Source organism: Chelonia mydas, chromosome 22 (assembly GCF_015237465.2).
Source record: "Chelonia mydas isolate rCheMyd1 chromosome 22, rCheMyd1.pri.v2, whole genome shotgun sequence".
NCBI classification, from domain to species: Eukaryota; Metazoa; Chordata; order Testudines; family Cheloniidae; genus Chelonia; species Chelonia mydas.
The window spans coordinates 15,244,309-15,485,097 of record NC_051262.2 but is presented as its reverse complement, the minus strand read 5'-3'; the positions used below and the strand labels follow the sequence as shown (position 1 = coordinate 15,485,097).

General features: G+C 45.2%; 1 protein-coding gene and 3 long non-coding RNA genes across 4 annotated transcripts; 1 reads left to right on the top strand and 3 right to left on the bottom strand.

Moving 5' to 3' along the window:
• Window positions 1–89,099: 89,099 nt before the first annotated feature.
• LOC122463589 lies at window positions 89,100–118,511 on the bottom strand. Its single transcript, XR_006287082.1, has 3 exons — window positions 117,983–118,511; window positions 91,014–91,106; window positions 89,100–89,689 (listed from the first exon to the last, which is right to left on the bottom strand). It is a non-coding gene; the product is annotated as an uncharacterized LOC122463589 (long non-coding RNA).
• Window positions 118,512–130,619: 12,108 nt separating this feature from the next.
• DRD2 (dopamine receptor D2) lies at window positions 130,620–195,222 on the top strand. Its single transcript, XM_007060471.4, has 8 exons — window positions 130,620–131,258; window positions 175,090–175,402; window positions 187,225–187,334; window positions 187,777–187,913; window positions 189,021–189,211; window positions 190,809–190,895; window positions 191,833–192,172; window positions 192,982–195,222. Exons 2-8 carry the CDS (start codon window positions 175,121–175,123, stop codon window positions 193,173–193,175), a joined length of 1,341 nt encoding a protein of 446 aa, XP_007060533.1. The 5' UTR covers window positions 130,620–131,258; window positions 175,090–175,120; the 3' UTR covers window positions 193,176–195,222.
• Window positions 136,094–158,433, bottom strand: LOC122463578. The gene is made up of 2 exons (XR_006287058.1): window positions 158,182–158,433; window positions 136,094–136,167 (listed from the first exon to the last, which is right to left on the bottom strand). It is a non-coding gene; the product is annotated as an uncharacterized LOC122463578 (long non-coding RNA).
• LOC122463579 lies at window positions 182,938–238,304 on the bottom strand. Its single transcript, XR_006287059.1, has 3 exons — window positions 237,159–238,304; window positions 183,177–183,245; window positions 182,938–183,075 (listed from the first exon to the last, which is right to left on the bottom strand). It is a non-coding gene; the product is annotated as an uncharacterized LOC122463579 (long non-coding RNA).
• Window positions 238,305–240,789: the final 2,485 nt, after the last annotated feature.

The window sequence follows — 240,789 nt, the reverse complement described above, 5'->3', positions numbered from 1 at the left end:
TTGGAGGAAGTCTTTACTTGAAGAGACTTTTTCCTCCATTTGTAGCAGCTGCAGAAGTCCCTTGAATGCATCTCCTGGATGCACAGACATGAAAACAAAGACAAAGGGTGCATCAAACACCACTTAGGAAGTATTCCAATGCTATCTCATGGGTCAGAAAGCTAAAAGCCCCATGTCCACATACAGCTCACTTGAAAAGCATTTACATCTCTTCTCAGACGAGCAATACTAGGGCCAGGGAGGTTCCATTCTCTGAATCACCCCTAGGGTGCTTTGACCCACTGCTTTGTCAGTTTCCACCCCGCCCTGCTTTACTCATCACTAGCTATTCCAGACATCAGGTGCAGAGCAGAAGACACTTCTCCAATCAGAAGCCATTTTCACCATGGTAGGCGCGATCCTTTGAAGGCATGAAACTGCCCTGTCTCCACGCTGTCAATGGGAGCAGACCTCAGCCGGATGTGAACCTGTAATCACAGAGGGAGCTGTGCCTTCCGTCCAGGACTTTGCACTGAACTTACTGAATCTGCTGGCAGCTGCATGTTACAGCCAGCCATTACTGGGAACTGCTTTATGATTGAAGTTTACACCGAGGAATTCAGCTCCATTTGTTCTGAAATATTACAGATGGGAAACGTTCATTAGGTCCCAAGTAGCATGGAGAATTGCTACCTAGAGTGTTTCCCAGTCTAGATTTAAGTGACTCAAGTGGTGCTGTTAAAACCTCAGTGTGCTACAGTGACTCTGTTTCCATTGTAAACCCAGCTAGGCCATAAGCATTAACACTGTTAATCACCCAGGGCTGGAGGTTCAAAAGATGGTGGCCAACTTAGTTTTGTGTTTCAGAAATGCAGCTCCACGCAGTAAAAAGACCCCAGCCACCTGGATGTGCCAAGACGCCATATGCTTGGGGGGCATATTACTTTTGATTTACATGCAATAATCCTACTGAGGTCAAGCACGGGACTTCGATGGGACCAGAGTTTAGTCTTAGGGTATGTCTTCACTGCAGGTTAGCTAACCCACATTAACTAATTTGGGTTACAGTCACAGTGAAGGCATGGGCAGCTTTTAACTTGGGTTAGTAGCTGGAATTCAACCCCAGACTCCCCTGCAGGCTTTAACTCCAGTTTCTAACCCAAGTCAAAAGCTGAGCTGCCACGTCTTAACTTGTTTTAAGTGCGGCAGGTTACAGTAGCAGTGAAGAACACACCTTTTTTTTGCATTGAAGACATACCCTTGGCTTAAATTTCAGCTTCTATGGACGGCATTCAAGGGATTTCTGCTGTGTGACCCACCATGATATCTGTATGTACCATGCCCAGTACATCCTCCTTGATGTGCCCCTGAATGGAGACATCTGGAGCTTTCTAAACTACTTTGTCCCATAACATTGAAACCCAAACAAAAATAAGATGTTGTTATGCTGAAAGATGCTAATGGCTCGCCCACTTTGGGGGGTGTTAACCCAGACTGGAGATTGTGTGAGGTGCACTCTTCTTTGTCTGACCTTCCTATGTATTGCAAAGCAGCTGCCCCAAAAGTCTCACCTCTGAAGGCCATGTGGTCTGAGCAGAGGCACTTTGAACTAGAGGGGTTTCCCAGGTGTAAGGCTCAGGGACTGAGTCTGGGACAGTTCTAGCCCACGAAAGCTTATGCCCAAATAAATTTGTTCATCTCTAAAGTGCCACAAGGACTCCTCGTTGTTTTTACTAAGCAGTTGGATTGTGGTGCAAGACCCTAGAGAAAGACAGGGCCCCAGCTTCTTCCTGGGTCAAGGTAAATGACACCTGAGGATTCGTCAAAGAAGGTTCCCTGTGTGCATTTTTCGACCCCCTCTGATTAAGGAGACAGGACTCATGTATAGTGTGTACATAAGCAAAGTACACTAGGAAATTCCTTGACCCACCCCACCGATTTTTGCTCTAAATGGGAAATATACCTAGAAAGACCCCAAATCTTCTCCCCCTCAGCAAGTGGGCAAAAAGATTAAATGAAAATAACTATAACAAAACACAAGAAAAAGAATGGCCACACTGGGTCAGACCAATGGTCCATCTAGCCCAGGATCCTGTCTTCTGACATTGGCCAATGCCAGGTGCCCCAGAGAGAATGAACAGAACAGTTAATCAAATGATCCATTCCCTGTCGTTCATTCCAAGCCTCTGGCAAACAGAGGCTAGGGACACCACACGTGCCCATCCTGGCAAATAGCCATTGATGGACCTATCCTCCATGAATTTACCTAGTTCTTTTTTTGAACGCTGTTATAGTCTTGGTGTTCACAATATCCTCTGGCAAGGAGTTCCACAGGTTGTGTGTTGTGTGAAGAAATACTTCCTTTTATTTGTTTTAAACCAGCTGCCTGTTCATTTCATTTGGTGACCCCTAGATTTTGTGTTATGAGAAGGAGTAAATTACACTTCCTTATTAACTTTCTCAACACCACTCATGATTTTATAGACCTCTGTCATATCCCCCCTTAGTCGTCTCTTTTCCAAGCTGAAAAGTGCCAGTCTTATTAATCCCTCCACACACAGAAGCTGTTCAATACCCCTAATAATTTTTGTTGCCCTTTTCTGAACCTTTTCCAATTCCAATATATCTTTTTTGAGATGGGGTGACCACATTGCCATGCAGTATTCAAGATGTGGGTGTACCGTGGATTTATATAGAGGCAAAATGATATTTTCTGTCTTATTACCTATCCTTTTCTTAATGATGCCCAACATTCTGTTCACTTTTTTGACTGCCGATGCACATTGAGTGGATGTTTTCAGACAACTATGCACAATGACGTCAAGATCTCTTTCTTGAGTGGTAACACCAAGTGCAGAGCTGGCTGACAATCTCTGCTGGCCATAGGGGTTGGTCCTCTGGCTCCTGTTTGTCCTAGGCTATGGGATTATCCATTCAGGACTGTCTGAGATGTTACACTGGCCCACTCTACCATGCATATAGACCCTGGAAAGACTGCACTGACAGTCTGCCTTACTGAGGTGACAAGCAGTGTATAACCACTATAGACAGAATTTTTTACTCACTGCTTCTGCCTGCGTGGGTGACCCTATGAATAAATGAAGGATGTGTGATTTACTGTCCCAATAACTCTGGAACACAGCACAGCCACTCATGCTCCAGAAGGGAGCAAGAACAGGGCTTGGAAGAGAAGCAGCAGTAAGAGGGAAAGGACCTTTCAAACTCCTCCAGCCGCCTGTGCTGGACTCAGGGGAGCGTTTCTGCTCTCAGATAGGCTGGTGTAAATCCAGAGTAACTGAGTTCAGTGGAGCTGCTCCAGATTTACACCACAGTGAAGGGAGAATGTGTCTGAGGGTCTTGCAATGACTCGTGCAACATAATGAAAAGGCAACTCCATAACAACAGGTTGCAGGTGGTGTAAACTTCAGAAGCAGGTTCGGGCTTTCCCATGCAGGGGAAAGGGTCCCTGAAGTTTTAGTGCACTGGAAGATGAGAAGAAACATTTAGAGAAAGTGGAAAACTCCCCCGCTGACTCTCACATTCCCAGCGGCAATTCGTATCCCTTCAGCCAGCGTCTGTCCAGACTACTGCTCGGCACTTCCAAGGAGCTGGACACAGATGGCTGGACACAGAGAAGTGGCCCCGTTTTGGCATGAGGCAGGAGCAGCCTCCTGCAAAGGGCTAAGTGAGCTTTCAGCTCCCACTGGTGTCAATGAGAGGTGAGGGCTCTCGGAACCGGGCCAACAGTGAGCCGAAGGTTAGGAATATGCATCGAGATGTTCCCACACAGCTCCTACCCCGCAGCACACGTGGTCTCACAGTGCTAATCGGATGTGCAAGCAAGGGTCCTTCTGTAACTGGGAGGCTGATCTGAGATAATGCCCAACCCAGCCATCCTCTCCTTGGAAGGAAATGTCGATTTCTTTCTAATGGAGACCAGGGGCCTAAATTGCTGAGATCAAATCATGAGAATATCATTTTCTTTCAGCCCAAATGAAAGGTAATTTAAAGACCCTTTAAAAAGCCACAGAGAGATGCTGTAAGGAGCAATGAGCAGAAATTGATGGGAACAGAATATTTTGCTTCCATGCAAGGAAGTAGATTGTTTCTTTGTCTGGACCAATTACAGACGAAGACATCTGGGGACAACAAAAACCATGCAATGGAGCACCAGGCATCCAGTGCATAGACAATAGCTGAGACAGTTCAGCATTTGGGATTCAATCTAATCCCCAGCGAAGCCTGATCCAAAGGCCAGTCAAGTCAATGAACAGGTTCCCATTGACTTCAAAGGGATCTGGCCCAAACCCTTTAGTGGGAGCTGGCACGTGCCCCTGACGAGCACGAGGCAAATGTTGGGAAAAGGTCAGACGTGGCTCAGGTTCCTTCCGAGCTGAGTTTAGGGGAAAGGCAGAGAAGCTGGCTAAGCCTTAAGGAATGTGGTGGGTGCATCATGATTATTCATCAGCAAGTGCCCCCATGGGTTTGACACATACTGCACTAGCCTCTTTGGGACCACACTGCCTAGGAGGAGCAAAACTCTGCTAATTCACCTCACCACAAAGCCGCTGCAGCAGCATGGCATGTCTGCCCCTCCTTTTAAAAGCCTTTATTCTTTACCTTTAGGGCCCCCTCCATCTCTGGCAGCAATCCTGCAGCCTCTTCCCCCCTCTGCTTCCCTCTGAGACTCTTTCTGGGGGTTTGCAGGGCTGGGAGGCACCTCACTACCATCTGACTCCATGGATATAGGCACATTACAACCCAAGACCCCTCCAAGCATCCCCTGTTCCACTGGACAGTCACCTCAGATTACCTGTTACACCTCAGGTCACCATATCTCTTAGCACACAGAACTTTGATAAGGTTATAGTGAAAACAAATAAAAGTTCATTTAACAAAGTGTAGAGATTTGAGTGCTAGCAAGTAGGAGTATTGGAAGCAAATGGTTCAAATAGAACAAAATCATAACCTGCATTCTAGACACCTCAACTTAATTAATTAGATACTCTCCTGTTGAATAAAGTATTGCTCACCAGTGCTTTCCAGCAGGCAGGCTGCGACCCTTTTTCACGAGACAAAACACGCTGTCCGCTTGTCTCGAAGGTGTAGGGTGCTGTGTGTTTCCTGGCATTACCAGGTATATCAGACGAATCCTTTGAATTTAGTCAGAAACAGGACACCGCCCCACGGGTTGTTTTTTCCTGTAAGTTTTCTCTCTTGTTGAGTTCACAATCTGATGTCCGGTGTCTGGCCTGGTATGCAAATAGGCACCATCGCAAGACATACAATGCACAAGACACACATGACCAGATGGGGAGAGAAGCACCTGCTACCTTCTGTCTGAAAATAACATTTTGTCACTTCCTGGTGACTTGCCTTAACACCCCTACTATAAGACCATAATTTTCAGTATAGAGCTATAGCTCCTGAAATATTACCGTACACACATTTCGCAATGATTATGATGATCAGTGGGCTACGAGCTCTCAGTCGACACCTCCTATGCCACCCTTTAATGAATTATTATGCATCTATCCAACTCAACGGGTTCCCTGTAAAACTCCATGTGCCCTCCTTGCCCTCTGCCTTAGGTCCCTGAGTCACACGCTCCCTGTTTCAACCTGCAGCACAGAGGTTCAAAGCAGTGCAGGACTCAGCTCCGGCCTCATTCTAGAGCCTTTCCTGAGGCAATTTGCTTCATGAAGGTTATAGAGTGAGTGGAGGCAATTTCAGGGAAACACATTTCTCTCTACAAAGATTGAGGAGAAAAGCTATCACCATAACCTACTGCAATCAGTTATTTAAAGAGAAGCTGGCACCTCATAGAACAAAATGAAAGAGAATTCAGAGGCAATTCAGAGAGATCGTCTGCACTTCTCCTCCCTGTTCTGGAGAATGAGCAGAAAGTTAGAGCAGACTGAGTGCCCTGTCTTTGCAAACCAGAGTAGCCAGAAGCCGTTGCTACCACACAGCAAGCATGAAGAAGGTTCCATAAGTTAACACCCCAGGCAAACCTTCACCCCAAACTGAAAAGGCCAGATTTTCAAAAGTGTCTACCACCAGCAGCTCCTCCTGGGAACAATGAGAGCTACATTTAGGGGCCTAAATGGGAGATGAGCCCTTTGAAAAGCTGGAACAAAATGTGCACTGATTAATGCTCAGAAAATGTCATTACCTTTTTTTTATTTTCTCGTATTCTACTCCTCTGTGCTTCCTGGGTCAGGAGAGGACGTGGAATTACTGGAATTCAGCACGAAACCCCAGCAAAACCCGAAATCTGCCCACGGCCTTTTCTTGTGCTCTTGCAGGACATTCAGAGCCGAGGTAGGGATAAGCAGCATGCAGACTTGGTCAGTCACTGGATACCTGGGATGTGATTGACACCCAGAGTTACCTCAATTGTGTTTGACATTTCCAGACCGGGACTGGCGAAGATCCTTTCCTCATGTGACAGATTATACTCTTTGGAGTCATTAAGATAAAGTTCTTTTTCCAATTAACTGGATTTTAATTGCTACAGCCCATTGCGTCTTGTCACTGGCAGTTAGAGCTTGAACTGAGACTGTGCCATTTTAGAACTTAACGATGATAAGCGTGTTTTAGCCTTTGGGATGAGCCCTGACCAGAAAGATGGTTTGTTTTCTTACTCTTTTGCGCTCTTTGCTTCTTTTATTTTTCTGAAGTTGCACCAGGGAATCTCGGGCTCCTTTGCCTCCATGCTAACCAAGAGTCACTGGCCCTTGCGGTCAGAGCATGGGCTAGTGGGGTACAAAGATGCTGAGCCTTCAACCTGCTCTACATCCTGCGCTGGCTTTGATCTTCAGGTAACGCACATCACTGCGGGAGGAGGGTGAGGTGACAGTGTTCCTTCCCTGTCAGCGTGCATGGCTGAGAATCCGTGTGGTGATAAATTAAAGAAAATGCCCTCTGGGTTGGCATGTGAGCTATTTAGATCACACATGATCAAGGAATCTCTGTGTATATATCGATCCCACCTGACCAAGGAATATCTATCTAAATGTGGGTTTTATTGGTCTCCTTCTTTCCTGAGGATAAAGCAACTTCCTGGCATAGGGGCTGGAACTAAGGGTGTGGGGGGTGCTGTTGCACCCCCTGGCCTGAAGTGGTTTCCATTATATACAGGGTTTACAACTTGGTTCAATAGCTCTCAGCACCCCCACTAAAAAAATTGTTCCAGCTCCCGTTTCCTGGTGTTAGCATAATGAGTGAAGAGAAATGGAAGTGTAGGAACGTGGATGGGGGGGAAGAATGTGGATCTGTTTGGTGTGACGGTTCAGATTCCTTTATAGATACACATGTGAGGGAAGATCAGGTAATGCCTTAGACAACTCTCCTGGTCCAGTATTCACAGCTGACATGACTGTAATCAATCTCGCCTGGAAGAGAAATCTGCTGTGTTTCAGACAGATGGGAGGGTAGTTGCCTTTACTGCTGATGCTCTTTGAGGTGTGGCCAGGGTCTAATTCAAGCCTTAAACCACACAGAAAACTAAACAACGTATCAAGTCTGTGAGTGCATGAGTGTGACTGTGGACATGCGCCAGGTATGTCGGATTGTCTGATTTTGTGTGCATGTAAAGGAGAGAGAGAACTGACACCCCAGGGCACTGTGACCCAGAGAAGCGCAAAAACAGGTGCACTTGAGCCAGACCCGTTGCTTCTTCAGCTGCTCAAAATGTGTTTCAATCACTTCAAGGGCTATTAAGAGGATAAAAGATTGGGAAGCGCGGTGACATCTAAGAGCTCGCTGTCACTACCGATAACACTGCCCAAACCACAACCCTGAATCATAAAATACTGTCTGTTGGCTGCAGGGTTAGATTGGGGGAAAACCCAATAACCCAAGGAGACAGTGGACTTTCTCAGTCATGACGAGGTTGCTCTTCAGTGCTACGTGCATCAGCATGCTCTATCAGTTGGGTATTGAGGCCAAACAAGTGGGCTAGGTATTTTAATCTCTAAGACCTTTAAGGCCAAATCTGCTGATGTAAACTGGCCAAACACCATCCAAGTATTCTTCCCAAATCCAGTTATTACCTATTCATCAGTCCGTTCGTCAATGAGCTTATCTGCCCTGTCGTCATGTTATTCCTAACAGACTCTGCTCAAGCTGAGCACGTGTCTGTGTTGCTCTACTGGGACAGAACAAGAACCGTTTCCCTGCGTCCAGCTCATGTCACCATCTGATTCTTTAGCTCAGCCTTGTGTTCGCAGCTAGCAGAAAAACCCAGCCACTCCACAGCTTTACAGGGTCCTGAGCAAAGAGACAGACTTTTCTGTTCTAGCTGCAGTAAAGGGCCATGCTGCTGCCAGTCAGACATCCCAGCAGCTGATCATTTATTGAAAATCCCCAGGATAGGAAGCTGCAAAACAGCCTTAAACTCTTGGAGCCAGATGGGGTCACCGCACTGTTTACTGACCAGATCTTACAGCTGTTATGGGTTTGTCTGAGCAGGGGGTGGGTCTCTGGAGCATATTACCTGCTGAGGGTTGGTGACCTTTGGAGAACTCAAGGAGCAAATCTTCCTTGAACTTTACTGCTTCACCCCAGGGAATTCCCTTGTAAGTGCATTTTTTCCACATAGCTGATGTGGCGGCTGGTTTGCCTCTGAAAACGGACATGAAAAGGGGACTTAGTGCTGTGCCCTATAAAATGACATCGGAGGCGTAATTCCGTATGCTGGGGGATGAAGCTGGGTGTGCGTGAGATGAGGGACGACGAGAGCAGGCAGGTGTGGTGGGGAAGGCTGGGAAGAGATGGTGGCAGAGGAACAATGCAAGCAGACAGACACTTTATCCTGTATAAATTGGGTAAAGTCTCAGTTGCAGCATGGTCCGGTGGCCAGGGCCGAGGGCCAGCAATCAGGAGAGGTGGATTCTACCCTCAGCTCTGCTGCAGACTCACTGCAGGACTCTGGGTGAGTCCATCTGTGCCTCAGTTTCCCAGTCTATAAAATGAGCATTCTACTGCCTTTGTGGAGGCAGTATGGATGGAAAGGTCCATATAGGTGCTAAGTGTTACTATTTCACGATGTCTTCACGATGCAGAGGCAAGACATCAAGGGTCCCAGCCTTTCATACAAGGGGGAAGAGAGCAGAGATACAACGTGGCCCTCCTTTGCAGTGCTCTGATTTTGTCCCTCCCTCCCTTAAGGATTTCCTCTGCTTTGTCCCTCCCTCCCTTAAGCCGAGTTTTAGTGCTGGTGGAAGGTGCTGGACTGACGGGGCTAGAGAGCAGCTGCCAAAGAGAAAGTCTCCTTCCACGCCTGACCTGGTGGGAAGAGGGTCCATTAGAGCTCAGGGGCCGGGAAATCAACCAGCAGCCTGCAACAAGCCACATACACACACACAGACACACAGCAGCTGTCCACATCCAAGCAAGAGCCTTTCTCCCATGGGACGTAGGATTCTGGGTCACGTACGAGGTGCTGAGGGTTGCTCATATGGAACAAGGTGTCTTGCATGCTCCTCAGAACGGGCTAGGAGTCTGGACTCCAGAGTTCTAATTCTGGGTGCACACGGCCCTTGGGAAAGTCCCTTCTGCTCTCTGCCTCAGTTTCCCCTTCTGTGAAGCAGGCCTGATAATGATTTTTGGAGTCTGGGAAGGGTTTGTGGAGTGCTTTGAGAAAGCAATGACTGATGTTATTATTCACCCCTTAAGTCCCATGTTGCAGTGACTTCTGACTGCTAACCCCTGCCCCTCTTCCCCAGGACCAGCGCCACCTCTCCTGTGCTGCCAGGGAGCAAAAAGTGGTTGTACTAGGAACCTGCAGTCAGGTCCCCTGGGGCCTGACCCTTAGGAGTCTCCACTGACAGACATGAAAATGGGATGCTGATTCTCCGCACCCAGCGCTGCAGGGCCTTTGCATCACCACTCCTGACGGAGCAAGGCCATTGTGGTGGTCTGAGCTCCTGGGAATCCCAGCCTGGAGGACTTTATTTTTCCTGTCTGAGCTGTTTTTGCCCCAGAGTAGCTTGCAGAGAGACGTATTTGTTTTGCTGCTCTTGAAACCATCAGCCTGCATTAGAGGGGCTGTCAGAGTACTCGAACGGAGCCCCACATGTGAGCCTTTTCCTATGCTCAGCCGCGGGGGAACTCTTTCCTGCCTGGGAAGCAGAGCGATGCACACTTGGCGGATGCATGCAGTGGATGGCAGTTTTTGCATGCTAACAGCTCTTGCATTAAAGCCATGGCCCAGCGATGCTCCCCCAGCCCTCCTTCCTGTTGATGTCTTTGGAGGCATTTCACGGGAGCACTTTCTGCATGGACAGCGATAAGCCCAAAGCATATGGCACATCACTGAGCATGGCTGCTGGCTTCAGCTTCCATACCGATTAACGTCATCAAAGCAGCCGCTAGTGACATGATCTCTTATTCTGCCAAAGGCGGCAAAGAGTCCTGATGGGAAATTCCTGGAGGGCTGCTGAGACCTCAGGAACCCTTTGACAGTCATCTGGATTTCTGCCTCTCTCCAACCTCTTTATTTGAGCATAAGCTTTCGTGGGCTAAAACCCACTTATGAAGTGGGCTGTAGCCCACGAAAGCTTATGCTCAAATACATTTGTTAGTCTCTAAGGTGCCACAAGGACTCCTGTTCTTTTTGCTGATACAGACGAACACGGCTGCTACTCTGAAACCTGTCTCCTACCTCTGCCTTTTATCACTAGCGGGACCATCCTTGTCACAAATGGAGCTTTGTTCCTTACACGTCTCATCTTCTCTTGCTGATGTCCCACCCCTAAAATGCTAATCCTCCGAATATCATGCCATCGTCACTTCTCAGCAGCAGGTTGTGATGTCACAGATGGGAGCCGAGAGCTGGCAAGAGATGCTTCCGTGGAGGCAAATTTAGAGAGGTCACAGCCATTTCATTCAGCGGGCCACAGCGGATCTAGCTTCAGTGCACTACCAACTCGTGCTGTTTTTTATGGTCCCCACCTGTGGCGCACATGCATTGATGGAAACCAGCATACCGCACGGAGGGGGCAAGGCCAGAAAGAGCGGAGTAATAAACAAACAAACAAACTCACACGTGAACAGGGAATGAGTAAAGCCCAAGAAGCTCTCATTGCAGCCTGTTTACTCATCCAGGGCAGGGAGCTCTTGCTCTCTTTCTCAGCAACCTAAACAGCAGCAGCAAAAACCCAGCCAGCCGACCAACAATCCCCCTCCCCGTCCTCCTGGCTCTCCGCCCTGCCACTCCATGAGCACCTGTGCTCTCTCTAGCAGGAGCCCCTGGCTGAGCATTGGAAAGGCAGGGGGTGGTAGAATATAAATGACCCTCTATCAGAGCCTCTGGAACCTCTGGCCCTGCTCCTCTCCTCCCTGGCACTGTTTTATCTCCTGGGGCTTAGCTGGTGAAGCATCATCCTGGTGTGTTTGGTTGTTTTTTGGTTTTTTTTTACTATTTGCTAAATTGTTTCCATTATTAAACAGACGCCGTTCCTAATTTCCTTCAGAAATCACTCACCTCTATAGCAGGTCTAATTGGAGACATAAACATGATTAATGAAGATGGCATCTGCTGAATAGAAATGCTGATTTGTGGCAGGCTGGCCAAGCCGACAAAGACCAACTGCTACCTGTCTGGAATACACATCTCCCTCCAGAACAGAGTCTCACCCACCTCTCACCTCTAAATGGAACGTCTCTGAGCTCTGCCATTTGCTGTTTCACTCTCCTTACTGAAGAGACTGCCCGTGGCTCCTGCTCTGCAGCGGGGGAAGAATTTGGCAGCCATATCATTTGATTACAGGGCTCCATAGGGGTTCTTAGCACTTTGGGGTTCATTCCAATGCTCACTGGGGGGCTTTCCATTTAATTCAATGGGCTTTGGACCAGGCTCTTGGAGACCACTCCTTGTTCTATTTAGAGAACACATACAAAGGCAAGGGCCCGGCTCCAAAGGGCTTAGTGGTTGATAGTCCTAGATGTTGAGCATATGCTGAAGTCACTGGAATTTGCAGATCCTTGAACAACAGGCCCTATTACCGTCTCACTCAAACAAATGCTAGACCCCGGGTTCAGGCGTGGAAGTGCCGTCAGCCAGTGGATCGCTGCAGGAGGTTCTGTGAGAGAAGAGGGCTGTACGGAAGGATTTGATTGAGAAGAAGAAGGGCTCACTGGGTGAAGCTGACCTGTCTTCAGAGGCCAGCGCACAGCCCAGGCACCACTTACCTCCTACCTTGCAGACTCTTACAGTGGAGGCAGGAAGCTCCCCTTCACAGCAGGTTATGTAGAAGAACTTCATGTGTGTGCTACTGCACGTGAAAAATGTTTGTGCAATTGCACGTCTCAGGGGACTTGATCCATCTCTGTCAGAAGAGAATTTCTTTCTGACCTAAATGGACTTTACCTGCATCTCCAATTGTTTTCCCTTTGATTCCCTTACCCCTCTCCTTTCAGCCTTGGGTGATAACTTGAAGATGTGACTCATGGTGCAGAAATATTGAAACTGACTTCATTTTTATTCATTTCCCCTGCAACTTGCTTAAAAGCCGTGGAGGACAGGGGAAAAAAAGTCTTTCCTATAAAATTACATCATCTGTCTCAGTCTCTGCGGCTCCCAGGAAGTCATTACAGATGGAAATTAAAGCCCATTATTGCATTTAATTACCCACCAGATGAACTGCATATATAATGAATATTGTAATCCCCAAACATATATAAGGTTTCCAAGTTCATACCTCTCCTGCTGTGTGGCAAAATCATTCCCAAAGTGCTTGATCCCAAGTCCAATGAATTCAAAGGAAGGACTCTCTCAGTCCAGCAAAGCATTTAAGAACATGCTGAATGTTAACCATGTGGGTAGTCCTACTGTCCCAGTGGGTCTATGCACGTGTATAAGGGCTTTGCTGAATTGGGACCTGAATGTGGATATGTTAAATCACAAGGACAAGGAAAGAGTGAGAAAACCTCAGGGCCATAAGCAGACATCAAACTTTAGCTGAGTCTATTATTTCTGGTAGAAAATCAATCTTCAGATGCAGCCTCCCTGACCCTGCCTTGGATGCTTGGATTTCTTACTTCTTGTTATCTAGAAACTGTATTTCTTCCACCTTGCACTCAGTCTGGTCTGTTTAGAGATAAAGCTGCCACATCTACCCATCTCCTTTTCAGTGGCAAAGGGGAATATGGAAGAAAATGGAAATCATCTCTTTCATGTTATTCCGTAGAGTAGATTACCCCTTGGGAATTCTCCAGGTCTCTGGCCTATTTACAGCCCAAGTGCTACTTCCCGAAGACTCATTTCCTTCATTAGAACAGCTCAAAGCTCCAGAGTGTCTTTGCTTTCTTTCTTTTCGACTGGTACATTTCTTTTTCCAAAATAAATGTCGTGGTGTCATAGTGTTGAAGTAGACATCAGTGCTAGCACCTGATCATAGAATCACAGAATATCAGGGTTGGAAGGGACCTCAGGAGGTCATCTAGTCCAATCCCCGGCTCAAAGCAGGACTAGTCCCCAACTAAATCACAATAGGGCTTCCATGGAGTGATGCCAGTTTGCACCAGCTCAGGATTTGCCTCCTCCTCTGCTCTCTCATCCCCTCCCTTGGCTGTTACGAGGGCTGGTACAACACATTTTAAAAGTTAGTTCCAGTTCATAGATTTTGCAGTCAGACCCATTTTCTGACGCTTTTCTACATTTCTCACCATATCTATTGCTTTAAAAAACAAATCTCTCAGAATCAACTTCCACTTGCCATTTTTCATTGGTTGGGAAAATCGGGCTTCTGGCAAACAAAAGATTCCAACACAGCTCTGATAAAAAGCGACAGGGGCATCTTTTAAATAGTTGGCAACTTTGGGCCAAACTTTGGTATGGGCAAGGGCTTGGCGTGCCCTTGGAATGGTGCACCTAGAGATGGGGAAATGTCGCGACAGGTCTGTCAGATGTAGCCTCACAAACATACAGCCAACCGGGCAGCACCCAAAGTGGACCACCACCACCACCACTAGAAGGAATGAGCATGTTGTTTAGGAATCCACCCCAGTGCTGTTATTCCTTCGGGGCTTTAGCAACTGTGTCAGGAGTGGAAAAATCAACGTGCTTCCAAGCAGCATTAACAGCAAGAGGGCTCCTGCTCTCAGGCCAGAATTCTGCTCTTGGAATCCCGAAGATGGATCTCAGCTCTGATAACCAGCTCTCAGATGACAGCTCTGGAGCCATGATCTGATGGGTGGAGGAGAGAGGAGTATTGGTGCACAGCTGGTAGATCAAATAACAAGAATCGTTACATTTGCAGAGCTTTTTGGTATGTGCACAGCACTTTGCTACAGGCAAATCCTTGGTAGGTCCTTGGGTCTCCAGGGCACAAAATCTCTTTGGAATCAACGTTCTGCCAGCAAGACACCCACCTGGGAAGACAACTGGGGCTTTGGGCTCTGGTTAGGTCCTACTCAACATCTGATAAAATTCACTCCAGGCACTCACGGGGAACTTGTACCTCTTCAACAATTAACTTTGCAGCATTCCCCATAAGACTTTCAGTTGTCCAGGTTTGCACCTTCTCACTCAGAAAGGCACAGGGTGTTTCCAGGAATCATCAGATACTCTTGCCAGTTGTATCTTGGCAGAACAACTGGGCTCAGAGTCTGCTGAGCTAACTTGGGTCTCACAAGCGTTTCTTCCCTGTGCAGTTCAGACTGCACTCTGAATTCTGTAGCATCAGCATCTCTGCCATACACTCCAGATGGGCTCTTTCCTTCCAGCAAAGGGACAGGAAAACACAGGCCAACACCAAGAACTTGGAGAACACCCTTGCTGCCTGGGGAAGCCATTTGCTTTCCGAAGGAGTTTTGTACACTGTTTTTTTTATTTTAATCCACATATTTACATATCCTAATTACCTAATTACACAGTTTAATTAGAATGTAATTATAGCCCCTACTTATGTAAATAAATGTACATGCTGTAATTACATACCTGTGAAAGGCAATTATCAAGCAAAGTTGTAGTTAAAGGAAAACTCAACTTTAGGGAACTTTCACTCTACCCCTCCACTGGGGCCCATGCATTAGAAACTGGAAATCCCAGGGAGATACAAGACACACTGAAATAATGCTGATGGGTGGGTCTTTCTTCCTGGTAAGGTAAGCAGACATTACCAAGAAGGCAAGAGAGGGCACAGCTGGGGCGGTGAAAATGGAACCTAGGGAGCTAACAGGAAGAATGGGCTGTAATCTATTGAGCTTCCTGCACCACCAAGATCATCCATCACTCCCATCCAAGGCCAGAATCTTTTCAGCTGGGTAGAGTAGAAAGACCCCAGCAGGACTGCCATGTGCTAGGCTGAGCTGGCATAGGTGGCCAGGTGAGTCCACCGGGGTTATCTTCTAAAATAAGCCAAGTTAGGAAGAGGATCAAATGCACCTGCAATCATTTCAACACTTGTTCTTCCAACTCAGAACATGCTAAGAAGGAGGAACTCCGAGAAGCGTACTGCTAAAGGGGTGGTGGGAGAGGAGGGAAGAATGCCCCACGCAGTGAGTGCCCTGTACTAGCTCTGTGAAGGAAGAGCACTTTCACCGACCAAAGTCCATTGCTGGTTTGGGCTCGGTAATGCCAGGCTGGAGCTGGACTGCTGGAAGGAGTGAGCTCCACATTCAGTGATGTGCCTTGGAGCTCAGTCCCCAAAAGGTGCCACCTGGGGGCACTTCAGGTCATCTCAGCTGTTGTAATGGGCAGAAAGACAGATGGCCCCTAAGGCAGCCAGGTCCCAGACCATGTGAGGCCTTATAGAGTTAAACCATCACCTGGAATTTAACCTGGGAAACCCATTGAAGTTCACAGAGCGCAGGAGCAGTGAGCTCCCACAGACCCCTCCCACCATGTTTTGCACTCTCTGGAGCTCCCCAATGGTCTCCAGGAGGAGCAGTCAGTGGCCCACAACCCCAACTCTGGCTGAGTCCATTCCTACAGGACATGCGCCAAACCCTCCACCCAGAACCGCTTACAGAAAGACTGTCTTCCGACTATGCACCCAGCTTCCAGCAGGGAGGAGCTGTTTGCACATCCTTCAGTGTTTGTTTGCAGTCATTAAGCAAGTCCTTGAAATGCTGGCTGCACAGAGGTATAATCCTTCCATTTCACAAGGTCATATTTATAGGGATTAGGGAAGCCTAATTTACAGATTAATGACACGTTCCCAATAAATTGCTTCTGATATGTGCCCACGGTGCAGAAACAGCTTGCAGAGGCTCTCTGGCTCCAGAGCTGGAAACGATCCATTGCTTGAAAAATTAGAGAGGTCAAATAGTCTCTCAATGGCTCTTCAAGCTTTTTATAGGCAGAGTGACTCTCGAAAGACATCTCTATTTGATTGGGTTCAGTTAGTTGGAAAATGGAAAAACCCATCAGAGCCACAATTGTAATAGACTCCTTCCCACCGCAATACAATTCTTAGCAGCGTAAGTTCTGGTGTCAGCCTGGCCCTCCGTGCTATGGTATCATCTGACTTCCACTGAGTCAGGGCTGGATATGTTATTCACAGTCCTGAAGAAGTTAGCCACGCTGGGATCTGGCCGTGATGATACGTATCAAACTGAAAAGGACAAGGACCTGGCATCTCATACTGTATCTGGGGGATACCTGCTGAAAGGTGGTTCATCTGCAAACAGCAGGGAACTTAGGACTGATAAAAAAGATGATATTCTGGGCCAGACCCTCAGGTGGTGTAAATTGGCGTGACACCGCTGACTTCACCGATTTATACCAGCCCACATGTACCCTTCTAACCTAGTGGGAAGAAGTTCAGTGAGTGGATGGGACCATGCGATGGTCAGTAATACAGGGCCCTTCCTTGGGGAGATAAATATAGAAACATTGTAATGGACTCGGGGGATTGGGGGAATTCAGTAAGTCAGCAGCACCACAGTTGTGCCGGACACTTTGTCCCCAACTCTGAGACCAGTCTGAGCAGCGCCAAGTTCAGGGAAGTAACCAACACGACCCATCAGCAAAGGCCAAGTGTGGGCCCAGGCAGAGGGTTCTTGGAGAGAATTGAGTTGACAAAATTCAAGAGCTCCAAGCCATCCTGCAGGTGGCAGCTCCAGCCCCAGCCAAACCAAAGGCAGGGGTTCCCCTCTCCCCATGGGAACTGCATTCACTTTAGGAACAACCCCTTGGCATGTTTCCTTGAAAACAGGCCCCTCCCACTTGCAGTCAGTTTGTGACTAGGTTGTATCTTCAGGCCCAGCCATCAGTGAGGGGTGACATACAGGCACAGAAACCCCTCCGAGGCACGCTTCCTCCAGAGCTCCCTGGCTCAGCTGTGCAAGGAGTAGTTTGCTATGACGCTCCTCCCCAGTGCCCCACATGCATCCAGCCATCTCTGCTGGGCTGTGCCAGGTGGCGGTGCCACGGTTCCCCCTCCTACTCATCCCTCCCTGACATACAGCCCTGATGTTCCCCAGAGAGGTGGCGGAAGCAGCCTGAATGCATCCATGCATTGGAGATTCTTTCCCCTTCCTGCAGCGCACAGGACTGTGTTAGGGCTAGTGAAAATCTCACCCTGTAATATTTATGTTGTTAGTAAAACTTACGAAGTGGCTTTTCTTCCCCCCCCTTGTTTATTTTCCCTTCCTGCAGCTCACATCAGCTAATTACCAAGTGCCTTGCGCTGAAGCAGAGACCTCACCTTATTCTGGGGGAGAACGCCTAGCACTCCAGTCCTGGAAAGCTACCTTTCTCTCTTGACGGTTTCTTAATGTACCCAGTGAACTTCATAAACACAACATCCCCCGGAGAGAGGAGTCTTTCTTCTGTTCCAGCATTAATGGATTTGCAGAACAGTGGATGCCAACTGGCAGAGAAAAGAAAAGGGATTTCAGGGCATCAACAAGGAATTGCTACAGTACAGAACTATTAAATTAGATGCTTTCATCCCAATTTGCACCCAGGAAACAAGGGGCCCTGCTGTTTTCCTAAGGAAATGCTCTTCAAAAGGCAGGTCCCTCATTGGGGCAGACTTGGAGCAAACAAGGGCATTTACACATAACGGAAAGTACTTGGTGAGTACTTTTTCTCAGGTTCCCGAGTTATTTGCTGCACGTTTTCCTTTGCTTGTTAGTGAAATGTCTTTTGCATTGGTGTCCCCTGGAGCCTGGGACTTGCTTCTTACTGATTTCCCTGCTTTTAAATACATATTGGAAGCATTAATTTTTCAGAGGGGAAGCCATATCAGATTCTGTTCTGCACTTCCTTTAATGCGGCCTCTCCTGGGCCACTTTGGGACTGGCACTGAGATGGCTAATAGGACTGTTGAAAGATTTCTGTCGAAACGATGGGTTGGGTTTTTTTTTAGATCAGGCCCAGAGAGCAGTACACATCACACATATAAAGTGCTCAAGGTGGGGCATACACTCATCATTGTAGGGTTCCCACTGGAGCAGACCATGAGCTGGGATGGAGTAAAGAACCCAGTTCCTCTGCCCTGTCTCAAGCAAAGCTCTGATTACTTCAGCCAGAGATTGGTCTGAGCCTTGGCTACAGAACAGGGCCCAGAGAATTTGGGGAAGTATCATCACTTGGTGAAAAAAATTGGTTTAAAGAGAAAATCAACTGAAAGGTAAAAGGATTTGTGCCTTTAACCTGACATATTTCTCCAGCCTGGAAATCTCCCATGAAGATACATTACAGATATGGAGATTTAAGCATTTGTGAAATTGTTCTAAATTGCAATCCCAGGTGACAGAAAAACTCATAAAAGATTTGTGGGATGTTTGGATCACCGAGATTACCATTTATACATTCAGAGTAATGTATAAACCAAACCACCAAACCACAGATGCCATTCCAGCCTCCTTGAACACGGGGAGTCAGAGGAAAAACAGTTTGAGCTTCACAGAGGGCAGGTGATAGTCAGATTCATTAGAACATAAGAATGTCCACACTGGGTAAAACCAATGGTCCTTCTAGTCCAGCATCCTGTCTTCCAACAGTGGCCAGTGCCAAATGCTTCAGAGGAAATGAACAGAACAGGGCAATTATCAGGTGATCCATCCACTGTCGTCCAGTCCCAGCTTCTGGGAGTCAGAGGTTAGGAACACCCAGAGCATGAGGTTGTATCCCTGACCATCTTGGCTAATAGCCATTGATACACCAGTCCTTCAGGAACTTATCTAATTCTTTTTTTAACCTAGTTATTCTTTTTGCCTTCACAACCTCCTCTGGCAATGAGTTCCACAGGTTAGTTGTGTGTTGTGTGAATAAGTACAGCCTAAAGTTTGTTTTAAATCTGCTGCGTATTAATTTCATTGGCTGACCCCTGGCACCTGTGTTATGTGAAGAGGTAAACAGCATTTCCCTATTCATTTTTCACACCAGTCATGATTTTATAGACCTCTATCATACCCCCACCCCCACAGTCGTCTCTTTTCCAAGCTGAACACTCCAGACTTTTTAATCTCTCCTCAGATGGAAACTATTCCATATCCCTAATCATTTTTGTTGCCCTTCTCCGTATTGTTTCCAATTCTAATATATCTTTTTTGAGATGGTACGGCCAGAACGGCCTGCAGTATACAAATGATGGGTGTACCATGGATTATATAGTGGCATTATGGTGAATTTTAATCATTATCATAGCTTTTAAGGCCACAAGGGACCATTATGTCATTTAGTCTGATCTCCTGTATATCACAGGCTAGAGAAATTCATCCACTTACTCAGAATAACCTGTATTTGACTAAAGCGTCTCTTTTACAAAGGCATCCCATCTTGAGCTGAAGACTTCAAAAGATGGAGAAGTCACCATTTCCCTAGGCAGTTTGCTCCAATGATTAATCACCCTCACTGCTAAACATATGAATTTGTCAGGCTTGAACTTCCAGCCATTCGTTCATTGTACGCCTTTCTGTTTTAGAGCGAAGACCCCCATCAGTACCTGGCATTTTTCACTACCAAGGTACTTATGCATTATAATCAATTCACCTCCTGACCATTTTTATAAGCTAAAAACATGGAGCGCTTTGTGTCTCTCAGTGTAATTTTTCTCCAGCCCTCGTAAAAGTTTTGGCTCTTCTTTTCTTTTTTGATTCTGGTTCAAAAACAGAACGAGATCCTGATATACCAAGAACTCCCACTAACCTGGCCATCTCAGTGCCACATATGCAGTGGTGCACAGGACTGGGCCCAGACTCAGGAAAATGCTGCCCTCTCTGGCAGAGACCTTGCTGAGTCAGAACAAGATCATTAGAGCTGTTCTCTCTCATCAGTGCAACATAAACTAACCATTTAAAACCAGTATTTTTCTAATAATCAAGGAGCAAAACATGACTCGAGTCCCTTGCATCTACCAATCTGATAAAAGTTCCGCACTCAGACATTAAACTGAGTTATACCTAGTTTGCATTTGAATGTAGCAAATGGGAATCCCAGGTCCTCCTTCACAGCTGTTACTTTTTGTATTACAGTGATGCCTGGAAATGCTGATCAGGGATTAGGGCCCCATTGGGCAAGGCATTACAAACAGGCATAGGAAAAGAGATAGTCAAAGCGCTTACAGTCATACAAAGAAGAGGACAGATGCTCTTGCACTTAAGGCACTGGCCTGGGACCCAGCAGAGCTGGATTCAGTTCCCTGCTCTGCCACAGACATCCTGAGTCACCTTGGCCAAGTCACTCAGTCTTTTCATGCCTCAGTTCCTTACCTCTACATTGTGGGTGATGATAAACCTCCCTTTGTTTTCAGAGTAACAGCCGTGTTAGTCTGTATTCGCAAAAAGAAAAGGAGGACTTGTGGCACCTTAGAGACTAACCAATTTATTTGAGCATGAGCTTTCGTGAGCTACAGCTCACTTCATCGGATGCATGCTGTGGAAATCGCACTGGATTTGTGCTGGAAATGGCCCACCTTGATTATCATGCACATTGTAGGGGGAGTGGTCACTTCGGATGAGCTATTACCAGCAGGAGAGTGAGTTTGTGTGAGTATGGGGGTGGGGGATTGAGAAAACCTGGATTTGTGCTGGAAATGGCCCACTTTGATTTTCATGCAGGTTGTAGGGAGAGTGGTCACTTTGGATAGGCTATTACCAGCAGGAGAGTGAGTTTGTGTGTGTGGTTTTTGAAGGGGGGTGAGGGGGTGAGAGAACCTGGATTTCTGCAGGAAATGGCCCACATTGATTATCATATGCATTGTGAAGACAGTGGTCACTTTGGATGGGCTATTACCAGCAAGAGAGTGAGTTTGTTTGTGGGAGGGTGGAGGGTGAGAAAACCTGGATTTGTGCTGGAAATGGCCCAACTTGATGATCACTTTAGATAAGCTATTACCAGCAGGAGAGTGGGGTGGGAGGAGGTATTGTTTCATGGTGTCTGTGTATATGTCTTCTGCGATTTCCACAGTATGCATCCGATGAAGTGAGCTGTAGCTCACGAAAGCTCATGCTCAAATAAATTGGTTAGTCTCTAAGGTGCCACAAGTCCTCCTTTTCTTTTTGCGAATACAGACTAACACGGCTGTTACTCTGAAACCTCCCTTTGTTTGTTTTATATGTATAGAGTGGAAGCTCTTTAGGCAGGGACTGGGTCAAACTATGTGTGTGCATGGTGCCTAGCCCACTGGAGTCCTGACCTTGGTTGGAGGAGCCTCCAGGAGCCACCATAAATCAAATGATAACAATAAAATAATAATAATACAAGTATTTCATAATCCTGAAGACACAAGAGAAGGGATAAAGGTGGGGACAATTGTACCAGAGTCCTGAGCTCAGGTTTCCCACTCCCCCGCAAACTTCTGTAACAGGGCTGAAATGAGGTGCAGTGGGAGGAGGTGGGGCCCCAGTGAACATGATGTACCCGGGCCCCAAAGTTCTCTCAACAGGCCTACCCGGAGGAATAGACACAGCCTAGGGTTTGTAGATTTTTAGGAGTCGGGGATTTATTTTTTGCAGCGTGTTTAAGAATGAAGATTGAAGCAGCATCAACCAGCCTCATTTAGTGACAGTTTTAAAGCCCTGAGCCCACGTTTCCTGCTCGGTGATCCATCCAAGCGAAGTCCAGTGTCACTGCATAATCTGCCTTTGCTATTATTGCTGGCACTAGAAGGTGCTGTAACAAAGACTTAACTTGGGCAGACAGGGTCATCCCCTTCCTTCTCCTCTTGCTATTGTTAAAGATGGAGAAATAAAGTGCTCTTCCTGCAACACAAGTAGGTAACAGGCATAGAAACAGCCTCCAGGGATAAGAATTCACTTGATTCTATTGAAGGAAGAACAACTGAACTCTGCCAGTTGGAAACTTTCAGGCTATTCAGATAATAAATGAGTTGTGAAGGAGACAAGAGAGACTTGGCTGAAGTACGTGATGTGACTCATCACCCACAAATTCACCCACACCAGGTGCCGTGTGTGGAGGCAGGTGTGTATTTATTTAAAAAGGGAGAGGACTGATGCAGAGATGGGTCTGAGCCAACAGCTTCAATCTAGATCCAGGTCTTGACTTCCCCAAAGTCCGAGTTATCCAGATCTGATGGGTTGGTTCAGCTTGTTCTAGGGACATACCACACAACACAGACCCCGACCCTGCCTGACAGCCCTGCTCATTCTGAAGCCGCCTCATTCATATTAAAGAGCATTTTCTGTGTTTCTCTCCAGAAACAGAAAAGCAGCAATTTTTGCAGGCTCCACTCTGCTAACGCAACTTCACAGCCAAAATGAAAGTTTTGGCCTGGTGGGGAGTCCCGCGGCTGGCTGGGACACTGCCTTCTTCCCTAGCACCTGCAGAGTCCCAGAACCAGGTCAGGTTCAGCTTTTTTGTAGCTATAGCTGTGACACAAGGGAAGAGCCATTCCACGTGATTCCCCGCGAACTGCAGGCCCTGCAGAGGTAAACTTTCTTAGACGGAGGAGGCTCTTTGTGCTCCTGGCTTTTTCCTCCTTGCAGCTTGATACATCGTCTCTTGATACAAATGAAGGGTACCAGATCATCAGCCCCCGAGCCTTGAATGCTTGGACAGATACAGCACAGGCAGAGACAGGGCAAGTTTCCTGTGGATGCTGCACAGACCTTCTGTTCCAGAGTGCAGGGGGGCATCTCTGGAGCTGAAGACAGAGTTCAGTCTCCATGGCCCCTTCAATTCCTGGCCTCTCCCTGCTAGGAGCTGCTTATGAGGGTGTAATTTCAGAGGAGACAATGTGGTGCAGTGAAGAGGGCTCAGGACTCTTGGGTGCTCTGAAACTGTGTGACCTTGAGCAACTTGCTTCCCTACTGGGTGCCTCAGTTTCTCTGTCTGTAAAATGGGGTGATCATCCTGTGTGAAATGGTTTGAGATCAGAAGGAAAGAGGATATTCTCATGCAGCCATATTCACTGACCCACCCACCCCAAGTCACTGAGCAGCTGCCAGATGGTATCAGCCTTAAAATCTGATCCACATTCAAACCACTAAGTAGCAAAAAGCTCTACTATTCATTATCACCAGTACCCTCTGTGTCCACACTGAAATGACCCCTGTTGCGTTGGAAGACATCTCAGTGGAGAGAGAAGTAGAGGCAGAACTGTTCGCAACATTGCTCTAGACTAACAATGAGCAACGTTCACCCCCACCCACCATGATTTCTTTGGTATCCCCAGCACTCCTGAGGGTTGTAAGAGCCTTAAGCAAAAAAAATCCCCCATCCATCTTCAGTCTGCATCTTGACTCTCTATCACCACTGCTTGCCACTGTCCATGGCCGCTGCAGCATAAATCGCACAGTTTGAAGTATTAGAAGAGTGGACTAGTATTTCCTTCCCAATTCCAGCATTGCTAAATTGGCATATTTCAAAACAGAGTCATTCATTTCACGAGGAGGGGCGTGATAACAGAGCCTTGCAAATGGACCAAAGTCGGGCTACACATTTGTAATTAGATTTTAAGTATAATAAAGTCTTTAATGGCTTGTCAACAAATGCCTCCTTTGTGATGAGATTCTGGCGTTATTTCCATTTCTGCTTTGTGCAAGAGTGGGGCAGGCAGAAAAAGCAGAGAAAAGCACGTGGAAAATTTGATCCTTGGGGGTCTACACTGTAAACCCCCGTCTGTGGGACCCAGGCGTGTGGACTCGGCGTTTCCAAGCCCACACTTGAGCGTCCACACTGCATTATAAAGCTGGGTTTACAATTGCCGGACCCAGGTCTCACAGCCATGCTATCCCGTCCATACTGCACTGCACTGAGCTGACTCAGGTCTGAGGCTTGAGCTGTGTCCACACTGCAAAACGGCAGGGCTTGGACCTGACTCACAGCAGGCCTTGGGCTCTATCCCACCCCTCTACCTGAGTGCTCTGATGACCCGAGTCAGACTGATTTGTGGGTAGATAGACAGGGAGGTTGGGCTCAAGTCTAAGTCTGAGCCCGGGCTTAGAGTGCAGCGTCGACACAACCTAAGTGACTTGCTGAAGGTCACATAAGAAGTTTGTGGCAGAGCCAAGTACTGAGGCTTGATCTCTTGAGTCCTAATCTTGCCCTTTAACCACAAGAACTTCCTGTGTTTTCAGCTGAATCCAACACCTCCAGTGGGGCCTTGTCTGGTGATTGCAAACTCAATGTCTTAGATTTCAAACTTTTTGTGTAACTCCGTCAGTCTTGAAAGGCAACACATATGTTCCAGCCACTGTGATGGGCTGCATCCATAATGGCACCCTCATTAACTTGGTGACTGTTGTTTTTGAGCAGGGATGACAACCCGGGGGATATCTGTAGCATTCTTATACTGTGTGAAATTCCATTTCCCTGCTCAATTTTGTACTGATACTTACTTGAATTCAAAGCGGTAAGTCGGACCAGAGCCTGGCCCAGCCAGGACAGGAATCAAGGACTAAGAGATAAGACAACCTCGGGAACACACCTTCAAAGCAGCTAAGAGAACAATGGGACTATTAAGAGGTGATTTTACTTCCACAAAGGTAACAGGAGCTGTTTTGCAAGGCTGAGACCCTACAGATCGAGAGACCCTGGCTGGTTAAAAGGTGGCCTGGCAGAAAGGCAGGAGGGAAGTAGTCAGCAGGCCCTAAGACTGACACACAGACGGAAAGAGAGGTAGTAGCTGCAGAGATTCATAGATTCCAAGGCCAGAAGGGACCATTGTGATCACCTAATCAGACCTCCTCTAAAACACAGGCCACAGAACTTCTCCGCAATAATCCCTAGAGCCGAGCTTTTAGAAAAACATCCCATCTTGATTTAAACATATACTCAGTGATGGAGAATCCACCACAGCCCTTGCTAAATTGTTCCAGCGGTTAATTACATTTATATCCTATTTCCAGTCTGAATTTGTCTAACTTCAATTTCCAGGCATTAGATTGTGTTCCACCTTTTTCTGCTAGACTGAAGAGCCTGTTATTAAACTTTTGTTCCCCACATAGATACTTATAGACTGTAATCAAGTTTATAACCTTCTTTTTGTTAAAGCCAAATAGATAGAGCTCCTTGAGTCTATCACTAAAATTCATGTTTTCTAATTGTGGCTCTTCTGTGATCCCTCTCCAATTTATCAACATCCTTCTTGAATTGTGGGCACCAGAACTGGACACAGGAGGTGCCAAATACAGAGGTAAAATAACCTCTCTTCTCTTACTTGAGATTCCCTTCTTTATGCACCCAGTGATGACATTAGCCCTTTTGGCTGCCCCTTGCACCGGGAGCTCATGTTCACCTGATTATCCATCACTACAACACAATCTTTTTCAGAGTCTCTGCTTCCTAGGCTAGAGTCCCGCAACATGTAAGTATGGCTTGCATTCTTTGTTCCTAGATATAGACACATACAGTTAGCTGTATTAAAATGTATATTGTTAGCTTACACCAAGTTTCCCAAGCTCTCCAGATCACTCTGACCTGTCCTTTTCAGTACTTACCTCCCTCCCAACTTTTGTATCATCTGCAAACTTTATCAGGGATGATTTTATGTTCTCCTCAAGGTCATTAATAAAAACATTAAACAGAGTAGGACCAAGGACCAATCCCTGGAGGATCTCACTCAAAAAACACCTGCTCAAGGATGATTTCCCATTTACAATTACATTTAGAGACCTATCAGTTAGCCAGCTTTTAATCCATTTAATATGTGCCATGGAAGTTTTACATTGTTCTAGGTTTCTAATCAAAATGTCGCGCAGTACCAAGTCAAGCACCTTACAAAAGTCTGAAGACAAGCTCTGTGTAAGCTCAAAAGCTTGCTTCTCTCACCAACAGAAGCTGGCCCAATGAAAGATGTTGTCTCACCCACCTTGTCTTTGTAATACCCTGGGACCAGAGCAGCTACAACACTGCACAGTACGGACATCTAAGTATATTACATCAACACTATTACCTTATCAATCAAACTTATAATCTCATGAATAAAAGATATCAAGTGAGTTGCCTGCAAGCAGGCAGGCTGTCTCTAAGCAGGGTTTACACATATAGGCCAGGAGCAGCTAATAGGCTAGGGAAGATCCCAGTGGGATAGACCTCTTTTTGTGCTTTTTTTCAGCCCTGTCTCTGAACGCTGTGCCTGCCATTAATGTTAAACAACACTGTTTGAGAGGGCTGTGTGGGCACTGGGCACTAACCACTAGTCACCCCTCCCAGAGAGATGTCAACAGCAGGACCCAAACCCAGACGGACCTGCTGAAGTAGCCACGATTGGTATTAGGAGGCTGTAACCCAGGTCCTGGGCTGACAGTGGGCAGATTATTGAACTCTGCCCCAAGAGAGGTAAAGACCTGAGGCCTGGCAACTGCAGGGGTGCTCTCCCTGAGACCCCGAGAAGCGGTGGTGGTGCAGTCAGCCTGATCACCATGACAAGGGAACGACAATCCCATGAGAAAGACGAATGTTTCTCCCTGATACATCCCCCTACCCCTGCTTTGTGGGCAGGATTTCAAGAGAGAAAGAGACAGGCCTAGCCTTTATGTGCAATCGCTTTGGGAGCCAATGACAGGCAGTTCTGTGGCAGGTGTAATTACAGTAATCACAGCTACTACAGGATGTAATTTCCATGGGGACATTCTCTATGGAAGCATAGGTTGATACAGACACTTCCTGAAAGTGACCGCAGCCTGCAGCTTCATTAACTCCCCTGGCTCCCAGCAAGACACTGTTCCCTGCCTAGCTGCTCTTCCATCTCTGGCAGGGAAAACAGCCCAGAAAACGAAGCAGGGCTCCATCTCCTGCACTACTTGGTCTGTTCAAAGGAACTGGACTAGGCAAGGACAGGGAGGGGGATTCCAGTTCTCCTGCACAGGGAGTTAAAGGAGCAATGGGTAGCTCCCTTGACTGTGATGTTCCTAAAAATATGCCAGGCCATTTTGTATTGTCCATGCAGACAAGGACAATAGATGAACCGATCTAGCCCATGATTTTGCCAATCAACGATTGTTCCCCAGAGCACGCTTCTACTGCTCTGCCCATCCCACTTTTAAAAATCCCAAGGGCTGGGTCCCCTTGTGAAACTAGCTAAGCTATCTCACTGGTTGAAATAAACCACTTTGTAGAGGGCACAGATAGGTCCTGCTTTGGAGTCTTATGTGGAACTTAAGTAGTGAAAAGGCTCAGTGCGCTGGAGTGAACTTCACCCTTATTGCAACCGGCTTGGTCCAACTTGCGGGGCTGGAGCAACTCAGTAATGGAAACAAATTTTCTCTGTAGCTGAGGCCAGGAAACAGAGACATTGATTCTGCTACAATGTGAGTCCTCAACCAGATGAGGAAGAACATACAGCATAAGTAATAATTAATCCCTATTTACTTAAATGCATTTCAAATGAACAATATTTAATTAAACACATTTGCTGAGTTTAATCAAAATCTGATTTCTGCTACTTGAAATCATTTGAGATCCAATTAGTCATGATTACATCAGGCTGGCTGGAAGGAGAAAAGCCTTGCATTGCCTTGAAGACCATGCAAACGACTGAAGTTAGCAGGAGGAGCAGAGTGTCATGGGTTTGCTTTGAACCTTGTACCTACATTATTCTGTGGCTTTCCTTGCATAATTCTCTGATGTGGAAAGGGACTGCAAAACCTAAATAAAATATTAGCCTTTCTCCTTGGCATTTTTTCAAAACTATTGGTTATAGCAGCATAATTATGGTTGTATATATCGTGTCAGCATTTTTAATGCTAATAGATCGATTTTTTAAAAATAATTACTGGAAAGTGGACTGAGTTAAGAAACAACTCTTGTAACTGCCTGAGGCAGGGACAGTCATTTTTACTATTTGTTTGTACAGTGTCTAGCACATAGGGCCCTTAACTGAGCTCGCTATGTGCTAATATAAAATGTTTAGATTGGGATTTCTTTTTGTTCTGCGTTTATACAGCACCTAACACAATGGGGTCTAGGTCTGTGACTGGGGCTCCTAGATGCTACCATAACGTAACTAATAAATAGTAATATTAATAAGCCCAGTGGCTGAGATTTTCCAAGCAGAACTGGGGATTCAGTTATGCATCTTCCCTTTAAAATTAATGGAACATATACATGGTGCATATCCTTAGCCCAAACAAGGCCAGAGCCTGTAGCTAAAAGTTATATTGAATTATCCACCAGATTCAGAGTATTTCAGGGAAGAGATGAATGACTGAGGGTAATAAATAAAAATGTTTGTGTGTATATGTGTGTGTGTTTATCTCCTCTAAATTTCCCAGAGTGTGGATGGCACATACGGTACATATGCTCAACCTGCAGGCCATGCATTAAGGGATAAAGCGAAGGGAACAGTTTTATGGCGGTTGGTTCATTCCATGGAAAGATACTAAAATAGTCCATGTATGTGCAATCATCCGTCATAGTCAGCTGAGAGTTCACATGGCAATTGAATGTTCAATGATGTCCAGGGTGACGGGTTCTCCAGAGCTTAGAGCAGGGAACTGGGAGCCAGGACATGTGCCTGCGTTTCCCCATTGGTTGAGAGGGAATAATGTTACATCGCCACCCCACAGGAGCGTGCGGAAATCTCAGACTGGTGGTGCTAGGAAGGACTGAAATTATTCTGCCCTGTTCTGCTACCATTTAGCTGCCTGCAGAAGGGACTGACCGCGAGAGCTGCGAGGCTGAGTCCCCTCGTCAACTTTGAACATCACAACCAAGATCTCTCCATAAAACTGGTGTTTGTGCGACAGGCGGAACGGCACCGCTAACTGCATTACTGAGGATGCCGTAAATCACGCTCCACCCTCTGAGGTGGGTGTGCGGCATGGGAAATCCAGCCCCTAGCTTGAATCTAATGAGAGTTGGTGGAAATTCGCTGAGTCAAATATTAGTCTTTCCCAGGGAGACACTGAACTTCTGCGCTAACCGTTTCTTTTCTTTGTTTCTGAATCTCTGCCAGACGATCTGAAGACAGGGAGCAGAAGGTGGGGAGATGAACACCATGGGGCTCTCTAGGAAGAGCCAGGATCCTGCTGCACCTGTTTTGCAGTTTCAGGGCAAGGCTCTGGCAGTTTTCTTTTCAGGCTGGGCTATGTAGGTGTTGTTAGGGTGCACTCCACCCCTAACACGTGGCTGATTTGCATTTCTGCAGTGACCCAAGGTCATGAGCAAATGTATAACAGCGTTGGGGGTGATGCAGATCCCTTTCTGGGGAGGTAAGAGAGTCCTTTTTGGGGTACTGTGAGAACAGTCACGAGTGGAAAGTCTTCTGCCAATTCTGCACTAAGCCTCAGCCAAGTAAAGGTCTTGCAATCTGTTCACTCAGATTTCCCCCTGTGGGAGCTTGCGATGGGGCGTTCAGGCCACACCCACAGTCCTGATGGGGTTAAGGTAGCTAGATGAGCCAAGTAACTGCATAGGCTACACCCGGAGGGCTCAATAAGGCTTAATGAAGGATGAAGCTCCCCTGGGCAGGAACAGGCAGAGCTTCTATCAAGCTAAGATGCTGAGAACAGAAGGGGGCTGCAAGGGGAAACAGTTTGCAGTCACCCCTGGGCAGGATGGAAGTGTGTTGGGGCTGGTAAGAAGCCAAAGGGGGAAGTAGTCACAGGGAGCGGAGGAAGCTCGGACGGGTGGTAAACTCAAAGGTGCCAGAGGATAGGAGGAGGAACTAGGACAGAGCCCAGGGAAGTAGCAACCAGTAGTGGGAATAAGTAGACCATAGTTGCAGAGCATAGGGTCCCTGGGCTGGAAACCGGAGTAGTGGGCAGGCCTGGGTCCCTCCAGCAGCCACTGGGCTGTGGCACAGCCTTGGACACAGAGCCTGGAACGGCAGGGGGACAGCTTGTCCAGAGAGACACTGACCTACCCATGGAAGGGGAGAGCGAATGTGACCTGTCCAGAGGACCGAATCACAAAGAATGCAGCTACCTTAAGTCCTGGAGGGTGAGATGATACAAGAGGGTGAGCGACCGCAGGAAGGGGCGTCCGAGCAGCGGTGAGCTTATCCCCACATGAGTCACCAGGAGGTGCACCTGCTTCCTGGTGAGCAGTGAACCCTTTTACAGAGCTGCACGTAAAGCCATGAGGAGGCTCCCCAGAAAGAACCTGTAGCAGGGGCCCTGCCTCCTGCCTCCACTTACACCACGCACACTCCACGGCTCTGCCAGCCTAAGGCCCCCTGCGAACGAGTGGAACATTTCCGTTAGATGGCGGAGCAGGATCAATAAAAGTTCAGAACTGGACATGCTGCAACGTTACAGGCTCTTCCTGCAGTGAAAGCGTCGGTCATTGAGCAAATACGCCCCTTCCGAGACTGAACGTTACCCGCTGAAATGCCGATTCCTCAAAGGCTCGTGTTTTTCATCAGCAGATGTGACTCTTTGTAGCCCATGGATAATCCATTGCATTCTGTGCTTTTCTGAGTCTATCAACAGTCCAGGTGAAAGTCTTTCCATCCAATTTCCCGCTTCATTAAAGGTCTCTGCAGAACATGGTCTTCAAAAGTGCATCTTTCCATTTGTGGTGCCTTATGCCTGAAGCACGCGTGTGTGTGTGTGTGTGTGTGTGTGTGTGTGTGTGTGTGTGTGTGTGTGTGTGTGTGTGTGTGTGTGTGTGTGTGTGTGTGTGTGTGTGTGTGTGTGTGTGTAGGCCATAATCTTCTTCCCAGCTCAGACAATCGCAGAAAATCACACCACCCTTCAGAGCTGTAGCTCATGCTATTATAAAGTTCCAGGTTAGCAGTCTCTACCCATCCTTGGCAGATAACATTCAGTGTCATCGAAAGTTCAGTTTCCCTGAGCACCTGCCACTCTTCATTTAGGAGCAGTTCAGCCTCAGAGAACAAAACAGCTGGGATGGAAAGCAGATTTGAATGGCAGGCTAACAGCTGACACACTGATGAACTCCAGTGTTCAATTTTTCCAGCAATTTAATCTTTAAAACAAACCTTGCCACATCAGCTGACAACACCTGGTAAGACTTACACCGTACTTATGTGTAATGTAATGAAATACTAAAGAAATTGATGGCAAAGAATTGAAAAGCCAAAACTGTCATTCACCAGCACCGGAACATTCCTGCTAATATAAATAACTTGTAAAACAATTGAAGTGCCTTTTTGCTTTGATGCAATGTTTATTAGCTCTATTATTCTTCAATAGACTTATTTCAGCTAGAATGTGTACAAAGCTATGCCTGGGGGATATTAAATGTTCTGGCTATTTAAATAATGCAATTGACACTAATTACAAAATGGACACCAACTGTGTAACTGGAAGTGCAATTTACAAAATCCATTTCACATGGACAGTGTTGCCAATGCGCCTGGTTTCCTTGGTGGAACCATTCGGTTTGTGAGGAGTGACTTGTTACAGGAGAGCAAAACAAAACAGTAGTGAAGACCAGGGGGTCTGAACTGATGTGAGCTTTGAAAACATCCCAAGACTCAGCACAAAGGGGGCTTTCCTCTTGTTACAAAAAGCAAAAGAGCTGGAATTTTTCAGAAAGAAGGATTTTTTATTTGCTTGGTTTTTTTGCAAAACTTTGCATAAGATTTCAAATCTTGAGCCACGAAAGTCCATGTGACTTTTGCCTTTGACGTCAGTGAGCTCATTCTTTGGCCCATGTTCACTGAGAGAGAGCAATCTCTCTTTATGGGCACACTTTGCAGTTTTGGGTGGGGCTTTGATTCTATGGTGAAGGGTGACAAGTAAGAACCTAGATAGATAGATAAAAGGAGGACTGAGACGTTGTGACCCTCAGAGCCCCTCAATGTCAATTGGCAGAGGGCCCACTGTACTGTACCTCATACCAGGCCTGAGATACTCACTACACCTAACACATTGCTGTCATCGTATTTATCTGTGAAGAGTGTTGTGTGAAGTAGCAAACGAAAGCTGGTGACACACCAGTCATTTACATCAGTGCATGATATATGTACAGATGGTGCGTAAAGAGTTCTGTATGTGTTCTGGAAATATGTTCCTAAAATACGTTTTGGAGGCAGTGTTGATAAACAAGTTTATCAAAGTTTAACAAGGGAATGTTGACATGCCTGTGTCCTGAATATAAATTAAGCAGGGTAAGCCAGAGACAATGGGCCATTCATTTACATCTGAGTTAAACACCAGTTACCAGGAGGATGAGGAAACAACATGCCCTCAGCCCACAAGAGGACACCCCAAAGTCTGAGCCCCAGAGGGTCAGCCTGACTCTTGAAACAAAGACAATGAACTTTGGGTAATACAAGAAGACGCAAAAGGGCATCTTGTTACCCATCACTCAGGGGACTAAGAGGCCAGCGCTGTCTGTATCTCTGAACGGCGGCTCCCCTACCAAGTGGAAGGGCGATGCTGAAAGGTTACTTTAGATAACAAATTTAACTCAATAGGCTACATACAATTTAGGCTATATTTCCCTAGTTTGTTTATGAGAAGATCATGTGAGACAGCATCAAAAGCCTTACTAAAGTCAAGATATACCACATCTCCCACTTCCCCTCTATCCGCAAGGCTCATTACCCTGTCAAAGAAAGCTACTAGGTTGTTTTGACATGTGTTCTTGACAAATCCATGCTGACTGTTACTTATCACTGTATTACCTTCTAGGGGTCCTGAGGAAGTAAGTTTTAGACTCAGCTTATGAGCTCTTTCATGGTGCTGGGAACAGATCTTGGTTTGGGTTTTGAACCCATCAAAGTCAGGAGGTATTTGGACCCATGACTGTATTTCAGTTTTACACAAATTTGTTGAACACAGAATTTCATAGATGGAGGCCAATGAATAAAGAATCCTGACATTCGCTATGTTTGTTGTGCACAGGAGTTTGCTGTTATTCTTTTCAAGTGTTTGTGCAGCAACCAGGGGCTTAGGGGAAGCAGATGGTGTAGACCTACACTCATTATTATTTTCCAATTCCACCCAGAGAGACAGATTTCCATAGAGCTGGGATCTATCTTCAGAAATATGCAGCTGTACGCTTTGCGAAGTCAAGTTGCCTTCAGACACAGAAGCAGTTCTTTAATATAACAATAACTCTCCAGATGGAGAAGGCTGTCCTTTTGTGGGGATGAACAAAACTCACATCTACCCTGGCTGCTCTCAATCCAAGCCCTCATGCAAAGCCAGCGCTGCACTGTGCATAGAGACAGACAAACAAGAAATGGGAGGGAACTGGCTTTACTTAAAGGAAATCAGAACAAAGTCTTTCTACAGGCTGAAGGGGAATGCACCAGAAGAAGGGTCAAAGTGGTTGCTGGGGCTTTAGAAGAATCCACCTCTTCTCTCTCATTGCTTCTATGGCATCCATCTCTGTGATATGTGAGCTTCTTGTTAATGACTTTATCCTCATGACACAGTGTGAGCTAGGGGACAAAACCCCTAGTTTACAGATGAAGAACTGAGAGATTAAAGGATTTTCCTACGGTTCCACAGGGAGTCCATCAGAGTCAGGAACAGACCCCCCCCTAGTCTTTACATTCCCAGTACACTGCCACAGCCTCAAGGTCAACCTTCCTCCTATTCAATGGGATACCCTGACTCTTCCTCACCTCCCCAGACTTCCCCTCACACCTTTTTGGGCCCCTCACTATGACTCCCTGTTTCAAAGCTCTTTGTAAGCTACCTGTTCTGCAAGCAGAAGGATGTGCGCAGGCCAGCTTCATGTCGGAGTATCCTAGCAGGCAGAAATGGAAAAGACCAATAGTCCTCCAGATAGATCAGGCTGTTCCCAAAGGTGTATTCTCTAGTATATTCCAATGCAATTAAAGCAACACAACCCCCCGCATGGATTCAGTTATACCAGTTTCAATGTGCCTATACCAGTATAGATGCCTGTGAGGGAATGAGGATAAGCTATCCTGCTATCAGGCATCTTTATTCCAATGTAACTGCATCCACACCCGGGGTTGCCCTGGGATAACTACTTTAGTAACAAGTCACACCCTTGACATAGTCACATGGGGACTCAATCCAGATACAACTGCTCAGAGAGGTGGAGGGAGGTCCAGGCACATTAGCAATCAGAAAGAGTTGCTTCTTAATGAGATAGTCACACTCCTTTAAACCCCATTGCTACTATAAGGCTGGATTGTTCCCTTCCCTAGGGGTAGAGATCTGGTGGATCCTGGCAAGGAAGAAAGAGCGTCAACCCCACCATGTAGTTCCCCTTAAAGCAGCTGCTCTGCAAGGATCAGGATCTGTGACTGGATGGGGGCTCATGTTTTCAAGCTTTTCTCCATACCCACAAGAGTCAGAAAGTAACTTATTTAAAAAAATAAAAGCTGAGAGTCTGTCATAATCACATGGCTCCAGGAGCTGGGGCTTCAAGAAAAATAGCAACTACTGCAAGAATTGGCAACAGTGCAGTCAGCTGTTTGGGAATGGAAGTCGCCTCCTGGGGCCATTAGGAGGATTAGTTAGTTAATAAGTAGTGCTTGGAAGATGCACCCAGCTTGTCATGGATTAGCGTCTATCGCTGACGTTTTGCAGCAGACTCTGTAACTAGTTTTGCATGTCAGTTTGGAGATGTGAGGCTGTGTGTGAATGTGTATGCGTGTACACTTGGGATACATGAAATGTTTGTGAGTGCAGTGTGGTAAAGTAATGTGTGTGTGTCTGTTTGGATGGGGTGTGTGAACTATGAACATGTGTGCGCATGTGGATTAGGTGTGTGAGGGGAGTGTGTGTGTATCAGTTGGAAGGGCGACATGTGACATGAGATGAATGCATGTGCACCTGTGGAATGGGTGTGTGAAGTATGAGGGGGCACATGTGTGTCTAAGATATTGAAACACATGGCTGACCCTTTTCATCTTAGTTACTTGCACATACTAAACCACTAACTACAAAGCTAACAATGTGTGAGAGGAGATTTTGAAACTCAATGTTTTTTAAGAACAGTTACACTGAAAAGCTAAACACAAAGTCTTGGGCTCTGACTTTCTGAACACAACAAAACTTTGTGTCACTTGCTGCCAGAAATCAGATGCAGGAGGATTTTTTTCTGATTAATAGGGCTTTTTGCCTTCTCCTTCTAATTTCAAAAGGTGCTAATCTAATGACTCATTAGATACAAATAAAAAAGATTGGGGAAAAAGAAATTGAATTGGGGTTTGTTTAGAGTTTCAGAGTTTCTTGGCAAATTGTTCTTTAGCCCAAGAGTTTTGTTTTTAACTAAAGCAAAACAGGGCTTTTTAGATGGAGTTGTAATAATGATAATGATAAAACCTCAGCAAAGTGTGTGTATGTGTGTATGTGTGTTTTGTTACAGCCACAAAAATATACACTCAAAAGTTAGGAAATGCCAGAATTAAGGCATTTCCAATGGAAAAAATAGCATTGAAAATAGTAAAAAATAGTATGTGATTGTGTAAGTAAAGACTACACCAAAATGCATATGCACAAAATGGCCAAATTAAGATACAAAGGCAACCTGAAATCTGGCATTTTCTAACTAAATGCTTGACTCTGCAACTTTAATAATGTTCTTTTAACATTGTTTCTGTGTGTAGTAAGATCGATCAATAATACACACCTTATGTATGTTAGATTGTTAACAGTATTGACAGCTTGTACTTGTGTCGTAAATATGCGCTCATCTCTGCACTACTTAGAGGGTGAAATTCATCCCTGGGCGGAGAGCTAGCGCCAAGCCTATGCACCACTTAACTCCCAGTAACTTTAACCCTCAAATGAGAAAGCATATTGTTGATTTCAGTGGAGTTACTGTGTCCCGCTTTACACATCTGTGAGAGAGCGTGGATTAGGCCCATGTGACTGTAAAAACACCCAGTGCGACTTTATAGATATGTGCTGGAAATATCTTCTTGAAATATATTTGGTAAGCAGTGCGTAAGCCATGCTTGTTCCAGACAATGGAAAGTGGTTCAGCCTGCTTGAACGTGGCTCCAATGTAAATTAAGCCAGATGTGACCAAAGACAAAGAAAAGCACATTTATGTACAAGGTAAACAAAGCCCCCAGGAGAGCAACTGGGAAAGATGGCAGCAGGGGACGGAGACTGCACCCCAGGAGGCTTCCCGCCTCTTGAAGCAGGGTCAATGAACTTTGGGAAGATATAAGGAGAAAGGCTATAAGGATATAAGGCTCCTTCACCTGAAGAGACAAAGGAACCAAGCACTTTGAGATCAGCGAAGGGTCCTGGCCAGAGAGACTGATCAGCCATGCTGGAAAAGAGAGTTGGTGAGAAACATGTCTTTGAACAAGAGACTCCAGAGTTTATGGAATCAGGTTTTAGTCTCAGAACCATAACATTAGTTTTGTTGGCGTATCACCCTTTCTATCTTTATTCCACTTATCACTTAAACTTATCCCTTGTCATTTAATCAATTTGTTTTACTTTTACTTTAAACCAGTTGGTGCTTTGATTAAAATAGGATGTTTGTTAACCCCAGTTAAGGTAATAAGTGCTGGGTGGGTACTGTCTCTTTAAAGGAGCAGCAAACTTAATATTCTCTGTCAGTTTCCAGTGAGAAGGCTGGACACCACAGGGCAGATGGTTTGGGGAAAATTCAGGACTGGAAGGTGCTGGGGTCTCCCTGCAAACAGTAACTGGGTGGTGGAATCCAGGGTACCACCTGCATGCTTGTATACCAGCTGTTGGTATCTGGGCTGCGAGCACAGCAGAATAGTATTTAAGACACCCAGAGCTGAAAGGCAGCCCCTTCCTGGTCTGGTTGAACCCCAAAGCGTCACAGCCTGGTATGATCTTCATTTGGAAGCATCTGAGGCTGCAGCATGCAAGACAAGAGGGGAATCAATGGAGGCTGTTTTGGGGGGCTGAGTCAGCATGTGCTCAGACTGACTCCCCTCCAGTGGCGAATAACCCAGACAGCCATTCCGCCGTCTCCTCTTAATTCCAATTTCCCTTTGTTCCACAGGGCGAATCAGCAGACTGAACACAGTCAAAATGGCAGCGCTGCCTCCTGTGCGTTAAGTAGGGGGACATTAACGAGGCAATAAAAACATCCTTTGATGATAATGTTTTATTAGGCTCTGATGAGAGGCGACGCTCCACTGCGGAGGCTCATTACACCACAGATTATGTTTGTGGGCCGACAAGGGGCCTGATCCAAAGCCCAGAGAACTCAGTGGAAAGACCGGAGGAGGCTGCATTGTGTCAGAACTACTGATGGACTCAAATGCAAAGAGCTGGAGACAAGAGGCAGTTTAGATGATTCTTCAAACTCTCTCCCCACCCTTCACTCTGTAGCTCTGGCCAGAATTGGGGGTTTCCCCCCAGTATTCTCATGCGGCATTGGCTAGGCAAGCGGTAGCTAAGGCTTGATCTGTGCTACAGATTTGTGTCGGTATCACTGCGTCCCTCAGGGCAGTGGAAAATCCACACCCCAGAGTGACGCAGTTATAATGACCGAACTCCCAGTGTAGAGGGCTTCTCCCATCGACACAGCTACCGGCTCTGCAGGAGGTGGCGTACCTACACCAATGGGAGAAGCCCTATGCTCAGCCTAGGGAGTGACTTTGCTTTTAGACTTCTGTGTTCCTGTTAAATTCTGTTAATTTTATTGGCACCTCACCCTCCAACCCACCCACTTTGTCTGTCTTGTCCACCTGTTGCATTCTGTACGACACCTAGACTATATGTCCTCTGGGGCAGGGGCTGGCTGCTTTGGTACTGGTCTGCACCAGACCTGGGCAACATTTTTCAGCCAAAAACATTTTTCAGAAAAAAATACAGATTTGGCAACACCGAAACATTTCAGGGTCAGTTTGGCTGAATTGTTCATGTCAGAAAAAGAACCAAAAAGAACATTTTGAAAAAGGGAAATGTTTCGTTTTACATTTTTTAAATGAAACATTTTGATTTTTCAATCAAAATGATTGTTTGTTTTGAAATTTCCTTTATATTTCTTTTTTTTTTAAATTAAAAACAAATGCTTGAAAGCAAAATGAAACACTTCATTTTAGGTCGAATGAAACACTTGGTTTGATCTGAAAAGATTTTTTTCCAACTTTTTGAAGGGCAGAAAATTTTTTAAAAAAATGTCATTGCAGTTTGACCCCAAACAAATTTTTTCGTTGATTGTTCAGAAGTGCCAGTGACCCAACAAAATCCATTATTGTCGCAGCTCAGGTTTGTACAGGGCCTAGCACAATGGGGCCCTGAGCCTTTACTCAGGTTCTTCTTAAGTGCTACCATACTTAAAATAATTTCAGCACTTCCTACTCTGGTCTCCTCTATAAGCTGCAAGCACAACAGCATGGGAAAAAATGACAATACTATCTGAACATTTACACCTCCGCCCTCTGCTCTCACTGGGTGAAACTTCCCCAGGGCAGAAAGCCAGTGCAAGACCTCTGCATTTCCGAAGTCTCCAGACACCTTTCTTTCTGGAAATCTGACGACAGGGTGGATGTCATCACCTTCACCCAGAACTGGCTGTGTTCACAAAGAGAGAGCTCCCCACTCAAGGGATGTCTGTCAGATTTCTCTAGCTTCTGGTACAAACGCTTGGAGAGGAAAGAAAAACCCTTGGCAATTGGCAACTGTAAAATAGAAACAGCTTCTGGAGAGGAGCTGATGGAGACCAACCCATATATCACATAGCTAACTGGGCACTTATAAAACAGGAAGGAAACATACTCTGGGGCTTACTTAAAGTACCGCAAGAAATTCTGGCACTGAGGGATTCCCATAAGGGCCATCCAGACATGATAGAAGGATACTTGTCATTGTGCAATTCACATTTCCCTTGTTATAACAACGTCCCACAGGCCACCCCACAGAACAGGAGGGAGATAATTAGTAGGCAAGGAACAGCTAAAACAGGCAACCTGCTGTTTTCAGAGTCCAGCTCTCTGGATGAATCTGCTGCCTGAGAAGAGAAAAATATATCAAGACTTCTGGACACAAAGATGCAAAAGGAAGGGTCGTTTCATGCTCCTGTTCTCTGACCTCAGCAAATTTTGCTCCTTCGTTTTGCTTTTCAGAGGTTCTTATCCTGAGATTGGATGCATGTGAGCAGACCCCTGCCCTGTGGTTGGCTGTAGCAAGAGTCTGTACAGGCCCAGGGCCTGTTCATGCAGAACTGATTGCAGGATCAGGGTCCAAGGAGAAATTTAAACAAAAAGACTCTCCCGCGATCTTTCTTCTATCTATCCATCCACCCACCTAGCCACCCAAGCTGAGCGGAGCCCAGCATAGTAGTGAGCTTAAGGGTGATTTAAGACATAATTTGTTGGGCCATCTAGGCTAGATTAAGTGGCTTCTTTTCTGAGACTTCCAAGTCTCATGACATGGCTCCTTCCTTGTTCTTTATTCTGTCTTTTCCAGATGTCCTCTGTAAAGCTCCATTAACATTCGCCCCCATCTCCAGCACCATCCTACAATGCTGTCAGCTGCTGCATACAAATATTTATCAGAATACATTAGGAAGCCTGAAAATCAGCTTCGGCAGCAGAAAGGGTGGGAGCTGGGCGGACATGTGGCTTTCACTGGCCCAAATCCCACCCCCCTCCCTTAAAGATGTTTTGATAAATGAAGGCTGTCAGGACATTGCAGCAGCTCCTTCCATGGCTAATACTGTTTAAATGGATTTTACAAAGGTAAACTGATGTGAAGAATGGCCCAGTGCCCCAGACCAGCAGCAGAAGGCATGGCAAGCAGCAGTATAGGCAATGTCACGTGGTGGTGTATTTATGATGCATCACAATGCTGGAAACTATCAATCTCTTCCCAGAAAGGTTTAGGAGGCCTCCTGGGAAATCCAGTTTGCGACACACTTGCCATGCAATGAGCTCAGGACATTGGCGATGCTCTCTCTGAGAGAGGAGCAGGGATATTATTTCTTGATATTGGGATATTATTTTTTGGTATTTCTCTGACTCCTCATTAACGTCACTGCCCTTCTCCCAAGCCCACCACCTGCTGCTCCCAGTCCCCAGCATTTCATCTTTGCTTCTACTCCCAGCCACAGAGCTCTCCCAGGTCCGCAGATCTTTCTCCTGCTCTGTACAAGCCCCAGTGTCCCAGCTGCATTCTTCCCATCAGGCCATTCCCAGGCAGGTCCAGCCAAGGGGCACCCAGGGAAGCAGATGCCACATCCTCAGGCCCCAGGACTAGCTTTGTGATCAGAGCCCTGAGCGCACTCGGTGTCCCAGTAGACCGAGAGGGGAGACACAAACTGCTGCTAGCCTTTAATTTCTACCCATGAAAGGAACAAGTTCCGAAGGGTGCCGAAGAAGCTCGTGCGTTTTAAATGTACCAGGTATCAAATGTGTGTGTTTTTCAGCAAGAAAACAAAGCTCTTTAATATTGCAACAAAGTTAAAAACTATACGAATCAAGCGTCCTTAGGGGAATGAAAACACCAGCAAGCAAATATGATTGTCAGCGACTAAGGGAAAAGTCTGCCAGAACCTCCTCCAAAGCGGTGCTGTAAAAGAGTCTCTCCAGAGCACACACACACACACACACACACACCCCGCCCAGTTTCCACCATGGGGCTGACCTTATGCAAGCCACAGGCTCTTAGTCCTGGTAGGGTCCCACCCTGGTGGGCCTGCTTACTTTACTTCTGGGTGGGGGAAAGGCAAAAGATCAGGTCAACACAATCCGAGCCCCTCCTAGGGTCAATAACAAAGCAACAACAACCCAGAGGCTTGCCTGGGTCGCAGCTTATGGCCGGGGAGCTGAGTCAGACCCTCCCAATCGGGCTTACCCCTGGGGTTTGCTGGACTCCTTGCACAGCCGGTGGGTTTCTGCCTTGAGGGTTCCTCTCGCTGCACCAGGAGCTATTCAAACCACTGCCTTCTCCGGCCTCCCCATGGTGTACTGCAGCTTCCACCTTCGAAAGCCTTCGCCTTACCATGCGTGATCGACAGGGCCAGAGGGGCCCGGCTCTCTTAGCACACGTAGCCTCCCAAACCCCCTCCCCCGTCACAAGTGTCTCTGCCCCTAGACAACACAGGAATGGCTGGCTGAAGGTCGGGAAATGGATGGACGGCGCCAAAGACTGTCTAATGAATGAGCCTGCCCTCCACAATGGACCTTATCACGTGGGAAGGGAGCGTTGCTCCCCAGGGTTAATTCTGCGCACTGTTAATCCAGAGCTTTGTGCCGAAGTACCTCTGGGAACAAATGGTCTCCCTTAGCACAGTAGCTGCTTAATAATAAAACAAGGTCAGTCATTAAGAGGTCATTTCACCCGTTCTGTGGGTGATAGCTAATTTATGAAACTCATCCTTCTTGGAACTGGGGGACAGAGAGAGTGAGATTCCAATTATATTCTAATTATTACTATATTACTGTATTCTGATTATAATTGAAAGTAGAGAAGGGTCCAAGGCTATGGAGTTTGAAGGGAGGCAGGACTCAAAGTTTCTCAAAGTTCAGGAGGTTTTGGCCCTGCGGATCTGATCCAGGCTCATCTCTGCATGAAAATTCCATGCAGTCACTGTAACTCACTGTTGTCTTCCACAGCCCCATGGGGAATCAGCCAGCAGACTCACTGTGCAGGTGTTATGGTGCACCATAGGAGGTGGTTTCCAGAACAGAGGACAAGAGACCTGAGGAGTTATGCAGAGCAACAGGCTTCTTTCTCTGTCCAGAGCTTCTGTTGCATACTTTGGGTCTCATACTTTAGGTCTGATATGTATGCAGGCCTGGAAAAGCTCTCATATGGAGACTGGAAAGATTGTGCTTGTTCATCTTGAAGAGGAGATGAATAACGAAGCATCAGACAGAAGGATACAAAATAATGATTGGAATAGGGAAGGTAGATCGGGAACTTCTGTTCACTTTTTCTCATAATACGAGAACCAAAGTAACTGTCAAATTGAAAAGTGGAAAATGTAACACAGATGAAAAGAAACATTCTTCCTCATGATTAACCTGTGGAACTCCCTGCCACAAGATGCCACTGTGGCCAAGAGCTGAGCGGGATTCAAAAAGGAATTAGACCTTTCTACGGATAATGAGAATATCCAGAGTTGTTACAGACGGGAACATAGGGGGTGGTAGAGTTGCCATCCAATGGAAAGACTTTCATTGACCTTATGGGCATTGGAGTGAACGGGTTCTTTGCATAATCATCACTGTATCTGCCCAGAGACAGATGTGCCAGCTCTGCAACAAGTATGGCTCTGAGCTTGTGTTCCACCTGCCTTATCCATAGGCAAGGGGGCTTGGATCAAGTCTGTTCCACCAGACTTCCTAGGTGATCTTGGGCTAGTCTCTTAGCCCCTCTGTGCCTCAGTTTCCCATCTGTACAATGGTGATAATAGCATTGCCCTGCCCCAGAGGGGTTTTGTGCAATTAAAGATATTAATAATAGATTAAAGACTGTGAGGCACTCAGATACTCTAGTAATGGGGCCCATATAAGTAACTAAGATACATCAGTAGATAGGGTTTACCTAGACCTGCTAACTTGTGTTAAAACTACAACTGCCCTGTCTTCACTAGGATTTTACTTCATGGAAGTGTCATGCAATAGGAAGTACCAACACACCTTTTTTCCTTGTGAAGACAAGGCCAAAGAAAATAAAAAAGGGTTTCAGATTTCCCCCTGCCCAGTGATTGATATTTACATTACCGCAAACACTGCTAGAGCGATGACATGCTCACATTTTGGGCCAGACAGAAAATCTCACTGAGATCTAAGCCTTTGGATCAGCTCTTACCAAGCAGCAGCTTCTCCATAAGGAGAAAAACTTTAAAGCTTTATATCCTCTCCTGATGTTGTTTGCTTTCTCTTTAATGACTCTCCTGCCCAAGCTGTTTCCCTCCAGGCTCACGCCTGACCCCTGTTCTGAGAGACACGTGGTTCATCCCTCATGAATTCTGGGGTGAGAGCTGGATTCTTTCCACTGCCTCCACTGAGACAAGTTTCTCTCTTTCAGTTCATCCAAGGGCTGATACTTTGAAGCAAGGACAAGGAATGGAGGGGGACAATCAAATCAATGAACCCCACCCCCCACCCCAGCATGATGCCAGTCACACTTAGGAAGCTGGTCAGAACACCAGCCAGCACCATTAAAGCATTATCATGTCTAAAGATGTTTGCAGGTTTTAAGGCAAAACAAGCCATTTTCCTCAGACGAATGTGGCCTAGGCAACTTACCGGATTGCTGAGCTATTATTACGGGGGTGCTTACGTTTCATTTGTAAGATAGCTCCATTGATTGTGACAGATAATTTGCCTGTCAGTAATGTCATGCCTGACAAATAGCTCCTTACACGAAATTTTCGTGCCTTTGTCACTCTCGCATTGTTGAGGGCTGCAGAGTCTGGCAAGAAATTGCTGCTGAAAGCTCAACCGTTTAAAATTGCTGGGGGGGGGGATGGATTTGAAGGGATGTTATCTTGCAAACGTTTATCGGGGGTATTGAAACATCATTTAATTCCACCCCCTTATAGGTGGCGGCTCAGTAAATATGGGCCTGTTTCACCAGGGAGAAAGTGAGCTTGTGTTTTCACCAGGAAAGCTTCTTGCTCCAGTAGGCACTGGATGGCTCAGGTGATCAGGTGTGGGAGGGACTGGAAACTTTAGGTTACCAAGTCAATCATGGGCCAAGCTGGTGGTGTGCTAAGCCACGCATTACGTGTCTTGACGGGGTTGGTGGGTCTCAGTAGTTCAGTTCCCAGCAGAAGGGCATCCACATGACACACAAAACAACCTACACGAGCAAGCTGAGCCATTCACAGCCTCAGCAGAGGCGCCAAGGACAAAATGAGTCAGACAAACTGAGTTCCCTCATCCTTCCCCCTCAGGGACAGGAATGAACAAGATCTTGGATCTGTTCTCTCATCTCCTACAATTGCAGGTGAGCAGACCCAGGGATTGGGATATCACGTATCTTTGATCCTTGGGATGCTGGCTAGCCCCCCCGCCCCGCCCCATACAGGCAAATACAGCTCAGTCCCAAAAGCTGGTTGGGATATAATCCAGTCTTCCTCTCATTATGAAAACAATTATTTGTACACAACAAGAGACAGCAAGGGGGTCAGATCCTGTTCTCTGCAGGCCGCTGCATCTGACAAGGAGCTGATATCAGTCATCAAAGACCTCAAAGAACAGATAATGAAATGAGAAGGGTAACTGAAGACAAAAAAATAAATCTGGTTTATGTACCCCTATCAGTACACTCTGTGTGCCCATAGCTCTTCGCTCCTTGCATATGGCATTCTGTACTCAGGCAGACTACAGTAGCACCAAAATACACTTTGTTGCCACTCCCAAAGAAAAGAAAGAAAAGAAGAAAGGAAGAAAAAGAAATGTATGGCAAGAGAGAGATAGAAAGATAAGTTTACTAAAGCTCAATATCCAGCTGCAGCCCTTTATAAATACGAAATAATAAGAAGAAATAACTACAGCACAATATTGAAAGGCAGCCCAGCCATTAAACTTTAAATTAATATTTAATATGATTCAGATGAAGGAAAAAAGCCCACCAACCCCAAACCAACAACTTTATAATTGGAGTCTGAAGCTGCAGCTAGTAATAACAGATTATGTTGCTTCAAAAGGAGATTTATGAGTGTCCAAGACAAAATAATCTCTCTTTGGGCGTTATCTGCACAAAGCAGTGCAGTGCAGTGCAGATGAAGGACCAAATGAATCAGCTTCAATGTGCTGCCCCCTTTTCTAATAAAACCAGTCAGTTTGTGCAGGACAGCCTACTCTGATCATTCGGGCCTCTGACTGTCCAGCAAAGAAACCTGAGCATCTGTCTGCAGGGAATCCACTGAGCCGTTTTGGGGAAACGTTTACAAAGATCAGCCTCCAAGAAAATATTCGAGTAGGCTTATCTTTGGCTGCCTATTGCCTAAAAGGTGCATGGGGGACGGGAGGCACTGGCAGGAAGATAACTGACATGTGACAGCTATCTTTCTGTGAAATCCTAGTGGAGACAAGGCACCTATGGTTTTACCATGAGGAATTATGTGAGACCAGCCCTAAACCTCTGCCAGTGGTTGATTCCACCTTGTTCACCTTCGGGTAAAACTACAGAGCTTTCTCCCCAGTAGGATTTTAAAGCGGGATGGCTCACATGCATTAGTTAACTCATGGTAAACACCTGCCTTTCTTTAGCAGTGAAGACGGACACACGCAGGTATGCCCTTGTTTGCCTGCTGAACAGATGAATCATTTACTTTGTGCTATAATGATGAGTAACGTCTCCTCCTTTGTGTGGAGATGGCAATTGGCAGGCAGCTGCTGGAAACTGCTGGTGGGCTTTCACTTCAGCCTAACTGGACATGGTTGTCAGCGGGGCATTCTGGATGCAGTGCAACAGCTATTTAGACAATTTTGCTGGGATAAACAGAATTTTTATGGAGCATAATAGCCCAGGTCCCGCCACATCCAAGGCCTTGGGAGGAGAGCCTGTGTTCCTGGGGGAGATTCTATGTTCTCCAGGTGTGCTAGTGCCAGTTCAGGATTTCTCAGTGTGTCCTTCTTTTGTTCCATCTTCATCATGCTGGACCGTGGCTGGACGGTGGGTCCCATCTAGTCCAGCTATTCCCATGTTCCCAAATTATTTGCTGTTTGTATTACAGTTACACTCAGAGGCACCAACCAACATCAGGGCCTCTCTGTGCTGGGCGTGGCACAGACACATAATGAGAAACAATCCCTGCCCTGAAGTGCTCACTGTCTAAATCATATTTATGCATTGCTTTTGATTCATTGGACCCCCTGAAGTGAGTGGGGAGCCTTTCTATGGAGTTCAGTGGGCACCAGAAGATCGGACGGTCTATAAATGAATTGCAAGGGGCAGTGAGGGAGACAGAAAAAGGGGGAAGCATCTAAGCGAGCCCCTCCTTGCATTTCATCTGGTGAGACATGAGCCTATAATCCACATTCCTAGAACCTGATGGGACATACGTTATGAGTGTGGACTGATCCTGTGAATTAGGGCTGTAGGGTTCTCTGTCCTAGACTGGAAATCTCTTGGGGCCAGAACTGACTTTGTCTGGGTCTTGCACAGAACCAAGCAGTTTGATAAAACCCTTCTCCCTCCCCAGTCCCCCCTTTTAATATTTGTGTTACCCACCTAATGGAGTCTTGTCTTCAACTGAGAATGTAAACTCTTTAGGGGTGGGGCTTGCCTTCTATTAATGTTTGTGCACTGCCCAGCACAGTGGGGTCCCATTTAGATAGGAGCCTTGGCTTGCTACAATAATACAAATAAATGATCATGTATGTTGTCCTCCTTGTTTTCAGGCTTTCCGTTGTGTCTGAGTTACTGCTCTCAGACAGCTACTGCTGACATGAATTTCACACTTTTTAATATGTTTCCCGAACACCAAGTACCCTGGTTAGGTTAGGAAGTGTTTTATGTTTGTTCCTATTCATTTTTAAGCTTCTCCATCACCTAAGCAAACTCTTGGATTTATCTCAGTTGGAGCCCTACAGCAAGTTTGTTGAAACAGAATGAATTACAAATTAAAATACGAAAAGCGCTTGCTCAGACGACATCTGATAATATTGCAGTGCACGCTGCACAAGTATTAAGATTACTCCGTTGCTGGGCTGCTAAAGCAAATCTGTGTATTTAACTGATCTTGAAAATTGAAGACTAGCAACAAATAATCTCACAGGGGCTTTCACAACCTAGTCAAAATGCAAATCGACACTGCCTAGAATTTCCAGGCTTTCTACATCCCCGTTGCTTGCAAATTACGCCTGCCAGTCGCAGGCAGCCAGCGTCTGATCCCCGCCGCAGCTGAGATTTCTCATTCCCCTATATGCATGGAAAAGTCATTAGCAGCAACAAATGGGATTTGATATGAACCAGAGTTACAGCTGTAGCCCTAGAGGGGAGGGGGCTATTTTTTAGCTATGACAGTGTGGCTTAGCATGTAGGTGCTGAAATAGGAATCTGAAAACCTGGATTCTACTCCCAGCTCTGCTGTATGACCAAGGGAAAGTAGTTTTCCTGCTCTGTCCCTCTGTTTCCCCTTCTGGCCATTGTCTGTCTTGTCTATTTGGACTATAAACTCTCCAGGGCAGGGGTTGTCTTTTATTCTATATATACAGAGCACATAGCACAACGGGACCCCAAGCCTGAGTAGCGTCTCTATTACCACCATAACGCAAACAATTCCCATTCTCACTTTGTTTGATAAGAACCAAAAGTGACAATGGCTGTTACAAACAGTGGAACACAAACCCATGGGGCCGCAGCCAGTCTCAACCAGTCTACAAAGATGAATGGGGCCCACTGCTTTCAATTAAGGGCCAGATGCTGCTGCTTACCCACACAGGCTATTTGACCTCAGTGGGACTCCATAAGGGCCAGAGGGGCTCCCTGTACAGATCAGACTGCAGGATCAGGGGCCAAAGTCTGGATTTGTGTTCACTCCCTCGCTGAAGGTTCACCCTTGGGTACCTGTACAACTAGCTTCAGAGCGGTCGCCATGTTAGTCTGTGTCAGCAAAAACACAGAGGAGTCCTTGTGGCACCTTAGAGACTAACACATTTATTTGGGCATAAGCTTTCGTGGGCTAAAACCCACTTCATCAGATGCATGGAGTGAAAAATACAGTAGGCAGAACATATATTCTATATACATGAAAAGACAGGAGTTACCTTACCAAGTGGGGGGTCAGTGCTAACAAGCCAATTCAAATGCCCAAATAAATTTGTTAGTCTCTAAGGTGCCACAAGGACTCCTCGTTGTTTTTGTACAACTAGCGGATCACATATATGCCCTGGAGCAGGGCTTTTTGGAGCAGACAAGGACAGTCAGCCCCCCCTCCCTCCATTGCCTTTAATGTTAACTGGTACCATCTCCTCAGGACCCTAGGACATCGCTGCCTGAATCCTCTCGCCAGACTCTGTGTGCAAGGTGACTATGGGCTGTTTATTAAGAACTCTCTTCTTAGGGGTGGTGCTCAGATACATCCATCTAGAGGGCTATCCCAGGCAGATGGGTCCATCCCTAAGGGATTCCACTCAGGCAGCTTCGGGCAGTGTGTGAATCCACTCCAAAGAAGTCTCCCAAGCACGTTCCCATAATGTGTAATGGGCTGTTTGTGTACAATTGGTTCTCACATCTCTCTACACAGCTATGGAAAGGAGCCCTCAACGCTAGCCAGACAAGTGGTAAAGCCATATCTTCCCTAGATTTGCAAAGAAAAAACGGGAGGGAGAAGAGCTATTTAAGCTAAAGAACAATGTTAGCAGAAGAGCAAATGGGCATTAATGGCTCATGAATAAGTTCTGTCTGGAAATTAGAAGGAGGTTTCTGAGACACACAAGGAAGGGGAGGTAATATCTTTCATTGGAACGACTTCTGTTGGTGAAAGAGATTGAGCTTTCGAGCTCCACCGCCCTATTCTTCAGGGTTAGGCCCATGGGTGTTTCTTTCACCCATCTTGTCTCTCTCATATCCTGGGACCAACATGACTACACCACCACCACCACCACGAAGGTTTCTACCTAGCAGAGGAAAGAGGTTCTGGAACAGCCTCATATAGGAGTAGCAAAGGCAAGCACCCTAACTGGAGATGTAGCTTGATTCATTTTATGAAGGGGTTGTCTGCAATAGAAGAACTTGCCTCAATGACCCACGGGGTCCCTTCTTGTCCTATGCCCTGTGTTCCTAAAGAGTTCCTGCTCTTATGTGCCTTTTTAATTTTGCTCTGGGAAAAATGATGAATCTCCAATAAGGACAATAAAGTCCCTATTTTTTGCAGCAGAATAGTGAGTCTCTGTGTTGTGAACATTTTCCATTTCACGCACACACTAATGGAAACTGCCCAGTCATAGCCCCATCCATACTGCTGAGACAGAAACACACCCCTTGAACAGTCCCAGAGGGAGTCTCACTCAGTCTGAGGGTGAGAGCAAAACCTCAGAGACAGCCCCGGCTATTTAAATTGTTATTCTATTAGCTAGAGAGTTAATTAACTTATCTCACAGCCCCAAAGATCAGAGACTGCACATTTTTTCCCTCGACAGAGAAAACTTTGCTGCCAGTAGTGCTTTCTTGAACACTCAGACTGCTAATAAAAAAAAAAAACCCTCTGGAAACATGGTGAACATTTCTTCAACCGAATGTGAATTTGTTACTGAGGCAATTAATGTCCCCTTGTTTATTAAGCTAATGTAAGGAAGTCAGTTAATATGAGCAATGGCAGGTCATTATTATCCTAATAGAGCCGTCACCAGTCAGCCTGCCCATGCTTTGGCTTATAATTACCAATAGAAACTTCAACCCAAAGCATCAGCCAACCTAAGAACTGGGGGGTGGAGGGAGGGAGAGAGAGAGAGAATCTACAAGTGCAAAGAGAGAGACTCCATCTAGGGCTTTCCTAAGGGTTGGAGAGAAGGAGGGATGGACATGGCTAGAGAGTATCACGATACATATCAATGGAGGGGGATGTCGCTCTCTCCTTTGCATCATTCCCTTCCGAGACTGTTGACGGGGAAACCTTGACCTTGCTCAGCTGTAAGCACAAAACAAGGCAGTCAGCTATAAGCAGCATAGCCTCAGGTAGCCCGACTGTGACCTACAGCCCAGTACAACCTGTAGAGCCCAACCGTAGGGCCCCAAACTGGCCTCGCATGTTACCAGGAGGTGCAGCTCCCAGCGCACAGAGTCCAAATTCTCTGCTGGGATAAACTGACATTGCACCATCACTCCCAGCATGTAAAACTCTACCGGGGCCTGGATGGAAGATGGAGCACTGCAGGCTGGGCAGGTCACCCGCAGGCTGTTAAGGATGAAATCAGTTTCAGTCTCTAGAGGAGCAAGCTCTGAGGCATGGCCAGTTTCTGCATCCCTCCAGTAGCATAATATCCCTCTGGGGGGTGCTCCTGTCTTCTCTTGTAGAAGCCATCAGACCCCTGCCAGAGCAGCAGTGTATAGGGGCAGCTTGGTCTTATATGGTTATAAATAGTTAAACACTGATCTGGAGACCATCTGTGCACCAGTGCGGTTGCCCCATATTCCTAATGTTGCTTAGAGAGGAAAGACACAGCACCCTCCTTCATGCAAAGCCAGAGTAGAAGCACTTTGCATGGTGATCTAAGAGCAGGATTTCAGGTCAAGTATTGGCTTGGAACCAATGGCTTGGTGAAAAATAGCCGCTTTGCCAATGCTGCTGCTCAGGGGCTGTAGAGCGAGGCTGGGAGGTTATGCTTGCTGTCTAGGCAGGTGATTAGGCTTGCGCCTCTATCCACGGGTGGGTCCACTGGATACTCCCACAATCCGCCACATATCACTGTGGAAACAAGCTCCGTAGAACAGAGCTCAGCAGGGCCTGGGGGTCTCTTGGCACAGCCTCTCTGCAGTCCATCCCCTCTCCCCTGACTAGTGCTACAGCAGTTACCTCTCTCTGCACAGTGTGTGACATTATTGGATTAAAATATGACCATGTAGCTCATTGTTGCAACCACTGTTATATATTTGCAACAAATCCTGCACAAAATGTGGCACAAAAGATGTCCATGGAAAGGTTCGTATTTCCTGAATATGATGCTATGTGTATGCATGAATCATTTTTGAATTTGAAATTATGAGTATTGGCTCTATACTTGGATTTCAAATGTTTGCTCCTGGAGTAACACCCACAAGGTAGCTAGCCAGCACATCTTAGAGGGACTATTCAAATTGAGTGGCTTATCAAAAGAACATTTGACAGTGGACCATAGGAGACGCCCATCTACACTTAATGGGCTTTCCTGCTATAACTAAGCAAAGTCAGACATGGACAGGTGACTTGCCCATGTGACTCCAAACCTCTCATCTTTTACCTAGAATTTTCTACTAGCTGTGCTGGGGGATTTGCCTGAAACCGTGAGTGTCCCTCCACCTGACAGAAGCTAATAGGCCCTGAGAACACCTCCATTTTGCCTCTTTCCTGCTCAAACCCCTGGCCTATAGCTTTATACTAAAGGGAGCATTCCAACCAAGGAAGTGAGGACTGGCCAATGATTTAGAATCAGCCAGAGTCTTGACTTAAGCCAGTAGTTTGTTCCATCACTGCTACAAGCCTGAACCAAGAACTTTACGTATTTGATTCCTTTAGCCAATTTTACCTCACCTTTTTTCTTTCTTTTTATAAACAAACCTTTAGAATTTAGATACTAAAGGATTGGCAACAGCATGATATTTGGGTAAGATCTGAGTTGTACAGTGACCTGGGTGTGTGGCTGGTGCTTTGGGATAAGAACCTTCTATTTAAGGAGACTGGTTTTAAAGAACCACTCATCTTTAAGTCTAGTGGGTTTTTTTTGTTTTTTTGTTGTTTTTTTTTTGGGGGGGGGGGGGGGGAAGAGATCAAGGACTGGAATACCTAAGGAAACTGCTTTTATAACTTCTCGTTAGGTAGAGCAGTGACACACAAGTTAACTCTGTGGCTAGTTTGGTGTATCTTATGGAAGAATAACCACGAGTTTGTGGTGTGTGTGTTCTATTTCTCAGCAGTTTGTTCTGAATTTGGTATTCTCAATTGTGACCTACAAAGGCACAGTGACAAGAGGGTGCAGAGAAAAGCTGCAAAAACTATTTGAGTGCTGGAAAAATGCCTTACAGTGAGATTGAAAAGAGAAAAGGAGTACTTGTGGCACCTTAGAGACTAAGCAATTTATTTGAGCATAAGCATAATTGGTTAGTCTCTGAGGTGCCACAAGTACTCCTTTTCTTTTTGCGAATACAGACTAACACGGCTGTTACTCTGAAACCAGTGAGATTGAAGGAGCTCTAGCTGTTTAGCTTATCAGAAAGGTCACAAAATGAATTGATTACAGTACATAAGGTACTCTCTAATCTAGCAGGAAAAAAAGTAACAAACTCAGAAATTAAGCCAGACCAACTGAATTTAGAAATAGATACAATTTTTTAAAACCGCGAGGGTGATTAACTATTGGAACAAATTACCGACGAGAGTGGTGAATTCTCTTTTTTGAAATCTTTATGTCAAGACTGGATACCTTTCTAGAAGAGATGTTTCAGTCAAACAAAAGTTAATGGGTTCAATACAGAGGTAACAGAGGAATTTAAACACCTGTTTCATGCTGCAGATGAAACTAGATGATTTAATGGCCTTAAAAAAAAAAATCTATGAATCAATGCATCTATGAAAGGTAGAGTATCATTTCACTGGCAGATTTCAGCTTGTACCCCGGTTTGAATGAAAACATAAGAATGGCCATACTAGGTCAAACCAATGGTCCATCTAGCCCAGTACCCTGTCTGACAGTGGCCAGATGCTTCAAAAGGGAATGAACAGAACAGGGCAATTCTCAAGTGATCGGTTCCCTGTTATCCAGTTCCAGCTTCTGGCAGTCAGAAGCTTAGGGACACCCAGAGCACAGGGTTGCAGAATATGGAAGGGCAAACTAGAGCTAAATTATTCTTTCCATCACAGCTTTGTTACTGTGAGTTTAAAACATGAATTCCCAGCTGAAATTCAGGGAAACCTCCCTCTCCAGATCGCTTATAGGATTTGTTTGTTTATGAATAACCAAACAGCAGGAAAACACTTCCATCCATCTGAGCACCGTCACCAGATCAAAGTCAAAGTCAGTATTCTAACTCACCACGTGGCCATTAAAACGGAAGAGGCTGTTTTATTTCCTATCCAAAAAGCTATTCTGAAAAAGCTCAGAGTTGTGAACTGTCAAGTCTCACTCTTAAAAAGAGTGAAAAGGAAGGGAAAATTCACTGGGCCAGATCTTCAGCTAGGGTAAATCGAGGTAGCTCTGACTTCAAGGCACCCCTCCTGTTTATGCCAACTGAAGATGTGTCCAACTGTTTCCACTCCTCTTCACACAGCCGGTATCACATGTCCCCACCCTCCTCTTCTGCACATTGTATTCTTGGGGAAGACGACATGGCTTAAATAAGCTGTGTTCTGTCAAGGTGACAAAACAGCTGCACTCTAGCAGGCTGTGTAGTGCAGCGAGAAGTTGCACTGCATCTCATCAGCTCCGAGAAGGCTTGGAGGGTGCCCAAGTTGGAGAACATCCTGTGAATGACTCATCGGAAAGTGAGAAAAATATGAAAAGGAGAAAAAGGAAGAGAAGACTGTAGATGGAGCTCCATGGCTTTTGCAAAATAAAGGTAGTTTGAAGCATTCGGAAGGGAGCACATTGTTAGAATCATAGAAACATGGGGCTGGAAGGGATCTCAAGAGGTCATCTTAGTCCATTCCCCTACACCGACGCAGGATTAAGTATATGCTAATCCTGGTGGGAAAGAGCCAAAATGAGTTAGAAAAATTAAGAACCCTCCAAAACTTGAGCCATTCCTTTAGCAGTACCTTGAACTGAACCCCCTGAAAATGGATGGTCCTGTCAATGCCACAGTATTTTCAGCTGTGGTGGGGACTGGAAGTTCCCAGATAGCCCACAAAAAAGGGATTTCTAACAATGACCAGAAGCAGGACAGCTCACTAGAAAGTCTGTTCTTTTGAAATTTCCAGCTAAATTTGGCAGCATCGCATGGATAGCTTGGACAAGATCCCCCTCCTGTTTCAGCATCCTTTAACCATTTGCCAGATGTGGATATTTGCCAATTGCCTCCAAGGCAAATCATCCATTTTCCCATGCCAAGAACACGCAGAAATCCTATCCTCCAACATAATACACAGCATTTGATGGATATACCCCAACAGAATTAGGCAGAGGTCATTTTTCTATGGTGAAGAGACATTTTCCCATCTCTGCTTGTTATTTAGATGGAAAAAATGGAGTCCAAAAGGAAACATTTTGCTTTCCATGAACCTGGAAAAAACACTTTTTTGTTTCCCAGGCATAAGGAGCCTTTGTCTGCGCAGATCCAGTTCTGATGGAAGCACATACATGACATATCCTCAAATTCCATAGTACGGTTATTTGAAGAGCTCAAATACCTCTCTGAAGTTCTGGTCCTGCCCTATTGAAATTAATGGGATTTTTGAAGGTGGATTTCTAACTCACACTAGCACAAGCCTGTGTCCTTGCCCCCTTTACCAGCTGGTCCACATAGGAGGATGAGTCTACCACCACTGCCAACTAGTGAAGTTATTCCTGTGAATGCCTGACCAGTCTAGATGTCCATATCAAAATGAGTGGTACACAGTGTTGTCATCTCTTGAGATATTACTAACCTCATGATATTTCTTAAAGCCCCAGCTTATGGAGTCCTGTGATTATGAGAGTCTTGGGGGTTTTTTAAAGTAGATTTTAATTCTAGCTCTTATTTGTGGAGAAAAAGGTGAACCCTAAAGGCTTAAAAACCAGAAAGCAAATAAAAGCTCCCAACATCTTACAATTTTGGTGGGCCTGGCTCATGATTTTTGAACACAAAAGGTTGGCCATACAGGTAACAGTTCTGCAACTTCCATGCTGATCTCGCCAAACAAGCTGTCTGAGCATCATGAACTAAGGAGTCCCAACCTGCCTTCAATAGAAGGCACTGATTAAACAAAGCCACTGCTACTACTGAGAGAAAAACAGGAAACCATCTAGGTTGAGCTGCAGCCTTGTCCCCTAGCATCTTGTCTACCAGAGACCACATCCAGCCTCCAACCCTCAGACACACTAACTGGCTGAACACTATACTGCAACTAAGGCTATGTCTCTGCTACAGACTTTACAGAGGCACAGCTGTAAGGTCTCCCATGTAGCCTCTCTATGCCAGGAGGGAAAGAACTCACCCACTTGTATCATCAAACCACCAACGAGCAGCGGTAGCTATGTCAGCAGGACAGCATCTCCCACTGACATAGCACTGTCCACACCAGCACTTATCTTGGTGTGTTTTTTCACACCCTTGACAGACAAAAGTGCTAGTGTGGACAAAGCCTAGGTATATCATTGTGTTGCATTTGACCTCTCATTGTTTCCAATGACTTGTTCCCCTATACTGGGAAATTCAGCGAACTCTCCCCACTGTTGCTCCAGCACAGGAGAAACGCCATGAGTGCCATCAAAGCATGCTCGGAGCAGGGAGAGCAGTTAAAACAGCAGCCCATTTATGGCACAGCTGCTATCCTGGGCAGGACTGCCCTTGTGCAAGAGAAACCGAAGTAGAATCCCCTAATATGTGCAGACAAAGCCGTTGAGTCTTGCCGTGGACATGGCTGTTGGTTTTTACTCTTGGGAGCTGCTTAGATGCCACAGTGATGGGCCCCAATACAAGAGTGTAGACCAGAGGTCGGCAACCTTCCAGAAGCGGTGTGCATAGTCTTCATTTATTCACTCTAATTTAAGGTTTTGCGTGCCAGGAATACATTAATGTTTTTAGAAGCTCTCTTTCTATAAGTCTAATATATAAAGAAACTATTGTTGTATGTAAAGTAAATAAGATTTTTAAAACGTTTAAGAAGCTCCATTAAAAATTAAATTAAAATGCCGAGCCCCCTGGACCGATGGCCAGGACCCAGGCAGTGTGAGTGCCACTGACAATCAGCTTGCATGCCGCCTTTGCACGCATGCCATAGGTTGCCTACCCCTGGTGTAGACAGATGGGCAGATCTGATCAGGAATTGGAATTTCCATTCTATGGGAAACTCCAACATTGCAAAAAAAAAGTGTTCTAATCCTAAAGAAAGGCAAAAATTGGTATTTTCCACAAAAAATTTTTTTGAAAAAACCATCTTGAGTCAAAATATTTAATTTCAATAAAAATCAGAATGTGGTTTGGATTTTGACTTGATTTTAACTGATTTATAAATTAGAATATACAATTAAATAAATTTCAAACTGAAAAGTGGCTCTGAAACAACCTCAGAACATTCCAATACATTTTGACTTTGAAGTGAATATACCCCATCTATCCATCTTCCAGTGGAACATTTTTTCATCAAAAATGCCAATTTGTAGAAAGTTTCAATGTAAACAGCTCCCAGTTTTCCATCCTCATAACCCCTGAAAAGTCTCCATAGCTTAGTACAGACCCTTTCATGACAAACTAAATGGAGTTTGTTGACCTATGTAATTAAATCTGTTCCTATCTAGTGTGTTAGTGCCATTTTCCCATCATAAATGCTGTGTTAATAACGTCTGCTTTATCCGTTGTGCGTGCTGATATTTTATTAAAGCGAATCTGCCTTGGAGTCATTCTGATGCCAGGCAGGTCAGAGGAACAGAGATTTATGAGTGGCAATTATGTTTTTTAATCATTAAAAAGACTTCAGAAAAAGTTATCACTATCTGGTTATGGCTTCCATATGAGCAGTAACAGCTGGCTCCTCTCAACAAGGTGGCAAGTGCTAAATTCTCTTAGTTGGAGATAAATGCTGCTGCCATGGCCAAACATTAATCACCATACTTATGGGAGCTCTGTTAATTAAAATGCATATGAAAATACACCTGCTAAAAGCACAATGCTCCCATTTTGTATGCAAAAGGCAATTGAAAGGTATGCAGGTCATTTGCACCATGGAAAAAACTGGGAATTTGTAATATGTGAAAACTTGAAATTCACGGGCTTGTTTATACAAACGTGGCTTTGCGTTGGTGTCGCTGCACCTTTGAGTCACCACTCACATGGGTGGACTCAGTTGCATTTATACACACACATTTATATAACCATGGCAACTAGATATATAAAAATAAATTTTAAAAAGATTTAAAATCATGAGGTTAATAAGTCACCATAAACTATGGCCTTGAAACCCATCCCGTTTGCCTTATCACACATACATAGCATCATTTATACAGTGCCAATCACTGCAGTACTGGAGCAGGATGGTGTCTGGAGGCAACTTTCCTATCCCAGTAGGGATCTGTAGAGTCTCAATGAACGAGGTTACCATCAAGCTGAAAAATCGCAGCATCCTCAAAACAGCCCCAGTTCTCAGCAGATAATGCTAGAATCAGCGTTCCGTGTCTGGCACTTGAAGAAATCAGGTTCTCACACACTGCTTTTATCAATTCTACAGAGTTTAATGTCACTGCACCAAGCAGGGACAGCTAAACGCTAGGAAACTGCATTCCTCTCCATGTCTGCATCTTGCTGCTCTCTTATCTTCAACTTCCCAGACCTGGGGCAAAGGGAGGTGAATGTAATTGCCTGCTTGAATCAAGTCCATGGGCTGGAAAGAAAGAATGAGCAGTCAAAAGGCTGTTGAGTGGGCACTTACAAAGTGGGTACGAGTATGGGTAGAGAATGGGAATCTACACGAACACTAGAGGTTTCTGAGAACAAAGTCAAGGGCTGGCAAAGGAGGAGTGAATAGAGCTGGTTGGGAATTATTTAATGAAATCTCTTCATTAAAGAAATGACAGTTTGTCAAAACTGAAGCTGTTCGTGAAACAGGTTTGGATTCAATGACTTTCCCGCCTCAAAATGATATTAAAAAAGCTGGAATTGTCACAACAGCTCACGTCTACATTTTCTAAAGGAAAAATTTTATTTTCCTGATTCAGAATGAGTTTTTGTTTAGAAATTTAAACTAATTAGACTAAAAAAAGTTTAAAAGGATAGGAAAAAAGGTCAAACTCCAAACCAAATTTTGATGAACCTGAACTGAATTTTGTTTGATGACTATTTCAACTCTTCATCTCAATTCAAGATGGAAAATAATTTTGAACTCAAAAATATTCAAGGGGCAGGAAACCCGTTTCCCAGCCAGCTCTAGGAGTGAGATCTCTAGTGGACGAGGTAATCAGTCTCCCATCTAAACCCTTCAGATACTTGCAGACATTCCTCCCTTAGTTGCTACATTGCGTAGTCAATCCATGCCTATTTTAGGAGAAGGGAGTAAACCACTCCTGACCCTTCCTCCTTCTGATCACTCCTCTAATGGGTCTGCGCATCTCTGCTCCTCAGGTGCTTGGAACAGAACCACCTGGGTTGGCTTCTCCTCTCATACCAGTTTTACACTGGGTATGTTCATTGACTTCACTGAGTTACTCCTGCTTTATGCTGGACTACACGAGTGGGGAAATCGCATCTGATAACCCAGGTGTGTTCTCACCAGCATAACAAAGATAAGGCCTATCAGGCCAGTGCTCTGTGATGTCGGGTATCCATGTATACAGCCCAAAGCTACACAGGCTTATATTGGCTTTATTATTGCATGGCAAGTTAATAGCAAATTCACAGCCCACTGTCACCACTAGAACTCTTGTCATTTACTACATTGTAAGTAGCTTCTCTGTGAAGATCTGTGTGGTGGATATTCAACTCATTCTTTTAGTCTGAATAAGAGATGCCTCCTGCAGTGAGCTTCACTAAATTGTGGAGTATGTTTGCAAGTGAGGGGGTGGAAGCCCCATTACTGCATTAACTTTGAATAGCCTGACCTAGATGAGTGCTCAAATCTCATTGAAAATCAACTGCCTTAGGCCCCTTGGAAAATGCAAGCATGAGCAACTCGCTGGGCAAAGTGTGTGTACTATCTCCCTCCAGTCAACCAGACACTAGAGGATAATAGCTTCCCAATGCTACCTGCTAACAGTCATTCCTTTGTCCCAAGCAGTAGAAGTCTGCTGCAGTGCTGCAGTCTCTAGGTTCAAAAACCTGCCAGTAACCCTTGGCGGGGGTTGTTACACATTCAGTAGACTGTGTGATCTAATTAGCCTCCATCTCGACTGTTTATGATTTGATTCATATCAGAGTTTAAGGCCAGAAGGTGCAATCAGATCATATAGTCTGACCTTCTGAATGTCATTGAATTTCACCCACTTACCCCTGTATTGAGCCCACTCACTCATTTCCTAAAGCAGTGTGTGTTTGGCTGACGTAGATCTTCCTGAAAGGCATCTAGTCTTTAACTAACACCAAAAGATGGAGAATCCACCACTTCACTCCGTAGTTTTTTCCACTGGTTAATCACCCTCACTGTTAAAAACGGGGGCTGTATTTCTAAGTGGAATTGTCTGTACCTCTATAGTTCTATACCGCTGCCTCTTTGCCAGATATGTATCACTCCTCCACAGGGCACTGAAGTAGTTAACACTGGCTACCCAGGCAGACAGATGCTTTCCACAGAGCCAGAGGTGGGGCTTCCACTGAGCTTTATTCTGTGCCTACTGCTAGTGTCTGGATTTCATTCTATTGTTGTCAAAGTCACCATTTGCCAGAGTGACTCAATTTGGAAGGTGTGTATTTATTTTTGGGGAACCTGGTCACTATTCAGCCCATTAGGTTAAGCACTTGCATAATTAGCCTGTTCCAGCTGTCAACACTATTTCAGACAGCCCAATTCCTCTTCAATTATACTGTAATTGGAAAAAAAAGTCTAGATTTTTTAAATCATGGATTTGTTTGGCAACATCAGGGAGGTTCTGTTTGAACAAAACTGAATTTTAATTTGTCAGCTGCCCTTGAAGCATTAGATATATTTAGCAAGGAACTGATGAAAGAAAATGGATAGCAACTCTTGCTTAAGCAGGGAGCCAGCTGTTATTCACAGGTTATTGATTCCTATTGACATCAGGAGACATTTAGATTCTAACCACAAGTGACTAGAGCTACTACAATTTTGCTTGGAAATGTCAAATGCACAAGATCTAAATTGTTACGTGGTCTTTTAAATGCCCGTGGGGCAAGACACATTAAGGGTCTTTTGCTAAGACCAAGGCAGAGATGTGAAAAGTTCTCTGAAAGCTAAGGCTGCCACATACAAGGGGCTGCCCCGCCACATACAAAGGGCTGCCAGACAGCCATCACGGCCATGGGGCTGTGCATTCTGGATCTGCTGAATGAAAGTGATATTGTATCATGGGGCCGCAGTTTGCTCATTGAAGTGAATGGGAGAGGGTGGGTTTGTGCGTGCGAGCAAGCGAGAGTGCGCGCGAGAGCAGAATTTGGTCCATTTGCCTTTGGAATGGAATGGAGAGATGAAATTTCTCAGTGAGTTAGAGGAGAGACTTGATTGGTTGTGCATTACTCCAGTTATATGCCTCACTTGATTTCAGGAATTACCCTGACATAAAACCAGAGTAATGCAGTAAACACTCAGGTCCCTAAGCTGTGATTCAGATCATGTGATCTGCCTTTAAAGCACATGATCTACTCATGCTTAAAGCTCAGTTTATACTTAAATGCTTTATTGGATCAGGGTTTTAGTCAACTACCTCACTGCATGATGCATGCTTGTGGCCCGCAAAGCCACAGTGAGGCAGGAACCTGTCTCTTCCAACTCACATCCACAGGCAGGAGCACTGGTACTGTGACGCTGATGGACAGACCAGCGCTAGGGAGAACTGGCCAAACTTCTGTGCAAATCTTTTTTCCCCTCCCCCCACTGAAAAATGCACATTCAGGTCAACCAAAGAAATTAGCAAATTCAGGTAGATTTCAGTGAATTATTTTGGTAAAATATTAAGAAAAAAAATCAGAAGTTTCCAAACAGGTTGGTTTTGGCCTTTCCAATAGGAAAGGTTTTGGCTTGTTTTAGAAAGACATTTCTCTTCAGAATTTCACTAAATTGAATTTAAAAAGTTTGTTAAAGGTGAAAAGAAACCCTCAAATTAAATGAAATTGTTTCAGTTGTACAAAATATTGTATTTGACCCAAAAATGTTTTGTTTTACCAGGGGAGAGGGGGGTTGGAGAGAAGAGAAGACATGTGGTTTCATGTTGACCGGAACCAATTCCTTTTTTTTGGTTCAGCCAAATGGGTTATTCGCACAGCTTTAGTGATAAGCTCCCCTCACCTGGGCAATGCAGTCCCTCTCACATGCAACACATGTGCCAATCCCTTACTGGGGAAGACTCTTGTCATTTCTTTGTTTCATTAACTTTAGTGGCTTCTCATGCTCCCTGCTGTATGTTTTAAGGTCAGCTGGATGCTCCCAGAGTGAGCATCTTGAAATTAAGCTTTGCATATGAGGGTCAATCCAAAATTCACCGACACCCATGGGAGCGCTTTTGTTGATTTCAGTAAGGACTGGACTGGGCCCACAACGCTCCAAGATCCTATGCTAGATGTTTTATTTTGTGACATGCTATCCAAACACACAGACGACCACGCCAAGCCCCTCTGTTGTATCTAACAGAACTCACCTGCAACCATAGAAAGATTCAACACAGGTAGGAGGAACTGAAGTTCGGCTGCTTGACCCTATTACAATTCCCCCCGCCCCCCGACATCATCAGGGATAGAATATGCACAAAAGACCATTTAATACATTTCAAGATGAACTTTCAAACCAAACAGCCATGGGAAGGTTTGCAAGCCATTTATCTTCTGTCAATCACACTCTACATTGTGGGGAGAGCCTTTTATACAGCCTCACCTTGGACTCAAAGCCAGATTGGTACTTGAGTATTTTATCAGCCTTTTCCATATGAAAGACAGTGCATAGATTCCATTTAGCAACGAAGAGGACATTTTGCTCTAATGTTTTCCAGCATCTTAATGTTACGCTGGAGCCCAATGCATCATTGCCTTGAACCTGTGTCATCCTCAACACCACTGTAAAGCACTATCAAATCTGTTTTCTTCCAGCTCTGCACTTCTTTTGGCTCATGAAAATATCTCCCAAGGTGCATGAGAATGGTGAATCGAGCCCATAACAAAATCCTTTTTCTTCTTCTATAAACCAGGAGATAACCTAGAGGGGACGCACTCTGAAACCACACCTCCCCCTTACGCTGCAGGAATGTATTTCATGGTGGCATTCTGCCAATATTGTTTATTGCTCAGCACTGTGCAATACGGCTGGGTTCCGATTCCACCCCCACAGACAGGCACGGAGCTAAATCCACAATGGGGATTTAAGACTCCGTGTAGCAATACATAATGTGAGGACACATCCAGGTTTGCGCATGCCCATCAACAGGAATGTAGACACCACGGGGACTTCAGCAGTGGAAACTGAGGCACAAGAAGGTGAGGCGATAGCTGAGTGGGGGTGGAGGTGGGGTTGAATATCTAAAAATTTGACTTTGGCACCTCAACCTTCTTGTAGATCTAGCCCAGAGATTTAGGGCGTATCTACGTGATGGATTTGTATTGAGTAGTGCTGAGGAGCCCCAGTCCTGGATCAGCACCCCATTGGGCTAGGTGCTGTACAGACAGAATAAAAAGATGGTCCCTGCCCCTACAAAAACTGTGTGTACCCCAACCATCAGCGACTTGCCCAAAGTCAAACAGGAAGTACATGGCAGAACCAGGAATTGGACCTCAGTCCCAGGCTAAGGCCATAACCCCAATAGCCATCCTTCCCCTGCTATTGATGAAACTGGTCCCCAAGAATCAGTCTAGGCTTCAGAGACGAGATTATATTTTCTTCAAACGTTGATAATGTTAGTGTCCAATCTTTGACTTCAGTAGGAGTTGATGGTGCTTCTGGATTCTGGTCCTTAAAAGATAGGCAAGCGCAGTGAATATCCTTCCCACTCTTCTTGTGCCTTTTTCCTTGCTGCATTTTCTCTCATTTCCTCATAGCTGGGCAAGATTTCAGATAAACTCGACTTGACATTTTAAAATATGAAGATTGTGCTCTCTGTAATCACTCCTTTGTTCTCCAAATCTCTGAGAGGCCCGAAGGCAGCTTTCCGTATGAACTTCTCAGGCAAGCTGGAATCCCAGGCTGTTCTGCAGGAAAGGTGGTGTCGCGTACTCACCAGTTCCCCAGGGATCTGAGCTTCAAGGGGATGCTTCGGAGTTCTTCCACCCAGGTGCCCAGCTGTCAAGAAGAATATAAGCAAATGCAAGAAAAGGCAGGTGGAGGCTGCTTAGGAGGTGAAGTGTGAGAAGCAGCAGTCACTCAGTGGTGAAATGGCGGGTATATTTAGAGTAAATCAAAGGAAGTCCTATTTTGTACAGTGTGAGGTCAAGTTCCTGGAATCCACAGCTTGGCAGGGCAGAGAGTTAAATATAGTGGCTGTGACTTGCCCTTTAAAAATAAAAAAGTGGGATGTGCAAAGAGCAGCATTACTGGGCTAGAGCATTGACACATTTTGAGTCAACTTATTGGGCTGAGCAAACCAAAGCGAAATCTCTAGGACTTGTAAGAATGGGTTCACATCCTAGTCTAAGGCAGAGCATTCCAAAGAGCCACCAGGAGCTCACAGTAATAAGGCAGGGAGGCTTAAGAGATGACGAGCAACAGAAAAGAGATGGAAGCAATACACTGAAGTAAAAAATACCCTTAAAGTGACAGGCCAACAGGTGAGAGACTCAGTTGGGGACCATGAGTTAGGAATAAAATTTGCCAAAATGCCAGCAAGACACTAGTTACTAAATGATTCAGCTGCAAGATTTAATAATAAAAGCCAGACTGACTGAGTTCTGGCTGTGACTCTTCCACCCCTCCATCTGTCTCAAACTAAATACAAAGCAGGGTGAGGAGTCGATTCAGGTAATGGATCAGGTTTTAAAGTTAAAGTAAGGACAATGTGTGCTGGGAAAAACTCCCTGACAAAGAGGTATTGCGCTGTATACAGCATCCCAAAGGGAAGCGTGAAAATCCCAGGGTTTGGGGTATTCACTCACTCCCTCCTGGCTTGAGTGAAACCCTGGAGCACACACTATAGGAAGCTTTGCCTGGCCATCTCATTTCTGATCTCATTCTGCTCTCATGTTCTAAGGCTAGAACCAAACTGACAGTAGTTCAAAGCCTTTGTCAATCACTACAATTCACTCAGGCTAATAGGCGGGAGCAGCACACGATAGCAATAAGCAAGGGGCCTGGTTGCTGCTCCCCAGGAAGACAAAAAGGAAGTCTGATCAGCAAAAGACTGGAAGGGCGAGAGAAGGGCTGGACAGGATGGCAGAGTGTAGCCAACAGCAAAAACCTGTCAGTCACCACTGAGACTAAGGATCTGGACAGACTTTCAAAGCAGGTACAGGCTTTCCAGAGACGGGCATGGAAGAGGTACACAGACAGGCAGCTGGCTTTCCAGCCAGGGAGACCTCCACTCATGTACACTCAGACGTCCAGGGAAAGTCAACATTGAGACCAGGCAAAAGAAATTATCTTGGCACAGGAGTTACGAGACTTTCTAGATACAGATTATATAAAGCAGAGTATGTGTGTGGGTTAGTATACATAAAGGTTGCCATGTATTGTAACTAGAACTGGTCAGAAAATAGTCACCCCTCCCTCCCCCCATGGAAAATTTTGAAAGACTTTTGTTTTGATCAAGATACCCAAAACCAAAACTTCAGACAAAAATCAAAATATTGCAGGTTTTGGCCAAAGTTCATTAGGTTTTTGGGTATTCATCTTTTTGACAGACACATGAGCAGAGCTGCCTGAAATGGTGCTTGTGAATTCCACCCTATTTGCAAAAAGAACAGGAGGACTTGCGGCACCTTAGAGACTAACCAATTTATTTGAGCATAAGCTTTCGTGAGCTACAGCTCACTTCATCGGATGGCTTATACTCAAATAAATTGGTTAGTCTCTAAGGTGCCACAAGTCCTCCTGTTCTTTTTGCGAATACAGACTAACACGGCTGTTACTCTGAACCCTATTTGCAGTGTGCTAGTGGCTCACAGATCTGATTCCCACAAATGGGTCCAGGGTTTCTTAACCATTAGAGAATTTAGGCTGCCTGTGGGTTGTTTGCAGACTGTCTCATTCATTGCCCCTTCACCAATACCTCGGTATTTGCATCCAAATTCTCTGCTGGTGTAAGTGAGCACAGCTCCACAGACTCCAGTCAATTTCTGGATATTTACATCCACAGAGAATTTGGTCCATCAAACCCATTCTCACCTCAAGTCCCTTCACCTGGTGACATTCGTAGCCCTGAGGCCCACCTCTGTTTGTCTGATCCCCTCTTCCCCATATAATCCTTTTGGCTTTTCTTGGGTGAGTGACAAGAGCTGCATAGCGGAACTAGCAAGCAGAGCTCATTAATGGATGGGGTTCGTCTGGTGAGAACATTTGCTAGATCATAATTAACTCAACACGCAGCCGGAGAGCAGTAGCTGGAAGCTGTGATCTACGGTACGCTGGGAGGCCTCCAGTAACAAACAGGTAGAGACTCATGCCTCTCTCACTCAACTCAACAAATGGAGAGAGAAGAAAACTAGTCCTTCAATTCTTCCCCCTTTTGGCTTCTTGCTGGTGGGGTGAAGATTCACATTCATTTAACAAGAGACAGCACTCCTCACTTGCCTTTAATAGTCACACACTGCCTGTGATAAAGACTACTCTGTAGATGTTCCTCTCCCCTCACATCAAGGACATGGAGAAGATGGGAAGTGAAGGTATTCTATGGGAGAGGCGCATCTGCATTTCACACTAGGCCCTTAGCCACTAGTGACATCAGAAAATGGTTGCTCAACTTGACACATGCCACCTCGGCTGCTGGGGTCTCTCTGGTTGCTAAATCCACCTCCCACACCATGGGTGACAGGTATAATAGGCCCGTGGAGGCCTGTATGACCTTGAGCAAGTCACTTTATTTCTGTTTCAGCTCCCCATCTGTAAAGGAGGCTCATAAGACTTCCAGACTTTGTCTGTCCTGGCTATTTAGACTGTAAGCTCTTTGCTTCAGGGATGATCTTACTGTGTATATGAACAGCACCTACTACAATGTGGCTATGATCTCCACTGGGCCCCTACGTGCTATGTTAACACAAACCTGTAATACGACCTATATGTGTTGCTATGCACTGCTAGTTGGGGCTGATTTGGGGGTTGCAACAAGAGATTCAAGTTTGACATTAGGAAAAACTTTTTAACTCTAAGGACAGTTAAGCCCTAGATCAGGTTTAGGGAGATTGTGGAACCCTGTCACTGGAGGTTTTTAAGACCAGGTTGGACAAACCTCTCAGGGATGGTCTAGATTTAATTGGTCCTGCCTCAGTGAAGGGCTGGATTAGATGACCTCGAGGTCTCTTCCAGCCCTGCATTTCTAGGATTCTATCATCGTTCTGGGTCCAGAAGGCAATGTACTTCAACACCATGAGAAGGTGTGAATTGTTTATGTGTGGTCTGCAGATCATGCCGATTTTGAATACTAGAATCGAGTCTACATGGAGTTTGCCATTCACACTCATTTATGTGACTACACTAATCAGCCCTGTGTACTGCGTATTCAGTTGTGACAGCCACCATTCACAGTGAGTCAGTTATGTCATTCAGCCAGTCAAGAAACAGGAATGGTATCACGACCTATGTCATTAAACCACAAACTGAATTTTACAACATACAATATGAAATTTGCTTTCAGCAAATACTCGTGCATGCAAGCAAAAAGTGTTGCTGTACACAAACACAGGTTAAAAGATTAAGCTCTCCAGTGTTTGCAGAAAGCAAATGTAACCATTGTGGCTACAATCAAAAAAAATTTTAAATGCAAATGGGTATTTGTGCAATATTGTCTCCCCTCGTTACTCAAACACACTGAATTCCCTAGGCTATTTAGACTTGGTAGCTTTCCAGCAAGCCAGGCTACATCTTTAGCTGTCAATTGGTATAGCTTCATTGATTTCACTGACTATAAAGACTACAGTGGAACTATGCTGACCTACAACAGGTGAGAATCTGGCCCACTGCATCCCCTTATTTGCAGGCATACCAAGAGAGACAATCAGAAAAGCTTCCTCAGAAGTACGAGATGTTTCTCCTTCCAAGCTAGATAACTCCACACAGTTCAGTGCTTCAAACAGGATTTAGCCAAGGACAGAATGATGGTTAATTCTTAGAATAAACCCGTCAGAGGACGGTTAATTCACTTTCCTGGTTGGCTGCCAAAGGCCACAGAAAAAGGAGCTGCAGGAAATGTGACATTAGCGTCCATTAACTGAATTAATGAATTTGCATAGCTACAGGTGAGTTTAATGGCCATTAGTTTCCGTATGATCAGAAATTGTACAATCTCATTCCATGGGGGGTGCAGGTGAGAGGAATTAATCTGAACCAACCACGCTCTCAGCATTTTCCTGTCTAGATTCAATCAATCAATCACTTTGATCTTTGCTGGCCGAGGATGAACTAACTGGATTTAAATGGAGACAGAAAAACAACCACCCTTTTTTCCTTTACTGGAGGGCTATCAAACTGGACTGGTGTGACAACAGTTCTCTCAGGCCCTAGGAAATTCTTTCTACTTTTTAGTGAATAATCCTGGGGCTTGCTGGTTTCATGAAAAATTAAAACATGGCAGGTTCTTCTTATTTTGGTTTGAGTCACTGTCCCCCTCTCCCGCCCCAATGAAGGGAAATTTTCTCAGCCTCAAAACTATGCTCCGCCCATGAATCCAGCAGGGAAAAATAATTGGACTCTGAAATGAAACTTCGTCAAACATCTTTGCTCTTATTAACAACACATATTGCTCTGACTTCTGGAATCATATCCTACTACTCAGGAATGTGTTTGTAGGCCTACACATTTCCTGTCTATCCGGATATTTATATGGCTCACCAACATGAATTAAAGCAGGGAAGTACAGATAACTTATTATCCTTCTTCTTCAGAAGGGGAATTGAGTGACTTGCCCATGATCATACAGGAAAGATATGGCAGAACAGGGATTGACCCAAGATTGACCAAGTCCCAGTCTTCCTTTGTAATTCTAATGGGTCACCAATTTAATCATGTCAGACACTTGGTCAATATGTTGATAAAGGGGAGCATCCCTCTCCGCATAACTGAGACAGCACCTGTTCAGTTTGGGGCCCCTCAAGACCAGAAAGATCTTGATAAACTGGAAGAATTGAGTGAAGAGCAACAGAAGTGATCAGTCAACTTGAGGGACTAGTTTATGAGGGAAGAAACCAATTTCCTATGAAGGAAAGGGTGACCTCAGAGTTAAAGATCTGGATTGAGACTCAGGATTGAAAGTCATTTGTTATTCAATCTAATCAAGAATTGAGATTTGCAAAAGATTTCCCATTCACGAACCAATCACAAAGTGTTAAGTCAATCAACGCTTTTCATTTTGCTTTTAATTTTTTCTCTTTAAGCTTTTAAAAATCTAAATTTACTATAATTTCAAAATGAAGCCATTTTGATGTGGAAAACAAACTTCCTAGCTTGCCATGTTCAAAATGGAACATGCCGACAATTTCAAAGCTGTTTTCAGTTTCAAAACAGTTTCAGTTTTGATTACTCAGCTTTTTTTGGAAGAAAATGGTGCATTGGAGAAAAAAATCAAAAAACCAAAACTCCTGACCAGCTTGACTCAAGATTTCTGGGTTCAAATCCTGGCTCTGCCATATACATTCTATTTTATTTTGGGCAAATCACTTATTCTCTAGGCTAAATCATCCCACCCTTACTCAAGGGCCGGCAGCACTTATAGGAGTACCGGGGGTAACTCCTCTCCAGTATGAGAAAGTGATTCTCAACCGGGCCTGCTGGGCCTCACTTCCCCATCCATAAAAAGAGACTCTCTTCCTTCCTCCCATCCTTTGTCTTCTTCCTTCAGGTTGTAAATTTTGGGGTGGGGACTGTCTCTTATCCTGATACGTACAGCATCTAGCACAATGGGGTCCTGATTTTAGTCAGGGCTGCTAGATGCTAGTGTAATTATAATTATTAAAACTAATAAAACTAAATATAACCAGCCTGATGGGGTGCCAACTGAGCAAGGTGCTGAGTTGTGCCTAACGAGGCATGTGAATAGTAATCTCCTTCAAGTAAATGGGACAGTTACATGCTGTGTTTTACTACCTTGCTGAACTGGAGCCTAAAAAAAGGCGCCAGGTCAGCAGTTACTGGGTGTATAACCCGGATGACGCCCAGAAACTTATTCCAGACTTTGAGTTCTGTGGAGCTGTGAAATATTGATTGATGCTTATGTTACATTTCTTTCCTAATCAACCCAGGCCATGAGCTTACATAACAATCACCTTATTATTTCCCTTTTTGAAGTCAAATTAGAAGGATGAGGAGATCTTCATTAATTAACAGAAGCAGTGCTGTGGAGATCACCCGCCTTTCATTTCCGCTGCATCAAGCGAGGGTGAACTTTACACAGAAAGGGAATTTTAATACACTTTTTTAATGCTATTCCGATCTCTCTTTTTTTAAGCTTCTGTCATGTCAAATATGTATTTGAGCTGGAAATGAAAAGAAACCCTCACAAACTGCCTCATGGCTGCTGCATAAAAGTAAGTTGAAATCTCAAACTGTGCTAATGTGCACTCACTTATGGGTCAGCGGTTTTGGAAACAAGGCTGGCTATCTGCTAGGCCTGGGGCAAGAAATGTACAAACTTCCCCACCTTGTAAGACTTCTGACTCGCAGGACCTCAGGACCACTAGCCAGCACTGTGCACACACCCTTCCACATAGCTCTGCAAATGCGCCTCCAACCTAAACTCTTCCAGTTGTAGGCATCCAACAGATCCGATTCATGTCGGTCGTGATCTGCAGCACCCTCTGCTATTCCAGTCCTAGGTCTCCTAACAGCTCTGCTGATCTGTCTCATTCCACACCCAGAACCACCCTCTGTTACTGCCGTCCTAGGCGTGCCAATCAGTCTTGCGCCGGCGTGAGTGACACAGGCCCCTTGGTGGTTCACTACTCTAGGTCAGTAATTCTTGAGGCCTGACATACTCATTACACCTAACACTAGTGGCATGTTCTCTCTCACTGGAAAACTAGTAACTCACTGATTAATATTCTTGCATGATGTATGTACAGCATCTTTACAAAAACGTGTAATATGTGCTAGAACTAGGTTCTTAAAATGTGTTTGGCATAAGCCCCGTTTGCCACAGGCAAAGAAATGTGTACTTGCTTGTCTGACCAACCTGGTCATCAGGCCGGACCAAAGGCGGCACATTTACATCCAAGGTAAAAGCCATCATGGGATGAAGTAAGGAAAGAGGACCACTTAATCTCCAAAGCTGATACGAAAGTACCCCCAGGAAGCTTCCTGCCTCTTGAAGCAGGATCAAAGAACTTTTGGAAGATATAAGGAAAGAGAAAAAGCGATTCTGGTTCCTTCACCTGAAGAGACAAAGGAACCGAGCACTTGGAGATCTGTGAAGGTTCCCGGCTACAGAGTCTGATCAACCATACTGGAAAAGAGACCTGGCGAGAAAGAAAAGGAGCGTGAACCCCAGTTAAGCTAACTGGCTGCAGTGTATTGTCTCTTTAAAGGAGCAATGAACTTAATGTCGGTGTTCAGCAAGAGGGCTGGACACTGCAGGGAGACCTGTCTGGGGAAATCTGGAGTTAAAGGTCACTGTTTCTTACCTGCACAGCAAAGTTTGGACTGGCTGAGTCCTGAAGAGTTTGCTGGCAAGGCAGACAAACTGGCATGTCAGGGAGTGGTCACACACGTGAATAGCGCCCAAGGACAGCGGAATGGGGGGCAGGAGTCTATAGCCCCCCCCTTCCCTTTTAAAATGGGAGCACTATGCCCTCACTTTTTACCAGCCATAAGTGTGAGCAACAGGGGGGAGGAGGAGGAGAGGAGCAAGCGAGGGCAGAAGCAGCACAGGAAAGGAGCCACGTGGGGAAGAGTTGGCATGAGAGGGTGGGGCCATGGTTCAGGTGCCTATGGGCCCCACACACTTTTAGGGACCTTCTATCACCCCTGGTAGTACCAAACTCACTTGCTGAGACAGAGGGATAACACAGTAACTCATAAGTCATTACCCAGCCAGCAAGTCTTATCAGGGTGCCATCTGCTTGGCCAGCCGCTGCTCACCGCCTTGCTGGCCAGAGAGTGTGTATCAGAACCCCATGGTGCAGTGGGAAGAGCATAAGGAAGGAGAATCTGCTTCAATGAAAGCAACCATCCCCCCGGGATACAACGAGCACAGAGCTATGCTTCTATACTGGCCATGCTCTACTGAGAAATCCCTCAACGCTGCCTTTGATGTGCATTAGCACTGGCATAGGAGTTTTCTTAACCATTAGCTAATATGTTTGACGTATCAGGTCACTACAGCCCAACAACTGGAAACTTTATGTTGGCCAGGAAAGTCCCCTCCTTCCCTAATGGCTGTTTTATCAACAGTCACTGAAAGGCGACTAGCCTTGGAATCCACTCAAAGGAATGAAGCCGACTGGATGCTTTATACGTTTCACATGGCTGGGGAGCACGCCAGTTCCTCTCCTTGCACAGCTCTGGCACAGCCAGCAGTGAGGATATTTCCTCTGGGCTCTAGCTGGGAGATGGGGTTTGGAGAGAATCCAGGGAAGCTGTTTGTAATGTCACAGGCGGTGGGGGGGGGGGGGGGGGGGAAGAGAGAGAAGAGAAAAAGCAGAGGTGGAGGGGGAAAGCTGTCTTTTACTAGGTGTTTGCTCTTGGCTGGTCTGCTAGGTTCAATACAAATAAGTGATGCTGAGGGAGATGGTGGATATTCCTGCGCTTGAGGCTAAGAGAACAGCACTGTCTACAATTAATTGGAGGTATTTGAGGCTCTGTAGGTATCTGCTAGTTACATCAGCGCTAGGGCGTTAAAATCATCACACGAGGTTTAAAAGGCTACGTCCAAAGAGCAGCAATGCTCCATTAATTTGCTGAAGTGCTGACAGAGCTCCAGGGATTTTAATGATATGAGAACACATGTACACTCTAGAAATGTGGTCTCCTCTTGCTACTCAGCCAAGCCCCAGAACAGACATCACTGTAGGAGTTAGGCTCTTGCACTAATGGTGCAAAAGGCATTCACTCGTGTGGGTGCTCCAGTCTTTGTTCAGTAGATTGTGTGGCCTGGTGGATGAAGCGCTGGCTGGGGATGCAGGAGACCTGGGTTATATTTGGGGTCTACCATTGATGTGCTGGGTGACCTTGGGAAAATCAGTTTGTCTGTACCTCAGTTTCCCCACTGGTAAAAGAGTTAACAAAGCTGACCTCCCTTGTATTGTAGTTATTGGTAATGCACTTGGAGACCCACTGATGGAATGTGTTACATAAGAGCTAGTGATTAGCATTATTGCTATTACAGCTCTTGGTCGTAGGCACCATTTTTATCGTCTTCCTTGCTAAAAGACTGGGTTTTAGCTCAACCCATACCAAGGCTTAAACTAGTTCATAAAATTAAACTACCTGGTTTATTTACACAACTCCCATAACCATAGAATCTGACGACCTCACAATCTTTTATAGGATTATCCTCAGAGCACTCCTGTGCAGAAGGGCAGTGCTATTATCCCCACATTACAGATAGGAAACTGAGGCACACAGACACAAATGACAGCATACCCAAGATCTCTCAGTCTGATGGAGCAAGGAATGTAACCCAGGCCTCTGAAGCCAGTGCTCCAATCACCAGACCAGCCTTCCTCTCCAAGAATTAGCAATGTCAGGTTTATAGGATTTAGAAAACTAGATCCAGGATGGTGACTCTCCACCCTCTTCCTCTGTTGTAATTCCATTGAAGCCAGACCCTCTGTGCTTTGCTATTTGTACCTATTCTTTAAGGGCTAGAGTAGGATTCTAATCACAGCTTTGAACAAGGGGTTGTGTAAGCTGGAGCACCCCAGGAGCAGCCCTGTGAGGCCTCTGATTTGGAGGCACCAAGTCACAATTAGAAGAGTACTGCTAGCCACAATAAATTACTACAGCTCACACCAGCACAGCTACCGGGTGTGGAGACCAGGTTCCACCCAATTTTTCACATCTCCATCTCCTCCCCCATCACATTCTCTCTCTGGAGTGGGAGTTGGAGACAGGTGGGCCTCATGAATTTCGGTCATTAAGTGAGGATCGTATTATATTGTCACCTGACATTTATTACTTTCCATAAAAATGTAGTAACTAAAAACCCTTTGGCTTTCTTCCTAAGAGCTGAAGTGCCACTTCCAACTCCAGTAACTGCCTTCTGCCTCCTTAACATTACAGGTGGAGAGTCATCCTTCACTTTCAGTCCCAAGCTGCTGCATGCTGTTGCAGTCGGTTGACCAACAGCTGTCACATTCCACCCCAAAAGATGGCTGCATGCCCATGATGCACAGAGCTAGACCCATAGATTAGGGACCTGATCACATAAGTAATTCTTTTCCATGCACATCCTCCCGCCTTGCAAGTTGTAGGCTCAGGGCCTGTTGTGTCATTTACTCTTTATACAACGTACAGATCCACACTGGCATGCTGAGGTATGACTAACCCTTTACTAAACCTATATAGCCCGTCAGGCCCAGCTCTATACACACCTTACTCTGGCAGGGTTCTGATGTCTTGTGCAACAGTCTGTATTGAAAAGGATACTGCCCAATTCCTATAAACTACAGGGCTATGATCTGTACATCAGTATGTAAAGCATATTGATCATTTGGGGCTCTTGGAAGAAAGGCACAATAGAAGTGTTGTCTGTTATTGTGATGTCTGCTCACTCTTCCCCTGTTGAGTATCTGACTTGAGGTGTAGTTGACCTGCAGATGTGATAATCCCAGACAGCTCCTTTGGACTGCACTTCACTTCAACCCCTTTACTGGATCCAGCCTTTTGAGAGCAAGTTAAAGGAGTCCAGACAAAGTACTTAAGGCAGGTGCATAACTTCAACAGTCCCAGTTATGTGCTTAAAGTAAGTGAGACGACTCATTCTTAAAGCAACATGCGTACTTAAGTGATTTGCTAGGTTAGGGCCACAATATATCATCTAGAATTGCTCTAGTCACTAATATACACATGGCATGTGCCAAGAATGGGTTATGAAATTCACCCCATACAGTGGGCCAAGACAAGGCCAACATACCACAATTTAAGTCTCTCTTGAGTACTTATTTGTCATTTAAGCCCTATTTTAAGGATTTAAGTGCTATAGATGCTTCATGGATGGCCCTTTGATAACAATGCATGGAATTCATGTGTGCAAACCATGTTCCCCCACCCCATCGGCCACTGCGGCTTACAAACGCTTGTGAAGTGGAAATTGATGTAGTGGTGATAGCTTGAGTTTTCCAAGAAAACACATACTGGATGAACCAAAATCTTAATTGAGTAAAGTGCATTTGTGTCTTGGAAAACAGAACTTTCAGGAGGCTGGTATCTCCCTTAGAGTACATTCTGATATTATAGTAGGTATCCCAGTAATACTAGGATCTGCCTCCCATTCAGTCCATCTGGTTAAAAGCTGCAGTCCCTGCTATTCCAAAATGCAGTTTGTTACTTAGATTGTAAGTCCACTAGGGCAGGGACCATCTATTTATCCTATGTTTGTACAGTGCCAAGCACAATAAGGACTACAGTGGGGTCACTACCATGATACAGAACCGCCAACCATTTATGAACTGGGCTTTGGATCAGGTCCATAGGGCATCATCTTGTAGTAATACCACAGCCTGAGCCATATTCAGTCTGCATTTCCCATCCTAGCAGCTCAGGCTCGAGGGGAAATTCCTAGATGAAGGTCCCCCACTTTAACCACAAGAAGAAAGGGGAGCGAGGGGGAGTTTCAAGAACCTGGAATTCTTCATAAAGTATCAGATCCTATTAGTATCTGTAGGAGTGAGAATGCTGTGATCCAGGAAAAGTTAAGGTCAGCTCCATCAAAAGGTTCATACATTCTATTTGTGGGTGAAAACCTAATAAAACTACAGAATAATAACGGCCCTCCAAAGAACTTTTTGTCCTGCAAATTAATCCTTGAATTTAAAAATCCTGGTTGTTCAATCTACCTTACATCAGGCAGGAAGCTAGCTTGCATTGGTGTCTGAATCTGACATCACATGGAGAAGCTTTCTCTGCTAGAATTGGAGATTGAAATCTGGCATGGTCAGGTTTTCTGGAGATATTCGGATTTCAGATGGATCAACATGACAGAATGACTTTCTGCATGGTATTTTGGGGCTACCACTTGTAATCTAAGCCAGACCCAAGACCTGAAGAGGCCTACAAAAAAATATTAACCAAACTTTTCAATCTTAAAAAAAGGGGGTGAGAGGGGAAGTGGTGGTGGTTGGGAGCAGATTCTTACATGATCTTATTTCTTCCAAGCTCATTTACTCTTCCTCAGCTGTCATTCACCCATCAGGGCATCTGCAGTGCTACCTTTGGATGATGGCAGTCACCTGTTCATTACAAAGCTGAAACTGTGGCTAAGTCCTTCATACTGATGCTGAAATTCACCCCATGTAAACACTTCCCATGGATAAAAATGCTCAGTGAAATAGAAACACTTAATTCCATAACACTGGGTTCATTTAACAGACTAATTTCCTTCCATGGGCAGCCACCATAAATGCTATGAGAATTAGGTATATTTGGCCAGGGGGAAGTGAACGCTAGAATGAGTGGATTCAAGCAGGAGGGTATTCATTATTTGTATAATAAACTATATTTCTTATATTTAGATTACCATTATATGTTTCTAAGCCATGGGCTGGGATATGCAGAACAGGTCATTTAGTCATTTGTTATTTTAATCATGACCATTTAGGGAACAGCTGTTTCCTCTGATCTTTTGGCACCGGTGGTTCTGCTCTACACAAGCTACTCCTTGTCCTTTTATTGGGCATCTCTCATCAAGGCGGCTACAAATTAAGTCCCTGCTGAACAACAAAGCAGACAAAGAGCGAGGATGCAAAATTGCCAGTAAGCAGCCTCACAGGGTCTCTTCCAAGTCCAGATTCTGCATCTTGGTCATTTTATTAAAATTCCTTAATATATTCAGCTTACCAAGTTTGAAATGTCAGCTTTAAAGCCAGACGGATAAATCAAATGCCTGATGTGGTCATGTGAACCTGGAAAAAAAGCATCTTTTCTAGCTGACTACATCAGTGGCACTTAGTGCTCATGCCAGGTACACAATGGAGTTCAGGGCAGAGTTCAGCACAAGCAGCTCCATTTACAGCATAGTCCTGAATACCAGGGAGAAATTTAATGTCCTGCTTATTTGCTAATGGACTCCAGGGGAAAGGACTGCCCTTTGTCATACAGGACTGGAGCACTCCCCATACAGCAAGCCCAATAGAATTGGAAACAGTCAATCTGCTGCATTAACTCTTAGTATAGTTCTCTAATTGTGTAACAGTAGTGCCAAGAGAAACCGGTTGAGATGGAGGCACCATTGTGCTAGGCGGACATAGCGAGAGAGTCTCTGCCCCAAAGAGCTTACAGTCTAAATGGACCAGATAAAAAGGTTGGAGGAGAGAAAAGGCAGATGCCCAGATCCTCAGAGGTATTAAGGAACCTAACTCCTATTGAAATCAAAAGGGGTTCAGAGCAAATATTGAACTTAAGTGTTCCACATCCCACAAGTGTCCTAACCCCCAGGCTTTTAACACTCTCCCAGCACACATGCTGCATCCTAGATTTTAGAAATCTTTCCAGGCAAATTTTCATCAAAACCAAATGAAATTTTCATGTAAACCAAAATCAAAATTTACATAGAAAAAGTTGTCAATTTGTTGATCAACTCTGTCCTGTAAGACTTTTTGCAAGAACACGTTAGCACAGGACAAAACTGAAATAAATGAGCAGTTCCAACTCCGCTCAGAGCGGAGATCCAGAAGGAAGTAAAGTCAAGAATAAGTGAGCTAGGAATGAGTTGAAGAGCTATGTTCAGCTCTCCTTTAATAGTAGAAGGAGTTAAGGAAATGGGGGATCTTCAAGGCTCGGAAGATCATGAAGAACGGGGAGAAAGTTCATGTAAGTTGCTTGCATTTAAATTCCACAATGATAAATGCCTCAAACAACTAAGATAAATTGCTTAGGCTCAGTCTACTTTGCAAAGTTATTGCATAGAAAGTTTGCTGATCTCCATGTTTGTCTGAAAGGCTACAGTCTCCCACAGCAGCTCCTGGGAGCAAAAGGTGATATTTATGTTCTTATCTACCGGCAGCTATCCGAAGCCTTCAGAGACCTTGCATAAAACAAAATAGAATTAAACCTTGAAACACCAAAATATCTTGCAGATCAGTGTTTCATCCAGACAGACCAATGAGGAGAGCATTGACAGCAGATGCCATTTGCTCAGTGATACCTACAACGTTCCACACAATGGACCAAATTCTGGTATCCTTATGCTGATGTAAATACCAAGTGACTAAAGCATTAATCCAGATTGGCCCACATGCAGCTGAGAGCAGAATGGAGTGCACCGGCCGGAAGAGTCTGATCACAGGCCTAAAAACTAGAAATTGAGTTTAGTGTCTACTCTAGCACAAACTGCCTTCTGTGCCGCCTTGGGCAACTCCCTTCCCTTCTTGGTGCCTCAGTTACCCAGTCTTTAAAATGGGTGATAAAACCAACCATAAGCCCCTCACAGGCAGGGTTAATCTTGTGAATAGCTCTTACCTTAAGTTTTATAGACAAGTATAATTATTAGATATTTGATCTACACAGCTTCATCACTGACCACCAGAATTCAATCCCTTTTCAAACACTGCTCCTCTGCTTCCATATAGTAATATTCTCACTGAGCAGCCAAGTGGCAGATCCACAAGAGCATAATAGCCTGTTGATAAATGCAAAGTCATGCACACTGGAAAACAATCTTAACTATACATATAAAATGATGGGGTCTAAATTAGTAGTTATCACTCAAGAAAGATCTTGGAGTCATTGTGGATAGTTCTCCAAAAACATCCACTCAATGTGCAGTGGAGTCAAAAAAGCAAACAATGTTGGGCATCATTAAGAAGGGGATAGATAATGAGACAAAATATCATGTTGCCTCTATAAATTCACAGTATACCCACATCTTGAATACTGCATGCAGATGTTGTCGCCCCATCTCAAAAAATATATATTGGAATTAGAAAAGGTTCAGAAAAGGGCAACAAAAATGATTAGGAGTATGGAACAGCTTCCATATTAATCTCTCCTCATAAGACTAGGACTTTACAGCTTGGAAAAGAGAACTAAGAAGGGATATGATAGACCTATAAAATCATGACTGGTGTGGAGAAAAAAAATAAATAAGGAAGTGTGATTTATTCCTTCTCATAACACAAAAGCCTGGGGTCACCAAAGCTCACGAAAGCTTATGCTCAAATAAATTGGTTAGTCTAAGGTGCCACAAGTACTCCTTTTCTTTTTGCAAATGAAAATAGGCAGTAGGTTTTAAACAAACAAAAGGAAGTATATCTTCACACAACCCAGTCAACCTGTGGAACTCCTTGCCAGAGGATGTTGTGAAGGCCAAGACTATAAGAGGGTTCAAAAAGAGAACTAGATAAATTCATGGAGGATAGGTCCATCAAAGGCTATTAGCCAGGATGGGCAGGGATGGTGTCCCTAGCCTCTGTTTGCCAGAGGCTGGGAAAGGGCAACAGGGGATGGATCACTGATTCCCTGCTCTATTCATTCCCTCGGGGCACCTGGCATTGGCCACTGTCAACAGACAGGATACTGGGCTAGATGGACCTTTGGTCTGGCCTAGTATGGCCGATCTTATGTACTACTGCTAACAGCTGTTGGCGTTTCTCCCTTTACCTCAGACAGAGTGTGGCATTGAGGACATGTGTTTGAACATTGCTGTGGTATTCATGGAATTCCCAGTTAGAGATAGCAAAGACTGCCATGGTAGCCCTAGTGCTTTGAAAGGCACTCAGATTAATGGTGACCATTATACCCAGATACATCTCAGTGGGGGAAAAACCCCACAATTTTGTCAAGTTTCCTTGTTTGGTTTAAGCCTTTTTTCAGCCTGGAAAACCTGCCTTTTGCTTTTGGAACCATTCCAGCAGAGAGGGCTAAACCTTTTCCAACTGCAATTCTGCTGCTTGCCCTCTGGTTTTGGCCAAAGGACACTATTCAGGGCCAATTCCACTCCATAACCTCTCAGGAGGCATACAGCACCTGCAAAGGAGGCATCACCTTTCATCCCAGAAATCTCAGACAGCCTATGATGCTTGTTAGATTTCTACCCTGCCTGCTGGAGACTCAAGCAATATGGGGAAGCTTATTACTTTAACACCGAGAAGCCCTGGTCATGAAGCAAGCCAGCCATAGCAGTAAGCACTGTGCAAACAAAAAGGAGGGTCTTTTGAAGCTACATCATGGTTTCAGGGGGGTCTCTGAACAGTCAGGTTTGCCTGTCCCTTGTTTTGAAGTTCACAGAAGGAAAATATTTGCAGTTTTGATCATTTGAATTTTAACTCCATGACTGACAACCCCCCAAGGTTTCTACTTTAAAATTCTTTTTTAAAAATGATCCCAGCAGAAGCCAGACTGCACTTTCCATCCCCAAGCATGGAGATAAAAAACAATCAGCAGGGAGCTGATAAAGGCAGCAGGGTCATAATTAACACTTCCACTGCGTTGTGTTGATCATACTAACAGCAACTAGCAGCTAAGAGAACACCATGCTGGAGTCATGCTCTGTGGCAGAACACAAGCACTTTACAGTCATGGTGCTGGTGGTGGGTGTTTCATGGAAAGGAAACAAAGGAAAATATTTTTAATGCAGGACAACTCTAGTAAACAGACACTTATATTTTGGTTACTCTCAGAGTTCCCAGTAAAGACTGGAACCCCATTGGGCTGGGAGCTATACACTCCTACAGCACACTTGCTCTGCCACCTGTAGATCCACACACTAGGAATAATGCTATAATTGGTTAGTTTCAGTCCTTCTAAGGACCATCTTGCAAGCACGGTCTCGGGGCGGTGGGGGCAAGAGGTAGCTCAATGCACATCATGAGAACAAGGGCGGGGATGGGTGGTGGTTTGCCTACTCCAAGAGAACGAGAACTAAAAAATCCCCCCCCATCCGAATTAGGAAAAAGTTGAAATGCCAAAATTTCTGCAAACTGAAAAAGAAAGAGTTTTGAAGCAATTGAACATTTTCAAAACACTGTTTGGATTTCAAGCTTCAGGTCTATTTTCTTTAATCTTTTTAGTAGAAAAAGTTAAAGTTCAAAACAGACAAAATAGTCACAAAAACAAAGCTTTCTAACCGGCCGTTTTGACAATTTCAAAACTTATTCCCACCCCCCAACATTTTCTCAAGTCAGGAAATTAATCAAAACTGATTCTTCCTTGCAAACAATTTCAGTTACAAGTCAGCGTTTCAGGAAAAAAATACCTTCTAATTCCCAGCCATCCATAGCCATGAGGTTTCAAAATGCAGCACTTATAAATGTGCAAACGACATGTAACAGCACCTGTCTGATGAGCAGAGGGGCTCCTGAGAAGCTAAGCCCCCCAGAGACTCATGCAGAAGCATGTCTCCAAGCAGCCACTGCCAGCAATGCCCAGCACAAAGCAGCAGGTGTCTGAAAATCTGCAATGAAAATGACAGGAGTTGGACACCCAACAAGCATTACTCATGTATCTGGGTCAGGCCCAGGACCAAGGTAACGATGTAAACAGCAATATCTAAGAGCTGTGCGTGGCTCAAAAGCTTCTCTCAAGGAGAAGCTGGTCCAATAAACGATATTACCTCCCCCACCTTGCCTCTAATATCCAGGACCAGTACAGCTACAACTGCATTGCACATGGTCTAGTTAACATGTATCTGTATGCATTGCATCCTACATTTTTAGGATTGATTTTCCCTTAATTTGTGGATAAATGTACAGCTGAATGTCCCTGAATAGCAGCCTTTACTGAAGAGAGTTAGAGCATCAGAGCAAGCACCTTCTCAAAAATACAACTTGGTGAGAGGAAAGGTCAGACTCCCTGTTCGTGTTTGTTGGAATGTAGGTGCCTGTCCCAAGGGGCTTGGACCGAGAAACTCATTACACCAATGAGCACCATGTAGGGAAGAAACAAGTTTGCACAAGAACTCAAATGCTGAAGATGTTCAGTTTGATTGTTGACAGAAGAATCAGAATCAGGAGATCTGGTCTATGGACATATTGCTAATTTTCTTAAGCTCTTAAGAGCTCTTTGTTAAGGAAGTACATGGTCATCCAATCTAGTGGAATGCAGAATTTGGGTGCTGTCAGTATTTTGCAAGGACTTGACTGAGCTGCTTAAAACCATGGATTTTGTTTTTTCTTCCTGCACTCACAGCTGCTAATTAGTGGTAATTACAGTGGGAGGGTTTCCCAGTCATCAGAATCACCTTATTAATTAGGACTTTGATTACTTTGCTTCCTATCTTGCCCTCTTGCACTTTCTCTTGCACCATCCTTCTCTTGCAGAGCACCTCAATGGTGAAACTAAACAGCTTCAGTAATTCTTAGGTCACAGTATGCAAATCCATCCCCAGAACCTCTAGAGACCATGCAAAATGGGAACCAGCCCACGCGATGCAATGGAATTACCTAAACGTCCCACTTTCTTTGCATTAAGCAATGCCTCTTGCTGTTGGGATTCGCAGAGAGGGAACAGTGGGACTTGAAAGAGAGAGAATAGAATCATTGAAATGTCAGGAGGAAATGGACCTTAAGAGGTCACCTAGCCCAGCATTCTGCACTGAGGCAGCATCAAATATACCTAATTTTAGCTAGTCTTAGAGTTAGAAAGTTTTTCCTAGGATCTAACCTAAATCTTTGTATAGCCTTTGCTATGTCCTTGTTGACAGCACATAAAGAATTTCCACACTTAAGTATTTGGGACGGGAAAAGAACTCAGTCTTCAGGGTATAGTCAACTGCTAACAGATGGGGGCTCAGGAGGAAACATCCCCGGGGGCAGGATATCCCATAACTGCAGGGTTTCTTGCACTTTCCTCTGAAGCAGTTGGTGCTGACCACTGTCAGAACAGGATACTGCATTAGGTGGACTATAGGTCTGACCCAGTCTGGCAACTGGTACATTCCAGAGGAACTGCACATTGTGTCTGGCTGGAGGAGGTTTGCCAATGGCTTCTCTCTACATAAGCCAAATTAAGTCATTAAGCAGGGTCACCCAAGTTAATTTTCATTCCCATCCTGGCACCTCAATTTATCACTGCTACAAACCATTGGAAATAGACTATGTGGAGTGAGCAGGCCTCCATAAAAGTGGCTATGATTACAAATGAGATGCAGATAGTGCTTCACCTGTAATGAAAGGGGTACTGAGGCTCATCCATGGAAAGTCCTGTCACAAATTAAGCCCTGGATACAGACCATAAGTGTTTCAGCTCCAGTAGAAATGGTGTCCCCCTGCAGTTTACTATGGCAGCCCTAGAGGAAGACACCCATGTTAATGGACGTAAAGCAAGCAGAGAAGTATTTTACCCAATATTCTGGTGGGGCAGTAGGGGATGGGTTGCTTTGAACTATGGTTCCTTCATCCAGACTTAGAAGTAATAAATGTTACTTATTACGGAGATGCCCATTGTATCTCTACAGTCAATGTTAAATTTTACACTTAAACCTGGGTTTCCGTTTCTTTGTTATCCTCCCAACAAGTGCAGTACTTTTACAGAATAGAGAGCCTGATCCAGAGCCCATTAAGTCAATGGGAGGCCTTCCACTGACTGGAGTTTGAACCAGTGACTAACTGTTTTCACAATCAGAATGAGGAAACCTGAGAACCTTCCTGCTTTACTGCTGAAAGTTGCTGCCTTGGAAAGAAGGGTATTCGTCCGAATGCTGCAACATTCCACAGAGCCACATTCCAAAACCAAAATCCATTTATTTAATCACAGTTCCCTAGTCTTCCCTTTCCCATGTTAGGTCAGGGGCTCAGCAGAAAAGCATACTAAGACTCTAATGCTGCAGAATCATCTTAACTATGTCTGATCTGCTGAATTATGGCTTCACACTTCAACAAATACAATTAGAGCTAATGATGGTGTTCGTGAGTAGACAATGGAAAAGTCAACCCATTAAACGGCTGGCGAATGGAGCTGTACTATGACAGTTCTAATGAAAGTCCATACTTCAGAATCTTAATGGAGTCCCTTAGAGCAAGGTTCCCTTCTAATTAGATTAACTGACACCTAGCATTGCTCATCTAGGTCTCTTATTACCTGCATTTGATTGTGCAACATTATGACACTGTATTGCTATGAATGAACAAAATTCAGCACAGAAGAGGCTCCGATAACTCAAGGGACAGTTAATGGGAAAGGCAGTCCTCTCTCTCCAAGCCATACATTCAAATACTTAATTAGTGGCGATAAAGCAATTTTCATGCATCTACAGTACTTACACGGCCCCCGCATCACCAGAGCATCTGAGCACCTAACAATCTTTAAGGTCTTTATCCTCACAGCACCCCAGAGAGGTCAGCCAGGGCTGTTAGTTCTCAGCTGTAAAACAGGGCTAAGACATAGGGAGACTAAGACCTGGATACACAAAAATAAGCCACCTATATCCTAGTTTCAGCACTGAGATGCACAAAACTCCTGCTGAACCCTGTAGGCTCCTAAACCCACTTGGCACCTAAAGGTTTTTTGGGGGGAGACAGTAAAAGGTCCCTCAACGCCCATGTTTCTGCCTCATGGGCACTGCTGCCTCTGTCTAGGCGACTGGGTGCCTATCTCCACCCTAAGCTGCAAAGCAGCTCATGAAGTAGGGCAAAGACAGGCGTTCGACCATTACTTTGCCTGCAGGGCCCAATCCAGTAAACGTGTTGAGAAAGTGCCCACCGGATTGGGCCCCTCAAGTGAGTACACAAGGTGGGCTGCAGAGGTGAGGAGACTGCCTTCATAACTTATCCCAGTGGTTTTATTCCCATTTACTCACCTCGGGTGTGGGAACCCCCCAATTCGAGTCCCTCCTCCACCTGCAGAATTGCCATTTCTCAGGTGAGCACTCTTAACTACTGGGTAATGGGATATGTGGGCCTTCTTCAGTGTCTCCCATTGAAGTCTCTCACTGGCTAAGTAATTCAAGAGTCACTGGGGCCAGAAAAGAGCGAACAAAACCAAGAACAACGACAGCCCACTGGTTCGAGCATTTCCCCACGCTGTGGGAGAGCCAGTCCCCTTGCTCCCATGACCCTGACTTGTTTCTGGGATGCTGGACTAACAGACCTGCTAGCTGGTTGAGTCACAGATGGTGGGACTGTCTGCTGTACACCACTTCTGCTCTGCCTAAATCCTGGCCCTAAACTGGGATTGATTTCTGACTGCACAACAAATGGACTCTCCCATTTCAGTGTTTGGCAGATGTATCTCCCCCCTACGCACGCTGAATACCTAACCTCAGAGCAAGCACCACCTCTGGAAGTCGTACTGAAATCAACATACGCTAATCAGCCATTCTGCAATCGACAGCTCCATCACAGCAGCCCGGACACAGTGACGGAAATCGGGGAGGAGGATAGAGAGAGAAAGCAGCAGGGGAAGGATTCATTTTTCAATCAGATTGAGCAAACCAGCCCAAAGGGTTATACATGGAGAGAAATATCCCAAGAGAGATTGGGTGAGGAAGTTATTCAGCAGAACCTCTGCTTTTGCGGATTATACCCCAGCAGCACGGCAGGGACTCCACTTGGAAAGATCTTTGTCATAATGATCACGAGCAAAGAGCCAGTTAAGCACAAGTTTTTAATAGTGTGGCAGAATGAAAATAAAGGAACCAGCGTCTCTCGAACTTGGGAAATAATTTCCCTGTAAAACTAGTGGTTCACACTGAACTATTTAGTTATTTCACAGAAGTGCCCAGAGGCCACAGATGAGATTGGGCCCCATTGTGCAGCCTAGATTTTATGGTACCCATAGGACATCCTATTACGCATTGCTTCATTCCCACTAGACCTTAACACTCCTAAGCCACAGCCATACAAATGCTGCCATCTCAGGAGAACGGATGGCAGCAAGGAAATCATTTTCACAGCAAAGAGACATGTTCGCAGGTGGCAACTGACAACAGCATTTCCCCCTGTCACTAGAGGTTTTGGATCCATGCCTGAGAATATCTATTCCAGCAGGTGGGTCTCTGCAGAGCCAACCCTCGTTGTTCCCCGCAGCTTTGCTGCCAGCTCCAAAAGACAGGCCTTTCTTGTTTGTTGGCTCAATAAAAGCAACATATTATCCAATTTGTCTGCTGATTTAGTCTAAATTGCATGTGGGATTCACACTGCAGAATGTCTGCGTGTGTAATTAACAGATGAAAATCCTTCTCTTTTTAAAATGTAAGTTCTGATTGCCACAGCGATAGGTTTCATAGATTAGCTGGTTAAACCTTCAATTAATGCATATTGACAGCCAAATGTGAAGCTAATATGCAAGTACTAATCTGTCTAGATATTTATATTTCAAGTGATTTAGTTCCTCACACTCCACGCGCTGATGAAATTACATATGCTGAAGCACAAACGTTTCATGGCAATGTACTGGTTTCAATTAAGTTTTCATTGGGAAGCGGGGAGAGACTCATGCTGTACAGCATGGTGGTTAGGACATTGGTCTGAGGTGTGGGAGAGACCTGGGTTAGCCCATCTCTGGGCCAAATCCTGAGTTCCAACTTAAATATTCTGGCATACTGCATTGACCTTTACTATCTTTTATTCAAGAGGAACAAGACTCTGAAGGATTGGAAGCTCGGGCACATCACTGCTGGCGAGCCGTGTGCGCAAACAGAGAAGCAAGTCTGCTCCTGAACTTTGCAGAGGCTCCCCTCCCACCCCTGAGAGCCAAAAGCACACATTAGTGATGAGCATCCAGCTTCTGTAACCCCTTCATGCATGCGTGGGGAAGGCATGGTCATGAGCCAATGTTGCTGTTTCTACGCCACTGCTCCCTTCAGAGGGAATAATCAGCCATGAGGAAAGAGGGGAGGAGGTTTCCGTTGCTCAATGACATTCAAACCATGCACCCCCCCCCCCCATCATGTCAGTCACTCCAGGAGTGAGGAATCTTGGACTGCTCAAGCCACAGGGGAAGGAATGAGCTGAAGGGAAAAAAACGAGCTTAGTTCTCTACCCCATCATTTCTGTGCTCCCACAAAGCATGCACTTGCACCCCTAGAATCTATTTCTTCTCTCCTAAATATGAATGCCGGTGCAGAGATGCATGAATCTAGCTAGATTTGGAGATTACCTGAGGTGCCAAGAGAAGAAACCTTCCCCTTCCTAAGCAGCATTTATATACTGTACAGGGAAAGAGGTGCCCAGGAGCTTCCCTGATGGTGACTCAGAACAGTCTCAAAGCTTACAGCAGCCTGGGACCTTCCCACCAAGTCTGATCTCCTTGTCTCCTAAATGTATCCGCTCCAAATGGGAGCTTCCTCTCCTGCATGGACTGGAGGTCCCCTCTGACTCCCACTGGCCCTTCATGGAATTCTCCAACCCCCCTCTTCCTAACTAAGGAGGTTCCCCAACAATCAAAATTCCCATTTGCTCCACTCCAACCTGGAAAAGCGGTGAACAGCTTTTTGCCTGGAGCCTACATTTGACCTGGTCAGCTTGTTGGACCCTACCAGGAGTTCAAACCCTCACTGACAGCACTCAGGTCATTGGAACACACAAGCCTCCCCATCACAGCAAGGGGCAGTCCCCAGGGAAGGAATCAGTGTACTAGGGCCCCCTAAATCTCTAACCTCAGGGCCCCCTATGCCCTTGGGTAAAATTCTGCATTCTTCAGATACAGAGCAGAACCTGCCTCTGGAATTGTTCTCCCCAATATGCAACTTTCTCTCCAAATGGGAGCGTATTCTGGTGACTGTTGGTTAGCCCTGGATAAAACGTGTACCTGAGTTAAAAAACTGGATGACTAGTTAGTGTCTCCATATCTGCAAACAGAATTTTGCCTTTAATTTGACTGAGCCATCCACCCCTCCCTACGGCCCATTTGAGTTCTGTCTCTGATCACCCTGATGACCAATGGCATGGGACACAATTTGCATCTCATTGGCAAAAATCTCTCAGCCGCAAATGTGCACTGGTTGTGTTTTGGAGATGTTTCTTCCTTGGTTGGGCAGCTGATATGAACTACTCTAAATTAGTGGCTGTTCAGTCATTTTCTATCTACCCATGTCAGCCTTGTCCCAAAGAAAGAACTTCACATGGAACACTTCCCTCCATTTGAACGAGCAGAATGTGTCGGACAGCGCAGTGTAAAAAAGACCTAGCTGTTAATCCAGTGAATACACAACTGTGCAGAGACTGCTGCACATTGTCATCACCCTGCTGGGAAATTTGCAGGAAATACGCTGGCAAGTGCCTTCCAGGAGTTGCTGCCCAAATTAAACAGGTCTCCAGGAGTCTCAGAGCAACTGTCTGGGTCAGCAGTTGAACTGTAATCCAGAGAAGTCTAGACTAGCTGCCGATTATTAAAGGAAAGCTTCCATTTGTTCTTGTAAACTTCAGAGACAGAAAATAAATCTTCCACATCAGCCAGATGCATACAAGGCCAACCCACGTCTTCAACAGCTGCCAGAACACACTGCAGATCCAGGTGCACTTGTGAAGTAGATTCATCAGTAGTATCAAAGGCCAAGCAGAGCTGTAAAGACTGTTTTTCTATTGACAGAGCCCCTTTTCAGTTTTTAACTACACATACAGACACCATAAGTGACTTATCTCCTCAATGACGAAACAGTCGGGGGGAGTGAGGGAGGGAGAGGAATTGTTTCATGTCCTTCACTTTGAATTCTTACTGCTCTGAGGCTCTCCTGCACCCCAGCATGTATTTTGCATTTCACAAGCTGTGCTTGAACAATGAGGCCCTGGAGATTATTCAGGAACCTTTTTTTTAAGGGGAATGGTAAGCATTAATAATAAATGCTTCACATTTGCAACAATTCAAAGGTGTAATCCCTGTGAGCGACTTGTTTTTTAATTACACTTCTAATTAAAAACAATGTTTTCATATGTCCTCTAAAGCCTTTGAAGATCAGTTTAAAAGCAAGCATGCTGGTAAGGGATGAGGCTTCGCAAGTGCACTGGAAATAGAGATCTAGCCAAGCAAATGCCATCTTGAGCAATCAAATGGCACGTGTGTTCCAAGGTTAAGTTACATGAGTCTATGCTCCAGTCCTCAAACAGCCCTAAAAATGATTTGAGTATTTGCCTTTTATCGCTCTTCAAAAAACCCACAGAGTGACTGCAAATGAGAGAAATCAGGGAAGGTTTGTGTGCACACCAGCTGGAGCACAGAACTACAAGGCTGGACTCCTGACTCAGCAGTGACTGCACAATTGAATGCAGGTCATTTAACCTCATTGCACTTCAGTGTATCCCTCTGTAAAATGGAGAGATTATAATGATCACAGTGAACCCTTCTGGCCTGGCCTTGGAATCTACGAATAATAGTCATTGCTTTATATAGTGAACTGATTAATTCCCACACTACTTCTGGGAGATTAAAATGGGGGTGGGGGGTGATATTTGTTAAGGACAGCAAAGCAGACACCATACAGAAGTTAAGGCCGCATTCAGTCAAACAAACATTGTCTATTAAGGATCGTTGCACCAGCCAGAGAGCCACAATTGACGGCATTGCACCAGGCATTGTGTAGTGAAGTTCCCAGATCTGGCTCATTCCTCCAAATCCACTCAAGAGCTGCCACTGATTCTGAGCACTTCCATTTGGGTGCAAGCTGTATCAGGGCAAGCATCTGATTTTCAGAGGTGTCAATCAGCTGCAAATCCAGGCACTCAGCACCTTGGGAAATCAAATGCAAAGGATCCAAAGTTTAATAACTCAAATTTCTGCTCTGCTTTTGAAAAGTTGGCTGCAGGCCACTTGCTCAAGGTCAGACTCTGAATCTGTGATGGAGACTCCTAGAAAACTGGAATTCCTGGCTCTCAAGTCTGCGCTTGTACCACTAGACTCAGTACCAGCAACAATGCTCACCTACCTTCTTGGGAGTCTTAGCTAGTGAATATTGGTGGGATACTTGGAGGGAAGGTAAAGAATTAATAGCATAAGACTACAGTAACTCTCCAGATGGGTGCTTCAGCCAGATTTCTTCACCTGCGTTGTTTTTCCTGGTGTCCTTGTGTCTTAGCATCTGCAACCAGGAGCTTTCTATTAAGGGCTTGATCCTGCACTTGGTGTGTACACACACACAGGTGCCGAGTCAACTTTTCATCTGTATGTGTTTAGGAATAGTCATCCATTCTCAACCTAGAGGGTAGAGCCTTGCTAAACCAGAGGGAATTCTGACCTGCATTTACACCACCAGTCCAGTTTCAGTGAAAAGCCCAAGGGGATTCAGTCATAAACCAGTCATACTGCCCTTCTTGCAGACTGTTGGGAGCCTTTTGTCCCATCACAGATGGGACAGATGCTTTAACTGAGCACTTACGCAGCCAGGATAATCAGTTACATGGAAACAGACTCAATGAAGAATGGGTAAATGCTTTAACGGTAGGGCCTTGGGGAAGCTTCTCCAATAAAAGGAACTTGCACTGACCTCAGGCAAAATATACCAAGGAGCCACTTTTAACATCTCTGCATGTTATTTCTGCTGTTTAGCCAAGCAAGAAAGACAAGCACACCACTGATGTCTGCAGCATGAAGAGAAACAACCCTTCCATGAGTCTATGCAAGGAGGAGTTTGAGCAAAAGGCAACAATTATTTCTCTAGCTATTTTAATTGCAGCTGTGGAGTTGGGATAAGGAGACCCTATAACATGCATGTTTCAGATACTTCCCTGCTCTGACAGCCTCATGTCCTTGGGCTATATCCTCCTCTCACCCACAAATCCCCAAGGGACTCCATAAGCCAATGGAATTGGTTTGGCCATCGCAAACAGGGTTTTGACTTCAGATGGCGAACGTGCAGCAGGGAGCAGATACTCTCAGGGAGCAAACATGCTGTCTGCAGGGGAACACCTTCAGGAGACATAAAAGGCAAGAAAATGGAGGAAAATCAGGGGAGGGGAGCTGAACTTTTAAAACTTTAAACATTCTGTTTAGAAGATACCCTTTCAGTGAAGTTGACTGATCTAAATGTCACATGCACAGATTCTGCAATCAGGGATTCAAGATTCTCATACCAGTTTGTTCTCTTCTGCCTGCCCCCCAAACCTGGGAAAAACCAGAAGACAACCGAGCCCTCAATTTGATTCACAGCTACCACAGCCAGGGTCTCCATCTAGGGAATATTTTGGTGAGCATTTCTTTGCCTGTAACTGTCTTAGGCAACACATGCACATGAAACCAAGGAGGCAAAACTTGGAGTCTTCTAGTCAAGAGAAAAAACCCACAGATGTTTAAATGGAAACAACCCAGTTTAGTCCCTGACAGGCAGAGCTATTCAGAACATTCAACTAATTATAAGGTAGGGGAACTGTCAATATAAAACTGGTGTCAAAGGCACATGGAAACTGCTGGTGTCATTTTTTTGTACAGAGCTACAAGGCTCAGAAATGTCAAGTCAAAATTTCATTTTGAAACAATTCCCAGCTATTTTATCTAGTGACAAGTACTTTTGTTCTGCACAGGTTTGAGGAGATGAGCAGGTTTCTTTTATAAAATAGCTCCTTTCTTCACCCCAGGAGTCAGACCACACTACCAACCTGACACTACCCCCCTGTTTTAAAGGGAGACTTGAATATTTAAATATTAGGAGAAAATAATGGTTGAATACAGCATAGAGTTTTCCCAGCCAGAATATCCATCCCCTCCCCCCATTCTCTATTTGGTTTACATTCTTATACCATGGCAATGACTCAAGGTTAAAATAAATTGGCCTCCATTTTCAGAAGGCCGATGAGGTAATCTTTTATTAGACCAACTTCTGGGGAGAGATAAGCTTTTGAGTTTGCAGAAATCTCTTCTTCAGGTCTGGGAAAGGTATTCAGAGTATCACAGCTAAATACACTAAATCTTCTCCACCTTGTAAGTAGGAAACATTCTGAGGGACCATTCAAGTCAAAGAGGCCTATCGAGAGGAAGTATGGCCTAATGGTTACAGTACTAGCCTGGGACTTGGGAGACCTGGATTTAATTCCCTGCTTTGTCACCGACTCCATGTGAACCCTGGACAAGTTGCCTACTTACTCTGTGCCCCAGTTTCTGATCTGTACAATGGGATAACAGCTCTGCCCTACCTCCTAGGGGTGCTGAGAGGATAAATACCTTAAACCATGAGCCATCCAGATACTATAGCAAAGGGGCCACATCAGAGAGGTGCTTCAATTTTTGGGGTGCTCACCTGAAGATACCTTAGAGAAGCCTTTTTTCAGAGGGTAGCTCCTCTGCACTTTCTGCAAAATCAGGGTTCTTTCAGGTATCTGAATTTGGGTGCCTGAAAATGAAGAACCCGCAAAATCACTGGTCAATTCTAAAAATGTAGGCTTAATGTCTAGAGATAAACATGTATCCACTCCCTTCCTCACACAGCAAGCAAGTTGTGTGTGTTCTCATTATGGCAGGTAACTGCCAAAGAAAGGCACTTTGTATTTGGACAGAACACATGCAAGGCTGGTAGCAATTCTTCGCTTGGCAGGTGCCATTTGTAAAGTCCCTTCTCTGAATCTATGGAACTGAAACCAATTCCTCTGTGGTCATCAGAATGTTACAGGAGCTACATTAGATTACATCATATCCCAATGTCACCGATACACACCAGCTCACATGGCACCCTGAGGTAATTGCATACATTATCTGTAAAAAGAAATGGTATTGTACATCACCCCAGTCCACTCAGCCAACTGTATAGATGGTACAACAATCCCTTTTGCCTTCTCCACTTGTCCTGCAAAGGCCATTTTAAATCATGTGGAATTAATTTCAGACATAAGCAACATCCCTTCTTCTAAACTTAATCTCATTCTTCAGCATGTTTGCTGTAAATCATGAACAGTAACAGTGAGATTGAAACAGGTTTGAATGGGATGGATAAATACTGAGGGGCCCTCCCTAAGAATAAGGGAATGAAAGGTGGGGAAGTAAACGTTTTACTCTTTATAGCAAATACTTCACTCACTGAGGACACTGGCCCCCACTGTAGTAAAGGAAAGGGTATAATTAGCATTCTTGCAGTTTTAGCACTCACTGTCTAGCACAAATTCAGCCTCAACATTATCATGAGGATCAGTGTTTGATTCCCATTTTACAGAAAGGTAAACACTGAGTCCCAAAGACATTATGTAACTTGCTTGAGGTCAAACGGCATGTAACTGACAAAGAAATGAAAGCCAGGATTCCTTATTCACTGGCCCAGGTGTGTTGTCTAAAAGATTGGATCTCCTTGGGAAAAGTTCGCAATGAATGTCAATATTACAACAAGAATACACAAAGAATACTACTTCAATAGTTTAGTCTAATCAAAATGAAGCATGGCAAGCCATGGAGATGCAAATAGGACTGCTAAATGTCTCATCCCAATGTCTTATCAGGTGAAGCAGTGATATCTTTGCACATATCCAAAACCCTTAGTGAAATCTAAATGACCTGTGACTTGATAAACAGCATTCTAGCAGCTACAGCCCCTATGCTCCATCACCAAATTAAAAGCATCCCAGACCTATTGTACCACACACTACATTTTGCATTTAACAGAATCATCGTCATTTGATGAGAACTCTGCAGAAGATTTGTATATTCCTAGTTCTGTGTCCCAACCATAGGAAAATGCTGGCTCATTGTTGACCTGTGGAACATTTTGCTTTAGTCTAATGCTTTATGTGCTTTTCCCCAATGCCAATTCATACAGAGAAATAGTTTAAACTCCCACAATTCATGACTCTCAGTCGTGTCTCCTTCACATCAGCTGAGCTGCAAGTTTCAGAGTAGCAGCCGTGCTAGTCTGTATCTGACTAAAGAAAAGGAGGACTTGTGGCACCTTAGAGACTAACCAATTTGAGCATAAGCTTTCGTGAGCTACAGGTCACTTCATCGGATGCCTGCAGTGGAAAATACAGTGGGGAGATTTTTATATACACAGAACATGAAACAATGGGTGTTACCATACACACTGTAAGGAGAGTGATCAGGAAAGGTGAGCTATTACCAGTGGAGGGGTGGGAGAGAACCTTTTGTAGTGATAATCAAGGTGGGCCATTTCCAGCAGTTGACAAGAACGTGTGAGGAACAGTACGGGGGGAAATAGTTTTATTCTGTATAATGACATGTACCAAGAGGTTTTTAAAAGCTTATAGAAAATAGCTCTTCTGCACCACAGTAACTTATGGATCACATACTCAGCTGGGGTACATCATAGCTCCTTTGAAGCCAATGGATCTACTGTTTTACATCCGTTGAGGATCTGGTCCCATGTGTGTAATTACCGCCTACACCGAGAAACTGAGCCAGAGCCTCAGCAGGTTCACATCAGCACCATTCTGATTTCTACTGTAAATCAGTGTCACTAGCTCAGCTGAGGAACTGGCTCCATAGAATAAAACCTAGGTCTCCTGACTCCAACCCCAGCACCCTATGCATTGGTACATGCAGCTAGACAGAATGCATACCAACAACCATGCAGCTGAAAGTGGTCTCCCCTGACTCGACTGGAGTCTGGATCGGATTACTGAGCTTGTCTTCACAGTCTCTAGGCATTGCGTGAAAGGTCATTCCACCTATCAAACAGCACCTCCAGACTTTGGAAAGGTAATTAGGCATTGTACTACATTGCATGGAGAAATCCATCATCTAAACTGCAATTAAGATTTTAGTGCTATCTCCATTGTTAACATCTGATATTTCAAACAATTGTAAATTTTTTTAAATCAAAGTCATTTTTCTAGTTAACTCTGTATATGTACATATAATCTTGAAAAATCATCCAGGGCATGCTGAGTTAGATTAGTTCTATCGCTCAGAAGACTACACTTATGTTGTGTGCTCAGAGGCTCAGATTTTGCAGAGTGTATCTGTAGGGTGTAGGAAGAGGATGAGTATCGGTTTAAATACCCAGTGAGCCCTCTAGTGGTGCTCACTGTGTTTTAGAAGCCCCCCAGAACCCAGCCAGGAGAGCAGGGTATACGTAGCTAATTCTGAGTAACACAGTCAAGAGTGAGTTGCATTTGTGTGTTACGTATTGTCAGCAAACCTGGTTGTCTGGGACCCCACTGTGCTGGTGAGGTTTTCATAGTATGCTTGTTGTATAAGAGCAAGACACACAATAGTATGCTATGGGTGGAAGGTGCTGGCCCCACAGCCTGAAGACTGCAGTCTTGTGTATCCACAGAGCAATTGAAGCAAAAGGCCTGATCCAACAGGCACTACGAAGATCCCCATTGACAAGAGCAGACTCCCAATGCGCTCTGCCCACATTACCTAAACCCACCTTTAGGGCCAAAACCAAACTATTGGGGATTAAGGAACAATTTTGCCTCTGGACTGAGTATCCCTAACTGCTGGGGTACGTCCTCTTTCTGAAACAGGTGGATATTGGACTACTCTCCCCTGGGCCAATCCAGCCTGACAATTCCTATTTCCCACAGGAGAATCAAAAACTGCCATTCTTAGAAATGTCTTCAGTTCTTCTTTTGCTACATAAACTCAGTAACAAAGAATGGACCCAATTCTACACGCAATGACAAAGACGACCACTGAAGTCAACAGGAGACACCTATGGAAAGCAGGTAGCCACCTTCTGTGCATTAGTTCAGCTATTCTATATATATTGCCCATCCAGCCCACTTCACATCTGAGCCTATAATTAATCCCTGCCTGAGCCTTGCACATCTGGAGAGTTCAAAGGAAGAACTGTGGCAGGCTGTATAACTCCACTCAAGAATAAATCTGAACAGCATTTCTTGAAGGAATAGAAAGCACCTGTTTGCATGTAGGGATTCATTAAGTCATAGACAACTAGTTCTTCCCTCTTCACTAAGGTGAAATGAAGGCAGGGAAATGTACTGCAAATCCAAGTCCTGTGCAGACAAGGAGATTTCTGACTATTTGCTTAGCAGCCAGTGTCCTGAATTCAGTCTTCTGCTGTATTTACAGCTATGTGTGGCTTAGAAAGATTTTGGCTCCGTTTGCTGCAATGAGCCCAGGATACAGAAGGGCAGCAAGCTGTGCCCCTTTGGGCTGCCATCAGACAAACAGGGGAGAGATGTTAACTGGGGTTTTATTTTAAAGCAGTCCATGGGCTAACAATTATATTGGTCCCAGCCTGACCCAACCCACTTGCAGGATGGTTGTTAGCCCCAGAATAATGAGAAAACGTCTAAGGGAGATTGAAATAGGAGCAGTTTGAGTAAAGCACAAGCTCTCACTCCCAGCCGTGTAGAGACCAACTGGTCCACAGGTGCCAGTGAGGGCCTCCAATGCTGTAGATTGTTTTAGGGGAGGCAGGAGTGATTTGGTAATGAGAAGGAAAGCATGGCATCAGCAAGGGCCCCTCTGGGCTGTAAATTAGTTATACTGGGCTCTGGGCAAGACAAGGGAAAACTAGGCTATGGTGATTGACATTGCCTCCTAGGGCACCTCCATGAATCCAGATTAAGGAGAGCAAATGCCTCTTCTGGTGCTATTCAGAAAAGTCAGGCAAGCCGTGTCCCGGGGAGGAGGGAAAAGGATAAACTTGGATTTAGGGAGCAGATGGTGCCACAGATATTGATGGTGGGTTTTGGGAAGAATGCAGTGTCTGGTAAGATGATGCATAGAGCAGGGGAAGGATCCTTACCTTGCACTCATCTTGATCAAGGGCAGAGAGAGAGAAATCAAAGTGAAGACAGCCTGTAGCATCTGATCTGCAGTACCGGAGTAGTACAATTTTCCCACCCTAGCAGACGCTGCCCAGTCACGCAGCCTACAAGGAAGGATCCACCCCCTCCCCCCAGAAAAGTCAAGTTCTTTATCTAGGCAGGAGCCATATTGTATTACAGGAGATCCTCCCCACTCTGTACGGGTAGGGGTGGCACCAAGATTGGGCAATTCAGACCCAGATCACAACAGATTTCAATCCAAAATCTCCACCCCACCATTAGTCCCACTTGAATGTAGGATGGTGTCCAATTGACCAGCATGGGAAAATCATGGCAGAGGAAGTGCTCTGGAAGCCATTGGTATCTGTGTTCTCCTCTATGCTTATGTTCGTCACCTCAGTGGCAGAGGCTAGATTGCCTTTAGCCTTCCCAAGGGGGGGGAAACGTAGTGACATTCACATTCAATTCCACCTTCCCCAGTATGCTACAGGCACTGACAGTTACTGGAGCTCTTGTAGAGAGCATCAGGCAGCACAGCTGGGCTAAGCATGCACAGGACAGTAAATTAAGGTCAGAAGGGACCATTCGGATAATTCTGTCTGATCCTCTGTAGAACACAGGCCAGAGAATGTCATCCAGTAATTCCTGTAATGAGGAAATCACTGCATGAAATTCATGAAAACCAGTAGATTGTGCTTTGTAACAGAAGCCATGTTTATTTTCAGAAACTTTTTTAAAGTAGCATACCTTGCAAGCACAAGGAACCCACAAAGGCATGTATGTTACCTCCTGTTCTGGCCATCCAATTCTCAATTGTCCCCCCCTCAAAATCATGCCTATATTCTGAAAAAAATCCATGGCTTCAGCAGCCTAGTACACTTGTGAACAGCAACCCTAAAGGAGAATGATAATTTTGTGATTAATGCACTGGACTGGGACTCTGGAGATCTGACTCTGCAGTAAACTTCCTATCTGACCTTGGGCAAGTCACTGAAATGTGTCTGTTTCTCATCTGTAAAGCAGGGATTACACTCTCTCCCAACCTTTGTCTTGCCAATTTACACTGTAAACTCTGCAAGGCAGGGACTGCCTCTCCCTATGTGTTTATAAAGCACCTAGCACAATGGGCCCTGATCTTGATTGCAATCCTCCAGGTGCCACCTTAATACAAGAAAGTTATTTGTAGTCGGTATTAGTGCTGTGTGAGAACCAGAATTTCTGTTTCACAGGAAACTACAATGTCAAAATTTGAACTATAAACCAGTCAGTTAATTGCAATATTGGAAAGATGCTGGCACAAAAACTATTTGTAAACACCTACAGGATAATAGGATAAGGAATTGTCAACATGGACTTGTCAAGAACAAATGATCCCAAACCAACCTAATTTCCTTCTTTGACAGGGTTACTGGCCTCCAAAATACTTGCAAGCCGTCTCCACTTGGTGTCATCTACACACTTTAAAAGCCCACTCTTCACTTTGAGTCATTAATCAAGTATTGAATAGTACCATACCCAATCCTGATCTCTTAAGGACCAACCTAGATATGTTCTCCCCCTGACAGCAAACCAAAGATAACTATGGTTTTTTTTTCCAACCAGTTTTGCACCCACTGTATAGTAACTTCATCTAGACCATATTTCCCTAGTTTGCCAGAGATGCTGATAATTACTTGAAACAGGTCCTTTTGCTCGTTTCGGATCACAAAGTGCCTTCCACAGAAAGCTTAATTATCTCTAAATTTCATACAGCTGGAAAATTAGATTTTTCCAAACAACGGAAGGAATTAAATACAAAGCACCAATTAGAAGACATTATTAAAAAAGCACAAGGACTTGACTTAGAAATTCAGCCTGGTGTTTACAAAGCTCTCATGAGCCTATTATTCTATTTGACCAGAAGGTACCATTGCAATAGAACAAATTAAATGGAAAAAGTTAGGCAGGCAAATCTGTCAGCAAATTGTGGTCAGCAGTGAATCATTTTATTAATACAGGGCTCAAGAAGTCAGGATTATGTTATGCAAAAGCATATAATGTTTAGAGGGATTCAACATTCAGTGGGGTATTCAAGCAATTTGATTGTGCTGCCTACTGATTCCCCTCCAGAAGCCTGAAAAAGGTGAGCCGGGGCCACCAAACTCTGGAGAAAGCCAAGAACTTGAGCTTTAGGAGTGAAATTTGCTCATTTGCAGAGGGACAGAACTAGGGCTTAAGTTACAAGACCTAAGCCTCGATGTTCCTCTGCTGAGAGGGGAATTTCACCCTAGAGGACCAACCTGTCCAGATTCTCATGGGGTCATAGGTTGAAGCTATTATGGTCTGTTTTTTCTGGGTACTACACCTTTCTAAGAGTCCTACCTGTGTGAAGATAACCAGCTGTTTATCAAGGAATGATGGGGTTTGGTGATCACAGCACTAACTGGGGCACGCAAGGTCAGCATATTTGGGGGTCAGGGATTGTCCTTTTGTTCTGTGTTCGCCCAGGACTGGGGCACTGATCATTCAAAACAGGTAAAGAGCAGGCTTCAGTTCCCGTCTCTGCCAGACTCCCCGGCACGATCTTGAACAAATCATTTGGGCCTGGAGCCACAACGAGACTTGTGTTCCAACACTCATCACACCGCGTACCTATCAGAGCCAGCCCTGCAGACAGGACTGGAGGACAAGCTCCAATCTTGACCCGATTTGTGGGATTTCAGCATCTAGATGCCTAGAGTGAGGCAGCAGTGTGCACACAGGCACCAGGAACTAGGGCTCCTAGGGAACCTTTTACAGCAGTAATGGGGCATTGAGTGAGTTCAGGCACCTACAGGGCTAGGCAGCAGCTAACCAGGGGTTGTGGATCAGAGTTGAATCTAAAACTGAGACTTAGCAACCTAAATCTGGGTTTGAAATGCCTAACTCCCTTTGGTCCTTATGCTGTCCATTCCCTACCTGTAAAATGGGGATAACAGGTCTTTTCTCCCACCCCTTTGTTCATGTTTTTAGGTAAGCTCCATTGTGTAGGCACTGTTCCTATGTGTATGCATGCAGAACAGTGAGACTCTGAACTCATTTGGGGCCTGGAGGCCCTACTATAATTCAAGTAATAAACCATCAGAATTGCTGTGTCCTGAAATCAGCTGAGCTACTCATGAAGTACAGGAGTTAAGTGCCAGACTAAGCTTTAACTAAGCTACTTTGTTAGTGATGAATTAAAGAGATGCTAATTAAAGTAAAATGGAGATATTAGAATTGAGAGATGTGTTAGGTAACTAGGTTTTCCTTTCAAACTAATTTTTATTCTTCTATAATTTTCTGCCACTCTGCACAAGAAGTGTACTTGGTTGGCAAGATCTCACTGTGAAATAGCCAATAAATGATAAGGAGTACTTGTGGCACCTTAGAGACTAACCAATTTGAGCATGAGCTTTCGTGAGCTACAGCTCACTTCATCAGATGCATACTGTGGAAACTGCAGAAGACATTATATACACAGAGACCATGAAATACCTCCTCCCACCCCACTCTCCTGCTGGTAATAGCTTAGAGTGAGTTTGTGTGTGTGTTTTTTTGGGAGGGGGGGTGAGAAAACCTGGATTTGTGCTGGAAATGGCCCACCTTGATTTTCATACACATTGTAAGGAGAGTGGTCACTTTGGATAAGCTATTACCAGCAGGAGAGTGAGTTTGTGTGTGTGGTTTTTGGAGGGGGGTAGGGGTGGGGGTTGAGAAAACCTGGATTTGTGCTGGAAATGGCCTAACTTAATGATCACTTTAGATAAGCTATTACCAGCAGGAGAGTGGGGTGGGAGGAGGTATTGTTTCATGGTCTCTGTGTATATAATGTCTTCTGCAGTTTCCACAGTATGCATCCGATGAAGTGAGCTGTAGCTCACGAAAGCTCATGCTCAAATAAATTGGTTAGTCTCTAAGGTGCCACAAGTACTCCTTTTCTTTTTGCGAATACAGACTAACACGGCTGTTACTCTGAAACCAATAAATGATAAATCTGTAGTTCTGGACCATGGCCAGGAGCCAGAGCAGAAACCCATCTGAAAAAGCATAGGGAAGGGAGGCAGATAGGCATGCATTCAGGACAAGTGGAGCAAGAAATACTTCTGCCAAGGCCAAAATAGGCTGGCAAATCAAATTGTTTCAAGCTAAGGAGCAGGAGGAGTTTTTGGAAGCAGTCATGCAGGTGCAATAAGCTGTGCTACCCCAATAAGATCAGACTCCTTCCTTCTGTCCTTCCATGTCTGATGCCAGCATGGCTCTTAGTTACTTTAGAGCTTAACAGTCAGATTGTAGGCCCACATAATAGCAGTAGCATTGAAGGGGTGTAGTAATAAAGAGGAAGAAAAGTGCACCTCTTGGAAGAAATGCTCATTGAGTCACCAGGAGCTACCTCTTCATCATATCCTTGAATTATACTGCCCAAGCCAATGATCAGTCTCCACACAGCCAAACCCATGTGGAAGCAGGGGAATAGTCCCGCTCTTGTGGGGAACTTTCCTGGCTTCTGCACTACCCCGGTGAAGTGGGCTAGGGAAAGGATCCGAGTCTTCGCTCCCACTTCCTTTACCCAGTGGCCTCCCTGCCCTTGAGGACTCCCCTTCCACTCTCCTGTCTGGCAGAGTCCTCGTAACTCCAACAAGGCTAGGCCCAGGATTCCTGAGGGGCTCGACCCCCAACCCTGCTGTGGTCACCTAGGACAGGGGCTAGGGTGTCCCCATTCCAGGGTACTCTCTGCACTGGGCACTTCTCTGACCCACTGACCATTACATACAACTTAAAACAAATGCAAGTTAATCAATTAATTTTAAAAAGAATAAGGAATAATGAGAAAGGTTAAAGGAAACATCACCCCACTCTGTGGCAGGGAACATCACAAACTGTCTCTGGAACATCAGGGCAGTTCACAGTCTGTTCCTTGTAAGTCCCAGGCCTTCTTCTCAGGCCCTGGCTGTGCTGCAGGGATGCTGTGGGTTGGACACTTGCTCTGGTGGTGGCCACATGCTCTCAGGCTCTAAGTGGTAGGACCCTTCTTCCCAGTGTCACCCCCGCCCTGTCTGGGTTACGATCCAAGCCTGGCCTGCAGAGCCTCTTGGCTGAGGCATCTCCCTGTGCTGGGCCCGCTGCCCAGGGTCCCCCTCGCTCTCCCCAGCTGCTCACTGCACCCAGCTCCGGACTGCTCCAGCCCCAGCTGCACTGCTCGGTCTCTGCACTGCTGCTGCTCTGCTTCCAGCTCCCTGGGCTGCTTCTCTGGCCCCTCTGGCTCTGGTTGCTCCAGCCCTGCTCCCAGGACAGGTCTCTGCAGGCTGCTTCTGTGACTCTGCTCCCAGCACTGACCTGCTTCCTGGGCTGCTTTTCTGGCCCCTCTGGCTCTGGTTGCTGCAGCTCTGCTCCCAGGGCTAGTCTGCTCTCTCTGGGCTGTGCCTCTCTGGCTTTGGGGCTGCAGCTCTCCTCCCAGCACAGGGTCTGCTCTCTGGATCTGGCACAGCTCAGCTTGGGACCTTGCTTTCTCCTTAGCTCAGCCCCACTCTGTCTGACCCAGGCAAATCCAGCTCACATGGAGGACAGGACCTCCCTGGCCTCCTAACTCCCTGATTAGCCTGCCTGCCCTGTCATTCAGGCTGACCTGGAGCATTGGCCTCTACCCATTGTCCCTGGGGGCTGTCAGTTTCAGGGTCCCGATTCCCCATTGACCCTTCCCCCTTTTTAGTACTGAGAGCTAGCAACTAAAACACCCCCACTGAATGTTAGTAAGGGGGCAACAGTCCCCTTACACATGCACCAGTGAAAAGCCTCATTGAAGTCAAGACTCCAAATATGTGCTGGGTCTGTCTGCGCTGATTGGGGCCAATTCTATCTAGGTCAGTGCCATGCCTTCCTTTTCCGAACAGGCACCTCAGAGGATCAAAGCAGGTGAGTCTTACTGGATAATGGGGTCCCTGCACTGCCTCTTTTGCCAGACGGGAAGCTGGTACCTGGAGAGTGGTTGGCAGCAGGTGGCTTGATTGTACCTTCTTTGCCAACCTTTGTCAGCTATGGCTCAGAGGCCATTGTCCAGATGAGGATGGTGAAGTAGCTTCTCAGGCCTGGGGAGTGATTCATATTGTATTGATGGGATTGACTGTCCACTAGCTAGAATTGTGTAGACAGAAAGCCCTTCAATTTGATAAGCTCTTCATAGCCACATCCATCTTTTACAACATCTCCATGCAGAATCAAGCTCCATGTAGCCCAGAGCCCACTCTTGGGTGCTACAGCATACAGGTAAATTAAAAGCATCAACTTCTCTCTAGGTGGGCTTTTCCTGTGTCTCCATGTGCCTAGGATATTGAATGGGCTAAGCCAGTCAGTCATCTCCCAACTCCAGCCACTGAATTCCATGCAAGTTACTACAGCCTGGACTGGAACAAGGATCCTTCTGGCCAGTAGGTAGCAACTCTGATTATGGGAGACAGGTTTCCTCATGGCCAGGCTGGTAGGAGTTGCACTGACCAATGAGGGGGGAGGGATAGCTCAGTGGTTTGAGCTTTGGCCTGCTAAACCCAGGGTTGTGAGTTCAATCCTTGAGGAGGCCATTTGGGATCTGGGGCAAAAATTGGGGATTCATCCTGCTTTGAGCAGGGGGTTGGACTAGATGACCTCCTGAGGTCCCTTCCAACCCTGATATTCTATTATTCTATGTCTCAAAAGTTGCTCTAGAAGGTTATTAACCAACTGTAGTTGATAAAATCAAGTCAGTCATTTTACTGTGAGAATATATAAAAACTAAATATTTCCCAGTCATACTGTTTATGTATGACTATATAGTACTATAGTAAATGGAACAAGGAATTCATACTACTGTGGCTCTTTCATGTAATGCTCATCATTCATTTGGCTCTGAACCACAGAGGTCTGAGTATCACTGCTCTGTGATAGCTGATGCCTGACTAACCATCCAGCTATCCTGAGGAGTCTCATCTTCCTCCTTCCCACCAGAGCAGCCCCAAAGAAGGTTCCTGTACCACCATCAGAAGGAACATACAAATGGAATAAGTAGATGCCTATAGCCATGCAAAAGCCTGCTGGATATTAACTTCCTCAGCTGGAAATGTTATTAAACAAGATGATTACTGGATAGCAGGGCTCCACAGCAAAATCAGATCTGAAATGGAGCAGGCAACTCACCACCCAAGCATCTCTAATGCTGATGTGCATTAACCATAAATGTAATTGCTTTCATGAATAAAAGCTTATTTCTCCCAAACTTAGAACACAGTAGCACTTTCCCCTTCTTTATATAAGTGGTAATTAAATGCATCAACAGTCAAAATTAATTAGCATGGAAGCTTCAACACCACTATTCACTGCTGCCAGGGACAGTTTTTTTATATAATCAAAACCATCTCAGCTTCATTTTCCCATTCAGATCTGGACATGCCTATAAAAAGCTCAAATGCTTGAAGAAGGGCTTTGGGATCACAAACTTGCCTTGGAGTAGGGAACAGGGTGGGATCACTTTAAGAGTAAGATGCCTTCAATTTCCTTCACAGACCTACATCTGCAGTAAGTTAATCCAGGCCAATGATCACCAGCTAACAGCTGATATATTCACTTCCTGTTCCTGAGTATTACAATACAGTCTCTGCATGAGGGATTTATGCTCATCTGCACCCAGACCAGAGCAGGAAACAGAAGGTTAAGTTTCCCCAAGATGAGAATGGAAAGAAGCCATTCCCTGCCTGATCAGAGCCATTCTGTTCAGAGCCAGGCTGTACAAGGTAAAACTGTAAACAGCTATGTTTACTTGTATGGGATTTGTGCATCACCCTGGGCACAGAGGAGCCCTGCTACAGTCACCAGTACCCATCTCCTCTGCTTCTAGCTAGTTACAGCTACTACTTTCTGGCCACACTCTGGAGCCTTTAGTCTCACTTACATTGGGCCCGATCCTGCCCAAGGTAACAGGGATTCTGACATTGTCTTCAGGAGCTGGATTGAGCCTACTGAAATAAAAGGGATGCCCAGCATACGAGTAAATGTTTCCCAGAGTAAGGACTCCCCAACCTGACCCTAGGTTTCTGCCACTCCTAATGACAGCTCATTCTGCTGACGCTCTAGGTGGTGTTACTGAAACACTTAGTATTCGTTTTACCATAGCACCTGTGGGACCCAGTCATGGACCAGAGCCCCGCCATGGTAGGTGCTGGACAACCGCATGAGACAGTCCCTGTCCCAAAGAGGCATTGGGCACACAGATGGGATCTAGTCAATGAGAGGATACCAGTCAGCATGAGAAGAGGCAGTCGCAGCTCACCAGCTGCCTGGCCACTGTCAAGTTCATTTTTGGCAACAGAGGAGCTTTCTCAGGAGGGGTTTGAGGGAGGATGAAGAGGTGGCTCTGTGTAGATTCAGACATCGGGGCAGCATGAGAGACAGCTTGACCGACCATTGAACAATGCACAGTGAAGATCTATGGCTGCTTCCAAGATGAGGAATGTTGTTGGCTACTGGCCTTCCACCAAGGGCCTCATCTTCACTCACAGACTACACCAGTCACAGCAGCCCACCTAGCTAGTACAGTCACTAGCCACCTGCCACATTCTCACCAGGGATTACACAGGCTTTGCACAGGGGTCCTTTTACTTTGTTGCAGCACCTCACTGCAGTCAGCTCTAACAGATTTGACTGTAGCCCTGTTGATGTTACCCCCTACCCCTGCACTGAATTGGGAAGGTGACCATCTTTATGACCCTCTTCTCTGTGCAACACCCCTGGTTCTTTCCTCCCTTGCAAGTCTTTCCTCATGCTCAGTGAGCATGCAGGCTGGCATTTGACTTTAGGGCTTCCCCACTTGTGGCATCCTGGGAATATAATCTGTCAGTTTGTAATGCAGACACAGCTGGTAAATACTCTTCCACTGTAGCAGTTTGGCTTTATATTGCTCTGATCATCTCTTAACATCCAGAACTCCTATGAGTGCAGTTAAGCTTTCTGTTGCAGCCCCATTGCACTAAATCCAAACCAAATCATTCTCCTCCAGCCATGCTAGTGTATGCACAATAAAGCTTGGGGAGCTGTCTGTCCTTTCACTCAATGCCATCCAACCTTCAGTCCTGGATCTGTGATCACCTTTGCTGGGAAAATTGCACATGCGTTGGACAGGAAAGATGGATTTATTGCAGTAGCTAAACTGCCTTCAGTAATTAAGATGTTGCAAGACAATCCAACTCCTCCCCTCCACACTCCACCCCCAAAGGATTAACAGCAACACATCTTTCCAAGTCAAAAAAATCTCTTCCTTCTCACCCAAACACCTATAGAAAGAAACACCACTTAACAGTGAATCTGAGCACTAAGGCTATTTGGGGATTTACACAAAGGGAGGGGGCACAGCTGCCAGTACTCATCAGAATATGCCATCTTGTATCCTAACTGGATGTGTGCATCAACAGGTAGGGTACCAAGGAGAGCCCTGATACAGGCTGTCTGAGCAGATTTCAGCTATTGAGTAGGATTCTCCACTCACTCCAGTTTCATGCTAGCACATCAGTGGAACTATTCCTTGATTTACACCAATAGAAGTGAGATCAGAACCCAACCCTTAATAGCCAGTGTTTCGACCCAGCAGAAAGTACAGCCATGAGAAGCAGCCCAACTTCAACTTCCCTACTAAACAAGCTTTCATGATCGTATTTTGAATGTGTTACTGACTTTTGGACACCCTTCTCAAACTGTCACTGAGTGGAAGAAACATTTCCCAAGTCTGCCTGGAACTAGAGCTGGTTGGGAAATTTTTTCCCCTGTGAAAAAGGTCAACATTTTTACCAGCTCTGGACAGAAGGAGGAATTCAGATAGCACTATATAAACAAGATTAAACTTCAGATTTCCTCTTGGTTCTCTGGTCCTGTTGCTTTCTCCACCCACACTCCCTGCACAGGGAGCAATAATGAATAGTGTAGGGTGACCATGCTGTCTGTTACCTTGGGACCCCTCCAGCTGGTTAGTTTACCAGCTTTCATAGCTTCTAGGGCCAGAAAGGACCACAGTGATCATCTAGTCTGACCTTTGCTGGCCTGTTATGAAGAGGTCAAAGTTTTGGGAAAGTCCTATTTTAACAGATTTTAGAAAAAACATCCAACCTTGATTTAAAAATGGCTAGTGATTGAGAATCCACCACATCCCTTGTTAAATTGTTCCAATGATTAATTACCCTTGGTGTTAAATAGTATACACATTATTTCCCATCTAAATTTTCCTAGCTTCAACTTCCAGCTGTTGGAGCTTGTTATAGCTTTGATACAGTACATTGAGGAGCCCTTTTATCAAATATTATCTCCCCTCTTATATATAGACTGATCAAGTCACCCCTTAACCTTTGGGTAAACTAATGGATTGAGCTCCTGGAGTCTATCACTATAAGACATGTTTTCTAATCCCTCAGTCATTCTCACTGCTCTTCTCTGAACTGGCTCCAGTTTATCACCACCCTCCTTGAACTGTGGACACCAGAACTAGACAATATTTGCAAAGCCACCATCCCAGAATGGAGGACCTGGCCCAAGGAACTCCAAGTTTTGAAAGGCAGCCTGCTAATCAAACGGGCTTATTGCTATTTAGTCAAATCAAGCCAAGCCACAGAGATTGCTCATGATGTTTTCCAACATTTCAAACGCCTCACTCTTCCCAAGCCTGTATCTGGAGCAGTGTGTCTGCTCACATAATTAAAAAGCTAGCTGCAATGGGAGCAGAACCATTACTAACTGTGTGAAGGTCCTCAGTTAAGTCAATATTTTTAGCAGGTATTCTCATTCAAATACTTTTGACCTTGCAAGATGTAGAAAAATATACATGCTAATTAATTGAATACCCATGTCATCCTCCCTCTGATTTCAGACCAGGAGGGGGAAGCTAGAGATGCAGCTGGAAATAATTAGGCACAGGAGGGCTTTAAAAGTTCATTAACTGTTTCATTTGCAAACTGCTTGGTCCTTTGTGAGCACATCTAAGCGTGGAGTCTGTTCACTCCTTTCCTGCGGCAACACCAGAGGGTTCCAGGATTACCAATATAATGGCAGCTAACAGGTATGCCCAGCTTTTCAGAGCCCTGCTCAAATAACCAGAAATCTGATTGACCTCTTGGGTTTGATAACTTGCTCCAGGCAGGCTGCCTGCAGAGCAGGGGGAACAGACAAGCAATGCCATGATCAGCAAGCTGAAAAAGGCTTTGAGCAGCCCAGGTTAGAAAGGAAGCACTGCCAACTAAGCTTCCTTCCCCCCCACAATTGAAAAATCTACTTTCTAATGCCTGTTCTAACAGCCCAGAGCTTTACCCTCTGATCCATGTAAGTAATGAATGAGTTTAGTTAACCTCCCTGGGAGCAGGTGGGGTTCTTACTGTGCTGGAGCATTTTTTAATTCAAGACAGCTGTCCCTGCCCTGACAGTCCCTTCACTTAGGGCATGCAGCTGTGGTCTTCCCTCCTCTTAGGGAGAGTGATAACCCTGTTTCCCTATCTTTGCACAAGGTTTGTCTACATCTTTAAAGGAGTCTTACTAGCAGTGAATGCCCCTTGAAAACAGATTCAGAGTGAAATCCTGGCCCCACTGAAGTCAGTAGCAAACCTCAAATTGTTTACAATAGGGCCAGGATTTCACATACAGATTTTAAGCCCAAAAGAACTATTATGATCATCCATTCTGACCACCTGCAGAACACAGGCCATGGAATTTCACCTCCCAGTTCCTGATGATCAATAACTTGTGCTGGTTTGAGAGATGCAGTTTCTGGGTTGCACGCAGATGAACTGCATTTGAGCTCAGAGGGGCTCAGGTTAGGTTACTTGCTGGAAAATCTGAGGTAAGAGTTGAACTTTCATTGTTAAACTAGAAAACTGGACATGCTTCTGCTGTGATAACCTCTGCCATAATGCAGAGCAGAAAATCCAGGAGACAAACCCTCATTAGAAAGCATGCAGAAAACAATTGGCATGAAACCCTGAAAACATTCTTCCGCTAACACCCAAGGGCCTGTGAGTGGCATTTGGCAAGGCTGGAGACTGAAAGGCATGAAAAGCTGAGTCATTTAGCCATGACCAGCATGATGCAGGCTACACAGATAAGTGGGACATTGACACCACCAGGGACCATTTTCAAGGCAGATCAATTGGCAACAGCACCACAGGCCTGGTCTTGTTCCTATTGACACCACCAGCAGCGCTTCCATGGTGCGCATGTAGGCTGTACGTATGGGCTAATTCCATAAAATTAAAAACCTGAAACCTAAATTTCAGTTTTCCCAATCAAAGAACTGAAGAAACTCAAAGTCTTGTTTATTCAGACACCCAACTTTCCATAAAATAGAAATTCTGTAGAAGTTTTACCTAGCCAACTGTGCCTATTTGCTGGGAAGCATGACTGGCACCTCTGAAATTTCTATTGCCAAACACTCCCTCCCCACATGAATTTCTTTGAAATATTAGCTGCATCCCTTTCAGGGCTCCTGAGTTAACCAAAATCCTGACCAACTGAATTGGACAATAAATTATTCTAAACTAAATCAGAGAACAGACAGTGGAGCAGAAAAATTAACAATTAGTTTGAGCAGAGGTTTTTGGGTCACATATATCATGGGTTTTGCTCTCTGCTGAGCCCTTCCCAATCAGGGGTATAAAAATGCAAGTCATGGTTTGCATTAGTGCTGAGGGGAGTCCCACAGATCCAAAGAAAGGCACAGAACTCCAGGATATAACATGGTTTTAGAAAGTCCTGACTATCCCCAAGTACATTATGAAAGCACAGTAGATTATATTGTCTTCATAGTGAAACAGCCATCTGATTCAGCAGCAAGCTGTATGCATCGGAATGTGTTGTGTCTTTAGAAGCTATTCAGACAATCTTATATTGCTCTACGGGCCTTGCCAATGGCCTGGAGAATATATGAAAGGAGACAGGTGTGAGACTCCCTGCAGTGGGGCACTAGGAGGTGGCTTTCCCCTACTTAAGGAAATGAGAAAGTAAATCAGAGTAAGATACATTTGACCTAGTCCCATTCCAAGCAGCAACCATGACTTAGTTACATGGAACAGTTCTTCACTGGTGAAGTGTTCCATGTACACACGCTTCTCTGTTCCCCAGGTAGCAGAGTGCACAAATTAAAGTCCTGACCCCATTCATTAAGGACAATCTGAGTCTTTGCCTAGGTTACAATGGGAGTTTGATCAGGTCCTAAGGCAGCAGTTATTTCTATGCTCCGTGGTTGTCAAGGGAGGGGCACTTTTGGAAGTGCCTTTAAGCAGAGAGCACTCAGGGTACGTACACACTGCAGCTAGAGGTACCTTTCCCAGCTCAGGTAGAGAGACATGCTAACTTTGTTCTAGTGACCTAAAAACAGCATAGCCATGGACTCAGGCTCACTGAACAAGGACATTTAGGATCTTGGAAAGGATTGCTCATTATAGGAGAACACCACTTCTGCTTCGGGCTAACAAAATAAGAATACTTAGTTCTTATATAGTGCTTTTCATCAGTAGATTTCAAAGTACTTTACAAAAGGAGGTCAGTACCATTATCCCCATTGCACAGATGCGGAAATAGAGGCACCAAAAAGGGAAGTGATTTGCCTAAGATCACCAGCCAGTCAGGGGCAGGGCCAGGAATCGATCTCAGGTCTCCTGAATGCAAGTCAGCATTCTATCCCCTAGGCAATATTGCCTCCATAAGTAGGCTTCTGATGGCTCTGAAGGACACTAAGTTCTCCCAGACCTTTTATCAATCCGAAGGAGAAGGGGGAAAGACACCCTCTAACATCTGCTAGCAGGAGATTGAAAAGCTGGGCAATAACTAGGGATTCCTAAAAGGGAAGCTAAGGAAGAAGAGCCAGGGGTAAGGCACTGGTGTGGTAGTCATGAGATTAAGTTCCTGGCTTGACAACAGACTTGTTGTGACCATGGGGGAGACACCTAATTTCTCTGGGCCTCATTTCCCCCTCTAATTCTTTCTTCTGTCTTGGCCATTTAGACTAAGTTCTTCAATGCAAGGACTCTCACTGTGTTTGAACAGTAGGTCACTATCTTGGCTGGGCCATCTAGGTGCTACCATAATAAAGACAGCTAAGACATAATATGGGATTCACTAGAAAAATCTGTGGTAAATTAAATAGCAGCTACAGCCTTTGTGCTAGGTTAGCTTAAAGACAGAAAGGTATTCATTAACAAGTGAATTGGGTTGATCAGACCCATACTTCCACTGCAAGGTAAGAGGCTACCTTGAAATGTGCCATCACATACTTGGTCAGGGACTTTAAGCTTGTGTTGGGGGGGTGTAGCTGTATTTATCTAAATGATCACTTTAATGCAGCTGCAAAAAATCATCTCCACAGTGGAATGCAGTGTTCACATAATAGCTGTCTACAGCAGGTTACCAAGCAAGTGAAAGGTACAGTTCCTGAGATCTAACCGCATTATTGCTTACTGCAACACCCATTCATTTTATATGTGGTTTTGGTAGGTAATACAACTCCCCCGTATTTCTACAGAGATTGTGCACTGTGTAAATCCTGCACCTCATGCTGGTCATTAATTACCAGTGCATTCTTTATTTCACCTCCAGTCCACACACAGCTTCTGTGATCCCACTTGTTGTAAATTTAGAGCAGAAATTCTGAACCATGAGATGAAGATGGAACAATGCTATTTTCATGAAAGGGAAAAATACCTCCATCATTTAACTCTCCCTGGACACTATTCTGCTTCTAGCATCCATAGTTTTATGTTCTTATCCCACATCTGGATTTGGCAGGTTGAAAGGTGCTGCTAAGAGCTGGACAAAACTCAGCAGTTGCTGTTTCGAGTGATTTGTGGGGGCCTTTTGTTTCAGGCGAGTTTCACTCTTGCACATTAACTTGGTACCAGGTTGGCAGAAAGTTTGCAAAATTCAGGAACTGCCCTGAATTTCAGGTTTACTAAAACAATCCACAGAACTGGGGTTCTGTTTTGAAACCTTTACCTAGCTCAATTGCAAATAGGATTGCATGAAGACAGATGAGGCATTTTACAGCACCGGTTACATACAGGCCCAATACTGTTCATTAGCAACTCACATTCAGGAAAATTCCCTCCACTAAGTGTTAGGAAAAAAGTCTTTCTTCCCAATAGCAAGAAATTCTTGCTCTCCATATGTTCTAATGCACAAGTTTAGGACACAGAATCAGTGGGAATATTTGCTTCTACCTTTGTCTCACATGAGCTGCTCTCACATCCCTTAATTGAGACAGCTAAGGGAATGTTTTTGTTCCTTTGCACCCTCAGTGTTAACTGAGGGGATAGCTTATTAACTACTTGAGATAAGGCAAAACAAACCAGAGGAGGCCATTTGCTCTGGCAAGGCATGTAATATGTTAATTGCTACTGGCTTGTTAGGGGCTTTGGAATTTGCCAGTAAGCAGTAATTCCAGTTCCCTGGCATTGTGGGCACTTGTGCACGAGGTGAGCACTTCGCCCTCCCTTGAATTATTGATTCACAAACATGGACTTTTAAACAGCCTTTGCTATAACTGCAGCAGCCATTCACAGATTCCAAGGCCAGAGGAACCATTATTAACATCTAGTTTGACTTCCTGCATAACGCAGATCACCAAAATAATTCATACATACAGCAGATTTTTTAGAAAACATCCCATCTTGATTTAACAGTTCTCTTTGATGCCAGTTCCACCCTGACCCTTGGTAAGTTGTTCCAATGGTTAACTACACCTTATTTCCAGTCATTTTGTCTAGCTTCAGCTTCCAACCATTGCATTGTGTTCTTCCTTTCTGATGGGCTGAACAGCCCATTATTAAATATTTGTTCCCCTTCTGGGCCAGCAACATAGCTGAATGTATGGGGGGATAGAATGTAGTTAAATAGGATGCTGTAGGATACTTATACCTTGCCCATGAATGGCATTGCATGTCTCAGCGCACCACACCACTCACTATTGTTTCCGAGCTGACTCAGAAGGGAATGCTACCTACCTCCAGCCACTATTGGGTTTGGTTGGAGAGGTCTCCGATCCGCCTACTGAGCAGGCCCCACCCCGCTCAGCTTCCCTAGCCCAGGTTGAATGCAGCTGTGGGGCACATTTTTAGGTCTTACCTTGTGACTGACTAAGCAGATCTATCAGGTCTGATCAGCTTGTAGCACTTCCATTAGCCACTGTGGGCGTTGTACGTGCATCGAGGGGAGCTGACCCTCAGGCTGCTGCAACTTCACGGCACAGAAAGGGGTGGTTATTATACTTAAGTATTTCATTAGAAATGCTGCAGTAGCACTTCAAGACAGACACCCACTACAGCGACGGGAGGGCTTCTCCCACCACAGTAGTTAAACCACCTCCCCCAGAGGCAGTAGCTCTGTTGACCAAGTACTGTCTACACCAAGGGTTTAGGTCAGCTTAACTACCTGATTTTTCACACCCCCTGAGCAATGTAGTTGGGTCAATATAACTTTGTTTAGTTCTGGCCTTAGGAGCTTTGCAGTTTGGCTATCTTGATGTAAAGCCCCTAGTGGAGACATGGTACTGTAGTTTTTAATCTTCATGTAGCTACTCAATGTATACCCATGTGGAGGATTATAGAGTTAGCCTTGAGTAGTTACAGTGAGGTAAAAAAATTTACCTAACCACCCTAACTGCTTAGTAATAGTGATCATAATCCTTGACAGGGGAGGGAAGCAAACAAATACCACAGTAATATTTCATTTCAAAAAGGGGAACTACACAACAATAACTAGCTTCCTTAAGTGGAAGTTAAAAGCAACAGTCACAAGAGTAAAATGCTTGCAAGCTGTATGGAAACTTTGTAAAAACTCCATAATAGAGGCTGAAAATAAATGTACACCCCAAATAAGAAAGAGGACCAAAAATGCCACTGGCTAAGCAGTGTAAAAGGCCATTAGAGGCAAAAAGGCTTCCTTTGGAATGGAAGGCAAAATTGGAAGTCAAATCCTACACAGGAAAATGGAAAGGAACACACTTTTACACTTACAAGCGTTTAATTAGGCAAGCCAAAAAAGAATTTGAAGAGGAACTAGCAAAAAAAATGCATTTTTTTTAGAAAGTCAGAAATAGGAAACCTTCCAAAAAGAGGAAGTGGGGCCGCTGGATGATTGAGGTGCTAAAAGGAGCACTCAAGGAAGATAAAGTCCGTTGCAAAGAGGTTACATGAATTCTTTGCATCAGACTAAAGAGGATATGAGGGAGATTCCCACACCTGACCCGTTCTTTTTTAGGTGACAAATTTGAGGAACTGTCCTAAATTGAGGTTCAGTAAAGGTGGTTTTGGAACCAATTGGTAAACTAAACAGTAATTAATCACCAGTACCAGATGGTATTCACCCAAGAGCTCTTAAGGAACTCTAGGAAATTGGTTTACATACCACAGCAGTTGAGCAATCACTTAAATCAGTCACTGTATCTGATGTCTGGAAGATAGTTCATGTAATGCTGATTTTTAAAAAGGCTCCAGAGGTGATCCTGGCAATTACAGGCTGGTAAACCCAGCTTCAGTACCAGGCAAATTAGTTAACACTTGAGTAAAGAACAGAATTATCAAACACAAATTAGCACGCTCTGTTGGAGAAAAGAGTCAATGTGGGTTTTTGTAAAGGGAAATCATGCCTCAATCTATTAGAATTTTTTGAGGGTGTCAACAAGCATGTGGACAAGGATGATTCAGTGGATATAGCATACTTGGACTTTCAGCAAGCCATTGACAAGGTCCCTTACCGAAGGCTCTTAAAAGATAGGAAACAAAGGACAGTAATAAATGGCCAGTTTTCAGAGTGGAGAGGAGTAAATAGGGTCCCCCAAGGATACTTGGACCAGTGCTATTCAACCAAAACAGAAGCGCTCTGGAAAAGGGGGGTGAACAGCAAGGCGGCAGAGTTTGCAGGCGATACAAAATTACTCTAGATAATTAAGTCCAAAGCTGACTGCAAAGAGCTACAAACGGATCTCAAACTGGATGACTGGGCAACAAAACGGCAGATAAAATTCAATGTTGATAAATGTGAAGTAATACACATTGCAAAAATCAATCCTAGCTATTCATGTAAAATGATGGGGTCTAAATTAACTGTTACCCCTCAAGAAAGTGGTCTTGGAGTCTGGTTAGTTCTTTGAAAATATCTCCTAAGTGTATGGTGGCAGTCAAAAAAGCTAACAATGTTAGGAGCCATTAGGAAAGGAATAGATAAGAGAATATAATGCCATGATGTAAATCCATGGTACGCCCACCCCTTGAATACTATGTGCAGTTCTGGTTGCCCCCCATCTCAAAAAAGATTGGAATTGGAAAAGGTACAGAGAAGGGCAACAAATTACAAGGGGTACGGAACAGCTTCCATATGAGTAGAGATTAGAAGGTCAGGACTGTTCATCTTAGAAAAGATGATCAAGAGGCAACATGACAGATCTATAAAATCACAGAAGATGTGGGTAAAGTGACTATTTACCCCTTCATGTAACAAACTAGGAGTCACCTAATGAAGTTAATAGGCAGCGGGTTTAACACACATGTACATACGTAAGGAATATTTCACACATTGCACAAGTCAGCCTGTGGAACTCATTGCCAGGGATGTTGTGAAGGCCGGAAGTATAACTGGGCCCAAAAGAAAATGAGAAGTTCATGGAGGGTAGGTCCATCAATGGCTATTAGCCAAGATAGTCATGGAGACAACCCCATGCTCTAGATATCCCTGAGCCTCCAATTGCCAGATGCTGGGTCTGGACAACAGGGGAAGGATCACTGTCATTGCCCTGTTCTGTTCATTCCCTCTGAAGTATAGACAGCTGCCACCGTCAGAAGATGGGTTACTGGAAAAGATGGACCATTGTCTGACCCAGTGTGGCCATGCTTGTGTTCTAACCACAAGTTGTTCTAACAATTGGTTTGAGTTTGTGAATTTTTCAATTGATGATTTCCCCCCACCCACCCTCCAATCAAAAAAGGTCCTTTTTTAAAAAACAAAGTATTCCAGGGAAAAATTGACATAGTAAAAATGTGCCTTTGTGAAAAATGACTAGTTTTATTGCTAAGAATTAGAAAATTAAAGACTTCCATAAAAGTTATGAGAAAAGCAGGAGCACATCTCAAAGCCTTCCCCGTGAAGACAGCTTTCACATGTTTTGGCAGAATTCATTCCCCACCCCCCAGTGCTAGTTTGGTTGGTTGGGACACAGGGTGCCCATGCAGAACTAGTCTGCCTGGAACACGAGGTGTCGGCAAGCCTTGCCTGGGCTCCCCAAATCACTGCACTCCTGCAGACAAGAAGTGTCCCATTCTGCTCAAACAGGCCTTCTGGTGCTGCAGGAGGCAGCCCAGGGACTGCCTCTGAAAATGCTTTTAAGCCAAACTAATATCAGCATAAGACAGCAGGGAACCTCTCTCCATATTAATGTCATTTACACTTAATTAGTGGAAGACACCAAATTGGCACTATAGAGTAAGTGATGCCTAGATTGTATTCAACATGAGTTGCAAAAGCCCAGGGCATTTAACCACATGCACTCTGGCCATCTGCTGACAGGATGCCCTTCTGTAAAGGCTCTGATGCCTTGATTATGTAGAGATGGGATATTATTCCATCCTTAAAACTGAAGATAATTACTAAATAAGTCACTGCAATTCAAGCAATACATCTGAGCCTTGCAACATCATCCTAACTGCAATTGTACTGTTGTCTGAGTGGGATAAAGAACATGGGGCCCTAACTGGTGGTGATTTAAATTAGGATAGTTTGTGTTCCTTACCCTGACGGATGGCTGGAAAGAGATGCTCTTGGCCTTCAATAAATCAACTCAGCCGCTCTAAAAATACTATACCCAACTAGACTGGTACTGTGTGAGGTCTGACTGCAAACAACTTTCAGACATTTTAAGGGCCTGATCCAAAACCCGTTGAAGTGAATGGGAGTCTTTCCACTGGATCAAGCTGGAAGTGTCCTATTTGTTGCAAACAACAAGGGGAAGGATTCCCTTCCTCTAAGAGACACACACTGGATTTATGGCTTAAGAATATCCGCAGCCCACTAACCCCACTTTTGTCCTATGATTGCAGAGGTGTTAGTGGGACACTTCACCTTGAATTCTCTTACAATAGGGCTTAGCTACTTATACTAAACAATATGCTCCAGCCTGTATTTAGCTGTGACACCAAGTACCTTCCCCAGACTTGAAGGAGATCTGTGTAGCTTGAAAGATTGTCTTTCACCAACCGAAGTCAGTCCAATGAAAGGTATTGCCTCACCCACCTTTGCAGGACCGAGGCCTAGCAGAGCAAAGTGCTGAGTCTGATCCAGAAAAATACTGGAGCACATGCTTAACTTTAACCACATGCATACCTCCATGATGTGTTGGGGCTGCAGTGCTCACTCTCTTGCAGGGTCAAGCCTCTAGCTCAGCGCACAGGAAACAGAATTTCTCCTTCATGCAGCATTTAAAAGAAGTTGCTCACATATCCATAAGTTGCTGCAGAGGCTAGCAATGGAGGACTTTATGCAAAGCACTATCAAAATGAAACCAGGCCATGGCAGGAGTAGCAGGACAAACAGAGGCTGGGGGCATGCCTGGGTACAAGGGGAAAATGGCTGGACCTCTTTTCTCTCTGGCTATTCTAGGCTGCAGAGCTGTGCAAGGCTGCTGAAAATTAGAGCATCCCAAGGGAGCCCTCTACCTCACCCAGGGGGCTGACAGCTGAGAGCAGAGCAGAATTAGGTGCACTGGTAGCTTAAGTCACTTGTATTCCCCTGCACCCCACCCATGTGGAATCTCCTGAGACAGCATAGAATCCAGTTCTGGAACTTCCTGAAACCCTAACCTGTGCTGATAGTGTTTCATTAGCCATTATGTTTATGGTATAGATGCCCATCAGATACTATCTCCATATACCTTAACAAGGTAATTGGAGACCAGGTCTTATTTAAGTGTTGGCTTTGCTTTTTACACCTGCTACATAAAGAGGATATTTTATGATGGAATCAGGTGAATGAGTTACAAACAGAAGCAAACCACATTACACATTCTCATTTAATTCTCCTGGAGACTGACCCTGGAGTCTGAAATCCTTGGTTTAGCCACAGAACAGATAAGGTAAGAGCTTCCTTCACACACTTGCCCAAGTGCCCAGACTGCTCCAGTGGGGTAACTTGAGAGGAGAGTTTGAGGTCCACATTCCTTGGCCTCTCCTGGACACTGCTACCAAGGGGCCAACCGTGAAATTGGAGCTACGCTGATTTACACCAGTAGAAAGTCTTGACCCTCATGCAATTATACCACATGGCACAGGTACAAAACATGGCACTAGTCTGATGCAGCACAGGCTTGAAAAAAGTGGAACTGGGCTCACAGCATTTTTGTTCTACAATTTGCGCAAGGCCACTTTTGCAGGATCGCTGTTTCACTTTTATACAAACTGCCACCTAAACCGGTCAGACTCTGCCAAAGGGACTTCTGAGGATTGTTAGAAATATTACTGACCACATCCCATTAAAAATACATTGAATGACACCTGCCCGGTAAAACACAGGCTAACCTATGGCCCACTGCCTCTGAGATTGTCATTTTGCAGTACTTCACACCTTGCCCTGTCAGCTTGATGCACTGGCTGCTCTGTGCAACACTTAATTTCTAAACAGGCCTGTTTCCCAGCTGCTTGATTCAATTGCTTCATTATGTCATTGCCTACAGAACACTTCCTACTGTCTATCTCACACCCCAGGAGTGATGGAAACAAGAGGACCATATGCAGTGATTAAGCACATGTTATGAGGGAATTCAGTGTACACTCCAGCCTTTAATTAAACGCTCTTATTCGGGGACCTTTGCAATCGCAAATAGTTCAAGCACAGAAAGTTGCCACAGTCTCCCAGTGCGGATATTTAAACCAATTTAACCTCCATCAGCCACTCTGAAAAGTGTGGCATTTCACTGGTGATTAAATTAGTATTCAAGCCTAATTAATTATGGGAAGACAGAAAAAGCCAACACCACACAGCATATGTTGCAAATCTAGTTGAGAATAGAAAAATGTTAAATTGATCTGTTATATATACACATATAACTGGAGAACAAATGTCTGGTGTTTTGGAACTTTAGAAATATTGCAACAAGCATCTGATATCTATATTAACTCAAACCCCCAAATGGGTTGGGATTGTTTATACTGCATTATTATTACAAGATGGATTTTACCAGCTGTCTTGCTGAGCAATAAGTTAGCCCTAATCTATAGTTAGAACTATGATGGTTTTAAGCACGTTGTATGGTCTAGGGTAATTATTGCCCTAACTACATTGAGGATCCAGGTAACTTGTGAGGCTCATAGCTGTAAGAGTCAGTAGATCACCCTCTATGGAAGATTCTGGGAAAGCCGTTAAGTCTGTCAAAGAATCCTTGTGTGTTAATAAAATCAGGGCTTCTGAGTATTTGTTGCTAGTATGAACTCTGTACAGTCAGAGAAGGGGAGCAAGTCCCAATAAAGTCAGATTATTAATTACAGAGACTTACCTTTAGCACCATGTCACAGGACACACAGCAGCACTGGGGATTAGTTCTGTCCAGTCTAAAGCCCCCTTTCTATCATTATGGGCTCACCACAGCCCCACTGCCTCTCTGGGACTCTGGGTACTTCCTCTTGGTGACTCAGCCCCTCCAGCCAGGTCACAGAACTGTCCTGCCCTGCTGGGGTATCCAAGTCCTGTTGTACCAACTGTTCTCATGCCCCACCCCAGACAGTCTTCCAGGACAGGCCTGTGCCACTTTCCCAACAGCCAGTAGGGGAGCCCAGACCCATCCACTACTCCAGTTTCCAGTCCAGGGACCTTACATCCAGCAGCTATGGTCTGCTTGCTCTAAGATCTTATTGCTACTTCCCTGGATTCCTTTCCTGCTTTGCTGTAGCTACTGCCTACCCACCAGCTTTTCCAGCCAGAACACCCTTCTCCTAGGGAGCAACTGTAGACTACCCAACACAGGCACTCCAAACATACCCCCCCACTCCCTAACAATCATTCCAGCCTATTTCCCCTGCTAACCTTTGCTTTTTCCAGCTTCCTGGCTTTATACCAGCCCCTACTGTTCCTTCTCAGCTGTGCTCCATCATCAATCAGCCTTGCAAGCGCTGGCTGTCCCCCAGGTGCACCCTCTCAGGTTAATTAACCTGAATTAACCTGCACTGCCTTGTGTGGTGTAGAAACCTTATCACACCCCATAACAAAGAGGGAAAGCGCTTTTGCTTTCATAGTCTGGTCTATGCTGACCAGTGCTAATTCATGTAATAAACGCTGACTTTATGGTTATTTCTCTGGTCAGAGAGGAAAATCCCTCAACAGTCGTGCTAGGCAGATACGCTTTGCCTGGGCTACAGTAAAAAGCAATGAAAGGTTAACAGGGCCCAGGGAGCAATATTACTTTTGTCAGATTGTATGAGAAACCGGTTATAGTCCAACTAAATCAATGACTTCCTGAGCCCGTGGCAGATTCCATAAGCCATAAAAAACTCCAACACACACATAGCTAAGCTGCATGTCAGCTGCTGTTTGATTCTGCTGAAGTTCAGCACATGAACTGCTGTAATATTTCAGTGCAAGTATAAGGCCAATAGACCCCGGGCGCCAGCAGGCAGGATTGAACCAGGGACCTCTGGAGCTTAGAGCATGAGCTTCTACTGCATGAGCTAAAAGCCAGCTTCCTGTTAGCTAAGGCTGTAGAGCAGACTCATTTTATCTCTCTCTTTAAGTGGTCTTGGCAACACTAGCTGGGACAGACCACACGGAGAAAGTGTGTGGGTTACATACTTCCCCTAGCTGAGGAATTGCATCCCAAGCTTCAGAGTCTTTCCAGCTGAAATCCCAGACGAGCCCCCACTTGTAATGCCGACAGACCCTGGTTGTCCACAGGTGGGGTTGAACCGGGGACCTCTGGAGTTTAGTGCATGAACATCTACCGCATGAGCTAAAAGCCAAGCGCCTGTTAACTAAGGCTGTAGAGCAGACTCATGTTCTCTCGCGGGCTCTGAGTGGTCTCGGTGCCACTAAATGGGACAGAACACCACACCCAGAAGGTGTGTGGGTTACACAAGCAGAACATGTCATCACTAGCTTTTGATCCCGGCTCTGCAGTGACTAGATCTAGGTTTGAATATTAAGGCATTTTTATTGCAGAATGTTTTGGTTTTTTTGAAGAGCGGGGAGGTTTCAACACTGGAATTCCTATGGGATTCACTTACCCACTTCCATTCCCCCTCCCTCTGTCCTTTCTAAGATTCTACCAGCCCAGCTTCCCATGTACCAAGGGATGGATTGGACTCTCCGTAGATGTGCACAAAGTACTCACACTAAGATGTCGGACTTCACCAGAATCAGGGCATGATTCTCACTTAACTCATGACTCTTGCACTGGTCCAGCAGACCCCTGCCAGAGTGGTGTGAAGGGGCTTTAGCATACCTGAGAATCAGGCTATCCGTGTTTTTCACATTGTGTAACAAAATCAGAATTGGGCCCATTTTTGAAGAAAATTTCATTAAGGAGCAAAAGTATGTCCAGCAAATCTCTTGCCCCTTCTGCCAGTGCAAAATATACTGAGCCCTGGGTATATTCTCTGCTGTATGGCACTTGGGTTGAACAAAGCCAAACTTTCAGATAGCCACAGCTTAGAGCCATTGTGGAATCTGTCCAGTTTCTAGCAGGGGACACCTGGGCTAACACAGGCCCATGTGAATCAGAAACACACTCATTTTCTAAGCAGTGATTCATTTTTCATTTTTAAAAATATGCAACATTTCATGCTTTTAGCATTTACTTGATGCAAAACTAACCCTTTCATTGAAACTGCTAATGAAGTGAAATGTGGGATGGGGGAAAAATTCTGTGAAATCATTTTGAAATGACCTCTGTTCTAATTCTCCAAGGGTACCCAGCTCCCCATCCAGGTGGACAGAAGGGGACCTCATTAGAGAGCAACACTTCTGTCGTCTAGAGCTGGGTTTTTTTCCTACCCAAAAAAAAAAAAATCACTGAAAACGATTCACATTCTTTTTTATCAAAATAATTTGGTCATTCTTCAAAAATCCAGACCCCAAAATGTTGGGCTTTAGTTGCCAAAAACTGAAAAGAAAAACAAACAAACCACATTTCAGGTTTGCAGTTTTTTGACAAAAACCCAAAAGTGTTTTTTTTTTTTAAAAAGATGTTTATCATGAATTTTGTCAAGAAAGGCCATTTGCCATTAAATCTTTAGCCAGGTTCTTTGACTATTAACTGGCTCCTGGAGAAGTAAGAAGTAATGGACAGTGCAGTATGTCAATGCTTTATTGTAACCTTGCCTTTATGAAACGTTTCCAAAACAAAAGTTTCAACTAAACGTTTTGGACCCTTCTGCTGCACAAAGAGAGAGGCCTGAGTGTGCTGCCTTTGCAGATCTCATGGCCCCTTTGTCCTGGGGAGAGGGAGAGACTCACTGGAGCTAGGTTCCCCTTTATTCAAATCCACCATAAGCAGGCATCCTCCCTGAAAAGGCTCCTTGCCCCTTCCCGGGCTGAATCTGCACCTCCATATCATGGTATATTGGGGAGTAACGTCTCCTTTCCAGATGGTTTGTCAGGCTGGGACTCATTTGCAGGAGAAGCTATAAGAGCAACTCTTGCAAACCCTGGCTCAAGCCCTGATGTGCTGAGAAAACCTAGTCTGTTCAATGGATTTTACTGTCTCTTTGATTTGAGAGCCAATGTGTTCTCCTTTCTGAATCAATTCCTGGCCTCTTTGCCAGCACTGACCCTCTGCAGTGCTTAATACCTCACCCTGAAAAATGCCTTTTCTATTGTTTTTAACCTCGTTAGCTACCATCAAATGTTTTGGAAGAGGTCCATTTGCTGTAAAATTATCCCGGGTTTTTCTCTCTGCTGCCCATGAGGATCTGTGGCAGGGTTCTCAGCCCCAGGCTTAATAAACTGCAGTCTCATTGTCGGCTTGTGGTAATGTTTGCTTTTTCTACCCACTTGGGGGCTTGTGTGTGGCAGTGGGGATGTATCTAGCTGCAGCTGCTGGCATGCCTGTAGGCAGTGTGCATCCCCTCCCCTGCTCCTGTGTCATGTGTGATGAGTGAAGGAAGCCACACCTTCACAGATGGGGTGAGCTCTGCCCAGGGCTGAGAGAATCCCTGCATTTATCACCACTCATCTCCCATTCAGGCGTAATCGATATATGTATTTCAACCTCTCTTTCATTTACAAACTCTTATTGAAACTCTGCTTCCTACCTGGATTTGTTCTCCAGCGAACTAAAGCAAATGTTTCTTAGACAGCTATGACCATCTTTGTTTCTGTTTGAATGCGTTCTGGTAGCGCTCCCCAGCCAGAGGTCCCGGAGGCTTTGAGCGGACGGACTTTTGAAGAACCGAAGGCAGCTATGAGTAATAATGAATGACTATAAGAGTAACACTAGCAGTTGTGTAGTGCTTTTTCATGCTCAAACCCTTTACAGATATTATCTAATTCATTAGTCTTCAAAGAGCCCTGTGCATTAAGATAGGTGTGTTAGCATTGTTATCCTCATGTTACATAACGGGAAACCCTGGCAGAAAGATTAAAGCCAGCCTTAGCCACATAGCTACTGATTCAGGGTGTTTCAGATTTGAAATAATGGGGGCCTGCTATTCTAAGGTGCTGAGTATCTGCACCTCTGGTTTTTTAATCATTTGTCATCTCTAGATAGACACCCAAAAACTTTTGGCATAAATGACTTGATTAAGGCCACCAGATGAATCCGTGCCAGAGCTGGGATTAATGGTCAGGAGTTCTTGGCTCCCAGTTTTGTGATCAGATCTCTCTCTGAAGTGTGCTCATTCCTGGAAAGAAAATGTGGCACCAGTGTGTCCTCCCATTGAAGGTATCCTCCCTGACATGGGGCCATATGCAATAGCAGGGGACATTCCATCAAAGGACCTTGCCTGGTAGCTCAGCTTGTAGCATAGTGCTCAGTCATGGATTTTGCATTCTTCACGCTACCATCTTCTCTTGGTCGTTCTGAATTCTGTGTGCCCTGCCTACTGAAGCCCTCTGTTTATTATTATGGTTTAACCCAACCCTCTTTGCAACTCAGGGACTGGAACCCCTGTCCTGCATTTAAAATAGTTGTAAGAAGCCATTAAGCTCCTATATGTAACCAGGTAGTTGAAACAATAGGAGCAACGCCCAAAACACAAGCACTTGGCAAGGCTTGAGTGGAAGCTGATCCAAGGGGTTTCCCTAGGGACTGATACAGAAAGCACAGGGGCTAGGACATTGGGACAGTTTGTCTGGGTGTCTGTGAGAGAAACAGCAGAAAGGTGAGACACACTAAGAGAGAAGGCAGTGAGGAAGCACCAGATCTTGCCCCAGAAGCACTAGGAGTGTGCCCCTGAGGAAAAAAAAACAGAGAGAGAGAGTGCTTTGGAGCAGAGTGTTGGCTGAAAGAGGCTTGCAGCTGTGGGCAAAGAAACTATATCCTGTTTGATTGCGGTCAGGAAAACAGGATTTTGTACATTCTTTGTAAATAAATAGGGTTGCATCATACTCTGACTACATCAGTTTCTCCCCTAACAGAAACAACCGACAGGGCCCAGAACTTTGGCTAACCACTCAGGTCAAGAAGGGGGGCGGGTAACAGTATTATCCTTAAAAAGAACAGGAGTACTTGTGGCACCTTAGAGACTAACAAATTTATTAGAGCATAAGCTTTTATGAGTTACAGCCCACTTCATCGGATGCATAAAATGGAACATACAGTAAGACGATAGATATATACACACACACATACAGAGAAGGTGGAAGTTGCCATACAAACTGTAAGAGGCTAATTATCTGAAACCTGTCGTTATTATCCTTGGAACAGCTGCACAACTTTCCCAAACCAACGTTCCTGCATGAAATAGGCTTCAAACCTGAGCTGGATGGACTATGCTCTTGTGAATTGGGGAGTTCAGTCTCCATGGCCCATCCAATCCTTGGCTCATGCTGAGTTTGCCAGCAAAGGCATCAATTATTGCCAAGTGGGGTGATTTTTTGTGTGAGATTTGAAGACCTAAATAAATGGCCCTCTATTAGTTGCACTTAAACCAATTGCCGTAACGTCTCGTCCCGGTCTTTGTTTCTCTAATGAAAGGTCATCTTCTTTACCATTGTGGGACATGGTGCATTGCTGCATTCTCACCATTATGGCTTTCAATTTGGTTTGTTAAGATAAGTAGGTCTGAGATTAATCTGCCCCAGAGCATCCCGGCTCTGTTGTTGACATGAACTCATCTGCATTTACAGCCAAATTAGTGCAAATAGCAAAGCCTAAAAATAGAAATTGGGGAAGCCCGATGAACAGGGATCTTCCTGCCATCTTCAGTACACAAAACTGTTGCTCTCCTGCTTGGCCTCTTATTCCCCTGGGAGCCTCTCTCCATCATCTGCGACATGGTTATTCTTCTAGGCATTATTTATTCATCTAGAAATAAATGGAACAAAACAGACATGGCCCAAGTGCAAACAACACACAGAAATAAGGCTAAGGATCTTTGCCCAATGCTTGTCCTTCCTAAGCATCAGGTGTGTGTGTAAGACTGAGGAAAATGTTTCCACAGCAGAGCAGCCTCTCACAGTTTGCTCAACAGTTCCAATGGTCACAAAGGATTGCAGCTGCTTAAACTCTGAAGGGAGTTCAGTACAGGAGAGGCAATGAGAGAGCTTTGTATTAGAGTGAGGGTAACATTATCAAAAGCATCTAAGTGGCTTAGAAGCCTAAGTCCCATTTTCAAAAGTGACTTAGATGCTTAGGAGAATTTTTCCATTCTCAAAAACCAGTTTGGGTAAAAAGTGTCGATTTTTGGTAAAAGTTTTCATTTTTCAAAAGCAGAAACTTTCTACCAAAATTTGAAGGTTTTTAATCAATTATTTTTTCTGGTTTTTCAATGAAAAACTTGGAAATTTTCAACCTAAATGGAAATTTTCCACAATAAAGCCCTTTTTCATTCAAAAAATTCTTTTGACAAAAAAAGGTAGATCTCAGCTTTATAGGGAGCTTAGTTCAACCAGAAGAATAGAACATTACCTGGCAAAAAACTAATGTGTTTCCATAATGGGCCAGAACCTCAGCTGGTGTCAATGGAGCCATACTGATTTATTCCACCTCAGATTCTGGCCCAGTGTTTCTATGTTCCCCTTATCAGTACTGATAATAACTTGTACTTCTCACCCCAAAGCCCCTGAAATGTACATGGGTCCAATCAATCTAGAAGTCCTTATTTAGACAATGGAAGTTTTGTCTTCAGGACTGACCCACTAATAAAGAATATGAGAATCTCTTCAATACACTACCCGAGATCTGATACATCTCTTAATCTGATAGTTGCCAAAGTTTCATCAGCCTTTGAGTGGTGCTGGCTATTTGTATTTTACATAGCTGAGGGATGAAACCCATTACACAGCAAGAATTAAAGCAGCTAGAGTTTTAGCTCCTTGGGTCTCTCTATTCAAATATCAAATCAATTCTTGATTGATCCTTGTAGCTGCTGCTCGTGTCTCATGTGGCTGTGTTCTGAATTTATGCTGTTTTATTCAGTGTTTGTTTGGTTGTGTCACTCTCCTAACTAATGCCACACAGGGCAGGTCAAAGCCATGTAGTCCAAGTCAATAAATTAAATGAGAATGTGTTTTCTGTCACTTCTGCTCATTGAAGATTTTAGTTGTTTAAGCAGGTGGCGATGCAGGTCAGACTGGCCCTGTGTTGGCCAGATCAGATGTTAAGTAATATAGATACACAAGACCCTTGTGAGACGGTAGGTACTATTAACCCTCGCTTTACATAACTCACCCAGTGCCACAGAGCAAGTCAGTGGCAGAGCCTCCTTTGCTGACAAAGACAAAATCTCTCTCTTTCCTCTGAAACAGAAGTGAGATATTAGTAGGAGTCTAGTAATTACACCATTTCTGCCAGAATATATGCAGGGCAATCAAGTTCACTGGCTTCATGCAGGCTACCTGATGACTAATCTGCCTTCTTCCTGAGTTTATCCACCCTGAAACCAGATCTAGCTCCACGCCAAGGGGAAGCATCTTCTGTGATTAATTCTAATGTGCTATTGTATTTATTTGTAATAAAGACTTCACAGCTTCCAGCCAACCGGCCCTGCAATAATCACTGGTGAATCAGAGCTGGGCACATGCTCCAAAAAAAACCCCTTCCCCCAGAATCCATTCACATTTCTGAACGGATTTGCTTTGACCTTTCTCTGTTCACATTCTCTGATTAATCTACTAGTGGGAGCTGGTAAGGCTGTTGTTTGGGAGGCGGGCCCTGGGTCAGGGTGAGGGGATGTAGTGGGGCAGCAGGGGGGTTGTTGAATCTGGACTGGGACATTGGCTGCTGGGGTCTGGGGTAGAGAGAGAGGTTGCTGGGTTAAGTGGTGCTGGGCTTCTGAGAGGTGGTGAAGGTGCTTCCCTCAACTCTTCCCCGCACCTGCGCAGCAGTCTTCTCTGGGGCAGCACCACTTCACGAGCCTGCGGACAAGCTCCTCTTACAAGATGCTGAGAGCCTCCTGTGAGCTGCTGAGGACCCTACACTCCCATTGTACCCAGTGAGAGTTCTATTCTGTTCTGATACCATGCTCATCATCTTAGTATCTGAGCACCTTCCAGCCGTAACTTAAGCAATGGGACGAGCACCTGTCCGGTGTTTATTGTGTCACCCATTCCCCAGGAAGAGGGAGACGTGTGTGCAGTGGAGTATTTTATTTGGGAATTTTATGTGTGTATGTGTGCGCACACGCAAAATTAACCAACAAGATCACTGCAGCACAGTGTACTTGCAGTGAAATGCTGACGAACAGTCTCCAGACAAAGAGTTAGTCAGACAAACCAGTCAATGAGTAATGGCAAACCACAAATGGATTGAAGAAAATTGGGTTTTGCTTGTGGACAAACCCCATAAAAGAGGTGAAATTCACTCAATACTTATGGGGGGGCGGTTGCAGGGGAGGTACACCCATCAGCCCTTTAGGGCAGTATGGCATCACAGCCAGAGTCACTAAGGCAGGCCTAGGCTCCAGGGCAGGAAGGTCTAGTAGCCAAAGTCTAAGTAGCAGCCCTTCTTCTCTCAGGGCAGTATGGCCCAGTGGCCAGAGTCTATGTAATGACCTTCAGCAGCCCAATTCATCTCCTCACCTGCCAGCAGTGTGTGCGCATGAGGTCGGATGGAGTAGGGGGCCTGCACTCACTCTTCTCCACTGGGTCCTAACCCAGGACCTAGGGAACCAACTGCGCGCTGCTCGGTCTCAGTCACAAATTTCTACCATCCCATTCCAGGCCACCTCATACCCCATCTTCCAATGCAGGAGCTCCCTCAGCAACCGCGGCCTAGCTTCCGTCAGCCTTGGCAGGGGTTCAGCAGAGGCACCAACCTGGCTAGCATCAGCATCTGGTGCCTCCGGCTATCTCCCAGCAGGAGCCTGCAGCACACATCTGCTCTCATGGGTGGTGGGCCTGGACTGAGCGGAGCTCCTCCCTCTTGCACTGTAGTTCCAGTTGGAGCATGCCCAGCAGGGGTGAGGGTGTGTGGCTTCCTCAACCCATAGCTTGGTGTTAATCCCCTCTAGCCCAGTGTGGGTCAGATATACCCATTACAGGGGGTTCACAAATAATTTACAAATAATTCTGTGGGGTGTATACTGAAATAAATCATGGATAGTTCAAGACTAATGAATCTCACTATAAACTCTGTAGTACAGATCCCCAGCTGATATAAATTGGCCTACAGTTTACATCAGGTGAGGATCTATATATTGCTAGTTTGGAAAAGATAGCATGTATTATTATCACAGACAAGGGTACATGGAAGCCAACCCAAAGACTTTCATGAGGTCAACCAGTGTTTTAATTCATGCCAAAATAAAAGTTTTCTTTAATAAGAGTGAAAAATGTAATGACAGCAAACATAAATAAGACCATTAGAGGCAGCTAAAATATACCCCCATTGCCTTATTAAAGCCTGTAAATCAACCTGACTGTATTGAGTCACATGCAATGCCTTGGCACATAATAAATAATCAATGCTACCCTGGGAGTTTGTCCATACACAGGGCTCCCTCCAGTTATGAATTACCAAGTGATTGTTTTTCTGGAACTGCATGCGGTTGCTTTTCTCTGAAATGATCAGATAGACCGCGTATTTGTGAGATCACAGTAAAGCAGAAGAGGCTACAAAAGGACAAGCTATTTCTTGGCCTCATGAGAAGCATAAAGAAAAGGAGTACTTGTGGCACCTTAGAGACTAACCAATTTATCTGAGCATGAGCTTTCGTGAGCTACAGCTCACTTCATCGGATGCATACTGTGGAAAATACAGAAGATGTTTTTATACACACAAACCATGAAAAAATGGGTGTTTATCACTACAAAAGGTTTTCTCTCCCCCCACCCCACTCTCCTGCTGGTAATAGCTTATCTAAAGTGATCACTCTCCTTACAATGTGTATGATACTCAAGGTGGGCCATTTCCAGCACAAATCCAGGTTTTCTCCCCACCCTCCCCAACAAACCCACTCTCTTGTTGGTAATAGCTTATCTAAAGTGATCACTCTCCTTACAATGTGTATGATAATCAAGGTGGAGCATTTCCAGCACAAATCCAGGGTTTAACAAGAATGTCTGAGGGGGGGGGGTAGGAAAAAACAAGGGGAAATAGGTTACCTTGCATAATGACTTAGCCACTCCCAGTCTAAGTCATTATGCAAGGTAACCTATTTCCCCTTGTTTTTTCCGACCCCCCCCCTCAGACGTTCTTGTTAAACCCTGGATTTGTGCTGGAAATGGCCCACCTTGTTTATCATACCCATTGTAAGGAGCGTGATCACTTTAGATAAGCTATTACCAGCAGGAGAGTGGGGTGGGGGGAGAGAAAACCTTTTGTAGTGGTAAACACCCATTTTTTTCATGCTTTGTGTGTATAAAAAGATCTTCTATACTTTCCACAGTATGCATCCGATGAAGTGAGCTGTAGCTCAAGCTTATGCTCAAATAAATTGGTTAGTCTCTAAGGTGCCACAAGTCCTCCTTTTCTTTTTGCGAATACAGACTAACACGGCTGTTACTCTGAAACATGAGAAGCATAAAGATTCAAATAAATAATCCTGTTCTAAGTGCTGTTCATCTGGGAATTAAATACCCTTTTTTTTTTGAGGGAGTGGGAAAAGGGTGGTAAAAGTTGGAATAAAAATATACTAAGGTTTGACACTGTTGAAGTAGAAATCAGATTGCTTTAGACATACTGAAATGACACTATATAACGCCTCCTTTAACAGGAGTTGGCTAGCAAAATTTTCCTAAGAAAAGGCAACTCATTTAAATGTTTCTGAGTCTTATGCTGAAGGTGCCGAAGGCTCTGTTATGAATCTGGCTACCTCCGGGATAATGTATAAATAATGTATAGTTATTTTAGTATAAAATGCACAAAGGGAAACTATTTTAAACAAAGGCATAAAAACGAAAGAGTTCCTTGAATTCAGCCTGAGGCTCAGTCAAGATCCAGATCCTCTTTGGTTGACCACTTTCCACAAAGCTGAATAAATGCTTTTTAAAAGCCTCCTCAAAGAGCTGGGCAATGTCTTCAAAAGCAAGACACTTTAGTCTTTGAAAAATGTAGTTTTTAATACGTCTGTTAAAATAGTGCAACAAAAGGTTATCCTGGCAGCACTTTTATCACCCGGCCTTTGCATTTTAACAGAGCATCAAGAGGAAAAGTCTCTGGCTAATCGGAACTAATTCCCCTTCCTATCCTCAGGATACAAGGATCTGTCTGTCTATCACCATGAGTATTGTTCTCCCTCTTCACCCAAGAAATTAGCCAGTATTCAGGGCCTAACTAGGTTTGTTTTCGGCTAGTAGGCGAAATTGAGGAGGGGAGTCAGGTATTTCTTTAATTTGGTGCAAACTAAGTGCGGTGTGTGTGAACGCAGTAGAAGCAAACGGCAGGAGCCCATGTCCTGGGTCAGAAATCCGCCGGTGCCTTTTCCCCAAGCACTCGGCTCAGAAGCTCTGCCCCGTGGCTTCAGCCCAGGGCCATGCTCACAGCTGCTTCTCCTGCCTCCCCGCGGCTTGTCGGTCCCTTTCTCCCGGGGCTCGTCTCCACTGCAATGTTCGCTCACGGCGGAACTCCCTTTTTGCCCCTAACCTGACTCCCACCCCCCCCCCCAACCTGCCGCTTTACTCCAGTGCTTTAAGGTGGAGCTCGCTGGCTCGTTTGGCGGGCCCGGAGGGGAGGTGGGGGGAGAGTGAGGCTCACAGGCTGCCGAAACTTGAGCTCGTAACCCGGGGGGAGGCAGCCGCTGGAGTCGCACCCGCTCCGCCAGGGCCCTGCTCCGCTGTCGTACTGCAAGGGGCCCCCAACAAGCCACCTGGTCCAGTCCCCGGCCCCCAGGGCGGGAGGCGGTAATAACGAGACCATTCATAGCCCCCGCCGCGGGCAACCAGCCCCTGCCGTTGCCAGCCTCCTGGGGACTTCTGGCCACCGACCCAGCTTCTGCTCAGGCCTTGCCAGGCTGGCCTTTGGGCGCTCGCTCAGCCAAGGGGCACGGAAGTGCTCCCGTCCCTGGGCTGGGCGGTGCTCGGCGCAGGCCTGGGCAGCGATGGCCTCTGGCGCCTGCCCTGGCCTGTGTCCCGGCCCCTGTGCAGCTGTCTCTGGGGGTGAGCTCCGGCCACAGGGGCTTGTGCCGCAGGGCTGCAGCACGCCGGGGGGGCGGCTCCCTTCCAGCCAGCCCGGGCCCGCTGCCCGGCGGGGTAGGGCAGCCGCGGGCGCGGGCGAGCCCCGAGCTCGGCTCCGCCTCCCGCCCCGGCTCGCCGCGGAGCTGTCCGGCGCTCGGTGCTGAATCCGCCGCTCGCCGCTGCCGGAGCACGGCTGGCTCGGCTCGGCGCAGCCCCGCCGCTCACCTGGCAGCCGCTCCTCCCCGCTGCCCGGCCAGGCCGCCCCGCGGAACAGCCCGGGCGAGGAGGGCTTGGCAAGTTCAGCCCAGCCCAGCCCGGAGCCTGCTGAGCCCCGCGAGCTGCGGCCGCTCGCTGCCCCTTCGGCCCCCGGGCTCGGACCTGCCCGCCTCCCGCCGCCAAGGTGCACCTGTCTCGCAGCCAGGGCTCTGGCGGGAGGAGGAGCTGCCCGGCAGCCTCACGCCCAGGGGACTGCAAGCGGAGAAAGCCCGGCTCCTGTGAGCCCGAGCCCCCGCGCTGAGATCCGAGGGGGAAACTTTGCTACTAGGCGCGTAAACCAGAAAAAGTGCAAGAGAGAATATTTACCAGGTCCTAGGGCAGGGGAGCAGCGGCTGACCCGAATCCCTTGCAGTGCATTTTGTTTAGTGTGTGTGTGTGGTGTGTGTGGGAGAGACAAAGGACTGCTTTATTCCACAGACACTCCGCGTCTGGGCTGCTGGAAACTGACATACTGCTTCCGCCTTTGCACAGCGCTTCACCGAGCCCTGGGCAGCGACAGGAAAGCTTTGCTCCGAAGTCAGATTCCTGACAAAACCCTGACACCCTCCAAAGCGTGAAGCTCTGGCAGCTGCTGACTCAGTTTCGCTAGGCAATAACGGCACGTTCCCCACCAGCGATTCCTGGTTTGTTGGGGTTACTGTGTGTTCAGGAAAAGTGCCAATGAAAATGGAAAAGTCTGGTGGCAGGCTCTGAAAAGGGTGGGAGAAGCCACGGTGGAGAGTGGTGCTGTTGTGGATATACAGGACAAGAAGTGTTGCCATCTCTACTCCAGTGAGTCGTATGGCTTGAAGGTAAGACTTCTTTTTTTTCTTCTCAAATAATATGGATGGTACAGATACCATGAGGAGGAGATGGACAGGCAGAGCTAAGGTTTGGACTGGGTTTTTACTTTATTTCTCCAAATTTCAAAACTGCAGTGAAAATTCTCTGCTCAATTTGAATCAACCCCCACACCCCAGCAAAAACCTAATTATTCATGATTCCCCCCCACCCCGTTTTCAACCAGCTCGATGGATAAACCACAGTAAGATGCACTTATTGTTGCCAAAGGAACACACTGTTCTCATTAGAAGTGTAATGCTTAATTTCTCTCTCACACACATGAAACAAACCAACAGGGCAAACTCCCAATGAAAATGCTTAGACAGAGGAGAACACATTTAGGGTTCACTCTGGCCCCCTGGATGCTGCTGTCATATCCCAAAGATAAAAATCTAGGTTTTTAAGGAAAAATGGTTTTTTTCCCTTATGCCACTTAGTATTTTACCTCAAGTCAGAGCCACATCATCCCTTATTTATTTCTCAGCACAATAAATGAGGCAGATCTTTATGATGAATAATCTTTTTGAATGACGGAGGGGGGGAGTTGTCTTCTTCACCTTTTCCTGAATGAGGTTGGAAAACAGATCTTTAAAGCTATTTCCTCGAAACATTGACAGTAGTTGTTGTGGACAATTTACAGTGGCTTGTGGGGAATGAACCAGTCTTCACTGTTATGTTGATACTTATGTCTCTGCCACTCTGCTATGGGCTTCATCTGACTTCAGTGGGAATCTTTCCAGTGACCTCAGTGAGAGTTGGATTGGGCCCTATCTGCTGCATTCCTGATAGAGCATTTTTGTCCAAGTTGCTGGGTGTAAGTGGGTTATACACAGGTGGCCCTTCCTTGTACACTACAATTAAATCTCGGTCAGGGTAGTCAAGATGTAAGATATGGAGCAAAAGTACAAACAGTGTGTTAGGATGTGGATTATGCTCTGCTGTCCATGCAAGTGAAGTTTAATAATTTACAGATAACCAACTAAGAAATGATACTATCCCTTGCCAACACAGGTTACATGTGTAGTTCACTGCAGAAGATGTTGAATACGTTTTTAGCATCTACACATTTGATTTAAGTGTCATTCCTTAGTCACCCAATGGTCTTAACAATGCACAGGCTTATATTAAACATTTACTTTGGAAAGAATAAAAATACGTATGGGTTGCTCCTAGCCACTCAAAATAAGTTGGCCACCTATTATTGCTACTGCTCTTTCCCTAAAAGAAGAAAGTGTGATAAGCAGTTTTTGAGTAGCATTGACCAAATCTGACCAGTTTATTGCTGGGGTGTATTCTTTTTCCATTCTGTCTGCTTCATTTTCATGTCTCTGGAAATTCTGTTCTCTGAATCTCCATTCTTCACCTTGCCTGCATCCTAATCAAAAACTGTTCACCTGAAAGGAAACTTTTCTTAAATTACTCCTGTGTTCATTTATGAACAAAGTGAATCTCTGTCACAGGTACTGTCCCTGTAGTGAAAGGCACAGATGAGCTACAGATTGATGAGAGCATTAAAAACGATTACACTAGTGAAAGTCAGGCAGAATAACTCTTAAAGTCATTGGAATTACACTGGTCTAGGGTTTGGCAGAATCCCTCTCATTTGAGTCAATCTCTGTTTCTACTCACACCTAGGTTAACACATCTAAGTTTCCTGTGTGATGTATCACATAATTCCATGATATGTCACACTAAGTGCCATATGTATGTGTATACACACACAGAATGCATGTGTCATGCCATGATACCCATGTGCATGATATGCCTGAATATGATCTGAAATGTCAGACCATCTTTATGCCCACATGCATGGTGTGTATATGCATAATATGGCTTCAGCATGACATGCCACATTAATCTTCATGGAATGATCTGACACCCCTTTGTTACAGTAAGGATTACTGCAGGATCTTAGCTATTGTTCCAGAATGAGGGTAACATGTTACCACTTAAAGAACAGGGGAGCTTTATGCACAGCTGCTGTTTTAAGACCTTGGATGTGGTTAGAATTTTTTTAACTATTGGTATCTTCTAAAAAGAAGATTTCTTTATACTTCAGACAGATTCACATGAACCCCCACAAAAATAGAGTGACTCTGGGTTAATATTCAGTACCATTTACAGGGTGGTCAATATACAACGACTACTGAAGCAAACAGCTCACATTTTATTCATATTACCCCTTAGTGTCATTTACAAGATGTGTTAAAGGCAGGATTGTGCGACATGGCCTAGATGCCTGTGAAAGAGAGCAGTCAGAGGGTATAAGGATCTCTGGCCCCCTTATATGGGCTACCCAGGTCCAGGCACATACACATTTGCCAGGATCCTCATCTACTTACTGCTTCCTGGCTGGGACAAGTGGGCAGGGGATGGGTGGAGCTTTGACTCCTGCTTTTTGGTCACTGGCTGGAGTAGCCAAGTCCACACAGAGGAAGATGGAGACCAGCATTTCTCAAACTGGGGGTCCTGACCCAAAAGGGAGTTGCAGAGGGGTCACAAGGTTATTTTAGGCGGGTCACGGTATTGCCACCCTTACTTCTGTGTTGCTGTCTTCAGAGCTGGGCAGCCGGAGAGTGGCAGCTGCTGACTAAGGGCCCAGCTCTGCAGGCAACAGCAGAGAAGTAAGGGTGGCAATACTCTACCAGGCCATCCTTATTTCTGTGCTGCTCCCAGCCAGCAGCCACCACTCTCCAGCCATCCAGCTCTGAAGGCAGCGAAACCACCAGCAGCAGCGCAGAAATAAGTACACACACCCCTGCCACACACCCCTTTATACTGAAATCATGAAAGTTACTATTCTAAAAATCCTGTGACTGAAATTGACCAAAATGGACTTAATTTGGTAGGGCCCAAATCATGACTATTGAGCAGCTACAAGCTAATTAGACCCTCCCTTCTACTCCCTCAATCCAGAGCCAGTTTAGTCATTAATGGTCTCATTCTCCACTGCCCTGCACCTTGTCCAGCCGTTTGCACCTGCGCTAAGTGTAGCGTCTTTTTAAATTGAATGAGCAGTTTGGTGTTAAACCAGAGTGGGGATTCAGCTCCCGTTACAGTTTCAAGCTCAACAGGGTGAAAGCCACCTTCAGTGGTTCTCACATTGGGAGGCTCCTTGACCACACAAAGACCAAGGACAGTGACCACAAACACAATCACAGGTATAAGTTACTGTACTAACAGGTTTTATTAAGGAAATAATTAAAATGACAATCACCCATTGGTGTGAAATGCTACCAAATCAGCATTTTAACATTCAGTTTGCATAGGTGTAAATGATGAAATAGGGTGCAGAGCAACAGAAAAATCAAACCCTCTATTTTCTCTAATAAATCAGACATAATAGGAAAATTATGGGAGGTGTAGCATGTTCTCTTCTTTAGCTTCTTTCATAGGAAGGTGAAAGTTAAGGGACTCACCTCCCTATTCAATTTTATATATGAAACTCCAAACCGTCCTTTAAAGAGAGAGTGTAATATTCTGATTTCAGAGGCAGCTTGGAATGAAAGCTATCAACCAACCCCTTATTCTCAGAAGCAGTTGTCTTGGATGCCTCAATTTTGAGGCAACATTTTATTCATGTGCGGTGGTCATGCCACGAAACCTCATGCTATTGGAAGGAGAATCTTTAATCCTATTGGACAGATAACAGTCTCTACTTCAGATAACAACCCAGATGGTCCTTTGAGTGGAGGATCTAGATACACCCAGATATGGATTGACTTATGTCAAAGCTTCCTCAGTCTCTACCACTGGCATCCAAAAGTGTTAATAGGAACTCTTTACTGTAGCCAACTTGAAATAAATAGTTGGTTCCACAACACAGAGAACATCCAGTTATGGGAAAAAAAATCTCCAGAACAGAGACTAGAATATTAAGCTACATGGGAACCTATTTACAAACTTTGCAGAAACAGAGACTAGCACATATAAGCCTGATCTCCTTGCTTCCTGGTACAGCATAGCTGCCAAAGCACGTTCTTGCTTTATCCTGCACAAGCTAATGCTAAATCTACCCTTCTCTGACCCATCTCTTCACCTAAGCTACCTTGTCATTTTAAACTTAGTGGATGAACACTGCTTACTTGGGCCCTGATATAGCAAAGCATTTAAGCATGCACATAACATCAAATGCATGAGTAGTTTTCTATGCACTATCCTATAGGTAGGAGTGGGACTGAAATGTGCATTGACCTTGTATTGGCCCTCTGAACAGGGGTGAATTTCAGCTCCTGTGCATTGATTTCTTATTAGTGTTGCAAAATCTGTAAGGGATATCAGTGTCTCACTTTTTGTGCAACAGACATTTAAACAAGTTTAAGATGACAGGCTAAGGGAAGGGAAGCAGTACATTGGATTCTAAACAAATTCAAGACAAAGTTTGGAGAATTAGGAGCTGCACTGGAGAGATTTGACTGGGGTCTGATTCTCCCATGCACTGAAACTTACATGGAAAAGCTTTTAGCATCCACAGTTGTTCTGGCTAATTCTTCAGTAACACACAAATAAGCTTGATTAATTTGACTCTCCAGCATGCTGCTAACTAGATTCTAAAGGAGAAGGCAACTGTTTAAGTTATCAAAGGCATCACTCCTTACGCTGTTACAAAACCAACCAATATTCAATCTAAAATGGTTGCTAATAAGTATTAACTCCTCTTTCAATTGTTCCACATCAGTCATGTTTTCCTCTTGCTGTCCCTCATGTACATATTTTTAGCTTCATTATTTCTTTGAAGATGTGCCTGAGTGATCTGTTACTTATCTGCTTGTACATACCTCACAATTATCTTCGTGGGTATTTCTCTCCATCCCCCTGGAATGGTTTTATTTCTGGTTTACTCTTCTCTGATGCTTTCCATGTGGGTGGCAGCATGTTCTTTATCAAAAGAGACATGATTAGTCCATTCAGAAAATGTAAATGCAGCTGTGTGTTATGCAGTATTGGACAAAGAAAAAAAAAAGCAGCAACAAAGCCAGTCAATAAGACACAATGTTAAGCCCTATAGGTAGTCCAGAGTAATCATGACTTGAGTCACATTTTAAGTTCCCAGTGGCTGTAAATTAACCTGCTGAATCTGTGTAAAAAAACTGTTTCATGACAGCTTATCAGGATGCAGTCCAAAATTAGCTGAATAAGTGAAATGCATTGAGTGTGCCTGGGCTTTGTAACCAAAATTAATTTTGATTCATAGCTCCTTATCGGTTGTGTGTGGTTTCATTTATCCCAAACCTCAGTCCTACAATTGCAAATACTGCTGCTTTACTGGTTTCAAATGTTGGAAGTATTTTTCATTGAAAGATATGCAGTAAAATAAAATACACATTTCGAGAGACTAAGTGCTAATACCATGGATGTGTAATCAAAATAAATTATACAGAGAGGTTGCAGTGCATCTGTCAGTGTTACAAAATGGAATTCTTAACTAAGTAGTGTTAATGTGTTCACATTCCCTTGAATGCTAGAACTGAGATCTAGAGTAACTCAAGTCACATTTACTAACTCATATCACACCATCTAAATTACCATTGTGCACTGGTTATTCACCCCAAAAATACATGGGATTCCTTATCAGAATTTATCAATTTAAGATTCTATTTATCTTGAGAACTCATCTGGCCTCTATTACTGCAGTATCTGAGCACTGCAAGTCTTTAAGGTACTTATTGTGGTGAAGTACTGTTATTCCCATTGTAAAGATAGGAAACTGGGGCACAGAGAGGGCAAGTAACTTACCCAAGGACACACAGAAAACCTGTAGTGGAGCAGGGAACTCAAACTAGGTGTCCCATGTCCTAGATTAGTGCCTTGACCACTTTTTCTGACGTTCTCAGACCTGGATCCCTCACTCCCTATTTAGGGGCCTAAATAAAAGTGACCCAGTTTTGAGAAGTAATGAGTTCTCACAAATCTCATTGCTATTAGTGGGAGCTACAGATGTCCTAGGCCATTTATTTGGGTGCCTAAATGTAGGATTAGGAGCCTAATTTTAGACATCCAAGCCTGAAAATAGAAAGGGAGTACTTGTGGCACCTTAGAGACTAACCAATTTATTTGAGCATAAGCTTTTGTGAGCTACAGCTCACTTCATCGGATGCATCGGTTAGTCTCTAAGGTGCCACAAGTACTCCTTTTCTATTTGCGAATAGAGACTAACATGGCTGTTACTCTGAAGCTTGAAAATGTTGGCTTATGAAAATTATGGTTAAATTTAAAGAAACAGTGGTAAGGGCACCATTCCTGTCCCCCATTTAAAATCAGAGTCATGCTGTTAAACAGCAAAAGTCACTTTTTCCTAGGATACAAGCATCCAGCTGAATCATTTGTATTCTCCCTGGGGTTAAGGAAGCTTGCAAAATGTGTTCGCAACTGAACAGATACTTCAGCTCACAATGACACCAAATGAATGTGTAAGCACCTTATTTAAAGTTTCTGAATTACATATGGATAGGAATAATTAAAGCTTTTTAATTAAGGAAATCAAAAAGTCAACACCAAAATCCCTACGTTAAGGAAGAGTTCTGCAAATTAGTATTATGATTATTATTTTGTTCTGTGTTTGTAAAGTACCTAGCACCATGGGGTCCTGGTCCAAGACTGAAGTGCTTAGGCCCTATTGCAATGCGAACAACCAACAATTTCTCAAAGCAGTAGTATTTACAGTTGCACAGAGGGGCACCAGTCAACTATTAAGTACCCATTGTCCTAGCTGCTGTGAAGACTTGAGTAAAAACACTGTCTGTGATCCAAAGGCTCACAAAATAGTTTTAAAATAGTATTTTAAAACTATTTGTTGTGGTAATGCTAGCATGTGGATAGGTGTAACTAGTAGAGAAAGTTATTTAATGGAAAGATTCCCCTTGGCTTCACTGAATGTTGGACTAAGCCCTTAGAGATGTGTGGCCAGATCCTCAGCAAGTGTAAATCAGTGTAGTTGCACTGACTTCAATAAAGATTGGCCCCTTTTAAACGAGATGAGGATCTGGCCCAAGCTTTGTAGGTTTCATTCACATCAGGTATTTTCCCAGCTCTGGATGGTTGCTAAATGAGCTTTTCTTCACTTCACTGTCATGTTCTTTAAAAGATTGCTTCATAGTCTATCCTTTTTATATTTCTCCAATTTCACAAATTGTTTTAAATTGCTGAGTGTAAAGCAGCCCCCGAGAGTCGCAATGATTGTTCATTTGGAATGTCTGTTTCCAGCAGGATGTGTGCCAATTAAGAGGATTTGACTGTCCTTGTCAAAGAAGGACACATCCCTATGGGGCACATCTGGGATGTTAGAAGAGTCTCTTATTTCCAAAGGCAGTTTTCAAACTCTTGATCATAATGTTGTTCCTGAAGTGTTGCAACTACTCAGGCTGTTTGAAATTTTCTGTCAAAACATTTTCTCCCCATGGAAAACTGGCTTTTGGCTAAATGAAAATTTTCAAGGAAAGTTTCTGCTTCCCTCAAAAATTTTCATATTTCATCAGAAAACTGAGACCCCCTTCCCCAAAAAAGTTTCAAACTCTTTGCTCTTTGGCAGTTTTGGGGTGACATTTTTCAGTTTTCATCCCTGGAATAATTGGTTTTCTGGTTTCCAACCTGTTACCAAAAAGTCAAGAATTTTCTGCTGAAGATTTTTGGTTTCCATCATTTTCTGCAGGAAAAAGCAAAACATTTTTTAGAATACAACAACACTGCCCATTTCCACTTGCAAGATTGTGGAAAAAAAATGTAGCCCATGCCACACTGATGAGTAATCATTATGGGTGAAAGAGCATTTGCACGTGTGGGGCTTTCATTTATCTGTGAATTCCTTATTCTCTGTATCCTGGAGATATTGTTTACTTATCTGCAGGCAGCTCTTCCCACTGCCAATTAAGATTCTACACATACAGATGTAGAGAAGAATGTCATTCTCCAATTGCTTCACTGATTCAAACAAAACTATTGAGTATTACCCACAGCACAATCAATGGACATTGCCAAGCTCCAGTCCTGTCCTTGTTACCTTCATTAAATGAACGAGTGGTAGCTTTACTTGCTTTTAGGATATCCATCTCTGCAATGTGACATTGGACAGATGTCCCAAGCTTCATCAGAACAAATTATATATATATGAAAAGCCCCTGGGGCCAAAACAAATAGAAAGGCTTGAGGGGAGCATAACTGATGTGCTCACACAAAATCAGTCTGGAGCCTGTGAACCATGGCAGCTAAACAAGATACGTGGGGAACTTTGACCGTTTGGTTAATCACATAAAGACTTTAACCTTTAGGTCAAGTAAGTCCAAGTTACTCCCACCTTGTATCATTTTGGTGCTACATATGACATTGTATGGAGACTCACTCCAGATATTAGTGGGATAAGTATCCACAACTGACCCCATTACTGGAGGTCTCAAAGACACCAAGGGCTGAATAGTCCAGTGGAGTTAATGGAGCTAGGCAGATTTACACCAAATGGGGAATCTGGCTCATTGTCTAAATTTGTCAAAGACTTTTTTGCCCTCCCACTATAAACCTTTGTTTAAACATTTTCCAGACCAAGGAAGCGTTGCACTCGAGAGGAAACTCACCGGTATTTTTACAGTGTTAAATAGCTGTATGTAAATTTAGAAGATCATGAGACAGTTCCTGCAGCCACCAGATGTATTTCACTGCAAAAATCAAATCTTAGTATCTGCCATATCATGTTTATTTGTCAGGACTGAGTTCCAACGGGAAGATGCAGGGAACCAGGAGTATAATAAGGTGTGTGAAGAGGAGAAAGTAGATTAGATTAAAGCAGTGTGGTAAGCACACGTTCATCAGCTCTGAAGGAACATAAAGGTCTCCTGCTTGAAGCTTAGCAGTTCACCAGTGTCCCCCCCCATGCTTAGGTTTGGGCTTCGACGCTGGAGTCACCCTCAGCAAATAGCAAACTGGGCCACGTTTATTCCTTATTTATGAGGATGAATAAAAACAGCCAACGAAGACAGCATGGTCAGGGCATCAGTGGTTCATTTCTGCCTTATTCCCCCCCCAAATTACTCATACGCAGCATTCAATAATTAAAAACATTACTGGGTCTTTATGGCATTTGAATCTGAAAGATTATATGCTCCCAAACATAATGGGATGGAAACATTCATGAATATATAGAGCTCTGTTAATGAGTTTTTGTAATAAAATGGATAAGGGAATAATACATATTTTATAACTAGAGCCAGTCCCAACTATTAGTTATAAATAATATTCATTACGGATATCATTATTATGGTAGCCCCTAACTGAGATCAGGCCCCATTGTAACACATACTATGAGACAGTCCCTGCCTTTAAGAGCTTATAACTCTAAATAGGCCTGACAGACAAAGGAAACAGAAAGAGGGATAAATTGACTTGTCCCTAGGTCACAGTAAGGATTAGAACCCGACACTCCTAGTGCTCAGTCTAGGACTCTATCTGCTAGGTCATAATATTTTTGGAGTCTAGTGAGCCTCTCACTGACAGTGGGTTTACACCAATGTAATTGTACGGAGGCGATTGGAGTAACTCCTGATTGCCACTACTGAAAGTGGGTGGAGAAATAGGGTCTGATGCAATGCCCATGGAAGTCAGAGGAATCTCCGATCTCTGAGCCTTGGCTCAGCCCTGATTAATGTAGCCTTTTTGGCGGTTATCAAGTCATCCCTGAACTGAGCCTATACAGTATTTGTAAAACAAACACACACCATCCCATAATCATCAAAATTAATAGTTTTCAGCCTAGGGTTTGTTTACAACTGTTTGCTTCAGACATTCAGCATTCGCTATCCGTCTTGTGACAGGTCACCGGCATCACAGAGCATTCTTTCTGCTCCCTGATAGGATGAGTGAAAGTTTTAGAATAGAAGAACAAATATGTAATAGTGAGCTGTCATGACATATTTTGTGCTATAACTTGTACAGCTTCCAGGATATGTGGACATTTAAAAAAATGCCTGGCAAGCATCTAAATATGACCTCATGTGAGCCAAATTCAGTGAGTTTAAAAAAAAAAAAGTGTTCATAAATCATTGTTTGTGAAATATTCAACTCACTACCAGTGATAACTGCAGAGTTCACGGAGACTGCACTGGATGGGACTTCAGGACACCAGAGTCCTGTTCGCCACTTTAATGTTGATCTGCTGTTTTGTCTATTTAGACCAGTGGTGTCCAACCTTATTACACAGGAGGGCCACATAAACCCAAGCACAACCTTATGTGGGCCAAACAGATACTGTTTTTATGTATTTAGAAATAAAACAGTCTATTTAAAAACAAAGAGAGAAAACAGTGCATAAAATGTGCATTAGGATTACAGAACACAGGAAAAAGCCAGTAAACACAGCTAAACTAAAATGATGTAAACCCAACAAAGCGCTAATGGATCTGCCATTAGTCTACTGTGTTGAAGTAGGCTGTGGGCCCTATGAAATGCTCTGGTGGGCCGTGTATGGCCTGTGGGCCATAAGCTGGGCACCTCTGATTGAGACTGTAAGCTCTTGGGAGCAGGGACTATCTTTTATGCTTTTACATAGCACCTAGCACAGTGACGTCCCAGGAGCCACGGCAATGTCAACCCTAGTAACGAATTGACAGACATTTCACAGAGTTTGGCATGTGTACATTTCTTACTTCTTTGCATTTGGATTCCAGTAAATCTGCATAGAGCTTTTTTTAAACTTTAAAACAAAACCTTAGCAGTCCAACAGACCAAGTGTTCATTCACCCCTGTGGAGAAGATCAGCACAAGGCCTGGGCAGCATTTAAATCAGACTTAAACCAACTGTTTTCTGCCCCTCTACACAAGGTCAAGTTCATCCCAATACAGTTAGCTGGGTCTATTGCTACAGTAGCAATGACCCATGACCCAGCCATTACTTCTAATGGCTCTTCAGTGCTGTGGCATAACTCCTGTGCTTTGAAGCTGATCTGCTTTGCAAGGCATTGACAAATTGAACTTTATTTGAACACATATGGCTGGAATAACCTTTCCTGTGTCTAAGGGCTTTGTCAGTATTGCTGGCATTACGTGATTTGCAGTAAGGGGAGAAGCAACAGATATTTCAAGGAAACAGGGAGCAAACAGTATTGCTAGGGTGTCCGCCATGGTTCTCAAAATGGGGAGTTCCTACCAGCCTGTCATTTTGGGCTACTTGCTGCCCTGTACAATCACCACAGCGAGTGCCTGGATTCACACAAGCCTAAATTCTGTCTGTATTTGAGGTCACCCTGATCTCCACATGGGCAGGAGCATTTCTCTGTAGTTACCCTTTTCTAGGAGAACTTGCCCAAACACCCATCTCCTCTAATTGCTGCTTAATCTCACAAAGCAGAATGCAAATCAAGACAAGAGAAAGGATAAGCAATTAGTGTGACTGAGATCTCAGATAGTTTGGGATAGGAAAGGAAACAGACGGACAAATGGACAGCAACCAGCTTTGCTGGGACTAGCAGTTAAGGAAGAACAGAAAGTTTATAGATGTAGCAATCGCAATGGATTATGCACGGAGGATGATTGCCCGGCATTGCTCTGTCACATGCTTGCTGCAAGCCACTCCTCTCGACATTTTTCTCAGACCACCAGGAATTTCTATTTTCAAAGCTCCCTACTCTCTCATGCCATAGGGCTCCACTCAAAGAAGAACGAAACCCAAAGGCAAACTGAATCACATGCTCAGAAAACTCCGTTTGGTTCACTTCTCTCCCAACCGCCATTTTCATGCACATCACAAAACCCACAGTAGCTGATCCCAAATGAATGAGTTACAGGAGACATGGTTTCTGAGAGCTTAAGTTATTTGGTTTGAGTAAATCTTTCCCCCTTTCATTTAACAGACCCTTTCCTACAGGTTAGGTGAAACCAAATACATCCACTAGTCTAGGTTATAAAGCATAACTAGAAATCTCTTACTACTTCCCTCCACCCACGTTGCTATTCCATTCTGTCTACAGAGCAGGTCTACACTTAGAATGCTGCATCAGCACACCTCTGCTGCTGTGGTGCTTAAGCGAACACACTCCTGCACTGAGAGTAGGGTTACCACATTACAGGTTCCCCAAAAGAGGACACTGCCAGAGGAGGTATTGGGGAGGGGAGGTTTACAGTTGGGGGAAGGGGCACTGGGGAGGGATGTACCTGCAGCAGGGGTACTCACTGGAGGTAGGGGGCAGTGTCGATCCTTGTCAGAGTGGCAGGGTGGCTGAGCCCAGGACCCAGCGCCAGTCAGTCAGCACCTCCTTGAGGGCCCCCCTTACCAGTGCCGGCAGGATCCAGCAGCTGCAGATGCAAGGGAATGGACCAATTGGAGCTCTCTCTGAGCTGCAGCATCTGCTCTGCAAAAATCCTGGACATTGACGTTGTCCAGGGAGCTACTCCCCATCAGCATAGTTTATCCACTTACCCAAATGGTGGTAGCTATATTGATGGGAGAAGCTCTCCCATTCACAGAGTGCTGTCTATACAGGGGGCCAAGTCGGTGTAAATATATCATTCAGGGGTGTGGATTTTTCACACCCCTGAGCAATATAATTATACCAATACAGGTCTGTAGTGTAGACCTGGCCTTAGTCTGATTTAGACAACATGGCCTTCAGCAACTGATAGTGAGTTGTTAACAGCTGGATTTCACCTGTCCTGATTGCAAATGATTGGTGTACTTCTATTGTCTGGGCCAATTTGTGGGCCATAATCTCTGTGGGTGTGACTGGGTGCAGCTCCCTTCACTTCAATGGGTTTCTGCACAGTTACACCTGCAGAGAATTTGTCCCAGTGTTTTCTGACCTATCACCCACTAGCAAGGAGGAAGGCATTATTTCCATAACTAGTTAATCTTTTGCCTTCCAGCCTGGCAGGCTCTGTTCCATCCAAAATGTTTGCACTGGCTCTTTATCCATCCTAGAGATGTGTCAGACCTGCAAATGAGATTGGCTATTTCCCTTTCTGGCATGTATTGGTGCCTCTGGTGCAAACATTACCTACATGCTGAAGTCAGTCCCAAAAGGTCAGAACTTGAGCCAACTTCACCTTAAATCATCCATAAAGGATAACTAGTTATTTACATTTATCCCCATAATAACTGGGATGTCAGAGGGATCTGTGGGCAATAAGTAGCCAATCAGATTACCTGTTTCCACATATAGGCCCCCAAAATTAAAACAAACCCCAGGAGTCAAGAAATCTAATGGAAACATGGCAGAGCAAAGCTGTCTAAGGAGGATGTTTCCTAAAATTCTTTAAAGTGTCCAATCATCTTTAAGGGAAAAATTAGCTGATGGCCCAAAACAGAGAAGGATCATGTCAGATTCTTCTCCAAATCTCCAGGGTCTGGAAATCTTACAAGAGCAGGCTTTCTAGTAAGAGCTCCAGGAGAAAAATACAGCAAGAACATCCAGTATTTCAGCTTCTAGTACCAACTGAAAGGTGGAAGTGCCAGGATGCAAGGAAGTGGAGAAATACCTCGTGGAAGGGCAGTGTATCGACTGTGGTTTGATTCTGAGGTTTAGACAATGGATGGAGTCACTCTTTGTCTGAACGGATGCACTTATGGAGACTGATTGTTAGTCTGCCTCAAGGCTTTTATCTGGCTTACGGAATGGTTTTTAGATACCGTTGAGCTTGTTCCACGGAGAGCCAGATCGTGTAAGAGTTTGGAGGAGGCACCAGGCATCAGTCTGCATGCACATTGCTCCACGGGGAGCTGCAGTTGCTGCACTGTACAAATAGTTCTCTTTATCAAAAGCCAGTTTAAGTTTTCCAAGCATGGAGTCCTTTCCTGTCATTACTCAGCACACAGTAGATGGAATAGTGCTCACTGGGCATTTTGCTTGTATTAAGGATTGGGCTGATAGCATGCAATACAAGACAGCCCCATTTCATGTTTCTGCTCTGCTCAGGTAAAACAGAGTATTACGGTGGCTTTTTAGCCTCAGCATTACTTCCATTTGACTTTCAGTGTTTGAGACCTTTAGGATAAATCCTTGTTCTCATTTTCCAGACAGGTCCAATTTCCACCCCAGCATCACTGACAGCAGGATTTTGCCCCGAATGATTAGAGCAAATGGGATTGATGGAAAAATGTTGCCTCTGTTAACTTCCAGTCCAGATTAAAAAGCACTGCCTGTGTGATCTTGTGAAGATGAGGGTCACTGTGACACATCTGATTACAAAAAGCCTTTGCTCTGAAAGGCCAGGTAGTTTTCAGATTCACAAGAGTCTACTTTCCCTGTGGAAGTATCAGCCTGAAGCAGTTTGCTCTGTGCTGCCTGGGGGCTGTAGACAATAGGCTGGGACCCTGGAAACAGACTCTGTTGTTAGGTTACAGTCTGCACAGGTGCTGTAATTGGACTTCCAGATCCTAATGAGCCAGCCTGAGAGTTGATGCAGTCACCTGGGAGACGGAAGCGCTGAATGGGACAGCCACAAGATAGCAGACACTGCAGAGCTCTCACTCCATCTTAGCTTGGGAGGAGGTAAGGTGTGTTTGCAGCCACTTGGAAGTACTGGTAGAAAACCAGCAGTTTATAGCAGGGCTCTTCTGTTGTATTTATTTGTGCCACCCTAACAAGCAGCAGGTGATGGGGAGTGGTTACGCTGGAGAGAACTATCATGTCACCCACAAAGGGTGATGAGTCTGAATGGGGAATGAGCAGCAGGAGCAGATGGATTCTAAGGAACAAGAGTCCAATTTTACACTCCCAGTACATGGAATAGGGAGTTCAAGGCTAGCATTTTCAAAGAGCCTAAAACAATGCGGTGCCCAAGTCCCCTTGGAAGTCAATGAAAGTTGGGTGCCTAAGTACCTGGGTCTTCTTGGAAAATCCTGTTCTAAAAACAGTGGCTGGATTAGCTCCCAGATGCTTTTCTTCCCCTGCTATCAACTGGATGTGCTCTCATAACCAATGGCCCTCAGAACACAGTTGTGAAGTAAGCCAGAGGAATAGTCAGTAGACTGCTACTGACCCAGGAATATTGTGGGCATGGGGGCCAGGGTGGACGGGTGGGAAGCTCTCTGCCTTCTCGATTCACTTTCTTAATGCGTGTTTTGTTGCAGCCTTGATGAGTCACACAGAGGCCATGCTCTGTGGAATTACGTGATCTAACATGGCACGTCCTGTCACATTGCATCTTGCAGTAACTCAGCTCCTGGATGCCTCATTGCTTCACAGGCTGCCTCCCTGCTGTACATTCAGATGGGGAAGATCTCTCCCAGGGTGCAGAATGGAAGGGAGTGCAAGTTCATTGCTCTGTACTTTTGCACTGCATTGCATGTGCATTTTCTTTCCCCAGTCTGCAGTTGGATGTCACCAGGAAATGGATCTCTGTTGAATTTACACCAGGCTCAGATTGCTAATGGCAACACTAAATAATATGGGTCCCAATAGCAAGAGCTATGATATGCCATATAACACTGCACCCTGCTAATGACTACTCTATGCTCCCTTTTGCAGTCTGTGCCCTGGCATTCTCCAGCCAGTTTCACTATAAGCAGCAGTCTATTGAATGCCTGACTGAGATTCAAATATATTTCTGCTTCACATGCTTTAAGGGCCAGATCAAAACAATGACTTCAGTGGGAGGAAAGGCAGGCCTGGTGTCAATTCTACTGGAGAGGCCTTCTCTTGTACCACAGCAGGATGAGAGAGATGCACTGTGGAATGGGTTAGGCTGGTCCCCTCCATGACATGAATAAAGCGAGCAGAGAGGAAGAACAGCCCAGGGGTTTGAGCACTAGCCTAGAATTTTGCACAAATCTGTGCTCTACCCCAACTTCCTGTTCAACCATGGGCAAGTCTCTGAGCAGTAGAATGGGGGAATAGACCCTTCCCTACCACCGAGGGGAGTTCAGAGGATAAATACATTAAGGACTGTGAGGGGGCAGAGAAGTACCTTAGACAGACAGTGCACACTCCCAGCAGGGCCACAGCCTGTCCCAGAAGGAATGTCCAGATGTTGGTGCACTAGGATAACCAAACAGCTTTTTGGGGGGGAATTGGGTTTTTGACCAAACTAAATGTTTCTGGAAGAGTGTCCTCCTTCTGCAGAAAATGTCAGTTTTGCCATCAAAAACCTGACATTCCTCCCCAAAACAAAAATGGTTTCATCTTTCGGTCGAAAGCTTCCAAAATGTCAGTTAAGAAAACGCTGCCAGGGTGCCTCCTGAGAACTGCAGTTCAGCTCCCCTCGTCTCTGCATCTCCCATGATGCACTATGGCCAGGCAGTCCATGGCAGGAACTCAGCAAGAGTTAGAGTTCAGCACCTGTGTAAGTGTTTCTTCGAGAATAAGGACACGCTCCTGAACTGCGGCCGGTCAGATAACTGCTGGAAATTTTAATGGAGAGCTACAAATCAAGAATGCAGGACTGCAGAGTCTGAGAACTGCATAGGACAAACGAGCTAGATCTTAGCTGGTGAAGAACGACATATGTCTATTGACATAACAGGTTTACTCACACAGTGCTGCCTCTGCATGGACGCATTGATGAGGACCTCTGAGGTCCCTTCAGCCCTACATTTCTATGGCTAGACATGTGTAGAACAGGATGAGGGCATTGCAAGTCAGGATGAAGGTGCAGTGGCAGAGCTAAGTGGGAACAATGATTATCCAAGAACATTAGAAATCAGGGCTGAAGAGCATTGACAGATCTGCATGAGGTGAGGGGGGGAATTGCTATGTACCTACTCTATGTCAGCATTTTTACTCACTCATCTTGAGAGACAAAGCACTGGGTCATGTAATGTTTACTTTTAGTTTCAAATGCAAGGAGCTAGCAGCCAGCCTAAAGCAGACAAATCTCTGGTTGATTGACACTCCATAAATCAGACCAGAAAGGATCTATTAAAAGAGGCTTCACAGCAAACATTAGTCATGTGGGGTTCTGGGAAAAAACCTTCCAACACATTTTCACACGTATTCACACAAACAAACATTAACTTGCTTCACATCCCCCTTGAATTAGCTGCTTTGGCAAATAGTTTTAGAAAATGAGTTTCCTGGCGGGAATGTTCACAGAACGATCAGATTTTAAATGAACAGATGTTATAAGTGAGATGCAAATATTTGAACTTCTAAATCTGAAGATTCATTATTTTTTATTACGGCAGAACCTAGCAGAGAAAGTCACAGTCAGGACACACTGTGCTGGCTGCTGGACAAACACAGATGGAAGCTTGAGTCTAAAAAAGACACTTATCCAATCAGGGAAACCGAAGCAACACTATGTATCCCATCAAAATTAAGCAGTGTGGCTCAAATGTTGGGTATCAAATATTTAGAATGAACAATCTACAGACAAGATCGGATAGAAAAAAAATGTGAGGGAAGGGGAATTAAAAAAAAATCTTTAAATCCCCCCACCCCCATTCTCACCCCCAACTGGTTTGAGGACATAATTCTTTAACATTTCAACCAGCTCCAAAACTAGCATAAACAGAGGGGGATGCGGGGGGGAGGGGAAAGTGTCAAATATTTGAATTAAAACCACCACCAAAAAAAACTAGTACAGATCAAAAATTTGCAGAAATTCAGTGGATAAACTCAAATAAATTCCAGTATGCTTTAAATAGCTCAAGGAGAATTCAAACAAAAAAGGAGGTTAAATTAGTTTAATTAATGGCTCAGTTCTGGTCACGTGGAATCCAGTGCATGGGCAATGTACAATAGTGTGAAGGAACAACTGGATCTTTGGACAACATGGGACATAAGCCCACAGGAATTGCCCATCTAGATCAGTATCCCATCTTGGATAGTGGCCAGCACCAGATGTTTCAAAGGAAGCAGTAGCAGCTGTGGGATAATCTGCACACCCCCTCCCAATTCGGCTTCATCCCAGTCTCTAAAGATTAGAGATTGTTTTAAACCCTGAAGCATGAAGTCTAATATCTGTAGTGGGGTGGCTGAGGCAGTATCCTCTTGTGGACCTTCCAGGTGCCCTGCTGCGACCCTGGATTTCCCTGTGGGGGAAGAAGTCTCTGTCCAGTGTCCACTGAAGCAGACTCCAGCTCACTGGCTAATTGCCCCTTCAGTCCCATCCTCTTTTGGGGGGCGGGGGGGGGGAGAAGATGGTTGGAGAGCTTTAGACCCAAAGTGTTCTAAAACAAGAAGCAAACCCAGTTCAATACTGGGCCTCCCACCAGCCTTCCCCTGGGATGTCCTTGCCCTTTTCTTCCAGCTCGATTCAGACACCAGGGAGCCAGTGATGTTTAACTTCTCCTCCTGCTGCTCTGGTTAGCAGGCCAGTCTCTCCTTAACTCAGCAAGCAAAGCTCTTCTCAGGTGGAGACAACTCTCCGTCCTTCCTGGCCAATCAGCCCTGAACTGAAGTGAATCCAACTGACTCCTTTTATTCCCCCCTCCAGGCTTAACATTGGCTGTAGGTATAGTGGGGTGGGACTAACTGGGCTCATCGATTCTCCTTAACCCCTTCACTGCTGGCATTGCAGTTCAAGCTCTCCAGCCTAGGAGGGGAGGGGTCAGGTGGGCTTGAACCCAAGCTGCACCATCCACACTGCGATTTGTGGCATGATAGCCTGAGCCCTGCTAGCACAAGTCTACCCAGGCTGGAAGGCGGAAGTCTGTCCACAATGTAGCCACACCCCTTGAGCCAACTGGATTCAGGAGAGCTGCAGCAAAAGAAGGTTCTTAATCCCCACCTTCTTATGCTCAACGAGTGAAGCACCCCCATCCCCACATATTCTTTCAGAGAAAGATGAATAGGTGTCTCTCCTCCAGCTGTCAGGCAGGAGCCAAATCTCTGTCTCTTTCTGAAAGGCAGGTGGGTAGTGAGTGACATGCTGTTCATCTGAAAGGGAAAATTGCTGGTGGAAACTATATTGATTAACACCCAAAACTGCGGATTTCATGGATCACCCAGGTGTGGGCTCATAGAAAAGTCACCTTGCTCTGAAGGGGAAAGTGACTCACACAGCCACAGCTGCTGTTCCGAGTCTGCAAGGACTTTCCGTGCACTTCTCAGGTTTCCTCAATGGAAGTGGAGTTTAAAATACAGGTTTAAGTGATTTATGGCTTGGGACAAGATGTCATCTTGGAAGTCCTGGAAACTACATTTGCGGGCGGAGGGGGTGGAAAAATGGTTGTCTTAGATTCACAGATTCCAAGTCCAGAAGGGACTGTTGTGAGCATCTAGTCTGACCTCCTGTACAACACAGGCCAGAGACCTGCCCCAAACTAATTCCTGCTTGAACTAGACCAGATCTTTTAGGAAAAGAAAAAAAAATCCAGTCTTGATTTTTAAGTTGTCAGTGATTGAGAATCCACCATAACCCCTAGTAAATTGTTCCAATAGTTAGCCTCACTGCTAAAAATTTACACCTTATTTCCACACTAACTTCATCTCAGTTCAACTGCCAACCATTGGGTCTGATCTCCCCATCCTGCAGGGGTTCTTGAGATTTGAAATTTCTCCCTCTCCCACAAGGAGATTCCAGAGAGGAGATTAGCGCTGTTCTGTTTCTACTCACTCTGGTTTTCTGTGCCCTAACCTCTCCCTAGACTGCCACCGGGAAGATGTGATTCATGTTACCAAATTAACGCAGCGAGCTCTGAACAGTGCAATTATCAAGAAATGAACTGCTGTGAGTAGAAAATATTGTGGCACCAGCAAAAAGAATCGTTAAAGGGAGTGACACAAAGGCCCATGAGGCGGGGAGGGGGGAGGATGTTCCAAGCCCAAACCACAGTTTTAATAGCAGTTCTGAGCATTTACAGGTGTAAGTGCTTGGTGCTTCATAGAACATAGCTGGGGAACATGCGCACGCTTTCTAGCGAGCATATTCAATTAGACTCAAGGCAGAGCCCCAATGGCGTGCAGCAATATTACTGTACCAGGGGCCAGAGATCCTTGGAGTTAAAATATCCTGTACTTGTACCTGTGACTGACAGAGGGCCCAAATCCTGTAGTAATGGAAATAATATGATAGATGCAGGCAGTAAACCAAATACATGAATAATAAATGGATTTAAGTAGTTAAAAGGGGCTGGGAAAACAACTTCCTTTAGAGATACAGTCAGTGCTTAGAGCTGTTTAAAGTTTACATGCTCCCCACACTTAAACAAAACAGCTCCTGGATTTTGTGCTCTTTGCTCCCACCACTACCCAGTGCTTGGTGAGCCACTGGTTTATTGAAGCTCACTATGGAACTAGGGCTATGCCTGGCTAGTGTTTTACCTGCCAATACTGAAATATCAAATGCTGAGCCAGATTGCAGATGCCAAGATCCCACCCAACCGCAGCACTGGTGCATTAACATTTATCCTAGGCTCACAGAGGGCCATCTCCTCAGCTGGTGAACTTAAGCATATGGAGTGACAGTGAGGAACTGGCCCCCCAAGACCTTGTTCTTACAGTTGGTGGCACCCCTGATATCCTCATGGGGGTGCTTTACCTGATCCTGACTCAAGGCTGGGTCCTTCCTCCCCTCCATTCATTCCCCTGTTGACCTTGTCTCCTCTCCCTTATCAAGGCCTGTAAACTATGCCCTTATACTCACCCTGGGAAAATAGATGGGAAGCCATTAGATTCTCTCCTCTCAGGCTAATGCTGCGCTTCAGGAATTCACAGCACAAATTATTCAAGCAATAAACATATCTGTGTCACTCATCTTCTTGGCCCTGCTAGACGCCTGGGGGTTGGGAGGTCAGAGCCCAGATGCTTCTCCAGAGTCTGTTCTCCCTTTACATCACATTTCTTACAATGCTGCTGGAGGAAGAGAAGTGTGTGTGGGGGGGGGAGGGGAACCTTCCTCTCCAAATGCCCCCAAAATAGTCTCTCTCCCAGCTAGTGCACCAGTCTGCATTTTCAGAGGTGGCAGGCGGTGTGATTCAGGGCGGTATTGCGGTGTGTAAGTATTGCTTAGGAATTTACTTCGACAAGGCAGAAATGCCTTCAAGGTAAATCCATCTTTAAATAGCTTCCCCTAAGAGTCCTGGGAGGCTTGTAGTCATTAACAATGTGGGTGCATCTGGGTGTCAGCAGTCAGAGGAAACATGCCAGCTGGCTAACCTTGCACGTGAGAAGCATCTTAGGAAAGGGAGGCAGGGCTGTTCCGAGAACAGAACTGCAGCCTCTGCCATGGCTTATGTTCGGGTAGGACTCTGGATCCGCGTCACTGAGACGGCCTATCAACTGAACGTTCCCAGCAAACAGATGGTCAGTGGCTGGACCCACAGCTGAGTAAGCCATGAATAATCAACCAGAATCACCACACTGAACTCCGAGAGCAGGCTTGAGTCAGTAACATCTGTATATAGCGATTAGCCCCCCTGCATCCCACACAGCTGCTGTCTTATTCTGTGGGGAAGGGTGGGATTCCAGCAGGTGTACCTCACTCATGTGCTGCCTATTGACAAAATCGCAACTGGCTGTGAGAGTTTTGTGGAACTTTCCAATGATTTATGTGAAAGTCTTTGGTTTTGGTTCACTGCAATGCACATCCTTCTCCCTACCCTTCCTCAGTCTGCTCTGAGTTCCATCTAGGGATTTAGCGGGTGGTTTTCTTTAAAATTCGCAACAGCAGTCTTAAAAGTATGTTATTTTGAAAGACAAAATGGGAAAGAAAAAAAGATAAGCATCCACAGAAACAGGGGCTTGTGGACAAGAACAGCAATGCCTCCTACTAGGCCAAAGACAAGTCACAGAGCAGATCTGGATAAGAGTGAGAATGTACACCTGTATCTTACGAGACCTTTGCCTGGATTTCATGCTACATGTTGCCCAATGAGATATCAGGGGGTCAGCCCTCTGTCTGGCTGGGAAGCTCTAGGTCTCTGCCTAATGAATGTTTCATGACTCAGACTTTCGCTAGCACCTTGCCCGGAAGATGAAATGTTTTGCTGTGAACAATATACATTTACCAGTGAGACAGCAGGCTTGGTTGCCACAAATTTAATTAGAGTAGTAATACTGGCATTGCCAACAGACCCAGTTTTTTAAACCAGGAAGAGGGCTTTGGTTATTAAAGAAAAGAAGAATGCAGGTGGGTTATCAGTTAGCTGGAAAGTTTGTAGACTAGCAAAGACAGGCCCAGCAGAGATGAAAGTCCTACATTTGCAGAGATGCTGAAGGTGGGGCATTGAATGACGCTCTCTACTCAACATTAGGAATATACAGAAACCACAGACACAGATGGCTTCCACCTCATTTACTAACATATACAAGTCCTCCTACCTGGGTGCATTCACTGCAGCTCTGGCAGGGGTCCGTTGGCTACAGCAAGTGAAAACAAAGAGGCCCTGTACAGGGCTTCCAAACTATTTAAAGGGATACCAACTAACTCCCACACACAACCGTTCTGAGTGGTCTTCTGCATTAAAAATAAACCCTGCCAGATCTTCAGTCATCCTCAGATGCAGCACTACTAGGGACTGTTCTGTGCTCTAGGATGTTCATACATGAAAACACATTCATCACATATATGGTGCTCTGTCTGCCACTGCCAATTTGGAAGTATGTGTGTAATACCATGGCCTGCTGTGCTAAAATGTTCATGCAGCAAATGGCTGGGCAACTTACACATTCCAGGGCTAACCTGCTAAGCTTATGCCTTTCCCAGTAATCAAATATACTGCTTAAATATTTACAAGGAGCTTATGGGGAGCTGCTGAGTATAGCAAAATTGTAGGAGTTGGCGTCTCTACTTGTTTGGTGTTTAATCAACAATGTACAAAAGATGTAGCCCAAAACTCCAATGGGGGATTCTAATGTAACTGGCAGTTTCTGATAAACTTTGAGAGCTGCCTTAACATAAAGCCTGTCAAAGTCAGATTCAAGACTCACTGATTTTGTCAGACCACTCTGTTTATTAGCAAAGCACTTTGCCAATGCGCCCAGATATTGCACCCAGATATGTGAGCCCCTCTGAGACTCAATCACCTGCAAAGAGTGCAAGCCAACCCATTTATACAGACAAGCCAAAGCCAATCCAACATAGGAGACAAAAGGAAGCAGAAACTGACAAATATACATCTTATTTGCATACTAATAGGTTTCAGAGTAACAGCCGTGTTAGTCTGTAGTCGCAAAAGGAAAAGGAGTACTTGTGGCACCTTAGAGACTAACCAATTTATTTGAGCATAAGCTTTCGTGGAGCAAGCTTATGCTCAAATAAATTGGTTAGTCTCTAAGGTGCCACAAGTACTCCTTTTCCTTTTGCGACTACAGACTAACACGGCTGTTACTCTGAAACCTATCCTGAAGATGTGCCTTATCTACTCTGATTTCCAGTATCATGGACATAACATTGCCGAGTTATGTATAATGCTTTCAAAGCAATAGTCAAACATTGGCTGGCTCTATTAAATATAGCAAAGGTGGAAACTGGGTCAGCAAAAGTCTGTGGCAATTAGTTGCACTACTGTACAGCATGATGATGATTTGTATGACGGTAGCACCTAGAGGCCTCAATTAATACTGTGAGGCTATTGCCCAGGCTTTGAAAAAATCTGAAACCTTTCTGTTTTCAGACACCAAGAAAGCAATAAATGTAGGGGCAAAAAAATTCAAAAGTGGGGGGGGAGGACAAATCTGTTTTAAGATGAAAATGTGTGTTTTCAGTTTTCTGGTGGGGGAAAAAAAATAAAAAATGTCAAAGGAAGTAGACACTTTCTACAAAAATTGTTACACAAACTTAGTTCTCCATTAAAAATGTTTTAACAGAAATTTTTTGGCCATGACCAATCCTGAGTCTCAGTCCATTGCTTTAACCACTAAACCATCTTATTATTTTGATGCCTCTGATGTTGGCAATACCATTCAAACCCAGGCACCAAGTTAATGATGAGCTGCCAGGCACAAAGAGGGTCGGAGCTGTAATTGGATTGTTGGTTTTTTTCCCCTTGTAACATCTCCTGTAGCAAAGTGCTCTGGCTAACCAACTGCACTTAGTTTGTTCTGCAGTTACTGTCATTTCACTGCTTTCATAAAGGAAATGCAGGCAACTTAGAAAACCTTTCAGTGCATTTGTCAAAGTGCTTCTTTGTCCTGTTGAAAGACTATCAGCAATAAAAATAAAAAATGTTCCTTATAGCAATTTTTGTCAGTGATTCAAAATGGACACGTCATCACTCCCATGCTTAACATTATGCTGTCAGAATCCCCTGATTAGAGAGATGAGGTAATATCTTTTATTGGACCCACTTCTGTTGATGAGAGACAAGCTTTTGAGTCACACAGAGCTCTTCAGGTCTGGGGGAAGAATTCCTCCAGTGTCTATTCAGGTATAGTGTCTATAGACTGCATGCATCCGATGAAGTGAGCTGTAGCTCACGAAAGCTTATGCTCAAATAAATTTGTTAGTCTCTAAGGTGCCACAAGTCCTCCTTTTCTTTTTGCCAATACAGACTAACACGGCTGCTACTCTGAAACCTATAGAAATAGAGACAAACTACTTTAAGGACATTATTAAGTTTACAAATCAAGCCCTCAGAAGTTAGGAAATGCCAGTATTAAGGTTGCCCATGCACCCTTAAGTTACCCCTCATGTGTGCATTATGTTACAAGTCCTTAGTTACATGATCACCTACTGGTTTTTCCACAAGACCCCTGCCTCATTCCATGCACAGCATGGCCAGTACTCAGCGAATGAACAGCTAGTCAATATTTTTTGTTTTAATGCATGTAAAGCCTCCAGGCTCCAGGGTGATGGATGTCACTCTACACTGCTAAATAAATAGATCCCCAACTATGATGCTCCAGGGAATCCTGAAATAAAGAGCTGCTTTTTATTATTATTATTGCTGTAAAAACACAATTTTTGCAAAGGGCACAGAGGCACTTACAGAAGTCACACTGAAAAGCAAGAGAGAACCTTTCAGCCCATTTATCAAAGTGCCCTCAATTCCCACCTGCAGGCAGGTGAGATGAGAATAAATTGATAGTTTAGAGGCTAAACAAGTTTGGTTCCTCTCACTCCTCAGCTGGACTGTGAGGGTTCTTGTACATGAACCAGGTGGTGACTCGGCTGGCTGATTAGCCAAACCCTTCCTTATCGCTGGCCATTTTATGAACAATCGTGCTTTACCGTAAAGCAGTGTGATTTTCTGTGAGACACTGAGGAGTATTTTCTCTTTTCAAAGTAAGAACAATGCAAATCTCCCTCCCTTCTTGGGAGTCAAGAGCACATTCTCATGATTCCTTTCTGAAATTAAAATAAAGGTCATGTTCAAGGTACCATGGCCATCACACCATGGGAGGCAGTGTGCAATCAAGTGCTGATCTGTTCTCTTTCCCAACTTCCATAACAGGCCAGGAACGGAAATGAAAATAAATCATTACTTGGGTAACTTTTATATCTTTTGCTTTGAAAGGGTAGATTTTTATGAAGAGACACAAATTACACCCTATAGTATAAAGAAAAGGAGTACTTGTGGCACCTTAGAGACTAACCAATTTATTTGAGCATAAGCTTTCATGAGCTACAGCTCACTTCATCGGATGCATGAGCTGTAGCTCACGAAAGCTTGTGCTCAAATAAATTGGTTAGTCTCTAAGGTGCCACAAGTACTCCTTTTCTTTTTGTGAATACAGACTAACATGGCTGCTACTCTGAACCCTATAGTATATTTGCAAATTAGAATCTTTTAGCTCTTTAGGAAGTCATGGGGCTAGAACCAGCAGTTCTCAAGCTTCATTGCACTGCAACCCCCTTCTGGGGACACAAGTTACTACACGACACCAGGAAGAAGGGCTAAAACCCAAACCCAACTGCCCTGGGGGGAGGCTGAACCCAAAGCTCAAGGACTGCAGCCCTGGGCAGGCAGGGGGAGTAACCTGAGCCTTGCCACGCAGGCCCGAAGCCAAAGCCTGAGCCCCACCACCCTGGGCAGCAGGGCTCAGACTTTGTCTTCGGGCCTAGCAACTCTAACGCCAGCCCCGGTGACCCCATTAAAAGAGGGACACAACCCTCAGTTTCAGAACCACTGGGCTAGACTAGGTCTCGCTAAATACATGCCCAAGCAAAGGAGAGTAACGCCCTTGTACAATATACATAAACCTTGGGTCCAGGCCTATAGTAGGAAGCAGGCACTGTCCACTCTGCCCCCTGGAAATGACAGGGAACAGGTGGAACTTTGACTCTACCCACATTCACACTAGACAAAGTGTCTGAGCCCATGCAGGCAACATCTGCGTACCAGCAGCAAATTGTTACTCCCCGTTGAGTGAGCAGGCAGGGAATTGTACCTTTGAGTCACGCTCCCTAGGGCTCTGCTCTTAGTGTATCCTGCAGTGGCATCAGGATTGCTCAGGTTGTGCCAAAAATGACAAACTAGCCCTGAATGTCAATGGCTACATTCTATTCTCAAATGGCTGCGTGGCCTTCCCGAGCCTGTTCCAAAACCCATTAAAGTCACCGGAAGGCCTGCAGTGAGAGGATGCCTGCAAACAGTAAGTCATTGTCAGAGAATTGTTTTACAGATTTAGGGAATTTTGTTGAGGGCTTTTTTTAAAAAAAAGCCCTGCATGTCACACAAGTTTCTGCCTTCTCTTAAGGTAGTTTTGCATTATCAAAGGGCAATGAGAGAATAGAAACAGTGATATTACTGCATTTAGCATGGATTCTTCTCTTCTTCACACTGAGTCACTTAAGCTAACATTTAATTAATTTGTGACACTTTGACAGTTTTCAAGAAGACATTTGTAGAGCCATCAAGCTGCATTGATAGGACTGTCAGACAAGCACCTTTTGAATTATCAGCTAATAAGGACCCATACGCAACAAATTTACAAGGTTTATCATACAAATTGTTCTCTGAATGAGCAAAGCACACAAAGCTCAGAGAAATACAAAATACCCCATTGTTCACAGGTGAGCTTGATATTTGCAAATGTTTTGCTATTTTGATCACTTACTTTATTTAATAAATCAAATTTGGCTTTGTCTTACCTTAAGGAAAGCAAAGAGGCCTTGTTGCAGCACTGCCGAGCCAGGCTGGCTTCAGTCTAGCCACTGTCCCAGATTCCCCTGAGTGAGTCGGGGTCTCTCAACCTTCCCAGTTTGGATTCAGTATCAGGCCCAAGCCTCCACAAAGGCTCATGAAAGCAGCTTCTCTAGCCACCTTGGCTTTTCCCCTTACCTCTCTCAGTGCTGCCCAGACCATCTCCAGCCTTCCCTTCAATCTCCTACTAGAGCAGCTTATCTCCCTCTTGTAGCCCTTTTGTCTCAGCCCTTTATAGAGAACACCTGACCACCCCACCCCCAGCAGGGCTGTCTGGCCCCAGGCTCCCTGGCCCTTAAAGGAGCAGGCCACCTTGTTATAGGTCTCTTCTACAGGGGATTTGCCAATACACCCAAGATTTTCAAAAGTGACTCGTGATTTGGGGGGTCCAGCTTGAGACCCCATAGGAAGTGGTGAGCATTGAAAATCAGGCACCATGAAGACGTCTCAAGTTGGGCACCCAAACATCGAGGCACCCAAAATAACTAATCACTTTTGAAAAACCCCTCACCTTTCATTTGTGAGATTATCCTGCGCCCGACCAATGTCTGGTGGGGTGACGGCTTAACATTCAGCTGTAGATCTGCGCCTTTAAATCCAACAGACCTCGTGTCAAACACCCCAAAGTCACCTGAGCATCTGAAAGTGCTGGGAAATGAATGGATTCAGCCATGCAGTACCACTGAGAGAGAGAGAGATCAACACTGTTACCCCCATTGCACAAACAGGGAAAGTGAGACACAGGAGGTCAAGTCCCTTGCCCAGTGTTACACAATGAGTCAGTCTCAGAGCTGGGAGCAGACCCCCAGAGTTCTATCTCCCGGCCCCTTTGCTGCACCGACGAGACAATATTCCCTCTCCTGTACTTTGCAATATTTGAAGTAGCCCATTTGCCTTGATGACACCAGGTCAAGGCCAACCAGGATGGAGCTAGCTCCACATGACCTCAGTGACCAACTTCACTACAATGCACAAGGGCAGAACAGTACCATAATGTGTCTGGTTAGCACAAAATCACGTGTTCAACAAGTGCCCTGCTCCCAGATGGCAGCCTGGGAGGGGGAGCCCTTTTCATCCCTCACTCGGTCGTTAAAGTCCTAGTCAGCAGGCAGGCTTCACAACGCATTAAGCTGCATCTATGCAAACTATAGAGTCAAATGCCCTTGGGTTGTGCCCAATGCCACATGTGCAGTGACTGCTCTTGAAAGATGAGAGCCTCGTTCCTTTCCACTCAGAGAGGAAACAGGTTTAACTTAGACACTGATGGGGAAAGAAGGCCATCCCTCCTCGGGCTGACTCTAGCATTTACCTGCCTCTGCTGCAAGCCAGAAACACATTCTTATAACCAGAATATTTTGCTTGCTGCTTCTGTAGAGCATCTGGCATTATCACTTCTGATAAGCTCAGGGCAGCTATTATTGCTTACATTAAAATTCAATACAGCATTCCTTTGTTATTTTTCTCTGCGGTTTCCTGAAGGAGGAGCTCAGGCATGCCCCCTGCTGGCTGTGAGGGCAACTGAACTCTACCAGCATTGCAAGCACTCTAGGTACAGTACAAAGAAAAGGAGGACTTGTGGCACCTTAGAGACTAACCAATTTATTTGAGCATAAGCTTTCGTGAGCTACAGCTCACTTCATCGGACGTATACACAGTATGCATTCGATGAAGTGAGCTATAGCTCACAAAAGCTTATGCTCAAATAAATCGGTTAGTCTCTAAGGTGCCACAAGTCCTCCTTTTCTTTTTGTGAATACAGACGAACACGGCTGCTACTCTGAAACTAGGTACAGTACAGCCACTTCCGGCAATAGTGACCAAGACAGCACTGGTGCAAAACCAACAACACTTCATCCTGGGTAAAAATCGGGAGAATTCTTCATTTTATCAGGATTTCCAGAGTGAAATGTTGCATTTGCTGATTGAACAAATCCTCCCATTTTAGCCCAGATCAAATCTGCAAACACCCAGGAAATCATCAGGAACATCCCACTGTCTCTTTCACACACACACACCACAACCAACTGGTGTTGCACACAACTCTGCTTTCTGACCATCACTGCTTCCATGCCACCATTCAGAGGGAAACAATACAGCAGCCTTTAGCTGTTGTAGGTAGGAAAGAACAGGCTGAATGTTTTTGCCTTATTAAAAAAATTACCTGCCTTAGTAAAAGCTAGAAGTAGTGAGGGTGGCGAGAGCTGCAAGGTTTGCAGCACATCTGTTTGCAGATGTTTAATTATTGCACAACAGTTGGCAACTGGTTGCTGAGGAAACCACTTAGCTATTCAATTGCAACTGTCACAACATTTTGTTTCCTTCTAGGGTTGTTTGCAGAGTTTTAACAACTCCTTAGTGCCTCTGCTGTCACTGCAGACACATAAGTAAGTCTTGCAATAGATAAAACCCAATCAGCTGTATCCATGGTGCTGTCAAAGGAGACTCCTAGTACACTGAGGAGTAGAAACTTGGCTGGTGTAAATCAGCTGCAGAGAAACTATGCTGATTTACACCATCTGAGCACCTAGCCCCAAGATTACTAATGTTGCAAATCTGTCACTCTTCACGGTGACATTGTCCTCCAACCCTGTTTGTCTGGTATCTGTCTGGTACAATTTGTCATCATTCTAGATTGTGAGATGTGAGTTCTTCGGGGCAGGGATTATCTTTAGTTGACTTGTTTGTACAGTGTTGCGCACACTGGGGCTCTGATCACTGACTAAGGGCTTAGGAACTACTGCAGTGTGTATCATAGTAATAATAAATGGAAAGGAACCCAGGGGAGGAGACGCAACTGGAATGAGTTGAGGAAGAGCAGCAGGCCAGAGGGAGAGCCCCAGGTTGGAAAGAAATGCCCTGGACGGTTTCATGTTTGCAATGATGAACCGGATAAGTTCAAGCATTTCTGTTAAATGAAGGGAATAAGTGAACTAAACAGAAGAAAACAGAGAAGAAGTTACCTGGCATCCTAGGGAGAAGAAAGAGAAAGGGGAAGTCCACAGCAACAAACTAGATTCAAAGAAGGCCAGAGGCTGGCTAGTCACCTGAGGGCTGGCAAATCAGAGGGGCAGAAGCATTTCCAGCTTTCTAGGAAAGACGCCAGGGCAGAAAGCAGTAAGGGGAAACCCATGTAAGAATGGCTTCTTTCCATTCCCCAGAGCTCTGGGGCTTGGGACGCTCAGTTAAGAGCAGCAGAGCATCACTGTGCTCATATAAAAATGGCTGCTTTGCACTGCAGCAATCACTCAAAGGGGATAAGGAAACAAATGGCAGCTGCATTAGCTTCTCACTTCTCTGTACTCTGCAATCCCAGTGGGACGGGACCTTGGGGTGTAAATACATCCAGCTGGCGCCAGACTTCGCAGGTTCTCTCCGTGCCAGGCCTGGCCCTCTGATGGGAGATCTTCAATCAGCACAGCTACATCTTTCAACCGCCAGAGAATAGCCCTACACACAAAAATCTCTCTCTCTTGAGTGCCAAGGGACAGCATACAAACCCACTGCAGCTACTCCCCAAACACAGGCTTCTGCTCTCAGAGGGTATGTCTACACTGCAATCAGACACCCACCAGCTGGCCCGTGCCAGCTGACTCAGGCTCATGGGGCTTGGGCTGTGGGGCTGTTTAATTGCAGTATAGATGTCTGGGCTCAGGACGCTGTGAGGCGGAAGGTTCCCAGAGCTTGGGCTGCAGCTGGAGCCAGAATGTCTACATCAGAAATCAACAGTCCCACAGCCCAAGCCCTGTGAGCCCAGGTCAGTGGGCATGAGCCAGCTGTGGGTGTCTGTTTGCAGTGTAGACACACCCAAAGTGTTACTCCAGATGGGACTCCCCAAGGCAGCCTCTTGGTATTAGGCCCTGTGTGACAGGTTGTGTCTTTTAGCAAGATTTTTAAACCTTACATATATGTATGTGTCACCCACCCACCTCCTGGGTGGGGCGTTCTGTCCCATCTAGTGGCACCGAGACCACTTCGAGAGACAGTTAAATGAGTCTGCGCTACAGCCTTAGCTAAGCGCCAGTTGGCTTTTAGCTCATGCGGTAGAGGCTCATACACTAAGCTCCAGAAGTTCCACGGTTCAATACCACCTGCTGATGATGGGGGTCTGTCGGCATTATGTATGCTTGAATGCCAGCGATTGGGCCTGGCAGAAGCTGGGACTGGACAAGAGGGAGTGGATCACGCACTAACCGCCCTGTTCTGTTAATTCCCTCTGAAGCATCTGGCACCTGCCACTGTCCAAAGACAGGATACTGGGTGAGATGGACCACTGGGCTGACCCTGTATGGCTGGTCTTATGTTCTTACGATACAGGAGTGAGATATACAGGCTTGGAGGATGAACCCAGCTCTCTATCCATAGAACAGATCAAGGCGGGACTGTAGCATGGGGGTTGATTTGGAGTAGAGTTTTGCAGAAAACACAGAACGTTTTATTTATGTGCAGCATTGGGCTCCTGGGATGTGCAAACTCCAAACTATCTTCTCTTCCTCAAGAGCCTGTGCCCAGCAAAGTCCAGGAGGAGCATGAAGAATCTCTGCTCCCAAGTGTCAAAGGAAAGTTTGGAAAACCTAGGCACTCACTCTGCAATTAACAGGACCCTGTAAGACCCAGGGGTAGAACTGAACTTTCTGCATGAAGGACACAGGGTTTTTTTTTTTTTTCCATGTGGACTTGATCCCTCATGGATCGAGTTGGAGACCCAGGAACAGTGGTCCTGTTGATGCAATGGCCCCAGCTTCAAGGGAAGCCCCAAATGTGGCCCATATCTCTACTGCGGTTAGGTGAAGAAGCTGGATATGATGCTCCTGTCCTGGCCCCACTACTTTTCCCTGCCCACTGCAGCCTGACTCAGGCAGGATCTCAGAGTCACGTACAGTTCAGCCATGACCCTGATAATCTAAACTGTTCTTGTCAACTGTCATTATTAGCACAAGCCATTTCAGGGTTATTTTAAAATTATCATTATTGTTTATTTACTTATTTTCCTACTGAAAAATCTAAACCAAAGCCCCAAGCAGCCGATGAAGCACAAAAGCAAAGCAGGTCATGGCACATCTGCTCTGAACTGTGTGTGGAGAGTTCACAGATATGGAATATTAGTGGTGATGCAGGCCTGAATCAGCGGTAATACAGTGACTAGTCTCTGAAGTAGACTTCCATGCTGGAACGCAGATTCAGAATCAGCTTCTTTGTTTAATTAACCCTTTTTACACCAGGCATTTAGGATTACAGCTAGTTGAACAATTAGCCATCCATTTCAGTGTTTGCTATAACATACATTACCATAAAATCAAAGACCCACAAGCATTTGCATACCTTTAAAGCATGTGAGTAATTCCAGTTAATTCAGGGATACTATTATTACTCTGCAGTATTCATTACCAATGTGCCCCTTTTGTTGACTGATGCATATACCAATCCTGAATTTCTTTAAATGCATTTGTCATTCCCAAGTAGTTGCTGAAGAGTGTAGACAAATAATTTTCTGACGATGGGTTATTCCAGAATATGCACATATGTAGTTATTCCAGAATAGCTTCACATCCTGCCTTATTCCAGAATATCTTTCGTGCATAGACAAGCCCGCAGGAACATTTCCATGAACACCTAGCATTTGTCTGAATACTCATAGTGAATAATGTGACTGCACAAACCAGGCCACTGAACTTAGCACTTCTACTCATGAAAATCCAGATAATGAGTTTTCTTTAATGATTTGATGTGCTCTTTTTACCATTTCTGTGAATCAAAGAGCTGTCCCAAATTGCATCGGCACTTGTGATGGAAGATTCGGGTTTTCCATTCCTAGGAAGAATTTTTATAATCATAATGTCTCGGTCCTTAGTACAAAATTGTTACTTGGGATGGGTGAGAGGCAAAGGTCTGGTTAAGACAAGTGTTATTCATTATTAATTATTATTATTATATTACATTAGTACTGAGAGACCCCAGCCAACATCAAGACCCCATTGTGACAAAGGCTGAACAAAGAGGAACTATGAGACAGACCGTACCTTCAAGAGCTTACACTTTAAATAAACAAGACATTCAGAGGAAACAGAAGCAGAGAGAGGTGAAGTGATTTGCCCAAGCTCCCATTTGTCCAAGCTGTGCACACACACAGTAAGAGAAACACTCCCCACTCAAAGAGTTTACAGTCTAAATAGAGCAGATTTTACAGATGGGAAACTCGAGCACAGAGAAATTAAGTGACTTATACCTCATAAATCCACAGGACAACAGTCTGGAACCAGAAATTGAACCTGGACCTCCTGACACCTATGCCAGTCATTTAACCACAAGATCAGCCTCCCTCTTGAGGTCTGAGTCTTATTCACAGTTATCCAAACATCTTTAGGGTGGAAATTAGTCTGTGAAAGGCTCTCTCATGAGATTCCCAAGATTTGCAGGCTTTGATCAGATTTGATATGGGTTATGCTTAAAGTATCTGTGTCCTCCATCATGGTGCTAACATTAGGAAGTGCAGAGTTTCATGAAAATTAAGAAGTCACATGCTAAACTTTCAAGACTTCAAGAAAGGTTTATGATGAGATTACCTGCAATTCTGGGCAGCAGCAGTACAGGCCAGTTCTTCTTTTAACCAGACTAGTTTGCTTGCTGCTCTTTGAAAGTCCCCTGACATTCTCCAACCTAGATCCATCACCATATGCAGCATGAGTTCCTCATCCCTCCAGGAAACTTCTAGGTTGCTCTGATTTCAGCTTACATTTTCACACGTGTTTCTGAAAGGTAAAACTGGAGAACTCCTTTTGCAAGAGAGATGTATCTACAAAAGAGCTCTCACTGTTCTCTAGGCTCTCTGTTTGCTCGCACGACTAAGAGAAACAACAAAGCAGTCTCCCAGGTTTTGGTTTTGATATTTTCATTTAAATGATACATGTATTTTTCGCACTTAACCGCTAGGCATTCAGGTCTCCAGTCACCAGGCAAAACAAGAACACATTCTTTTAGAACAAACTGCACTGGAAAGGGAGACTTCAAAGTTACTGGGGGGGTTATGCATTAAGTGATATCTAATTTAGTTTCCTGAATTCTCAGTCTGAGGCCCTGAGTCATTTCTATTAGACACATTGACAGGCACTGCATAGATTAACATTATTTGTGTCAAAATACACTGATTGGGTAATTCAAAGGATTGAGATTTGGGTGTTATTCTCTTCTTTCTTTCTTTTTAGTCTTCCCGGAGTTTCATTGTCTTTCTAGGCAATGAGTAGCTACAAATTTGGTGCCAACCTTCAGGATTGGTTCCATCTGATTCGCCAGGTCTGTCCCTTGTCCTACAAGCCTGTCTTACACTCTGCGTAAGAGCCCTTCATGTAATTCAGGCAGGGGAGGAAATATAACATGACACCATCTCTTTGCAACGTGTTTCTGCGACACAACATGGCCGTGTTGTCGTGGCACTGCCTCAGGATCTCAACAGCTGGATGGTATGTTTGTTACGAGTACAAACAATACCCAGGCATCTTTGAGAATGTCAGCTTTCTGAGTCCAATACAGCACCCAGCGCAATGGGCCCTTGATCCTGACTGGGGCCTCTGGACACAACCATAATGTACAAGATTATTACTACTACTAATAAACCTGTGTGAGGGGGAAGGAGACAGAAATGGGGCTTAGATACAGTTTGGCAGGAAAACAAATCCCACATATGAATCCCTTATGGAACGGGGGGGGACCCCAAGAGTACAAGGAAAGCATTATAATATGGGAGGCCACTTGGAAGAAGGGTTTGGCGCATATACAGAAACCATCGCTGAATAAAAGGGGAGGGGATGAAAAGAAGAGACAAAAGAGAGGACCTGAGATGGAAAAGGAAGAGAGGTGGTGGGAAGAGATGGAGGCGGGGGGTAGAAGATTTATTTAAATCATGCATTACAGTCCAGGAAAGTATCCTAAATGTACCTCAACAAAGGGACCATAACTCCAAGTTGTGGTTCCAGGGACTTGAGCTTCACTGTCCTGTCTCCAGGAGCCCCCAGCGGAGTTACAGAGGCATTGTATGAGATAAAAGGGAGGAGAGGGATTTTTCTGTACACATTAAGATAGCCTCAATAAGTTCAGCACCCAACGACAGGCAAGATGAGAGGTCTCAGCCTTCACATCCACCAGCATGAAGAGGGAGCAAATACTTTTCTGAGCTGCCTTCTGTCAGCTTTGTCATTTCTTGTTTCATGCTGGTGTCACCCACTGGTACAGCTCTCAGCCAGAGAGCCTGCTTCTTTAGCTCAAGCTGTAGAGACTCCTGCTTTGAGCACAGGAAGTCTTCCATTCAATCTCTGGCATCAGGCAAGATGGCAGCCTTCATACCTGCTTTACGTCATCTTACCTGTGCTCACTGATTGTGATGGGTGCAGATTTTACAAACCAGTCAACTGACATGTTTTCCAGTCTGGCCAAGGCTACTAATCCTAAATGCCCTCACCCTGTTGGTACTGGGGATGCAGGTGATGTGTTGAAAAATATCCTTCTTCCCAAGTCAATAACTTTTGCAAAGGCCCTGACAGAAAGTGATCTCACATCTTTTGGAAATCGGACGTTTGTGGGAGGTTTATGCAGGACATCCATGGATACTACATGCTGCCCAACCAGCATACCTCCACGGACATTACAGGTAGAAAAACAACAAATTTGTCATGTTTTGAGCTCCTCCATGTTTGGAAGCACATCTCTAGTCCTACCTGCTTACCTATTGAAATGCAAATTCAGTGTTTACACATGAACTATGTAAAGGAGCTGAAAGGAAAATAAAACGTTTGAGACAGAAGAAGCCTGGCGAGGCATTTTTGGCTTTTGATTGGTTGGTTTAGGCTTTAATTAGTCAAACTGATTCCCTCATATGCCATTTATGTCACGACAAGACGGCACTGGAAAAGATCCTCAACTGGTGTAAACCAGTGTAGCTCACTGGCTTCAATGAAACTCTGCTGAGTTACTCCAGCTCAGGATCTGGCCAATTTTCTGTAGCACTAGACTGGAGTTCCCGCTGCTACTCTTAAGAGAAAGAATCTTTGTACATTTGATTAGTTCTAACCCTGGCACAATTATTCCATTTGTAAAGCAGAATTTACGGCCTTTGAGTTATTTACAAATCACTGGACACCGACACAGCCTCCCAGTCCAGCAACCCTTGCTCTGCTAGATGAAAGCCACTTATAGGTAGCTCAGCTGGTCTTTCTGTGGGGTTAGGACCAGTATTTCTTAGGTGTGATTTGGAAGCTGCGCCTGTCCATTCATCGGATGAATGACAAAGCATGTCTTTGCTGAATACCTGATTTCTCAACATCTGTCTCTGAAGGTACAGGGGTGAATGAAACTAGAGCAGAAGTCTGGCTGTCCTTTCCTGCTAGCAATGTTGCTCTTGATGGATAGAGAAGAGAAACAACACTGAAGACCTTGGCCATGAAAATCAATTTATGCAGGGAACCTTTCTCAAGTTTCTAGCTCCTGCGTCACATATCACTGAAGGCAAGAGTTTAGCAGGGTATGAAAGAGGGTTGGTGATTTCTATGCACAGCAAGAACATCCAGAGCTGTAAAAATAAAGATTGTTTTGGAGAGACTATGAACTCGCCTGTTATAGAACATGAGCCAACCGCTAACTAACAGGGGTCAGGAGGAAACTTTCTCTGGGGACTGGTTATCCCATTAGTTCAGGGCTTCTTATATCTTCCTCTGAAGCAGCTGATGCCGGCCACTGTTGGAGGCAAGAAATTGGGCTAGATGGGCCTTGGTCTGCATCAGTGTGGTTGCTCCTGTTGTGTATCAAAACAGAAATGTTTTGGAGCAATTCTTCCTCCACAATGCCTGCTCTCAAGGAGTTCTTGTCAAAAACCGGGCTGGGGAGTCCATTTGGGTATAACAGGAAATGACCCTCCACTTTCCCCAAAGCTTGAACCCAGACTCAAACCTTGGAAAAGTTCTGCTAAGTTCATATTTGTTTCTTTTGTTTCTTTTCGTTAAGTGCCGCAGGAAAGTTTATTTTGGCAGAACATTCTGCCCCAAAGGAACCAACGTGTTCTGAGGCTAGCAAACTTCCAATCCTGACTTCTAGGCCAAACAGGTCACGCTCCATTCCAATAGGCTGTGGAAAAGCATAGAGAACTTCGGATCCTTATCTGAACTCCTTTGCCCGTTGAGATTCTCTGCTTGTCGCTCAGAAGGAAGTCTTTTAACTTTCTGTGTGTATCTGCAGCCACAGAGGACAATGAATGTGCTAAAAGATGCATGGGATGAAGAAATTAGAGCTTAACCCTTTACCTGCTGGTTCCCCAGTGGTACCTGGTGTCCTGCTATATCTATTTAAACTCGATGGAAATCAGCAGAATGTTAACTTAGGTACATTCCGCAGCAAATCAGGTGCATTTTACTTGGAATTCGGCAGCAAGTGTGTTCTGCTGATGTTATGGCAGCTCTTAGAGGCCCCAACTGAGAAACAGGCTCCGTTGTTCTAGGTATTGTACATACACACAGCAAGAGGCAACCTCTGCCTCAACAAGCTTACAATCTACATGGAAAAGACAATGGGCTGGAGATAGGAACTATTAATCACCCCCATTTTACAGGAACTGAGGCACAGGGTGATTAAGTGACTTGAGCAAGGTCACAGAGGTAGTCTGTGACAGAATTGGGAACAGGACTCAGATCTCTTGAGTTCCAGTCCAGCATCTTGACCACAAGTCCATCTTCTACCTGGCCACATAGGACTATTCAGCAGCACAGCACATGCTTTCTACCCGGACGCCTGGCACATCAAGCAGAAGAGCAGGTACATTTTGCCTATACATATCCGATACTTTCAGCGGCACCACAGGGTTATTCCACTAGGAAGTTCTTGGAGTATTCAGTATTAACCAAGCAGCTAATGACTGTATTCAATATGTGTTAAAAAGCTCATGCTATTCCCTCCTTTTTCACAGACACTCTGAGACTAGAGTCATTCCTTACTACCCTGGGAGTTTTGTCCCAAGAATGTGGTAGCTGAAATTTCATGATCGTAATTATGAATTACGTGCACTGCCTTGCTTCGGCTGCACATGCTGCAGTCTGATGCCCTGGTTCTTTCTACTTTCTACTACAAAGCACCGGATAACCAAGCAGGACAGAGGAATATCTGGCAGTGTATATTTCATACACCGGGCAATGCACATTCTAGGTCTCATAAATCATCTTCAAGACAAAGGCTGTAATGAGAGATTGTTGATACGATGTAGCATGAGTCACATAACAAGATTATGGCACAATGGACTGATTAGTTACATAGTGTTCCTATCCTTCACCCCCCCACACACAAAATTTTCCAAAAAGACATTCATATTTGTATGTTAATTTTCATACTTCTCTGTGTTTTGTAGTTTGCCCACAAAGGCAGATGTAATACAACAAGAAAGGCTCTTCTCATGGTATTTCCAAATTGATTTTTATTCTCTAGCGGTTCAGATAAGTTTGGATAAGCATCTGAACCAAACCTCTAAATCATCAATGACTTGTCTATCAATAATGACAACTAGTGGTGATGAAACTATTTGGTAGAATTAAAATTCATTAAGAATTCAGCCCCTTTTTTAGTTTACAAATTGTGTGTGTAGGAATAAGAGTGTTTTTTAAAATGTACCATGATTGGTAAGTATTGACTAAATATTTTCTATGAATAATTCTGTCTACCACAACAACAGACAAAGTATATGAGCCTAAGGAGAAAGGCTGACTGATTTTTTCAAGGATATTGTTTACAAACTTTTCATTCCCACCGTCACAGTTTCAGGCCTAACCGCACATTTGACACACACACCTTGTGGTCTTCCTCAAGGACACCCTCCTAAGGTTTCCAGCTCTGAGCCTCTCTCACGCAGAGACCCGCATCTCTCTCCCTTCAGATTGGGAGTTTAGGCTTACAGTACCACTGCATCTCACTGTGGTTTCCCCAGCAGGTCTGTCTAGGGTCCAGCATCTGTGGTTAACTTGTCTCCTGGGTCTATAAAAGTGTACACCAGTTACCAACCAGCCCTCACAAAACAAACATATAAAAACAATGAAAGTTCCCATATAAAAGCTTACCAGAGGTCACCCCAACTCCATCCTAGAGCTCTGGTATGTGTCAGTCTTTCAAACCCCACAACTGGGTTTGCCCACTTGGTTACAAGTCCATGTCACCTTTTTAGACCAGGAACAAGAACCCCAACCAGACAGCTCAGGTCTTTGATCTCCACTCTCCAGGAACAGTCAATCACCAGTCAAAGGGCTGCTGCTCAGGGTGTAGTGTCAGAAGGCTAGGTTTTTGCATAACCCAAAGTGAGGAATTTGCATTAACCACACCTCAGGGATTCCCCTACTTGATATTTATGGTCACAAAAGTCCATGCCTGTCTTTCACATCCTAATATCGATTTCTGAACTCCTTTACACTTCCCAGGACTCACATCTGTCACACCCACTGTTTGCTATTTGTTACTCATATGATGTAGTTGCTGATCTAGGTCACATGGTAGTGTTTCTGCTTTCTGATTGGATGACTGAAATATTCCATTCAGAGAATTGTTAATAACAATGAATGCTTCTCCATCCAGTACACATGTTTGGCCTGATAATCAGCCGCGCTCAAATTCTTGCTGTTTTCAGGATACACAAAGTTCTTCACAGACACCCAACACTGGTCGGAATACTCATGAATAACTGCTCCTTCTTGTAACACTTAGCCGTGCATGCTGCTTTGCCTTTATATGGTTGCCTATAGTTACTCCACTGCTGTCATTCATTTTGTACTGTAAAAACTGTCCTAAAACTTTTGTTTTCTTCAGAAAAAAATTAAAAACACAACAACAGACTTTGCCAACTCTTAAAAGAAAACGGATGACTGGCAAATGTCAGGTTTCAGCGCATTTATTAGGGATACATTTTAATAACAATTTCCTGGCTCACCTCTGCTTTACTCCTGGCTTACACCAATGAGCCTCCACTGATTTAATAAAATCAGAGCAACACACTCATGGATCAGGCCCAGTATTTCAAGTTTACAAGCATGGGAAGGTTAATAGTAATGAAACTGGTGCAGAATTTTCCTTGCAATGCCCCAAACTTACTGGGCACCTCTAACCCCTCCTGTAATATAAATAATAAACAACAATAAAACAGCTTAAAAAACCCTTATACTGGAAAGCTCTTGGCTCTTCCCTGGATAGTCTGATCAATCCCTAGCCTGGACAATATTGCCAAGATGAGAGCATCACTTTCCGCTGATGATTCAGCAGCACAATCATTGTAATAAGCCCCTCATTTTTAGTGGAAAATGGGACGTGAGGGGCCGTGTCTGGAGCAATCAGTAGCTGTGCAACCCAGGGCTATGCTGCCCTTTGTAAGGTACCTTGTTCCCATAAAAGCCTTTTAGCAGATTTCTGCACTCCACGAAGTGCTCACAAGGGCTCCAGCTGGAAGAAAATGCCACTGGCAGCAGGATGTTAATCTGAAAACACCAGCATCGTAGGTGCAGTTGGGAACCCAGCAGCCAGGGGCTTCACTAAAAGCATTGGACTCGGAGCTAATCGAGGCTCCTTTTGATCCCTTTGAGAGTGATATTTGGTGGATTATAGACTCTCCTCTGGAAATAAGGAGCTTGTCGAAGACCAACTAATACCTGTGCTTTTATCTGGGGTGTGAAGATCTTCTGCTTCACCCTCAGACTGATCTACTTGCTTATCTCCTCTTGTTGGTCCTGAAATGATGCAGTCTGAGCAGGGGCCAGCCGCTGAAGAAAACTCTCAGGATCTCAAAGAACTTTGGCTGCTAGATACAGGGAGTAATTGTAGAGAGCTCAGCGTCTCTGAAAATCAGGGCCAAGCGGTAAAGGAAGCTGCATACACTGCGGGTTCTTTCTGCCATTTATGTGTCTGTAAGATTCCCTCATCAGCATTATCAGGTGGTTATGAATGTGCAGGGATATACCGAACTGTCCCTAACAGGGAAGGATTACTATGAACCCTGGCTTTGGGAAGGGCAGGTCACGGGCAAGCGGTATTTTACACCATAAGAGTTGGACTCTGGGTCACATGGAAGTTAAAGTAGGTCAAGATTTTAAACTAAAGCCAAGTCTGGAGCTTGCCTTCTTTGATAAGTCCAGTGTCAAGGGGCAGGGTTGCAAAGGTGATGAGAATGCAGCATGGCTAACTGTTCAAGCCTGGGAGGTTAGGTCAAAAAGGTATCACAACAGATAACCATCTTATCTTCCAGACTGTACAATGATGACTATGAGATTCCAGTAGGGGGTCCCCTGACTCCATGAATACACATTACCTAACTGGTCCTGGTGCATAGATGGGAAGGCAAGTTCTGGAGCTCTTGGTGTAGGACCCTGCCAACGGCGGAATATGTAATTAAGGGGACCGACAAATCCCTCTTGTATTGGCAATTCCAAGCTCCCCAAATCTAAATGATAGACATTTTCTTGTCACACATTTCACGCTAGATTCCACACTTAATAACAACGAGCTGGCAAACAGAAGTACGACCCAACATTTTAGGACATAAATGTGACCGAGACTCCCGTATCCAGGTGAAACTGCAGGGGGAATTTAGGGAAGCAGAATGGAGTAATAAAATTAGAATTTCAGCACACTGGGGATTTTACACCTACTTTTAGAGTTTTTTTTAAAAGTATCATAGGACATTAGTAACCTCAAGTCCAGCCATGCTACCGTTGAAGTCAATTGGAGTTTTGCCATTGACTTTAGCAGGGCGGGATCACGTAGATACTATGTTGACAGGCACTATATAGGATCCTATGTCAGAGAGACAGACAGGATTCAGCCCCCCTCCATGTGGACAGGAATTGGGACCTTAGGCTTATGTCACCTCAGTGAACATTAACTCAGCGCTGAACCAGGTCTGTCCAACAACAACTCAGGTACCATCCCCTGTGGTACCAATACCTCTTTCGGAAAGGTTTATCCTGGAAGGTCTCCTATTGAAACAGCGACCCATCCTGATAGCTCAGGAGAACTGATGGGAGCACACAGTGGTCTGACTGCAGTGTAGCTAAAATAATAAAGCACATAGGGTCCAACCCAGAATTCTCACGGCAAAGCAAGGTAAGCGACTCCGAGCTTAGGTTCCAGTGCATGCTGGAACAGCAGCTGTTTACATCAAGAGAGAGCAGAGAATGTCAGGGCCTGGGATTTTGTTGCCAGCAGGTCAGCCGGAGCAGGACACCTTTTGAAGGAAGGAGATAGGGATTGGGAAAGTGATGCACTATTTATATTTTCTCTGCTACCTTGTTCATTTTAACGAGCAGCAAGAAACCAATGTGAAGCGAAGGAAATCTCATTAAAAAGCATGAAAGGAAAAACGACTCAGGAAAGATAATAGGAGCTTAATGTATTAGCAACGCTAGGAGTTGCTCTGATTGCATGCTGGGCTGGTGCTTTGACTGGGTTTGATGCCTCCTCCTTGTTCCGGTGCCAGATGCTAGTCAGCTTTTCAAATGTCAGTCTTGTAACTAGATATTTTTTGTTTGATTTCCTTGCAGCCTTGAGTCCATCTGAATGAACGTTCAGAGACCCTTAAATGCAGTTGTCATGGTTCATCTGGGTCCCTTTTCAATACAATGATGTAGCAATACGTTTGGGGAGCGTGAAAAGGAGTGGATGGAGGCTGTCAGGGTCAGCACTGCTAAGGGATGATGGACAACTCACTGCTTTTGATAGGGGAAGGGGATCTAGGCATTGGATCAGATTGATCTGGCAATAAGAGAGCAGATGCCTCGGGACTGAGCACTCCTGGCTCCCATGGGAAGTCAATGCAAGCGGTGGAGCTCAGTATCTCTGCAAATAAGACAGCACGTCTCTGAATCTGGGCACACAACAACAGAGGTGCTCAAAATTTGTGTGCACTTTGGAAAATCTGGGCCTGAATGGTCTCGTCCTAATCTTCTGAGAGAGATTTGCCCTCCTCGTAAAATTACAGTTTCACAGTGCATCTGCTTAAACAAGGCTGATCAATGGAATAACAAGGGATGCTGCAGATCAGGATTGCGAAGCATTGAGACTGAGTGCATTGGCAAGCTTGTGTGTGGGGAGCCAAGCACTGGATTACTTGTGGGCCCTGCATGTTAGAGGATTGGTTCGGAAAGTTCAGCTCCCTTTGTTTGCTTTATAAAAAATATCCAAGTGGTCGCATTTCCTAGGGCAAGACTGGTGGATAAATTACTGCAAGGTAGAAAGGGTGTTCTAGAAGTGTTTAAGATCGGAGTTTCCCATCTTAATTAGGTTTAGACAAGCCTGGGATCTGCCTCCAGTACACACATGCATCTGTCAAGGGAAGCTCTGACCACATAGAGGTTCACCCTTCCCCTATTGCTGAAGTGACCATAACAACCAATTCCATTGGAACCCAGCAGTGAGTAAAAGGGATACACTTATTCAGGTTCTATCTGCCTTGCAAAGTACTTTCAAGGCATCATCACTGTAGCCTGTGAGCACCTCTCAGACCTAAAAGGATTTATCCTCACAATGTCTCTGTGAGGTAGCAAAGTATTATCTCCACTAAGTACCTGTGTAACTCAGGTTCAAAGAGATTAAAGCCCAGATCCTCAATGGTATTTAGGCATCTAACTCCCTTTGAGGATTTTGGCCTACTTGACTTGTCTGAGTGATTCAGACATAGCCAAGAGCACTGAGTCCTACTCCAGTGCCTTGACCCTAAGACCAGTAAGTGTCATAGCCTCTGCAAGGTTTACTCGCATATATGACAGAAACATGGAGCTGACCTCCATGAGCTTGTGTGTGCATGATGGATCCATTACACTCTAGTCTTTGAGTATCATGTGGCTTCTTCTTTGTGACAGGGTGGAGCTGGAACCTGGCATTTTTACCTTCATGGATCCCCTGAACGTGTCCTGGTACAATGATGACATTGGCAACAGGAACTGGAGCAAGCCTCTCAATGGGTCCGATGAAGACCAGAAGCCACAATACAACTACTATGCCATGCTTCTCACCCTCCTTATCTTCGTCATCGTCTTCGGCAACGTGTTGGTGTGCATAGCCGTGTCCAGGGAAAAAGCCCTTCAGACCACCACTAACTACCTGATCGTGAGTCTGGCCGTGGCAGATCTCTTGGTGGCGACTCTGGTGATGCCCTGGGTAGTCTACCTGGAGGTAGGTGGCATTGCTTTGTAGCGTATCCTCTGCAAGCCAAATATTTCTGATGCCTATATCCAGAGAGTGGAAGATTAGTGGCTTGGGAATCAGCTATTTAAAGTGTGGCTCTACTCAGAATAATAACTGCCTCTCAGTAATTTCAAGAAACAAATCTACTCATTTTTCTAATTGCCAGCCCTGTGAATGCAACCAAGAATCTGAGAGTCAGGCAGGCTTCTTCCTATTTCACACATCATCACCACCACAAACAAAGGTTCTGGAGGTCAAATTAGGTCCTCTGTGACACCCGGGATGCTCCACTGTCTTCAGATTATGTTCTCCATGACATGTGCAGTCCCATTGTCTTCGATGGGTTTGCTCAGGTGTGTCTGGTGCTTAGTTCACTAATCTACTGAGCATGCACAAGAAAGAAGAGAATCCAGATCATTTTCCCCATAGCTGTACTAGTTCTACAAGGCTAACAGGAGTTTAAAACTCAGACAACATTAATTTAGCCTGCAATGTGAGCAGATTCTGCATACCCACCCAGAGCAGGTCTGAGGAATACGAAGGTGACATCTTTATAAGGCATTAGAGCCAGATCCTCAGCTGGTATAAAACAGCGCCATTGCAATAGACCTATGCTGCTTAACAACGTTTAAGGATCTGGCCTTTAAGATTACAGTAAGATTGCTTCCACTCTTTATCCTTCTGAGGTGATCAGTTGAACACGGAATTTATGTGTGGATTTTTTTTATAAGACCTTAAACAGGAAGGTCCTAGGTGTTCTATATAGCCATTAAAGCTTCTGTGGCACTTAGAATAGGATTCACTATGTGGTTCTTGGTCAAATTTTCTTCACCAAAATTATTACTATTAACAATCATGTTTATTACTGTGCTGCCTAATGCAAATGAGACAAATGCTAATATAAAAAAAGAAAAACAAAACCAGAGGAACGTAGGCCTAGCTTGACATGAGTAACTGGACATAGGTGAGGCCTCAGTTCCTGGGAGACAGGATTAGGGAGGGGAAAGGATCAGCAGGCTGGAAACAGAATGTCTGCACTAGCTAAGATAAGGGGAACACTCAGATAACAATTTACAATGGACAAGATAACAATTGGTAAGATAAGCCTGGTATGTAAAACGGGCAAAGAGTAAATCAGGCATGGCCAGTGCATGCTATATTGGTTCATACAAAGTGACAAAGTCAATCCCAAAACCTGTGATGCCATGAATAGCAAATGCAAATGTGTCAATGTATATAAAGGAAGAGGTTTGGACATGTGGTACGCTCTATACCCACCCCCTACACTTGAGTCTGACCAGCTCAGTGTAGATTTGCTGTATGCTAAATAAAGAAACCTGAGTCATGACACTGCAGGCATTCTGAATTCTTGGGGAAACCAAGTGGAAGAGGTCCGAGGGAAACCCCAACAAGGACTAACCTTGAGTTGACATGGATTTTCCAAGATACACAGCCATGTGCAACGCATGCCCAAGCACAAGAATGGGCCCCTAACACCTCATTGATGTTGTGTGAATAAACTATATAGACTACTGACCGAACACACAGGACCACGGCATAGTTCTTAAAAACCACAGCAGTAGGGAAAACGTGCAATTGTATGTGCAAAATGTAAATGCAGAGCTACTGTGTCATAATATATAAGAGAAACAAAATCACAGGTGAGCTACTTGTCACATTACAGTAGTTAGAGCGTCACTTTGGTATAAAAGAATTTTGTGCCTCTGCGTTTGGAGCCATGTTTGAGTGGCACCGTGTTTTGTGAAAGCGGAATATTCCAAATCTGCCAAGCATTTAGCTGACATCAAATGATCCTGGAAACGTAAATAGCTAGAAAGAGCGAAGTGCAATGTGTGGGAAAGGATAATAGAAAAGTACAAGGCCCTTGTTCTTCAGATCTTTAGAAAAACTTGTGTGCACGAGCGCACGTCAGAGAAAGGCACAAAGAGAGAGAAAACGTTACTTTCTTTGGAGACTGGTTGACTCAGGGAATAGCACACTAAGCAATTTAACCTCTTGTGCAAAGAACGATCTGAAGTTTTATGTACCACATAAGGGCTTAAGTGGTATTTAAGTTGTACTTAGGCCTTGTGCTAGCCTTCTACACAGGGATGAGTTGCATCCACAATGCCTAAAGTACTGGGTAAAGTTCTACTCGGGTTGCCAAAAAGTTGTTACATATGTTACTATGTGATGACTGTCTGAGACCTATGTGAAATGAGCTTCAAGGGGTCTCAATCCAATTCCTGGTGATTAGGTGTCCACATCACCCTCAAAACCATTACTAATTGGCCTTTGCTTGGTGGCTATCAGGAGAAGCCAAGGATTGAATAAACCATGGAGACTGAACATCTATCTATCTATATATCTATGTCTGACCACCTAGAGAAGATCTTTTCAATTAAGGTTGAAGCAAATTGGGTGAGAGGAAAGGAAGGATACTTACGTTGCTGCTGTAGTCTCTAAATAAGTAGTAGACATCAAGAGGTGTCCATATGGCATCATTTACCGGTGCTAAATTCATCTAACAAGAAAAATAGCTAAATAAATGACATTTCCTTCAATATTCTTTCTTTTAGATGGGCCTGTAATTGGAGAGAAACTGGAGGGTTTTTTCCAGAGAACTCTACACATGCAAAATTACAAAGTGAACATTAAATTGCAGTCAAAACAAGCAAGAAGTCAGGGCTGCAATCCAGCAAAGCAGTTAAGCATGTGCTTAACTTTAAGCACATGAGTAGTCTAACTGAAATCATTGGAATTAGTCACATGTTTAAAGTTAAGTACTCCGCTGGATCAAGGCTCAAGGGTGCTACAGAAGTTTAGTTATTTACTTTACAGAGGGGACAGAGAAACAATAATTACTGCCAAGTGCTGAATACACTCAGACTGCAAATGAAAAGCCCTTTGCTGAGACCTCTGTCTGATCTATGTTTCACAGCAGGGTTCTTGATTTTAATTTTCTCACTGCCGAGTTATTGCCTTTTAATCTAGTCTACAGCCCTGAAGTCAATTGGAAGCATTTACATAGAGCATCCCCACTAGGTATCAGTGGAGTCTAGAAGGGAAGAGGAGTTTGCTTTATAAGACAATTGGTTGCCACTTCACTAATAGCCGACTGGGGTTGCCCAGGTATTTGAATACTTAGGGTTAGATTGCGTAAGGGGTGGTGCATAAAGTGCCCCAGAGGAACAGCGCTGAGAAGCATTGTACTTCACAGGCACCCCACACACACCCTGAGTCACAAATCCTCCCTGTGCTTCCTCCTTGCTTTGGGAGGAAGTAGCCATTTGCTGCTTGCCTACACCATCCCCACACAATGCCTGCTTGCTCCTGTGTATCCAGACCGGAGACACGGGTAACTGCACAGTGTTCTACTTCCCTTTACTCCCCTCCGTGAGTAGGTAGTCCAAGGTACAATCTAGCTCTTAATCTTTATAGAGTGCTTTGAGCTCCTCAAATGAGAGATTCTGTACAAATTCCATTTGTAATTGAATGCTATATTAAAGCTATACAATTTCAGATAATATTCATGATTAATATTACCCATCTCATCCACATTTTGCAACTCTTTTAACGAAGATTGCACATATATTCAATAGTTGTTGGCAATTTTGTTGTAGCCCTCTTGGTCCCAGGATATGAAAAGGACAAGGCCAGGGCGGTAATATTTTTTATTGGACCAACTTCTACTGGTGGAAGGTACAAGCCTCTGAAGAAAAGCTCTGTGTAACCTGAAAGCTTGTAACTTCCACCAACAGAAGTTGGTCCAATAAAAGGTTTTACTGCCCCAGCCTTGTCTCATACACATTCAAGAAAGTGGGGATGATAATGGATTCACAATCAGAATTTGTTAATTACCATCCAAATGCACCAAAACACTTAAGCACTTGCTTAATTTTGAGCATCTGAATAGTCCCAGTTACTTCAAGGGCTTGATCCTGCAAAGTGCTGAGTGCTCTAGCCCGGGTCCTACAAACCATTTAGCCATGTGCTTAACCTTAAGCGGGTGGGTAGTCCCTCTGAAGTCAATGGGCACATGAGCGTGCTTAAAATTAAGCACATGCTTAAGTGCTTTGCTGTATCAGGCATTCAGCAGCTTCTAGGATCAAGCCTGCAGAGAACTGGCCCCATGCCTCAAGTTCCACTTGTGCGCTCTTGAATCAGGGTCGGAAAGATTTGTTTGTAAGAGTAATTGATTGTTAAACCAATTGATTTAAATGGTAGAATTAGTGAGAAATTACTTGGTTTTTTCCTAACCATATCAGATGCCCCATACATTCCCAGCAACACCTTGTCACACCTAGTACCTAATATGAAGGACAAATGTTTGGGGAGTTTAATATCCATGTTAGCATAGGGGTAGCCCATTGCCCCTTCATAACTGTTTGAAAATACTTGTCACATTTATGCACCGCAGTTGGTGTTAATTGTGTCCCCAGGTTAGGCTGTGTGGGTTCTGGTTAACTGCAGAAATCAGTATTAGTATATCTGGGGAGGGGAGGAGGGAAGAAGAGGAGACAGGATATTTGACTGCACATCAGGAAAATTGAAAAACCCAAATCAGCAGGATGTAGAATCCGTAATGAAGATTAATTCACACTTTACGTCATGCAGCTTAAACTGCTCCCCAGAAGGTAGACATCACGTTGCTGTGGGGATCTTTCTTCTACAATTAGTAGAGAGAAAAATCTAATCACAGTCATGGAAGTTAGCACTGGAACCGATCTACACAGTCACCCAGCTCATCTCCCCGGGCAGTGTCTGTATCTTTCCCTACAGAACATCTATTAGTGACTGGTCGTCAACCACTACAAGGCTGGAGGCAAATGGAAGGGATTCCATTTCGGCTATATGTACATTACAAGCTAGTGGTGTGATTCCCAGCTCCCCTTCACGTCCCACACTCACATTAGCTCTCCTCTGAGCTAGCAGGCTAAAATTAGTAGCCGCCATGCTGGTACGGGCAGCAATGGCAAAGGCTAGCCATCCCAAGTACAAACCCGCCCACATCCCATGGGTACTTACTCGGGACTGCTAGCCCATGCATCCATTGCCACTGCCCATGCGATCAAAGCAGCATGACTATTGTTAGCATGCTAGCTCAGATGAGCATGAGCGCAAATATTATGGCCATAGCTTGTAGTGTAGACATAGTCTTAGTCATCAGTTCAATTATAAGCAAACTGGAGTCGTTACCATAGCACTTGGGACTAACTACAGTACCTGCCTTGTCCTGGGTAGGCAGAACAGCAACCTGGATCGAATTCCTTTCTCTTCCCTTAAATATAAGGTCCACAGAATGCCAAGTGACGGGAGCCCTAGTGAGGAACGTAGCAAGAATATTTAGCACTGACTTAGCATTGCATCTTCCTAATGATCCAAATTAAAAGGGACTCACTTACTGGTAGAGGGATCTATTTATTCTTCCTCTTCTTCCTACCAACTCAGTGTGCTATCGATTTGCCAGTGGGATTTCTTGCTATTGGACAGAGCCAGTGCTGCTAAAGAAGTTGATTAAACTCCGATGATCTCAGGAGGCATTCTCTGAAGCACAAATGAGACTTTGGGGCTACCTACTGATCCTAATAGCTTTGGTCTGGCCCTCTTATTTCCCACTGGATATGTATTAACCCTCCCGATGGATTTCAACCCAGTGCCTGCAGAGTCCTGAGTTAACACAGCATCACCTCTCCTATTTAAATAGCAGCTCAGCTCAGCTCTAAGGCAGGGAACAAATAGGAGAGAGGAAGACATGTACTGTAAGGGGGTGGTTTTCCCTTTTAAGGTTCTTGGGAGAAAATTGTAAAACAAGTCCTAAGAGCTTTGAAACTTTCTGGAGAGGGCATTCCACTCCTCTGTGGTGTGCTTTCTGGCCAGTGTAGGAGCTGCACTGATGGACTCAAAATGGAGTAGTGTAGCAATAGTGTAGACATAGCCTAAATGGACACTCATGCAAGATTTCAGCCGGCCTCCAGCAGAGTTCAGGAAGGGTTACCCCCATCCAAAATGTATTCTGGGAGGGCTTTTTTTTATCTCCTTCCTCTGAAGCATCAAGGGTGGCTTTGGCTGGAGATGGGACATTGGATGGGGAAGGCCAAGATTCTGAGGTAGAACTGATCATTCTCTCTCTCAGGGGCTTGACTGGCTAGTTCTTTCTCACATGTTCAGGGTCTAACTTACCACCACAGGTGGGGCTGGGAAGGAATTTCCCCTTCCCCACCCCCGGTGAGATTGACAGTGACCTTGGGTGGGTTTCACCTCCCTCTGCAGCATGTGGGTGCAGGTCACATGCCAGGATTATCTGGGTATATCTCACTTCATCATTCATCAGCAGCATCACTGGTGCTCCTCAGTCCCTCTTGTTTTCTTCCTGTGGCACAGAACAGTCTAGTCTTCTCTGGGCTGTGATATTTTGGTCTAATTTCGTTTGTAGGGTTTAGTCTATGGGCTCAGGGTGGTGCTGCTGGCATATGATATACAAGAAGGCAGACTTGATGATCGGGCAGTACCTTCTGGCCTTAAACTCTATGATTCTACGAGGAAACAGAGGGGGATGCAGATTAGGTTGAAAAAAATTGAAGGTGATCATCAAGAGAGTAGGTGAAAAGCTCTGCTTGCTTTCGCACAGGTTGCTGGGATTGAGCAGGGTTTCCCCCAGAACTAGCACACAGCCTCTGTGAATGCCCAGTACCTTGTACTTCATGGAATCAATTCTGCTGGCCCTGAGTCAAGGAATGGGGAAGCTGCACAGGAAAGGTTTGCCAGAACACTTTCATTCCTTTGCCTTATTAATTAAAAGTGGACCATAGCCTCAAAGTTCAGATCCTGAGTCAAACTTTTCAGTTTGGAGAGGATAATCTGGGGACCGAGGTATTGGGTTCAGACCTATCAATGCTATCAGTATTTGAATAACTCAGCAGAGTGACTTCCACCCCCATATGACTCGTGTTCCAAGCTGCAGCAGGTACAGAGTTCCCATCTGCTTTGTGTGATGCGAAAGGCAAGGCTGGAAAATTGGCTTCAGGGTTTACTGCCAGGTGGTCCTTATGCAATGTGGGTGTGTTACGCTCCCCTTGGTGTGAATGGAAAATTCAGCAGTTTGCACTCTCTTTGCACAGGAGTAACTGACAATCCAAAATGCACGGCAGTGGTGAATCAGACTCAAATTCTTTCCTATATTCAGATATTCTACAGTTTGTTCTGATATTCTGACCATATTTACTGTCAGTCCAAAGACACCCAATGCATCTTCCACCTGCCTTACAGGGTACCATATTATTTGCAGGTGGATATGCAGGGCTCTTCAGTGACTCCTTCCTGAAGCTTGGAGTCCTTTCCCATAAAGCCAGGAGTGCTGAGAAACAGACGTGGATTCTGAGAAGTGCAGCCCTTGGTAGGGGAGGTCAGGGTGGAAAGAGGTTGCTGGCAGCTTTGCTGAATTTGAATAGTTTTCAAAAAAGTGCTCATTCCTAATTCTAAGTGGGGGAAATGGCATTTTTATGAATGTGAAGGAATAAAATGCTTTTCATTGCACCCTGAGTTATCCACAGAGAGCAGGGCTGAAGTGGGAACATGTTTCTTTCTCAGGAGGCTGCTGATCAGCACTCTGCTTTGTGTGGTGGGAATCGGGACCATGCAGCCCAGAGAGTCTTGATCATCTAAACATAGGAGATAAAACTCAGACTTGAGGTTAACTGGATGGTGCAAATTTGTTCTGAACTGTGTAGTGAATTGAAGCACATTAAGAAGACTAACCTACCTTTTCATCAAGAAGATAAAAGTGTACAGGAGCCATAACATCATTTCCTGGTGACTATATGGTGACATGCTAAGAAGAAGAGAGACAGTCTCAGGTTCTTGCATTCAATTAGAGCTGATTGTAAGTTTTTCACTGAAACTTTTTTTTTTGATGGAAAATGCTATTTTTGTCTAAACTGAAATGCTTTTAAAAAGTGTCCATTTTGATAAAATTTCATTTAGAAAACAAAACCAAATTGTTTCAATGATGTCCAAACATCCCATTTTGACATTTTTGGAAAAGAATGTTTTATTTTATTTCTTTTTAAAATGACTTTTTGAAATGAAATTCACTGTGTTTTATACTTTTAAAACTATTTAAAAGTTTTAAAAGAGTGAAATTGGAATGAAATTATATTATTTTATCAAAATGAAATATTTCAATTTATCTGAAACTATTTTTTAAGGTTTTTTTTTTCCATGGGAAATTTTTTAAAAAAATATTTTTGTTCCATTTTGGAATAGAAAAATTTTGAAGTTGCGGAAATTCAAATGGAAAATGCAGTCCTGCATCGCTTGACATTCAATACAAGCAACTGTTCACTTTCTGCAGAGCTTGCAGGTCCTTTAGAGGATTCAGCTGCAGTGTGCCCTGTATTTCATTACAGATCAGTTTAATAATAACTGTCTCTGTTGGGAAAATTTCAAGATTGTATTTTCCCCCCCAATCCCTATTTGTATTGATCCCCTGCAATGAGACAGTCTCACTCCGTGCTGTACATCATGTTTACTTAGACCTGACAAGAAAATTTGAAAGAACAAGACCTTGCATCTACTAAGCTCCATAGTGTCCACAAACAAATAAATACATGAACAAATAAAGATTTGAGAAGTGAGTGGCTGTTGGCATGAATTTGAGCACTGAGTGGCTATGAATTTGTATCACTTGCTGCTGTTCATTTGCAGCTGGTTGTTTAAGAGAGAAAAAGATAAAATGGACGGGGGGGGGGGGGTGTGGCCAGACAAGAGAAGCCATAATTCACCTGTGAATGTAACAGCACAGAGCAAAACAAATTCACTGAGGGTCAAGCAGCCACATTATTAATTATCACCCTAGTTAATTAACGTTTGTACGGCACTTTGAAATGTAAAGCATTGTGTATATGCTAAGCCTCATTAACATGACCACTGGCAGGCTGTGATTGTAGTTAATGCCCCTGGGACTAGTTTGTGCTGTTCTAAACCAGGTCCACAATAATCCACTTCAAATGGAAGCTCATTCTGTGAGAGCCCGTCATTTCTGGCTTGGTTTATGAGTTTCTCACCCATCCTTTTCAATTGGAAGAACCAAGCAGAGCTGACATAAGATGGGGTATAAATCCTTTTCCTTCCATGAGCTCATGGACACATGGCTCCTGCTGGGAACCTGTTTCATAAATCTAGAGAGTAGACTGAAATCAGGACTGTGTGTATGACTTTAGCTGTGATTCGTTGTTGACACAATGGCCCCTCTGCATCCCTCCAGCCATGTGACTTACCCCGATGCATTGGGATCTTCCAGTGCTTTTCCTGTATGCCACAGTGACTGAATGTTTCTCTGATATTTGAACGGGGACATGTGCATTCACCACAGATGCTGGGAATCCCCAGAGGCGCTTGTGTCCAACAGATAAAAGGGGCTGATGGCTTATGGTTTAAAGCTTCCAAAGAAGCAGACCCCAATATCCTTTACACCACTGCAGCTAGAACAGGGCTTTCTCAAATGTGACTCATAAACCCATCCCATGTCAGAGAGTCTGGGGAGACATTAGGCAAACTCCTGGAGCTCAGGCTGTAGGGCTCAGAGAAAGGATCTGAGACCCAAAACCAAGAGCAAAAGAATTACCATGGTCACCAGAGCAGATAGGACCATCTCTGCAGTAGGTGTGGCTTTCAGCACTCGGAGGCTAATATTTTCAGTACCAACAAGGGGATCCAGATGCCTAATTCCTATTAAAAAATAATGCAATATCTCAGCCTTGGCTAGGAGATGTACCAGCATGTGTGGGATGGAGGGTAACTGGATTCAGGATGCAAGAGCAGAGATTCCTCTCCATACAGTCTTCATTCAGTGAAAATAACCATTTAAGGTCAGCTGCTGTCCTATAGGACCATTGCAGCCAGAGAATCTTAAAACAGCCTTAAAGTGGTCCAGGATGTGGAGAACAGAGAGATGACCTAGAGTGACATTCCTGGCTCCAGCTGCACAAAGTATAAGCCCAGGGTAGCTGAAGATCTGACTGGAGATGACTATTTTCATGGAGTAAAATCAAAGACTCTTTGGAGAGGACTCTCTCCTCTTTGCAGCCCTCTGGCATTCTCCAAAAAGTTACAAACTTTCAACTTTCATCCTGACTTGGGACAAGAACAAACGTCGAAATGCTGGAAGTTACATTTTTCAATCAGCTCTAATAGAAGCATATATCCCAACCTCCCCCCCGCCCCCCGCCCTCAAACTTTTGAAGTTCTCCCATCCGTACACAGCCACACACTTCACTGTGTTGGAGGACAAATGCTGCACTAATCTCACAGCATCCTCAGTGAACTCAAATTAGTTTAGTTTTTTTGCAAGCAGCTGATTGCATCTCTGGGTTCTACCCGGCTGGCAAATCTTTGCCTTCGGGCAAATTCTAATCCAACCAACTTATTTATATGACTGTGCCCTTTAAATGCTGTTTTTTAAAATAAGTGTTCATCTATCATTCAGCTTTATGCAGCCTCCATCTCTCCCTCCTTCACTTCATATTGCCTAGGGTCATGGATTAGAAAGCAGAAATCACTCTGAAGAATAGATATCTTATTCATTCCAGTTCCAAATGCAGTAAGACATTTATTTATATTCGAGGGAAATATGCTTTTCTATTTGCACACTGGATACAATAGTTCCACTACTAACCATTAAACTTAATTGCAAAATTTGGTTTTAGTAACAAGAGAAAAGATGAGAACAGAGCTACTAGTAACTGGAAATATTATAATTAGTCCTCTATCTTTGTTATGTAACATAATGTGTGTCAAGGATCTTTTGTTCTGAATTTAATCCATCTTCATTCATAAGAATGTGTAATGTGTGAATTATTTCTTCTATTTTTATGTATGCAGAAACAATAGGCTTCCCTTATGCTATTTCCATTACTGTGCTTTATTGAGCACAAAAAAATCTTTTAAAAACATTCACATTTTGCTAGCTTAATTTATTAATCATTATACATTAGTAATGATACAAGTTTGGTGTAACATTTTAAGGCCCCAATTAAGTACTTGCATAAGAATGGCCATAGTGGCTCAGACCAATGGTCCATCTAGCCCAGTATCCTGTCTCTGACAGTGGCCAATGCCAGACGCTTCAGAGGGAATGACCAGAACAGGCGATCATTGAGTGATCCATCCCTGTAATCCACTCCCAGATTCTGGCAAACAGAGGCTAGGGACACTCAGAGCATGGCGTTACATCCCTGACCATCTTGACTGATAGCCATTGTTGGACCCATCCTCCACGAATTTATCTAGGTTTTTTTAAAATCCTGTTATAGTTTTGGCCTTCACAGCAGAACTGAGTCAACTCATGGGCCATCAACAGAAGTAGCGTTTTCTTTGGTCCTAGGTTTGTATCGGTCATGTGGGTTGCCTAATGGGGATGTAGGGCAATAGAATGGAATTCAGAAAGGTAAAATCAGGCTCAATCGCAGGGGAAATTACAAAAGATGAGACCCTACTGGCTCACAGCTCGGTCTCCTGGTCAAACGCCATCACTTGGGACTTTTCAAGCTAGGTAGGACAAAACACTGGAAGATATAAACAGCAAAAAATCCTGCACTGGCTCAGCGGAGTGTTAACAGGATGTGGCCTGAATCCCTCTCCAACTTCTGTGGCCCAAAGTCTGCTCTCATTTAAACCAACACAACTCCAGAGTAACTTCACTGAAGCAAACAAAATTACTCTCTACACTAAGAGCAGAATTGGCCCTTAGACTCTCTTATCCTGGCTGCTTGAATGAATGCCTTTATCCAATCTCCTCTCTCTTCTCCAAGGTGGTCGGTGAGTGGAGATTTAGCCGGATCCACTGTGACATCTTTGTCACCCTGGACGTTATGATGTGTACTGCCAGCATCCTCAACCTCTGTGCCATCAGCATTGACAGGTGAGATCTCTCTGGGGCCAGGAGCAGGACGGTCCTGTCCTGCTCAGTGTGGCTGGTAGGAAGGTGAATTGCACAAAATCACTTCTTAGTTTATGTGCGTCTGCTCATGTTTCAAAATGATGGAGCAGACACCAATGGGGCACAATAATCCGGAGAAGGTGCATTAGGCTACAGCACTGCTATCTTCTCTTCAGAGGAAGGGCACTGAAAACCAGATCAAATGGGCTCCACCCTCAAACCTTCCAAAGCAAGGGGCTGCAGAGACAAGAGAGTGGATTCCTCCCAGCTTAGACATCTCAGTTCCTGGAGATCTATAGCTGAACCTGCCCCTGTGATCTCTCTGGAGCAATTCTCCAGATTTACTAACGGTACATTCGCAGATGGTCTCTCAGCACTGGCAGTGAACTAACATGCCGGGTCTTTGTCTCCATGCTGCATGCAGGTACACCGCAGTAGCAATGCCAATGCTTTATAACACACGCTACAGCTCCAGGCGCAGAGTCACTGTCATGATCTCCGTGGTCTGGGTCCTGTCGTTTGCCATCTCCTGCCCACTTCTATTTGGTCTCAGCAACACAGGTGAGCATAATGCCATCTGCGGCTGGCTACTGTGTGTGTTTCATGCTCTCTTCTGCCTCACTGGGTCCCAGAGAAATCTGTATTATGAGGAGGGAATTAACATGGCTGAATAATGAATACTAAGAGTTAAGATTTTGGTGCATGCACCCCTCTGCCAATCAAACAGCCCTGAATCTGTTGCAACTCTTGCGCTGCCAGACCTATATCCCCCGATAAATCAGGGTTGATGCTTGTCCTCAGGCTTCTGTAGAAGAAACTTGGACAGCACTAGCCAGCATCAGCACCCAAAAAGAAGAGGTAAACTTATGTCTTAAAATCTGCCGCAGTGATGGGCACCTTACAAATAACCAGACAGCTCCATTGGACAGCAGCATAAGATAAAGGTTGCTGACTAGGAGTGTATTTTAGGGAAACTGGATGGTCTATGGTATGGAAATGATGGAGCCTTTCACATACAGGTCACTGCTTGGTGTTTGGCTCAGGTTGGTAGCAAATGATCCCTCGTCAGGTGTAGACTCACCTCTTAGTGATCTGCTTGAAAGGCGTTGGGCTCAGGCCCGTTCCTGTAGGACAGGTGTCCACATCAGAACCCATCCCCCTCCAATAATAGCTATTGGGCAGTCTTAAAAGAAAGCCCAAGGACTGAAAGGTCTATAGAGACTGCATTCCCCTCTCAATTCCTACAGCTGGAGATGCGGCTCCTTGGTGGGAAGCAGTCTGGGAAGTTTGCACCGCTGCAATTGTGTGGCTAGCTAGAGAATTTCAGTCTCCAGCTCTCAATCCAGCACCTGACACCTGCACTAACTGTGTGAGAAATAAACCTGTTTTCCCTTGGTTTAGGGCTTGGCCTGTGATTTTCAAAGGAGCCTAGGGTGCTGAGACACCCAGCTCCCATGGACTTGCAGGTGGAGTTGGGTATATGACTCATTGTGACAATCCCGCTCTTGGTTTGGAAATTATTTCTGGAGGAAGATGGGAGAGCAGCTGTTCCCATCCCCCGGTGGGGGTGTTCTTGTGGCTCCTGTGGTGGGTGAGAGAGAGAGAGAAATGCTGGTTCTAGCTCCTAACAGTTGGGACGATGCTCCTGCAATCTCTTGTGTCTTCCAGACAAGAATGAGTGTATCATTGCCAATCCTGCCTTTGTTGTGTATTCCTCTATCGTCTCCTTCTACGTTCCCTTCATTGTCACCCTGCTGGTATACGTACAGATTTACGTAGTCCTCCGTAAACGCAGGAAGCGCGTCAACACCAAGCGCAACACCCACGGCCTGGACTCTGACACGCAGGCACCGCTGAAGGTAACCAGACCCCAACCCCCTCTCCCCATCGCCATCTTCTTTCCTTCCTGATCTCATTCTTTTCCTAATGCTTCCCCCGTTCCCTCCCCATTTACGCTGCTTGGTCTGAATGAAACAGTGGATTGTGAGGATGGATATCGTGTCTTATGCCTTTTGGGAGTCCTGGATGGCCACGGGGAAGCTTCCCAGATCTTTCCTGACTTCCAAGGATGTTTCATCAACAAGTCTGTGGTTGGCTCTGCTTCACCCAAGCAACCCATGTTTGCTTCAGCTCTGCAGAGTCTGAGTTGGGTTTAAGATATCCAGCAAGGGCTTGAAGCGAGGGTACTTTTATTCTTTCACTCTGAGTAGATCCCTCTATTCCATGACCGGATGGTGGACACAATCTCTCACCATCCTGTTGGAATTTATTCCTTCAAACTGTAGCCTGGGGAGCTAGCTTACAGATATTGTATTTAGCAGCAACACAAAAAATCTAGAGGACTGCATCCTGTAAGAGAAATTGAAATATCTTTAAGCTAGCTCTGTGGGATAGAATACCAAAGGTTGGGCCTTTCAAAGCAGCCCAGGGAATTTAGTCTTAAAATTAATAGACGACCCAAGATTAGGTTAGAAGCAGGTTAGATGAGCTCCTGTCAGGGATGGTCTAGATAATACTTAGTCCTGCCATGAGTGCAGGGGACTGGACTAGATGACCTCTCGAGGTCCCTTCCAGTCCTATGATCCTATAATTAAAACCCCTATGCAGTTTTCAAAACTTCAATCAAGGACTTCAACAACCTCCCACTTCCTTCTTTCCTGGCCACCATTTACTTTTAGGGCTGAGCTAGCTGACTCTTTCCTTTCTCTCCAAATTTGGCCGTGGTGGTAGCTGGTGTCTGCCCACGTTACGGTACTGAGCAATAGATGGTTGTGCAGATAATTTGCCACTAGAGTAGTGTCCACAGGGAGGGCTATTGCCCTCTTGCAGGGCCGTCCACTAGTTAGCAACTTCAACATGGCTCACAAACAAGGAAACCTTTGGGATGTGCTCTGGCACCACAGTGACGGCAGGCCTAGACAGACACATGTAAGAACACAGCTCTTGATATTTCACAGGCAGTGCATGCGTGTCTGGCCTGCAGAGCGCATGGCTTGCATGGCACGCCCGCGACTGACAGCAGTGACTTGAGGCACACATGTTAGCGGAGTCCAGCAAAGTGTGCGTGGGCCATGAGGACACTTGTCACAAATTCCCATTTTAGTAGGAAGTGAAAAATGATTAATATGGACTTGTAACCGGAGAGGAGCCATCTCCAAACTGTCTCTCAGCATTTCCCTCAAAAGCCAGGTTCTAGTCAAACAGAGCAATATGGAGACAGAGAGTGGGGCTGGACTGAGGAGCTACAAAGGTCCTTAAAGTGTCTTTCTTGTGGTGAGAAAAGAGCTGAGAGTCCCTGGGAACCACCATCATTCACTCCTCGGAGTAATTTTCCAGACTTCTTACCTTCCTACTCACAGCTATTTGTTTCTGCTCAGTGCCCTGTGTTTAAATTGCCACATCCCCTCCTAATTCCCATCTGCTTTTGTAACCTGTGTGCTGATGCTTCCCCCGTAGGACAAATGCACTCACCCAGAAGATGTGAAGCTCTGCACTGTTATTGTCAAGTCCAACGGGAGTTTCCCAGTTCATAAGCGGAAAGTGGTAAGTGTCACAGAGGACTGTCGGCACTCTAGCACAAGCTCTTTCTCCGTTTGCCTTTGCATGGTGCAGAATGAATTTAGGGTGGGTTTTTTCCCCCTAGCCTAAGAAAGAAAAGCTCTGTATTAACAAAGGGAATTCCTATGCAGCATCAAAACTTAAAGGGTGCTCTTCCCTTTCCCCAAAGAAAGCCAGCTATTTGAACTGCAGTATCGGCAACTCCAGAGTTAAAATATCAGGACTCAGTTCCTCCACCTTCCCCCAAACATCATGAGATTGTTAAAAATGTCATGATTTTTAAGGCAATTATCAATTTGGAGATCTTTTTATTTACCTTCTAGGTGTTTTTTATATTTTGAGACATAAATTCTTTGGTTTGTTATGAAAACCTGAATAAAATAATTGAAAATGGACATTTCCCAGGAATATTTCTGTTTAGGAAAAAAAGCCATCTTCCATTTAAACGTCCTTCTGATAGAAAATCTTCAGCCAGCTCTAGATCTGAGGCTGGTAGGTTCTCCCCTTTGATAACCGCTATAAGATAGCGAAATGACTCAGAAGAACCAAATAAGCATTGTCAAAGTCAGAAAGGCCAGTTCCTTTCAGAATAATGTACACATAAAAGCGATACAAATAAGGGAACATAAGCAAAGAAATGAGCCAACAGAAACACTCCCCCAGTTTAGAGCTTCCCCCTTGTCCTATCACCCCAACCTTCCCAAAGGCATTCTCCCCTCTCTGCCTCCCACACAGCCAATTTATAGCCCTTCCCCTGACCATCTCTGCAAAAGGAGGAGATGGGGAATTGAGCTGAGGTTAATCTCTTCTTCATCAAGGCGCAAGTAGTACTCCTGCTCCCTTCACAGAAGACAGTATCACTCCTTTGCTCCAATTGCATATTTATCTATCTTTATGTTGGGGTTTTTTGATCCTTGTCCAGGAGGCAGTGAATCACGTGGAGGAGATGGAGATGGAGATGGTGTCCAGTACCAGCCCCCCTGAAAAAACCAAACACAAACCAGCCCTGCTGAGTAACCACCAATTGGTCATGCCAGCCACTTCCAACCAGTGCATCAATTCCACCCTGGATTTGCCTTTGGACAGCCCCACGAAAACGGAGAAGAATGGGCATGCCAAAGACAACCCAAAGACGGCCAAGGTCTTCGAGATCCAGTCCATGCCCAATGGCAAGACAAGGACTTCCCTCAAGATCCTGAGCAGGAGGAAACTCTCGCAGCAGAAGGAAAAGAAAGCCACCCAGATGCTAGCCATTGTGCTTGGTAAGAGCTCAATTTGGCCTCCTTTGTAGTCCATTGGATTCCCAGGACTGGTCTTTTAATGGGAATGTCCAGTGAGAACTATTTTGTTAGTCACATAGGCAGAGAGAAGTGCACCTGCTGGTGGAACATGTGGGGAAATACGAGGAGGAGCATAGTGGGCAATGCACAGAGGGAAGAAGGAAGTGTCAAATAAGGTCAAATATGCAAAGTGAAAGGAGGGGTGTGAGGATACTTTAAAGTGGTCTCTGGAGACAGAGTGTCGCGTACTGAAGGTGAGGGCCTTATTGCAGGTTTCTCTGGATAAGTTAGGTGAAACACCTGTGCAACCAGGCAGCATGACACCAGTAGGAAGGCCAGCCACGGTTCTCCCTCTCAGAGCAGCATAAGAGGACAACCTCTTCTAACTCAGGGTATTGCCCAACTCTGAGGAATACTGGCTGCTGATTGGCAAAGGCTGGCAAGAGGCTCAGATGATTTATAATGCATCCCAATTATGTTCCAAATGGCAGTGAAGTCAGAAACAGGACTGGCAGTTCTGAGGGCCAGATTCTCTGCTGGTGTAACTGCTTTGAAGTCAATCAACTTACAACAACTGAGAAAACATTTAGTGCGTAGATACTTAAGGGCCACGGATTTAGAAATAGGATAGCAAGGCACAAGACCTACACCCCTGCAGGAAGCAACTTTCTTTTATCACCATAAGGGGCTTAATTGTTGGATCTCAGAGAGTATTGAGCACCTGTACAAATCTTCCAGGGTTAAAATGACAGCTCAGTGCAATCAAACCGAATTCTTTCCTTATTTCCCAGGTGTTTTCATCATATGCTGGCTCCCCTTTTTCATCACCCACATCCTGAACATGCATTGCAACTGCAACATCCCACCGGCGATGTACAGTGCCTTCACGTGGCTCGGGTATGTCAACAGCGCCGTCAACCCAATTATTTACACCACCTTCAACATTGAGTTCCGCAAGGCCTTCATGAAGATCCTCCATTGCTAAATAAAGCCTGAGAGCAAGATGATGCCATGCACACATCACATACACACACACAGGTGAATAGGGAGTCATGAGGAGGCCCAGTGTTCTTATATAGGGCCATAGGCCCATGTGTTAAGACAGTGCCATGCCTACACACCCTTATAGCTGGGATGTAATGGGTGGCTTCAAGTGGGATGCTCTCTCTTATCCTTAAGGTGACCTTTGGACTCAGAGATCAACCCAAAGGGCAGTTTTAAGAGGTACTCTCACACTGTGTTTGAAGATACAGAAGCAAAAACTAAGACACTCATCTGATACTTGCCTGTGGCCAACTGACCTCCAGTGCATTAATTGTGGACATTAGCAGAGCTAGCGGAGGACAGTGATTGGTCCCTGTGCTGGTTGCTCACATGTTAACGTCATTGATACAATTCTCACCAAAGACACCGACATCTTTTCTGCTTTGCAATAGGAGCCAGAAAGCCAGAGCTCACAGGAACTCCATGCAATGGCTTTGCCATCACCTCCAGCTGACCAGTCCAGTATCAAACTGCTGAAGCCTTCAGACAAAGACTTAGAGAGGTGCCAACTGGGCTAAGAAGGTTCTGCCATCAGACACGATCTGATATCTACAGACATATGGGTCCTGGGGAAGTGGGTGCAGGAGGAGAAGGGAAACCTGTATCACATATGGTGTCATAACACAAATGTAAATATGAATAAATAGGAGGAATTGAACAGAAGCCCAAGCCAAAAAAACCATAAATAAAGAGAGAAACAAAGAAAGGACACCTTGTCTTGCATGGTACGCGCGTGCTATGATTCAAAGGGTACTCATCGTCACCATTCAAAGCCATGTCCACCTGCCAGGATTTTCATCTCCAAGTTACAAGTTATTGTACAAAGTTAGCTGCAGTGTGATGGTGTCATTCGTATAGTGGCACGAGGACAAGGTGAAAGAGAAGGCCCCTGGAGCCATGTCCATCCCTGGTGTAACTCCAGTGAAGTCATCAGAGTTGGACCTCCAGGCTGAATTTGGCCCCTGTAGCATGGGTTTAATCAAACAGGGAGGGAAGCTACTCTTCATTGGCCATCCTGGCTTCCCCCTTCCCTTACGACTCTGCACTGACGCTTGTAGGGAGAGAAAGCAGAGTTGTGTATTAGGTTCTAAGTCTCAGCCATCACTCTAAAGGCCAGTAACTTCACTATAAGCAAGATCTTAAGCCACTGACTCACACTGATGAGCTGTAGTTGCTTTCATGAACAATCCCATTGTCTTCAGAGGAACTACTCCTGAGAGTAACCGTTCACCACCGTGAGTTAAGGGCCTTTGTAATCTGACTGTGGTGGCTTTGGGAGGGAAATTGAAAGGTTCTGAAAGAGTCTCTAGCTAGACATGCTCCTGGGTTCAGTGTGGACTCTGGTCTGGAAAATGAGAGCTTTTCCCCCTGTTTGTTTCCAGCATCTCCCCCACCCCCTTGTCTCTGTGCTTCATGGTTTAACCACTTGAGAAGCTGTCACCAACACCATCTCACTAAGCCGACCCTGGGGCTGCCAAATCCACGCTGTCATTTTTGTACCCAGTTCACTATATATTTTGTAATATCACTGTAAAGAATATCCAGTAAAATTAATAAAATTCCATGGAAATGGGTCTTGCTGGAGTTTAATTCAGGATCAGGATAGTCTGGATTATTGCAATAGTCCGCACACACATACAGACCCCGCAAATTAAAATCATCTGTCAATTTTAAAGCTGTTAAATGCCCTGTAGAAAGAGATACTGGCTGGAACCTCACACGCTTCTGGCTTCAGCAGAGGGGGAGCCTCCTGCAGGTGTGGAGAACAAATTGAATGTCGTTTCTGGTTTTATATCAAAAAAGAGAAAAAACGACCAAATCCACCATCTCTGGCGTAATTCCATCAGCTTCAATGTGATTAATTTGTCCTGGGCCTCTTAATTACAGTTCAACACAGCACCTTCTTATTTGACTCATTCATTCTTTATGTACGGGTAATTCTCAAATTTTGCAGGTCAAGACCATTTCTTGCTGTAGGCCCTTTGCAATGAATTCCCCTTGGTTCTAGGTCTATTTCCCCATGTTACCAATACACGCATTTTGCTGTGCAAGCAGAGGTCAGGGAGTTGTAATATATGTGCTTCCAGTATTGTTAAATAAAGCGGGGGTAGGGGGAAAGGAAGGTGTGATCCCAGCATGGAAACCACTGCTATAGATGGTTACAGCATAGATTTCAAAGCTTATTTCAACATGATCTTTTCAGGTCTGTCAGCAGCTATAGATTTTAACGAAAAGGTGATCCCTCCAGCCATCCAAAGCTATTCTCAGCCCAGAGCAGGACACAGGAATAGGAAAAGGACCCACGCCCCTAGCAGCGATGGGTCTTGAAGATGGAATCAGACTAGAGGGCAGAGATGGAGCACTGGTTTTTCCTGGCAACACTTTATTTACCTCCCACCAATCAGGTGTTACTTGATGCTGCCTGAGCAAAATGTTGCAACCAAACAGTCCCTGGCTTATTGCTCCTCAACACTGGTGTGACAATGCACAGCAATTAGGAGAGCTTTTATACAGTTACATTAACAGGATTATGTGCAAGAGAAAAAAAAGTGGTTCTTACAAAAGCACAGGAAGCCATGAAATCCTTTTCTGACCAAGAAATTGGAAATGCTACCTCAAGAGATCTCAGGAGCAGGGTACAGATAGAGAAGGAAATTATCTGTTCTTTTCTCCCCCAATCCTTCTATTTTCCACCAAATGAGTTAACCCAGTGGTGGGAATCAACCCAGCCTGGTCTTAATTAAAAGACTGAAACAATAAAAAAAAATCAATGCATTTTGTGTAAAAAAGCCCACCCTTCGATTTTCCAACAATATTAGCAATTTCAAAGCAGGAAAGTGCCAAGCAAGCAAATAAAATATTGGCCGTGGAGACCAACAAAGCAGCAAGAAATGTGTGAAAAGCTCCTTCATAATGTAAAAATACACCATCCTTACTGATCATCTCCCTGGGTGACATTCACCTCTGTGCAGAGGGACAGAGCAAGGCCTATGCCTCATGTAAGTCGTGAAAGGAAGTGGGACTTTAGTGTCAAAGCCTCATTCCACATAGGGGTCAATTTTACCCCAGGTGAGATGTATCTCAAGGTGGACCTGACCCAGAGGCAGACTGACAAACTGGATTCTGAATCCAGATGAAAACTTTGTGGTGCAAGCTACCTGGAATATTAATATTAAAGGAGAGAAGCCCCCGCACCCACGTGAAGCAGAGGAGCTGTTGTAACAAGCCCCTCTCTGATCTTTGTACCTGTACATCTCCGAGGTGACAAGCTTCTCTTCCGTGGGAAGGGGCGAAGGTCAGCAACAGACCAGCTCTCCGTTCACTCCAGTGACCCTCAATTCTTATCTGCCCGGCAGGACTCCCTGCAACTCAGACGCCCTGCATTGATTTTCACACAAAATCCCCATATGTTGTGGGGGGCGGGGGGAAATTATAGCACTTTACAAACATGACAATTTTCACAACCATCAAACTATTATTGTCCCCATTTTACAGAGGATAAATTCAAATGCAGGGTAGGGAACATCTTTTTGTTTTGTGTTCGTACAGCATCCTGCACAAGAGGGCCTTAGTCCATGACTGAGGCCTCTAGATGCTACTGCAGTACAAATAAATAAGAATAAGAAAAGTGAAGTAGTTTTTCCAAACCTAAGGACAGAGTCAGCGTCAGCAGCGGGATTAGAATTCGGGATTTCCTGGCACCTATTGCTGGCCTCAGCCTTGTAGACAAGATGACCCTCTCCTTTATATCACGTCTAAAACATTTTGCTTTTCTGGGACCTGTGGAAATGTTTGTGTGTGCTGCTGGTGGTGAAGGCAATGAGATTTTTTTCACATCACCCTAATGAGAAGACTTGATTTCTTCCTTACTGAGAGGCAGGGATTGTTAAAGGTGAATTCAAGCCAGAAGGAACTGTAATGGTCCTGGTTATGGTCATATTTATGGTTCCTTATTAATGAGCAAAGCTGAAGTCCTGTTTAATGAGAATCCTTGGTCCTGCCTTTCTCTCTCTTTGTTAACAGTTCACTGAAGATCAGTGTGGCTGTTTGCAATAGTTGAACATGTTATTATCTAGAAGCAGATGTATCCTGCACAGTATTCTGTAGTCTCTCCACTGGTTTCCACTGCAATTATGATATTATCATTCTATTCCTCCTGATTAAAGAGCAAACTAATTACAATAGGTCCCACTGGATGATTTAATCTCATAGAAGTTTCTTCAGTGATTTAAAAAAAAAAATCTCTGGGGAAAATATCCTGAGAAACTGTCTCTCTTCCTAAAGGTTCAGGAATATACATTTGTTACGACTCGTACCTAGACAATGGTAAATTTCACATAGTCGCGTTATAATTCCATACGACTGGTAAAAGCAAACTGCACAGTGACTGGTGCACGAGCCACATGTGATGACACGTTTGTGTTGGTCTCTTTACCAGGAGGTGCCGCACTTCCTGGTCTTTATTAAGTAGCAGCACCACTCATCATATTGTGGTAGCGCCTAGGGACCCAAATCAGGCATCAGGGCCCCATTATACTAGCTTAATCGAACATCGAACAAAAATATGGTCCCTGCCCCTAAACTTTTACTGTCTAGTTCTCGTTCTTCTCAGACTCACTCCCCTTCTCAGACTACTCATCTTTTGTTTTTTCCCCCCTCCTCCATCTCACTTTGTCCAGAATTCTGTCTCTCTCCGCTTCTAGGCTGAGTCTAGGTGCCTAGACACCACGGTGGTGAGGGAGGATGGATAGATGTGCTCAAGTTTCTCCAGGCCCCTTCTCCTGTACACACACACACACACACACACACACAAAGACCTCTACGGGACAAGCTCAGACTAAATAAAAGAGGAATAGCCTAAACAGAAAGGCAGCCAACATTTGTCTAAGTTCTCCCTGAAACAGCACTTGCTCTTCACAATGGACTTTTTATGTCTTTTTGTTGATTCTGTATATTAGAGTGCTCAAGATAGTAATCCACAGCCATTGGCTTAGTCACGACAACCTTTGCATGCACGAGCTGGGTAGAAAGCTGAAAAAAATTAAAATCCTTTACTTATAAAACAGAGTCAACCTGTTCCCAAAGGCTTATTGCCTTCAGTTAGGTTTGATGATGACAAACAATTTAGTGGCACCTACAAACTAATAATTTCTCTTTGTCTGGAGAAAATAAATCTGAGCTGTCAGGGTACTATGGCATTACAGACAATTTGCATGCTAAATACAATATTTTTAGCACAGGAATTTTTTAGCATTTAACATGCCCCAAAGACTTAATTATGGACTTCACTCTGCTAAATGCACCTGAAGTAAAAATTCACATTAGTGGGAGTCATTCTGCTGTCCATCTCCTTCACTTACTTGCTTTATATAAAACTCAGCTCAAGGCAACACGTTTAGCTGGCACAGCTTATGGTTTACTTAACACTGATATGAAATATTGCTTAGAACTGAGCTGTAGTAACCTGAGTCACAAGGGCATTATTCACCACCTACGTTCCCTCTGCTCCTGATGCTGATGGGACAATACATAGTGTAACCTTCATCATGCCACCCTCCTCCTCCTCAAGAGCATCTTCCTTTGCCACCTCTTCATCTACTATAATTATCATCATTCTAGATCATCAGAGGTGCACCTGGTACTTTGCCCACACCTGTGTAGGGCTGAGATTTGCAAAGCTGCCTAATGAACCTGGGTGCCCAAATCTCATTAAAACGAAGAGGAATCAAGTGCCTAATACCCCTAGGCAACTTTGAAAATCCCATGCTGGAAGACAAGGTCCTTGCACCGAAGATTATTAATTACATCTATTATTATATCACCTGAGAACCCCAGTCAAGACAAAGCAAGCACTTGTCCCCACTCCAAGCTTAAATGCGTGTTATTTAGCACTAGGAGGTGCAAGGTGAAGGTAAAACTCTCTGAACGATACCAGCGGTAGGAACTATAGGGAAGTCATGTATCCCGGTGGATACGGCACCGGACTAGGCGTCATGACACCTGGGTTTTATTCTTGGTTCTGCCAGTGATCTTGGGCAAGTCATTTCAACTCTCCATGCCTTGGTTTCCCCCCGTGAGATGCAGATAATGATCCCCCTTTGCACAGCTCCTTTAGATCAGCAGATGAAAAGTGCTATTTAAGGGTTAAATCCTACTGCATGGAACACTGCAAAGGATCTCTGTTTCAGAAATAGGGATCTCTGTTGTGATTGGCTGGGGAGTGGTGCCACTGACTACACAGAAATTTCAGCAGGGGATGCTGGGAAGGAGAATTAGCAGAAACCTCCATTCACCAAAGCAACTGTCACTCACACTTCCCAATGGAGGGAAACAACTGTAAACATTCAGCAAAAAAGGGAGTTGATTCAATAAAGTTAAATCAAAGTTGTTGCCAGCTCTGCTTTTGTGTACGTGTGTTTACTGCTGCTTCATTTTTGCCTCTCAATCATTTCTTGATTCCCCGCCCACCGCACTGAAGTTCCTTTAGGATCTATCAGAGGCTTGTTCATCTGCACATCGACCAATGTAATATATGCCATCATGTGCCAGCAATGCCCCTCTGCCATGTACATTGGTCAAACTGGACAGTCTCTACGTAAAAGAATAAATGGACACAAATCAGATGTCAAGAATTATAACATTCATAAACCAGTCGGAGAACACTTCAATCTCTCTGGTCACTCGATTACAGACCTAAAAGTGACTATTCTTCAACAAAAAAACTTCAAAAACAGACTCCAACGAGAGACTGCTGAATTGGAATTAATTTGCAAATTGGATACAATTAACTTAGGCTTGAATAGAGACTGGGAGTGGTTGAGTCATTATACAAAGTAAAACTATTTCCCCTTGTTTATTCCCCCTCCCCCACTGTCCCTCAGACGTTCTTGTTAACTCCTGGAAATGTGCTGGAAATGGCCCACCTTGATTATCACTTCAAAAGGTTTTCTCTCCCCCCACCCCACTCTCCTGCTGGTAATAGCTCATCTTAAGTGATCACTCTCCTTACAATGTGTATGATAAACAACCATTTTTTCATTGTCTGTGTGTATATAAATCTCCCCACTGTATTTTCCACTTTATGCATCCGATGAAGTGAGCTGTAGCTCACGAAAGCTTATGCTCAAATAAATTGGTTAGTCTCTAAGATGCCACAAGTACTCCTTTTCTTTTTAGGATCTTTGGAAAATGTAGTGAAATACAAAGGGACAGTGAGGTGTCTCATCAGGCATGTTTCCTCCAGTCTCCTCCCTTGGGCCCTCCCACAATTATCACATCCCTTCAAAGATGCAGAAGCTGGTGTGGAACTGCCCTGAGCACCCAAACAACTGGAGGAACTGGAGGACTCTGACAGGAAACAAGGAAGATCAAGGCCAGAATGAGTTGAAGAGTTGCTACAGATGCAGACTGGAGACAGGTTATTGCTGCAGCACAAAAGCAAGTAGTGGCATGGTCCAGTCCTCATTTAGACAGGATTGCCCCTGTCTGGGGTGGAAGCATTCTTCCCAGGGGCTAGTCTGACATTCAACAAAGTTGCTGGATCATCTCCTGGAGCCAGCAAACCAGGAAGCACGGTTATCTCTGCCAAAGAATGTTGCACAGCAAGAGGGCTGTGGGATCACTGGTTAGACTGGAAACCCCACTGGTGCCTCACGGGAAATACTGGAAAGCTTCCTAGCTTGAGACAGTTCTCCACATACATCAGTTCTGCACGTTCTGTATTTCTCTCTCCCCAGGTTTGTTTGTGTCACTAGGGACGTTTGCAAGGAGCCAGAACCTTTGTTTCAACCAGCCCCCTCGAGGGCTTAAGGTACGTCTCTATGTGCAGTGCTGCAGCTAGTGCAGTGAGAATGCTCTATGCCAACGGGGGAAGAGCTCGCCCATCAGCACAGCGTTGTGCACACAAACTCTTATGTCATAGAATCGCAGAAGATTAGGGTTTGAAGAGACCTCAGGAGGTCATCTAGTCCAATCCCCTGCTCAAAGCAGGACCAACCCCAACTGAATCATCCCAGCCAAGGCTTTGTCAAGCTGGGCCTTAAAAACCTCTAAGGATGGAGATTCCACCACCTCCCTAGGTAACCCATTCTGGAGCTTCACCACCCTCCTAGTGAAATAGTGTTTCCAAATATCCAACCTTGACCTCCCCCACTGCAACTTGAGACCATTGCTCCTTGTTCTGTCATCTACCACCACTGAGAACAGCCTAGCTCCATCCTCTTTGGAACCCCCCCCTTTGGGTAATTGAAGGCTGCTATCAAATCTCCCCTCACTCTTCTCTTCTGTAGACTAAATAGCCCCAGTTCCCTCAGTCTCTCCTCGTAAGTCATGTGCTTCAGCCCCCTGATCATTTTCGTTGCCCTCTGCTGGAGTCTCTCCAATTTGTCCACATCCCTTCTGTAGTGGGGGGACCAAAACTGGACGCAATACTCCAGATGTGGCCTCACCAGTGCCAAATAGAGGGGAATAATCACTTCCCTCGATATGCTGGCAATGCTCCTACTAATGCAGCCCAATATGCCGTTGGCCTTCTTCACAACGAGGGCACACTGCTGACTCATATCCAGCTTCTCATCCACTATAATCCCCAGGTCCTTTTCTACAGAAATGTTGGTGTAATTTATGTCGCTATGGTCGATAAATTTTGCCGACCCAGACATAGCTTTAATCTCCTGTTTGTGATGTCACCATCGTCTCCAGGGCAATTCAGTGATGTCACAAGCTGGTCATTCTTAATTTATGAGGGATGAGACAGAGGAAGCAGGTGCAAATGGAATGCCTCAGGAACAAACGTCCAATGTGACCGGTTCAACAGGGCACCAGGTGCGTTCTGTGCGCATAGGGCTAGGAATCTGGGTATCACAGCTCATGTTTCTACTGGGATGTAGAGCCAAGGAGTTCAGTTCATTAACTGAGTCAGTCCTGTACTGAACATTATTATAGCCTTCCTCATTCTGAAACAGCGAAGTTAATAAGATTGGGGATGGGAGTTTGTAGTCAATTTACAGCAGACACTTTTACATCTTATTTCCAGTTTGAATTTTTCTAGATTCAGCTTCCAGCTGTTGGATCTTGTTCTGTCTCCCTGTGCTAGCAGACCAAGCCCTGTTATCTCCCTGTGTAGGTACTTACAAGAGCTGGCCAGCAAACGTTTTCTGTTTCCGCAAAGAAATTTGATGAAAAGGAAAAATGCTTTTGTTTTCACCAATATTTGCCTCCAAACTTTCTTTATTTATTAATTTTTCAACCTGAAAAAAAACCCCAAACCCACACATCAAAATGAGACATTTCCCACAAAAATATCTGGTTTGACATCAGAGTCATTTTTGGGTCAGAAAAAAACACTCTGAATGGAAAATTTTGACTAGCTGTCATAGATAGTGATCCAGTCACCTTGTAACTTTCTCATCAATAACTTAAATAGATCAAGTTCTTTAGGTCTTTCACTGGGTGGCAGGTTTTCCAGAGCTTGAATCAATCTTGAACCCACGGCAGGTTTTCCACTCCCCTTTGTAAAGCCTGGGCACGGTATTCCAGCAGTGCTCTCATACACAGTGACGGTGTCACCTCCCTACTCCTACCGATATTCCTCTGCTTATGTTTTAAACTCAGCCTAGCCCTCGCTCACAGTTCTCTGCTCAGGATGGTGTACTTATGCCCCACTTACAGCACATCTGTTCTTCACAGCTGGCTGCTACAACGTTCGATAGCTACACAAAAATCAACGAAAGAGTGCAAGTTTGGATGACTTGACAGTAAAATCACAACTTCAGCCACCATAGTGCTGGCTTGCATGCCAGGCTACTTCCAAGGGTATTTTCTTTGTAGGTACAAAAAAAAGAAAATTCTAATCCCTGTTGCCAGGAAAGGAAACTATCAGCTTCCAAGAGTTAATGAACTAAAATTTTGGTTTGGTTTAATTAAAACTATTCAGCCACTCAGGCCTTGAGATCTGTCCCTGGGAGAGACCCACATCCACTCATTATTTCCCTACAATACAATGATTAATCCCTGGTCTGAATGTGATGGTTTGACATCGTTAATGCTATTTACCTCCCAATCTGAGAGTCAAAACAGTTCCAACATCTGGAACTAAACCTGCTTGGAATCACATGTGAGAGCAAGGTGCCCCCTAGTGACTGCTAAGAAACCATCAGAATTGGTAGAGCTGAGATGCTGATGTTAAAGTCCCAGCAAGAATTACCAGCTATACTTGGCCCCATTTGAGAACTGAGTAGCAATTTCTAATCCGTCCAAACAGACAGAGCGGGAAATATTAACAAGTGACACCACAGCTGCCAGATTTACGCTGTTTGCTCCCTTCAGTGGCTTTTAGTGCAAAAAGAAATTGGTTTTCCAGCACTGTCATCCGCTGAGCTAACATCAAGATATTTTAGGTAGCAGTAATGCAAGAAACCTACAGGCCTACAGAATGGAAGACAGTTAGCTTAAGTAGTTAGCGTCAGGCTTTGAAGCCTATGAGCCTTAGCATAAGTGAGTTACCTAACAGTGACTCTGAGTTGTTGGGGAAGTGAGAATATTAAGTTTAGAAGATTTTTATATAAAATGACAGGTTTCAGAGTAGCAACCGAGTTAGTCTGTATTTGCAAAAAGAAAAGGAGTACTTGTGGCGCCTTAGAGACTAACACATTTATTTGAGCATAAGCTTTCGTGAGCTACAGCTCACTTCATCGGATGCATCCGATGAAGTGCGCTATAGCTCATGAAAGCTTATACTCAAATAAATGTGTTAGTCTCTAAGGTGCCACAAGTACTCCTTTTCTTTTTATATAAAATGGTATCAGGTAACCGCAGGAATATGAACGGATACCAGCTTTTGGATACTTTAGGATAGGAGTATCTTCAAGAGTACAACCAGAAACTTGCCTTGGCAATAAATTGACGTATATGATAATAAGTTGAGGTCACTAATACACTAACCTATCAGATAAGTACACCCCAACATTATTAGAGTGAGGAAATTAGTTATGGACAAAGGAGGCTGGGCATCCATACGAATATTCATGGCAGTCACCAGGCCCCATAATTGGCCAGCCACCATGTAGGCCTCACGATCTCGACCCTCAGACTGGTTTGGCATGCCAGAGGCAGGGTAGGACCCTCACAGAGCATTGCCTGTCTCCCAAAAGTAGGTCTCCATGAGAAGACTGTGAGTATATGTAAGGGATGGAGCTGGACACAATCTTAATTCTTCTCAACAGCTATATTCCCATTTGGGTTGGAACATTTTACTAATTATCCTAATAAAAGTATTTAAAGCTTTGCTTTGCCCTCAGTGTGAGTGTTGTCTCTGTGCACATTGGGATTCCCAACCAGGTACTGAACTTACTTCTCTTTTGCCTGATTCTGGGACTAGAACCCTTAAACCTCAGAATTTTAATCAGCAATGAATTGGAAATTCTTAATGATCAGTCATCAATAACCACTCAACAAAGCAGGCAGCTGCGCTAAAGAATTTACAGATAAGAAGCAGGGACGGATGGTCTGTTTTGAACTAAATGATTATTATGGTTGCACCCAGAGTCCCCAACTGAGATCAGGTCCCATTGTTCCAGGTGCTGTACATACAAATAATTAGAGACAGTTCCTGCCTTGAAGAGCTTACAATCGAAATCAGTGGTTCTCAACCTATTTATCATTGTGGGCCGCATATGCAGCTGTGTGTGTGTTACGTGGGCCACATGCACAAGATATATATACCACCTGTATGGCCCTGAGGATGTCACATGGGCTACAGCTGTTTGCTGATTGGGCCGCAAACAGTCTTTGGGCCGAGACCCACTGGTCTAAATAGGCAGGACAGCCAAAGGGTGGGACAAAGGAAGCATTATTAACCCAATTCTCCACCAAGATGAAGCAGGAGTGGGGAGGGAAAGATGGAATGAATAAATATCATTAATGAAAAAATTAACAGGCCAGGAACTGAACCCTGGGTGACTTCTACAGAAGCAAAGCAACACTTCACAAACAGGGAGAATGTCATCATTTAATATACTCATCCTGCCATGCTGGGCCCAGACCGAAAGCAAATAAGTGTGCCTACCCATGCTTGTCATTGCTTCAGTAGAGAGTGTGATCAGCTGTATCCAGGGCTTTGATTAGGTTGTTAAGATTATGAATGTCACCTAAATCGCAGCTGGAGGGCTTACGGCAGAGCTGTAAAATGGACGCAGGGCTAAGAGCAGAGAGATTTCAAAACTGCTGTATGTTAATAGTAACCGCTGCTATTTTTAACCATCAAGCAAATACAAATATATCAATGCACCTCTAAGAGAGCTGACAGCACGCTAAGGAAGTGTGAGTAGGGTGACCAGATGTCCTGATTTTATAGGAACAGTCCCAATATTTGGGGGTTTGTCTTATATAGGTGCCTATTAACACCCCCTTCCCCGGGAGTCTGGATTTTTCACACTTGCTGTCTGGTCACCCTAAGTGTGAGCAGTTCATGTGGCAGCAGCATGCTTTCAAAAATAAAAGTCATCGGAAGTCAAAGAGCCAGCAGATTTATTGAGAACAGATCCACCAGGAAAGGTGAGAAAGCGCCCTTTCTCGGCAGGGCATGAAACTCTGCGATTTCCTTGTGTGACCGAATGCTCAGTGTGTGTTGTGTCCCCCTCAGTGCTCAGGCTACAGGGGCTGTACAGCTCCGGCAGTCCCTGGCTACACAGGTTTGGCTGCAGAGACTTTCAGCTGTAGAGTACCCTTGGTCAATCCCTGGTCAGTCCACCAAGATGGCTGCCATTATACTTATTTCAGAGGAACAGTTACCGGGTTTTAGGGTAATAACCCAGGTCCATGGTTTCACAGCCCCCATACCATCATCAGCGATTCCCTCCACCTCAGCCATCCCCTACCAACGTCTCAGGGTTTCCCTCCATTTCAGGACTCGGGGCCTGACAAAATGCCCTCTCTTGGGCCCAGACAAAGACCTCCTGGAAAGGATGAGATTCTCTTAGGCTACGTGTCCTGAGCCAGAGTAGGCCCAGGAGAGGCAGAGAGAGTCCTGCTCTGAGTTCATAGGCTATCCCTCATCATGGCGTCAGGGGCTAAGAGAAGTGCATGTACTTGAAGCTTGAGAGAAACTACTCTCCCCCTCTAGCCCAGCCCAAGAACAAACAGGTTCCAAGATTGCAGGGTGAGCTCTAATGTTCTCATTCAATCTCCCCCAGCAAAGCAACTTCTGCGGTGCCTTCCTCCCTCCCCTCTAATAACTGCTACTTAACAAGCTGGAACTGATTGTGCTTCCATGCAACAGCATTTAATCCCTTCTTTGCCTACTCCACCAGAGGAAGGTAGAGAGACAGAGTCAGACCCGTGCCACCTTTGCACCTCCTGAATTCTGGATCCGGCCTTCCATGTAAGTGAGAGGCACTCTGGCAGGTTTTCTAACTTACGACAGCTTCCCACAGCTGCCTCTGAGCCACTCTGCTGTGCGGAATAGCCAGAATACAAAATGCTGTGGCCAGACCTCTCTGCCCCCAGCATGCCCTATGCCAGGGGTATCGGAGAAGCGGAGATAAGGCTGCCTACAGTATCATTACATTACCTGGAGAACCCCCAGCCGAGGAGGATCTAGCCGCTGTCCAGACCCTTTATGCCATAGCATGTACAGCGCAGAACTGGGGCCGGAGCATTGGATGGAATTCAGAAATAGTCCAGGCCCAAATCCTTGCCGCCTTACAGCCCCTTTGCGCCAGCCTGCCTATCGTTTATCTACAGCTACCCACTGTTCTGAGATGCTGCAGGATTTCCCTTGGCTCGTGATCAGAACTGACTGCGGCACAACTGGAACGGAAGGGTGTCCACTCTACGTGCAAAACTCAATGAAAGACAAGCACCCTCAGAAAGTTACCTGAGAAATCACACTGGTTTGGCATAGGCCATCATGTAAAATATTCACCACTTTTCAGTTATTTGCAGACCTAACTTTAAGGCCCATAAACCCCCCTTGTTGGGAGAAAATCAATTCATACTCTAACACTGTGTGAATAAAATAAACACTTCATAATAACAATGGTTGATGCATGTTTAATAATGGAACTATAAAGCTGTACTGACTTCCACTTACAAGTCTCCACATTAAGTGAGGAACCCCAGAATTAAAGTTTTACAGAGCAACTAATCTTGTCTCCACACGTACAAACACAAAAGAGGAGACAGCAACCAAGGAAAATCACACCGACAATATCTGTGCAATTCTCATTAGCGTGTCAAACCACATCCTGACAAATTTGCCAGGCTCCAGAGGAAAGCACAAGAGTTGCAAGGTTACATATGGGTTAGGGACTGTCAACATGGAGAAACTGACAAACATAGCTATTTCAGAATAACTATTCTGCTATAGCTATTCTGGAATAACTCCCCCATCTGGATGACACTATTCTGAAATAAAAGTGACTGTATTTTGGAATAATTACTTTGCTTTGCAAGACAAAGACAAGCTTGCAAACAAGATGGAAGGGTTCGGCTGCAGGGCCCCCAAGCATGAGGAAGTGGAAATTACGTCACTCTGCACTAGAGCACAGGGAAGCAGGTGGTGATGACATTTGCTGGACTGAACTGAAATGGGTGAACTTTGGAGATCAAGTTTCAGAGTAACAGCCGTGTTAGTCTGTATTCGTAAAAAGAAAAGGAGTACTTGTGGCACCTTAGAGACTAACCAGTTTATTTGAGCATGAGCTTTCGTGAGCTACAGCTCACTTCATCGGATGCATAGCTATGCATCCGATGAAGTGAGCTGTAGCTCACGAAAGCTCATGCTCAAATAAACTGGTTAGTCTCTAAGGTGCCACAAGTACTCCTTTTTTTTTGGAGATCAAGCTCACTCCTTAAGCTGGGAGCCACTGAACAGAACAGTGGTTCTCAAACTTTTGCATTGTTGACCCCTTTTACACAGCAAGCCTGTGAGTGCGACCCCCCGCCCTTATAAATTAAAAACACTTTTTTGTATTTAATACTATTATAAATGCTGGAGGCAAAGCGGGATTTAGCAGGGAGGCTGACAGCTCCCGACCCCCCATGTAAAAATGTTGGACCCCCTGCAGGGTCCAAACCCCTGGTTTGAGAACCCCTGGAATAGAAGGATGTTGCTGTGGTTGGCGAACTGTATTCACAATCAGGCAAAAGTGCTGATGATGACATAGCCTAGGATGTTTTGATCAGAAAGAAGAACTGGTGAATCTATGAAGAAGGGTAAGAAACCTAAATCAGTGAATACAGTGGTAGGCAGACCAAAAGCAAAGGTGTTTGGAATTGTATTTCTGACATGGTATCATTGTAGACCCGCTGCGCACTCTGTCCTGGTGTAAATATCAACACAAAGTACAGAGCAACAGAGAAGCAGGCCCTGTGGTGTTTATAAGCATTTGTGTCTACATGAGAAAGTTGCATCAATTTAACCTAAAGCGTGAATTTAAACAGTTCCCGTTAAGCCAGGAAATCCCTGTGTAGATTCTCTTATTTCAATTTACAAGTGGCTTTTCAAGTTTAGCTGGAATCATCCACAAGTGTCAGTTGTGCGGGTGACTTTCTTACCAAATTAGTTAAATCAGTTCAACGCTTAGAGTGGACACAATTATATTGGTATAAAGGTGCCCTGTACCAGTGTAGCTTATTCCCCCTTCCCTGGGAGAACAGCTACACCAGTATAAGCACATTTATACCTATATAATTCTGTCCACACTAAAGCTATGTCTCCTTTTGTCGGTAAAACTTTTGTTACTCAGGGTGTGAAAAACACACCCCTGACCGACAAAAGTTTCACCAACAAAAGCACCAGTGTGGACAGCGCTATGTCAGTGGGAGACGCTCTCCCGCTGACATAGCTACTGCCGCTTGTTGGAGGCAATTTAATTATGCCAGTGGGAGAGCTCTCTCCCGTAGGCCTAGAGCAGCTACACGGGAGACCTTACAGCAGCGCAGCTGCAGGGATACAGCCTTGCTGCTAAGGTCCATATTGCACTGGGCTCGACCCTGAGATCCTTATTCACAAGCCCCATGTTGACTTTAATGGGAAATCTGCCTGAGTAAGGACTGAGCAAATCTGAGTCAAGACCCATTGTTTTAAATTTGAATGGACCACAGCTTCTGGATTTACTTCGTCTCTGTTAGAAGAAGCATCGGGAGAGATTCCCTGGGCCTGAATCCTCATTGTCCTGTTCTGTGTGTCATCTCATGCACACCGCTTAGCCCTAGTGTAAAGTGAATCGCACTGATTTGGTGGCACTTGGCTTTCACTTTGCTGTCGTATGATGACAGCAGTGTTCAGAGCCGTGGATAATCAGTCCACCACAGCAACTCTCCACAGCAAAATCCTGCCCCCAACTCCCATTCCCCTCCTTTACCTTTGGTAGAAGGTCCCCAGTTTCATAACTCATTGACTGAGGTGGGTCAGGGAGGTTGTATTGAAATGAGAATCCTCCAGGCCTATAAACTGTCTTTATTTTACCCAAAATACAATCTGAGTCAAGAATAAAAATCGCTTTAATTTTCCACAGAGGTGGGATTTTTCTCTCCTTTCTCCTGCAATGAAAATATTCCCCCCACCCCCTCCCCACTGCTCTAACCAATGGCACTGAGTTTGCAGCTGTAGGTCACTGTGGTATGAACCTGAAATGAGTTTAATTGGTTGTTTTACTGGAAATAAAATCCAACATTGGGAGGAACCAGAACACTGATAGCATCATGCTAGGCACAGAAATGGTGTCAGAAGCAAATTGTTTCTAAACAGTGCTGATCAAAAAATTATGACCTTCCTCCCCCACTCCCCCCCCAAAAAATTCAATTTTTTTTACCCCTCTTTTGGTTTAAATTCAAAATGTTGAAGATTGGAATTTCCTTGAAGTGTGGAACATCTGGTCAGGTCACAAAATGGGAAGAATGTGTGTCTCTGGATGCACGTTGCAGGTTTGTGTTAAAAAGCGTGTGTGGGGCTTGGAGGGATTCATCTATGATCAGAGAACATATTTTATCTAAGAAATATATCTACACTCTGTAACTTCCCCCCATCCAGCTATCCTACCCATATTTGAAACCCACGGCTATATGTTAGATAAAATCCATTGAAAATTATGCACTAGGTACATGGATAGGCGGTGAATCTGCACATATTTAAACAGGGCTGTGCATTCAGACAACAATAAATGGAACACTACAAAACAGAAACAGTAAGGTTGACTACTTCCACCTCAACTGCAGAAAATTAGGAGTAACTCAATGAAGCCAATGGAGCGACACCACTGTGAGATGAGAATCTGGACTACTGTTTAAAATTCTTTCACGTTAGGCAAGTTCCTTCATTTCATCTCCTCTTTCGTCTTAGCTGAAACTCCTGCTCTTGTTGTCCGTGATAAAGGCGACAAAGGAAAATGAACAGCTGCAAAACTTTGGGATGGAGCGGAATATGTAAAACACAGCCTTGTGCCTGCACTGCCGGATGCATCTCATTACTGTCTCTCACCATTGTGCTTAATTATGTCCTTGTCTGGCATTTGGATCTCTTGTCATTCTAGTTGGTGGACAATTATCTCTTTCTGACACCAAAGACACTGTGCATAGTTGTGCAAATAATGTCCTGCCACGAGAAAGGAAATGAAGGGTTCTGGCGCAAAACTCACTCTGTCATGGGGGGTGGGCCTTGGGTTGGGAGGAGAAGGGACAGAAAGACAGACCAACCCACCAGCCCAGGGACAGAATGACCCTGGGGCTAAGGCACTGGGCTGGAACTCAGACTCTAGGTTCAATTCATGGCCCTTCCACAGACTACCTACATGACCATGAGAAAGTCATTTAATATTTCAGTGCCTCAGTTCCCAGTCTGTAAAATGGGGGTGATAATTCTGTCTCATTTATTTCGACTTTAAGTTATTTGGGACTGTTTCAGTATGAGTTTATACAGCACCTAGCACAATAAGACTGAGAACTCAATTGAGGTGACCAGGTGTTACCATAATTCAAATGATAATAACAGTAGTAAGGAAAAGGGGAGGTTGAAGGATTGAGAGAGAGAGAGAAGGTTGGTGCAGTAGGAAAAAAAAGGTCAATGGGAGAAGTGAAAAAAAGAACAAGTGAAGAATTTACATCAGGACCCAGGCAGCCACCTGCATAGACCCAGAATATGGAGGACACAAAAGTTAGAAATGAATCATGTTAACTACTTAGAAATGAATCATGTTAACTACTCGGACGCCATTCCTGTCTGAAGCTCAATGTAATCAAGAATCAGGCCCAGCTCCCATGTTATAGGTGGGAAAGGCATTGTGGTTGTACAGCGCCTAGCACAATGGGATTATGGTCCATGATTATGGTTCCTAGGTGCTACTGCAACACAAATAAATAAATAATAATAGTTGTTGAGATGCAAAGCCCTTTGTTTGTTTCCTTCAGAGGACCAGCTGGAGAAGAGCTTTTAGAATTTGCTTTTTCACTTCTTTTTTTTTTAAAAAAGACCAAGCACATGGGAAAATAACCCCAGTTTTGGCACAAAAGCATGTCTGCAAATACCCAGAGATACCATGGGAGCTGGGAGTTCAGACATGGACGTTTCCATCAGGCACTCATGAGTCGCCAGTGGGTATTGCCCTTTTTCCTCTGAGTCATAGACAGCAGTGCTCAAGCGCTAGATTTAAAACCTCAGTTCTCCCTGCCTATTTGGTGTTTCAGTTACAAAAGAAGAAAAGCTCATCTCAGGCTCGCTGGACCATTGAGCAAGAGGAGAACAAATGAGAAAAGAGTAAGGGAGTTGTGAATTCCAAATGAACCAGTGGAGACCTCTAACCCCTAAAGAACAGGAGGGAGAGAGACTCACATCATTCAAATCACCCTTCCAAACAGCCAGATCCTCATCCCCAATGGCTCCAAATAGAAACTCAAACAGGACAGTCTGATGCTGAGCAGTTCTCAGAACATTTATAGCATCAGTGAGTCTGGACTGCCTTGCGCTCCTCATTCAGAAGGCAGGGTCTCTGGGCGTGGGGAGAGTGGCATCATTGAAACAGTGGGGCACTGAGGAAGGAAGGAATCCCACCTGAGAGATGGATAATTGGCCTAGGGATGAATTTTAAACATAATTAGTTATTAAGGGACAAAAGGCTTGTGCGGTGTTTGACGTGGAAGATGGCGCCTTCACAATATGTACGGAAAGAACTGCCGCAGCCTTCAAGGAAAACAGTCAGAAAATATAGGTAACCCAAACACGGTACAATACCTTGATCTCCCAACACACTCCATCTCGCTCCCTGATCCCACAGCTAGCCCCATGCTCTCCCAGCATGCTCCAGTGCACTCCCCTGATGTCCTAGCTTGCTCCCCTTAGACCAGTGGTTCCCACACTTGTTCCACGACTTGTGCAGGGAAAGCCCCTGCCAGGCCGGGCCGGTTTGTTTACCTGCCGCGTCCGCAGGTTTGGCCGATCGCGGCTCCCAGTGGCTGCGGTTCGCTGCTCCCGGCCAATGGGGGCTGCGGGAAGTGGCGGCCAGTACGTCCCTCGGCCCGTGCCACTTCCAGCGGCTCCCATTGGCCTGGAGGAGCGAACCGCAGCCACTGGGAGCTGCGATTGGCCGAACCTGCGGACAGGGCAGGTAAACAAACCGGCCTGGCTGGGGCTTTCCCTGCACAAGTGACGGAACAAGTTTGGGAACCACTGCCCTAGAGAATCATAGAACTGGAAGGGACCTCGAGAGGTCATCTAGTCCAGTCCCCTGCACTCAAAGCAGGACTGAGTATTACTCTGAGCTCACTCACTAACTCTCTCTAAAGGCTGCCTTAAATCCCTACAGCAGCCGAAGACCAACTTCTTTAAACATTTTGATACATGCAGAGAACAAGACGTGTAGCGCTTTCCACGTAAAGGCTGAGAAACTGGCTCAGGAGAGGAACCGAGCTGGAGAGATGCTCTCACTTATTTCCCTTCCCAAGTCCTCTATATATCGTAAGGTGGGAAAACCCAAGGAGAAGCTGCCACTTCTCGTGAGCTCTGTTGTTCAACAGATCTAAGAGCAGATTTCTTCCTTAAAGTGGAATGCAACCCAAGACCCCACAATGGCCGGCCAGGGCTCTGAGGAATAGTTTCCTGGACGGGTTACAGACAGGGCAATTCTAAGTATCTCCTGTGTTTGTTTTGACATACGGTTGTAATCTTCTTCAGCCACAGCCATGGGGAAGCTAATAAATGGCACTCAGTTTCTATGGCCCATGGACTCTACCTGGAGCTGGAAGAATTAATTATTGTAATTTCCTCAAGAGGTGTTGCCGGTCTTGAGAGTCAACACTCCCCCAATGTGCATCAACCCAGATGACAGACACAGGCTGAGAACTGCAGACACTAACGCTCCCCCTAATGAATCTCCGCAAGTCAGAGCCACTCTGTCACCGTCAGGTGCTCAGAGGCAAGTTGCCGACACCAGAGTGTAAGGGCTTGGCTACACTTGCGAGTTAGACTGCATTAAAGCAGCCCCGGGAGCCCTAGCTCACTCCCCGTCCACACTGGCAAGGCACGTAGAGCGCTCTGACTCCACAGATAGAGCGCGCCTGGTCCTCCACTTCGGCGAGAAGATTAACGCTTGGTGCGCCTTGGCTGAAACGCCCGGGCGTCAGCTGACATGCTCTCAGCCCCCCAAAAACCCACTCTCTCTGTGGCCATTGGAAGAGCTGCTAATGTGGCCACACCAGTGCGCTTGCAGCTGTCAGTGTGGACAGATTGCAGCGCTTTCCCTACTGCACTCTACAAAGGCGGGTTTAACTCAAAGCGCTCTACATCTGCGACTGTAGCCATGCCCTGAGCAACGCAAATGAAGCTGCAGTTGGAGCTTCTGTGACAACATTAATCTTGGGCAGAGACAGCCCAGGTCTCGTAACTGCTGCAGTGGGTCTGTTTAGTTCAAAGGGTCTGTCTTTAAAGGGATTCGGAGATTCATCCAAAGCAGTTTGACAGGACCTGTAGAGTTCCCTCTCTGACCCCATGGGTCACCCGATCTTTGGGGTGGAAGGAGCAGGATTAATTTTTATGATAATAAGTGAAGGAATAGATGATATTGGCTGCCCTGGAGGCCGAAGCCCTGCACGTCCTTGCCTAGCAAGGACAGCTGATGGGCCAGTCCAAGTGTAAACCAGGTGCTACTTCAAACCTAGTTTGGGGGAATCCGTTGTGGTATAAAGCAGCCGTGAGCCCCTTCTCCCGCCACCAACATGCAATCACCCTGGTGCAGAGCCACCAAAGGGAGCGTGCTGAGTGTGACCTAGCGGATACAGCACCAGAGTATTGCTCAGATAGACCTAACGTCTCTTTCTGGTTCAGCCAGGTGACCTTGGGCAAGTCACGCCACCACTCTGTGCCTCAGTTTCCCCTTCTGTACAATGGGGATAATAATACTGACCTCCTCTGTAAAGTGCTCTGAGACCTACTGAGGGAATGGGCTCTATAAGGGAGAGAGCCCAGCACATTCCTGCATCCCAACTATTCCCCAGACTGCAGCAAAGCTCACAGGGGTGACACAGGTCAGGGCAGCACAGCCCTCTGTCTCTGCAACGGAGCATGGACAAATTTAGCCCTAAATAGCTCCCCATCGCATTAAACTGGCCACTTGCTCCTAACTGGGGCTATGGTGGGCATCAGTGGCTTTCCCCTGCTTAGGGCTGCTGTGTATCATTTACCAAGAGCTGTGCTGGTACGAGTCAAGAATGGAAAGTGTTTCCTGGTCACTCTGCGATTATTGCTGCAACCCCCATTGCTGTGAGTCACGCACAGCTATTGTGTCTTTCTTCACTGCCCGTGGGCCTTTGTCATTCTCTGCCCTGCCAAGATAGGAAACTGGCTGAGATTAAAAAATACATCAAGGATACATCAAGGAATGGGAAAAGCAAGAGGCACAACCAATCACGTGTCTCTCACAGCCTGTGTGGCTCGGGCCCTTTGCTGAAGACAATGCCGGCTGCAGTCAGAGACCTTCGCATTCACATTATTGGGAGTGGAGAAGGGTGTTCAGAAGAGGGAGTCTGAGAAACCTGTTCAAACCGCAGCTCAACCCCAGCTTTAGGCTGCAATTCCTGTGGGACACAGAACAGGGAACATGGGAACAGGCCCCTCCCCCGCTCAGCGGCCCATGGACACATTAGCTTGGGAAATGATGGTTTTTCCATCTTAGTTCAGAATTCTTCCCCTCCTACAAAATGCCCAAGTTTTGTTAAGTTTTGCTTTAAAATGCTCCCCTTTTAGCTCACACTAAATGGTGGAGAAAGAGCCCACTCCTGGGCAAAAGGCAGCTTCCGTATTGGCAACTGAAAACATCGACTCGTAGGATTGCAAGGGACCTTGACAGGTCAGCTTGTCCAGTCCCCTGCACTGAGGCAGAACTAACTCACCCAATGGACAGAAAGCTGAGGCAGTCCCCACAAGAACAGGGCTTACCTCTTCCTCTGTACTGTAATAATAACAAGTCATCTGTACACAGGGGATTTCTAGCCTGTTTTCCTGACTAAAGGGGTATGTTCAGAGATGCATATGAGTCACCATCTGAACCTGTGAACTAAACCCCGAACCTGACCTTCCTGAGATTCCCCCATGAAATCAGGCCCAAAGGAACCCAGTAACTACGAGGCTGACCCAAGAGAACATCCAGCATGAGATCTGTGCACATGAGAGAAGCGGATTGCACTAAAATGAAAGGCTTTCGGCTTGTGAGTGTTCACAAGCAATAACTGGTTGCCTCTCTTGTGTGTAATGCAGTGTATTTTGGCCCTGATTCAGGAAGATGCTGAAGTACTTGCCTGCCTTTCATCACAGTCTCCTGAAAAGGAGGACAGTATCAGAGACTCTATGAAGTCCACTAAGAACTTTGCTATTGCTATTCAGTTTACATGGAAACTACTTCGATACTGCAGAGATGAGAAGCAGTAAAAATCCCCAAGGTACACAAGACAGCTAAGCAAATGAGCCATCATTTCAATGGGACTACTTATGCTTAGTTAGGCACCTGTTAAATGGCTTTCTGAATATGCCCCATTCAAAGCTGAAAACAGCAAATGTGGTTGTTTGTTTACTGGAGAAATCAAGACACATGATCTATGCAAGAAAGGATTTTTTTCTGCTCCGATCAGTAGTTCGGTTTATGAGTCCAAAGAATATCAGTAAAATTGATGTTGTAATAAAAGAAACATGCCTCTTCTTTACCCAGAAAAAATATCTGGTTTTGGCTTCCATTGGAAAACAGTGAAGCTACAATTAAAGGAAGCCTCCACATGGAGAGAAATTCAGTCAGTATCAGTGATGTTTCCCTGTTTTATAGACATGGCATTGGCCCACGAAGATTTGCTACAGGGAACAAAGGCTCATTTTATCCTTTATTGCAGCTAATTACTCTACCTTTTTATTACTGACCATGGTCTGCTCTTCCTCTTCATAACTACCCCGTGGGGAGATGGAATCCCTAATGCAATATGGTTTTGTTAGCAAGGTTTTTATTAATTCACAAAGTCAATTATCACAATATCTCAAAGATGAAGAGCTACGTCGTGTTCTTGTGGGGGCTGGCTCAGCTTTCTGTCCATTGGATGAGTTTGATCTTTTGTATTCTTGATTCTGTGTTTTTGAAACAGTTTATTTTTTTAGTGAAGCAATTACTCATTAAGCACATGGCAGTTCATTATAGCTGCACGCTAATTACGTGAGTCACGAATTGCCTCTGTAACTAAATAGCTCTCACACAACCTAGTGCATCACCATCAGGCACCTGCAAACAGTGGAGCAAAGAAGCCCAGGGTATTTATCCCAGAATTTACTTCTGCCCTCTGTGATAAGTGACATTGCACTGCATGGAACTGGACTCATCAATCCTGATCAGCTATAAAAAACAACTAATCTAGACCACAGTCCTGCAAACATGCACATGCTTAAATTTAAGTGCCTACTTATTCATAGGATTAAGGCTGTAAAGTTCACACTTACTGTAAAGCTCACTAGTCCTTACTCAGGTCTGGTCTACTGTCTGCACTACAGAGTTAGGTCAATGCAACACAGCTTACATCAACCTAACTATGGAAGCATCTACACTTCAATTTCAGTCCTGCCATCGTAACAGCCGTAACTACCCCGGCTTAATAACTCCACCTACACGAGCGGCGTAGAGTCAAGATCAAAGTAGTTAGTTTGATGCAGTGTCAGCCTAGACACTGCGTTATTTATGTCGACTGTTATTGCCTTTCAGGAGTCGTCCCACAGTGCCCCATGCTGACAGTACAATCGATACAAGTGCTCCTAGCGGGGACACACACCGCCAACACAAAGAGCAAAGTGTAGACATTGTGACAAAGTTCCTGCTCTACCTTGGTGGGTCTTGCGCTTATTGGTGGATTTGCTCGCCTTGGAGCTTCACGGCAGCCCTCAGCTTGGCCATTTCTCTGAATTCACAGTCCAGGTCGACTCCTCCTTTGTCTGACCAAGAGTTGGGAGGATTTGGGGCGAACCTGGGCCTGCCCTCTACTCCGGGTTCCAGCCCAGGGCCCTGTGGAATGCAGCTATCTAGACTGCCTCCTGGAACAGCTGTGCGACAGCTACAACTCCCTGGGCTACTTCCCCATGGCCTCCTCCCAACACCTTCTTTATCCTCACCATAGGACCTTCCTCCTGGTGTCTGATAATGCTTGTACGCCTCAGTCCTCCAACAGTCCGCGTTCTCACTCTCAGCTCCTAGTGCCTCTTGCTCCCAGCTCCTCACATGCACGCCACAAACTGAAGTGAGCTCCTTTTTAAACTCAGGTGCCCTGATTAGCTAGCCTTAATTGATTCTAGCAGCTTCTTGATTGGCTGCAGGTGTTCTAATCAGCCTGTCTTAATTGTCTTCAGAAGGTTCCTGATTGTTCTGGAACCTTCCCTGTTACCTTACCCAGGGGAAAGGGACCTACTCAACCTGGGGCTAATATATCTGCCTTCTATTACTCTCCTGTAGCCATCTGGCCCGACCCTGTCACAACATGCACAAGAGATGTCATTACTATTTAATTTTGTAGCATAGACATGGCCTTAGGCAAATGGTGCTGTAAGACTAACAGACTGGAGTAAGGGGACAGGATTGGATCTGTGTAAAAGCAGAAAATGTTATTAAACACACCAAGCCTTTTATGAACGTTGCACTTTCAAGTGTGCAGATGTACAAATCTAGCCTGCTTCTGACCCAGCCAGAACACAGATACAGAGTGCAGCTGTAAACTGGTATACAATATGATTGTTATGCCATCGTTAGCATTAGGGAAGTGTAATATTGGAATGAGGAGAGATTGCAAAAGCAGGAGATGGCTGTTAGTGAGCTGTAGACTGGATAACAATGAGCAACAGCCACAAGAATAAAGGGATTAAATTCTATTGCCTGCCACTTCAGAGATTCAGAGACCTTGACTAGACAAGAGAGGAAACCTGATTGTTCTTAGCACAGACTGCGTAGCTCAGTTAAATCCAATACAACAGGTTTTCATCTACACTTGCATTCACACACGTGCATCTGCGGGTTGTCCGGTTGCTCTGCATCTTCATGGGTCTCTCTGACTCTCTCACAATGTAACACCTCTAGTTATTCCAGTCCTGAGGTGTGGTTTTCCCATCATAATATACAAGTAACTTGCAATGAAGTCATCTCCTGCAACGGAATAGCTCAAGAGTAGAAAGACAAATCGAACAGCCTAATGCATCACCTGGCCCCCCTCCCCCCAGGGTTGTCCTCCCCCGACCCCACCAGCATCTCTACCAATCCTTTAATCCTTCATCATTAAGAGCGTGGTCTGGCTCTCCTCTTGTTTCCATCTCCTCTGCGTAACAGGCACTTTCAGGGCAAAAGGAGTTTAATATAGAACCATGAAAGAGGCAATTTTCTCGCCTTGCTTTGCACTCTCCATTTCCCCCCTGCTGCTTTTTGCACTTCCCTTGCAGGGCTGTCAGCACAGCCCCTTGGCAGGCTGTATTTAGCAGCTCGGCTGGTGGGGAGTGCTGCCCACCCTGAGATGCTATGGTACTGGAGCTCTTTTGTAGCTTCACGTCGTGTGTGCTCAGTCAGGCCCAGCAGGTTCTGGACTGGTGCAGTCCTGTTAGGGTTGGGTTTTGAAATCTTGGGGAGCTTGGCTCTTAGCAGCTTTGCTAACCTTTCCCATGAATGCATGGATTGCTTTCCTTTTTGGACCAGCACTCCTGCAGTTTCAGGCTACTTCATCTGTGATTTTGGGGGGTCCTTTATCTCAATAATGGGTAAATTCTGACCCATGGATGTCAACTGGGAATTTGAGTAAGAACCAAATAAAAACTGAGAAAGGAATAGAACTCCAGGATTTGCTCCCAAAATAATAATACTTCACACACACACACCTAGCACTGTATATTTTCCAAACACTAGGCAAACATGAACAACTTAATCTTCATACCTTGCCGCAGTGAAGTAGTCAGCATCACTATGCCCATTTAACAGATGGGGGAAACTGACACACAGAACCAGATTGCAGCTAGTGAAAACTGGCGTAGGAGCTGGCCCACAGAATGGAATAGCAGCTTGTGCAAGATTTCACAATGAGCTAGTGGCAAAGCCGAGACTAGAACCCAGTGGCTTGGCTTGCAGGCCCTTGTTTTAACTAATACGCCATTTTGTTTTGTTTTTGTAATATGCAAAGAAGTGATATGTTGCAGTCAGAACAATGGCTGGTGGTAAAGGCAGATCCTACGTGGATTTCTAAAACTATGGCACAATCTGGCCATCAACAAGTGAGGGGGCTGGGACAGAATCAAGCCTCACTAGTCAGTGAGTGATGGAGAATATCAGAGCTTTCATAGCAGGGATTGGCTGTGCAAATAACAGATTTTTCAGTTCATTAACAATTTCTAAAAATCGGGATTGTTATGGGTGGACCCAAAAAATCAACATTTTAAAAAATTTCTAGTGAATCAAAAAGTTGAAAATTTTTTATTTCCAGTTGAACAAAAGGTTTCATTTGACCTGAAACTAAATGTTTCATTTGAAGTAAAAATGTTTTGTTTTAATTTTGAGTCTTTTTAAACATCTATGAATTTTAAAAATAAAACGGACACACACTTTTCAAAACAAAAAGCCTGAAAAAGTTTGTTTCAAAAATGTTGCAACCAAATATTTAGATTTTTCTGAAGCTTTGCTTGTTTTTTGGAATTGAAAAAAAAAATCAAATTCAAAATGAATTTACAAAACATTTGGGTCTTGCTGAATCTGCATTTTTCACCCCAAAAAAGTTAAGGCCAAAAAATGTCCCTCAGCTCTAGCTGCTGGCTGTGAAACCTGCTGTACCCAATGGTGCTTTGACTGGCAAGAAAATTCATCATGATCCCTGCACGCACTACTCTCAGCAGCTCTCAGGAATCTCTTTAAATGCCCCCCACCCCCCCTCTTAGTTGCAGCTTGGGCATTAAGTGGCATCTGCAGCCAGCCCAGCTCTGCGATTAGGAGAGCGGCAGAGACTAAAGCCAGACATGCTGCTGCTGAAGCTAGGGCAGGGAGATAAACGTTATTGCCAAATAAATCCTCTAGTCTGGTAGCAGGGTTAGGTTTTTGTTTGTTTTCTTCCAAGGAAAATCAGCCTCCCTGATTCAAATGCAAGCAGCAAAGGGAAGGCTGGATCCTTCACCTTATTTTACAGACCTGTGTAGAGCATAAAAATCATGTGTTTGAGTTGTTCTAATCTGCTTGTTTTTACCACGCTGGGCACGCCATAAACCCACAGCGTCTGCATTTGGAGAGATGAAAGTAATCCTCAATAACGAGGCGGGAGGGGAGAGATAGAACTGCTGTATTGCTGAACCTTAGGTTGCAAGCTCTGCTGGGATTTCGCTTAGAAGCTGAGCTCCAGGCGGATTTGACAAGGTATAAGATGCAATCATGCAAAAAGGAGTTAAATGCTAGTCGTTGTACGAGTGCAGCTACATGCGTGAGTGCAGAGACAGAGCCTCTGGGCATGTCTAGACCAGGATAAAAGGTGCGTTTGGGGAACACATGAGCTACCATATCTAAATCCCTAGTAAGGGCAGAGCAATGAGCAGAGCGGAGCTGGTTGGTCAAGTGGAAGCCTAAAATGAAGCTAGGGATTACGTCTACCGCTTATTGTCAAAGTACACCTTGCCCTGTCTGCACTAGGGCTTTAACCCTTAAACAGTGTTAGCAAACAAACCCCTCTCATGCTAGTCTAGACAAGCTCTAAAAAGCAGGTACCTGGAATAGAGGATTCCATTGATGGAGCCCTAGAGCCCCAGAGAAACCCACTCTGAATTATGGGCCCAGCTCCTCGTCACCTTGCATGGCTTGCAGTCATTTACACTAGTACAAGCTACTGCAGGTGCAAAGCCTTATCATTCTCTTTCAATAACATTTTGCCCCCATTTGGTACCAGGGTAAACAAGTGCACAAGAGACAAGAGCAGTGATGAACGGCTTCCTTGGTTTTCCCGCTGCAGCCCCTGTTGAAAGATGACATTCCATCCCCTCGCTGACATGCTGAACATTGCCCATTTCTGACTCACATCGGGCTTGGGTGAAGCTTGGGTTCTGGGGGCGGGGGGATTTGTTTTCCTGTTGTAGTTTCAAATGGCCGCGTGATCTCGTCTGTTCTCCCACATTCCAGGTAGCACACCCCTTGAGTCTACCAAAAGCAGGGGGTATGTCCAGGCAGAACAAACCTGGCTGTTTCTGATCATTGCCGATGCTGTGCCCCTGCGGGTCTGCTGAATTCCCTAGCCCTGTCCAAAAGCTTCGTTGCTTTCAGTGAACGACAGCATGGAAGATGCGAGGTGGGAAAGGAGCTGCAACCCTGAGGGAGTTAATTAGGAATGTCACACTGAAGGCTTCACATGCCTGATCGGAATCAAATCTGTGTTCATAGAAACAAGGAAACTAAATAAAGATGGGAGCACCGTGGTTTCCATGGCTTTTTAGATATTCACCCATTGTAATGCACTGGTGGTGTTGCGTCTAGCAGACCAGCCAGTAGAGGATAACGGCCTACTGCTGCTACCAGCTAATGGTGTTACTCCTTTAGCTCAAGTGGGAGAGGTCTGGGATGGCGGTCCTCAGTTTGAATCCTGCTTTCGGCCCACGCAAGGGAGTCTCCGGCTAGGTCAACACTGCAGCCTATGTCGCTTAGGGGTGTGACTATTCCACCTCCCCAGGCGATATATGTTACACCAGCATAAGCGCATGTGTGCACAGCGCTATATTGGCAGGAGAATTTCTTCCACCAGCATAGCTTCCGCCGCTCTTGGAGGTGGGTTTTTTCTGCTAACAGAAGAGCTCTCTCCCGTCGGCAGAGAGCATCTTCCCCAATTGCGCTGCAGGGGCGCAGCTGTATCGGCGTCGCTGTGCCCCCGCAATGCTGGACACATGGGCCTGGCCTCAGCCTTAGCTGCTCTGTTCTCCATCACCTGCGCGGACTCCTCATCCAGGGAAACCACTACACAAGCTCTGGGCTCCGAGTGTTGCACAAGCTGCTCATCAGATCCCCAAGTGCACCTCAGTGCCCTGGGGGGCCTTTCTTCCAATATTCATCTCTCATTAATTTAATAGTGTTAGGTGAGAAAAGCTAAACAGGAGGCCGTTATGCCAATCGAACCAAAGTCAGGCTAAGAGAGGCTGCTGGGAAAGTCTCTGAAAGTAGAATGAAGGAATATTTGTTTAAGTTACAGAGAGTGAGAAAAAAGGGGAGGCCTGCATTCCTGCAGTTTTGCACCAGATGTGCTGGGAACAGTCCTTGAGATACAAAGGCGCTGTTTTCCACTCCCTGCTCTTGTGTTATATCTGTTGTAACTCCTCGTCTCCTGGTTGACACCCATACGGATAAGAAAGTTAGTGAAGCACTGCGATTTGCTAAAAGTTATCTACAATAAGGCGGGGGGGGGGGGGGGAAGATGTGCATGCATATAGAGAAAGAGGATTTTAACTAATATAGGGGGGTGGGCTGCTTTATGAATCGATCGGTGACGCGACAGGACTGTCTATAAAAACCTATGAGTTTTACTTAGAGGCTGGCTGGTTCTCTTTGGAGACGGGCTGCTCTCTATTGTTGTGTACACTCTTCAATAAAGAGCTTTGTGTTTGGACCTTGCTGGTGTTGCCTATCTCTCTCCGGTCAGACAACAAACCGCGCCATCTGGGGGTTCGAGTCCTCGACAATAGTATGGATTTGACTTGGAGCTGCCTTGCAATTTGTTTCCTCTCCACCACTCAGCATTTTAAGCTCAGCATGAATATTTTACACTGGAGGTAAAAGATGAAAAAGAGCAAGAGCTGCTGAGGCCTGCTGGTAATATCTAGCCCTTAACTTTGAAAAGCGCAAGGAAGGGGATTGGAATTGAGCTGATTCTCCTACCAAGGCTTTGTTCTTATTTGGCTGCCCCTTAAATGGCAATAGTAAAACTTCAAAGCAGGCCTGTGCTCTTAAGAGAACATAGTTGCTTCCTTCTGTCACGGTGGCAATGAAGCTGTAATATAATATACTCCTGGGGGAAGTCTGCGCCACTGCGCATGTGCAGAATTCATGACCCGCAGATTTCTTTGCTTCCCCGCAGAAAAATGGCTTTCTGATAGGGAAGAAAAGGGAAGCCGCAACAGTGGTCATGCGGCACTCCCCAGCAGCATGGGTGCATTGTTTTGGGCACCCGGAAAAGCCAGCAGAGAGGTAAATCACTGGGGAGGGGGAAGGGCTGGGGATGCCCAGTAGCTCCTACCCTGTGCCAGGCTAAGCTGCTAGTCCCGGCTGGGCTGAGGGAGACAGGACTTCCTCTTCCCCTGCAAGGAGCAGCCAGGGCTGGGTCAGACCACCCCCAGAAAACTCTCTGGCTGCATCATCTGCATCATCCCCTCACTTCCTGCCCCCATCACTCCTCAACCGTGGGGTGCAGGGGGCAGTGTACAGGGACCTGCTCCTCTGTCCATCCAACCCCTGTGCACCCAGACCCACCTCATGCCTAGATCACCCCACCAAGCCTCACCCCCTGTACCCAGAACCTTCCACAGACTCCCCCTGAACCCAAACCCACACCCTAACAAGCCTCATTCTCTGCATCCAGAGCCGCCCTGCACCAGACCCCCTTCCTGCACCCGCAAACCAAGACCCAACTCCCTGCATCTGGACCCCACCCCAGCACTGAGACCACCCCCTGCACTTGAGCCCCCACCCCAACAAACCTCACTCACCTGCACCACCCTGACTATCCCTCCACACCCAGATCCCCACCCCACTGAACCCCACCAAGCCCGCACCCAGACCTGCACCCCACCAAACCAGCACCTGGACCCCTCCTGCTGAGCACTCCACACCCAGACCCCCACTTGCTGAGCCCCAACCACCTACACCTGGACCCCCTGCAGTGTCCCATTGTGCCTGCACCCTGTTCATCCAGATCCCACCCTCACCAAGCCTCCTGCACTCAGATTGCCTGACACAGAACCCTATCAACCCACACCTGGATCAACCCACACACTAAGCCCCTCCACACTTGGATCCTGCCTGCCTGCCTACATCTAGTGTACTTGGCGTGGAGGGACAGGGCCCCAGGGTGTCTCTGGGGCAGGTCTGGTCCTTGCACTGTGTCAGGGTGGGGTGCAGCTTTACCACTGAGTCCATATCCCGGGCAGGGAGGTGGGCGGTGCAGGGTGATCTCCCACCTCTGTGAAGTCAGTGGCCTGTGCTCCCCACTACCATGCTGGAGCCTCCATATTTATTGACAAACAACATTTGCAGAAATTTGCAGAATTCTTAATTTTTTTGGCACAATATACATAAATATACAAAGCTGTGAGCAACCCCGCCCCACCCTGGACTGGGGATTGCTTTCAGATAAGAACTCAGAAGTTCAGCTGCATCTCTGACCCTATACAGACTGTAGGCTGTCTGAAGAGCAAGCTCTCGCCTGAGATCTCTGGCTGGAAACAATTTCTTGGGAGCATTTTGCCATTTCTACACTGGGGATTTACCCCAATTACAGCCAGGGACCCAGCTGCTTGAGTGAAAACAAGCGAAGCCTCTTTTCCTTTTCAGCATTGCCCTGTGTTGCTTTCCCACCAGCAAGGCTGGCACAGAGGGCCTGCTTTCCCAAAGCCTGTCCCTTTTGGGAAAATACCCCGGAAACCAGGGGCATCTGGTTCTGGCACAGAGCCAGTGCAATCAGCTGTTTGCTGCCTCTCCAGGAGCACTGGACACGGGGCATTCCAGGACTGGGGCAGGTCCAAGCCCTAGCTATTCTGCATGCTTGCCGTGGCACATACTGGCCATTAGACCAGGACCGGCTCTCGGCACCAGCAAAGCAAGCACGTGCTTGGGGCGGCATTGCGGCCATCCTTTTATTTTTTGCTTGGGCAGTTGCGCTCTCAGAGCTTGGGGCGGCAAAAACCCCAGAGCCGGCCCCTGCATTAGACTCTCAGCCCTGCTCTGTCCTCTACAAGGAGCCACCCCAGCCCCAGTGCTCCTTACCGGAGGAGACACAAACTGCCTCTGCTTGGTTCCTGCTCCAGTACGAGGCCGAGCTGACTTGCCCAAGCTTACAGAGAGTCTGTGGCACAGACGAGAAATTCAGGCCAGAGCTACTGAGTCCAGTATCTCAAGCCCAGTGCCTCCCTCCCCAATCTATTCTACAGCCAGAATCTTGTGGGCAGCTGTGTGCTGTCGCTATGCAGGGTATTTCCCGTCTGTTACCTGTACCAACAAATAAGGCTTTTTTCCCCCAAAAGGAGAAGGGAGGACTCCTGATTAGACCCATAACGAATCACAGAGGGGAAGGGTTTGATGCTGCACTCTGAACCAGATGAAAGGAAAGTAGCGGCTGACGGAAGAATAAAACTGAGTGAGCTGAGAAGAAAATGCCTGGCAGAAGGAAACAGCAAATGCCCTTTGATTCAACACTTCCTTCCATTTAATTCAACGGCAAACTAGTTCATATTTGCACTCCGGGATATAACGAGCTTTGCTTCATTACACAATAACAGGAAGAATTGCTTTTGGAAAAAGTATGCAATTTCATATGACAGGGAGAGACAGAGCACTAAAAGCTGTGGCAAATGCCGAGCTACCCGGGAATGGTGCAGGCAAGGGCTGTACAGTCTGGGTTTGGCACAGGCAAGGTTCCCCCTCAGGGCTTTGGCTACAGTCCACTATCTGACCTGCAGCCCCCCCCACCCTGCTATCACAGTTTCTCTCTCTCTCACACACACACACACACCATCCTTCATCTGCAGTCTCCATTTCCCCTGCTATCCCAGTCCTGGGTTCGCACGCAGACGCCTCGGCCAACAATCCTCTCCCGTAGCCTGCAGGCCAGGCCCCCTACTGTTCCAGTCCCTAGCTCCCCACACAGCTAGGCCCGTGCAGCTCAGTCAGCTCTGACCCACAGCACTTCCTCTTGTTCTAGTCCCAGGGCTTCATCCGAGCAGGGCTGTTCAGTTGTGGTGATCGTGATTTGGAGATGTAGCTGTTATTATTCCCAACCAGGATTGGAACCCTGTTGTGCTGTACAAAGCTATGGCCCCTGCTTACGATCTATGGCTCCAACCCTTCCAACATTCCTGCCTGTATTGAAATCAACGGGGGGAAAGTACATGTGAAAACGTAAGCACATGCATTTGCAGAACGCGGACCTAAGAGGACAGCAGGCACTGAGCTGAGCCCAACAAACGTTTGAAGTGTAAGTCCTCAGATCCGCCTCTTGGGCTGAAAAAGGCTGGCGCGGTAAGTCAGGAGGCTGCACGGTTTTCTGTCTGCAGCCTCTAACTCTGCCAGCTCTGTGCACCAATCGCACTGCTGCAGCCCAGCATGGATGGCTTCTCTGCAAGCGCTTATTTCCTCTGAATTTGCAGCGCCGCTCGGTGGCACATGGCGGGTCATGTTAAATTTCCATTCCCCAAATGAACGCTCCAGCCCTGAAGTCGCTGTGAGAATACCTCCTTCCAGTTACAGTCCCTACCAGCCCAATCAAATGAGCCACCTGTTCTCCCCTTAAATCCTCGCACTGAAAAGCTCAGGCTTAATTACGTCAGGCACTGAATGGTCTGTGAAAGGAGCACGGCATGTGTTATGCTGACCACAGATGCAGGACGAATCCTACAACTATCTCCTGATAAGAAAAAAACAAGAAAAGGAAAATCCAGAACCCAACATTGCCCCTTGCATTAGAATCAAAAACACTGCCGCTGTCATTTCAGACCTGTCAGAGGCATCTCAAATCTCTGTCCCTAAGGGGATGGGCAAGAAAATAAGTGATTTCAACTACAAAGAAGTCTTTCCTCCAGCTCTATCTATTCTGATAGGTTTTCTCCAAACACAGGGTGATTTTATTTATTTTAAATTTAATTTCTTTAATCCCTAGGACTGCAAGCGAGCAAATCACAGGGCAAATGCCATGTAGCGTTAGTGCCTTGTGGGGGAGTTTCCACCCCTGACAGAAGGCCCCTCACAGAAGTAAACATCAGAAACGCATCCAGGAGAAAGGAGATGAAAAGGTTTCAGTCTCTCTGAAGATCCAGATCTGAAAAGCAATCGCTGTAGAAAACTTCAAGCAAAATGTAGAAGAACTGCAGTATCACATACAGGGTTGAAAGCTGCTTTATCCCAAGCTGGCTGAGTTGATGTGCTGTGTATATTCACTCTCTCACACACATACATCTTTGAAGACTGACTTATTTGATTAAATGTGTCCCGAGGATCTGGAGATGGCAGGGATGGAAAACACCAAAGTTGTGACAGTTTGGATCAGCCGTTAGCCTCATGTTTAGGTTTGAGTCACTAGATCAGTGGTTCTTAACCTTTACTGCAGCCTGCACCCCTTTGCTTCTCAAAATATGTTCTCGCACCCCTTATCAAAAATTGTTGAAGTAGGTCAGTTCTTTAAATCTAGATATATTTTTTGTTTGTATATTACAGTAATCGTTAAAATGTATAATGTTAATAAATACGTAGGTTTGATGAAACAAAGTAGTTGTACTTACGTGCCTGTGCTTAATTTGTGTTTTCGATGATTTACCTTCTAAAAAATCTGGCATGTCTCACACCCCCAGAAAGGGCATCTCGCACCCCCAGGGGGTGTGTGCACCCCAGGTTAAGAACCACTGCACTAGAGCATGGGTTAAAGCTTCAAAAGACTAGAGTCTAAGTCTCTGTTCCAAAAGTGATTTAGGTACCTAGGAGCCTAAGTCTCACTGCAAGTCACTTTGAAAATGGGACTTAGGACTGGAACCGTTCGGGGTGATGAAGAACAGAAACAAGGTGCGTTGGCAGAGCTGTGTGTGGGTTCCTCGGGCCAGAAGAGCCAGAGATCAAGGGGGAGATACCTTGGTGGTGTTATACAATAGACCAACACTGATGTGGCAGAGGGTTGAGAATCAAGCTGAACTGGCATTGCTGGATGGGGGAGCCAGGACTGAAACAGCAGGGGGTGCATTGCAGGGCAATATTGAACTGTTTTGGATAGGCTGGTGTAGACCAGATCTGAGGTACACTGACAAGCTGCAGTGGGTGTCCCAGGACTGGAACAGTAGGGGTTGAGCAGGTGAAATTCCAGCACCCCTTTTCACAGAGGATATTTTGCAGTCAGCTCCTTGTGCTCCCCCACCCGGCTCAATACCCTCATCACACTCCCATGGGGGTGCGCCCCACTGTTTGAAAACCAGTGCTGTAGTGATAAAGAAAAGACCGCTTCTGCCAGTGCCTCTTTTCAGAGAGCTGCTGGCTCAGGAGGAGAAGGGCTGGAAATGTCAAAGGTGGACCCTATTGAGCTGGAATGAGCTCGGCTCTCAAGGACGAACCCCCAACCCCCATCCCTTGTTCTAGTCAGCTTGCTAATGAATCAGCAAGGAACTTTCAAGGGGCAGAAACCCTGAGATGAGAAGTGGTGCTAAAGGACAGGAGGAGTAGGTGCTTATCTGAGCATTAACTCCCTGTATTTGGAGAAATTTCTCCCTTCCATCACTGCCTCCCACCATGGTCTCAGCCCTCCTCCTGCCAGGCTCTGCAGTGAAGTTAGCGCTGACTGTACAGCAGTGGGAATTGTCGTCATGTCGTGCCATATATCCAGTGTGAGCAGTGACTGTGCTGAGGGATGTAGGGGAGTCAGCCCTGCTTGAAGGATGAGCCTGAGCTGCAAAGTTTGGGAGCAATCAAATCCAGGAGGTTTGGTTCCGTCAGTCCCAGGGCCAACTGCAGGGCTTGGCTCTGGATTCAAACCTCCCCAGAGTTAAAGTGAGTTCAGACCTAAGGGGTTTCGTCTGGGCCCACCTCTAGATTAAACACACACGACTTGGAAAAGAAAAGATGATCTTGTGGTTAAAGGACTGGACTGGGACTTAGATGATCCAGATTCAATTCCCAGCTCTGCCACAGACTGCCTGTATGACCTTAGTCACGTCACTTCAGCTCTCTGGGCCTCTGATCCCCAGCCATACAAAGGGGATAATGCTATGCTGGAAATTGTTAATGGCTGCCATCCAGTGAGTCTTTGGCCCAAAGACAATCACAGATCTGGTTAAAGCCAACGGGCATGCTAAGCACCCTTCTTCCAGGCTAAATAGAAGGAGCAATTAATCCCTTTTATGTAGTGAGACAGCTGGAAACAACAGAAGATACCACCGGAGGCAATGTGCTGCCTGGCCAAAAACAATTCCTGTTAGATTAACAGGAATTTTCCTGATTGCAAAAGCAGGGGCTAAGAGCATGTATGTGTGTTTAGAGACAGAAAGCCAGAAAAGCAGTAGTGACCATGACCCTGGACAGACACAGAACTCACTGAAGAGGCAGGCATGGGGGTTTCTGGACAAGGAAACTGTCTGCCTGAACACAGTAGCAATTAATAACAGAAAACAGGACTCTGTATACAAACACCAAATAAATACCTGGCTCACGTCATCAATTTCTCCTCCTAACGCAAACAACTCTGAAAGAAACCAAATATTGGCTAAGCACTCAGGCCAGAGAGACAACAGTAATAGCCCTTCCTTTCTCCAATCCTTTGTCTCTCATCTATTTAGATGGTAAGCTTATCAGAGCCTGGATTATGTCTCTCACTATGCTGGCTACAGAGCCGGGCACAATGGAACCCCAATCTGTTGGGGTCTCTTAGATTCTACTGTACTACAAATAAACATAAAAAACATGGTCAGAAATATTCTGAAAGCCAGGGGAGGGCAAACACTATTCTACTGAAGTGAGATCTGCTGGGAAGCTTTCCACAGAATGTACAGAGAGACTTTCTTACCAAACAATTCTTACCCTTTCAACACCATTTCTGAATTAGCTGCATGTGCTTGTGAATCAGGAGGAAAGTGACAAATGGCCGAGTTGCAGGAGAACTATAAATTGTGCGTTTGCTGCTGACGGCCCTGAGTTTGAGGAAAGAGTCTCTTATATGAGCAATAGCCAGATATGGGGGAAGACAGAATGAGACTATAAATACGAGAAGCGCAGAGAGGAAGAAATAAAGCTGACTTTCCAAACCCCACTCCAATTCCATTTATAGGAGAATTATATTCATATTCAAATCGCCCCAAATTTACTCCTTCTCTGATGCCAGCAAATGTGAGTCAAATGTACCTACAATTTGATATGACAAACAATCCTGTTCAAACCAGTTCCCTGCTGCAGCTTTCTCGTGGTGCCTTGTCCATGCTGGGGCAGATCGCAGAGGCACAGAACTACCGCTGCCCGGGACGGCCCTGGCCACACCTCCTCCTGTTTTTGACATGCCTCCTCCCTCCACTAGCCCAGAATAGGCCATGACAGGCATCACTGTCACAGGAGTATTCCCAGGAGAAAAGGTTTAGGACTATCCTACAGTCCCTGTGCAAAAAGGCCACAGGGCAATGAGTAGAGCCAATTGGCAAATGGAATTTCTATCCTCTGGGAAATCCAATACTCCAATATTTGCTTTAATTCAAAATCAGGAAAAAACGTAAAAATGAAAATTTTCAAAATGTTAAACTTTTGGATCTAGAAACGTTGAAACAAAAACATTTCGGTATTTTTGATCGAATTGAGAGGTCATCACAAAATGAAACATTTTCTTTCAAAACGTCACTCCTGGAAAATGTCATTGAAGTTAACATTTTCCAAGGGAGAATTCTGTTTTTTTGATAAAACCACATTTCCCAGCAAACTAACTTTTCACTGGGAAAAGTTTCAGCCAGCTCCAGAAATGATGAATCGAGTCATCGGTGTCTCTCTTGGCTAGGTCGTAAATTCTTCAAGTGAAGGACTGCCTGTGTTTAGTCTTGGCTACCACTGAGCGCGCTGTTGGCATTTAACAAATCAATATTCACCACAGCCTTAACTTTGTGAGAATGTGACAAGGATTTAGACTATTTCTTAGTCCTGCCACTAGATTTATTCTGGGTAGTTTTTATTTTGGATCATGAAATATTTATTGTATGCAGCGTTGCTGTAGTTAACAGGTAACATGTCAGAGCTTAGAGCAAAGCCTCTGTCCTACAGAAGAGTGGATGTGATAACAGTAATCACTGCACAGGATCACACTGTTCCAACAGCCACCTGAGAGAGCTGTATTTGCTATGGATATTTTGACAGCTGAAGATAATGTCAGCACCCGTTGCTTCAGTAACAAGGGAGTTCAAAATACCTTTGTGGGTTTGGAAATCATTCTGGAAATACAGTTGATAGCTACAGCGATCATCTACCATCTGAATGGCAGCAGGTAATGCAGATGGCCACAGTGGGGGGCGCAGGATAGCTGTAGGGAGCCTAGTTCCTTAAAAATAGGCAGATTCTCCTGCACACATCACTTTGGATCCCCTTTCCACAGTGTCTTGGCTACTTCCATCTGGCTGTCTCAGATGGAAAATAAGAGGACACGCTCCCAGACAGCAGCGAGGAATAGTAAGCAGGCAGCTGGTACGATTCTGCCCAAATTACAATAGTAGGGTAAGACGAGAGGCTGGAGCACACAGCATGGTCTCAGTGAGCACATAATTGCATGACCGTGCTGGACCCTAACACCGGGCAGCCAGCACCAATAAAAGGGCAGGATCGGGGATTGAACACACAGATTGGCTTTTAAAAAAAAAAAAAAAAGGAAAGGAAAGGAAAGCAAAGATTTTCCATGCTGCATTTTTGTTTGCTAACAAAATGGACACAGCCAGAAGCAACAAAGCTAGAGAGGTTGCCCGAGGCATCCCAGTGTAGGGCTTAATCAACTAAAGGTGAACTGAAACAACATTTGATTCAGGGCACCACCTTGTGCAGGCATTGACACCAGGGCAGAGTGGGTGTTAAATGTTACCAAATCAGACTGATAGTGATTGACAGGTGTCAATAACTCTACAAGGAGGCGGTGGCAGAGAATCAGGTGCTAGCTTCAGTTGGTTTTGAGTAGAGCTGGGTGGGAAATGGCTTTCCAGACAATGAAAGGCTTCAATATTAAAAAAAGAGCTATGTACTGCACTGGAGCGAAACCACAACCTTCCAGAATATGTCAGGGAACACCAGAGCAAGCGAGACAGCAAACCACGCCAGAAGCGCTCACTTGGGATGAGAGACTCCAGATTCAAGTGTCTCTGAATCAGGTCAAGCAAAGACCTGACTCTGTTTTCTCACACGCCCCAATGCTTAGTGCATTCATGTGGGCTTACTGTCTATCTGAGTCTCTCCTTCTCCCTGGCTTTGACCAGAAATTCTGTTTTGGACCTGAGCAGCCTGGCAACTGAAACTGACGTATGAAAAAAAAATCAATTATGAAGCACGAGCATTTTCCAACGAAAAACATTTTGTTGAAAAGTTCCCAACCAACTCTAGTTTTGAGTTCTGCAAGCACAAAACCACAGAGGGCCTGATTTTCAGTTAAGCCCTCTTTACCCACCCCCCAAAACTGATCCAATCTGAACGCAGCTATTTTGCCACCTGAGAAGTTTCACACACACCCCTCCCCAGAGATTTTATTTGCGAAAGTTCTGAGCAATTGGAAAACAGAAAGTTCTAAATAGAAATTGATTCAGAACTATCCCAATAGCTCACACTGGCCAGGACTGCTGCAAGAGGCAAAGGTGGTCTGGGGATACCAATCTTCATTCATTAAATCAAGAGCTGCAGAGTAAATAAGCCTGGTAGAATTCTCTGACATGAAACGCCCATCATGGAATGAAGCTGTCAGACGGTTACTCAATTCTGAATGCAGTTTAAAGGCCCTGGAAGGCAGAATGAGTTTTTGTTTTTATTACTTTCTTGATTCCTTTGAATAAATGTTGTTGTTTTTGTGCTGAACATATGATAGATTTGTCAAGAGACCAGGTATAATATTCATGCTGGTAGAAAATACACAGTATTTTATTGTCAAATTACATTCTATTTCATCAGCTCTGTCGCAGTACAAAGGAGGAAACAAATCACCTATTTGATCCCATCCAATCTCTTCCTCTTGTTTTTTTGCCAACTGTTCTAGCATTCCCTGCTCGCTGCTGCCTCTTAGTGAGCTGGCATTTAAAAAATATATACGTTTCACACTTTCCCATGGTAAGAAGCTGCTTAAATCAGTACAAATCTCACACTGGCCTTTCTTTGCAGAGTTGCTGGGCCATTTCTATGATAAATTGGTGGGGGAAGGGTGTATGTTTCTGGTGGGGTGGAAGTAAGTATGGAAAGGTTTTTAAAGATTTCCAAAGAAGCTGAAAATAAAGACACCCCGCAGAATTACTGCCTGGAATATCTATGTATCCTGGGAGCTTGAGCCGCATTCATCGGCCTTGGCGTGTAATAAAAGCCAAAAACATGGCCTGGATAAGCCTCCCTCATTCAAGCGACACCAAATCTGTCATCACCCTCCTAGAATTCAGCTCACACCCTGGGGAAACGGCCAGGTACAATCCCCCCACAAGCACTGGCGAAAGCTGATAAAGAACCAGGACAATGGAACAAGCCCCTTCTCTGGTGCAGTGCAACCGAACAGAGCCCAGAGGAAAGCAGCATTCTCCAGAAGCAGCTGCGCCTGCCAAGGAAGGGGCGAGCTGCTCTTTGTGGGGCTTTGTTAAAGCAGGTCTCTGTGAAAATACAACCCCTTGGCAGACTTTAGCGTTCCCTCAGCTCATCAGAAGTGAATGGCACAGCCATGCAGCTCCTCGCCCTGTTCCCTTCTCTTTCACAGAGGCACCGGGTCTCTTGGAAGATTTGGTATCATGATTATTTATATGAGTAGCAGCACATAGGGGCCCGGTAGAGGGAAATCAGGGCATTGCTGGATTGAGCACTGTGCAAATGCATAGGAAGAGAGAGTCCCTGCCCCAAAGAGCTTGCAGTCTAAATACACCAGATAGAGGGTTGGAGGGGAAATAGAGGCACAGAGATGGCAAATGACTTGCCCAAGATTGTACACCGGATCGGGGTAGCTATGAGACTAGAACCCAGGTCTCCTGACTCCCAGGCCAGCCAGTGCCTGGCCTACTAAGTGGAGTACACCATCGCTCTGTGACATACCAGGGCTGCCCCTTCCCTGTTCCTGCTCCCTCAGCACTCACACAGGTGACTGGCCCTGTCCCACCTCCAGCTGGCCCAGGGTGTGCTCCTTGCTGCTAGACTTGCTTAAGACAGGTTTGGCGGTGGCTAAGGAGGCGTGATACACTGTACCTCTCAGCAGGGCAGGCTGCCCTGAGGGTGCTGGGAGAGGACAGAACAATTCCTCTGATGTTCCATCCCCTCCGGCCTTTCCACCCACCAAGCTGATTTCAAAGGACAAAAGCGCCAGCCACTGAACGAGCCTCCAGCAGCCGACTGGCTTATGTAGCAGGCTTCCCGAGGCACAGTCCACCCGCAGCAGCGCACAGGTCTCATGTTTTATTCCGAGCTTTCAGCGCTGATCTGGGTTTAGGGTGTCAGCGCGGCTGAGTCACGTATAATCCTGGATAAACTACTTCAATTAAAATGAAAGAGCACTTCAAAGAGCCCCAAAAGCCAGCGCCACCCCTTGTCCCTATGCAGCGCCTTATCCAGCTTGCATTAAATAGCAAATAATCCCCAGGAAATGTGTTTGCCCTTGATCTCCCAGAAACAAGAGCCCGGTAATCACTGGGAATTTAATTGGTTTTCATTTAAATTACATTGCCTCCTTTGACAGGTTTAGCTTAAATTCAGTATACAAAAGCATGAAGTGCCACGTTCTCAGGACAGCTGGACAGACAGAGAGAGCTGCTTCCCCTTTTGTGCTACGCCAGCTAGCAGTCAGACTTGTATTCCTATACTCTCCCTTGAAGGGGCTGCAGGGGCAACGATCATGGAAATGATCCGAGTTTGAAATTACAGCCTCTTTAGGGAGGCTTTGCTAATTACGCTACCTGATGTTAGAGAGAAAGACGAGGCCAACCCAGAGAATTCCCTTTTGTATTGGGGGCGGGGGTGGGGGAGGGAGTTCCCCACATCTGAACCTACCACCTGGAGGGTTGCTTCTAGGTCAGTTCTAAACACAGAGCAGGGGGCTGTTTTGTTGAGAAAACAGCTGTTCATCGGCACTTATGAAGCCCCCTAGCACGGAGTCTGCAGAAAAAAGCCAAGGACAGAATGGACAAGGAGACTCCCCTCTGAATGCTAGAGCTGGAGGACTATGAGAGAAAACTTGCCCATGGTTAGGGTCTATGCCATAGATAATAGGCCCTCCCATGAGTAATGAGTCCAGGCCAGGCCATTTCTTCACTGCACAGTTAACCCAGATGCTTGGCAGCCGGGTGTGAGCACCCAGGTTAGCCTACCCTGGGTATAAGCATCCCACATCAAAGCCCTGCCTGCATTATTGTGTTCTCACTGTTTCTGCAGGCACCTGGGTGTATCTGGGGGTCTGCCCCATGGTCCTTTGTGCCCTGGGATTCTTCCCAGTCGATTGTGTCAATTGCAGGAGAACGTGTCAGTCCCTTCAGGGGAAATCCTGGGACAGCATTGGAGGACTATCTACATGACAGGAATTTTGCATGTATCCTCAGTGCAAAGTGGATGAGTTCCAGCCCACGTTAAAGCAGAGCCGGGATTCTAACCCACATCCCCAGCTGGTTCAGTTAGCCTGGGGTGAAAGCACCTCCACACCCAGGTTAGAGGTTTTCCAGGGCGCATGGTAGGAGCTAAATCTTGGGTAAGAGCTCAGGTTAACTGTGCAGTGAAGACATAACTCAGACAGCTGGTGGGCTCCATCACCAGCTCGAGGAAAACTAATGAGGCACCCCCAAATCAGTTCATAGCCCTTGCCTCAGGACTCGGCTTATTGTCCTACATAAACAAAAGGAACCATGGAGTGACAACATTAGGCAATGGTCCCATTCCCAATGTGGGGTGTGGGCTACCTGGCCACTGGCTGCTTAGTGGCCGGGCCTCCATTCAGCTGAAGGATGCTCAGAGCCCCCCCTCCCACCTGCCTGCCCCCTCGCAGTCCTCTACTGCGCTGCATGCCACCTGGAGTGTAGCGCATCCGCCTAGCCCTCTCCTGGTGCCAGGCACTCCATGGAGCTGGGCCTTCATCTGTATCCCCTAGCCAGGACTCATCAGACTGAATCACCTTACACCATCCAGCTGGGTCTGCTGTCTCCCAGCATCTGCCTACCGGGCTCCTCCCCAGGACCCGCTGCCCTGTTACAGAGACCACGCATGAGGACACCAGACACCACACATTGTGTTCATCAGCCAGGCAACTGGAGCCTGGAAGAACCACAGGGTTGGTCTGTATCCAGCAGCCTCAGCGGAGAGCCCAATTTATTACCCTTCGTAAACTCTCACAGAGAGCCTGACATTTTACATCTCTTCTTTACTGCACTGCTGGTACCACGGAGACACAGAGGAGCTGAGGCTCGGGGCCTGTCAAACCGGCACCTTGAGCCAATAGAAAGATTATCCAATGAAACACACAACCCACCGGGTGTTGGACACAACAGTAATGGCCCTGTGTCCTGGGGCATACTCACCCCCTGAGCACCCCCTCGGCCCACGATGCAGCATTGCAGGGATTCTTCCCACTCGAGGGCCCCCTTTTGTCAGCTGAGCTGTTTCTGCAGCAGTCTTCTTCTGGGCGACTCAGCCCTCCGGCCAGATCACGCTGAAAGTTCAGTCCCCTTCCAAGGTAACAAACGTCCAATTAAAGAGCAAACAAAATGTCTAAACAAATCATGCTGCTGCCCCTCTCCGGTCTGGTCTTCAGCCCATTTCCTGGGCTCAGCTCTTGCCCTTCTGGGCTACTATCAAGTCCTTCCAGCTCCGTTAGAAAGAGCTGACTCTCAGGGTGCCTTCTCTCAAGTCCTCTCATAGCCTGTGGTTTACTGAAGTTCCCTGCACATCACCTCTACTCCAGCAGGCTTGAGGGGCTCTTCTTTACTCCTTTTAACTGCACATTTCTTCTCACACAGTCTTCTCTCTGCAGACTCCTTTCCTATGGCATCCCTTCCCCAGCAGCTTCTCCCTGGGTCAGGGCTTCCTCCATAAACTTAAACTGCTCCCTGTGGTTCCACACTCCAGACTGATCCCTCTCAGCCCTTCTCATTAGGAGGCCCAGGTGCTCACCACCATACTAACACCTGACCCCATCCCTCCCCTCTGCAGGCTGGGAGGCAGTTGCTATGGCCCAGGAGGGGCTGGCTCCATTTGCCCTTAAAGGGGCTGCTCACCCTGTGATACCCAGCTGCAGTGGAAAGGGCATGCCTGGCAGTCCCAACACTCCTCTGCAGGAATCTTCTCTCTCATTTGTAGTATCTATTTTTCCTGTGGTGGTAAAGATCAGAAACCCCAGAGGAGACTATTGCAGAGAGCTGTCTCGTTCTGTCCGGTTTCCAGAGCGATCAATAAGTCCTGCAAGCCGTTTGGTCAGAGCCAGAGAGCAGAGCTGCAGCTCCTTCCCCTAGAGGATCTGCAAAAGAAAAATCAAAACCAGGTAGCAGGGGATTTCTGCCCAGTGGCCTTCCACGTTCCTTTGAATAAACACGCTGGATTCACATGCAGGACAGGCCTGCTACAGCCTGGAACCAGCACGTGTTGACTTCAGGACTGAGCAGCAGTCTGCCTGCTTCAGTCTCAAGTGACTGTTCAGGATAGCATGCTCCACAGGAGCTAATGGGAGTAATTAGGGCCCTAATGGAAAGCTGCCCCTACTTTGCTCAGCACAGTGGCTGCCTGGAGATGGCCACAGAGGAGGTTCTTGCCTCCTGGAGTACGTTAAGCCTGAGGTGCCTAATTAGAGTTCAGATACAATCTGCCAGTTTGCAAGATTTGGGCCTTGTCAGTTCTGAACCTGAGCTCCATCTGGAACCCAAATTCCATTTTAATCCTAATCCAGATCTAAAGGTGAACGCCTTCTCCGCAAACCAATTCTGTTGGTTACCTACTGCTGTGAAAGGCCACTAATATACTACTAGGACCAAGTTCCAAGGTTCCTGCTTTAATTCTGCCTTGCAGAAAAGAATCCAACTAAACCACTTTGTGATCGCCTATTGATACCCAGGCTGCAAATAGAGCCACAGTTTTCTGATTGATTTAACGCTTTTTATTGTGAGTTTACTCTGCCATGGGACTATTTGTTTGTCTATATAAAAGAAATTACCTGGAAAAAACTGCACTGATCAAAGTCCCACAGGAGATTAGATAGGATTGGAGGCTCCGGGTCTGCAGTAAGGATGATGCTGATGATTTATCATTTGTGTTGGGTAACAGCTAGGAGCCCCAGGCATGAAGCTAGGCACTGTACAAACACAGATCTAAAAGATAGTCCATGCCCCAAAGAACTTACAATCTAAGTATAAGGTGGATACAGGCAGAAACACGAGGAAACAATGAGACAGTACTGGTCAGCATGATAGGAATATCCAGAAGGAAATAACGTCACAAAGGCGACAGTGGCAGGTATCAGGTTAAACAAAAGTTGGTCATTTAAGATATACAGCCTAAAGGCCAAACTACGAATCTTCAGCTCAAATATTATTTCCATTTTAACCTACAGCTGTGAAAGCATCCACCAAGGTACAGACAGGCATCTAAATGCCTTCAGAAGCAAAGGTCATGTGCAGCTTTCACCAAATCTGTAGTCATGCTGAGAAGACTCACTAGTTTCACAGCGATGGCACGATGGGCTCTAGCAAGCCTTGTGCCTGCACTATTAAGCCCTGTTTTAGCACATGCCTGACTTTAAGCACATTGGCTTCAAACGCGACTGCTCACGTGCTTAGAGATAAGTACGTGCGGCTCAATCCAAAGCCCGCTCAAGTCAAGGGGTCCCAATTAGGAGTACCGTTGATATGAGCTAATAGAGTGCAAAGGCCTCATGCTTTTAAGGGTAAAGCATCTGGGTTCAAATCTCATTCTGAGGCAGGAATGCAGAGGAATTAACTCCAGCCCATGTTTTTCAAAGGGACTCGTGATTTTGGGCACCCAACTTGACACATCTTACAGGGGCCCGATGTTCGGATGGCAGGGGCTCCGCACTTCCTGAAAATCAGGTCCGTCTAAAAGGTCTCAAGTTCGGCACTCAAAATGACTATTTACTCCGGAGGCCGTTGGAAATCTGTCTTTCCTGCTTCTCTCTTGAGATGTCTCTAGTCTGTGCTGGCTTGGCTCTTGGGGTCTTTGCTTTGGCAGGAGAGTGAAGCATCTGACGTTTATCAGACTATTTACCAATACAGACAAAAGACCAAAGCCCATTTGAGCAAGGAGAAGTAGGGGTTGGAGGCTCATTTTGGGAGCTCAGACATTTTAAATTTGAATGCATGTTATGAATATTAAATTGCAAGTTATACAGCCACAACAGGGGAGCTGGAATTCACTTTTCCAGGGTGCTCCAAGGGGATATTGTGAAAACTCATTTTAATTTCTATAGGAATTGAGCCACAAACAGGCAATTTTCTCCTGAATATTGGTTCTGCAATACTGGTTCTCAGTAATGCTCTGTGAGAGGAGTATATTTCCCTTGTGTCTTCTTAAACCCCCATTATTTTGGTTATAAATTTAATTAAGCCCTTCTGGAGAGTGCTCTGTGGTATACGAGCTGAGGTTTGTTTTGTTGTTAGAGTGGAGTTAGAAATGAACTGCTGAAATTACGTGGCAATTAGATTTTATGTTTTTGTTCTGTTTAAATACTTTGTATGATATTAAATACCAGATACATTCGCTTCTCCCAGTGGAATCAGTATGGCTAAAGTTAAGTGAAAGAGACATCCAAGGCTCTAGTGGATTAGAAAGATTTTTATTTTCATCAAGCAACAATCCAGCCAGTCCTCCCTCCTTCCATAGGGTCATGCCCAAAGCTGCCATTTTGCAGAACGTCTGGGAGAAGATTCTCTCTCAGCAAATATGACATCTGAAAGCTGCATTAGGACCAGCTGTTAAGATGGTGGAAATCAGCAATGCAGCATTTAAGTCAACTGAGGGTCTGGCTCTTAGCGTGAAATGCCCACTCGAGAATTCTCGTTGAATTGGAACATGAACGGGTTCAACTCAATCATGACAGCCTTTTCATGAGGCCATGTCCATAAATAACTGCTAGATATTGTTATTCTATGGAGGGCTTGGCCAACTATCCTCTTTGTTATACTTGTTATTTGTTACTAAGCAACA

What these genes read in the sequence shown, in the direction of transcription:
- DRD2 (XM_007060471.4), top strand. Translation starts at nt 175,121, where the DNA reads ATGGATCCCCTGAACGTGTCCTGGTACAATGATGACATTGGCAACAGG. An exon ending in CCTGGGTAGTCTACCTGGAG is followed by an intron (nt 175,403 to 187,224) that starts GTAGGTGGCATT and finishes CTCTTCTCCAAG; the next exon opens with GTGGTCGGTGAGTGGAGATT. An exon ending in GATGCTAGCCATTGTGCTTG is followed by an intron (nt 192,173 to 192,981) that starts GTAAGAGCTCAA and finishes CTTATTTCCCAG; the next exon opens with GTGTTTTCATCATATGCTGG.